General features: G+C 37.2%; 3 protein-coding genes across 8 annotated transcripts in view; 2 read left to right on the top strand and 1 right to left on the bottom strand.

The window, feature by feature from the left end:
* Positions 1–168, top strand: part of LOC149785513 (UDP-N-acetylhexosamine pyrophosphorylase-like) — a 54,222-nt gene extending 54,054 nt beyond the window's left edge. For all 4 annotated transcript variants that reach the window (XM_089979310.1, XM_089979313.1, XM_089979312.1 and 1 more), the window contains one exon: positions 1–168. This exon is cut by the window's left edge and continues 3,547 nt beyond it. The gene's annotated coding sequence lies outside the window, so the exon portion shown is untranslated.
* A 36,467-nt stretch (positions 169–36,635) lies between these two features.
* Positions 36,636–86,191, top strand: LOC149785514 (UDP-N-acetylhexosamine pyrophosphorylase-like). 3 transcript variants are annotated; one of them, XM_089979315.1, is made up of 11 exons: positions 36,727–36,942; positions 41,533–41,643; positions 45,029–45,358; positions 50,478–50,682; positions 55,612–55,787; positions 62,762–62,934; positions 64,303–64,493; positions 67,594–67,737; positions 70,384–70,569; positions 75,037–75,106; positions 81,886–86,191. In XM_089979315.1, exons 3-11 carry the CDS (start codon positions 45,082–45,084, stop codon positions 81,997–81,999), a joined length of 1,536 nt encoding a protein of 511 aa, XP_089835441.1. In that variant the 5' UTR covers positions 36,727–36,942; positions 41,533–41,643; positions 45,029–45,081; the 3' UTR covers positions 82,000–86,191. The 3 variants fall into 3 exon arrangements, with proteins under 3 accessions (XP_089835443.1, XP_089835441.1, XP_089835442.1); XM_089979317.1 differs by lacking the exons at positions 36,727–36,942; positions 41,533–41,643 and adding an exon at positions 36,636–36,718; XM_089979316.1 differs by lacking the exon at positions 41,533–41,643.
* Positions 86,192–87,034: 843 nt separating this feature from the next.
* LOC149785515 (ATP-dependent RNA helicase DDX51-like) lies at positions 87,035–175,023 on the bottom strand. Its single transcript, XM_089979314.1, has 16 exons — positions 174,929–175,023; positions 167,717–168,446; positions 164,522–164,672; positions 160,246–160,391; positions 155,476–155,592; positions 143,090–143,151; positions 140,966–141,074; positions 135,560–135,690; positions 133,057–133,078; positions 127,281–127,440; positions 122,810–122,874; positions 113,008–113,123; positions 101,306–101,422; positions 99,482–99,647; positions 90,450–90,584; positions 87,035–87,218 (listed from the first exon to the last, which is right to left on the bottom strand). The coding sequence occupies exons 1-16, from the start codon at positions 174,973–174,975 to the stop codon at positions 87,180–87,182; spliced, it is 2,313 nt and encodes a 770-aa protein (XP_089835440.1). The 5' UTR covers positions 174,976–175,023; the 3' UTR covers positions 87,035–87,179.
* Positions 175,024–203,066: the final 28,043 nt, after the last annotated feature.

A 203,066-nucleotide genomic window follows, 5' to 3' on the forward strand; every position in this document is an offset into this window, starting at 1 on the left:
TGATATAACAATAAGCACATGCATTATTGAAATAAGTGCTGGTTACTTTACATTTTCCACATGTGCTCACCATGGATTTTTCATCCATGAACAAATGCATTGTTACATGACATGTATATTTAAATTATTTACTCAGAATAAACTTAGATAAAATATAGTGATGATGTATGTCAGCGTTTGTAGTTTTTATTTAAAAAGTTCCATAAAATGGCTCTTGTTTTAAATGTGATATATAGAGGATCTTATATGGGTAATGATTTAATATTGAATTTATGAAATGAGTTGAATAATGTCCAGCCTTTGCAAGCCTTGGCAAAAGCTGGACATTATTTAATGAGTTTCATAAATTTAATATTAAATCACTACCCATTTGAGTTCTTTTTATCACATAGTTTTATTTCAGCAGAAATTATTTAGATAGAAGAATGAATAATTTTATTCATTCTGACAGACATTGTACCTTTCATTTGTTGTGCATAAAAAATAGTCCCAAACAAAGTTAAATAGGAAAAGTATATTATACATTTTTGCTAACTATAAATCAAAGAATAAGCGTCCATCCAAATAAACAGAACATTTTACAAAAGACAAAACATTTGTCAACACAAAATGTCCAATGCGTGTGATATCACATTCTTTGATGGTGCACAGTACTGGTTTGAGTTGGCCTACGCAACACAGTGCCAGTGTTTACATTGAAATTCCAAACCATATTATTGTTGTGATATTTTTGTGAGAAAAAAAAGATTACTGGATGCAGAAATACACATATTTACTGTAATATATTTGTGACCGGATATTTGCAGTATTTGATTTGGAATATCAGATTCTACAGAAGACATAAACAAATCTCTTTTTGAGTCGGACTTGCATCACATATTTACCGAGTAAATATGCTGTGGTTGGATAAAGTTCTGTCAGTTGGGGAGACAGGTTTATGTCTATATTCTTCTGTGAACAAAGGTGGGTTTATTTACTTCAGTAAGTTCGCATTTAAACCAAGCTTGTATATAGGGTGGATTCCATGCTACAGTTATACTGCCCATCCATCCCCACCCCCACCCTCACTATCATCTGAACAATATCCGTAGTTTTGCTTTTATTATTGTTCTTGTCTTGGGGGGGGTTTGCAATTGTTTATGATATGATATGTTATACATGACAAAACAAAACCCTGTGGGGGTAAATTGGGAAACAGATGAGACCATTTTTCCCCAATTCCTTTTCATGAGTCAAATCCAAAAATGGCAGCTAAAAATGTTCAATGAAAACAAAAAATTCCAGAAGGCAGAGTTAATCAAGTTTTCCCACAATCGCAGCCAGTCAGCAAAGAGAATACTGCACAATAATTTCATGGGCTTATTTGGATGAATTGGAATTATATAAAGTGATATGTTCACATGTAACGATATAAAAAATATTAAACTGCACACACTATAGCAAAGTGTACTCACTTGTTAATATTGTTCTTCCTTCTTGTATGATTTTATAAAAGATCATTAAACCCACTCTTATCAGTGCATTCTAATTTAACATTTAACAGCTTTTCACCAACAAAATAAGGTATGATGGCTGGTTGACTGAAGGTGTGAGGCATTTTGTTTTGTAAGCTTTTTACCTTGTATACTAAAATTGGAAACATTTTTCTCAGAAAATGAATGTTAAAAATGCTGGAAGTATTACATTATTTTTGAACGAAAACCTCCTTTGTCATCTTAAAAACATACTACAAGTGCACAGAAATGGTTAATTTTATCAACGACCAGAATATCAACGTCTTTTTCTTGACAGAAACATGGCTAAAAACATCAGGCGATGAGCCCAAGTGCGTGGATCTAACACCCACTGGTTACTCCATCAAGTCGTTCCCCCGCCACTCTCGCAGAGGTGGAATTGCTGTCATCACAAAGAACTCTGTGGTCAAATGTCTTAACCACACCACAACATTCAATTTTGACCACACAGCATTTTGAACTAGTCCAAACCACACTCACACTGGAGCAAATGTCAGTCCATTTTTTCTGCCTATACTGCCCTCCTCCTAGTAGAAAAAACAAGCTGACTGAATCTCTCTTTTGGGAGCAGTTTCCGAATCTTCTGGAGTATGGAAATTCAACAGGTGGCAACCTGATTATTCTTGGAGATTTCAACTTTCACTTTGACTGTCCCGGAAACCCAAACACATCAAAACTCCTATATTCCATTAATGTTTTCAATGTTAAACAGTCAGTTAATCAACCCACCCATAAACATTGTCACATGTTAGACTGGATTCTTCATAGACCTGATGATAACATTCTATGGTCCTCCCTGGTATCCCATGAACTTGCATCAGATCACCTCAGCATTATATGCCATCTTGACGTATCAGTCCCTAACCCTCCACCTTTATCTGCTACTAAGAGAAACCTCCATATGATAAATAGAACCAAACCAATGCATGACATCCAAGCAAACCTAACAACTTGCTTACCTCCTACAGCAGAACAACTCGATAACTGCCTGCATTCATTGCTCGACAAACATGCCTCAGCTACCAAGTGCAGAGTATCAGTTCAAAAGTGTTCTTCATGGTATAGCAGTGTTAGGGACCAGCTTCGCACTGCTAAAAGAGACCGCCATAAAGCTGAGAGGCTTTGGCTTTCCACCAGACTCAGTATTCATAAGTAAATCTATGAAGCCGCTAAGAAGAATGTCACAAATATAGTCCATGCAACGAAATCAGCCCACTACAGTACTAAGATCATGGAAAGTTCCAGCTGCAAAGAGCTCTTCGAGATTACTAACAAGCTAATGTCAAGGAACAAATGTACACCACTTCCAACTACCTTTTCTCCAGTCGACCTTCCGGCCCAGTTTCTAATCTCCCATTCATATACAAAATCTTAGAAAATGTTGTTCTATACCAACTTGTATCTCATCTGAATTCAAACAGTCTCTTTAGCAATGTACAATCTGCATATTGCTCTTGCCACAGTACTGAAACTACTCTTCTAAAAGTAGTTAATGACATTCTCTCTGGATAGCGGAAAGATTATAGTCCTCACCCTCCTTGATTTGTCTGCAGCATTTGACACAATAGACCATGATATATTACTTCACTGTCTCCAGCATGTATTTGGCATTCATGATACAGCCTTATTGTCGTTCAAGGCCTGCTTGGTAAACAGGACACAAATTGTGTCTGCAAATGGAATACACTCCAGCCCAGTTAATCTATGTTGTGGTGTTCCACAGGGGTCTGTTCTTGGACCTGTTTTCTTCTTCTATACACAGCCGCACCAAAGTGTCATAGATCATCATCCAGTGTCTCACCAATTGTATGCTGATGACACCCAGATATACAAATCTAGCCACCCAACTGAAGTTGATGCTACCATCCAGGGTGTAGAGAGGTGCATTACTGATGTGAAATCATGAATGACGTGTAACAAGCTGCAGATGAATGATGATAAAACTGAGGCCATTCTGATCACAACACAAAGACTTTCTCATTCACATCCTTTACCTCAAACAATAAATATCAGCAACACCAACATTAAATTCACACAGTCAGTACAAAACCTAGGTGTTACTCTGGACAGTACTCTCACATTGCACCAACATGTCATAACATATGCAAGGCTGCATATCTTGAGCTGAGGCGCATCAGCTCCATTTGCAAATATCGTTCAGTTGATGCCACTAAAACACTTGTGTGTTCATTAGTACTTTCAAGACTGGACCATTATAACTCAATACTCTCTGGTTCATCTCAATATCTACTCCAGAAACTTCAAAAAGTTCAAAACACAGCTGCTCGGATCATACTTAGAGTACCACGATCAGAGCACACCTCCCCGCTGCTCTGTACACTATACTGGCTATCCATTCGAACCAGAATCAAACACAAAATTTGTTCTCTGTGCTACGTTTCACTGACGGACTCCAGTCCAACATACCTATCCGACCTCACCCATGTGTACACAACAGCAAGATACTTAACGCTCCTCTTCTGACAATCGTATACTCATTATTCCCACTATGAAAACAAAGTCATATGGACAGCGTTCTTTTGCATGCCAGGGCCCAGCAACGTGGAATGAATTGCCCACTGAACATAGACACAAAGACACAGTGATCCCATTTAAGAGTGCTCTTAAAACTCACTTATTTTGACTGCAAGAACAAACTTAAAGACCTAATAATGTTTCCTACCTTAAATATTTTCAGCATGTTTTTTATGTTTTCTAATTTCATGGTGTTTGTTTTTTGTAATCATATTATTATATATGTTTTTTATGTTATAGATGTTGTCTAATGTTGTAAAGCGCTTAGAGCTTCTAAAGATTAGGCGCTATACAAAGTCCTCATTATTATTATTATTATTATTATATTATAGTTAGACATATGTTGTAGCGACTAGAGTCTGGGATTTTGTTTTGATAATAAAAATTATTATGTAACATATGTAATTACTTAGATGAAGTTTAATTGTTGAAAACTACCAGACTTTTCAAATCCTTGTAAGCAGTATATAAAACTTTCCTTAACCATGGTTCACCAGGTCCATAATATTATACATTTTTTAAAAAAGAAATGTTAAAAAATAGTATTTGAGATATAAATCTTCACACTTGTTTTAAAAAGAATTGACATCTGAATAGGCAAAGTCGCCTAAGTAGTTAATGCTTATTTTCTAAGTTGTGATGGAATATCCTTCTTTTAAATAGGCAAAGTCGCTTATTTTCTTCTTTTAAACCAGACTAAATTTGAAAACGATGGTATGTGATTTAAAGTTAAACAGTTCGTCACCGTTGTACAAAACTTTTCATTATACATTATACATTGTACATTAAAGAAACTTTTCTCACAAACTTTTTCCATTTACCAGAATGAATAAAGCCAGTTCTATTATACTGCAAAGTAACCCACATTGTCATTGCATCTCTGTGGTCACAAATCAAATTTTTTGACTTGGAAGGTGCAGAGATACCACTTAAAGTTGTTTGGGTTTATTTTGGCTCTCCAATTCTCTATTCTAGAGACCACCTCCTAATACTCTGAGTGGCCGAGTGGTCTAAAGCGCCAACCGTTACGGATCACTTCCATTTCAGTTCTATCTGCATGGGTTCAAGTATTATGTTCGGACAATGTGGGTATGTGAGAAAGCTTGCCAGTAGCTTCTCATGGGTTGGTGGTTCTTTCCGAGGTTTCTCTGGTTCTTCCTCCACCATTTATACTGGCTGCCATGTATAGTCTATCTTGTGCTGAAAAATGGCATTAAACCCTACAACAACAACCTGGCACTACTGACATCTGAGCCATTAAGAACACTCTATATGGGTTGTTGTACAATTAATATAAAACTAAAACTGAATATAATAACCATACAACTGAAGATGTTCATTGTCATTTTTAATCATAACTAGAAGCTCTTATTGTAACTGGTGATGAAATGATGAGGACCCATTTCCATCTGAATAACACTTGATTGTTGCTGAATCTCTTCTCCATCCTGTTTGAGATTAGAGCACATTTGTAGCTCATCTTTTAGGTTGCCCCTTCTTGTTCACCTTTTCTCTCATGAATAGAAATACTGAGAATAAAGATATGCATAAAAAAATTACATGCAAAATAACAACAAGTTGGAGGGTTATGCAGAGGAGTATGTTATCAATGTTTTCTTCTCTCTCTTTGTCAGTGGGTCTGGAGGTGATAGCAATGTTGGATCCAAAACTTAATTTTAATTATAGTTAAATCTCATGCACAGAGATAAAGTACTGATATTTATTGGATTATATTAATCTTTTCTCTTTGTTTATGTCAAAGTTTTTTTTTTTAAAGTAATGGAACTTTTCTTTGTTGTTGTTGTTGTTGTTCTAGGGTTTAACGCCATTTTTCAGCACAAGATAGGCTATACATGGCGGCCAGTATAACTGGTGGAGGAAGAACCCTGGAAAACCCAGGGAAGAACCACCGGCCCACAAGAAGCTACTGGCAGGCTTTCCCACGTACCCATGCTAGCCAAGCCTTGGACTCGAACCCACGCAGACAGAGGTGAGATGGCAGTGATCCGGAACGGTGAGCGCTTTAGACCACTCGGCCACTCGGGGCCCCAGTAACGGAACTTAATACAGTTATAAATTTTTAATTTAAAATCTGAGTTTGAATGCATGCTTAAAAATTTTTTTGAACTCCAGATGTGTAAAAAGTATTAATATGAATGTGAAAACAAGTAGGTTTGCTTCTTTGTTTTATTTGAAACTTGTATAATATTTATACAACCCAGCTAAAGTTTCATACATATATATATATATATATATATATATATATATATATATATATATATATATATATATATATATATATATATAGTGCTTGTGGAATGAAAGGTAATTCGTGTGGTGCACATCTTTGACTGTTCAGCCACAAAGGGGGAGGGAACTGGGGAGGAATAATGGGTGGGTGGGAAGGCACTTTTTCAATTTTTAGTTGTATTATGGTCAAAAATGAGCACTTAGATTAGTCTGGATTATCTGTCAAGACCATATACAGTTTAACCAGATGTTTTTGTAAAATATGTATGACCCTAGTCCAAAATAATAAAAAAATCTTAACTTTCTTCAAAAAATACATGTGTTGCTCTGTTAGCATGAAAATATAATTGGGTCATCTATATAAACAAAAACATAAGCCAGTTTCATTTGTCCACCTAGCTTTTTTTTGCTGATCATGCAAAACAAGTTTGATTACAAAAATCCATGTCCCAAAAATTCAATAATTTGTATTAAAAAAATGAACAAATTCTAAAATGGCCTGAAAAAATAATAGCCCATCTTTGAAAACAAATATGCCTGTAAAACTTCATGTTCTGCCTCAAGCGAGTTTTATATAATCATGCAATCAAGGTTTTTAAACAAAAATGTCCAATTTTTTTAGCAATCCTGCAATTGCCTGAAAATCCAATTAGATCATCTATATACATGTATAAATATGCTAACCAAATTTCATTATCTACACAGAGAGGCCTTTCTGCAATCCCACTAACAAGCTAGGATATACAAACGGGGCTGAATCAAGATGCTCCTCTACAAGCAGTGGTGTCAGTACAAAAAAAATGGGTGCTTTTCAATCAATTCTCAGCATACATGATACAAATCATTTAAGACAGATAATTTAATTCTCATAATTTGTATAAGAAGAAATGCATGCAATTATTTATGATACATTATTCCTATAATATTCTAGACAAATTAATTCTTACAATACATGCCAGAGTAATTCCTGAAATTCCTATACTACATGATATCTATTACATCCAGGTCACTAGATCTAAACTCGTGCATATAATACATCAGTTCTATAACATTTGAGACAGAGGCTTGCAGACCCTCAGTTTAACTCGTGGAAAAATTAATGTATGAATTTAAAGTGAATAAATTAAATGATTACTAACTTACATCAATACACATTGTATATGATTGAGACTATACCCCTGTGCCTTCCAGAGCTCTCTCATATCATCAGAGGATTCCATCTGTCTTTTCTCTCAAATTCTTCCAGACCCATGTTCCTTGGATGATTTATTTAACAAGAGAAATTACTTATTAATATACCTTGGAGTTAAATTCTGGCTTCCATCAGAACTTAGACCAACTATGTTCACGACGGAAATTTCTTAAAACCTTGAATTTCATCTGGTAACACACCAAACCCCTTTGTTTAGCTAATCAGGATTACTTTCCCTAACTGCTAAAACACTTAACACTCCCATCAAAGTCAGAATAATTCACTCTAGACCCACCTTTATTAATAACCATTCTGGAAAACATCATTCTTTGACAACTGTTTTAAATGGCCAAAGATTTTCCAAACGTTTTGCTATGGCTTGTCTCAACTGTCATTTTCCACTATTGGACTTTATGTTAACATCGGCCTCTTCCATTTGTCTGACCATTATCAAACGTACTCTAATTAATATCCAATCACACTCCAAACAGAGCATATCCCATATTTCACAGGCAGAAATTTACTGCGTGCTGAGCCTATATGTCAGTCTTAATAGCTAATTGTAAGGCTGACCATTACAGAATGAACTGCAAAATTACCTTAAAATGTTTGCAACATTATTGGTAACCTCATTCAGAAGTTTGTTTGTTGTCTCAGGCACTAAAGCAGTTCAAAATCTAGGCCAGATTAAGTACATGTAGAATGTAAATATTGTAAGAACTAAACAGTCATGTTCTGCTGGGGACAATGCCTATCATAATGAATTGTTTAGCGACATATATTGGTTGACAATGGATTATACAATACATAAAATGAAATTTTTTATAGATGTATTTATACACTACATATATTTTCTAATGGATGTGACGGACCATCGATTTTTCTAACATGTGACCTATATCCAAATTTGTGGATTTTTCATGTGCATGTACTGTATACTTCATGCATAGTTGATTGGTTAACACAAAGGTAATACAAATGTAAGTTGCCAATATACAAGTGTATTGCAAACTGTTTTGTCTTTTGTCTTTATTTAATCAAAATTCAATCACAATCACTTGTTGCCAAACAGAAACAAGATCCAGGGATCTCTTGTTTGTTCTGAGTGCTATTAGTGAAACTGAAGCCATAGAAGTACATGTTTGTGATTTTGTTAAAAATGGGTTCCTTATGAGAAAATGGAGACCACCTGAAGTACCTGCTGACGATGAGTGGGAGCTGAAATCAAATTCTAGTTCAAAAGTAGTATAGACATGATATTTTTAGTCTAGCCCATGCACTCCTTTGGCTAGTCAGCTAGGGATCGGTAAGAATTATCACAAGACCCTGAATCATTTCTACTGGCAAAAACTTAAAAGTGATGTTTGTAAATACTTTATTTCTTGTCACACTTGTCAAATGGTAGCAAAACCCAATCAGAAGATACATACGCTCCTCTGCAACCTATCTCTACATTTGACGAACCATTTAGCAGAATAATGGTTTACTGTGTCTGTCCGTTACCTAAGACCAAGTCGGGCAACCAATACCTGCTGACAGTGATGTGTGTATCTGCAAGATTCCCAGAGGGAATTCCTTTAAGGAACAATAAAACTAAAACAAAATTTAAAGCTATGATGAGGTTGATGTTTTTGTTGTTTTTTCAAAAATAATTTGGCCTGCCCAAATCTGTCTAATCTGAATAGGGATCAAATTTTATGTCTGGAAGTTTTGAGCAAGCTATGCGTGAATTAGGCATCCAGCACTTCAAGTCTTCTGCCGATCACCCTAAAAGCCAAGGGTCTCTACTGTTGTTTGCTGTTATGGATTCAGTTCAATACTCTTTGGGATTTAGTCGCTTTGAATTAATGGACCAATGAAGCTGTTAAAATGCAAACTTTTTTTCAAATGATGATACAGAAATTAATAATCTAGATAATATGTTTCTCATTTTAAATACAAGTTGTCAAAGACTTGTGAGGTTGCAAAAACTAATTTGCACTCTATTCAGTCAAACAATGAAGTTCAGGCATGAAAAAATACAAACGGAAGGAGTTTTCAGCCTGGTGATAGAATTCTGTCACTCCTGTTCATTCTTCAAGATTTTCCTCAGATTTGGTATTATGGTCCTTACAAAGTTGGAATGAAAATGAGTGAGTTAAATTACAACATTAGTACTCCTGGGATATAAAAATATTAAAGGAGTACCGGCATGTTGATAAAGAGAGCCAGGTCAATCATACAATCAATTTAGTACCTGTCCACACAGTGAGGAATTTAAGTAATGGAATACAATCGGACTGTAGTAACTTTGGAGTAATTAATCGTCAGAATTAAGAAGTTATGAATAATCTGGACCAGAAAATTTTCACATCTGCATCAACAAGAAAAGAATGAACTAAAACAGCTATTACTTGAATATGAGCACTTGTTTCTACCATGATGCTGATATTGTACATTCCACACCTGTAAAACAGCATCCGTACATGATGAAGCCTCTCAAACGGAACTGTCTGAAAAAAGAAATTCAGTATTTGCTGGAGAATGATTTCATGGAACCGAGTAAACATAGCTGGAGTTCATGTATACTTGTACCAAAACCAGATAATATTTTGTGCATGTGCACAGACTATAGAAAAGAGAACATGTCACCAAAACGGATTCATTTCCATTGTCAATATTCGATGACCGCATTAATAAAATTGGAAATGCAAAATATGTCACAAAATTGTACCTTTTGAAAGGATTCTGGCAAATTCCAACGATGGAAAGGGGAAAAGAAATTTCGGCAATCGTGACTCTAGATGAACTTCAATATAAAGTGATGCCATTTTAGATAAAAGGTTCGCCTTGTACTTTTCACCGCTTAATGAACATGATTACATATGGTCTAGATCATTTTGATGCTTACACTGATGATGTCATCATCTACAAGAGATACTTGGAAATATCGCTTGGAGAAAATTCCGACATTCTTTGACCGACACATTGATGCAAATTGACAATTAATTTATCCCAAAGTAAGTTTTGTCGTACTTGTATTACATTACTGGGACATATCGTGGTATATGGACCTAAAGTCAAGACTATCTCTGAAATCCATGTGTCTGTGAATAAAAAGCAACGGATGCGATTTTTGGATATGGCTGGATATTATCGGAAATTTTGCTCCAATTTTTTCCATACTTGCTGACCCCTTAATATATTTTTTGAGTAAGAAAACGAAATTTCATTGGTCTGAAAAATGTAGGGTGGCTTTTGATAAGTTGAAGGGTATACTTAAGAATGCACCAGTTCTTTCAGCTCCAAATTTCAGCGAATCATCTGTTTATGCAACTAATGTTGGGGTTGGAGAAGTATTGATTCAAGAAGACAAAAATTGTGTCGATCATACAGTGTGCTTTCTTTCTAAGAAATTAAATACGCACCAGATAAATTATTCCACAATCGAAAAGGAATGTTTGGCTTTGATTTTAACATTGCAAGACTTTGAGGTCTATATTAATTCAACTCCTTCTCCGATTATTGTGTACAGCGATCACAACCCCCTTACTTTCATTGGCAGGATGAAAAACAAAAATCAAAGATTATTAAACTAGCGTTTGATGTTGCAGGAATACAATATTGACACCAGGCACGTCAAGGGAAATTACAGTCTAATAGCTGATACACTTTCACGTGTATAAAATATTATATTGTTTCATGTATACTTTGTGTCGTTCACGAGACTTCATACAATGAACAAAAAATTGTATCACATACACATTTGACTAATAGATAAAAGTTAGCTATATTACATAAATCTTATTTTCATTATGAGTTTGGTGTTATGTCGTTATTTTGCATTGTTTTTTATTTTTATGTTGTCTTCTTTATATGCTATGGATAATTGTATTTTGGATTTGACTTTGTCCAAAATTAAGTTTATTTTCTACCTGACCAGAATCGTTGATTTTGGTTTTGTGGTAAACACGTTTATCTCAGTCTGAGTCTAGAACTTTGGAAATTCCCCGTGAAACGCTGGGTCTACCTGTTGTTTACTACATTTTATAAGTTTAGAAATATAATTCTAATTATAACTAAGATTTTATCTTGTAAACATTTGGAACCTTCTAGAAGTAAATTTTCCATTAGGTAGTTGTCCTTTTTTATATAGAAAATTCTAATTGTGACATGAGGTCAAGTAGAGGACTATATAGTCTTCTTTTCTTGTCTTCTAGAAATTATTTATTCGTGCTGTAAGATATTTGCTGAATCAGTTGTATTATTATGGTATCCAAAAATTAATTTGAACTGGATTTTGTTTATTCAAATTATTTATTTGAAGCGATTCTGCTCTGGAAATAAACAGTTCTCAAAAATAACATTCTTGGAAATAATTTACCAGTCTTTACTGAAAAGTCATTCGTCAATCTGCGTGTGAGAGCACTTTTTTCAAATAAAGGAATGAAGTAAAGAGCTAGACAAATATGCAGTTTGTATATGTAAATCTGGCTAAGCTGTTTTGTATGGATGTAACTAATCCTCTGAAAATTTTCTCCTTAGAAAGAAACATGTCAGTGCAATGAATGAGTTGTTTTTGCACAATATGGAATGACTTTAGTTTTTCGTTCAAAAGGCATTATTTATTTGTTTTTTATTAAAAACAAAATAAAAATACATCGCTTGCTGATTGTTTCTCTTTACTGACGATCTATTTATGTAATACTAACCTCCTTTGAGCAGGTTTTCTATACATAAAATAAAATTTATCACAGTTTCATAATTCTCAGTATCTAGCGTGTAATAATTTATTTTCACGTCCTGGAAACATTGGACTTTGGCATCAAAATGCTTCGGAGAGTTTCTTTTTTTTTTTTTTTTACAAAAGATTAAGTTTATATCTTTAACATTTGCAAATAATAATTGTTGCGATTGCTTTGGAATGGCTGTAGAAGCGTCACCGTTTAAGAATACTGGAGGAGACTTGTGTGTTAATTATATATCATAGTGTGATCACGAGAGTACTCTTCACATATCATCAATACATTTCCTAATCCGATGACGTAAAGACTAATCAAGGTCATGTCGTCTGCAAAGCTAAAGTTATCGAGATATAACTCATTGGGTATCAAGTGGAGGCAGATATGACATCTACTCAGCTTACGGCATATACGTAGAAGAACCTTGGCGAAATGATACTACCTGTCGTACTCATAGGTGCTCGACGCGAGCTTGATGTTAAGAAAAAAAAAAAACAATCATCTAAAGGAAAAAATTATACAGAGTCATGGGGGTAATCTAAGGTATTTTTGTCACTCTGTATGATTTTTTTCCTTTAGATTATTATTTTTTTCTTAACATCAAGCTCGCGTCGAGCACCTGTGGTCGTACTCCGTTAAATACAACAACAAGAAAACACGAAGAGATACATCGTACACTTTATACCTGTCTTGTATACTATTCAGTGAGAATAGAAAAAGTGTAAATGGGTCAATGTCAGTCAATCAAATTTTGAAATAACGTCCAATGGTTGGTCCTATCAAATGCTTTACTAGCATCAAGGAAACACGGGGTTCCAATGATCTAGGTAGTAATGAACCGCTTCTTTCAAAGCAAAAGGGTGCATGTCTTGGGAGAGATGTTTCTTTAATCCAGACTGAAAGTAAGAAATCATGGCTTCACACTGTTATAGTATTATATGTTCAAACGTTTTCGATATAATTGTTGTGAAAGCTATAGGTCTATAATTATTATTATTATTTTTTGTCTTTCAACTTGCCAATTTTGCTTTTTCAGTTATGTGAGAGGCGGGAGTAGTGAGTGGATTTATATTGATAATCATTAAAGCTGTTTACGCAGATATATTTCTTATAAGAAAATCATGTGTCTTAATACATGTCATTTTAGTTGAAATTGCATTTCATTTAGCTGCGTAGTATGAAACTGCCGGTTTTGCCTCTTTTTTGTTTTTTGTTTGTCTACTGCAACCAGATTTCACAAGCGGTCCACGGACACAAGCTCACACATGCCACATCCATGTGGTTCACCTCTTTGTCCGCCAGGGTGCAAAACTCAAACACAAAACGGAACAAAAAAAAAAACAGACAAATAAATACAAACACAAATCCAGAAACACAGAAAACCAAGACACAAACCACAAATCCAAACAACAGAAAGCCAATTCCTAAACCAAAAGCCAAAATCTCGAAACACCGAAACCAAACGCCAGACAAAAACCTTGAAAACAATGTGCACAAAGCAATACACTAGCGCTGGCAGGCAAAGACAACAAGCAACGGTAGACAACGACACAAAGCAATACACTAGCAATGGCAGGCAAAAACCCAATGTGCACAAATTAATACACTGGCAGCGACAGGCAAGACACATACCATGGCAGACAAAGACACAAAGCAAGATACTGGCAACGCCAGGCAGGGATACAAACAGCGGTGGGCAGAGACACAGAACAATACACTAGCAACGACAGTCAAAGGCACAAACGACGGCGAGCAAAGGCACAAGGCAATACACTGACAAATGCAGGCAGAGTCAAACAACAGTAGACAATGTACACAAGCAATGTCAAATAAAGCGATATGCAAGCAACGGGAGGCAAAGACACAAAAAACGGCAAACAAAGACACAGAGCAATGTACTAGCAACTGCAGGCAAATACACAAGCAACAGCAATGTGAACGAAACAATACACTAGCAATGGCAGGCAAAGATACAAAGAACATCTGGACAAAGACACAAAGCAATACACTGGCAACGGCAGGCAAAGACACAACGTCAGACAAAGAAGCAAAGCATTACACCGGCAAAGGCATGCAGAAACACAACGGCAGGTAATACACAAAGCAATAAAGAAACATAAAGACACAAAGAACAGCAGGCAAAGACACAAGGCAACGGCAGACAACGTCAGAAGCCATGGTAGGCATAGACACGAGCAACGGCGGACAAAGACACAAGCAACGACAAATACACTAGCAATGGCAAACAAAGACACAAGGCAAAAGCACAAACAACGGCAAATACATAAAGCAACTCCAGTAAATGAAACAAAGCAATAACTAGCTGTCGCAAGCAAAGACACAAACAACTGCAGAAAAAGACAGAAACCAACAGCATACAAAGATAAAGCAATATACTAGCAACAGCAGGCAAAGACACATTGCAATGAACTAGCAACGACAGGCAAAACACAAACAACGCCAGACAAAGACACAAAGTATTACAATGGCAAACACGGGCAAAGACACAAGCAACGGCAAACATAAATACAAGCAACGTCAGCCAAAGACACAAACAACAGCAGACAACAGCAGCCACAGACACAAGCAACGGCAGAAAAAGACAAAGCAATACACTAGCAACATCAGGAAAAGAAACAAGCATCGGCAGACAAAGACACAATGCAATAAACTATCAGCAGCAGGCAAAACACAAACAACAACAAAGACACAACGCATTACACTGGCAACGACAAGCAAAGACACAAACTACGGCGGCAATGACAACACAATAAACTAGCAATGGCAGACAAAGGCACAAAGCAATGGCGGACAAAGACTTGAGCAACGGCAAACAAAGACACAAGCAACGGCAAAGATGCTAACAACGGCAGGCAAAGACAAGCAACAGCAAAGAAACAAAGCAATACATCAATAATGGCAGACAAAGACACAAGCAACGGCAGACAAAGACAGAAGCAGTGGCAGACAAACAACGGCAGACAAAGACACAAAGCAATACACTAGCAATGGCAGGCAAAGACACAAGGAACATCAGACAAAATCACAAAGTAACGGAAGGTAAAGTCACAATCAATGGCGGATAAAGACACAAGCAATGGTTGACAAGGTCACGAGCAGTGGCAAAGATTGTACTATGCCAGCTTGGGTATTACCGACGGTTTCGTTGCTGAAAAAATGTTAGTGGCTATTTGTGTTTGTAGCAGGGTGGATATCGGAGGCTACTTGGATACTGGTGTCGAACAGGTCTGCAAACACAACACACACACAGAAGTGGGATGCTGGTAGTTTGTTGTTGTTTTTTTTTGTTTTTTTTTGTCTGCTTTATCGACTCGGCCTACTTTGCTGTCGACTACAACCGAAGCAGATTTTGCTTTTCATGGACCCGTGGACAGCCAAAACAAAACCAACGACCTCAGTTTCCAAAACAAGCACACGTGGTTGCACTAGAACATGTCAAAGCGAATGGGTCGCTAAAAATGTGTGCGGCGAGTGTCGAAGAACTTCAGCAACTGCTGCACAAACGTGGTATTCCTCGATTCTGTTTCGTTAGTGTTATAGACCGGGTTGTTGTTTCCAAGGAGTTGTTTGTCTGGCCAGAAAAAGTATTGGGGCCAATCTATGTCGTGCAATTGTCAAAGGGTTCCCCAACTACCTTGCTTCCCAATACCCGTGTATTCACGTAGCGAATGGGTCGCTAAAAATGTGTGCGGCGAGTGTCGAAGAACTTCAGCAACTGCTACACAAACGTGGTACTCCTGGATTCTGTTTCGTTGGTGTTATAGACCCGGTTGTTTCCAAGGAGTTGTTTGGCTGACCAGAAAAAGTATTGGGGCCAGTCTATGTCGGGCAATTGTCAAAGGGTTCCCCAACTACCTTGCCTGGTGGATTAAGAGTTTGTCTACCTTATGTAATTAATTCGGGGATTTGTACATGTACTATATAGTTTAATTCCAAAAATTTGCCACCTTGTGCGGCTGACCAAGATGGACTTGGGTTTTAGCCACCTTATCACTCTATGTTTTGGTGTCAAATTTCAATGGTCGATGTTACTAATTGAGCATGTCCAGTCTATTGCCACATTGTGCGGCTGGACCTGATGGTCCGGGCATTGACAACTTATGATATCTGTTTTATGGGTCAGATGTTTTGTTGATGGTTTTTTGGGGTCATTCTTTGATACCATTTCGTGTTAAAAAATTAATGGTTACAGTTCTTACCCCCAATATAATGCTAATTTTGTTTGCAAAGAGTTTTTGTTGTAGTTTTGAGCCCTTGCTAAATATAATGGGATGATGAGATCCTTTCTCAACCGAGGTTGGATTTACTTTGCATCAAGCGATACCAGGTCTTAGTGACATGATCCAGTCGTTCCGTTCCTCTTAGGCTTAGATTTCAAAATTAAGATCCTTCCCCATTCCTAAAGTTTGTGATAATTGTATTCTTCTTGAGTGTGTAAATTTGGTTTTTTCCATATATAATTTTCTTCGTTTTTTCCTGTCTCTGAAATGAAACTGAGTAGATTCTGACGAGTAGTTTGGAAAAAACTTTCCCCTCAGTCTTAATATAGCTGGTTAGGTTGTAGGGTCTTTAAGCTGAGACTGTTTGGCTTCGAATACATTCCTTTGCATTGCGTAGTGTGAGCAGTCATTTATCACATGCTTGATGTTCTCTGTTATGTGACAGTGATGGCAGTATATACCTTGTAAGGGTGCAAAATTTGTAGAATAGTTGTGTATAGAATAATTTCGCAGCGATGTCGTGATCAGCGTGATGTGTAGCCATTAAGGTTGATGTATTGGCTTGGCTTGCGATACACTGGCAGCTCATACTAGCTGACCTCTCATGTTGGGGGGCATAATTTAAGTTTTACGAGGGTCTGTTTGATAACGGTCAGAGACATGGAAGAGACCAATATTTATATAAATTCAATAGCGATAAATGACATAGAGTATGATACGAACCAGGGAAAATTTTGTAGGAAGTTTGGGCCATTTAAAAAGATGTAATAAAATGATATTTTCCTGAATAGTTATTAATAAAGGCGGTCTAGAGAGGGTTATTCTAACTTCAATGGGTGTGATAAAAATTGTTGGCGGTTAAAGTAGTAATCATGATTGGTCAAGCTAAATGAAGGGGTGTTTCCAGACAGAATTCAGGGTTTTAAAATTACCTCCCTCGCAATATTAGCCAGTCCATGTTTCTGCCGAAAGGGAAGTCTGATGGGGCTCCGAGATCATTAGAAAGTGCTCATCTTGTTAAATAAAAATCTAAGGGATAAGGGGGGGGGGATCTGGTTTGTGAGACCTGTATCCAGAGACGAGACAGAGAGAATTCTCTGGTGATAAGCGAGCAAGACCTCAGCTAAAGCTCAAGGTTAGACTCAATTACATACAATGTGTTCACTGATGTAAGTTTGTAATTATTGTTAAATTTATTCATTTTAAATTAATACTTAAATTTTTCATTGAGTTCAGAAACAGTCATTCATTTTATATGATTGGTATATTGAAAGAATGTCATACAATATTTTGTTATACGAATGAGTTTGGAGTTAGTTGTTTTGTATGTAATAGGCATTATATAGTGTAAGATCTTGTGCATTTCTTCTGATGCAGATTGCACACATAAGAAACTTGTCTGTCTTAAATTACCTGTATCATTTATGCGATTTTTCCTATGTCTGGAAATGTATGTCAATGAATCGCTAATGAGCAAAGTAACGTAGTTAGTACAAGGAGTGAAGTCCATTAGTCTGTGTGTAATTAAGTTGTGAATTATCTTCAACCGAGAATTGAGTAATGTGTGCCGATTGGTCTAGCTCTGCTGGTAATTTATAGCAGCAGCGTGTGATTGTTTATTCAAAAAGATCTAATTATGTCATGGTCTCATATGGAATGTGAGAGCACTAGAAAAGACATAGATTTGTGTTAATAGGATTGGGTATCATTATTAGGTTGCGAAATAACCATAGCTAGTTCTGTTGAATTTCGATAGATGATATCTGATGCAAAAGAAAATGGGAATATTGCTTGATCCCAGGAGAAGAAAAGAAAAACCTAAAACGTATTAAGCTTGGGTATTTTTATTTGTTTAAAGGAAATAGCTCCACACCTGTATTATGCAGTGGACAGAGCAGTCTGCAACAAAGAGGTTGCTGACTAAAGAGGGGAGAGAGAGAGAGAGAGAGAGAGAGAGAGAGAGAGAGAGAGAGAGGAGGAGGAGGAGGAGGAAAGAAATACGGAAATGCTCACAGATCACCAGCTGTGATAGGAAAAGACTGGAAATACCAGGTTATTCTGTCATGCCGGCTGTCTGAGTTTGATCAGTCACTAGATCATATGATACAGTTTATTCTACCAGTATAACAGAATGGCTAATTGAATTTTGCATGATTTTGTAACCCTGTTTCTGAGAGAAAGTGAATCATTATCATGTCGTGTTCGATTTCATTTCGTTCATGTAACTGATTAACTTGTCTTATGTTATATGCAGGGGCTCGTGTTGTTCTATTCTACATCTCTGCTCAGGTCTCTGTTATTCCATCCTTTAATTTCATATTTTATTTTATTGTTTACTTGATCTGGGCAATAACACCGTGGTCGATCATCTCCAAGATAACAATAACCAAAAACCATAAGGAGTGGGGGAGATCACATCTTCTCCACCTCTAACATACCTGTTGCATTGCCTTTTGGTAAGAAACTTCCCCAAAAAGCTACTGAATAGGAGTTCTTTCCGGTTTGTAGTCTTTTTATAATTCTGATGTCACTTGGATTGTGCACTTTGGGGTTAATACTCTTTCTATTAATCTCCTTTAAGACTGCATAAAGTAATCTGCCCTTTTGGTTGTTATCCTATTCCCTTTGCCACTTGTGGTTAACCTTTTTTGTAATTACACTATGTTGTTCCTGGGTACTACTTGGTAAAAGAAAGGCTTCAGGCTCATTTAAGAGTAGTTTGACTTCTTTGTCTGCCCTTATATTCCCCTGGATAGCTACATGTGTTGGGACCCACAAGAATTCTACATAGCAATTGTTTTGTTCCAAGTTCTTGAGTGATAGATTCACTTATTTCAACTTGACAAGTTGTTATGCTCAAGCGAGTGCACCATGTTGAGTGAGTCTCTGACTATCACCGCCTTTTGAGTCTGTGTCTTTTTTATCCACTCGATTGCCCTAAATTCAGTTGAATAAATGGAATATTGATCTGGCAGTCTCGTTCCCAGCATGATGCCAGCAGCAGGGAAGTTCTACAGACCAGACGGTTCCGCCAAAATAAACCTTCCTGCGAGAACTTTCTCCGTAGAAGCCTCAGAAAGCAGAAATAACGCTTCCCACGAAAATTAATTTGCGTAAATTCGTCCCAGAGTGCAATTTTTGTGTGCAAAATCTATCATTCTGGACAAGGAAAAAACTTCGATTTTAGGGGGGGGGGAAAATTTATTTGGTGTCGGTGTGCGCGCAAAGATTTGGCTGCGGATCCTAATTTTACGTCGCATTAAAACAATATACTTGAAAATAATATGAGTCCGAAAGCTAGCACAGTTGGAGAGCCTCATTCTGCCAGATTAGCGCGAGAGCAATTAGCTGCACTAAAGAAGCTCATCCCGACAAAACAATTATTCAAGAGAAATGTTCGTGGTTACGAAGATGTACAACATGGAATTGCCGAGGTTTCGTCGAAATGGTTGAAGCCAGTGACCGGAACAATCGAGCAAGTTGTATTTGGCGACGAAAAAGATCCGGATACCAAGAAAAAGGGAATTTTTCCCATGTTGAAAGGTATTGAGGAACAATCACGAACATTACCAGATCGATTAGCAATAGCAGCACAACAACAGGGGCAACAACTTGCAATTGCTTCTGGAGCAAGTAAGGGAAAACCCGGAGTAGGAAAACCTGTAATGATAAAAGGGAGGTTTAATATCGAGAATTTAAGAGAAAATTTCACCGATGAGGGATGGGAAATGATATCAATACCGTTCTCAACACTGTATACCATAGATCAATTTGGTCAATTTGCGGAAGATTATTTTAGTAATCGAAATGAATATTTGACTGCAATAGGAAGAAAAAGATATGCAACTCGTGACAGTTGGTATGGTATGTTATATAAAGTTTACATGGGAAAAACACATGTGAGTAAGTTAACGGATCCATCTTTCAGAAGATTTTTATCAGCAGCAAGAGATACACAAAGATATAATTCGCAGCAAGCGAAAGAAAAAATACAGCGAGAAAAGGAAGAAAGGCAGCAAGCGAAAGAAAGAAAACAACAGGAGAAGGAAGAAAAAGCTAAAACTTCACGGAAGGGAAAAGCAAAATTAAAAGAAGATATTCAACCACAGGAAGAAGATATTCAACCACAGGAAGAAGAATTTCAACCACAGGAATTAGGAGCCAGACCAAAAGAAAGAGGTAGACCTCAGAAAAAGAAGAAAAAATCAAAAAAGAAACAAGAACAGAGCGACCAGGAACCAATAATTCAACCAGGAGAATATAAACGACAATTGTCTGAAGGGATAAAGATGAAGGAAGAATATGAGCCTCGTTCAGGATCAATTAATCGTACTTTATCCGCTGATACTTATTTGAAAGAAAACGTTATAGAATCGCTCAAGGGTAATTATGCAAAATTAATTATCGCTGCGGATGATTCTCAAGAAAATAGAGATATATTTTTGCGAGACCCATTTGTTAATATAGTCAGAAGTGGAGATTGGCCGGCGATAATTTATTTTGGTACTTTAAGAAAACCGATAAATTATTACGATCCGGAATTTTTAAAATTTTTATCGGAAGTTAATAAACGCAAATCATCAATGAAAGGGGTAGCGGCAAGTCCATTACCTACGAGAGAGAGAGTAAGCCATTTACTTAGGCCAGAACTTATGACAGACTGGAAAGTCCCCATCGAAAAACCATTAACATGGGATATCCATCGCGAGGGTACGGAACTCAGGAGTACCCCCCCCCCCCCATCTTACCCAGAAAGAGAAATATATTCTCCACCGATTTCTGATTTGCCAGATGCATCAGAACCAGAACCAAAGACAGGAAGCGGATATACCATTTGCCCTGACAGCGTTGTCAACGACGTATCTCGCCTCGAGGTATTAATCGGAGGAAAACGAGCAGGAAATAACTCCCGTGAAATAATAAACGAAGCCTCAGATATTTGTCAGCGATTATTCCGCGGTGGCATCATCAATTCTAACATTTACAAGGAGTTCGTTGATGAACTCATCGATTAAAACAACACAATTGAAATAACATGATTGTTCACAAGCATCAGCGCAGATCTAAACAGGTCCGCGTAGTAAACTCTCGATTGCCCGTATACAAATATATACACGGCAATGGATTCGGCGATATCATTGGAAGTCTTGTTACGCGAATAATACCTAAAATCGGACCCACGATCAAGCAGTTCGAGTCAAAAGCAATAGGAAAGATCGGCGAGACTGCAATTTCTGGTATCGGTAATTTGGCCAGCAAGGGCTTCAATGTTGTCAAAGGTAAAATATTAAATTTAATGCGCAAAAAACAACCCGTCAAATTACATAGCACCAGAGAAATGCCACCCGAAATCAGCAAAGCCATAAACGACGCAGCAAATAAAAAAATAAACGACCTAGCGCAGGAAGTTGCTAAGACAAATATAGCGCAGGAAGTTGCTAAGACAAATCTCGCAAATGAAGTTGCTAACACAAGCTTCATTTCAGGCAGTGGTCTTCGTTTTAGATGAAATTCTTATTAATAAATGTTCTCACAAGTGTCAAACGAAGTGTTCGACATGGACGAGCCTGTAGGCAGGGACACATCCGTGCGAGATTTCCAGTATTTCTCATACGACGTAGTTGACCCAAATACAAATAATCGCAAGGAAATTCAAGTCCACGATACAACAAGATATTTTCTTCCATCTGAGGCGTATATCGAATTTGTTGGTAAAATTGTAAAAAACGATAATACCGAATTTGACACCGATTTTAAGGTTGGATTTGTTAACAACGGTATCATGGCGTTATTCAAGAGCGCCACTTACATGATCGATGGAAGAGAGATTGAATCAATCACGAACAACGTTGATATAGCAACGACGATCATAGGCCTAGCCAGATACTCGGATGATTTTACCAGATCGGCCGGCCCTAGTATGATGTTCTCCAAGGATAATTCTGATGAACCTGATCATGTTCCGTTTAATATTGGTGTACCGACAAATGCCGCTGGTGCTGCCCCCGCCGATACTTCAAATGTAGTGCTCGCCCCCAATAACAATTACAATCTTGGATTTCACACGCGAAGGAAAATGTTAAAAGATGATGATCGAAAATTTTCCTGTGCAATTCCACTATCTCACATTTTTGGATTTTGCAGGCATTTCAGAAAAGTTATTTACGGGGCAAAACATACGATAACTTTCGTTCGAGACTCCCCCGCTGGCGATAACAGAGCCATCTGGCGAGAAACAGGCGCGGGTGCAGGTGATGATGGTAAAGTTGTCCTTGAAAAAATTACCTTGTGGATGCCATCGATAATTCCATCGATGATCGTGGAAGAAAAATTATTATCATTCATGAATCAAGGCGGAAAATCCGTCATGTCCTGGCTGACAACGATGACCGACTCCACCGATAATATTAATATTAACGGAATATTTACTTGGCGAATTGCATCACAACAGGGTGCTTCGGCACCTAGACACATCTTTGTTGTTCTCCAAAACATGAATAGATACGATCAAGAACACAATCATATGATATTCGATCAATTCGCGGCAACAAACGTTTCATTGAGAATAAACGGCCAACAGGAACCATCCGAGGAAATAGCCATCGATTTTGCCAATTATTCGACGACCCGCGCGTATCATCGATTGTTAAGTTTCATGGGTCGCGATCAAAATATCGATACCGGATTGCAAATATCACAGCTAGATTTTAATACTTACTATCCCATCTATTACTTTTCCCTGGAACATCTCGATTTGGTAAAACAATCCGTTGTCGACATCCATTTCAAAGCCAGAATTAACACAGCCGGAATTAATGCAAGAGCCATCGCGGTTATTCTCAGTGATAGAACAATGATCCTGGAAGGCATCAGCGGCAGAATGAGAGTCATCGACGCTCCTGTAGAGAACATGTGACAAATTCCAAATTTAGATTAAAGCGATTATTAATATGCCATACGAACACGTCAGTGTAACTCTGACCCCGGGTCAGATGAAAAAACTCCAATCAGCGATATCAAAGCGATGCGGTATGAGATTAACCCTGAAAAACGATCAAATTCAAGGCGGGCCTAACAAACTATCGCTGAGCAAAAGTCAACGTGAACGTTTCTCCAAGGCCAAATCAGCAAATTCTGGCGTTCATGTGAGCCTTTCCATAGGCGCCATCAGAGACATGGTCAAAACAGGTGGATTTCTTCCTTTCCTATTGCCTCTGGCGAAACTAGCTCTTCCGGCGATTGGAAAGGCACTAGGATTGGGCGCGCTCGGAGGTGTAGGTTCTGAATTAGGCTCCACAATAATGCGAAAAATTACCGGAGGAAGATATCGTAAAAAAAAGGGATCCGGCCTTTATCTAAGACGACCCCCGTACGGATCCGGCCTAAGTCGAGCCTACCAGCCTCAAATTTAGATCTAATCAGCGAAGTAAAGAAAAAAAAAAAAATTTTTTCAGGGGCGTATTTATGCGAGATCAACTACCAGACAAACCAAACCCTACCGAGACAGGAATAATAAATCTTGATTCAAATACCGGTCCTGGCACTCACTGGGTCGCCTACGCGATTAATCCTCGCGAGGTTGTTTATTTTGATTCGTACGGACTAGCGCCACCAAAAGAATTTATCAACTATGTGTCTTCGCTGAGACTTCCGGTTTGGTATTCGACTCTTCCAACACAAACATTAGCAGATCCACCAATATGCGGCCCAGAGTCAATTAATGTTCTTGATGCAATTTCAAAATCATCCGGTCCTTATCACAAAATTGTATTTGAATACGCCGTAGATAAATATCATGGTTGACATTTATGGTAGATCCCTCTTCAGGAAGGAAAAAAAAGAAATAAGCGACATCGATACATCAAATTTCGCAACCAAGAGCGATATTAACAATCTTCTATCGCTGTCAGAGGTAGATCCTGGCGAGGTTGCTGTTTTTCAAAATACCGAAGGGCGATTACAAACCAGCAATGTCAAAATAGCTGATATAATCAAGCGAGAAGAATATAATGATCATATCAGTCAATTTACTCGCCAATCGGAGATGGTATTAAAATCTATCGCTGATATTAACGATCTATTAGCGGTATTGCCACTAAAGGCTAATATCACAGATGTGGAAAAATCCGACAGGGAACTATCAGCGATGATACGTCTAAAGTCCGATAAGGCAACAACCGATGATTTCCAGGAAAAAATAACAAAAAGATTTAGCAAGCTAAGTGGCGATCTTAAAAAACTCGACGATGCATCAAAAAATCTCAACAAAAAAATCGACGATGATATAAAAAAATTCATCGAAACCTCCTCAACTATACACGGCGATCTCATCGAGAAAGTAAAATCCATCAACGAGGAAATTACCAAAATAAATACCACAATGGAGCAGAAACCATCAATCGACGATCTCAACAAAAAAATCAGCGAGGAAATTAATAAACTCAGCGATCTTGTTGTTCCCGAATTTACCAAGGGGTTTAACGCGATGCGTGAATCGACAGATGAGAAAATAAAAAATATCAACGATGAAATTAACGCGGTACGTGAATTAGCGCGTCAAAAGTTAGATACATCAGTGAACGACGGAAAAATTCAAGAAATCAACGCGAAACTTCTTGTCATGAACGAATCCATTGATGGAAAGGTCGATTTATTTATTTACCGCTCTGATATACCAGATTTGATATCGGATCTTCTCGAAACAACCACAAAAGTTAACGATATCAACACAAAAATATCGTCAATGAACCTCGGAAGATTATCGCGTATTTCGATGCCAGCGGAGGTAGAAACAAAAAATCTCCCCTGCAATGTGCCATTTGTGTTTAGGACACACAATTATACTTGGGAACCGGGAAACAGTATCGGGTTTTATTTCAACACGCCAATTACTGGCATATATCGAATATATGTGATTTCCGAGATAAAATTCAATATAATAGTGGATCGTGGCGGTAAAATTCATGAATTCTACCCTGGATTTTTTATTATTTCGCTAAGTAAAGGTAGCGATATGTTATGCGATCTAGAACCGCCAGACAGAACCACCACAGGACCGGTGAATTATTTTGTAATTTTCGAATATTTATCGGGATTGGAAACAGTTGGTATTCCAATATAAACATAATTGGTAATTCCGTAATTGTTATCGTAGATTAATAAATGACCGCATCTGACTACCGTTACAATCAGGCGAGGTCATGGCAGGATTCGCTAAAAAAACTTCTCGACGAGTATCAGATAAAAATAAAAAAATACCAGCGTAGATTAGTTATCATTGACGTCGCTGTGTACGCGGTATCCGCGGTAGTCGCTGGTGCTGGAATAATTTTATTCGCGGTAACAACAATCGCGCCGATCGTAGCAACGATAATAATCTCGTCAACAACAACAATCGCTGGCGTTCTCAATATCGTAGCGAAAAAAATCTCCTCGTGCACAAGTGAGAAGTTATCATTGTACAAGAATAAACTAACCAAGGTCAATGACGCGTATTCGAAATTATCATCGCTGCTTTCTGAAAGTCTCAACGATGGCGTTATCTCCGATCCAGAATTTTCCTCGATGATCAGCATCTACTCCGAGATTGAACAAATGAATATTAATAATGTCCGAACTAGCCCAGATCGTGACAAACACGACACCGCCGACAACAACACTGATATCATTAAGCTCCACCAAACCTGAATTTAGCATTAATTTTTCAACACCAATCAGCGTCAAAGAAATTGCGTTAACACAATTGCGTGTCTACAATAGCTGGCCTAATATCAGATCGAAATCATTCGGCAGATTATTATCAAACAATTCACTTGTTTTTGCCAACAAAAACAAACCCGATGGAACGCCCGATTGGATCGTCGTTGGCATACCAACAGGCAGTTATGAAATTGATCAGCTAGATAAGGAGTTTACCACCAGAATATCAAATATAACCGGTGATGCTACTCCGGGAATAAAGATATCCTCGCATGATCCAACTCTATCGTCGATGATAGAAGTGAAATCGCCGTACATGGTAGATATTTACCAATCATCGATTAGGACCATATTAGGTTGGCCTGAAATCGCACCTCTAGCAAAACCAGAAAAACCAGATTTTATTATTCCAGGTTGGCATGAGGAAGCTCCTCCAGAGCAACCGGAGCCAAAAAAATCAGATTTTACCACCGACGAAGGATGGTACGGAGATATCAAACACAAACCTCTGATCGGTAGCGCCATCAACCTCATAAATAGCCACAAATTTAACCTGGTAATATTCGCTTTTACTTTTATTAACGAAAGAATTCTCTCGTGGTTGCCTCTTCCTAAAATCCCCCCCGGTGTGAAAATCTTCGACGCTACCAACATTAACAGGATAATAGCCCCCATAGACGGTATCTTGGTAAGAAGAACCCTCGACGAATTTATTCAAGAACATGAATTACAATTAAATTTATTGCGGGGATCATTTCATGAATGCATCCTAAATAAATCAGGTTCATGTAGCGAAATTATCGGACGAGTGAAGATTTTAAATCAACTCGCGAATGATATTGAATATTATCATGGTATGTTCATTGGGGCGATAGTCGACGATATATCAATTGCCGATTATGTTCTTCCTATTAGCAAATTCGAGTTGATCAGAAATTCAGGAGAAAAACAAAAATTTATGAGAGTATTTGAATTAACCAAGGAAACGCTGCCAAATTTCAAATTCCCCAATTATGATGTTGATGAAATGAGAAAATCCGTCACTGATACCATCGATGATTTATTTCCGAAATTACATGCCGCGTGGACTAAAAAAATACAATCGGAATTGATTCTCAAACACAATAATGATCCTGCCGGGCAAGGGCGGCATATCTCGCCGGGTATCGTTAACATAACGGAGGTTATCGCGATTTATCTTCACGCGGATGTTGTCGATGGCAGTTACAACGTTGATTCGTCAGTGTCAAATCAAGCGCAGCAGGGATTTATCTTGTATTCATTTTCACCTAGCGCTTCTCCTGGTTATTTGATAATAAAAGAACCAGTGAATCCGTTTTACCTGCGATGTCATAATCGGTTGTTGTCGAGGATAAATTTCAAACTAACAGATCAGAACAGAAATTTGCTTGATATACGCGGGGAAACTGTAAGTATCAATCTACTGGTAAAATCATAGATTTTCAAATCGTGAGAATCTCTGATTCTTAATCGCAGATTTTTGAATCTGTCTGCCAGGGAAAAATGGGCCAAAAAAATAAATAAAATCCAGGGAAATTTTCAAAATTAATATATTTTTTTAATTTTTGTTTTTTCGTGGAGATCTTCAAGATCCCCTAATTTTGCTCTCATCGACAAGCCTTTTCAGCTGCCTGACACGGGAGCTTGTAATTTTTCTTGACTCATATGCGTCCGATAAAATCAACCTAGCTTTCTCAACCAACGTCGATAATTTAACGAAATCCTCGATTTGATCATCGCTGACTGTCGCAAGTGATTGATACATCGCAATCTGGATCTTTTTTATTAATTTGTATTCTGACGGCAGCGTGTATTTGTATTGGAGTTTTCCTTGAACAATCGTCTCGAATTCGGATCGAATTTTATTTGTGTCCAACTCCGAGGGAAGATTTATTTTTTTCTTCAGATCATCGATGGCTTCGATGATGTCGTTTATATTTTCCTCATTCATTATACAAATTTGTAATATTCAATTATTCTTCGTCGCTTTCCGAATCGAATATTATTGGGATGTAGGAAAATTTGATCCAAGTTCCGAGATTATATGAAAACGTCGCATGTTGAATTCCTTCTGCCACTCGCCACACCGATGCTAGATTAATATTATAATATTTCGTAGCGGCTGTTATCGACTCGAATATTAATTCGTCGCCTGTTTCTTGATTTATCGATTTGACGGCCTTAGCTGGTCGACATACGCCACCCGTATTACCGAACCTGCAATTTTCACTCTGTGTCACTGCTCGGAGATTGGAAAATTTATTGTTGAGTTTATTTCCATCAATGTGATCGATAACAAGTCCATCCCTAATAGGTCCATGAAAACATTCGAACACAAATCTGTGACAGTAATATCCTTCACATCTTTGTTTTCTGCCTTTGCTAATGGTAAATAACAGATAACCCGAATTACAAATACCACCAACGCGATTCTTCGTTTTAATGTTTCTGACTGTACCATCCGATGACGCCTCGTAACCCTCGATGGTTGGATGTAATCTAAACTCGTGTGTGATTGTTGCTGTAGGAATCGTTGATTTCAGATTCATTATACAATAATTATCTGTCTAAATCGTTATTTGTCTTGAATCGATTAATATAATCTTCTTCGCAGGTTATCACCGACGAGGATTTCTTTTCATAATATCTCCGTAACTCCCGATAATTTTTCCCTCCACAAGACAAACACAACCGTGTCTTTCCTCGAGTGCCAACTTGGCAAACTAAACATCGCTGTGGTCCTTTACTGCCTCGTCGAATTGCATATATGTGAGCGCCACAATATTCGCCTCTGCAGGACTTGTCGCATGATTTTGTTGATCCGATTGGTATCCATTTGCATTGCATTATATAATTTAAACATTTGTCTAAAATATAATAATGGATACATTTGATCTTGATGAGGCAGAATATATCATTCCTGAGGTCGATCGTGCCAAGAAGGAATTCTTCGATGATGGAGCGGTTCATGTTTGGTCGACATGGAAAACAAACTCTATTGATGCTACGATGAATCTGGAGCGAGCGAAGAAAATAATCGAGCACATAAAAACCGAACACAAAGAAGAGCGATTTATCTTTGGAATAAAATTTATTGCACAAATGCCTGACGATACTTGGATTATTCGCGATAAACGAGATCCCGTGCGTGGCGGTAAGAAAAATGTTGTTCTTGATAAAAATTCGAAGCCAGGATTGTTATTGGGAATTGACGGTCCTTATTATGCTAGAGCGTACCCTTCTAGCGCTGTTGTCTACGGAATTTATCGGCTGAATAATAATCCTGACATGAAAAATCTACCTGCGATGAAAGAATCAGGAGTCTCTGACTCCACGATGATAAACTGCGTGGCTGAGCGCGTTATCGAGCATATGAAAAACGCCCGACGTGGATCTGGTCTGACCCAGTTGAGGTTGAGTAAAATTAACGCGTGGGCAAAGACAGTTGTTGATGGTGCATCGATTGACGATGTAGCTGTGTTGAGTAAGAAACTTAAATTTCCAATCACGGTGAAAACGCTATCGGGAGAAATATTATACTCGTCGCCGTACAAATCACGAGGAGCACCAATCGAGATTGTTGATCATAATTCACATGCGTGGTCGCAGTCGGTAATGATATTCCCGCGGGATCGTGCTGTTAAATTTTATCCTGTAGATGCCGCAAAAGACAATTCCGATGCCATGTTCAGATATATCAAAATATTAGCCGCGTCTGATCCAATATCGGTTTAGTTATTCTCGAGCGAAGAAAAGTACGATCAGTTTATCTTGCCACGCGGAGATATTTACCGTGATGAAAAATTACACGAATCGATGAAAAATCTCGCGGTGAAATATTCGTCAAATCCTGATCAGCTACTGACAAATTGTTTTACGGTTCCGTCTGTTGCTGCTCACGCTGCCAGAGAAAGAAATTCGTGGAAACCTACGAGGAATGAATATCTCGCTGATATTCAACTTAGTTGTATCGAGTACGGCCATGGCGGATTGTGGAATACCAAATATTATTTCGAAGATATGATCTCCGTTGACATGAGCGCGTGTTATCCTGGAAGTTTCCTCGGATATGGCGATTGTGCAGATTATTTTGCTAAATTCGGCCATCCCACCAACGAGATGACAAGAGTTGCGATTAACGGACCGTTGCCTGATTTTGTCATGACCGGATTCGCTTATGTCACTTCATTCGAGTTTGCTGAAAATTTACATAAAATTTGTTATATTTGGTTCGGTCGGCATTTATCGCAGCGTCGTTGGGTTCCTACGGTGTTGTTGAGATATATGCTGGATTCGTCGATGTTAGTATCGTTGACAGTAAGCGAGGCAATTATATCATACAGGAAACAAACTGAGGTGTGGTTACCGACAGATTGTGAAAACGCGAAAGATATCGGAAGAAAAATAATTGGTAAATTTACTCAAGGAGGATCCGTTGATCATAAACACCGACACGCTAGGTTGTTTATCAATGATGCCGAGATGGACTTTATTATCGCCGATACGGTATCACGAGGAATATTCTGCAACAGAGAGAATATTATCATTGATGGAGCGAAGTTAGGTACCGTGATTAGTTACCTTGATGGAGAATCAGCGCAGTATACGCATTTGAGGTCGTCGATGCTCGCTTATGTTAGTATAAATTTACTGTCGATGATAAATAAATTTTCTGATATCGCGGTAAGGGTCGCGACGGATTCGTTTTATATCGATAAAAAATACCAATACAGACTAGAAAATTTAATCACCGATGGCTCCTGGGGGACGTGGAGGATAAAAAACGAAGATATCCTAGATTATTGTGAAGACGCCGATGTCGAAGATTGCGATAAATTTCATCGAGATAAATGTGAGGAATCTTCGACGGCTGCATCTGCATTTGACCCGATTTCACGTAACAAATTTGTCTACATGAATGGTCCTGGTGGTAGCGGTAAAACAACGCGAGCGATAAATTTATTTGCAAATTCCGATATGATCGTGCTGACTCCAACTCACAGATTAACGCGAGAAATAAAACAACGCGGGGTTGATTCTTGCACATATCATAGTTATTTCAAATACAGCGGTGGATTGTGGGATTCGGCTCGCATGGGAAACAAATTTATCAACAGGATCATTATATTTGATGAAATTTGCACAGTAAATTTAATCACGCTAAAATCGTTCCTGACCTGGCTGGAGGGGAAAAATACCGCCGTGATAATGTGCGGCGATCACGGTCAGCCTGATCCTATTGATGGTGAATCTCCTCATGAGTGGCTCAGGAACTTCGTTGATTATTACGAGGAAATTGACGCCGATTATAGATCCGATGATATTTTACTGACCGAATTTAAGAAAATAATTCGATTACAACCAAATAAATTTCAATGTGACGTGATGAGAAGAATAATCGACGAGACTCCGATGGATAATTTTCTAAATTTGTGGCGTCCCGATCATCTGATTGTTGCTAGTAGGAAAATTGTTCGTGATACTATCCAGGAAATGTTATTCAAGTTGCATTGCGAGAAATTTCCAACGTTGCAGGTGCCGTCATGTTACAGGCCCGCTGATACCAGGAAACAAAATATCAGTGTTACTTTACCCTGCGGAGAGGAAAAGATCTTGGTACTGAACGATATTATTCTCGTTGATATTAATCTTGTTAATGACGCGATAAACGCAGAAAGATCGCCATGGAAACTAGGATATGCAACAACGATACACTCATCGCAGGGATTGACAGTGCACGGCCAAGTTTGGATCGTCGATGATAGAATTTCCTGGTCAAATTTAGTGTATCTGGCCGTGTCGAGAGTAAGAAAATTATCTCAGTTAGGTAGAATTCGAGTAAATCACATTAATGACGCTGGCGGTAGTTGAGTATCTTTCGGTATTATTTGTAATTCCTCCTTGGTAAATCCGCGTTGAGGCGCTAGTGAATCTAGGATATAAATTGCTGGTCTTCCTGACGATCTTGTTACGGCGGATATTTTATGTGTTGTAACGCTCCAGTTTGGATCGGTTGCTCTTTTTCTGCCTCCTTCGGCCTCACCTTCTTTATATAAATACCTGACCGTGACGCTACCTAGCACAGGTGGAATAGTAGAATCTCGCTTTAGGGGTATATTCGGTTTTGTAATTGCAATTGCAGGTTTCATTGCTATTGTTCTCGTTGTCTCGTTATTTAGTGCGTTAATCACATGAGGCAACCTCGATACCCAATCATGAGATCGATTATCTTGAATAAATTCACGCGCGTACTGGTATCCGAATAATCGTTCTGCAAGCGTTTTATTGAATCTTTCGACGATAGCTTGATTGTGATGAACACCTACAATACCGCGACGGATTTTAACATTATTCTTTTTCATCAGTGAAGTAACCGCGCCAAGAAATTCTCGACCTGGATCAACCTGGAGAAGCTTCGGCCATGTCAACGGGGATCGTGAATAAATTTCGCTAAACGCCTTAGTGATCTCCGTTGCTGTTTTATTCGATAATGGCTCGGCTTCTTTATACCTGCTAGCGATATCAACGACTGTCAGGACATATTTGTATGTGACTCCGTCGACGGTATCGTAAGGAAGAAACATTAAATCAGCCTGATGGACCTCATTAGGGACACTGACAGAGAAACTCGCATATGGTATTTTTTTAGGTGGAGGAAGATATATTTGCCAGATTGCTTGTTTTGATAGCCACGATTCAGCAACGGACTGTTTTACTTTTGCTGCTTTGGCAAGTTTGGCTATTGCTGATTTTCCTCGCCAAAAACCTCGCGGAGAATAATATATCTGATCCATTATTATTTACCAGCACCGAGTACTAATTTACCTTTCATCGCGCCTTTTACCAACCAAGTTGCCAATTTCTCTTTGAAACTTTTGTCAGGAATCGCGTTTAGTGCGTGAATTAGCCTGATATCAGCGAGATGCCTTTGTTGTAGATCTCCACTACGATACGCAAGATCGTGGTAGTAACAAGCGCTATCGATGGCGTTTACTGGATCTTCACCTTGCTTTGGTTGGTTATTATCGTCGAGTCTTATATCGAGTCTTGTTCCGGGTCCGCAGTAATTGTACCCTGGTAGATGCTTCTCTCCGGGATATTTTGCCCAGGGAGTTCCGGGTAGATTTGACAAGGAGGCGGCAATGTCTCCTCCGGTTCTAGTTTTTTTTTTACAAATCTGAACTTGCGTGTCTTGCAAACTTCGCATTCTCCTGCGATTGCATTTCTGTTGTTGCGTGTGACGATTTCGGTTGGATTTATCGTAGCTGTGTGAGAGCGACACTTAACACAATATAGATCCATATATTCTAGTAACATGAATGTAATTGATTTTTCCGCCACGAAGCGACGCGAGCAAATAAAACATAACGCGGTATTACCCAAATTCGATAAGGATGATAATTATTGGCCCGTCGGGATCTGGAAAGACGCAGTTGTTGCTAAATTTGATTATGCGATGGCTGAAATGGGATAAGTTGTATTTGGTTGCACCGTCCGTTGATGATCAGCGATGTTATCAAGTGCTAAAGGAATTTAGCGACAATACCGATGAGGGCACGATAGAATTTATCACAGACATTAATGAAGCTCCATCGGTGGAAAATTTAGATGGCGATGTTAATAATCTTGTCGTATTCGATGATGTCATGCTGGATAAGCAGACTAATCCGGCTAGAATATTTTCGCGTGGCCGTCACAAAAATACCGATGTGATTTACGTGACGCAGCGATACACGCAGATTCCAAAGGTAATTAGGGACAATTGCAATATCTTGTCGGTTTTCAATGGTGTCGATACTCACACGCTGAGAAATATTCACCAAACATGGTGCAACGGCGATATGGACATAAACAAATTCAAAAATTTCTTCAGCCGCGCCCAGGCAACACCGCATGGTTTCATCACGATTAATCTTCATGATCCGCGTAGTAGATATCGAATCGGTCTCGATCAAATTTATTCATAAAATTGCAGCCCAATCTTTGCAAACATCGCCGACACCAGAATAAATTCCCCCCCCCCCCCCGAAAAGATCTGTTTTTTCCTTGTCCAGAATCATCGTCGCTGCACACAAAAATTGCACTCGGGGTTGAATTTACGCAAATTAGTTTTCGTAGGAAGCTTTATTTCTGCTTTCCGAGGCTTCTACGGGAAATGTTCTCGTAGGAGGCTTTATTTTGGCGGAACCGTCTGGTCTGTAGAACTTCCCTGCTGCTTGATGCCCTCCCCGGGATCACCACAGCCAGCGTGGTACGATCCGGGTTCTGGGATTTCACTCTATCTGTGTAGATCATTGTGTATCCCTGATATCTGGAATCTATAGTTGATACTATTTTTGCCCAGTTTATAATGCTTGGTTATTTTTGAATCCATGCTCTAATGCTGTAAAGTTAATAATGGAGGTTTTACAACTCCATGGTGAAGGGCCCCGACCATAACCATATCTGCTTGTAGATCTGAAATATTCAATTCCTTCTATAGCTCATGGATTCTTATACCCTCTGTAATGGTAATTGAGAACAATTTAAGTCTAAATGGTTTGTTGTACATCTCAATAACTTTTCTTTTGGGTTGTGACTTATCATGGAGATTCTAGCCGTATATCTTATAATGGTTTCTTCTCGTCTAAGGGTAAGGGGTGGTTCTCATATTAAAATCTGAGAGCGCCAGTGCAAGTCATCAGCGCTTTATATTGTATTTGATCTAATTTTAAGTAGTAATGGGCAGGGCGAGCAGTAAACCTGGATTCCGTTGTCCAAGTTTTGAATGAAGTAAGGATTTATATAGGGTGAGAAGAGTCTCCTGGTCCACTCTCCAATAGGTTCTTTGGGGCTTCTGAGGAGACTGAGGTCTTCTCATTAGTTTCCTTATGTGGCTGCTCCATGTAAGCCCAGTAAGGTGTTCATCGTATATCATACATAGGAATTCTGCAGACTTTTCAAATTTAATCAAGGTGTTGTTCAGTTATACCTTAGGGGGGACTGGGTTTGGCTTTAAGTCTCGGAGTAAACAGGACTCCGTTAGTTTTGCCTGGAGTTAATTTAAAACCCCACCCCTCTGCCCACTTTCCATTACCATCCAGCCCTGCTTGCACCCAACACAATTTTGCTCCACCGTCATTGTCAAACTGTGACAATTACAGATGGGTTTGGTACATGAATTGTTCAAGTTCCTTAATCATTATGTTAAAGAGAGCCAGACTGAGTACACTGTCTCGTGGGGTACCATTTTCAAGCGCATCACCTTGAGAGAATTGGTTGCTCATTCTAACTTGGATATTTGAACCCGTTAATAAGTTTGTTATCCATTTATGGATGCAGCCTGTTATTCCGTATAATGATTGAGCTTGGCAATTAGGCCTTTTGTCCAGATCAGATTATATGCTTTTTCTAAGTCAAGGTAACTTGTTATAAGATGTCTATTGCATTTTTTTAAAATATTTAATGCTAATTTTCTAATCGATAAAGCTGATCTATTGTGGATTTCTTATTACGGAAGCCGCTCTGGTTTTGGGACAGCAAATTATTACTATCTACGTGGTGTTTCAACCTGTTGTTAGTCTATGTTAGTTTCCATGACTTTACATACATTGTTGGTGAGTGAGACTGGTTTGTAGGAAATGGTATCTGTTGGTTCTTTTCCGGGTTTCGGGATTGGAATGACTATAGACTGTTTCCAGGAGTCTGGAACCTCTCTCGGTAGCCAGATCGAATTCAACAATCTGATCCATTCCACAAGTATCCTTGTAATACATTAATTCCGTATATTAATTAATAGATGATCACTGTAAAGAGCCTTGGGGGGCGCTCTCCAGTTGTTATGTACTTTTGAGAGAGTGACGTATGTAAGGTGAAGTTGTTTGCATTTGAAACATGCACATTGAAGAGCATGTAGGCATACCTTTATCCTACTTTGATGTAATGTGGTTGGCACTTCTTTGGATATTGTACTTGTGGACATTGTGCATGATCTAAGCACACTGCTAACTAAAATGACTGCTCCCTTGTGTTAAAAAATCAGCCTGAGTTGGTCTAAAGTACACTATATTTAGCAGCTATTAAAATAGGGAAAATGAATTTACCAGACATGACAATACCAGCTTTTGAAAGTGCAATGAATAAATTAACAAATATATAAAATGTAAAAAAAAGTTTTTGGCTAATGTTTTTTTTACATACAATTTACCTCTAAGTTCAGGAACTGAAAATGACCAAGTGAAGCTAGCAGTTTTTTGAAAAGATGCACATCTGGAATAAGGCTAAGCTGTACAGTCTATAACCCATATTACACCCATCAATCAAACGCCAAAATAAAGTGAATTAAAGGTTCTTTGAACAATGCCTAATATATACCATGCCCTTTTTGAATAGCCAGTATAACCAGTGAGGAACCCGATGAAATTCTTTTTCTTTAAAATTCTAATACGAAACTGTAGACCGCCACCCTTCTTGTTGGTCAAAAGTTTGTTCATGCCCAATGAATCATCACGGAACTGAAACTTAGGTCTCATTAGAGTTTCGTATTTTGACACCCTAATTTTGAAGGTAGAAGGCATGAGCCTAACTATCACAATCCTATCATTTATAAATTCACACAGAAGCTAAATCTGTAATGTGGTTTAGATTTAATTTGAATTTGGCTGAAAAATGGGTTGGCTTTTTGGTGACTGCCTGTCACAGTTAGACGAGCATTGGAGATCAAATGCATGACTTGGGGTGCAAATGAGCAGCCAACTTGGCTTATTTATTTACATGTGTCTGCTACAGAGGTAAATATCTAAAAATCTAGATGGTTGAGGGGTGATTAAAAGTATGTAATTTGTTATAGTACTAGTGAACTGTATTCATGCATAAGGCACATACTGATTCTTTTAGCTGCCTTGTCACGGGAAAATATTCAAAATAGCTATTTTCTGTCAAAAATGAATGTAAAAAAAGAGTGGTTGGTGGTAGTATTGGTTCCGTATAAAAAGCCACCAGTTGCATAAGGAATTAAACTTAATACTTCAGTCAGAATTTCTTATCTTCTCTCTTATATAGTATGATAGACAGGGTCCTATGTCAGAACGGGTCATGGGGGTAATCTGAAGTATTTTTATCACTGTATGATTTTTTCTTTTTTTCTCAACATCTAGCTACGATTACGTAGCCTCAACTTGATTTGTTGTGTTTGAGGTACGAGTAAGGGTACTAATATTAGTACTATCTCAGCATCAAGCTCGCGTTCAGCACCTGCTGTGGAAAAAGTTGATGGGAATGTAGCATTGAACACTGTATTATCGCGGTACTTAATGTTATTATCAGTACAAATTAAAACCGATCTGTTATTCTGCATTTTTACAAATTGTAAAGTTTCTCTGATTTTCCCGTTATCTATAACAATAAAAAAATCGCAGTCACTCCAATCGCATAAATGTAAATAAAACCGCATATTGCGGCTGACCCAGATTACCGTACGATGGGGGGAACAACTCTATATTATCACGGTATTGACCTAACTTCAGTATGGTAACACACACTTATTATAATAAACATAAATTTCAACTTAGTGATTAGGTGAAATGTCCATGCTTTCAGTGGATGAATATTACCATCAAAATTAAGGATCCAATATATATATATATATATATATATATATATATATATATATATATATATATATATATATATATATCAACTTATCTGAATTTTAATTGCGATGTGGACAGAAAAATATATGCATACAAATGAATCTGTTAATAATATTATTATTAATACTGAAATATTACTGATTTAAAAAATAGTTTAACTATTATTGCTTTCCTATTTATATAGGATAAAGATCATTAGCAACGTTTTGTCAATTTTGGACCATACTGTCTACCATGGAATGAAATTCCAAGGGTAACCTTGTATGGACCTTTATGTCACTATCAGTATATGACCTATAATCATCAAACATCAGACGATACACTGAATATATTTCGTAATCAAAGCCAATGTAGGTATAGCAAGTTTGACTGGAGTGTTTTATATGATGATCAACATAATTGCATGCACTTCACAAAAAGTGATGTTCATTCTTTTTCATTGTAAACTATAAAATAAAATTGACATTTTGGAGGAAATTGTGTAAGATATTTGCGTCCTTACTGGCAACAGTTTTACTTCTGTAAACAACTGCTAAACGCGCATGTCCAGAATTAATCGGAAAATCCAGTTTGCTGCAATAATTTAGAGCCCACGATAATACAGCATTGGAGTATAATTGGTCAATTTGTAAGAAAACAATGCAGGATGCCTTTAGCGATTTTTGCCATGAAGATTTGAACTACAAACTTGACAATAATTGTCTTACATGTTAAATTAGTACTACAGTGTAAGATATTGACCCTGATATTTATGTTTTGGTGGTTGAGGTCTTCCTGCAGAGTGAAGGCGCTGTGTAGCATGTTCCAGTGTCAGTTAACTTCAGAGTACTAAGTCAAATTTTCAGGAATGTCTCAAACACTTAGCAATCCATACTGACGCTTTTCTACAAATTAAAGTCATAATGGTTTTGTCAGACTTTACTTACTCTGGTGACTTTTTTCTAATAAATTCAAATTCTCACACAAGCAAATGGACATGTTTTCAAGTTTTGTTGGCCAGCATTTTAAATGACTGGAATGCAGTGGAAGTTGGAAATACTGAAATTGGTTTAAAAGATTCTAAGAATCTTGAATGAAACAAAGCTAACTAAACACTTTCAACACTATTAATATATTTTTTTATTCATTTCTTTTATAAGAAACATACTTCAACTTAATCCAATTTCGGTATTGCCAGCTTCCATCACACTTTGATAAATTTAAATGTAACCAATTTAATGAGATCCATTAACATACTACATTATTAGAGGTGTACTCATTATACCTGGAGCTTACTCAGTGCTCAAAGGAGAAAAAAATTTTCAGACATGAGCCCAATGTTGGTGACTTAAAAAAACACTAGCCCTGAGTTAAATTTCACAAGTCCTGACTCCAATTCCATGTGCCAAAAAGAAACATTTTAGATTTTTACTATTTTATGTCTAACAAAGTTGCAGCTGATGTACTTTAAATATGAAAAGAAATAAACAAAATCATATTTAACTGACTGTTGTGTTTATTCAGGTCTCAGAATATTTAACATGAAAGAATATATTCATCCAGGTCTTGATATTGGTCATTGTCCAATTGCGCTATCAATGTCCTTGTACTCGTTCGATCAGCAGTGTTGATGTTCACTAGTACCTGAAGCCTGTATTGCTTTATACAGTGTTTCTCTTTATACTTTTGATGTTGCTCATAGATGGCACTTAATATGTTTAGCCAGTGTTGCATTTCTTAAGTGTTTCCGCTGAAATTAATTGTTGATTGGTCTTTCCTTTTAATCTAGTTTACCTCAGACAGATGACAGCCAAGCATTCATTAAAAAAAAAGAAACCCTCAAAGGTCATCATGGACCATCTTTGTTCCCTTAATACTTTTAACACCTCAAAAAAGATCCTGCATTTGGCCTAAACTCTCCAGATCATAGCAGTAAGGTAATCAATTAACAGATAACAGTTTGTTATGTACATGTTAGCCTTTATGTGATTGCTCAGCCACATATCATTGCACCAAGTACAATGATAGTTCTGTCCTTCAGTGTCCGCTCCGGTGGCTTAGTGGTTAGAGCGTCTGTCTCGAATGCGGGAGGTCATGGGTTCAATCCCTGGCTGAGTTATACCAAAGACTTACAAAAATGGTACCAACAGCTGCCTTGCTTGGCGCTCAGCATTAAGAGGTTAGTGTTAGGACTGGTTGGCCTGGTGGCAGGATAATGTGACTGGGTGGGACATCATGCTACATGTCTGCAGCATGATGCCCCAGTGCTAGACATCACTAAAAACTGTCACATTGCAGACATTGTAGCGAAATGACTGAAAAATTGTTAAAGCTACGTTAAAAATCCCAAATCACATCACATCACTGTCCTTGAATAGACTGGTTCTGGCTGATTTCAATAATGTGTGGATAGAACATGTAAATATACTGGGTTTTTTCTTTCTTTCTTCTTTCAATTTTGTAAAAATATTTTATTTTTCAAAAGCAGCAGATTGAAACTGTAATAAGATGTATGCAGCAGATGGGTTTAAAAATGGTTGTTTTTTGTCCTACCACTGATAGAATTACATGTATGTTAAGGCCAAGTGAGCATTAAACATTTGTAACCCAGAAAATCTGTTCCCCATTCATCAGTCATATGCTGCACTTTGTACATAAAGTTTACAGCTTTCAGTAGAAGTATGGTAAGCAGACGATCTTCATAAGGGTAAGAGACATCAAGGGGGATAATTTCCTTGTCTTCCAGAAACTTGAAAATAAAATTACTCATTTCATTAGTGTGATTGAAGTTTCCTCAGGCAAATTAGATTTTTTCACAAGCTCGATGGGCACATCACTTAGAATACAGCAAAGGTCCAATCTGAAATTAGAGGGGCTCCAGGTGTTGGGCTATTGGAGTTTTTGAGCACTGACTTACTGCACTTGCTCCAAGGTAATTATGCTACCAAATCAAAATCAGTGAACTCTGAATTAAGATTTGGGTATTAGGATTAAGTTTTTAAAAAATCATTAATTAATTAGATCAGCTGATTTTTAGTTTTCAGACCAAGTTAATTTGCTCTTACATAAATTTACATAAAATGTCATTATGGTTCATCAATTTCTAGGCCAGAACAAATATTTTCCAGTATCAGCAACAAGCTGAAATAAACTAGTTGAAACATAATAAAGTTAAAAGGTTGAATTCCTGTAGAAACAGCCATGTAAAGTTTCACAAACATAACCATTTTTTTCTGTTTTATTTGTTTGCTTTGTCTATGTTTTGTATTTGCCTTTGAATAAGACTCATTAAAGAGTCAAAAGCAATCAGGCTAGCTGCATACTTGTTTCACACTGTTCATTGTCAGTTTATTGCATTTATATATATGTATATATACATGTGTATATGTGTGTGTGTGTGTGTGTATATATATATATATATATATATATATATATATATATATATATATATATATAAATTGGGTTATTGATTTGCTATGGAAGTACTTTTTGCTATGTCCTCTGAGTAATGTACAAATGTTAATACCTCTGATGATGACAAAATCGCTTGATGGTAAATATTGTGGAACGACTGGCAGATGGATTGCTGGCCATATATACTGGCCATTGTCTTAGGATATAAATTTCATTAAAGGTATGTTTGATTTATGGTTAATAACCCACAAGATTTATCAAACATTCTGAACTCACAACTTTAGCTTATCATTATTAAAGACAGTAAAACATTATGAATCTTGTTCAACATTTCAGGAAATAGGACAGGCTATGGGAATTCATAATGGTATCCATGATAATAGGCTAATTATGTCTTGGCAACAGATGTTTGAGAGAAAAAGCAGGGGATATGCTTAATATGCACAAGTATGTATCTACTCATGGTTTCACAAATCTTGTGCCCAAAGTCAATTGGGCTACCATAAGTCCATTGGGCTACCAGAAGGTTACTGTATGATGAATTCAAAGTAGTTCAGTGACTACTATATATCATAACTTTTCCTGTTTTACATTTTTTTATATAAACACTATACAAATTATTTCACAAAGGAGAGTAATAAATGACTTAAACATTTATTACAAAGAAACATCTGAGAGCTAACTATGTGAAAGTGCTTTGATCTCTTTACCAGAGCTAGGGAACTTGAGCATGGTTACCTAAGTGCTTCTGTTTTTGTTTGTTCAGAGTGTGTTAAATATTGTCTGAATTTGAAATATGTATGCATGCATCTGAGGATATGTATAAACACTCATTGCAGCTTTTCCCCCTTCATTATGTTATGAGTTTATGGCCTTGAACTAAGTGACAGAAAGGACAACACTGACAAGTTATGTAAATTTCAACAAATAATTTACTTCCCCTTGAATACAAAGTGAACATTTAAAAGGAACCTTCAGTATTGTGAATTAAATTCCAAATAAACCTAATGGCTCTATCACAGATCCAAAAGTATATAGTGTTCCAAATGAATTCCAGGTCTAAATGTGATGATGTGCCAATAGTCTTGAATATGCTGATATACCAATAGGCTTGATGTGTTACAATGATATAATCGAGAATATCTAAACACAACTAAAATTGGTTCCACAAAGAATCATATTAAAATCTGAAATAAATAATTGTTGACTTGGTCTTCCTTATATACAGACTGTTACCAGACTTAGACTCTACTTATGACCCGGGTCATTTCCAGTGGGAATTTCCGTCAAATTCATAAACAGGTCATATCTTTACTTAAATTTTACCAAACAACCTGACAAAAATCACAAAGACCATAGAATTTCCAAGGGAAAAACCAGTGTCTAGAACTCAGATCCAAGTAAACATTAAAAAATAAAAAAAATGACATTACCATGGTTAGATAGACTCAAACTCCTACCCTCAATTATGGACAAAGGTCAAGTATATAATAGAAATTAAATATACATAAAAATTAACATAATTTATATATGATCCAGAATTGAAACTAGAGAAGAAAGGCATCATTGTCATCTTCTCATCATGTTCAAAACGTAATAGCAAACAATGATCGTCCTTCCTCAAATGATGTAGATGCGATGGGTTGGATTACATGTATATGGTTGATTGTATCATTCATTTATTGATGGTTTAAATTTTATTTTAAATTTCACATCAACACATGAAAGTCCATTTCATGCAGATGCAGTTGGAGTTATGTCCTTTGCCCAGACAACATACTATGGTGGCTGACCTGTCCTAGGCTGGGCAAGAGTCCAACTTGCATCCTTCCGTTAACAAGTCAGGCACACCTGATTTACCAGTGATAATGTGACCTTTGCCCTCACCATTTCATACACCATGGGACTGCATCCAGGATTCAGAATTGTTGTTGTTATTTGCTCATCCTCCTGAAACATGAAATATGATCATCCCTTAACTAATGTAGTTGAAGTTAAGGTTACAAGGACGAGCCCATGTAACCTATAAAAATGGGACCTTAGACACCCCTCTCCTTTACTTTGGGCTGCATTCAGGATCCGAAGCCTTTATTGTCATTTACTCCTCCTCCTATAACATCATTCCAAATATTATCATCCCTTTACCAAGGGGCTGCATCTAGGATCAGAGCCCTTCACTGATGTCTTCTCCTCCTGTTGCATGATGCAAAATATGATTATTCCATAACTGATGTAGACAGAGTTCAGGTTATGAGGAAGAGTCCATATTTACCTATGAAAATATAACCTTTGATCTCTGCTCTGTGCACTCCCTGGTGTTGCATCACAGAGTCTATTCTAGGATGCACAGTTGATGAATTTGCAGTTGTTTCTATAAAATTGTGCTGAGAAGTTAACCAGTTGTGTTAAACAGTTTATTTTCAAGCCCTTTCATTATTTATTTGATCCCTTCTATATTCCTAAATCCTCTCACCCCTTTGTTTAAAATGGAGTGGGAAATTTCTCCACCAAATGTTTTGTTTCTTGAATTAACCTTGTCTTCCAGGCTCAAAAAACCTTGTTATCTATTCATCTTTCTGAAACAGAAACAACATTGCAAATATACTGACCCATCATCATCATAATTGTTGAGGGACTTGGGTTTAAAGGAAACTGAGTAAGAGTTGGATGGATGCATGAACAGGACCAGTCAAAACTTATCTGTGTATAACAATAAAGTGATAGTATAGTTAGAGGATCACCATATGTTACACAGAATTGATAATTTGATGTGGCAGCACTGTCATCACTAGATGACATAGCTAGTTTTTCATCCAAATTTTTCAGTATTATGCATGCATTGTTTAGCCATGAGAATTTTGTTCTCTCTGCATGCACACCAAAAATTTAAATGCCTTCCAAGGTCTGACAAATTTCAAAATCATGGGAGCTCCATGGGCTACCAAGACAAAAACATGTAACCCATTTTAAATTTGCTCATTTAAAGCAGGCCCCCCAAAAATGCACTTAAATATGAAACTGCTAGATTCAGTACTGTCCTGTTTATTTTTTAGTATTAATCTTTGTTACGTATTTTTGTAGGAATGTTTTGAAGAAATGTACAATAATTCCTGATATGCTATAGTAGCCCACTACACAGCTAGCCCAAATGGACCATTCTGGTAGCCCCTCGACTACAGGCAGAAGATCTGTTAGATCATACCATGACACAAGTTAATTTCAGCAATGTTTTTAAAGCACAAGTTTAATGGTATACCCATGAAAAGCAGCAGGAAAGTGCAAAATTTTATGACTCGTCTCAATCTCTTTTCCTCTCAGCTTAAAAAAAAAATTATATTGGTAATTCATAGATTTATGAGCAAGTAAATCAAATGTGGACTGGATTTACAGGCTGCTTTAATGATTATGTCAAAAACTTGACGTTGAAGAATTATATGTGATGCTTGAAACATGGCTCTTTTATGATAGTGTTGGTAAAATCAATACTTTTTCAGAATAGTTGAAAAATATTGTGTAATGAAATATATGTTCAATGAGAAATGCTATCTCTAAACTAACTCTCATAAAGAAATAATAGAATATATTCACAGAAATCGGAAATCTTGTCTTTCCAAATGGAGACCAGCTGACATTTGATTTATCAATTAACGTTCATGTCCTGCACTGAATGCCTTACACTCTACAAAAAATATGTTATGATAATCAATTATTTACAGTTGCATATTGAACTAAAGATACAATGTGAATTTCTGAAGAGTAAAGCAGTTTTTATGCATGGACTTGATCAATTAACTGTCAAACTGTATCATTAAGTAAACATTTATAATTTCAGCTGAAAGATGTGCAGTTCGTTTTACAAAGTTGCTAAGCCAATTGGATTATTTAATGGATATTGAGTCCTTGAGGTCAGAACTGGTCCAACACAACCAGGAGCACCTGTTGCAATTTTGGGACAGTCTGTCAGAGCAACAAAAAACCAGTCTATTTCATGAATTGAAAAGCCAGAACTATGCGGAAATTAATCAGTACTTCAAGACAGCCATGGCTACCCTGGAGAATGCTTCAGAAAAATTGGATGACTTGTTGGAACCTCTACCATCTGATGTATGTGGAGGTGTTGTGCAATGTGATAAGCAGATCTTGGAAAATTATCGCAAATCAGGTAATATAATTAACAGTCCCAACGTCTGGAAAAGTTATGTTTAAAGAAATACATAGGCATTGCTTTAAAAGGTTTCTTTACAAAAAAGAGAGTATCTCTTGCTATTTCTGTAAGTAAATCAAAGAAATGCATTGCCATGTGCATTTTGCATAATTTTCTTTCTCTAATTTACAGTACTTTGCTCACAATGAGACCAGGAAACAAGTGTAAATAATTTGTCAAACATTTACAGAATATAGATAACGTATCATAGACAGCAGCAGCTGTTTTAAATATGATGTGAAGTTAGACAATTACATCTTCTTACAATATACATGTAGTTGTTGAGACTTTTTTCATTACTGAGACATACATGGGGAATGGTATGTGTGTGTACATTTTAAATCCTTGCTTCTGTACGCAGAAGAAAACAGAACAATATTATTTAGAATTTTCTTTTTTTTAAATATCCAAATGATTCTTAATAATCTAGTTCACATGGTAGAAAGAGACAGAAACTTTGTTTTGTTTAAAATACATGCTTAAATTGTCACCTTAAAGTTCAATGCATGAATCATTTCTTGTAATGAAAACATAAAAATAGAGTTTACAAGTGCTGTAAAGTAATTAGCTTTTTGTATAAAATTTAATTTATTAAGTACTGTTATTCTGTGAAATTTGTCCTTAAATTTACTTTGAAGTAGAGTGCCTATATTCTTTAAGTGTGGTGATGAAGAAAGATTCGCTTACTGGTCCAAAACCTTTTTCCATTAGAGAAGTAAGGAAAAATCCACTTGCCTATAACTGTATTTTAAATCAATTCACATGTCCCTGCATTATTTTGAAACATTCAGAGCTAAAGAGTAAAACACCATCTCAGCAATGCAGTCAGATCGATGACACCGCTGCAAAATATATATCTAGGCCTTGCCCCAGTTACTTATGTCACATGGTGATTTTTCAGAGCTAATACAATAACTTTCATTAAACGCTAAATGCCTAATTCATATTTTTAAAAGGTTAAATTATAAAAGTTGAAAAGAATGTGTGACTAAAAGGGGGTCATGCAGTAAATACAAAACCACAACAGTTTTTTGTTTTAAGTCCTGAAAATCTCATTTGATATGTCATAGGAACTAAATCTGTCAAAATGTTAGGAAAATGTTTATGGGATAGCCATCGATCCAAATGATTGGCTATCTAGGTATCGGATCAGAGGGAAATTATATTGAATGTGAACTGCTTTGTTATATGTTCATGCATCCCAATCACCAGAGAGGAATATGAGTATTACTAATAGCAAAAAAGCGTAATTTGAGCATTAAAAGAGTAATCGATATAAAATTCTTGTGCCAGACTTCTAATTCCATGTGGATTAGTACAAGAATATAGACACAAAACAATATAATTAATTATTTATACACGACATTCCCTTTAAGTAGTTTACATGTCAAATTTTTGCTGAATGGTTGTAAAGAGAAGTCTTCGAGTTCTGAATGCTGTATTACATCACTGTTGAATTCCTCTTTCAAAATTAAAAGCACTATTGATTCTTCCTTTGCTGATGCAACATGTTCTTCATTTTAACAATGTCCTTATCTTCTGACATTGTTCAGACATATAAAATCCACAAGTCACATCGATTAAGTCGATATCCCATAATATTTGGTGCCATGGTTTTTTTTCAGTATAGACTGGTCCATTACCCAAGAGTGAATGAAAATATAATGAACTATTCTGTGTACATGGCCAAATGGTTGCACACATCAAAAATATAAGATCAGTTGACAGAGGTCTGCGATGGATAAATGCATAGCAGCCAATATTGACATGACACAAGCCTGGAACTGTACTCATTATTGTGTGTCTCACTTGCTCCTGACATCGAAAGATATAATCTTTGATCTGAACTTCGAAACTTTTTTTTTTAGTTGAACTAAATGGGTACCCTATGGCTCATTTTATTACCTGGGTAATTATGAACAGGCAAATACCTGGGTACCCATCGACAGTTCTAATAGGAACATAGGCCTTAGGCTGATGGCCTTGATATATTCCTATACCACTTCGGACTCATTCTTTCAGCCTTATGTTTGACATGTGTCAATTATACCAACGCGATGGCCAAATGGAATGTTGTGAAACATATTCAAAGAATATCCAACGATTGCTAGCTACACTACTGATATACTAGGGAGAAAAACAGTAATAAATTTTTTTGGGATAAAATAAACAAAAAGATCCATGTCATGTTTTAGTTTACTAGCGTATGTGAATGTGTTAAGTATATGTATTCCTTTGTATGGCTGCGAATCATCCTGCAATTTAAGAAACACACTTGTTTCCTGTCAGAACAGTACATAATTTTCTCAAGTCCAGTAAATATTTGCTCATTTGTTGAGTAAGCGTGTTTTATGCTGACTGTTTTCTCCCTAGTATACAAATAGTGTGCACATAAATTGTTGGCTTCAGTATCAACACTTTGGATTTTATCAATAGGCTCTTGAATGTCAGCACCATGTCTTTGACAGTATCAGCTATAGTGTAAGCACCATGTGTTTGACAGTATCAGCTATAGTGTAAGCACCATGTCTTTGACAGTATCAGCTACATTGTAAGCACCATGTCTTTGACAGTATCAGCTATAGTGTCAGCACCATGTCTTTGACAGTATCAGCTATAGTGTCAGCACCATGTCTTTGACAGTATCAGCTATAGTGTAAGCACCATGTGTTTGACAGTATCAGCTATAGTGTAAGCACCATGTCTTTGACAGTATCAGCTACATTGTAAGCACCATGTCTTTGACAGTATCAGCTATAGTGTCAGCACCATGTCTTTGACAGTATCAGCTATAGTGTCAGCACCATGTCTTTGACAGTATCAGCTATAGTGTCAGCACCATGTCTTTGACAGTATCAGCTATAGTGTCAGCACCATGTCTTTGACAGTATCAGCTATAGTGTCAGCACCATGTCTTTGACAGTATCAGCTATAGTGTCAGCACCATGTCTTTGACAGTACCAGCTACATTGTAAGCACCATGTCTTTGACAGTATCAGCTATAGTGTCAGCACCATGTCTTTGACAGTATCAGCTATAGTGTCAGCACCATGTCTTTGACAGTACCAGCTATAGTGTAAGCACCATGTCTTTGACAGTATCAGCTATAGTGTAAGCACCATGTCTTTGACAGTATCAGCTATAGTGTCAGCACCATGTCTTTGACAGTATCAGCTATAGTGTCAGCACCATGTCTTTGACAGTATCAGCTATAGTGTCAGCACCATGTCTTTGACAGTATCAGCTATAGTGTCAGCACCATGTCTTTGACAGTATCAGCTATAGTGTCAGCACCATGTCTTTGACAGTATCAGCTATAGTGTCAGCACCATGTCTTTGACAGTATCAGCTATAGTGTCAGCACCATGTCTTTGACAGTATCAGCTATAGTGTAAGCATACTCCTCTCGCTTTAGTTAGAGATGTTAGATTACAACTTTTACGACAGTTAGCATACACATAACATACTCATCAACAATACTGTGTCAGTCATTTACTTTCATAGTTAGGGGTGGGACCATGATTTTCTTTTGAGCTGAAATATTTTCTTTTCTTTTTATCTCAAGATAATATTATTTTCAAATAATACAGTATATATTGTATGGTGTTATTTTGCTAAAAAGTCAGCAAAACATATTTCGAACTATTGACAGAGATAAATTAAACACAAAAGTGTCAGGTCCCTGCCTGAGAACAATGAATTGTTGGCCCCTAATGTAACTGTGGTAAACCATGGTATGTATCGCAGCACATTCAGAAATACTGTGGTGCATAATGTTTCATGGTATCCTGCTTTAGTCTCTTGCAATATTGTTTTTCTTCTGATTTACTATATATTTCTCCCATAATATGTCCAGGGGAGCAATCTAATGAATTTGTCAAAACGTAGGGTTGGGACAAAGATACCAATAGTAAATACCAGTACTTGCAACAACAACAAAATTAAAAATAGGGTGGATATAGATCATCAAGCCTGGGTTTATCACTGAATAAAAATTTAGTTCATGTCATTATTTGCAGAGCACTTAAGTAACATGTGGCACCTAATGTTTAATATATGATACTGATATACAATTTTCTAGCGTAAATGCCTTTTAACATATTTTTTTCTTGCCTGCTTTAGCATACTAGGGGAAAATAGGGGTTATTCATTTTGATGGCAGCAGTGGCAGATTCATTGTTGTATAAGATTTTGTTCAGAATATATATTTCTGTATAGTTACAAGTCCTAAACCCCAGTTGTGATAGCCATAATATTCGGACTGTAGAATCAGGAAGCTCTGCCTTTTAATAACCATACCCCTACCCCCATGGTTCTCTGATGAGATGATGGTCATTTGAAACTCTGATGGGTAAAGTTTTGGGTTTCACTTTTTCATTATGGTTATACTGATAATTCCTAAACTAGGACAGTAGAATCGGAAAGTTCTGCCCTTTCATATATCCTTTCTAGTTGCACTGGCTCCTAGGTAACAGCAGTGTCATTAAAAAATCTTTGTTAAGCTTGTGCTGAAAGTTTTTCTGTACATTCAGTAGTCCTAAATCCCAGGAGAGATAACTGTTATATATGCATTTTAGAGTCAGGAGACTCAGCCCTTTTGCATCCATGCCTCCATATGACCCTCAGAGAAGGCGGTTATCTGAAGATCTTAGTGAAGTTTGGGATGAAATTTTTCAGTATGGTGAAGGGTCTCAAATCTTAGGAGAGGCAACTGTCATACATGGAATATAGAATAAGTCACAGTCTTTTGAAATTCTTGATTAAAATTTGTCTTGAATGATTTGTATGCATAGTCCTAAGTCATTTGATAGAGAAAACATATAGATAGTGAAAACGTATTTATATCTTTATCCTGCATGGGAGACATAATTCACTGGAATTGTTTGTATTGAAATGAAACATGTAGCATATATATTTATTGCATTTTCAAATTTTAGGGTTGACATGTTTCTTGAGTAGCCATGGTTTCTTCCATTAAGAAAATCATACTATGCCAAGATTTTGCTTTGAAATGCTATGCTGTGCTGAATTTAGATTCAGAATGTTAGCTAACGTACTCATTATTTCACTTGTTTAGGTCTTGAAGCCATAGGAAACAACGGTGTAGGACTTTTGCTGTTAGCTGGAGGTCAGGGAACCAGGTTGGGTGTAGATTATCCAAAGGGCATGTATGATGTGAATTTGCCCTCAGGCAAAACGTTGTATCAGATACAGGCAGAAAGGATACTGAGATTACAGCATCTTGCCCAGTTACAGAATGGAAAACCTTGTGTTGTTCCATGGTAAGAAACTCTTCATCAAGTGTGTGTACGTGCATATGTATGTATGTATGTGTGTATATATATATATATATATATATATATATATATATATATATATATATATATATATATATATATATATATATATATATATATATATATATATACATACATATATATATATATACATACATACATATATATATATATATATATATATATATATATATATATATATATATATATATATATATATATATATATATATATATATATATATATATATATATATATTGATACACGAGAGATGAAGCAATATGTCTTGATGCAGACTAATCATGACCATTTGTCTTTGAATGTAATGTCTGCATTGCTTTGTTGGGCTTCCTGTAATTTGTACTGGTAGTTTTGTTATTTGACCATTTACTGGACATGGCTCTTGATTTGTACTTCCTGTTCTTAATACTAATTTATCAGTCAATCTTATCTGACCCTTTTATTGTACATGTACTTTTTTTTCTTTGGTCATTCAAATATTTTACTTCCTAGTTAAATCATACAACTGTATACCAAATGTACTTGCTTAATAGTTGAGTCCATCTGCAAGCAACATAGCTCCTGATCTGCTGTAGCACAGTGTGCCTGTAAATCAGGGTCTATTATGTTGTTTTACTGATTATTCCTGACAAACTGCACAGACCTAGATCTGCCAGTGCATTATGAGATGGCAGATCTGGGTTTGTGCATTGTGCAGTTGGACTCGACTTATAAGCAAGTATATATGGTATAAGTGTGTTTGTTTTTGTCATTTGGTCATATGTTATAAGATTTGTTATAAATGATTATAATACCACAGTTTGTTAGCTCAAAATATGAATAATGCTACATTCAGGGTTCCCTCGCTACCAGGAAGTCATGAAAAAGTTGGGAGAAATGATAATTTTTTCCAGACAGTGAAAAGTCCTTGAATTTTGCAAATATTGACAAAAGTCTGGAAAAACCCAGGAAATTTTCCTCCACAACTTGACATCTGAAACAATTACTTTAATTGAGTCGTAACTGAACTGATCATGAGTTAAATTTATCGAGTTCTAACCAGAATATTAGGAGGTTGCAGTATGGATCATTTGGGTGCTTGCCATAAATATATTTGTTGAGACAATCAAACGCTCAGTGGATTAGATTCGTCTAGTAGACTTTTTGTTTCACAATCAGTTCAATATCCATATATCCGTATCTTGTTTTATATGGAAGGTATGAAAACCAGTATAGCATCACAAGAGGATAACACGGTGGCGTTAAAGCATTGCCGCTTAGCGGATGGGCTAGCAAACTTAAACGTTGTTAATTCGAGTTATACCTGCATAAAATCGATATGAAAATTATTTATTTTCTCAGAAATTGCGAGTATTAAAATAGTTATGTCTTTAATCTGCTGAAAGATGATAAAACTAACATGTTGATGAAATTTGAGCAGGTACGAGTGATTTTGGTTGCTAGTCACATGAGCACACAGAATCTCACAAGCATCATTTTTATATATTGTAGAAAAAGATATTAAATGAAAGTCGTATACTGGTTGTAATAAAAATACAAAAACGAAAAGAGCACAAAATTCTCAATTATTTATTCCGAGACCTACTTCCAGTGTTTTGCTGTATCACGTGACTACCACGTTGACATGTGCTCTCTCATGCAGGGAGCATACGAAGCATGGAACCAGATTAAACAACTTGATGACTCAGACTGGTCAGAGGGGCCCCGAGTGGTCTAAAGCACTCTCCGTTACAGATCACTGCCATCTCACCTCTGTCTGCGTGGGTTCGAGTCTCGGATTCAGCCAATGTGGGTGTGTGAGAAAGCTTGCCAGTAGCTTCTCGTGGGTTGGTGGTTCTTTCCAAGGTTTTCCCGGGTTCTTCCTCCACCATTAATACTGGCCGCCATGTATAGCCTATCATGTGCTGAAAAATGGCGTTAAACCCTACAACAACAACAACAACAACAACAGACTGGTCAGGTTTCTTGTAGTTGTTCTCGAAATAAATATGTTGAGAATTATATGTTCTTTCTGGTTTTTACAAAAGGTATCAGACTTTCATATAATATAATTGAAATTTTGTACAACGACATTAAAAAGAAGTTTGTTGTTGATATCATGTGACTATTGGACTTCCGAAGTCGTTGTTTGAGAGTTGTGAGGTCATGTGACTATTAACTCAAATGGCGAGTACTGGTCAGGTTTCATCTATGCCGAGTTTCATCTAGTCTGTCAGCAGTTTTAAGACATAACAAATATAATACTTGCCATTTTTGAGAAAATAAATCATTTTTCTATCGATTTCATGCAGGTATAAGTCGATATAACATAGTTTAAATTTGCTAGACCCACTGGTAAGCTATCTTACTGTGGCAGCAAATTCCAAATTTTTTATACGTAATTCCTCTGAACCCACACTCCATCCTAAATGAGCAAATGTGAAAAAATGGGGTTGGAATATTCAGAGGAAACCCAGATTAGAAAAATGTTGAATCTCTGAGCTGAACTATTACACAGTCACATATAGCTTGAAGCACTGGTTTCAGATCTTAAATAAAATGCAGGAGAAATGGGAAATTGTCAGCCCTTTTATTATATATTAAGAAACGATAAGAGCCCATGTATCAGTGCAGGTTTTGGGACTGGTTTATTGAACTACAAGAAGACAAGTTGATTTTACAGAAAATTCAGTCCTTGTTTATAAAATAATATATAATTTTGAAGGTGTTTGTCAAAATTTAAATCAACCCTTTTGTAAATGTCTTTAAATGATGGAATTTTTAACCAAATCATCTGAAGGAGTTTAGGTTGGTTGAAAAATCTTGTTTGAGATTTTATTGGCACACATAAATTCAGGGTTAAACTTTTTTTGTTACAAGATAAGATTCTAATACATGTACATGTACTTTGCATTTATTGGGGTTTTTTTTCATACTGTGAAAGGTAATGTTTACTATGTATAACAAGCACATATATTGCTCCAGAATTCTTTAGAATTAAAGGTTTGAAAGGAAACAACATAATTCATGCTCATTATGTTGTTTCCACGTAGCAACATAATGCAGATCAGCAAAGTAAAGTTAGGATTTGTATTCTGCACATTGAAAAGGCTTTAAATGCCAGTTTATAGGAATATAGTCAGATTTGTTTCATGTGACTTATTTTGTGGTTTTGTACATGATTATCTTTTCTGACATATATGTTTTCGAGAGTCTTGAAAGAGAAACATCTTCAGATTTGGAAAATGCACGTTTTATAATCCAAAATGTTCATTCAGTTATGGTCATATATTAACCTTGAAAAAATTAATTTCATCCTGGAAAAAAACCTGGAAATTTATATTTAGAAAAACATTATTAGAAATTATGTTATTCAGCTCCTTCATAGTTAAAGGTTGTCAATACTTAATTAGGATGTATCTGAAGTTTACAGAAAAATATAAATTGTGCTAAAGGCTGAATATTAGCTTTACTAGTCATAAACAAGAAGACTATCATATGGCCTGTTGTCCATTGTTCTTTCATCTGTCATCAGTTTGTTAGTTCAAGTTTGTTATCACTCCTCCTCCTAAAACTACTTGGTGGATTGTCATGAAATTTTCCACACACATTAATCCCAAGGTCTAGTTAGTCCTATATGAAAATGGAACCACCCAGACTTCCAGTATCTCTTCTCCGCACGAACAGATGGTCATATCGGCAGGGGTTTTTGATTAAAAGACTTTTTTTAATATTTAGTTGGTTCTAAACGAAAACTGTGTAGATATACATCTAATATGGCAGGTATCATGAAAATCTTGATATCGCTACTACTCTTGAACAGAAAGTTATATTGTCAAGGGGATTTCACCAGAAAAGACTTCTCATGGTGTCTAATTGGTATTAAATTGAACAGATACCAACTGACCTCCAATATGGCCACTGTGTCAGCCATCTTGAAAATCTTGACACTAGTTTTTCTGAACAGAAAGTCATATCAACAAAGGGGATTTTAATCAGAAGACTTCTTATTATGTCTAGTTGATCCTAAGTGAAATTGGTGTCAGTCTTATATTCTGTATGGCCATCATAATCTTAAAATTCTTATAATTGCTACTTCTCCTAAATGGATGCTGATATCTAAATGGGGTTTTCATCAAAAGACTTCTTACGGTGACTAGTTGATGCTAAATGAAAATGATTTTGATGTTACATCCAGTATAGCTGCCATGGCAACCATCTTGAAAATCTTATTATCTTAGTTATTCATCCTTAATGGAATGTCATATATAAAAATCAACATGGGCTTTTCACTACAATACTTCTTACAATATCTAGTTGGTCTTAATTTAGAATGGTATCATTTTGATGTCCAATATGGTGTACCTTCTTTAAAATCTCGTTATTACTGCTCTTCCTGTGTGACATGGAGTTTTCACTACAAGACTTTCTTTTGATATCTAGTTGATGATATCAGGGTTGAAGGTCAAAGGCATGGCAAAAAATTGTGTCCTATACTTACAGGTGTTTTGTGAATGTGTTAACTCAGGTATGTAAGAAAATATATTTGTTGCCAAATTTGGTATGTTGGAGTTGTTAAAGAATGTTAGAGATGGTTTGGTACTCAGGAGATAAAAAGATGATTCAGTCTTATCTTTGATTCATGGAAATTCTTTTTCAGACATTAGAACATCAGTCCCTACAAGGGACTCTTGTTTATTTTTGGTATGATTGGATCATACAAAACGTCTCATTTCTTCTGCATGAATTTTAAAAAATATCACTTAATGGATACTACAGAAATGTATGGGACTTTCGAAAGAGGTAACTTTTACTGTGTATTTATATCTGATTCAGATACACGTGGAGAAGAAAATTCATATCAAATTAGAAAGTGTTCTTTTAAGAAGAAATTCCATCTATTTGCTATTTCAGGTATGTGATGACCAGTGAACACACCAAAGATAAAACTTTGAATTTCTTCCAAAAAAATGATTACTTTGGTTTGGAAAAAGAGAATATAGTGGTATTTGAACAAGGACTCTTACCTTGTTTAGATTTTGATGGGAAAATCATCCTAGAGAAGCCCCATAAATTAGCACTTGCACCAGGTAGGTACATGCACAAAACTGCACACAAATTTTGTTCTGTGTTGAAGGAAAGAACAAGTTTTACATGGTGAAGCTGATATGTTGAGGTTGTCAGACTGAAATGTATTCTTTTGTCATATCAGTTATTTAAAGTTCCATCCCCCACATCACATCAAAAGACAAATGCAGTTTGTAACCCCTCATTTATGCTTTCCAAATATTTGTAGATATAGGTATGAATGAAATCATAAAGAACTAAGGGTTTATATAGAAGTTCACTTCTGTGTATGTAAACAATATTGATACATGGATGTCAGTGAAAATAACAAATAGTTGCAGACTAATTTATTAAATTTTTCTACTTAACGTAAGGTCATCGATGTGAAAATAATGGATAATAGCAAACACTTATTGACTTGCTTGTATACAACTTGAACCAAACTGTACAAAAAATCACATAATAGGCTAACAGCTCAGGGTCTATTTTATTCATTCATCTCATTATGCAGATCTATTCTGTCTATTGTACTCATGATAAAAACAGATCAGGATCTATTTTATCCATTATACTCATGATACAGATCAAGGTCTATTCTATCCTGTCCAGTAAGTGTATTCCTTAGAGTAGTTATAGAGAGACATGTTAAAGTATGTACCAGGATGTGAGGGGTAGAGAAAATCTACATCACTTGTACAGCTTTATTCAGCATTCCCTCACTATAGGCCCCCTTAATTATAACACGGTTCCTGTTATAAGCTGGGTAATTATCATGGATTTGATTGGAAGGTAGTGAAATTATATGTATTATGTACCTGAGCATTATCAGGTGGTCTGACTCTGTGGCATTAGATTGTATGGCTCCAATATGCAGCATTGTAATGAGAGGGTACTGTGTACTACATAATCTGTATTTCTAATGTCTGTTTAACATAATTTTTTTTAGGTGGAAAGAGAAAGAAAACCCACCTACTTTGATTTGGTGATCAGTAATTACCTTTGCACATTATGGAACCAGAAATCAAGCCCAATATAGTATAACCCATGTGTAAATAGTATGCCTTCTGCGAAAAATTCATGGTTTCCCAAGACAGGTTGTCTCTCATGACAGGTCGTAAAACTATATAATCAACAAATTTGTGCATAAAGAATCCGGCCTCTCAGGATGAGAAGTCTCTCATAACAGAGGTAATTTATGACAGGTTTTATTGAACCATATTGATACGTAGTGAGAATGTTAATAATGAATTGTCACACTGATGCATAAGTGTGAATTTAAATACTGCATGTCATTGATCACCTTGGTGCATGGTGAGACTGGTACTAATCCACTATCACTGATGCATTGTGAGAATGTTAATACAGCATGATCACTGATGCGCTGTGAAAATGTTATTATTATATGCTCATTTTTTTCCCCGTTAATTTTACATTGTCAGAATCGTTCAATATTACCCGATACTGAACTCGCGCGACAATACACATATACCATTCACATGCATAAAGAAACTACTTTCTATTGTAAACAAACGATGGACGCAGACACCAGCACTTTTGATTTGTACACAAATCATGTACACTCGTGTAAGAGGCTCTTTACATTGTAGTTGTTTAAATTTGTTTCTGAATGAACTTAAACATGTTTCGTGGACTGCAAAAAAACCCAGCTGTTTTGGCACATTCCACGTTGATACAATGTTACGGATTTAGGCTACCTACATTATATAACAGATGGAAGATTAGGTCCTTACAAATAACATACAAGTGACAAATCATATACTCTCTTCTTAAGCTGGTGATAAGAATGGCTAAATAAAATATACTTAATTTTACATCCTGAATTTCCTCAAAATGTATTTTCTTAATTCTGCAAATTCGAATTACATGAGCCATGTCATAGGTTTTCAATCTGGATTACACATTTCGAAATTCTGCTGTAATTACGATGATAAGTGCAATTGCATCCTCCTTACTGAACTCAAAATGAAATACACATTAAATTCCATAGCGTCTTTTTGATAATTGCATTTGAAAGACTTCATATTTTTCCCACATTATGATTTCAAACATTCAATGACAGAAACAGAGACACATTTGCAGATGTAAACACGCTTCTCCCACACCACTTCAATCCAATATATTTCATGTATAATTTGCACAGCTGAATCCAGTCCAAAATCACAAACTTTCATCGAATCGAAACAAAATACCAAAATATATTCATTCCAGATCATATGGAAAAGTTGTTGCAATTGCGCATTCATTCACAATATGACTGCAAATTTCAATTTTAACTAGACACGCCATTTTCTTTATAAAGTTATGTTGAGCGCGCAACTAAGTTCAGATTTATCTGGGCGGAGTTATGTGCGCAGTAATAATGATGTCATTGTGTAATGACAAATCTGCGCTTGTGTATTTAGTTTGGAATACAGCATTCATTCATTTACGTTGTTTCTTGTAGTGTATTTTGTTTATATAATTAAGCCTTAGGTAGAATAAAAAAAATGAGCAAATAATAAAAAGGTTACTGCATTTGTATGGGAAAATATGAACTCTTTTTTTTTTTTATCACTGATGCATTGTGAGAATGTTAATACTGCATTATCACTGATGCATTGTGAGAATGTTAATACAGCATTATCACTGATGCATTGTGAGAATGTTAATACAGCATGATCACTGATGCATGGTGAGAATGGTACTAATCCATTATCACTGATGCATTGTGAGAATGTTAATACAGCATTATCATTGATGCATTGTGAGAATGTTAATACAGCATGATCACTGATGCTTTGTGAGAATGTTAATACAGCATAATCACTGATGCTTTGTGAGAATGTTAATACTGCATGATCACTAATGCATTGTGAGAATGTTATTATTATATGCTCATTTTTTTCCCCGTTAAGTTTATATTGTCAGAATCGTGCAGTATTACCCGATATTGAACCTGTGCGCCAATACACATATAGCATTCACATGCATAAAGGAACTACTTTCTATTGTAAACAAACAATGGACGCAGATGCCAGCACTTTTGATTTGTAAACAAATCATGTACACTCGCGTAAGAGGTGCTTTACGTTGAGGTTGTTTAAATTTGTTTCTATATGAACTAAAGCAGATGTTTTGTGGACTGCCACATGCCAGCTGCTGTGGCACATTCCACGTTGATACAATGTTTCAGATTTAGGCTAGCTGCAGTGTATAATAGATGCAAGATAAGGTCCTTACAAATAACATACAAGTGACAAGTCATATACTGTCTTCTTTAGCTGGTGATAAGAATGGCAAAAAATATACTTACAGTTTTACATCCTGAATTTCCTCAAAATGTACTTTCTTAGTTCTGCAAATCTGCATTACATGAGCCATGTCATAGGTTCTCAATATGGATTACACATTTCGAAATTGTACTGTAATTTCAGTGATAAGTGCAATTACATCTTCCTTACTGCACTCAAAATCAAATAAGCATTAAATTCCATAGCGTCTTTTTGATAAATGCAATTGAAAGACTTCATATTTTTCCCACATTATGATTTCAAACATTCAATGACAGAAACAGAAATACATTTGCAGATGTCAGCACGCTTCTCCCTAGCTTCTTCAATTCCATGTATTTCATGTGGAATTGTCACATACAAACCCAGTCCATAATCACGAAATTTCTAGAATCAAGAAAAATACCAAAATCTATTCATTCCAGATCAAATGGAAAAGTTGTTGCAATGCACATTCATTCACAATATGACTCCAAATTTCAATTTTAACTAGACACGCCATTTTCTTTCGAAAGTTATGTCGAGCGCGCGACTAAGTTCAAATTTATCTGGGCGGAGTTATGTGCACAGTAATAATGTTGTTGTTGTGTAATGATAAATATGTGCTTGTGTATTTATTTTGGAATACAGCATCCATTCATTTACGTTGTTTCTTGTAGTGTATTTTGTTTATATAATTAAGCCTTAGGTAGAATAAAAAAAATGAGCATATAATAAAAAGGTTACTGCATTTGTATGGGAAAATATGAACTCTTTTTGTCGGAAGGATATACTGCACTCCCAAGGTCGTGCAGTATTCCATAAAAAAACAACTCGTTCATATTTTCCCATACAAATGCAGTAACCTATAAATATAGCATGATCACTGATGCATTGTGGGAATGTTAATACTGCATGATCACTGATGCTGTTTGAGAATGTTAATACTGCATGATCACTGATACATTGTGAGAATGTTAATACAAAATGATCACTGATGCATTGTGAGAATGTTAATACGGCATGATCACTGATGCTTTGTGAGAATGTTAATACTGCATGATCACTGATACATTGTGAGAATGTTAATACTGCATGATCACTGATACATTGTGAGAATGTTAATACGGCATGATCACTGATGCATTGTGAGAATGTTAATACTGCATCATCACTGATACTTTGTGAGAATGTTAATACAAAATGATCACTGATGCATTGTGAGAATGTTAATACAGCATGATCACTGATGCTTTGTGAGAATGTTAATACTGCATGATCACTGATGTGTTGTGAAAATGTTAATACTGCATGATCACTGATGCTTTGTAAGAATGTTAATACTGCATGATCACTGATGTGTTGTGAAAATGTTTATACAGCATTATCAGTGATGTGTTGTGAGTATGAAACAGAACAACAGAGACTGATAAATTCCCTTACACAGCTTTCCATGACCTCAGCAACCCTAGCCATACACAACAACAGCAGTAATAATGTGGGAACTGGGCAGTCAATTTTGAGGCCGCTGAGGGATATAAACCAACATTCGTGAAATTATCTGAGGACTTAAAAGCTATTGAAATAAATCAATACTCAGAGGCCACTAAATGAAACACAAAATGGGGTATTGGCATTTTCAGTGGTAAATTTCTTATTTTTTTATTTTAATTTTGTTTGCTTATTTAACCTTTTACCTCATGCAAGCGTCTTTTGACGCCTCTACTCCATTTGCATGGAAGCTCCTTTTGACGCCTCTACAAGATTCGCATGGAAGCGCCTTTTGATGCCTGCTGTAAACATCAGCCATTTTGAGCTAGTTTTCATAGCGCCACCTTCGGGGAAAACCCCCCTATTAGATACTACATTCGTTTCTGCGAATGTCAATTACATCAGATCACGTGGTCGCTATTCATGCACTGGTCGATATCTGCTATTTAAAGTAACTGGGTCATAATCTCCACTCTCCAAAATGGCAGCCACGGATTTCATTCAGTACGTACAAAGTTTTCATGATTAGTATAACAACCACGAAAGATTCAATAAATTAGGTAAAGTCTCTGATATTGATGTAGGCAGCAATTAGTTTTTATAAATTATCAAATTCAGATGACTTAGTAATGTAGACGCACACGAAAACCTTGTAAATTTCGAGTATCGGAAATGGCAGCTACAGTTGGTCACGCAGCCTCACTGACATGACGGTGAATTAGTTCTCTCTCGATATTAAAGCACATAAAATATTCTTCCGTGAAAAATAATTACACAGCTATAACAATCGGACTTTACTCTTAAATTTTTCCACATATAATAGATGTGTAGCAAAATGTAAAATGGTTAAAATTGCTGTAAAACGTAACATACACTACATTGCTTAACAGTTCACAGGCAGGCTATGCGTATGCGGTCGACTAGGTAACATGTGTTCTATTTATAGCGAGCTGCACTTTGTCACTATGCTCTATGAGGTAAAGGGTTAAAACATGTTTGGTGAATATGACCACTTACACAAAAATAAAAACAATATTTATGAGACCATTATTCAAGGACTAAATAAAGTTTTTAAATGGTAAAACTACCATCTCCACCAATGTGACTTAACACCATTGAAAAATGTATATAATTATCCATAAAGGTGATTGTTTTGCTAATTTAAAATATTTTGGATGTGTAGTCATTAATCCCTTCCAGCAATCAACTATGCAACCAACCAAAACATATGGCTGGTTTTGCAAGCAACTCAACATTTAACAACTTCACATTTAATTTCAGACTAGATAACTGAAAGTGTCTTGTTAATTATTAACGCTGATTAAAAAGATATAAAATGTTATTCCTGTATAGGACATACTAAAATTAAAAAAGAAATGTTATTTTTTTATTTGAAAAGAAATGTGTCAGAGTGCTCACACCATGGGTAGCCATTGCTTAAGATGTAAAGTATGAAGTTGCCGAATAAACGTAACTGTGACAGTAGTTACATTTCATTTGACATTAGATCACTAAACGGGTCTTCACAAGTATTAATGCTGTTGATTGAGAATGATATAAAATGTTATTTCTGTATACAATTTATTTAATTGTTACCTTTATGTTAGTAAGGGATGGCATCATCTTGTTCATATTTCCATATTGTTCATTGATATAATCCGTTATGATTTAAGGTTTGATTGGAAATTTAATCTAGCACACTTGTTCATTCCGTATCAGCTGTTATCATGTAAGGTCATGGTCATCTGATGTAGCAGATGGGACTGACTAAAATTGAACAAGAATGTTGTAAACGAACTAAATGTGTTGAAACCATCGGTAGCCATTGCCTAAAATGTAAAGTATGAAGTTTCTGAATAAACGTAACTGTGACAGTAGTCAATATATTCGTGTGATTCTGTACAGGTTATGTGAAGTGGCAAATGAAAGGAAAGTATGCACTACTTAAATTGGAATGCATTGTTGATTTGACAAAAGAAAGGACGAAACTGAAATTATAAGGATTAAATGATCATGGCTGGGTATTTATCGATGTGTAAATTTTACCTAATCACTCACAAGGTTAACATAAAGTCCTTCAGACTTTATTTACTTTGTGAGTGATTAGGTAAAATTTACACATCGATAAATACCTAACCATGATCATTTAATCCTGTAGCAAAAGATATGCTATGTGTTTATGAACCTAGATACACAGTTGTCGCAAGATAAAAAAAATTCTATACCAAACATTACAGATGGCAATGGAGGCCTGTACAGAGCTTTGAGGAAGAACAAGATCCTTGAAGACATGGAGAAAAGGGGAATTAAATATATACATGTCTACTGTGTGGACAATATCCTTGTAAGAGTGGCAGATCCAGTCTTCATTGGCTTCTGTATGAACAAGGGGGCTTCTTGCGGAGATAAGGTAGACGTCCTGGATGTTTTCATGAGAAGACTTTTTATTATGTCTTAAGTTGGTCATAAATGAAAATGGTGTGTCGAAGACATTCAGTATGGTTGTCAAAATGTAAATATTAAAAATCTTGTCACAAATTCTCCTGAGTGGATGGTCATATTGACACGGTGTTTTCATGAAAAGTCTTCTAATAGGGTCTTGTTTGTCTTAAATTGCATCCAGTATGGCTGCTACAGCAGCTAATTTGAAAATCGTATGGCTCAAGAATATAAGAGATGGTTTCAGCACTCAGCAGTTTGAAAGAAGAAATGGTTTTGTATTGGGATTCATGGAAATTCTTTTCAAACCTTTCATCAGATTCTTGTATTACTCTGCTGAAAATTATTCATACTAAGAATGGACAGAGTTATTTGTGTACTGTTGATAGTATCCATCATAAACGTTCACCAATGTAAGTGCTTTTTTTCAGCAGATGATGTCTAATTTATACTGAAAACAAATGTTATCTTTGCAGATGGAAATATTGAAATAGGGAACAGCAAAATATTTCTAAAAGTTGTTACTATTTCATTATATCTAAGATTGACCTGTTAGGTCACATTGGGTCCATAGCATTATGATGGCTTTGTAGTTGTTATTGTTGTTTTGGGTTTAAGACTATTTCTCAACGCAAGATAGGCAATACATGGCAGCCAGTATAACTGGTCAAAGAAGAATAGGGCCATCCATTTAGTACATATGCAGAAATCTGGCAAAGCTTGACCCCTCATCCCCGTACACATGCATGCTTTTTTAACCCCCAACCTGCGTGTATACACTTGACGCACCCCACCCCTCCAAATTTTATAGAACAGCCTATATTTAATCCACGCAGAAACAATCAAGAATTAATAATATTGTGTTTAATAAAATGGTCCACCAATGTTGACTGTCTGGCTGTGTCAAAGAAATAAGCTGCGTAACTTTAAAAGTTTGTCTAAAGTCTGCTAAAACGCTGACTGAACCCAGTTGAACAGGTTACGATTAGACAAATTATTACTGAGGTTTCACCCACCCCCACCCACCCCCGTTTCCTATGCATACATACATTATCAGTAGACAACCCCCACCCGATACACAAGCATATGCATTTGGGTTAACCCCCTCCCCCTCCATGCATGCATACTAAATGGATGGCCCCAACCTGGGAAAACCCCGTGATACCACTGACACATGGGAAGCTACTGGCAAGTTTTCTCACTTAATGACATTAGCATGAGACTCGAACTCACATGGACAGAGGTGAGATGGCAGTGATTGGTAAGGCAAACACTTTAATCCAGATGGCCACCCAGGGCCCCAGTTGCTTTGTTATTTAAACATTATTTTCTATTTTAGGTTGTGGAAAAAAGTCCTACAGAACCTATGTGTGTAAGATGCAAAGTGGATGGCAAATTCCAGGTTGTTGAGTATAGTAGGTTAACTTTGAAAACAGCAGAAAAAAGGAATGAAGATGGGCGGCTAACTTTTAATACTGGAGGAATCTGTAACCATTTGTTTACATTGGAGTTTTTGCAACATGTATCAGAGTGAGTAAATTATCCTGATGTATTCTTTTTGAATATATAAATGGCTGTTCAATATTTTTCAGTTTAAGTATCCTTGGTCATCCTATATTGCATCTGCTATCTAAAGTAGTTTGAACTTAATCTATAAACTGATGTTTATGGTAAAGCAGTTGGTTTAGATGTATTTACCTTTTCTATGAATTTCAGTTGTTGACTTGAAGGGCTTTTTGTACTGAATGAATTTAGTTCATATGATATTTTGAATTACTGGAGTTTGTTATTGATATATTTGCATATTATATACTGTTATACGCCTGTGATTCAGAGTAAAACATCTGTGAGAACTGACAAAATAGTCTGTGAGATTTTAGTAAATTCTTTTAGATTTTAGTAAACTCTTTGAGATTTTAGTAAATTCTTTGAGATTTGATCCCATCCCTGATAATTTATGTTCATTGACATAAAATGCAAACAAGCTGTTCATTGCGTTCATTTTGACTGTATGTCAGTCTGCATATACCAGTAATATGCACATGCTGGCAATATGCACAACCAGTAATATGCAGATACTGGTAATTTGTATATACCAGTAATATGCACATTCTGGCAATTGGTACATACCAGTAATGTGCACATACTGGCAGTTTGTACATACCAGTAATATACACATACTAGCAATATGCACCTACCAATAATATGCACATACAGTGTGACCCCGCTATAGCGTGCTCCATTATAACACGAATTCTTATATAACGCGGTCATGGCATGGCTCCCGAAATTTCATATATTTGTATTTTTCTTGTGCACAAAAAAAAAGGCTTAAAAAGTACAAAAAAAACCATAAAAAGTTGCTTATCATTTTGGGGAAGAGATCGCATATGAATAATACAAGACGATTGTGGCTTGGCTGCTGAAATTTTATATGCATTTTTCTCGCACACGCAAAAATATTTTTTTTTTCTTCTTTAAAGTAGGAAGAAAAAAAAAATGCATAAAAAGTTTATTCTGGGATCACGTAGGTCTTCGCCAATGTCTAACACTTGGACTGTTTTTCCTTATTGGCTGCAAAACATACCATGTGGCTTTTTTATTTATTGGCGACATTGTTGGCTGTTTAAATTTTTTTATACAACCATTGGTTTGGAGTGCAGAAATTCCGAGACCCCATGAAAGGAAGCCGTAAACTGGATATAAAATGCACTGAAATTTATCTATTGTTTCATAAACAAATTCTTTGTCCATACTGACAAACCATCTAAACAGTGCATTGTTATATCATAATCCGCTTATCTTGACATCTAGCATGAGTTCTGTATGTTCTGAAATATCCGCTTTTTTTGTTGTTGACATTTCTAGTAATGGAGATCAACCGGACGAGGCATTGTCTTGTAGTCTATCTTTAGTCAGATTTTCGGCCACTAGCAAGTAATTCATATATTTACAAAGGCTGACATTTGTATGTGGATGGTAAGTAAAATTCCTCTTCTTTTCACTCAGAATTAAATCCTTCAGAAAACTCATGTTTTCTGTAATAATCCCTGTCATTAGAACACCTGCGTCTTTATCGTCTGTTGATCCGTTGTTAATTTTCAGATGCATGTGTGGAAGGCAGCATCATGTTGCTACCACAAATGTAAAAAAGAAAAAAAATACATCTTACTTATTGTTTTAATCAGTAGACATGGAGGGACAGTAACTAGAATAGTCTAAACGACGGCCAGTTCCTTTTTAAAAATGTACCCAGATAAAATAGTTTGCTGAAATTTCAAAGGAAACAGATTACCTTTGAAGCACCGACTGTTATGAAAACATACTCAGCAAATGGAAAAAATACCAGTCTCAATCATGCAATACAATTATTTGATGTTGCCGCTACAATAAGAAATGGGCATTCATTTGGTTCTCCAAAGCTGTCCTTTAGCAGTGATTTCAATAGCGCATGCACCCTTCATCAAAGAAAGCCGACTACAATCTTTCAACAACAGCAAAGAACTTTTCTTCAAAGGAAGTCAGTACCAAACTTAAATAAAAGTGATGGAATCTGATGGATTTTTGCATTTTCCAACGTGACTGGAACACGTTAACTGTGCTGTGAAAGTTTTCTTTTTGTATGGAAAAAGTTTATGTTATGGAATGCTACCAACGGCGGCTTAAAACGCAAACTAACTTTTACCGACTTGGAACGTACTTTAAAGTAAATGTGTTTCGTCATTCGTTACGTGATTGTGTTATGTTTTTCCACTGAATTCAGACCAATATGAAATGTTACAAAATTAATGAATATTTTAAAGCTGTGTGTGCATATTTTCGATGGAATCACTTGTATTGTGGATTCAATGTATATGATGAGGTTCGCAGGTGAGTACACGGTGTTGATACTCTAGTCATGCTATACATTATACATTTATATATAAACAGGATTTACGTATATGTACCAATTCATGGTTCTCTAAATAAAGTAAACTATTTTATTATGTCTTCTCTGTTTTCACTACAGGTGTATTTCTCATTTAATATGCATCAATTTAAGATGGTAACTGTGCCGACGAAGCACGTATTTTACCGTCCACATTTATTACCCCCACCCACCCCCACACAATTTTTTTTTTGGGGGGGGTACATTTGGTTGCATATAACATGGTTCGGTATATAACCCAGTCGGGTTTTATGGCTCCCCAACTACCATGTTATAGTGGGGTCACACTGTACTAGCAATTTCCACCAACCAGTAATATGCACATACTGGCAATTTGTACATACCAGTAATATGCACATACTGGCAATGTGTACATACCAGTAATATGCACATACTGGCAATATGCACCTACTGGTACTATGCACATACCAGATATGCATATACTGGCAATTTGCACATACCAGAGTGTTCTTGAGCAAGGTACTTAACTCCCCAGTTGAACTGGCACAAAACAATTTGTGTTGCTGTGCTGTGCAATACCAAAAGGTTGTAGGCAATCGATGATTCTATGCTTAAACTGGGTGAGTCATCAGAGTACTTGATATTTCAATTATCAAAGTTATGTATATAGTCAAGCAAGCTTGTCTTGTACATTTAACTATTCTACTAATATATAAGGTACTTTACTAATACATCTTTCAGCCCTAAGCAGGAGAAAGAGTTGCAACACCATGTAGCCATAAAGAAGATTCCCTATGTAGACAATGATGGCAACATGATCAACCCACACAAACCAAATGGAATTAAGATGGAGAAATTTGTCTTTGATGTCTTTCCTTTTGCCACGTAAGCATTTTATATTTGTATTCTCAAGCAAAGCACAGTATGTGATCATAATTAGGTTTTCAACATTTTGGAAAATTAGACAACTGCCAAGCAGTGTGTGCAAGCATATTAAAAATATAAACATTGTAGCCAAAAGTGTGCATGCTTCCTGACAAATTTTGGCAACAGTGTGAACTTGTGTGCATACTTAAAGGTGCCTAACTGACTGTGTTGGGAATCAGTTGAAATTTAAACATCTGTGATTGGTTCATCATAGCTACTCTTCCACCAGTTTAATGTGTTGGAAATATACTTTATAGTCTCTGCAAAAGCTTACTTCAGCAGGCAAATTGTAGGTGATATATAATACAGATAAAAGATTATACTGATTTGGTTCAAATCAATTTTAATGTGTTGGGAATATTATCCAAAATTTTTCATCGGCTGTACAGCAGAATAATTTACTGGCATATTTGTCATCTACCATATTGTTTGCAGTTGCATTTATACTAGCAGGAGGCTATAACTTTTCCTGGTGAATATAATCCAAAAAAGTAGTACCAGTTAAAAAGAAGAAAACTTGAACCATTATATTAGACTATAGAAAGTCATAATCGAACATTTTGGTATTTGACTTTTCCTAATTGTAGTTGATTATTTTCATTTATCATCACTACTATGTCCCTGTTATGTGGCAGAAATTTCACCCTTTTTATTGGTCAAAATTAATTAAATAAAATTCATTGATGCATAACAATACTATCCTTGCATGACAGTATTCACCAATGGCACTCAACCAAAGTTTTAAATCTTACCTTCAGTACACCACAATAATATAGACTGATTCTATAGACTATAAATAATTATTGGAGTGTAAGTAACATTGATTAGCACCAGCTTTGTTTGAGCTTTTTCAAGACTTCCAATGTGCTGACGTACTATGGACTGAAAAAAAGATATGATATTTTCATGCAGATACTGAGTCAATATGAGTTTGAGAATTTGGTTTCATTCTTTTCACCAAATATACCAGACAGAGTGGTCTAATTAGGATGTTCAGTTTTATGTTCTTGCCCTAAATAATTTGTAACACATTGATTTTGGTAATAAGAAATTTAATTTATTCAATAGAACGAGTCAGTATTTTAAAGAACCTATTGTATATACTTGCTTGTTGTAAGACAAGTCCAACTGCAAAATATACTGACCTAGATCTGCCATTACTTAATGTGCTGGCAGATCTGGATTGGTGTAGTTTGTTAGTAATAATCAGTAGAACAAACAAAGTAGACCCTGATTTGCTGACACATTATGCTACGGCAGATCAGGATCTTTGTTATTTGCAGTTTGACTTGACTTATATGTGAGTATATATGGTATGTATCATTTGACTCTTTAGGTTTTTGGTAGTTTTGACCTTAGTCTTCCTTAGGTGAAAATTTTTTGAAAAATAAAATCTCCATGGAATGATGTTGTTGTAGGGTTTGATGCCATTTTTCAGCACAATATAGGCCATACATGGCGGCCAGTATAAATGGTGGAGGAAGAACCCTGGAAAACCCAGGGAAGAACCACCAACCTACGAGAAGCTACTGGCAGGCTTTCCCACGTACCCACGCTAGCCGAGCCTTGGACTCAAACCCATGCAGACAGTGGTGAGATGGCAGTGATCCGGAACGGTGAGCACTTTAGACCACTCGGCCACTCGGGGCCCTTCCATGGAATGAAGAATAATTGTGATTCAACAGACTAATGGTATTTAGATGGGTGATTATGGTGGGGGATTGTTTTATAATTAACATAATTTTCAGTATTCAGTAAAATATGTTTTCTTCCACTTTTCATACACATTTTCTAACAGTGCTTTTATTTTTCTACTTTTTGTGTGTGCTTGTGTTTTTGTGTGTTTGGTGTGGCCTTTTTTTGCCCCCCCCCCCCCGCAAACTAATTCTATGGTCTTTTGACCTTTTGCTGTTTTTCAGGGTTTTGTTTACTCTTAATCTTGCCCATAAGAGTGATTTAATAAAATGGTCATGACTAAAATCCTGGCATTTCTTCTCATTTCTAAAAAATGGTCAACAATAGGCTAGTCTTCTATCTAATCAGTGAGCTGGGTTTACAGAGATAAAGTCACTGATCTCCAGGAGTGTCTTTAGCGCTAAAGGCAAATTAGACAGTCATGTGTACTTTAGCCAAATAGAACAGTTGATACAGACTGATGACAGTTATGGTTTATTAGAGACTTGGGTAATATCAGGTCTACATAGGCCTGTTAGGATTACAATATTTTACCTTCCCTGGATACAAGTGGCAAATGTTTCCTGTTTATTATAATTTACGTTCATGTTTGGCTTATTTGAATGATTAAACCCAAAATAATTTCATTTAAATTTTTTGCAATTTTGGCTTTTGTGCTTGCATTTTTCCCTTTTTTAGTTATTCTTTGCATGCCTTTGCTAACATATTCTTCTATTAATTTATCTTTGTAAATCTTTTTATCCTGCATGACTTGACTGTTAACATTTTTCCTTTGTTTACTTCTTAAATTGATCTGTATAATTATTGTAGTTTTTTCTTAATAATGATAACCCTATATTACCCTGTCCTCCATCCCAACACCTTTTTGTGTGCATGGTTGTATCTGTGTCCTTTGTGTAAATGGAACAGGAACTTTGCTGTATGGGAAATCCTCAGAGAAGATGAGTTTTCTCCCTTGAAGAATGCAGATGGTGCTGATAAGGACACACCCACAACATGCAGACGTGCTCTGTGCAGTCATCATCACCGCCTAATTTTAGGGGCAGGAGGGAAATTTGTGCAAAAAGACGGTTCTCCTATCCCAGATATTCCAAGGTAAATATTGTTGTACAGCAAACAGTGTTATAAAAAAATTAAGCATATACTATCCAGTGTAATATTTACTATTATATTAATTGTATGTTAGAAAAATTCTTTATTCAAATTGTCTTTAGTGTTTAGAATTTCTTTCATGTTACAAAATGCATTTGTCATTGCTTACATGAAATTTGGTAACTTGGGTACAGTTGTTTCACCTACATATGGTATTATAACATGGATGGTATGAACATAGGTACAATAAATGCATGGTTAGCATGAAGTAAGGTTGTAAATATGACGTAGTATTGTGTATATATTATAATAGGGATATAATGAAGTGCTGCTGTTGGCCCCATTAGGTTAATTTGACATGTTTTTACTGTAGATAGATAACAATAATCAATCGATAATGCACAGACATAGAGGTATATTGATGTAATTAACAGATGGACATGGAGACATGTAGATGTATTCAACATAGATGTAGACATGTAGGTGTAATCAACAGATAAATTGACAGGGATAGACATTTTGATATAATCAACATAGATACATACATGTAGATGTAATCAACAGATAGATTGACAGACAGAGACATTTAGATGTACTCAACACAGATACACATACATATATAGATGTAATCAACAGATAGGCAGATAAAGAGGTATAGAGATGTGATGAAAAGATAGAGAGATGTAATAAACAGATGTATCAACAGATATATATAATCTACTGATAGGATATATATAGCAAAGAGAGCATTTCTCAGTATTTTTAAATGTATTAGCAGTGATTTATTGGCTTTGGGCTTTTAATTATTTTGAATTAATTTGAATTATTGGCTTTTCCAATGTTAACTTTTCAGTACATCTTATTTAAAGGCATTTTATATCATTGTTTTCATGTGTTAATTATATACTGTTCAGTTATTTAGGCATTGTTAATAGAAGAATTTTATATCATTGTTTTCTTGTGTTAATTATGAACTGTTTAATTTACTTGTTATTTATAAGCAGGTTTAATAGAATAATAATATAACTGGTTTTCTTGTGTTATGTACTGTTTAGTTCAGATATATTGAATTCACAATGTAAATTATGGAAATTAAATTCCATTATCTATTTTAATAGTTACAAAACATTAATAAATCAAACAGGTCTGAATTAAACAGAATAATCATGTGATGTTCCTTTAATGGCAATAGTATCAAAAAATTTTGAATATGAAATTCAGCTTGAACTGGAAAAAAAAGCTGATCAGTATTGCATACACATGTGCTCTTATTGCAAAACACCTCAATAATAATTGTTTGTATGTGTTGAAGTATCACTGTATCAATGGAATAGCAGTCTACATGTTTGTCATTTGTGTATTTTACAAGACCCTTTCCTAATCAGAGGAAATTATTTGTATGAGGAATGCATATTGTCATATCCTGGATATTTTCCTCATTTGGATCAAAATAAATCATCTAGTCATGGAATACTTGAATAAGCAGTTTAATTATGTTAAAAATGTTTACTATTAGTCAGCTGTTGCGTAGCACTAGTGTGGTGACCATTAGTCAGCTGTTGCATAGCACTCTAGTGTGGTGACCATTAGTCAGCTGTTGCATAACACTGTCTAATGTGGTGACCATTAGCTGTTGCATAACAATCTAGTGTGATGACCATTAATCATCTGTTGCATAACACTCTAGTGTTGTGACCAGTTGTCAGCTGTTGCATAACACTCTAGTGTGGTGACCATCAGTCAACAATTCCAAAATACTCTGTCTAGCATGGTGCATAACAGAAATCCTAGGGGCTCACTGACCTGTCTACTCAACCAGTTTGGTGTTTACTGGACATGCTTGCTCCATATCTGAGTTGGCCAAGTGATTTGTCAGGAGTCTGGTGGGTCACCTGTGCAGTTGTAATTTTTATCTTACTTATAAATTAGATACTGTCATTTTTATTCAACATTTTCAATCAATAAATACAGAAAGTTGGTTTCTTTACTATGTCAAACAATATGGGGTAAAAAAAAGAAATCACGTTCTATAATGAAGCATTTATAATGATAACATAATTAATGTAAATGTGTTTGGGGATCCAAAGAGATTTCAAATACCCAGGAATTCATAAAAGCAAACTTTTCCTACACCAGGGAACGATTGTCTTAGTTGCATCAGCTGTCTGACAATCTACATTAATTAGGCAGATGATCTTCCTAATTACTAATTAGAATCTTCCTATATCAGATAATGTATTGAATATCATCCAGATTCTATGAATCCATTAGCATTTGTGCAGTACCAATATTCTTGGGGTTACACTTTAAAAAATGTTAAAAATCCAACAAACAGTAATATTTTGGGGAAACAATAGGACTCTGCTTGTTTCATGAATTCATGGACCCAAAAGAGTAAGGACTCCTAATTCCATAAATTTAAGGACCCAATGAACAGTGATTCTTCTGTGGAAACAATAGGACCCTCATCATTCCATAAATTTAATGACACGACAATGTTTCTTCTTTGGAAACAGTAGTTAATGATTCTTCTTTGGAAACAGTACGACTTTCTTCTCATTCCATGAATTTATGTAGTACCCAACAAAAATGTAATTTTTCCCAAAACATGTCCATAGTTTATAAAGCTACATTAGAATACTTGTATGGACCTAGTTCTATTGACCATAAGAATAGTTTATTATCATGCATGCATAGGGCATGCTTAGTAGTACTATGTGATGTTATCAGCATCAGGAATGTCAACATGCACAGGCTTTCTTATCCTATGCAGGCACAGAATATTTTCAAGATACAGTAATCTGGAATTCTGTGTCCTTTTTTTTATACAGATTTAGGTACTCCTGAAAAATGCTTATCTATTTCTTAACAAATTTTGTTTGTTACCAATACAATCAAACCTGCTATATCATCTACATTAAAAACACACCAAGTTTGATAGATACTGCCCTGCCAAATATAATTCAGCCTACTATATCACCTACATTGGAAACACAAAGTTTGATAGATACTGTCCTGCCAAATATAATTCAACCTGCTATGTCATCTACATTAAAAACACACCAAGTCTGATACTGTCCTGCCAAATATAATCCAACCTGCTATATCATCTTCATGCACAAAGAGACTATGTTCCATAGATACTGTACAACTGATACTTAAGTCAGTACAGATTTATCTCTATATAAAGACCACTTCCAGTTGTTTGCTTGAGAGGACTGTATACAGATCTGGATTTTACTACTCTTGTGAAGTTACTTCTCATCTTTATCTTGAGCAGTTATGGGCAATACAAATCCATGAATTTATGACTCAAAGCAATTGTGGGCAATACAAATCCATAAATTTATGACTCAAAGCAATTGTGGGCAATACAAATCCATGAATTTATGACTCAAAGCAATTGTGGGCAATACAAATCCATGAATTTATGACTCAAAGCAATTGTGGGCAATACAAATCCATAAATTTATGACTCAGAGCAATTGTGGGCAATACAAATCCATGAATTTATGACTCAAAGCAATTGTGGGCAATACAAATCCATAAATTTATGACTCAAAGTAATTGTGGGCAATACAAATCCATGAATTTATGACTCAAAGCAAAGTTATATAGCTTGGAGAAAGAGGCAAGAAAATCAAAATTTGGTCTTGGGATTCTTTGCAATTTAAAACCCATGATAAATTTGATTTAGGAAAAAGCAAATTTCAGAAGTGTATGCCCTTGACTTTTTGTCCAAAGTTTGCAGTACATATTTTGGTAGAGAAAGGACTAGGCATTGATGTTGCACGGATAGAGTAAATGAGTTATGGTACATTTTAAAGGCAGATGCCATTGTTTTTGGTTCCATTGTAGAATTATTTTAATTTGTCACTTACAATGCAAATCGTAAAATCATAAAACTAATAAATTCTTCTTCATTTTTTATTGTTGTATGTTACATGAGGCAAGAATAATAATCTCACCCAGAGCTGGCCATGGCATTGACTATTGAACAAAAATCAAATATACATTGAACTCATTTATAAATGGGCATACATTGTTATGGTTTAATAAAGAAATGTATTATTTTTTTAAAACTAATTCAGTTTATGGATGCATCTCTGACAGTGCACAATTAGGATAAAGACATTTTATGTTCAGTATTAAATTGTGTGCTGCAATCACAAAATCCCCCATAATTTAAGTGAATTCAGAGGAATTGGAAAAATGACATTTGGGAAAATAATACTAATTTAATGAAGGTAGCCACTTGAGGACTTTGGATGTACTATCATCAAGACTGGGATATACTGTCATCTAATTTTGAGCACCACTTCACATATAGATAATTATCTCATGAAATCAAATGGAGGCAGGTTGTATGCCAAGGTCACAGTTGGAAATATTAATTTATAGATTTTTGTTTCAATTCAAAGTTGTCATTTTATTCAGTTCCTTTTCTAATCCAAGTATTATCTTTTCCAGCCAACATTCAGGAGATGATCATGAAGAGATTATTTGTGAAATCTCACCTCTTGTGTCTTACAGTGGAGAGGTCTGTATAAATTGTATAGTACAGTGACTGTTGTGAAAAATCACTGCTATGAGACCATCTGTCTTGAGAGACCAGAGTCTCATTGTACTGATTTATTAATTATATAGCTATGACCTGTCATGGGAGACCCACCTGTCTAGAGATTGTTATATTTTGGCAGAAGGGTGGTCTTTCAAGACAGGTTCTACTGTATTTTGATGATCATTATGGAAGGTTTTGTCACATAGTTTATTGAATACTAATCTGGCTCCTTATGCTCTTGGTTTTTTCATATGCAGATATTTAGCTAAGACTTCAATGTATTAGATATTTTTCCTGTTTTTGTTTTTGAACTAATTGTTTTCAAATATATTTTTGATGTGCTACTTTGTGAACACTGCACAACACAAACAATAGTGGAGTCACAGTCATTAAAACTTTTATTATTTCTGTGAAAATGTGTTAAATAATTCAGTAACCAAAACTGACTTGGAGTGTTTTCAGTTGTATGGCTCTGTTTTAGTGTTTTCAGTGATTGCATATTTTCATTTCAAAGGTATACAAAACATCTGTACCGTATATACGCACTTATAAGTCAAGTCAAACTGCATACAACAAAGATCCTGATCTGCCATAGCATAATGCACCAGTCCTGCATATCAGGGTCTGTTTTTTGTTCTACTAATTGCTCTTAACATACTGCACAGACCCAGATCTTCCAGCAAATTATTTGATGGCAGATCTAGGTCTGTGCAGTCTGCAGTTGAACTAGATGTATATGCAAGTACATGGAGTAACTTGTCCTGATTGTATGGTTAATATTTATTGAATTGTACCAAAATGCATCATTGAGTATCCTTACAACTGGTGACTAAATGCTTAAAATTAAAGTGGTTTTTGTGGTTTGAATGCATTTAAAAATGTCTTTATTTGTTTTTAGTTATTTATCATCAAAGAATATGCAAGTACAGTGTTTAATTAAGCTCTGACTTCAAAACTCTAGCTCAAAGCTTTAAATCTCATGAAAGGCTTATCTAATGGCGCATTGTCTGCTGTTGTTTGTCCATCTATTATCAGTCTGTTAGAACTGCTCCTCCTAAACTACAAGGAGGATTACCATTAAACGTTACACATGGTTTATAACTAAAAACTAAATAGTCCTAGTTGGTCCTAAATGAAAATGGTGCACCTTAAGACTTCCAGTATAACCTATCAGTGGCCATCTTGAATAATCTTGTTATCATTATTTAACCAGAATAGTCTTATCAACATGGGGTTTTTACTAAAATGCTTCTCTACTGGTCCAAAATGAAAATGGAGCTGATCTGACATCTGTTATGGTAATCACAACAGCCATCTTGAATATAGTCAATACTTTTGAATGGATGGTTACATCAACATGAGGTTTTCACCAAAGAACTATTATGATGTCTTGTTAGTCGTAAATCAAAAAGCTGATCTGAAACCATTTGGTTAAAATCAGATCTCGGCTGTCCTACATGAAGATCTGACAAAGACTGCTTTGGGGTCATGTTCTTATGACCTTTGAATTAGCCAGTGGAAATGCAGCTTTCAAAAATATGAAAGTGAATCAGATTGTTAGGTATACATTCATGCTCTTCATCCACAATGCTCAGTCTACAAACACGAAGATATAAGACTTCATCTGACTGGCTTATAAATTAGCGATTATGGTAATAACATAGGTTGCCAGAACATGACCCCTAAGCGGTCGCTGTCAGATCTTGATGTATAACACAGAAGATCTGATTTAATCAGATTGGATCTGAAATTTAGTCCTCTTGAAAAGACTTGTATTGATATTGGGTTTCCACTAAAAGTCTTCTTATAGTTGGTTCTGAATGAAAATAGTGTCTTTAAAACATTGGCACCACATCTTTAATATTATTACTATATTACTACTTGAAGCAGACCTGACGACACTTATGATTTTGCCAAAAATGACACTTAAAATATGGACTTATGGAATAAAAGGAAAAACTATGAAAATACGATCGTTGTGGTAAAATCTAGATAATAGGCTCATCCGAGTTTGATTTGGATCTTGGTTTTACATTAACTTTAGTGGAATTAGTCATAGAACCAGACTAACTAGATAGTAGTACATCAGATGCTTTAAACTGCACATATTTTTCCAAGTGAAGCATAAAATTGTTGAGTATATAAAAAATTTTTTAAATATCATCCAGCTATTGATAGATGTTAAAAATGAAAGGAAAAAATTAAGCCTCTTTAAAAAGTTTTAATAATCAAAACAGAAAAATAAAAATGAATATTCAGATTGTTCTAAAATTAAAGTAGGAAGGGACACAATTATGTTTATTGGACATCATGTCAATTTGTTTGTCACGAGGTGGGAGATAAAACTGCTATCGTGTGCAGTGAAGAAACAAATTCCAAGAATTGTGTCAAGTTGAGAGATAGCAACAAGCCATTGAGCTGCATAGGGTTGGGAACTGAAGTTTGTACAACTGTACTATTAGTAAATAAGTTGTACTTGTACTTTACAAACTTTTCAGATGAACATAATGTTACCGTCGATGCATCAGTTTGGAACACCTAACTTTTTTAAATACACGTTTTCCAACTTGACAATAGTAGTACATGATATTTTGTTACGTCTTACTGAAAACTAGTCAAACTTAAGCTGCAATACTGAGAAAATCTTGTTGGGGTTGGCAGATCTACTTTCACCTTCAGTGTTCATTTGTTGGACAGTATTCCTAGATAATGCTATAAAGTACAATAAAAACATTTACATGACAACCATGGACAGATTAAATCAATAAGAACTACTCCAGGAAAGTTAGTCTGGTTCCCTGACCAACTCCACTGAATCTAAAAAAAAAACAGATCTAGACCAAACCCAGACAAGCAAATATCCATATTTGACTGCAACGATCACATTTTCATCTTTTTTTGTGTGTGGCTGTTGATAGGTACATTTTTAAATTGAATGAAAATGATGTTCATCTAATATCCATAAATGTCATCTTAAAATCTTGTTATCACTATCCCTATTGGCACTGAATGAGAATGATGCATATCTACACTTTTGCAAAAGAATTTTTAAAACCATACATAAGTGACCTTTGAGTCAGAAAGCTGACATTGATATTACCGTATTTACCGTATATGTTGGGACACCATATTTGTTGGGACACCATAAATTAATTTTAAAAGTAATTTTTTTGTGCACTGTATGTTCTGGGACACATCGTTTTTTTCGAGTCGTAAGTTGTGGGACACCTTTTAAATCATTCGAAAATTACATGTCGGAAATTGCAATCCAACTGAAATTTTATTTTTTAAATATAAAACTGTACTTGAGATAAAACTCATTAATCCACTGCAGCAGTATCTCATCAACACAACCCTTCTCCTGCACACGTACGGTCTATTATTTTGGTACATGAATACTTTTTTAACTTTCTCATACCGTGAAAAATTGTTGGAGGCAACACACCACCTGAAGTGGAAACTGCAAGAACACAAGATTTTTTTCAAATCTGCACTAGTCTTGCTAATTCTCACACTTTTGATGCCCATCTTATCGTCAGTCCATCCAGGAATGCGATCAAAGTACAGTAAAACCTGTCATGAGCGACCTCTGCTATGAGCGACCACCTGTCATTTCCGACCACAATCGTAATGCACGGATCGATTTTACTATATAAACGCTCTGTTATGAACGACCACCTGCTGAACGCGACCAGCGACCGCGATTTCTTGGCAAAATATGCATTTTGACACTGCTATGAACGACCGCATCGCCAAAAAATCAAAACAGATTGACACCACTGACCTTAACTTAATCCTTTGTAAACACTAGAGCTCGGGATAAATGTAGTATGCAAACAAAGTGCACATTAAATAACACTATAGTTGAACAACCATATATCGGGATAAACACCTCTAACCATCATTTAATCCTTAGTAACAAAGACTGCATAAATAGCAAAGATTGCTCTAATAAAGTATTTAAAAATAATTTGTCTTACCAGTTTTGTGAAATTTACAACTCCTGCGTACGGTGTCATTTGTAAACTGCAGTAAACCAGACTAAAGTACATGTCACTAACCGCCATTGTAGTGCCGAAGTCATGTGAATAGCCAGTAAGAGTAACATCAAAGGGAGTAATGATGGATATACGCAGTCAATTTAGAGGTTTGTATTTTTTCTTTATCTGTATGAAAACTCACAAAACGCCGGTAGTCCTTATGTCCAAGTGAGAAATCGTTTGAAAGGGCTTCAGTGTTGGTTTGAGTACGTCGTTTGCTTTCCAGTTAATCCATAATGCCTGGACGGTGAATGAGCTCATTGTCTTTAATACTAGTAAGTGAGAATCATTTCCGGATTTTTTTTAAATTATTTTTTATTTCTTTTGTTAGTGTTTCACCAAACCACAATCTGTTTACGTGGGTGCAGATGGTCGGAACATTTGATTATCGAGCTATAACTCTGTTGATTTAAACTTGGTCTCAGAATAAATGTACAGTATTGTTTCCTGACGAGTTAATTATGTATTTTGGTTTCATTCATTGGTACATAATATATATTTATTCCACAATTCCCCAAAACCTGATCAAAACCGATAGTCTTTATAACGTCAACACTAATAACAACGGCAGAATCTCCGCTGAAAAAAAGAAAAATTTTAACACTGGAAGAAAAGATTAATGTCATTGAAAGAAATGAAAAAGACGAGACCACTCGCAAAATAGCAGTCAGCTTAAGCGTCGGTAAAACGCAAGTTCAAAATGTAATCAAAGACAAGAAGTCCATTAGAAACGAATGGCAGAAAGGTGCACAAGCAAAGAGGAAATATGCCACGGCACGACGGACAGTTTACGGAGATCTGAACGAGCGAGTATGGGAGTGGTTTTGTGTCGCAAGGAGTAAAAACATACCAGTAAGTGGGAAGTTGATTCATGAAAGGGCAATAACTGAGATACATGTTCAGACCAAATAGCTGAGTAAAACATGTCAACAAAGAAGTATAATGGATTTCTTTAAAAAAAAAACAAGTGAATAAGTGTATAAAATAAGATATATACATCATATCTGTTAATTTTTTGTATATATTAATGTGATGTTGAAACATAAATTTTATTCTCGTTTGATAGATGTATATCTTTATTATATAAAGATATTTTGAGAGGAATGCATGCATTATTTAACAAGATTCATGAATAAAGGATATGATACATGTACAGTGAGTATGGGTATTATTTATTTTTCAACAATGCTAACTATTGACCCTGAAAACCAGTCCATTTTCACACACCTCTTATGAGAGACCACCTGTCTTGAGAGACCGCTTTTGGTTGGCAGAAGGGGCGGTCTCTCATAACAGGTTTTACTGTACACTAGAATTTCGTCCATGTTAATGATCATATTGTCGGCGAAATGATCTGTTTCTCTTCTGGCCATCACGAATTCATCCCGTGATTTTATTTTCTCCAAATCTTCTGGATGACGCTGGTCATCGATGTTCGCGCACGAAGCACTATATTGTGCAACTTTAAAAACTGTTCCATTGTTTTACTTTATTGTCAAATTTTTTGTGAATACTGTTGAAAAGGAACCAAAGTTAGCTTCCATATATCGGCTGTCTTTGTATATTCAAAGCTAAAAAAATAAATTGGCACACTTAAAAGAATCCAGTAGTCGGCATCTGAGGTCAGCTTGCTTTGCAATAAAATAACCTTTGTATTGATATCCTTTAAAAAAATTCAGCTTCCGAGTCCAAAGTCAGCTTCCAACGTCTGCTTGCTTTGTAATAAAAATAACCTTTGTCTTTGATGTCCTGTCGGCAAGTTCAAAGAAGTTTACTGCTGGCTGCCAGTTGTGTTTATTTACCACCAGGGCTTATATGTGCTTGGCATCTTTAGTAATAATTAATACAAAGGTGCACTGATGTCTGCGGGTAAATATTAATGATACTTATGTAACCCGCGCTGGCGAAAAGATTGTCACTTGCACTCAAGTGAATGTGTTTTAAAATAATGATTTTTTTTTTGCGAGATATTGTCATACAGTAGACCTGGATATAATTCAATCTTGATTATTTTGCCCCCAACACCGTGTCATGCGTGAATAGCGTCTTCAAGATATCAGTTGACTATTTCCCTCTTAACATCTGTACCTTCTTCATTTTTGTTGGCACCATATAGTGACTATTGTGCAGAGGTTCCATTAAACACAAATACATATACATATATACACATCTATTGATGAAATCCAGTTTAAGGTCATTGTTGTTGTTGTTGTTGTTGTGGGGTTTAATGCCATTTTTCAGCACACGATAGGCTATACATGGCGGCCAATATTAATGGTGGAGGAAGAACCCGGGAAAACCAAATTTGGTATGTTGGAATTTCTCAAAAATGTTAGAGACTGTGTCAAAACTAACCTATTACAAAACAAATTTCTGACAATTCTTTTTGGCCAGTAGCACGGAAGTTCCTTTGAGACACTCTTGTTTGTTCTTTTATTTTGTTTACTTTTAAAGGACTAAAAAAAAACCTGCACATCATACAAAAGTAGCTTGCACATTCAGTCTTTTTAACTTCATGTATGGTATCGTTGCTGACAGAAAAAAATTTGCAAAGGAATGCATGTGTATTCAGATTGAGGATTCCTATTCCATAAACTAAACATTTGATTATCCTGTAGTAAGATGAAACTGGTGTTTTAATGCTTCAGAATTAAACATGCTAAATTTAGGAAATTGGTTTGTTTGAAGAAATGTTTTTTTTTGTGTTTTTTTCTCCAGGGATTGGAGGAGCATGTGCAAGGGAGATCACTCATACCACCTGTCCTCATCTATCGTGATGATCAAGGAAGAGTAGTTGTCACACAGGAAGCAACTTTAAATGGGGAAATGTAACAGACACTAGATAGGGCAGCTAAAAATTTACTTATTTTGTAAAGATATGCCCTAAATCATGAATATATTGTACATTTTTACTATGCGAAACAAAAATTAAAAAAAAACTAAAATTGTTTTAAAGAAAAAGGTCAAATCATTATATCCAAAAGTAACTAAATTATTTGATTAATTAGTCTAATTATTGACAAAGTTGCACTTTTTGCTTTATAGAATCAGATATTCTTTAATTTAAATTACCTGAAATTTAAATCCACTGATGCTAAGGGGTTGCTGAACTTCAACTTTGCCGACATTTATTTTTTAACTATTGCTTCTTAGAGCCCATTTATAAGTTAGTTGTTTTAATATTTGTACTTAACTGAGAAAGGAGAAAATATTTATTTATTTAAGTATCTTGGAAATGAAGTTAAGGACAATGTATTTAGATTTTGCGGATAACGTACATTTGTTATGGTCATTTTATGTTTTGTTGTTTGTTTTTTTACTGTTAATACTAAATAAAATAATAATGTATATAAAAGTTAACTTGAAAACCAGTGTTTTATTTATTTTAAAATTAAGTCATGAAAAAACAAAAAACATTGATTGCTACCCAGATGGATGATTTAAAAAGCATGTAGCCAGGGTTAAGCTGCAGTAATCATAATTTCACAAAGGTCTTTTTGCATTTGGAATGTTAAACTAATAATTGAAAAGAGGTACCTGTTGTTTAAACCAATATTGCTGGTTGCTGCTTAAGTTATAATTTGTATATGAAGAAACTTTACTATTGCCTACAATTTCTGTTATTCGTGGTTTGATAATCCACATGTGCCTGAATAAAGCGGCTTCCTTTTCAGTAAGCTGTTATTACCAAAAAAAACTATTACCACCTAAACTTTATATTTTGCCCATACTGGTAATTAGTTAAAATGTTATGTTGCTACTTTTCTGTGGTAACAGAATTACTGAAATTTATTGGTGCTGAAGTGTGCACGATTTCAAGACCATCGATGCGCTGTTAGTAGAGCCTCAGTGTTGAGAGTATTTGGTACATATGAGCCAAGACTATATCCCAAACAGTTTTAATGTACTAAAATACAGACATGATTATTACATTATTATCAAATCCATTCTGGATATTTTTAGTGCATGTATTTTTGTCATCAGTATGCATTGATTCATTGGACCGCTTCAGTGGCCTATGTGTTCAGTGTCCACATCGGATGCAGGAGGTTGTGGGTTAAAACTGAGTCAAACTAAAGACTTATAAAAAAAAATGGTACAAGCAGCTGCCTTGCTTGACATTCAGCGTTAAGAGATTTGTGTTAGGAATAGTTTGCCAGGTGTCAGGATAATATGACTTGGTGGGACATCATACTACATGTCTATGGCATGATGCCCCAGTGCTAGACATCACTATAAACTGCCTCACTGCAGACATTGTAGTAATATGAATAAAACATAGTTAAAGCAACGTTAAAAATCCAAATCACACACTCATGCATTGATTCATCATTAGACACTTGTAAGGCAGGCCTTAATTGTATATTTTATGTGCTACTAATAATTCAGTTAATGAACAAGAATGAACTGTTATGTAAAACACACAAACAGTCATATAATGCACTCTATAAAATTGTCCTTTTCACATGGTGTTAGAGTGCTTGGATTATCATGTACATGGAGTATATATCATCTTGAGCATATCATTCCAGTTGTTTTATTTACACACGTTTTCTTGTATGATTTCAAAGCTGTTTATATTACTGCTAAACAATATTTACCATTTATATTATTTCTGAGACAGTTTCTATTTCAAAAAAAACTTATAATTTATTTCTCCTCACCCAAAAAATTTTTTGTTTAGTTAAAACTATACTATGTTGATTGTTGATTTGAGAAAAATACTTGAGAACATATGGCGCATTTGGGATCAAATTTTGATATAGAAACCAGCCTGTGCCTTGTATGTAGATGAGACTAAACATAAAATTATGGCTTATGGCTGATATTTAAAATAGAGAAATTGGTAAGCAAGAAAAATTTGTTCTTGCTGATACTTTGTGCCATGTTATAGAGGTAACCAGTATAAAGGGGTTTGGTTGTTATAAAGGTAGCCATTATAAAGGGGTTTTATTAGTACTAGAACAGCTTTATTGGGACCATATATTCTTGTATTGTTGCTTACAATTTACCTATGAATTGTTTATGTGCTGTATATAATAGCCCAAGGGAGGGCACTTATGCTATTTCTCCTGCAACCTATTTAAGAATAAACACAGATATTTCAAGGTATAATTCACGTAATTTAGCACTGATGTTCAGCTCAGGGTGTTGAACTTCTGGCATACTGTTCCATATTTAATTAATGCCAGCTGATTTTCCAATGTTAATGATGAACAACACCTGATGATAACTTCAATTTCAGTTGACCATTGAGAGTGTAGTATACCATTCAGCACACTGCATTTGCATATTAAGTTGGCATAGTCATGGCAATGTCCAGCAGTAATAGCCTTTGAAAACAAGCTGGCATTTCTTAAAGGTAGAGTAGCAAGACAGATTTGATATGGATCTAAAAGTTGAATCTCTGAGCTAAACACTGTTATGCTGCATGAAGTGTAGCTTGAATATCCATTTTGCTTTTTTAAATAGGTTGCAGGAGAGATGAGAGAAATGTCCCTGCTTGTATTAATTTATATACAGTACATGTATTATGTATAGGAAAACTGAAAGTAACAATATGTGCCCCTATGATTGGGAACAAAATATTTGGCTAATCTGCTCAGGAAACTGTATTACAGAAAGGTTACCTAAGGGAAGTTTCGCTTCCTCATTGGAAAGTTGTAAAAACAATATGGATAATAATTTGTAAAAAATATTTTGCCATCTTGAGTTCAGATGGTAATCCACTGAATGTGGTGTTGTAATCAGGGAATTTTTTTTAACCCCCAAAAAAGAATTTGAATTATTATTCCATTTAGAAATTATTGTGTAATAATGCCTATAACTTTTCAATCACAAAATTGAATCCATGTATTGACAGCATGTAGTTCAATAAATAAAATACTAATTACACTAGTGAAAATTTTGTGATAATAAACTGGGTTGCAGACATATATGAATGTCGTTTTATATCCATTCGATATAAGAATAAGCAAACGCATTATTGAAATAAGTGCTGGTTCCTTATAAGAATAAGCAAACGCATTATTGAAATAAGTGCTGGTTTCTTTACATTTTCCACACGTGCTCACCCTGGATTTTTCATCCATGAACAAATGCATTGTTACATGACATGTATATTTCAATTATTTATTCATAATAAACTTAGATAAAATATAGTAATAATGTATATCAGTATATGTAGTTTTTTTTTTTAATTATAAAAGTCTGCAGAATGTTGTTGTTTTAAATGTGACGATAGAGGATGTCCCGCACTTTGTTAATATTGTTCTCCCTTCTTGTTTGTTTCTGAGAAAGATCATTAAACCCACTCTTATCTGTGCATTCTAATTTAACATAAACAACTTTTTCACCAACAAAATAAGGTATGATGGATGGTTGACTGACTGTGTGAAGCATCTGTTACATAAGCTTTATACCTCACATCATAAAATTGGAAACATTTTTTCTCAGAAGAACATTAGGATGATTTCAATATTTTTTAACAGTAACTGCCTTGAAAACACATGACAATGTATTTTTGTAACAATATAGTTAAACATATGTTCTAATGAATAGTGTCGGGGATTTTGTTTTAAAAAACGTTTTCTTTTTTATGTAACAGATATTTAAGTACATAGATGAAGTTACATTTTTCAAAACTTCCAGACTTTTCAAATCCTTGTAAGCAGTATTTAAAATTCCCTAGCATGGTTTACTAGATCTAAAATATTATACACTTTTTGAAAAAGAAATGTTAAAAAAAACAGTACTCGAGATATAAATGTTCACATTTGTTTTAAAAAGAATTTAAATCAGAATCGACAAAGTCTAAGTAGTAGACAGAGTTGTGATGCAGTCTTTTACTCAAGCAAAATAAATTTGCAAACTTTTATGTGTGTATCTCTCTCTCAGTGTGAAAAAAAAATGGTGTGCAATTTAAAGTTCTACAGTTAGTCACATTGTATGTTGGGGAAACTTTTCTCACAAACTTTTTCCATTTACCAGCATGAATAAAGCAATCTATTACGCTACAAAGCAACTAATGTCTTTGCATTTCTGTAGTCCCAAATTGAATTCTTTGACTTGGAAGGTGTAGAGGTACCACTTCAAGTTGTTTGGGTTTATTTTGGCTCATCAATTCTCTATTATAGAGACCACCTCCTACTACTAACATCTGAGCCATTAACTCATTCGACCCCAGAGGTTTTTGTCGTTTTCGCCTGAAATGCGAGTAGAAAAGACATTTTGAGGCCTATTTCTAAATACAACATAATACATCGGCGTTCAACAGATTTTCCATGAGACTAATGCCTAGTTTTATTAGAAACATCCTTTTCCATTGGTTAGTTCGCTTGCACATGAGCAGAAGGGTAAATGTTAGAGTATTCTTATTTTCTTTTTTTTTTTGCTTAATAGACCCATCATTTTTTGTATGGAGACTGCTCTTTATACCAAATGCGCACCTTATCTTAGTTTTTCAAAGGTTCACCTGTCTGTGTGCAGTTCAGACAGGTCTGCCTTAGATCTGAGGCCAAAAGGTCTAAAATCCGGACACAAAATCGGATTCTGACCACGAGCGAATTTTGGGTGAAAAAAAGCAGGTCCACAAAATGAGGTTTTTCCCTCTGTATTTTGTAGTGCAACTAGAACTTCCAGATTATTTGGTATCATTGTAGAGTTATATCTGTCTGCTTTTCTGTAATACCACCCATGTTGGTGTATCTTAAATGATCTTGATGCTGCAGAGCTCGGAAATAGGGTACAACCTCATCATGCCTACAGGCAGGATCAGGGCCGCATGAGTTAAGAACACTATATGGGTTGTTTGAACTTGTACAATTAATGTAAAACTAAAACTGAATATAATAAGCATACAACTGAAGATGTTCATTGTCATTTTTAATCATAACTAGAAGCTCTTATTGTAACTGGTGATGAAATGATGAGGACCCATTTCCATCTGGATAACACTTGATTGTTGCTGAATCTCTTCTCCATCCTGTTTGAGATTAGAGCACATTTGTAGCTCATCTTTTAGGCTGCCCCTTCTTGTTCACCTTTTCTCTCTAGAATAGAATTATTGAGAATAAACATTGCATTAAAAAAAATTACATGCAAAATAACAACAGGTTGGCAATGTTTTATTCTCATTTTGTCACTGGATCTGGAGGTGAAAAAAAGTGCTGGATCCAAAGATTAATTTGAATTATAGTTATCTCATGCAGTGATAAAGTACGGACATTAATTGGATGATCATAGTCAATTTGTCTTCAGTAAAATTAAAATCAAAATCAAATAATTTAAAAAAATGAATGTAACCATTGTGCATGCTCAGAATTTTTTTTTATGAACTCCTGATGTGTAAAAAAACTATTAATGTGAACCCAACTAAAGTTGCATATATATACTAGTGCATGTGGAACAAAACCAAGTTAAGTGTTATGGTGCACATCTTTGTTCCAGCTATAAAGGTTTGGGAGGTGGGGGACTGGGGAGGAATAGTGGGTGGGTGGGATTGCAGAATGCACCTTTTTCAGTTTTTAGTTGAAAGGTCAACAGTGAACACTTATTTTAAAAATTTGAAATACAGTCAAACCTACTTATCTAGACCTTGGTTATCTCAAGAACCCATGTATGTCAAGCATTTTGGTCCAGTCCATTTTAATTGTTTCCCGCTTATCCTGACCCCTGTTAAGTCGATAACCTTGTTATGTCAGGCATAAATTTTGGTACAAAGTAACATATGGACCTGCTTAATTCAACAAAGTGCAACATGTCAGTCTCGGAGAAATTTTGCAACAAATGATTCCTTGTTTCCGCTACTACCAGTACCACATATCGGCAAGGGTGAAAAAAGTCTATACACATTCAAATTTTACCAGTATAAAAGTTGATCAATGAATCTCATCAAAGCATCGTTTATCACTTGCATAGAGTGAAGAAAATTATGTTGTAAACAATACTTTAGAGTAAGGAAACTGAAGGAATGGGTTTCTGACCTTTACAGGAGCAACGTTCATAATGGACACCATCACGTGTCAACACCAAGACCATATAGTTCATTCCACAGTGTTGCGAATTATATTTTATCTGTAACTCGATAAATTATCAGGTCAACAGAATGAAATTTACCTAAAAAGACCTAATTCGTTTTACACCAAATATTTAAAACAAATTGGGTACTTTTAGCTACAGTTAATGATGCTAACCTGAAAATTGACAGACTTACAGATAAGATAAAATTCACAATCCTTTGTGGAATAAATTATAATGTAATCCCATTCCGATATCGTCAGTCACCAACATAATCCATACACAATTAACAACTTTGGTTCAGAATTCACTTATAAAGTAAATAGTTGAAAGTGTTTCCATGTTTGGTGTGAGTGTAAGCCTTCAACTTCAGCTTGGTCACGTGACTTACAATCATCTATAAGTAAAAACTGGCAAAATTCCAGACCAAGCTGAACCCCCCAACACACACACGTGGTTATTATTGTTGTTTTGATCAAGAGCAAGAGCACAAACAAAATGTCAAGATAAGCAACAGAACAAATGCACAAATGATATTTTAAAAATCCATAGCACCCAGTATTCTTTTTAAAACAAAGTCCATTGCTGTGCCATGATTACAGATTTTTCAATGCAAATGAAATGAAGCAGAAAGTGACTGCCAGGAGTAACGTCTATGAAACAGACAGAGGAGTGCTTTCATTTGTATTGTTTTATGTTGAATCAAATATCAAAGCCATGCAATCCATCAAAGTGATATGCTAACTCTCCTGGTTTTCTGTTGTTGCCAACAATCACTGATCAAAGTCGGGAGGGATATGGGACTACAACTGTATGAATAGAATAAGTCTGTTTTTGCAGAATTTGATGTCAAGACAGTTAACTTTAAAGACTTGAAACACATTTTACAGTTTGTCAGTACACGAATACCAACAGACTAAACTTTCTTCTGGTACAAACTGGCATACCACTGTAAAGGAACCTCTAATAATCAAGAAGAGTGATCACATACAACTTTGGTCAGTTACATTTTGCTAGTAGTTCAGTACTAACAAAATAAAATACTTTTAAAAGAAGTACAGTCCTACATGTATGTACTTAAATTGGCCTAGATATTGATCAGCGTGAGAAAACTACTGCCTTGCTGAGGCTACCAAAGGGATGAGGCTATTCACAGGGAAATAAAACCTTTAAACCACTGACATTGTAACAGTAACTTAAGTGTTGTAAAAATGTGTGACTAGTTACTTAATCTCATTTAAAAGACCTCCAATCTTTCTGCAACCTTGGCATGACTGAATTATTATTTTTATTGTGCATTAAAAATGCCATTTGTTTTTAGAAAGAAAACTCCTCCTGGTACTTCAGCTGCATAATCATTGTTCAGCAGTAGATTTCTAAACCTTGATATATCAGGATCCGGTTATGCTGACAATTTTGTGATGCCCCCATGGTAATCAAGATAACCAGGTTTGACTGTACCTATACTGCTATAATAGCATGAAAATATAATCTGTTCATCTTTTTAAACACAAATGTGTGCCAATTCATTTGTTTGCCTGAAGTGGTTTTGCTGATCATGATAAAGAGTTTTTGTAAACAAAGTTCCAAAGTTCAATAATGTGGTTTTGAAAAAATTTAAAAATTCTAAAATGTCCTGAAAATCTAAGTAGCCCAGCTTCAAATGAAAACAAATATGCCTATAAGGTTATTAAACAAATATATATATTTAAAAAATTATCAATCAATCAATCAATCAATCAATGTAATGGCCTGAAAATGTAATCGTGTCATCTATATATGTATATAAATAAGCTAACCAAATTTCATTTGTCTACACAGAGAGGCCTTTGTGCAATCTCACTATAAAGGTAGGATATACAAACAGGACTAAATCAAGCTGCTCCTCAGGAAGCAGTGTGGAATTTTAAAAAAAAATGGGTGCCTTTCAACCATCATTACATTTGATCAAAAACAGCCCAAATTGCATACATCATTACAGGAGGCAACCAACAATTACAACTCCAAGGACAATCAAAGTACCATAGAATTTTGACCTTTATGAAAATGTCCTGTACATAGAACTTGAATATGAATGTGAAATAAAAAAAATAGACCTCATAAATGAGGTTCGGACATACTAGTTATCATATCCCCTACGTCATTCCATTTGAAAGGTCTATCTGTGAAAGTTCTCAGTTCATGTTATTCTATTCACATGAAGAGCAGTTTTGAAATGTTTACCATTCCTAAATTTTGGGGTAAAAATTAAAAGCCAGAAAAACCTTAAGTATATCTGGGATCTGTTTCAGTGCCTGCTGAAAGTCTGGTATCATTGGTTTTAAAGATTTCTTCCCAATCTTCATGCTATGAATGCCTGTTTTTCCTGCCTCTCTGGTCATCATCTTGAAATGGTAGAACTGCAAGAAAAATCTCTGCTTTAGCTAGGGTTATATAAAATACAAACTGCTTTCTTTTGTGGTTATGTAAATTCACAACTTTGACACAAAATCTGATGTTAAAACAATGGTGGCATTAACCTGCTGCTGCTGCTGCCAGAAAAGGCAGCCTGTCTTAATTGGTACTATACTGCAGGTATGTGAGACAACAAGGAAAATAAATTAAGCAACCAAACGTTACTCCCATGGCTAAAATGAAAAATAAAGACTGTTCCAATTAGACATACATGGTACAGAGGGAAGCACTTTTGTTAAAAAATATATCACTGGGTACATGGATTACACAAGGAGTACATGTGAAACTGATATAAAATTAGATATTACCTGTAAATGACTACTCCATGTTGAAAGTGCCTTTCCTAGGTTCCCTGTATGTTGGACTGTAACAGTCCCAACCTAATTTAGACGGGATCCTATCAATATTTTACCATTCCCCTGAAATGTTCTGGCAACACCTTTTCAATGCGAGTACACCTGTTGCTAAATTTTAAGTCTTACTTGCCATTTACATCAAATAATTCAAGTATCCTAGGTATGTGTGTAGCTGTCAAAAGAGAGAAATGGAAAGAAGTATTAAAGAATGGAGAAAAGTAATATTCAGTTTTGATAAAAAGTTTGTACCAAATAATGCTCAAAAGTTAAATGGAATCAATTATATCTGCAATAGCAATACAAAGCTTATGATAACCAAAAGTTAATAGACACTGAGTAATGACAATGCTACCAAAATATATCAACAGGCCTTATAAATTTCAGTTTACTTAAATACAAACAAACTTTAAGAAATAATTAAATATTGATTTTGGATGCATTGGTTGGATGCATTGCATTGGATCCCTTGCTGTTCTTGGGGGAGTTAAAGAGAAGAACCGTGTGTATGAAAAAGTGGGTGATTACTGGTATTGCTCAGGTGCATAAAGCAAAGTTTGAAAAAAATGGGCATCCATTTCACCAACTGTTAATATTATATTCCTAAAATAAATCTAATAGGAAGTAGATGGCCCAATATTATACTCATTCATATTTTCCTAAATATAAAACTGCATATCAACCAACAGAATTACATGTGTTTTGTTCTAAGTGGGCGGAAAGAGTTGATGCACTGCAGGAATATGTCGTGGTATATTCCTATGCCGTATCCAATGAGTTCTCCCCCCCCCCCCCCGGAACAAATCAATTATGTGGTTTTATAATTATTACATATCCTCTTTGTATTCACCCATTCTCAATTTTTTTAAAGTACACTTTAAACAAATTACAGAGATGCTCCCGGGGTGCAAGATCGCGTGATTCACGCAAATTTTTTATGAATACACGCACTTGGAAAGCTGTGATGTGCAAGAACTGTAACAAAATTGCGATTATAAAAATCTACTCTGCACAACAGTAGACCAATTTGGCCCATTTCTGGAAAGTTAGACCAACCAAGGTGGAATGTAAAATTACTGATTATTTTCAGTGTCAAGTCAGTGGTGGTGGGAGTGTGGAATGTGAATTGGTGAAGGAACAAAGTAGTGGAGTTTACCATGAACTGGAGAACCACATTTCAAAGGCAATGTTAGATGACAAGTAAGATATACTACCAATAAAGAAACCAAAATGTCCAACAAAGCTTCAGAATTCTTGGTTGTCAGATTACAAATGGTCAAAACACAATTCTAAGACAGGAGGTATATTATGTGATGTTTGTAAAAGTTTAGAAATTGTCTGTTTGAATTTTAGGACATCAACTCACACATGTCGAGCTGTGTCACATGACAATAAGCAGGTACTAATGTCTAACATACTCAAGTCCGACTCGGAAGCCTCTCTCTGCCTCCAAAGTGTTAAAGAAAGAGTGTGAAAAATATAGTGCATTTGTATGTGTGATGAAGACAGCACATTTTACTGCCTTTGAAAACATTTCAGTGAAGGCTTAAAACATGAAATAAAACAGATTTCCTCAAGAAAATACATCTGTTGCATCAACTTTCCAATTACTTGGTGTTATGTATATCTATGTATTTTGCAACTCCTGATACATGATTTTATCTACATTTTATATTTCTTATTCATGGCCATAATGAGTTTAGACATGACCTGGCTCTGTTGTAAGAGCACAAACTGCATAAGATTTATACACAGATGTTTACATATATGTTGATAATTATTAATAATAATCTTAATAATAGGATTTAAAATGGCACCAACGGCATTGTTTCTCAGTGAATGATAGGATATCTATGTTTCCAGAATAATTCTGTGGCTTCCCATTGGTTGTGCGAGGTCGCGTGAATATTCTTAACTGATGCAAAATCAATAATGTATGATGTCAAGTTGGGTCTATTGTGAAGTACAGTCGCAATATACGGTGTATATAAGGAGAAAATTAAGCTATCAGATTCATTCCTATTTTCTGGAATCATTCACATTTATTGTGTTCCTGTTATAAGTCTGCAGACTTATTTTATGTTCTACTTAGATATTTTTCAAGACGAAAAACAAGTTTGGACTCTTTAGTGGAAATAGAAAGAGCTCATTATTTGGACTACAATACTATTACTTATAAATTATTCAAAAGAATTCTGGACAAAGCCGTCTTCACAGTGTCATGGTTCTTGGAGGACCAGTACATTTCCAATATTGAAAATTATAATAGGCTATGTAAGGACTCATTTGGATTCATTTCAGTAAGTTCCACATTTTTCATTTTACAAAACGTCTGTTCTGTTACTTAAGTTTACGACAATAGAGTCATAACGCTCGGTCTAAGAGGACTCTCATTTCTTTGCAAAAATGAACAAGCAGTAAACAGCACTGAAGGAATTAAGACCTTAATACAGCGTTAAGAAAGCTGTAACAGTAGTCAGCAAAGCACTGATAAAGAAAGTGAGACTTTGGGAGAGTTCTTGTGCTGAAAAAATCTTATTTTGGACCAGAGATACCTTAGAGACAATACCTTGGAGATGTGGAAAATAGCAAATAACAACTGTACAGAACAATTTCCCAAACTTGTTGAAACTGGCTAAGCTAGCTATACATATGCCCTGTCAGACAGCAGACTGTGAAAGGGGACTGTCAGCACAGAACAATATTCACACACAACTTGGGAACAGATTATTAAAGCTCGGAAACAATAAATAATAAATATACTGCATATACAACAAGAGGGGAAATCGTTTGAAGATTTTGACTGATAGAACTCTAACAGAGTGGAGCAGGAAGAAAGAAGAGATGGGGATATTTAAATGGTAGGTAAATATTGAACCATGTTCCACCCCCTTGTGATAAAATCCTGGGAACATCTCTGGAATTAGGCTTGATACAAATGAGGAACATATGATGCCTCTATGATTTCCCATGGAATGGTAACCAAATCTCAACTGAAGATAGTTCAGTTTGACTGAAAGGGCATGTAACTCATTCATCCATCAAGCTGAAGCCAAAGCAACTGGGAAACAGGTTATGTATGATAACAGCTTCAGCGATGTCCGGGCTAATTGGCTAGTAGGTCCGACAGATCTTTAATATGACTAATATCTTCTCTGCTATGGTGCCTGAATGCGTCCGATATCTTGTAGTGGTAGCCTTTGATGGTAAATTGGGCCAACTTTTTCTCCTTGAAGCCCATGACAAATATATTGGCCAATCACAGGATTGAGGCACTCAGTGGGACAATGGTATTGACTCTATGCCAGTCCCTGAAAATGCAACTCTTTCCCTTGTAAGCCTTCATAGTGGAGGTTCTTCTTGCTCTCAAGAGTTTCTCCACAATCAAGGTCTGAATTGTCTCTTGCAAGGCTGTCCCGCCATTAGTCAAGCATGAAAGAGAAGATGGTTCAGGCAGGGGTAAAGCATCTGTGACTGGTTGTTTGAGAAGATTCATTTTCATTGCAATCATTCTGGGTATATCTATTGATAGCACGAGTAGATAAGTGATCCAATACTAGTCCCATCTGAGAAAGGTTATCAGATTTATCTTGCAGATTTTCTGTATTAATCTAAGTACTTGCTAAGACTGGGAGTGTGGGTAGCAAAGGCCCGTAGCCGATCTCAACCGATTGACAGCACTTCAGTGGCCCAAGTTTCTGGGTCAGGGGCCAGTGAAACAATGTTGGGCAGCTTATGGTTCCATCTTGTTACAAACAGGTACCTCATCAGATGCCTAGAAATCACACGATCAGGTGAAAAACTGACAAATGAAGAGACTATTCCATATAAATAACCTGACCATATCTGGACAGGACATAGCCACAACACGGAGTCTGTTGGAAATGTGCCTGATTTGTATGTCAGTCTGAAGTTGGTAACATTAATGAAGAAATAACCAAACCAGCACACAAGGCCAGGTGATCTGATGCCCCATTTGAGATGACAAGTCATAAATACAGAGTTGTTCAACATAATCAGGACTGATTTCCTGCACAGTAGGTCCTTCCAGAGCTAAAAGGCATGTAAGATGGCTCTCATTTCTAGATGGTTGATGTGAAATGCCTTTCCCCTTGTCCCCATATGCTGCTGAACAAATGGGCTCAAACCATATATACTGGTGCCAGTACATATCATTTCTGGTTGAGGTTTCTCAGGAGAAATTCCTGTGGAATTATGGTGAATGCCTAGTGGCTAATGCAGTCCATATTTTGGTGAAGATCTAGTGGCTAATATTTAGATAAAAAACTTTTTAAGCAAACCAAAGAAAATTTCATGAGATTGGGTGAATAGGGACAAGCATGTTGGCATCTACAAGATCAAGACTGACTGCATACTAGTCTTCCGACGGACAATCAGATAGACCTCACCAGCTTCATTTGGAACCTTGGTGGAAAAATGAATTTATTGAGGTGAATTCAGTTCTAGTCTGATAAATCAGCCCCCAAAATCTGTGTTGATACTGATAGATGATATGTGGATCAGATGTCACCTGTTTATAAAAATGTGCAATTTTGCTGCATGCAAATCTCTCTGTAACACATCTGCATACAGTTTAGACACTTAATGGAATTTGGTAACAGCCATATCTAGCACAAAATTCAAAATGGCCACAGGACAGAGGGTTGTGTTATTCCACATGGATTTACAAGATGCCAAATGTAGGATTTGAACTGGAAATAATAAGTACATATCGCCAAAAGAACCCTTCAGCCAATGGTAGCTCAACAGCAGCTAGAAATACCAATAAGTTTATAAAATATACACTGACGTGTGCAGACAAAAGTGGCAACAGATTTTTGCAGGTTTTAATGAATAAGTGATATCAGCCCCTCAACCACCTGTTAATATTATTGGTGTGGGGATGATTTATCAGTGTAGAGTTGTCTCTTCTGAGCAACATAAGATATTTTATTTGTATTTGGGTACCTAAATGGAGATAGTATTCATGAGTCAATAAGTGATGGAAGAATATGGTCCTTCTCCCGATCAGATGTCATATCCATTAGAATGGGAGAAGAAACAGGAAAGGCTTGTGTAAATGAAATCCGAAACCCCCTTTAAATGACTTGGGTCACCCATATGTTTGGCAGAAATAGGCTGATCCAGTGTAAATAGAACTGCAGGAGTCTGGTGCCATGGCAGGCCATCTACCTGTAGTGGGTGTCAAGTCAGTATCAGGAAGCAGGGGGTAGAGAAACTTGATGTGTTACCCACCTACCCCAGTCCCCATATGATTGCCTCCAAGACTGCTTCAGCTGTTGTATTCTGGCACAAGGCTGACCCCTGAACAACCCTTTGGGTGTAAATGATCCCTTCTGCCTTGCTCACCTGTTCTCACTCTATTGTGGCAGAGACATCGGTTTTCTAAACAATATATGTGAAGCAACCAGTTGGAAGCATTATTCTGAAACCACTTGCCTCCAAACCTCTTCAATTTATGCCTCCAAACCTCTTCAGTTTATGCCCCCAAATAGCAATGGAGAGCCAAATGGAGTCATCTTTTAAAATGATGGTGGTTCATGTTGACTACAGTTACAATTTTATCCCATGCTGGGAGTTCAGTATGGTAGGTGGTGGAATGTGTCCTATATCAAATGTGGCTGGTACTTGACATTACAATAACCAAGCTTTAGCATTACCCAGGTCACAGAGACATTCCAACATCCAATCATTAATCTCTTTTTGAGTTTTACTGACTTGAGAAGCAGCTGGAAAGATGTAGACTCTTTATCATCGTCGATATTGACCAATGCTTTGACTTTACGGTCAAGAGTGGCGGTGAGGGTGGAGGGCATTCCAAAGCCTACGACACAAAGTGTATCTCCTTGATGGCAGCTTTAAAACTAAAGTCCATCATCTCCATGGTTGGACTGAAGTAGGGCTCTTGCACAGAAATGCTTTCACACCCACTGTGTGAATACTCTTGCTCCTTGTCTGCTTTCATTTCAGGACAAACCATGAGGTAATGATGAAACAATGCCACTGTCCCAAACTAAGCCACTGCTTATACCCTGCGGATAAACAGTGAAAATAAGTAAAGCTGGCTCTGCTAGGCAATTTTGTTGCATCTGGACAGATGGCTGGTTAGCCAGTAGAACAGCTGGTTACTGGATGTGCAGGTATGGTCAGCTTTAGTACCGGCTACGCCAAAAGCATGACTGGATAGATGGATTTTTGGCTACCAAGCCAATTCTGATCTGCATGTATATAAGAAGCCAATCTTCTTGCTAAATGGTCAGACTATCACAATTATCTGTGTAAGTCTGGGTTGGGATGGCTGGTATGACTCTGGACGGTGAGATAATCCTACCTGCTGGAACTAATGTATTAGAAAAATATCCCATGTACCCAGCAGGTGTCACTGATCTGATTTTCTGGGGAGGGGAGGGAACGAAGTAGCATTCCCCACAAGGCTTACATCTGATTCTGTATTTAGATAAATACTTAGTACATCTGTACAGGTCTTGTGTGATTTTCTCCTCTTCCCTTTGCCTTTGTCTGATTTTTGCAGTACTGCAGACCATGTGTCACTGGACCACAAACTGCACATGCTATAAGATGGTACATGCCAAGCAGAACTCTTGTGTGTCTACCTATGCTTTGTATTTCATGTGTTTACTATATTTACATGTTTCTGCAATGATAAAACAGTATAAACAATAGATAAATTAATACATCAGTGTATTAATAATTTGCTTAATAACACCTGTTCTAAACAGGATGTGCCAACTAAAGACAGCATGTGCAAACACTTGAAAGTAATGCATTAATGATAACATGTTGTACTATGTCCAAAATTCACCAAAAAAAGTCAAAGAAGGTAATAAATTTCACAAAATACCCACCAAATTAAAAAATGTATAACACATGTTTATGAATGAATATTAATCCAAATAAATCAAAATTTGGAATGGATGGCTTGAATTTAATGGAAGGCTTATTCCTTACTATAATGTGTATGGAAGCAAAGCTTAAAAACTGTCAACACCTATTGGTGCCATGAGGAGGTAATGGGCAAGAGTTACTGCCCTTTGTCTATATGATTGTGTGTGTGTGATTTGGATTTTTAACGTAGCTTTAACAATGTTTCATTCATATTGCTATGATGTCTGCAGTGTGACAGTTTACAGTGATGCCTAGCACTGGGGCATCATGCCACAGACATGTAACATGATGTCCCACCCAGTTACATTATCCTGACACCAGGCTGACCAGTCCTAACACTAACCTCTAAATGCTCTCCAAGCGAGGCAGCTCTTAGTACCATTTTTTGTTAAGTCTTTGGTATGACTCGCCTGGGGATTGAACCCATGATCGCCCATATATCTGAGGCGGATGCTCTAACCACTAGGCCACCAGAGTGGTCCTCTATATGATAGTGACCAAGGTGGTCCAACATCTTCAACACTGCGGGCCACATGGAACAAAAATGTAAAGTTCATGGGCCATACATGATATATATTACAGTAACTATATTATAATTATAGAACCTATGTTTTGTATGAGTGTGGGCCACACAAAAAATTACCTCCGGGCGTGTAGTTGGTCTGCTCTGATATAGAGAGATTTTGTAGGGCTGGGTTCATGAGGTAGCAGGTTTGCATCCCTAATGTTAATGTGACCAAGGAATGTTTCAAAGGAGAAATAGATTTTTGTAAAAAATGTTTTAATTTTCACTTCTGACAGAGTCTGCAAATTCAAGATATTTGCATAGTTAACATATCAGATGAAAACAGAACAAGTACTTAAAATAACCCACAAACCCCCCAATTTATACTTAAATTACATTATTAGTCTTTTGTTGCATACATACTATGTTAATTAAAATATATTTGTCAAACAGCTAGGACATATATTTTGCAAAATGCATGTACCATGTGAAAAATACATCAAATCCAGGCCTGTGAGTCAATGATAATTTCAAACAATGATGCACATGTGTAGTCTCAAAAATGAGAATATATTCCAAACATGATATCAATGGATGTGACGTGACACAAATTTCTTTTAATAATCTGAACTTATCCAGTGTTGCCAACCTCCTTCCCCCTTGCCAACATAATCAAACCTCTCCCTGGGTATAATTTGTGTCAGGAAACTTTCATTTGATGACCGAAAACTATTCTTAAGAGTTAACAAATAAAATTCCATTTCTTTATTTCTTGTCAAACAAGGCATGTCAAAATGGATAAACTTATTTTCACATGTTGTGTTGATAAACACTATTAAGGTAGGTACACATCTATTTTTCATCCACTAACTTGTATCAAGGGTACCCTAGCATATTAAACCCATCCATCTTAAAGCTGGAAGCATTATTTTCAAAATTTCCAGATAATGTTCTCCACTTTCCAAGCACCTAGTTTCTTATTAGTAGTCAATAAAAAGAAGTTAAAAACTTAAAGAAAAATTTCTAACAATCGAGATTTAATGAAACTACCACATACTTCCTTTTTCTGAAGCAGTGTTAGAGCAGTTCCAACTTTTCCTGCTCTAGCAGTGCGTCCAATTCTGTGGATGTAGGTCTTGATGAAAGGTGGTGGGTCATAGGAGATCACATATTTCACATTCTCCACATCCATCCCTCTGGCCATGACATCAGAACATATTAATCTAAATTTATGGAAAATAAACTTTAATATCCTAATACACTTGTGAAAGTTAACATGTTGCAGAATTGGGTGAGCATAAAAGTTCTGTCATTGTTAAATTCATGACAAAATGACAGCAATGTTGCAACCATTCTGAGAGCACAGTGCTTGTTTTAACGCAAAGATACCCAAAATGATTTGCACACAATTTTCTAAAAGGTTTTTATAATAGAGTTAATACAGCAATACTGTACTCATGGACTGAATATGTTATAGGCAGTTTTACAATTCTGCATATCCAACTTACAATACAACAATAAAATATTAAAATCCTCATCAAATTTAACATCATTATTTCCTAATTTGACCTCATCATCAAAAACTTGCAGATTCTGTTGGCTGCAAATTAATTATAATTCACAATCAAAATGTTTCTAATGAAATGAAGCAAGAACTTGTAAATAAAGCATAAAATTAACACAAAAAATGTATGACACATTGACGAGAAAATAAAGCATCAAATCGGCCTTTCTGCAAGGTCACAAGACACAAAATACTCCAAACTTAACCAAATAATCATTGACCCAAAAGGATAGATTTAAGTGTAAAATGTCCAGTGGTAAAGATGCATAATGAAATTATGTCATGTAAAATGTCCCATTATTATTTAATTATATAAATAGCATTGACACCATATCTGTATCTCCACCACCACCAACCACCCTTTCCAGGGAGATATTTTTTCACCTCCCCCAACCACCATTCCCTCGGTAAGTTTTCATAAAACTGCACCACCTTCAAACTTTTCCCAGCTATATACCTCCACTAACTACCTCTCCCGAGGAGAAATTTTCATAAAACTGCATTGCCTTCAAGCTTTTCTCAGCTATTTACCTCCCCCAACTACCCTTACAATGGGGAAATTTTCATAAAACCACTTTGCCTTCAAGCTTTTCTCCGCTATTCACCTTGCCCAACCACCCTGACCCTGGATGGAAATTTGCATAAGACATCATCACATTAAAGCTTTTCTCAGCTATTCACCCACCCCCCAACTGTTCCAAGACAAAATTGGCATTTAACAGCATTTTCTCAAAGATTTTTTTAACTATTAACCTCCACCCACCCTCTCCTGGGGAAACTGCATCCAAAAGCATTGCCTCCTTACTTTTCTCAGCTATTTAGCCCACCCACTCCCTCCTGAAGCAAATCTTTAATTGAATGACATCACACATGTATGCAATTAATATACTTGTACACAGATGGTGACAGTCTCCGTTCCCACTCCCAGTACCAAAGAGGATTTAATTTGTCCGTCCTGAATTTTACAAACATATTAACAATCAAAGTAATACATGGAACAGCCTGTACATAGAACAGCCTGTATATGCAAAGTAGTACATGCAACAGCCTGTATATAGAACAGCCTGTATATGCAAAGTAGTACATGCAACAGCCTGTACATAGAACAGCCTGTATAGTACATGCAACAGCATGTACACTATCAAAATATATGCAAACAGCCTGTACAACAGTAAATGTAACATGCAACAGTCTGTATGCAGAGTAATGCATGCAACAGCCTGTACACACAATCAGTTTAATACATGCTACAGCCTGTAAAATGGTAAAGATGTTTAATATCAAGCTCATATAGTAAAAAGATATCTTATTACTCACATATCTATTTTCCCAGACTCAAATTTCTGCTGAATCTTGTTGCGTTTCAGGGTATGCAGGTTGGAAGAAAATTCCCTTACCTCAATTCCACCCATCAGCTTCACTACCCAGTATAATCTAAAATGATCATTGTAGATTCAGCATTAACTGCAAGTAATTTTCATCTACAGTGTTTATATGCTACATAGTCAATAAACCATTAAAAAGGTACCAGTACACATAGTACCACTCTTATCTAAAACCACTTAATGGCTGCCATTATATCTAATAGGATCTAATACAAGTGAAGATGATACAAGTTATATCCAATACACAGAATCTGATAAAAGTGTATATGATACAAGTTATATCCAATACACAGGATCTGATACAAGTGTATATGAAACAAGCTATATCCAATACACAGGATCTGATACAAGTGTATATGATATAAGTTATATCCAATACACAGGATCTGATACAAGTGTATATGATCTGATACAAGTGTATATGATACAAGCTATATCCAATACACAGGATCTGATACAAGTGTATATAAGTTATATCCAATACACAGGATCTGATACAAGTGTATATGATCTGATACAAGTGTATATGATACAAGCTATATCCAATACACAGGATCTGATACAAGTGTATATGATATAAGTTATATCCAATACACAGGATCTGATACAAGTGTATATGATCTAATACAAGTGTATATGATACAAGCTATATCCAATACAAAGGATCTGATACAAGTGTATATGATACAAGCTATATCCGATACACAGGATCTAATACAAGTGTATATGATACAAGCTATATCCAATACACAGGATCTGATATAAGTGTATACGATACAAGTTATATCCAATACACAGGATCTGACACAAGTGTATATGATCTGATACAAGTGTATATGATACAAGTTATATCCAATGCACAGGAAATGATACAAGTGTATATGATATAAAGTCCATCCAATACACAGAATATGATACCAGTGTATATGATATAAAGTACATCCAATACACAGGACATGATACCAGTGTATATGATATAAAGAACATCCAATACACAGGATATGATATAGGTGTATATGATATAAAGTACATCCAATACACAGGATATGATATAGGTGTATATGATATAAAGTACATCCAATACACAGGATATGATACCAGTGTATATGATACAAGTTATATAAAATACACATGATCTGATACAAGTGTATATGACATAAAGTACATCCAATACACAGGATCTGATACAAGTGTTAATTTGATGTAAACTTACGAAACAAGTTTAATAGTATATGCAACAAGCTGACTATTGGGAGTTTCATAAAATTTATGTCAAATAAACACAAGTCAGAGATTCTATTTTTATCAAATAATGTGAAATACTTTGCATCAATCTAAGATACTGCAGTGTATCCTCATCTACCACACAGCAGCCTAACATGAAGCAGAACTCCATGAAAATGGCATCATAAGAAGTCTTGTGGTGAAAACACCATGTGACATTCTATTCAAGAGGAGTAGTGATAAGAAGACTTTCAAAATGCTGCTGTGGTAGGCTGATAAATCAGCCCTTCACCCGTGATGATACTGATTTTCAGGTATGGGGCTGATATCACCTATTTATTAAAAGCTGCAATTATTTGCTGCCAATTTCAGCTGCACACACTGGCGTACATTTGATACACTTACCTGTATTTCTCATAGCTGTGGAGTTACCATCAGTTGAAAGGTTCTATTGGTGATATGTACATTATATTTTTGGAGAAAATCTTATGTTTGGTGACTTGTAAATCCACATGGAATAGCACAACCATCTGTCATGTGGCCAATTTGAATTTTGCGCTAGATATGGCTGTAATCAATTGCCAGTATGTGTCTAAAATATATGCAGGATTGTTCTGGAATAATTTGCATGCAGCAAAATTACAATTTTAATGAACAGGTGGCATCAGACACATGTATCGTCCATCAGTATAAACACAGACTTGGGGGCCATACTGGACATCTGATCCACATTATTTTCATTTAGGACCAAGCAGACATCATAAGATGTCTTAATGAAAACCTCATGTTCATACAAACATTCATTCAGGAGGAATACTGATAACAATAACAAAATTTTAATGATTGCTGATGTGGTGACCATATTATTAAGATTGGTACCATTTTTATTTAGTAACAACTCGACATTATAGGAAGTCTTCTAATGAAAGTTTCATGTTGATACAACCACCCATGCAGGATATGTGGCAATAACGAGATTTTTATTGAATGTTGCATCAGCACAATTTTCATTCAAGACCGACTGGACATCATAAGAAGTCATTTGGTAAAAATGACATGTTAATATGTATTTGGGGGGGGGTTAAAACTAATTTTAATTATGAAATACTAACCTGTTGCTAATGCTTAGCTAATTTATTTTCATGCCAAAAATTTACCATCTGTATGATGTGAATACATCCTCCCAGAATGGAGAAAAAGTCAGTATTACCCTTTGACCTTTTGCACACCAAGGTCACAAGGTCATGCGCAGAAGGCAGATGTACCTATATGTCATGTCTTCAAAGACAACAATTACACAAGATATCAGAGTGGGGTGGGAGGAGAGTATTTGGCAACAGCAACAGGAAAGTATTGCATAATTAAAATCAGTTTTACCCCCCAAAAGACTACATTTTAATAGCAGCAATTACTTTACCTGTCACTACTGCTTGCTGAATTGGTCAGTAAGGTGGGTAGGCTGATGTCAAACTGATCAAAAACAGAGAAATTAAATGTGCTCAATGTAGAGGGAGAGGTCCATCTATAGAATGTTCATGTCCCTCAGAGTAACACACTGTGCCATAACAATGGGACTCAGAGAAACAATGACTGCTCTCTGTTGTGTCTAATGAGCAGAGGTAAAAAAAGAAAAACGTATTATGGAAGAGCCAAAAACCCGTTTTTATAATATCCTTATGATAGGAATGATTAAAGTAGGCCCATGAGGTAGCAACGGATCGAACCTCGTGGGCTTTAAGTTTCATAAAGCGAGGTCTTGATTGGTGAGAGACTCATAGGCTCATTTGATTGTCATGACAATCCACTGGGAAACAGTGGCAGCTGAAATGTCTATGCAGCCCTTAATAGGGAGAAAGAGAGTTTTCTACCTTTTCTCTTTGCTTTGGAGACATTAAGATAGAAGAAAAATGCATGCACGGGGCAAAAAACTCTATCTTGATCATCCCCAGTGCATATTTACTGAGACTGGGAATCTCTTTGGTTAACCCTTTACCTCACAGAGCATAGTTACAAAGTGCAGCGTGCTATAAATAGAACACCTGTTACCTAGTCGACTCCATACACATAGGCCTGTCTGTGAACTGTTAAGCAATGTAGTGTATGTTACGTTTAACAGCAATTTTAACCATTTTACATTTTTGGTACACATCTATTAAATGTGGAAAAATTTAAGAGTAAAGTCCAATTGTTATAGCTGTGTAATTATTTTTCGCGGAAGAATTTTTTATGTGCTTTAAAATCTTGAGAGAACTCATTCACCGTCATGCCAGTGAGGCCGCGTGACCAACCTTTGCTGCCATTTCTCATACTCGAAATTTACAAGTTTTTCGTGTGCGTCTACATCACTAAGTCATCAGAATTTGATAATTTATAAAAACAAATTGCTGCCTACATCAATATCAGAGCCTTTACCTAAGTTACTGAATCTTTCATAGTTGTGATTCTAATTGTGAAAACTTCGTAAGTACTGAATGAAATCCGCGACTACCATTTTGGAGAGTGGAGATTACGACCCAGTTACTTTAAATAGCAGATATCGACCAGCGCATAAACAGTGACCACGTGATCTGATGTAATTGTCATTTGTAGAAATGAATGTAGTATCTAATGGGGGGGGGTCTCCGAAGGTGGCGCTACGAAAACCAGCTCAAAATGGCTGATGTTTACAGCAGGCGTCAAAAGGCGCTTCCATGTGAATGAAGTAGAGGCATCAAAAGGCACTTCCATGTGAATGGAGTAGATGCGTCCAAAGACGCTTGCATGAGGTAAAGGGTTAAGGGGATAAGACAGCTAGAGTCAATGGACAAGGTATGAATTTCACTTCTCACCGAGGCAAGGGTGAGAAGGAACACAGTTTTGAGTGTGAGATCCATAAAGAAGCTTCACTCAATGGTTCATAAGGTGCTTTGGTTAATGACCAAAGAACACAGGCAGCTCAATGGCCTCTGATAGCGGATACTGGTCTCAAAAAGGAACAAAAGGAAAACAGCAATGAAGTTACAGAAGGGAAGATAGAATCAATGTGTTTCCTACTGCACCAATCACAAAAGATTCTCCACCTGGCATCATAAACTTTGGATGTAGAAGCTCTCCTGGCTCGAATGATGCAACTGGTGACTCTGTCCAAAAACTTTTGAGACGAGCCAGGCATGAAGGTGGAGAATGTCTGGGCTGATGTGGAGAAGGGATCCCTGGTGTTTTGACAGGAGATCCCTCCTGCGTTAAAGAGACCTGGGTCGATCTATCGTGAGGTCTAGGAGATCAATGAACCATGGTTGTTGGGGCCACAATGGCGCAATAAAAATGATCCAAGCAGTGGCAGTTTGGACTCTTTGCAGAACTTGTGGTAGCAGTCAGAAAGGTGGGAAGGCATTAGCAAATATGTGATCCCACTGGAAGCTGAATGTAATGATTGTCCATGCTTTCTGATCTTTGACAGGATACATGTAAAAGGGAAGTTTGTTGTTGAACTTGGTCGCAAACAGGTCCACCAGAATTCTTGCCAAAAGGAAAACAGGGACTCTGTTACTGAGTGGTGAAGAGACCATTCTGTGAGGACAGCTCAGTCTTCTCTGGACAGGCTGTCCGCTAATATGTTCATCTTGCCCAGAATGTGGTCAACTCAGATTGTGACATTCTCTGAGACTGCCCAGGGGAAAAGGTTCCAGACCACCACACAAAGGGACGTGTGTGCCTCCTTGACATTGTTGGTAGGCTACAACAGACATGTTGTCTGAGGAGACCATGACACATCGGCCCCTTTTTAGGTCAATGCACCCTTGCAATGCTAGAAATACTTTCATTTCTAGGTTGTTGATGTGGAGAGACAATTCGGCCTGAGTACAGGAACCACATAGTATTATGCCCTCTGGCTCTAAATGGGCTCCCCAGCCTGAACCTGATGCATCTGCGAACAGACAGGAATGGGCACTGGGTGCATGCATCCAGACCCCCATCAGAAATCTGTCTTGATTCATCCACCAAAGCAAATGGTGGTGAAATACTGGTCCTAGAGGGATCGGAGTTGATAGAGAATCTCTGTGAGGTTTCCACCTTGCCAGAAGAAGGAGCTGTAGAGGATGCATTGAAGACATCCTAAAGGAACCAATTCGGCAGAGGCGTTCAAGGTTCTAAGTAGGGACAGAAAAAGGCGAACAGATAAAACAGTTTTCTCTAGTAGCATCTCTTGGAGAGCCAGGATTCTATCTACCCAATCCAAGGGAACCCAGACCAAGTTTGGTTCCTGAGGAAGTTCATCCCTATGTAAACAAAGTTCTGTGATGGAATGAGTTCCGACTTCTCAAGATTAGGTAGGAGACCCAATTGAGTTATGGTGGACCAACAGCGGAACAGATCCTGATGAAGGGACTGAACAAGAACGTGGTGAATCAGCCAGTCGCTGAAATACTGGAGACTCAATGTTCCCTGCATTTGAAGGTAGGCCGCTATTATTCCCATAACCTGGGTGAAGACTGGGTGTGGAAGAGATTCCGAATGGCAGAACCCAAAATTGAAAAACTTCCTGGTCTAGGCAAAAATGAATACATTACGGTGTAGAGGAAAAATGGGGTTGTGTAAATAGGCATCCAGAAGGTCAATGGAGACAGCCCAAGATGAAGAGTGTTCTGGTTTGAGGAGAATGTCTCCATCTTGAAGGTTTCCTCAAATAGAAACTGGTTGAGCGGGAAGACATTGATAATGATTCTAAATTTTCCGCTTTTCTTGATGACCAGGAAGATTCGGGAGTAGAAGGCTGGAGACTGATAATTTAAAACCCTCTCGACTGCCCCTTTCTGCAAAGGGTGTGCACCTCTTCCCTTAATGCCACCAGATTGGACTGGGGAAAGAAAATGGGGGTCCTTGATAGTGGGGGTTGTTCCCGAACTGGAGTTGATAACCCTTGTTTACAAAGGAGAGGACACAACCATCATTGTGATACTTGACCAAGCCTCTGAGAAAACGCATAGGCAAGCACCTACTGGAATGTTTAGGATGGGGATGCATGGCAGGAGATGGGGTAACTTGCTAAGGTTGCTCTCCCCTCCCCCCATTCCTGCCCTGGTAGGAAAGGAAGGTGGGTTAGAAAACTTCCTCTTGGATTTGTGGTGACCTGGGTGCCATGCACCTGATAAGAGAGAAGGTGGTCAAGCAAGAATTTCTGGATTGGACTGGGGTTGTGCCTGCTTGAAAAATTTGGCAGATGGTCCCTGAGGATGATTTGCCTGATCTCATTTCCTGGTCGATTGCGATGGACCAGGAGTGGACGTAAAAGATTGATGTTGGTGATCGAGTAAGTCTTGAGAAGAAACTGTAGGAAAGAGGCCCCCAAAGAGGGTCTCAGGTTAAGGAGGAGCAGCCGTTAGGTCTTTACTGTGGTTAAGCAAGACTTTCGATGAGTCCAATGCAGCATCACAGCAGATGTGCAGAAATTCTGTCAATAATGCCATGGCAACAGATAGCGCATGCCAGGATGTTTTGGCCATAGCCTCCAGCACACGTAATGCGGCTGGATACAGGGAGGTTTCTCTCAGCATCCTAAAGGAAGTAGCTGCGGAAAGGTCTGCATGTGATGCTATAGATACAAGTAACTGGTTTTTCTGTTCCATGGCATCAATTATTTTGATGGGAAGGCATGCCAAGGATCCTGAAGAAATACTAACTTTGACCACATCAGCGTCAAAAGGAGGAGGTTCAATAGGCCACTTCAGGGAATGTACCCGGTACTCAAAGGTGATAAGGGGTCTCAATGTAGAGGGAGAAATAGACCACCCTCTATGCTGTCTAGCAGTATTTTGGGATTGTGAAAACCTCCCTGATATTTCCTCAGCCATAGATGAATGTGGGAGTAGTAAGAGGTCTGGTTGAGGTGGTACCCCAGAGATCTTTCCAAACAGGAAAGGATCTTTTTGGACTGTGTGCTGGATGGTTTGGGGCACAAGTTGAGGGTAACAAATGGTAAACCATGTTTACTGCCTTAACAAAAGACCAGACCACATCTTCTTCCTCATCCACCTGAGATGAGGGAGTGGGCCTGAGAGAAGTTGTCATTGCCACATCTTCTGTCTCAAACTCGTTGGAGTCCACAAGGATCGAGAGAGCATCATCATCCTCATAGTCAAGGACACTCTAAGTTGGAAAGTGGCTGAGTATCACTATGTCCCTTGATGGAGAGGCATAGGAGTATTATTTGTCATAGCCCCTAGTTGATCAGGAGGTGAGCAGGGGAGATGAGAATGTCTATCTACCCTCCATGATGAAACACCTGTAGCCTTCCGAAAGGAAACCACTTGGTGAGGTGATGGTAGGACACAAGCCGCAGCATCACTTTGATTGGTATGGCAAGGTCCAGTAGTCCATGGGGGCATAATGGACCAAGGTCCGTGAGGTGAAAGGCCCCACATCCTGTAAGGGTTCATAGGAATTGGGTAGGGGGAACACCAAAACAGTCCACATGCCTAACCTCGATCCTGTGTATGGATTGTAACTCATGCACTGGGTGGGATGGTGGAGGGGGGAGAGGGGGAAGCTCCCTGATGGGAGGGAGCAACCTGCTATCGTGGTGCTCAACCTCCCTAAACGGAGGGTACAGCCAACAGTTACAGTGCTCAACCTCCTTCAAGGGAGGGTGAAACCTGCTGTTGTGGTGCACAACCTCCTTAGAGGGAGGGTGCAACTCACTATCACAGTGCTCTACCTCCCCAATGGGAGGGCGCAACCCACCATCATGGTGCTCTACCTTCCTAATGGAAGGGCACAACCTGCAGTCGCAGTGCTCTACCTCCCCAACAGGAATGAGCAACCCACTACTTGATGCGTGAATGCTGTTAGGGATGCAAAAACTTTCTGTCATCTACCTACAGGGGGAAGTTTAACAGCTTCTTGAATGTCGAGACCCTCCTTCTAGAGGGGCTTCAGCAGCCACTGAAAATGTTCGTCCTAACATGTGAGATCTGGAAGAAAAGCCAGAAAATCAGATGAAAAAGAGTGAATGCTCTTCCATTTTTTTTTATATAGGTATGCCTGGAATGTACTAGATACCAGGTGCTGGAAGACCACAAATCACAAATGATTGAACAGTTTTTCCAAGTGCACCTGGAGCACTTGATGCAGTGTGTGTGTGTGTATGTGTGTGTTTGTGTGTATCCCACAAGGCCTTTTTGTGGCAACAATGCCCTACAGACTGTTTTGTCTCTGAATTTTTTTTCTCCATCAATTTGAAAATAAAAATGTAGGAACCGATGTCCTCAACATTTGAGCAGGGTCTGTTATTGTTCCTTGAACATAGGGACTTACCTGTACCGTTCAGTTAATATTTTAAGTAAAAGTGTCTATCACCACAAGCAGAACACAAGGTATCTTCTGAATTCCTGCAAGGAATGAAGTTCTGAGGGGGAAATCAAAATGCTACAACATTGTTTTAGAAACAAACGGACAGTAGTAACACTGAGAATTATTAATCAATGTAGAGACAGACCACTAACTGCGGTATATTAGTTGTCCACAGGCATACCTTCTTGGTCACAATGGCTTCAGATGTCTATACAGCATGGCATCCTTGAAAAGAATGACATATAGGTACATCTACCTTCTGCAAATGACCATGCAACAGAGTGGTGTGCAAAAGGTCAAAGGGTCATAATGACTTTTTCTTGACTCTGGGAGGATGTATTCACATCATACGGATGGTATATTTTCGGCATGAAAATAGATTAGCTAAGCAATAGCGACAGGATAAGTAATTGCTGATATTAAAATGACATTTTGTTCAGGAGTTGTGATAAGATTTTGAATATGGCTGGCATGGTAGCCGTATTGTACATCCAATAGGCACCATCTACCTTGAGGATTATTCAGATGTTGTAAGAAGGAAGTGAAAACCCTGTGTTGATATGACCATTCATTCAGGAGAATTAGACATAAGATTCGCAAGATGTCCAATCAACACCATTTCAGTACAGGACCAACTTGACAATGGGATGATGTGTGTGTGTAAAGTTTCATGGCAATCCATCAAGTAGTTTAGGAGAGTAGCAATTACAAACTTGTGCTCATGGAGGGACAATGGAGCCAGACTGTCCCATGTATTCTTTTGTTTGTTTTCTTAAATGAAGTTGAATAAATGTTTTCAACTTTCATGATGAATTAGCATCATCAGTATAAATCTAAAAGCCAGGACCATTATTTAATATTTTGTGAAATTATGCAGATCAGCTTTTCTTTAGAAAGTTGTTTAATGTTTATATATTTTTAGCAATAGTAGCCATATTTGATGGCTGAATGATACAAGTTGTATAAAACTGAACACTACTGCATGATGTGTCCTCTCAAATTTGGTCAAAGTCTATTGAGTGATTTTTAATAAGAAGTCATTTAAAAGCTTTCTACTTTTTTTTAATGAATTTTCAGTTGTATAAATCTGAAAGTCCTATGCCAGGGTGCTTTCTATCAAATGTGGACTGACATCTTTGTACATAAATCTCTAAGGTCTTCATGCCTTGGGAGCTTTCTATCAAATTTTGTCAAATTCTTTTCAGTTCATTATCACAATTTTTGTTTGATACTCCTCCTAAACTACCCGATATGTATATGTATGTAGTGCTTCATGGCACTTTAACACAAAAGTGGCTATGTAGTGCCGACAAAAGGTTATGTTCCAAAAATTTCAAATTAATCTGCCCAAACATTAGGAAAATAAGCTTTCCAAATAAATATATAATTAAGTACAAGATAAAATATAAAATGTAAAGATGTAAAAATTCTGTTAAATGTACATCAAATAAAGATTACATATGAATACAACTTACGACATACTTAAAATTTCTTGTACAAACCATATTCCCTTAAATTCCAAGATTTCCTCAGGAGGTAGGTAAATAATAATAGTATCTTCCATCAGTTCACATAAAAATACTTCTGTCACATAGGGTGGAAATAAACACACTTGACAGAATGTGCCCCACTGTCAGTGGACAATGGCAGGGAAAATCCTCCGGTCAAGGTTCACCATTCAGGAGGTATATTCGAGTCCGGTATATGTGTCCAATATGCAGTAGGCACAATACCACCACACCAGCTGATGATATTTACAAGCCGATTCGTACACAGTCGAGCTACAGTAAAATTTTGATCTTACTAATGACCTGTAACTGGAGCAAGATCTTTGCATCAGCTCCCCATCAGTGTCTGCCACTACCTGTACCAATCATGTGTCCCTGAGGTATTGTAATACTTGGAAGAAAATTTAGTTTACGGTTGAAAAATGGCCTTACAATTTGCTCTCCTTTGCAACAGGAATAAATACAACCAACATGATACAGCTTTGGGTCATCATGAATACTACAGCAGATGAAAAATTCATCAGCATACAATGGAAAACTACTTAAAGACTTGCCGTGACACTTTTAACACATACACATGACAGGGTGAAGCTAGTCTTAAGTAAATTAAAATGATGTCCCTTGAGCTGCCAATAAAAAAGTAACATGTCAAAATACATTCTTGTCTCTGTGCCAAATGAATTATAATATTTTTTTAAAATATTTTATTACAAACAGACTAAAACAGCATTTCAATAAAAAAATATAAGGAAACAGATAAATAAACAAGCTTTTTTCCCTCTTTTTTTCCATTTTTCCAAGCACTGTTGAAACTACACACACTAATATATACTTCCCCAAAGGAAATAATGAAAATTATCAGTCATGTACAAATATATATTCCAATATTTAAATCACCTTCTATGCAGATTAAAAACAGGAATGTCAGCTTTTTTAAACAATCAGAATTCACAATTTATTTTAAGAATTAAACCTCATCAATTCTAAATGATTTATGGTAGAAACCTGCTTCCTGCTTTCATTTTTACCAGAATTACACCATACACATCTTGTAAGGTGGATGAAAATTTTAGGTAGGTTTCTGGTAAATGTTGAACTTGCCAACAGCAGAACAAAGGGGGATAACAAAGTTTACAGCTACACTGATTGTGCTAAAGGTCACATACATAAGTCAAGGCAAAATTCAATGGAAAGGTAGTGCTCTTTCAGTACAAGTTTTGCATCTAAGAATGGGACACTAAAGACAATACATGTATGTACATAGTTTCAAGATTCCTTCTGTAAAAGTGTATCTGCTTCTCATTTTTTTTTCTATGTACTTCTTGCCAAAATGAGCACACCAAAATTTATGCATCCTGAACTTTTCAATGGAACCCAGTCAGAAGGCAGTTATGGGGCATATCACTTGCCATGACCCTATGATTTAAAAAAAAATACAGTAAACCTGATGTGGAGTTGCATTATGGGGTGACAAATCTGAAACTATTCTGCTTGTACTTGGGTGTACATTATACACAAGTGTACATTATACATAAGTAAATATGCAATCAAGGTTTGGGGTCCGTTAACTTACTTGTGGGTTGCCTCTACAGAGTTGGTGAAACACAGGATGTTTCGAAACTTTAGATTGTGCAAGAAATGAAGAATTATCAGAGGTTTTTCTGCTGCTGTGCATTCAACAACATACTCCTGCAAAGATAAAATTAAATATACAATACTCAAGGTGAAATTTACTAGTTGAAACAAACCTCTGAATTTTGACCTTTTATCGGAATGATTATTCTTACACGATCAGCATGTTTATTTGGTCTGGCATGCTTTTTGATTAAATTTGTTTGGGATGTTTAAAATAAACATCATTTCTGGAGATATTTCAAATGTAATTTTTGTAACCAGAAATTGCAGAGATGCTAGTCAGTGTGCACACTTATCAGGAATGGAATGCTAGCATCATTTTTGGGGGGAGAATTTAGACATCCTGTATCTAGTTAAAGGAACAAACTTCTATACTATATCTTCCTATGAGCTAATACATATCTATCCACAGTCAGTAACAATTAATGTCGAATGAAAAAAATGGTGTTTACATTTCTCCAATCCAAAAAGCTTGAATATCTTCAGCATTGTTGGTCAAAAAAGTAACAAACAGTTTTCCTCATGAATCATCTGCATCTTTCTTTCCCCTTCCTGTGTCATCCTTTTCACTTAATGACAGCCTCATTGACTGGTTGCTTATCAAGTGCATAAAGCCTTTACATTCAAAAACTATACTCTATGTGCCAGTCTATCATATCAGCGCTAAAGTACTATTCTCCCTAAATTGTATCCATGATTTTTAATAATTCTGTCAATACAATTCGGAATGCAAACCTTCCACAATGGATTTATAATAATTCCAATAAAATCCTGAATTGCTGGCACCTCTGTAATTGATCATGCAAAAACAACAATCACATGCATTTTGCCTTGAGTTACAACTCTTCCCTTTTTTGCTCCAGAAAACATCTGCAAACAGCAAAACCTATATTAGAACCCTGTCAACTTGCACAATATATAAAGTGCAGTGCATGCATTTTGAATCGATTATATGGAAGAATTTCTCACAATATTCAACATGCACAGTGCATAATGATTAACCTACAATAGAATTGTGTGTGTGTGTGATTTGGATTTTTAATGTAGCTTTAAAAAAAATTCAGTCATATCATTACAATGTCTGCAGTGTGGCACTTTCTAGTGATGTCTGGCACTGGGTCATCATGCTGCAGACATGTACATCATGTCACACCCACAGGGACTCCGCTAGGCTTCGTATTTGTCGCCAAATATGAAAGAATTTTGAAAGTAGCACTATTTGTTACTAATTGGCAAAAGCTGCTGGCAAAATTTTTTATAAAGTAATTTTTTTTTTATTGATATAAGCGACTTGGGCCACTTAATAACTGTTTTCACTATCAACAGAAGTCAGTGGATTATGTTGGGAGATGATAAATAAGACACTGTTCAAACATGATTGCAGCTAACTGCAGGCTGTCAGTCAGTTTTGAGAAGCAATTAAATGTGATTGGAAGGAAATAAGGAATGACCAGGGGATATACTCTATTGTTGAACAGGTCAGCAAAATGATTTGTTGTGATTTGCACGTGGTGTTAATTTATGTTTATTGCAAACTGGGACTGCTTAGTGTTTTTTGTTTTTTACTTAGATAACATGTTTTTGTGGTCAGAACTTAACTGAGTAACACAGGATGCTGCTACAAGGATGCCATCAAATGTAAATGGCCCTTGTCACTTATATCAATGAAAAATTAAAAATTTACTTTATAAAACAAGTCTGTATTCAGCACAAAGAATATGGCTAATCTAGCTATGAAAAACAAAGATTTATATCCAGCTGCATCTGAGGCAGCTACCACATTACTTGTTGTCCCAATTTCTACTGCAGACTGAGAGGAGGGGTTCAGCTGCCAGAATCTGTCATCAAAACAAGTTTACGAAATTATATGGGTATATCTACTCTGAAAAATTGAATGAGAATTTCAATTGATAGGCCCAGTGTTGAGAATTTTTATTTCAGGAAGGCATTTAAGAAATGGTCTGGGAAAAAAATGAGGTGGATATTGATAAAGTGTCAGTGACATATTCATAAGCAGTATTTTGTATTATCAGTTATAAAGAAACATTCTTATTCATTCTTGCTTTTCGTGTGATATAGATTGAACTTCACGTGTATAAAATGGTATTGTTATATTTATTGACAATTATTCTTGTACTTTGAAATGTAATAAAAACATGTAAAAACTGCTTTACTGTCATGTTGATATAGATTAAAAATAGGGCCAATATTTTTACACATATATTAAGGTCCCTGTATTGTGGCGTAAAATGACTCCTATGGCTGAAAAGTGGCTACAAATTTTTTAATTTGGTGAATTTCATGACACAAAGAAAAATATTTCCAAGGAAGGCCCTGCACCCAGTCACATTATCCTGACACTAGGCCAACCAGTCCTAACACTAACCTCTTAATGCTGAGCATCTAGCATGGCAGCTGTTAGTAACATTTTTATAAGTTTTTGGTATTACTCGGCAAGGATTCAAACCCGTGACCTCCTGCATCCGAGGCAGATGCTCTAACCATTTGGCCACCGGAGCAGTGCGTGTGAGTGTGTGCATGATTTAGGTGGCACTCACCAGATAATATGTACTTTTGAGAGGGTGACGTATGTAAGGTGAAGTAGCTTGCTTTTAAAACATGCACAGTGGAGAGGATGTTTGCATACCTCTATGCTACATTAATTTAATGTGGATGATATTTCTTTTGGATATTGTACTTTTGGAAATTTTACATGATTTAAGCACACTGCGAACTAAAATGACTGCTCCCTTGTGTTAAAAAATCAGTCTGAATTAGTCTAAAGTACACTATACATAGCAGCTATTAAAATAGGGAAAATGAATTTTGCCAGACTAGACAATACCAGCTTCTGAAAGTGCAATGAATGAATTACCAAATATATAAAATGTAAAAAAAGTTATCGGCTCTTTTTATACAATTTACCTCTGAAGTTCAGGAAGTGAAAATGACCAAGTAGAGCTAGTACTTTTTTGAAAGGTGCACATTTGAAGTAAGGCCAAGCTGTATACTCTATAACCCATAGTACACCCATCAATCATACACCAAAATAAAGGGAATTAAAGGTTCTTTGCATTATACCTAAGATATACAAGGTCTGTTTTTAAATAGCCAGTATAACCAGTGAGGAAAGCTGGGGACATTCTTTTTCTTTAAAATCCTAACCCTATGCAAAATGCGAAACTGTATAGCGCCACCTTAAAGAAAATATAAAAATGTTTGCAATTATTTTTTTTTATTTTCATATAATTATGTATGAAGTTCTGAATAAAATGGTACATTCATATTGATGTTAAGCATGAAAATAAGCTAATTATGATCATTTTTCTCTTGCTTACATAATTTGCCATGAGGAATGTTTGTGTGAGTAGTGACCTTAATTATGGGGAAATTAGAAGTCTTAGAATATAGGAATAGAGTCAACTTAAATTTAAAACTGTTGCAATAAGTGACAGAAATATATGGTGAAAGTGTTTCTTTTCATTTATTTGCAATGAAATAAAAAATAAATGAAGAGAAAGTGAATTTGCTTCTTCCATATTAAACAATAGGCAAATATTTTACACTTTGACCTTTGACCTTTATGAACCTGATGAGTTACCTCCCTTTTCTAATTGTAAAAATCATTGTTGATATCTCAGAAATAATTCTGGCTAGTTTCATGTTCCTGTCATTCAGCATAACATTGGTTGCTATGTTTACAAAATGTAATGTGCATTCTTAAAATAGCTCACTTTTATCATGAGAGGGGAGGCTGGACTTGTTAGAGACTCTGACACTCATAAATACTGTTCTGTGTGGGAAAAGGCAGGATAATTATTCAAAAGGATTGTTTTGATGCTTGCGACTTAAATGTTTCAGCCATATAAACATAATTAAATCATACAAAAATAATACCTATATCTTCTTTATGGTGGTGCTCACCAGATAATATGTACTTTTGAGAGAGTGACGTATGTAAGGTGAAGTAGTTTGCATTTAAAACATGCACAGTGGAGAGAATGTTTGCATACCTCTATGCTACATTAATTTAATGTGGATGATATTTCTTTTGGATATTGTACTTTTGGAAATTTTACATGATTTAAGCACACTGCGAACTAAAATGACTGCTCCCTTGTGTTAAAAAATCAGTCTGAATTAGTCTAAAGTACACTATACATAGCAGCTATTAAAATAGGGAAAATGAATTTTGCCAGACTAGACAATACCAGCTTCTGAAAGTGCAATGAATGAATTACCAAATATATAAAATGTAAAAAAAGTTATCGGCTCTTTTTTATACAATTTACCTCTGAAGTTCAGGAAGTGAAAATGACCAAGTAGAGCTAGTACTTTTTTGAGAGGTGCACATTTGAAGTAAGGCAAAGCTGTATACTCTATAACCCATAGTACACCCATCAATCATACACCAAAATAAAGGGAATTAAAGGTTCTTTGCATTATACCTAAGATATACAAGGTCTTTTTTAAATAGCCAGTATAACCAGTGAGGAAAGCCGGGGACATTCTTTTTCTTTAAAATCCTAACCCTATGCAAAATGCGAAACTGTATAGTGCCACCTTAGATTTTGAACGTAGCTTTAACAATTTTTCTGTCATATCGCTACTATGTTTGCAGTGTGACAGTTTATAGTGATGTCTAGCACTGGGGCATCATGCCGCAGACATGTAGCATGATGTCCCACCCAGTCACACTATCATGACACCATGCCGACCAGTCCTAACACTAACTTCTTAATGCTGAGCACCAAGTGAGGCAGCTGTTAGCACCATTATTTTAAAGTCTTTGGTATGACTCGGCCGGGGTTCGAACCAGTGACCTCCTGCATCCGAGTCAGATGCTCTAACCACTAGGCCACATAAGTGAAATAGTCATTTTGGTTGAGATGCCTGAGAAAGCATTGTTTATTTAAAATCTTCCTTCAATAATACTTACATTAGAAGCACATCCCCTACCTCATACATTCAGCCGTCCCAAATTAATAGAGAATTTCACATTGTCTTGTAGCAACAAAAAAAGTTAAAATGTAGTCAGCTGGCCAAGACAGAAGTCAGAATAGAGTGATCTTTCCTTGGATAGAGCGACTGGTATTAAATTATGTAAATGATTAGTTCTACTACAGTGGATGCGCTTGCTCCTCCAGTTATGTAACTGACTGGAGGCTTGGAAGAATGTGCCAGCATTATGACTGGGTTAGTATTAATACTCCCAAAATTGTTTTCTTCTTCAAATATGTTACTCCAATCAAAATACATTAACAGGCAAGTAGCGGGCAGAGGGCATTACATCCCCTTATCCAGGGGTTAGCCCTACCTCCAGTCTGCTGACAATGTTGTTGTGGGTTTAACACCTTCTTTCACCACACAATAGGTTATGCATGGCAGCCAGTATAACTGGTGGAGTAAAAACCCAGGAAAATCCAAACATGAACCACCAACCCACAGGAAGCTATTGACAAGCTTTCTCATATGCATACTGGCTAAGCCCATGACTCAAACCCAAATGGATAGTAGTAAGATGACAGTTATCAGCGAAGTCAAGCACATGTGACCACTCAGCCACCTGGGGCCCCAGTCTCCTGATGTATGTGCAGCAGCTTTGAGTATTGTGTGAAATACGGGTAAGGGTCAGTACATAGTAAATGTATGGACAAAATTTAATGAAAAATGATTGCTAAAAAAAATCCAGCTGAAGCAGAATAACCTCTATTGCAACAAAGCTGCCAGATGACCTAAAAAGGAAGACTGGTTCTCGAACTGTGCAATTTGGTGCGTAAAATCTCTGAGGTAAAAGCCAGAGTAAGTCATCTATGATTGCTATAATATGGCTTGAATCATACTTGCTACAGAACAGCTGTGCTTGATGCTATGCTGGTGGTGAATGTCTGAACCTCAAGAGCCCATATGCTTAAGAAGTTCATCTGGTCACTGGTTAGTCTATAGCAGATAATCCAACAAATTAAGACTGATGGAGCTCTGAATGGTAAGAACAAGTACCGCTAAATGGTTCTGACAGGTCCTGTAGATGCCCCTGGGAAAAAGGGTCCAAAGAAGCATTTTCAAGACATAAGACTAACTTCTCAAGTGTGGACACCAACTTTTGGCAGTGATACCAGGGGCCATTATGGCAGAACTACAGATAGTTCAGATGGACAAAAAGAAAGCTCACTGTAGATAAGGTGACTAGGAAGCACATCTTGTATGAAAAACGAGAAGCTCCAGAGAGTTTTTCAATGACTGTCTTCTTCAGCCCCCACAGAACCCACATTGGTAGAGTCCACTTCAGGCAATGGGCCAAGGCCTTCAATTGAGACAGGTCAAAATATGTGAGAAGGTGTTGGGGAAGAACTTACGCAAGCCATCACTACAGTGTTGACAATGGGTTTTGGAGTATTTTGAAACAATGCAGATTGTCAGTGACATAACCAGATTGTGGAAGCTGTTTAAAAGAAGACTGATCTTTCGTGGTTAGAAGGAAGAGGAGGACAAAAATCTGAAGGCAGAAGCTGGAAGGCTTCTTTAATCGATGCATGGTAGTCTGAGTCTTCCCTTATTCAGATCAAGATGCCAATTATGAGCCTGTGTCTTTAAACTCTGAGAAGTGGGGTGAGAGAGAAACCTCTTGCAAACATACCAGTGACTGAACTGGTGAAGCAGGTTGTGAGAGACAGCATATAAGTCTGAGAGTCTGTCCATTCTGTGATCTCCATGCATTCAGGATTGATGTGGGCACTGGATGCTTTGGAATGGGGAGTAACTGTAGTTGATACTTAGTTGTGACAGAGCAGCTGGTGAAACTGTCCAGTGCAGGTCCACAATACTACCATGCATCTAGTACTGGATAGTGTGGAAGAATGATTAATCAAATCTAGTGCCGGTTATCCTGGATGTCTGTGACAGAAAAGGGACTGGAATTGGCACGACTGGGCGCTGGATGCTGTCTTTCTTGGGTCCAGGACTGAGATACCAGAAAGACAGATCACTAAACTCAGTATCAGTAGTGAGGGCCAAGGTAGTACTAGGTTTCTTTTTGGCAATAGAACGTCCAGATAGACTGCTGTACCATGATGGTATTTGGCTGGATGTCTGTGCAGTGATGGTATGCCCTGGTTATGACACTGTGGGCAATGGTGATGCTGTAACTGTGTGGAAAGTTTGTGATGGCATGGATTGCAAGGTCCTTTACTTAATGGGCAATGTTTCTACTGGAAGTGACTCAGTCATAAGGTAGATGGTGACACAGAGTTTGCAGCAATACTGATGTTGTCTTCATCCTTGTGTGCACATTTCTTGACTCTCTAATTTGCCCAGGTTAAATGCTTGGCTAACAGAGTTGCCCATCTTTCTTTTGGATCAGTAAAAGCAAATTTATGGTTTGAACTTCACACCATATAATTAATACAGGGTGGCTGCTCTGTACCCTACACTGGCTATCCATTCAATCCAGAATCAAACACAAAATTTGTTGTCTGTGCTACGTTTCACTGTCGGACTCTAGTCCAACATACCTATCCGACCTCACTCATGTGTACACACCAGCAAGATACTTACGCTCCTCTTCTGACAATCATATACTCATTATTCCCACTATGAAAACAAAGTCATATGGACAGCATTCTTTTGCATAGCAGGGCCCAGCAATGTGGAATGAATTGCCCACTGAACTTAGACAAAAAGACAGTGACCCCATTCAAGAGTGCTCTCAAAACTCACTTATTTCGACTGCAAGAACAAACTTAAAGACCTAATAATGTTTCCTACCTTAAATATTCTCAGCATGTTTTTTAATGTTTTCTAATTTCATGGTGTTTGTTTCTGTAATCATATCATTATATGTTTTTTATCTTATAGGTGTTGTCTAATGTTGTAAAGTGCTTAGAGCTTCTAAAGATTAGGCAAAATACAAAGTCCTCATTATTATTATTATTATTATTATTATTATCCTCAGGCAACCTAACTGGCATATCCCATATTTAATCTTGCCTATTATTGTTCTTACCTGTAATTAAAGAAAGCAAAACCATGATACATATATAGGTAAAACTGGTGTCATCCTGAACTTTCCATTAAGTGGATGCTATGAATAAAGATAAATGCCAAAGAAAATAACAGAAAGGATCTTACAACAGGGAATAAATAATAATGTACCTGATACAGTTTACAAAAATGTTAACTACTTAGATGAACTGTTAGTACTATTGACCACTGGGAAGGCAATTAATATGGTGCCGGTTAGCTTATCACACATCACACAACAGAGGCAAATGAAATACAAAGAAAACAAATGAGTCAGACAGAAAAAAAATGGAGCATACTTCCTGGAGGTGAGAAAAATCCAAAGGATTGCTCAAACTGACAAAAAGGCAGCAAGTATTTGCGAGACCTCTTGCAAAATCATGCTGACCAGGCATAAGTAGAAGCTGGCAGTTAACTGGAGTTGCCACCAAAATGTCACTGAAATTTTGTGATAAATTTTACAGTGAAAATTAAAAGTTGACCTATGGGAAGCACCATGCAGACAATACATATAGATGCCAGCTTTAACATGATGATCATCATCTAAGAGTCTTAGCAATCATCCTTCATTTAACATTTACTGCAGATGAGAAAATAATATTTACTCAAAAAATGTATATTTTCTTTTTATTATATATCTTTTTAAAGTCTAAAAGTGTCAGATTACATGGATATTCTCCATTCTGCGCCAATGTGATTAACAGCTGCATTACTACACTGATAAAATGAAGTTCCTAAATTTTATAATAATGTTCGGACAGTGACATTTTACAAATTTAACTTTTACATATGCTTCAAATTTTGTATTTAGTCAAACAAATGACTTTAATTTTTGTCAACCAATTTCAAGTATGGATTTATACTATGAGGGTGGAGAAATGTTGAAATATCAAAGTGTGGTTGTATCTGACAGACTTCAAAGAGTAATATCTATAAACAATAGATTTTCATGACTGTGAGCTTCCTTGTAAGAATGTTTCTTCTTTATTTTGTTTATTTCAACACTCAAATTGGAAATTTTGTGTGGCCTTGGCAAACTTGTAGGCTAGTTCAGCAGCAGACATTGCATCTGATTTTTGATTGTCACTCTATTTAGGTTTGCAATTAGTATTAATCAATGCCTAAATTATCTAATGTTTTCAATGAAGCAAGTTAAAACTTTAACAATTTTATTAGTATATTTAGTCACAATTTCATTTTCCTTAAAAATGTGTACCATTTGTCATAGAATATAATATGTATACAATAGTGTATGTGTGACACTTAACAAAAGGCCAAGTAAGTCCAGTTGCTGACAATTTCCATGGTTCATAACTAGTGTTAACAAGGCAATACTTGAAGTCAAAGTTCTGCTGTCTGGAGTTCATTTTAGGCATTACTTGATGGCACCTTATGATATGCATATATGTATACTATGGAGGTTCATTTTAGGATCGGTTCATCCAGAAGTGGAAGGAGCAGAAGGGAGAAGGTGAGAAGGAGCTGAAGAAGAAAAATGAAATAGGTCTTAATATGGAAATACAGGTTTGAAAAATGTACAGAATGGCAGATATATTTCCTTAATGGGAAAAGAAAAAGTTCCAAAAGTGATAAAGCTGCTCTGTGGTGATAAAAGCGGTAATGCCACTTTGGCAATATCATTTTTCTCCCACTGATATAGTTCCACATCTCACTATGAAATATATAATAAAGAGAGAAGTTTATTAACAGATATTACTCACTGTGAGTCCTGCTGGTGTTGTGTACTTTCCAACAAATTCTCCCTGGCCTATGATATCTTCATCCCCTGGAAAGTAACAAATAGAATAAAACTGTCTACAATTTTCATTCTTACTGATATATGGAATATCCTGCCTACAATTTCTTCTTCATCATTTATCTGACTGATCTCTCCTCCATACAAAATCTGTACCTCCCAAGAAGTCTGGATAATTTACATTTCAATGTTCAAACCATTCTCAGATAAACTAGGAAACATTTATTGTCTTTTTTTAATGAACCTGAGAATGGCTACAACAACATGGATAGCCTAGAGGTAACACAGTTGCATGGCACCTCTGTGGCCCCACTTCAATCCACAGAGCTGGTACCTGTCAGAGTCAGTGGCTATCCATCCATCTACTTACCTAGGCATTAAAATTAAGCTGTACAGACATCTTTTCTAACAAGAGTCCTTAATATAAGTTGTTAGAATATGTCACACTAATTAACACTATGAATATGCTTATAAAACATTTGAGATATTATAATAATTTTTTTTTAATTCGAGGTAACAAAGAGGCAAAGTAATTATAGATCAAACCATGATTATCTTTTAAATTAAGGTTGATCTTTTTTATGACAGTGACAGATGCAGGAATTCTGTAACAGCAAAATGAGAAACAGTTGGTGGTTAAAGCCAGAAGACTGCTTCAATCAATGCATGGAGGGCTGAATTTTTCCCTGGACAACACAAAACATGAAGGATGTTGGTGCTTTTTAAATGCATGCCTTCAAACTCAGAAGAGTTGGGTAGCAAGGAAACCTAAAAAAGTCATGGGATACTTGCAAAGGCAGAGGGACTAAGCCAACGAAGTGGGGTGTGTGGGACAGCCAATGTAGCTAGAAGACTGTTCATGCAAGGACACTGTGATCTCCAGGTGTTCACTGTGTGCCACCTAAATGCCCAAGACTGGAGTTGTGGTCTGGGGGCCAAAGTTCATTGTTAACCATCCCAGGAAAGATCAACATAGCCAGTACTTGTACCAGAATAAAATTATGGCAAGTACAGGACTGGTAGAGGTGGGCCACCATACTATATTGGTAGTGGTCCAGTATTATGCACTATGATATAATATTCTGTGGCACTGTGGACATCGTATGCCAGGAAAATATAGATCAACATACCATGACCCTGTAATCAAAGACACAGGCTGATGCTGTGCTGGAGTTGAAGTGTAAGTGGTACGTGACTGGCTTGTGGCTGGTGCTAAAGTACAGTGCTGTCTATCCTATAAAAAAAAATCATCGTAGGCATTACCAGAGTCTGCCTGTATGATATAATCATTATATAACTGCTCTAGTTGTGCCACGATGTTTTGCTACCACGGGCCCATTATGTTGTGCCATGATGATACATTCTGATTGTGACAGCATGGGCAATGATGGGGCTAAATGCCCATAACAGAAATTGCTGTATTTTCTTTTGAATGAGTGATGTATCCTTTCCTTCTGCAGAGGTAAAAAAAAAATTGTAAATTGGGGCATTGTCAGTGACATCAGCAACCCTGCATGTGCATTTCTTCACTCTTTCATGGGTCAAATGCTTAGCAGTGATGTCTGCTAATCTTTCCTAGGTGTAGCTGAGCAAACATGTATGGTTCAAACTATTAATATAGGTGATTATCTACAGCTAGCTCGAAAAACACTTGCATCCTATATACATTATCCTAACCATTATTGTACATATATGTGATCAGCAAAAACAATAAAATGAAGCACTAAGCAAATTTGACAAAACTAGGCATGCTAACTGGAAAACTGAACTTTTCCATTTTGGAGATACGAGCTTACCTAAAAACTCGACAACATAACATCACCTAAATTTTACAAAAATGTTACAAAATTAATCAAATTAAGATATGGAATCCTTTCTTAAAATGGTGCTAAATTTACTTCACAAGTGAACAGCTTTGATTGTTTTTCTTAATATTGGGGGAGGTGGTAATTAAAAACTTATTAATAATTAATGTTATCAAGCAAGATATTTTTCAAAATACATGTAGATAGACATATAGATGAGAAAAAAGGGTATGAATTGATATCTGGAGATTGCAAGAAAAGCAAGGAGAAACAGACAGACAGACAGACACACAGACAGATAGATAGATAGATAGATTGATAGATCACCAAGTCACCCTGAAATTGGCAACATAAAACAATCTTTTGACAAGCAGACTCATGACAGTCAGTAAGCATGATACATTTCATTGCTCCAGAAAGTAAGCAGGCTCACCCACTGCCTGAAAGTTGGAAAACCATATATGAATCCAATATTCTTACAAATATTATAACTAAAATGCAACTGATAAATTAAAATAAAACCATTTACTCCATATTTGTCAAAACTTGCTCCAAACTGTAAGCATTGACATAAAGACATCTGTGCAAGAAATTGTGAAAAGTGTCAGAGAAATTAATTCAAGATGGTGGGTACAAACTTTGACAGTACATCATGAATTGATAGACAAATAAAAATGGGGGCATTTATGTAACAGAATTATATGATAAACAAACACCAAGAAAAGGAGCTGATATATGTATCATGGCAAATTCACTGAGTAACAAAACTTGCAAAATGAAGAGCATCATGGACTGAACATGAATTCTCTCTCAACTCTTTGCACCTTGCAAACTTGAACTTGCCTGTGCCAAATATAAACTTGTCCCTGGTGTTACACAAATCTATTTGTCCAACATGCAGTAGCACGTACAGTCATGAATCACAGTAAACACAGTGAAGAGGATGGAATGAATAAAAATAAATACCTTAGAAATTACAGAAAAGATCGTAATACTAGGAATAAAAAATCATATACTTGATTTAACTTACAAAAATGTTGAGTACTGAAATTAATTGTAAGTACTATTTACCATAGGAAAGGCAATAAAGATAGCGCCATAAGTATATTGTACAATGAAATCAGATAACTTAAGTGCAAAATATTTGTCTATTCTGACGGTCTGAGTGAAAGTCTAGACAGGAAAAAAGATATAAATACCCGAAGTGAGAACATTTCTAGGAAACACTCAACTAATTAAAAGGCACAAAGTGAATTGGCACTTGTGAGGCTGCAATAACAGCATGCTGACCAGTCACGAATGGAAGAAGTAACTGATGATTGATGGGATTTGCCACCAATTCCTATACCAAAGTGGGGACCATTCTCATCTGACTCCAATCTCAACAAACAGATGACTTAAGTGAACCTATTTCCAAGCTTGAGTGGGATAGATTTGTGAGGTAGTGGATTTACTCCTAACGAACAATGATTAGATTATATAACTGACAAAAAACTACACACTCTATCACACAATCTCTTTAACTGAGATTCAAGATGTTAAAGACAGGTGCCTTACAAACTGACCCACCCTGAAAAAGAGACAGCTCAGTTAACCCTCTTTTATATATCCACCTGGACACCTGTCTACTCTGCACATAGAATTCAAGTCCTTTCATTTGTCCATTAAAACCCATAAACAAACTGTCAACATCACAATTCAGAACACAAAATATTTATTACAGTTCATTCAGGTCAACATCATGAATGGTATCTGTTTGTAGCTGAGTGAATTTTAGCATATCTTGAAATGTTGCTAAATTACTGAATTCATTTAGAGCACAAATGACTTAAACACCAACGTTATCAACATACAGAGCAACTCTGCTCATTTGAAACATGAAGAGAAAGAGTGGTCTGCTTACATGTAATGGACCATATAGGTTCAGGAGTTGTGGATGAGTCCATTTTTGATGCAGGACTGAGCAGTTATGGGAGCTGTCACATGCCACAGGTAAACATATTTCATCAACAACATGAAGTTTTCTTCAATTTATATTAAATTTCTACTTAATGTTTATTTATGATATGATCTGTCTGTTGAAGGGGCCCCAAGTGGCCAAGTGGTCTAAAGCGCTGTCCGTTACGGATCACTGCCATCTCACCTCTGTCTGCGTGGGTTCGAGTCTCGGATTCAGCCAATGTGGGTATGTGAGAAAGCTTGCCAGTAGCTTCTCATGGGTCGGTGGTTCTTTCCAGGGTTTTCCCGGGTTCTTCCTCCACCATTAATACTGGCCGCCATGTATAGCCTATCGTGTGCTGAAAAACGGCATTAAACCCTACAACAACAACAACAACAACAACTGTCTGTTGAATAATAAAATCTTAATTTAAATTCAAACAAAAAGCCCTTATTTGCAAGAAACTACATTATGACTAAAGAAAGCAGAATATGAAAATGGATCACTCCTTTGCAAAAAAGTCGACTCATCATCAGGTCAATGCAGCATCAAAGAATATTGCAAGCAAACAGACCACAATGTATATCAATATGAATGGCACAGAAGTCATTCCTGGATGAAACATATGCAGATATCATTTCCAATCATGAGCTGAACAAACTATTAAATATCCCTTTAACAGCTACACATACCAATAACTTTGTTTTCCTGTGGAACTTCATTTTTAGTTGTGTTCAACTTGTCCTTGGCTGAACTGACAACAGATGTAAACAGTTTTGGTTGGAATAGGTTCAACTGCTGGAGTTTCTCTGGATTCTGGGACAGTGTGGCAGAAAACAACAACTTCTGCAGCTGTGGAAAGAAATCAAGTTGCTTGATTAATTGTTAGATAGATAGGTAGGTAAGCATACAAAACATATATATATATATATATATATATATATATATATATATATATATATATATATATATATGTATGTATATATATATATATATATATATATATATATATATATATATATAGAGAGAGAGAGAGAGAGAGAGGGAGAGAGAGAGAGATTATGACAACAACAAAAAACATCAGCTTGTGTATAGTCAACATTTCTTAATGCAACTCTAATGTACATAAAATAATTATGGAGAGAACTAGTGCTGGTATCAACGGGTGCATCACAGTAGGACCTGCACACCACAATCTGCTTTGCAGAACCTTAAAACAGAAAAAATTCTTATGGAAAATCAAAGCATGGAAAAGATATTCAGGGGATATAAATGATGATGACATGGAATGCTGGATATGCTACTTATTCAAGGCGTCATCAGTAAAGAGGTGCATGGTAACCTTAGCTGAAATTCAATATTCCTACATAACACTATGCAACAGAAATCTACAAAGTTAGGAGGATTGACAATCAGGGGACGTTGCCCTTATAAGTGATAATGTGGAAAATCTAAACTTATTCCAAGTCTTATCAACATTAAGCAGCATGCCATATTCAATCTAACAAAGCCGTGGAAACCCAAGACAGGAGGATAATCAGTCGGGGGTCAAAACTTTTATAAATGATACTGCTGAATGGTGGAAGTTTTGTTCTTATGGCTTTTATTCATCCTCTCTTTTTGTTTTCACGCATTTGGAATGAGATAAAATTGCATTTACCTAAGTTACAGATTCCAAGTGAAATCAGTATTCAATTTTCAAGAGGCTTTCCAAAAAAGCTAGCCCTGGAAGATTTCCTCTCTTTGTTCAATATTCATGAAAGTTTACCAAGTTAGTCAAATGATTCCATTTTATGTCAATGCCATACCTTTTTTTCAAGCTAATAGCCCAGAGTGGCAGAATGGTCTAAAGTGCTCACCATTCTGGATCACTGCCATCTCACCTATGTCTGATTGGGTTTGAGACTCAAGCTCAGCTAAAGTGGGTATGTGAGAAAGCCTGCCAGTAGCTTCTCGTGGGTCGGTGGTTCTTCCCATGGTTTTCCAGTGTTCTTCCTCCACTAGTTATACTAGCTGCCACGTATAGCCTATCTTGTGCTGAAAAATGGCGTTAAAACCTTCAACAACAACAACAACAAGCTAATAGCATCAACAGCATCATTGTTTTCCACAGCCATAAAATTCCATATTTGATGCAGAGCTGTGTAAAATTCCTAGTATATCCTAATAACATCATACCCCAGTCAACTCAAACATTCTGAACCCTGGTCATTGTGAAAAGACCATAATAGCAAACAAATGATAGAAACAAAAAAAACCTTGCAAAGAGTGTGTGTATTTGCACTGATTACTGTCATATTTCCTCAAATGCCTTTAATGCCATACCTTTCTTCTCCTTCATAGTGGATAAATAAGTATGCAGACTATACACTGCTACAATGATGGTAAATCTCTCCTCATATCCTACATACTTTTATAATGTTTAGAAAATCAAAATCTTTACAAAACATATTAAGATTGACTTCCTTTTTTTGACATATATGAGACAAAGTTCATTGGTCTTTCTTTTAATTTTTATCATCTACCAATTCAACAAAAATGATTTAAATTAGTCATTGTATATAACAATCTGAACAAGAAATATTAACAATTCTTAGAAAAAAACCTGTTTGTTATTCAGTTCATAATTTCAGGTACAAAATGACATTTTTTATTTCTAAGTACCTTTTCACCTCCACCAACCAAACTGGTTGCAGTACTATAGTAACCAATGCTGATAATTTCTCATGGCAGACATGACTCATGAAGGTCACTAGGATATGTTAAACTGAAATCTGGATTGTCAATGAGGACACCATTTAGAAAATATGAAACAAGAATACAAAGGTCCGGGTACTTGTTCTTATTTGCTGTTTGAGATCAATCACCACAGTGAAGTCATCAGACAGAATAAGAACTCTATTCCCATGTAGGCTCAATAATAACAGGCTTAAAAAATGGCATCCATTTTGATGATGTTGACATATAAATAATGATCCTGAGAGGGCTACGCTCCTATGTTAGACCGAAAAGGTAGGAGCCTTGATCCCCCAACCTTCTGTGTTCACATCCATAGCAACTGTGATTGCCAGAGGATGTGTTTACAGAGATATTGCCATTGCAAGTCCAAAGTGATACAACCTCAAATTGTTGTCGATTGAGAGAGTTGGTCCAATTGTCAAGGTTCAGTCTCCACCTGGATAAGGTAACCACTGTTATAAAAGCCCAAAAAGCAACCAAGAACTAAGATGTCTGCTGCTGTAATGAGCAAAACATGGCCAGCAAATGAATAATCAAGTTGATGGACTGCTCCAAAAAGACACAGAACTTACCATCACATGAATTCAAATCTCTTTCCTAAGGAATGCATTCTTCTTACTTGAATATAGAGTCCAGAACTAGTCAACCGAATCTTGAAAGGGTACAAGGTCTAAGATGTTCTTGCTGACAAGAGATTGAGAATAAAATGAGAGTAACATGTAAAATTATGTCTTGCTCCAACATATAACCAATCTGTAGCCTGGTGTAGACGAATCACAGAACTTTTGAAAGCTGATTGAGTGGGGCATGAAATCACATCTCTTGCAAGTCCACACTGACTATGCAGCCTTCACAATTGACTGCATTAGGACTTGTTGTATTCCACTGCTAACCCAAGAGCCTAACAGGAATGACTGAATGCGCTTAGGTTGTGGAACATCTGCCAAGTGCTGCATTGTAGCTGAAAAGCTGTAGCCAAAGGCTTAGTATGTCCACTGAACACAATACCAAGCACCCAGGAACTACTGCTGGCTCCCCATGTCATGATGGTAAATATTTGCCAATAAGCCACAAATCTGTGACAAGGGTAGGATGTGGGGCCTGTTATGTATGTCATTGAGATAGGGATGGTCTCATGTAAACACTGGTGGAAATGATGGACCTGCCTCTGACCCTCATACAAATATGCACCCTATATTCCATTGCAATTTGTGGTGGAAAGATATAAGCTGTGGTCCACATATTGAGGCTCGTCAAAATATTGGATAAAAGGTTAATCTCACAGTCACGATGTTGCAAATTACATCATGAGTATTCAAATGGAACACTGGAGGCATCTGTGATTATAATACACCCATAGATGCTTGGAACTGTAATTGATGATGGTGCCAGTCCCAAAATGTCAATAACTGTTCAGACTGGGAAAGCAATTGAAAGTAGAATCTTCTGTAGATAATTCTCATCTGATGTCAGAACTGCAAACCCAGCAGGTGATATACAAAAAAACAAGGACAGAACTCAACCAAGTAAGATCTAATAATGATGAGGGAACCTGAAAGCCCCTTTCATCACCTATAGACTGAGGAAGTGAAATCGATGTCTCCTGTGCAACCTGTGAAGCTGTTGGAGAAGAATGTCCATAATGGTGGCCGACTACATTTGCAGCACTTATGACTCTGGGTAGCAGAGACTTGAATAGGCATCCCTTGACAATAGAAGCACCATGAAGGACATCATATGCCAGAAGTGTTTTGAGGTACTATTGTGGGTAAGATTGATCCATGAGTGTGTCTATATAACTGTACATCCTCCACAGAAAGTGCCTATCAGCACTATGTGGTTTGACTGAGCCATGAGAGTGCCTGTATACACTGGGTATCATCCACAGAAAGTGCCTGGCAGCACTGTGTGAGTTAGACTAATCCACGTTTAACTGGTTTCATGAAGTGGTTTCATTGGTATAACGGTACTAAACTAAGCATCATACTCAGGAAGAGCATGGCAGCACCATGCGAGTCATGGAACTGTTTTCTGGTGTCTGATGCTGTATGAACCATTGTGGTTGTGGTCTATTGTGATCAGTAATATTGCCAATTCTGGTCATGAAGGAACATGGCCATCTTGGGTGGCTTGATGTAGTCCAGTTCTTGAGGTTGGGATGGGGTACAGGATATTGATCTATGTATCCAGTCCATAATTCTGATATGTGAGACTGTAACTGATGCTTGTTGCTGCTCTCCAGCTTGCTCCCCAGGAATGATATGGTGTGAACCCTTGTGTGCAACCAATGTTTTCATACCTCAAGCTTTGACTGACTTCTTTCAATAACAGGCAAGTCTGACATCTGTTGCAGGAATGGCAACTAGAGAAAAGTACACTTGTTAAGTGGTTGTCAGACAGGTCTCACATATTTTAAATCTGCAAGAAAAAACAGAGCAGACCCTGTATACATCTAGTGTAGTGCACCTGCTTTAAACTTGTAAGAAAATGTGTAGGGTTACCCACTATGACACCTGTACAGGGGTGCATGTGACCTGAACAGAGAGAAAATTATCCTCAGTATTGATAATTAGAAGTGGATGCTAAATAAACGATTCGATTCACAAATAACCTGTAGGCATGTGAATTTGACTGCCCCTCCAGGTAGAATCACTGGTACTTACCTGTACACACTGCAAAGAAAAAATTCAGTGCTGGTAACATCTTACCAGTAGTATGGTCAAATGTTTAGATTCCTATACAGAAAAATTATTAAAGCATCACCTATTTTTACACTGCATGAGCTGGATGTTACTCAGTAAACCATGTATAGAAAACTGACCTGTACTTATCTGAACAAAGAGGAAGCTTTTACATTATTATAAAAAACTTTTTGATATTACACACAAAAATCTACACTTAAAAAAGGAACTGAAGCATGCTAAAAATTAGGTACCCCAATATCCATTATGAGACAATATACCTGGAGGAATTGGCCCAATGATGTTCTATACAGGTAAAATTAATAAAGTGTCACGTATATGATTATCAATTATTAATGAGAGCCTGTACAGGAAAATTCAGTGAAGCTTGGCACCCAGACAATAACTGTATTAATATAGAAAACTTACCTGTATGTATCCGGTCATAGCGGAAATTATACACGTAAGAGTTTTCTATAGCCCACTACAGACTTGAATGCACATATAAACTGAAACTATAACCAGCATTATTGCAAAATCACATAGGCTAGCTGCATATACGTAAATACTATCAAGTGACAGCAAAGTGATTTAATTGTAAAGGCAGAACTCTGTCATCAAAGGAAGAAAGAATGGTTGGAAATACAGAATGAATATAGTTCACTTCTCTGTACCAAGGGGAGATCACATTGCCTGACTGCCCTCTAGTCACCAGATAACTTTCAGCTCTTTTTGCTAAAAGTCTGTATCATTTTAGGGCTGGATTTACAAGGTAGTAGTAGTTCTCGTATGGTATTATGATGGGTAACACATTTAAAGAAGAAATAAATTGTAATATAAACTCAAAACCCATTGTTACCATGGTTACAAGGAACAAGGCATTCAATTATTTTAGAGTAATATTTAAATTGTCATGGATTCAATATTATTTGAAAGTTCATGAAAAATTACCACAAAAAACTTTTGAAAGAAAGAAAGACAGGAAGAAAAGAAGTCATAATTTTATACCATAATTTCAAGGATACAAAAGTGTTAGTCAAGTACTTACTGGTAAATGCAACTTTGATGCACTGAAATAAAAAAAAAAATTATTTCAATAAGCAGACATAATTATGCATATGCATACTGTGTTTGTACAGATTATAAAAAGTTGTCTTTGGAGTTGACCACACTTACATCTGTACACTTTGCATAGAGACAGCAAACCTTTTAGAAAATTCACTTTCGCCAATAATACTTACATGATGACATTAGATATGTTCAAAATTCAATAGACATACCAAACATTCGAGAAAAAAAATAAGACTTTACATGTGCAAGCTTCCACACCTCTCAGATCTCTAGCTATGATAAGTCAACAGACCTGAAGGGTGACCCCCCCCCACCTTTGTGCCAAAAATAATATTTTTCCTCTCCCAGAACTTAAAGTGAAACTTCTCTGCACCTAGGTCATGTGTCCCAAGACTTAGGAAACAAAATAAATTTGTGTTGAATGAGAGCCACCTACACCCCACCCCACCCCGGCCACTGCATGTTACAATAACATAGATAAACAAAATGCTCATTTCATAATAAAATCAAAGAAACTAACCTTATATTTGTATCTTATATTACACCTTGTTCATCATGAGCAAATTTATTAACAAAAAAAATATATCCAAGAACTCTATGTCGCGTATGTATCCAAACTGCAGTGTATATCGCTTATATTACATAACACATGACACAATTATGATTACGGATGGCAAGCAAACTGAAGCCTGGGTCGTTAATAAACACAACTGTAGAGATGCAATAAACTCACTGCTTGAACTTACTGATAGGATATTAAATAAAAACCTATTTATATTACAAAGTAAGCCCTGAGTGGCCGAGTGGTCTAAAGCGTTCTCCATTACGGATCACTGCCATCTCACCTCTGTCTGCGTGGGTTCAAGTCTAGGATTCGGCCAATGTGGGTATGTGAGAAAGCTTGCCAGTAGCTTCTCGTGGGTCGGTGGTTCTTCCCGGGGTTTTCCAGAGTTCTTCCTCCACCATTAATACAGGCCGCCATGCATAGCCTATCTTGTGCTGAAAAATGGCGCTAAACCCCACAACAGCAACAAAGTAAGCCGACCGCGGAAGACAATTTTGAATTCTTTTAAGAGTGCAGATTTTCTTTTAAAATACCAATTCGGACGTCATAGGGAATCCATCTTTGGTTTCTTTTTACTGGTATTCATGGGAATTTTGAAAATACATTGAAATAATCGAACAGCTCTTAAAGCAACACAACCTAGTGCTTTGTGCATGGATGTCAATGACCCAGCATTTTGCAGATGATTCTATGAATTTGTGAAGGCCAACAATAAGATCATGAACATGGATGAAACTCCAGTGTATTTTGCTGTCACTCCTAGATGGACTGTTGATATGAATGAGGTTAAACGTGTGAGAATTTGCATGACTGGTGCAAATAAAAAAAATGCAAAGTCCTTGCAGTTTCTGCTTCAAGAGATCTGTTGTCTCCAATAAGAATTTTTCATGGCATGAGGGAGCTAAAAATTATTCATGCACCAGAGGTATTGATCGTACGTGAGTGCAAATCTTTTCACTAGAAAGGGTTACAAAAAGTATTATTAAAGGAAGTTATTGCTGTTTATACTATTTACCCTGCAAACATCAATGCCTGTTGGTATCAATTATGATGGCAAGCAAATCGCAACCTGGGTGGTGAATAAACACAACTGGCAGCAAGCAATAAACTCGTTGTTTGAACTTACCAACAGGATATCAGATACAATGGTTATTTTATTACAAAGCAAGCCAACTTTGGAAGACAATTTTGGATTCTTTTAAGCGTGCATATTCTTTTCTTAAATACTAAATTGGTCAACATAAGGAAGCCAACTTTGAATCCTTTATATAGGAATTTTGAAAATAAATGAAATAATAGAAGTTTTAAAAGCAACACAATTTGTGCATGGACATTGAGACCCAACATTTCACAGAAGATTTGAACAAGAAAATAAAAATAAATGAATTTGAATTTGTGAAGGACAGAAGAGACAATTCCATCGACAATATGATATTAACACTGATCAAACTTTATCTCATTCCTGGACTGACTATCAATAAGAAGGGGTGAACCGTGTGATAATTTGCACAACTGGTGCAGAAAAAAATCTTACTTTAAACCTTGCAGTTTCTACTTCAGGAGATGTGTTGTCTCCAATGATAATTTTTCACGGCATGAGGAAGCTAAACAATATTCATGCAGCAAAGCTATAGATCATACATGTGCAGGAAAAAGGTTGGATTGATGAAAAGATGCTGCAATGGATTAAATTGTCTTTAGCTTGTGTTGCTTTCTTCCTAATAAAAAAAGTATTAAGATTACTGATCAGTTGAACAGCTGACATGATAGTATACTGTACTGAATAGGGTCAGAGAGATTAACTTGACTATGGAGGCAAAAATTTCCATGAATTCACTCAAAGCAAAATATCTCTAAGACCAGGCCAATTATGTTTGTTTTATTCTTCTAAATGGAATTTTTTTTTAAGACTCACTTTGCAGCTGTAAGAGGAAGTGATAGATTCCTGGGCTCATGAGAGTTGTCTCCCCTTTGGATAGCTGCTTCCACTTGACTCAGCCAGTCTTGTTGTATTTCCTCCATCATGCGATCTGCCTCGTCTACCACCTGAGTATGTGACAAATAAAAATTCATCACATGACATCACCACATTTCATAACTTACTATAAGTGATACTGCCCAAGACAATCAATTGATTTTTACATTGAGGGTGATTATTCATGTATTTGGATGGTTTAACAGCACATCAGCACAATACAGGTTACACTCTGACAAGTATATTTTGGCACAGAAAACAAAGTTAAGGACTTACTCAGTGTGAATATCACCATGGGATATATTCCAAGTTGAAACGGTTGCCTCCAATATATGCCTCTTATGACATGCAGAACCTATTCTACATCCCAAAACCCAATTGGGAACCTTGAAGGTTTGAATTCTGATCTTAGACCAAAAATGTATCCCTTCTTCCCATTGTTTATCTATATGACAGAAAGAACCTAACAGTTGTATTCATTTTTGTACTTTTTCATGGTAGTTGACTAGTTGACTGGTGTTTAACACAACATCAGTGCATGAACGGCAACTCAGTGCTGAAGCAATTGGACTTTAGTAATTTGCCAACACATGATCATAAAAGATCTGATTTGGGAAACCTTGTAAAATCATTTATATTTGTTATTTCCATGATAGTCATGATACAAAAATAAAGGCTATGAATGAAATTCTTCAGATGTTCACAAAGAATCTAAATTTCTTTACAACCAAACAGAATCAACCCAAATTTTTCCCTGGACTAAAAACTCCTGTGCAGAAAATTTTAGCAGCATTCCTACTGCAATGTTCACCTTATTTAAATGACATCATAATTACGGCATGTACTGGGACATCATAAAAGCTTGGACACCCTTAATTATTTTCAAAAATATTTTATTCATGTTCAGAAAAAGATAGGACATGAAATTATAGCACTTTTTTCAGGAATAATAAGTCTTGTGACACCTTGTACATAGTTTTCATTTACTTACCAGCATATTTTATCAATCATCATGTTATACAACAGCAAATAAAATGGCTTTGCAGTTGCTAAGGGACCAGCAATATAAATTATTAGACAGAAATGTTATAAATTAATATAACCTATTTGAAAAACTCAATAAATATTCAAATATTTATAATTTCTTTGAAAAATGACAAACTATCTACAATAACTTCTCCCTTTTTTTGTTCTAGTTTAATATTGGCAGATTATGCATTGCTGCATTCAAATTATCTAAAGTTACTACTGTAAAACCTGCCTTGAAAGACCACTGTTATGTGAGACCACCTGTCTCGAGACCATATTGTCAATGCCGAAATTGAATGATATATAGTGTTATGACCTGTTGTTATGAGAGACCACCTGTCTTGACAGACCATAATTTTATGGCAGAAGGGTTGGTCTTTCAAGAAGGTTCTATTGTAGTAATCATATTTTCTGCCTGGAAAATTTCAATACATATCCCATTAAAATGTGATACCATTATTACAGCAATGAAGAAGAAAAAAACAGTATATGGTTCCTCATTCACATTTAGCACCCTTGTTTACATTATGGCATCACTGCATGCACACTGAAGATTCTAACTTGAACTCAATGAAGTACATCTCTAGGTTTCCAATCATAGGCACCACATCATTAGACTTCAATAATGACTCTAAAATTGGTCCCAGGATAATATTACTGGAAAATAATTGCAATAATAATGCAGTGGTAGTTTGCTTTGATGTAAGCAACCTTTAAATTATAAGTATATGTTGATTTGGCTATGGTAATCGTGTAGTAAGAGGCAAGTACACATCAAATTCAGTATACAAATTCACCAATCAGCAAAGTCTCATAAATTGTGCATATTTCTAATCAACCAATACTTGATTTTTTTTACTAGAAATATGCAAAATTTACCTTAATCGATAGACAATAATAATATCAATTTTGGGGACCACTTAATTTATTACCACAGTTATGCACCAAAAATTTGATTCTTTTCAATCCACATCTTATTCTAAATAGATAATTAGAGTGGTTTAATGTTGTAGAAAAAATGGGGTACTGGCACAGCCTCCAGACAAAATTCCCTCTTTACCCAGCCAGTCTCAGGCCTTAAACAATTAACTCGTCTGGACTGCTTTCAGTAAACAAAAGACAAATCCACAGTTATAATCAAACAGAGATGCCAAAATACAAAATTAAAATCCATCATGGTCTAGTCAAACTATATTCAGAATTTTAACCTACAATATGGTCATTCTTTAGTGAACATATGACAATTATGTGAATATACAATGGTTATGTTCCAAACATAGTTATAAATATGCAATGAACTTGTGCATCTTTTCACATACTGTAGTATCAGAATATGTCATAGGGAACCAATCTGCATGGTTTTCATTGTTGCTCTGAACAAAGAGTTTAAAGACCCAACAAAAAATTTACCATGTATGATGATGACCCCACACAACCAATTTCTTACTGTATTTAATTCCAACAGATCAACAAAGCTACTAGTATCTGATAAATCAATGTCAATAATGTGTTGGTGGTGTGAGGTTTAATGCCATTTTTAAGTACACGATAGGCTATACATGGTGGCCAGTATTAATGATGGAGAAAGAACCCAGTAAAACCCCGGAAAGAACCACCAACCCACGAGAAGCTACTGGCAAGCTTTCTCACATACCCACATTGGCCGAATCCAAGACTCTAACCTGTCAATAATGTAAACTGGTAATAAAATATTACCTTTTACACAAGTTTGGTTTATTTTAACTCTTTGGAATATGAATAATAAAGCACGGTATATTGTTTCAATGTTTATATATCGACAAGGTATCCAGCAGCTGTAATTTCCACTCACTGCCTAAAGTCAATATGTGAGATAAGTAAGAATAAATAGAAATGAGAAAAAGCATAAAGTATTTGAACACTAGTAGGACTGAAATGAAAGAAAGAATAATAAAAAAGCTAGTATATGAAAATTAAATTTAATATTTATTCAAATCAATCCTTCATTTGAGTGTGACTGTTGTTGAAAAATTTTAATCCTCAAAAAAGCACATTTTGATTTTATCCATGCATTTTTAATCCAAAAGAACAAGAAGCCTGTAAAATACTAGAACTATAGCTTGAAACAGCATTACAAATTAAACGCTATGTATTTACACTAATTACAGCAAGTATTAAAGCTCACACTTCACTGATTTTCAAACAAAGCCACTGTATACATCAACGCTTGTCAAGTAAATAATCCGCAAATTGCAAAATTAACAAATCCAGATTTCTCAAAACCACTGATTAGGCCCAGTCGTTCACTCAATGTTTCATAAGCTGCAATTTATCCATCCAGCATGAATTGGCTTGACCAATGAGGATGCAAGGTTAACTAATACAGTGTAATGATCATCACCGGTAACATCTGTTACATGACAGCCTCCATGACTTGTTTAACATATGAGTTGTGGAGGTGTAATTTTAATTCTCTGTACTCTTTATTATCGTCAAGACTGAATTTGGTCTGTACACTAGGCAGGCATAAACAGTGGGTGATTCCACTGTCTTTCAATTTAGTTAGCATCTTAGCACTTTGGCAGTGTCAGCTACTTTTGATGCTGGGCATTCGGATGAAAACACAGTGTAAATATTGAATTTTCAGGTCTTTGATCTGTGCTCAGACATGCAGTGTTATTGTTTTAAACATTTATGTGACTGCCATTTGCATCAGTATAGTTTTATTCTTTCATATTCTTTCTCCTGGGTATCTGTAGAGGTTAGTGTGTGTGTGTGTGTGCATGTGTATGTGTGCGTGTGATTTGGATTTTTAATGTAGCTTTAACAATTTTGCAGTCTTATCTCTATGATGTCTGCAGTGTGGCAGTTTATAGTGATATCTAGCACTGGGGCATCAATGCTGCAGACATGTAGCATGATGTCCCATCCAGTCACATTACCCTGACACCAGTCCAAACAGGGGTCCCCGAGTGGCTGAGTGGTCTAAAGCGCTCTCCGTTACGGATCACTGCCATCTCACCTCTGTCTGTGTAGGTTCGAGTCTCAGATTCGGCCAATGTGGGTATGTGAGAAAGCTTGCCAGTAGCTTCTCGAGGGTCGGTGGTTCTTTCCGGGGATCTTCCGGGTTCTTCCTCCACCATTAATACTGGCTGCCATGTATAGCCTATCGTGTGCTGAAAAATGACATTAAACCCTACAACAACAACAACAACAACCAGTCCAAACACTAACCTCTTAATGCTGAGTGCCTAGCAAGGCAGCTTTTAGTACCACTTTTTTGTCTTTGGTATGACTCAGCCAAGGTTCAAAATACCGACCTGCTGCATCTGAGGTGGCCACTCTAACCACAAGGCCCTCAGAGTGGTCATGTAGAGGTTTAACCATGAAATTACAAATATGCAAACTCTGACAGGCAAAGCGATGAACTGAAGTGCCCAAGAAAATGTCTTTTATTATATATAAAAAACAAATAATTGAGCTCCACGAAAATAAACAATACTACAGTAGTTTACACTACTTTGTTGGGTTGCTTATATAAATGAAAAAAGGTACCACATGAAATAAAATAATAAAGCAACAACAGACATATGGCTAAAATGTGATCTGGAAGAATGAGATTTGGTAATAACAACAATTAATGCAAAATCCACGCATGTTATTTGTAGGAATAAACAAGTATAAAAGTGAAATTAAGCAAAATACACTGTATCCTATAGGCCTATTTTCTGCTTCCGAGTACACATTATGTGGCCCCTTAATTATGAAGTCTTTATTTACCATTATTTTATTACATAATGGCAAAAGCAGAAAATATGCACATACAAAATAATAACATAAAAACAATCATAGCAGTTTAAAACAGTTTACTGGAATTGTAACTGAACAAGAGCTGGTCACATCTGTGTGATGTCTGGCAATCTGAATGATTACGCATTAAAATTTCTGCATCTGTATTTTTTGTATTTTATACTGAAATTTTGTATCTGATTTTTTTTACATTTTGGGACACAAAAAGGTTACCTTTTTTATGTGCACATTAGTCCAGCGGATGTGACATCATTACTGTATATTATAATTTGGAAAAGTGTACAGACTTTCTGTAATTAATTCTTTTTAATTACAGAGTTTTTGGAACTTGATTAGGAAGCTCTAACCAGAGTTTTAATTGATTTGTATTAAAAATATTCAGCAAGCCTTATTCAGTTATCCCTGCCACAGTGTTTGCCCCCTTTGGTAATATTTTCCTACCCTTGTCACTCACACTGAGAAGATTCTTGTAACGAACAACAATAAACCAAAAAGCACAATGCATGACAGAGAAATATACAAGTATACCAGGAATCGGAGATGGCTGAGGTTAAAACCATTGGTCTTGTTGATGTGATCTACCAGTCTTCCTGGTGTGCACACTATGATGTCCATAAGGCTGCTGTAACCAGTCAATCTGCAATAGAATTACAATCTCATTCATTCATACATTCATTTGCCGATGAGTTCATTAGTACATTCATATGTTTGTTTGCTTGTTTGTATATGTTTATCTTCATAAATTGTCTCAGTCAGACATCTTTGGGTCAAATTGTATCAAATTCGGTGTTTGAGAAGAAGTTTTTTTAAAATAATTTTTCTATTTTTAGTAACAGTGGCCATATTTGATAGCTGGTTAGCAACATTTGTACTAACTGAAAAAAAATTCATGCCAGACTGCTTTATATAGAATTTGACCTCAAACTATCCAGTGGTTGTTGAGAAAAATAATTCATGTTTTTTCTATTTTTAATAATGGAAGCCATAATGGATGGTAGTTAAGCATCGCACAAACTGAAAGCTCAGTGGTTGATGAGAAGTTGTTTGAAAGCTTTATATTTTTTTGTAATACCAGGAATAACTGATGATGAATTGGCATTGTTAGCACAAACTGAAAGGCCTTCATGCCCAAATGCTTTCTATGAAATTTGGTAAATTCTATGGAGAGAGTCCCATTTTCATTTTTATTAACAGAACTCATACTGGAGGAATATTAGGCATTATTTGTAAAATCTGAAAGCCCTTTATGCCAAATTTAGTCAAAATGTTAAAAGTGGTTTTAAGAAATCATTTAAAAGTGTTCTATTTTTAGTAATGACATCCACATTTGAAACCCCTCATTTCTTTCTCTTAAATCTGGTCAGATTCTTTTAAGCAATTTTTGCAAAGAAGTTGTTTAAAGATGTTTTAAACGATTTTAACCGTAGCCATATTTTTGGGATGATTAGCATCATCTGTAAAAATATGAATGTCTTTCACGATGCCTTCTATCAATTTTGGTCAAAATTCAATTTAGCGGTTTTCGTGAAGAGGTCATTTAATATATTTAGTAATGGCAACCGTATTTGTTGCCAGATAAGCATAATTTTTAAATTGTGGAAAATGCTCTTTGCCAATATGCATTTGGTCGAATTCATTTGAACAGACTACAAGAGAACAAATGCTGTTTAAAAAGAATTTTTGTGTTTAGTAAGCTGAAAGCCCTCTACAAAATAAAGATTTTTATCAAAAGTGGTCTAATTCTGTCTAGCAATTTTTGATAAGTCATTTAAAATTATAGAGACCGTATTTGATGGTGGATCACAATCATTTGTAATAATCTGAAAGGTCTTCACGCCAGGACACTTTCTCTTGTATTTAGTTAAACTGCTGTTCTGAAAAAGTCATTTTATGGTTTTTCAATTTTATAACTTGAGAGGTTTAGATGCCAGGATGTTTTCTGTCAAACTGGGTCCATTTCTTTCCTGTGGTTTTGAAGAAAAACTCACTGAAGGGTTTTTCTATACCTAGTAATGATGGATCCATCCATATACAAACTTGAAAGGTCTTTATGCTAGGATGCTTTTAGTTTAAATTGGTCCAAAAAAAAAAAGCCAAATTTGTCAATTATTGACAGAAGATGTACGGACAACAAAGATGCACAGTGTAAAATTGGCCAGACCGGAAACTTCACTTTGCCTTAAGGTCTGGTGAGCTAAATCCTACCCACATGTCAAAGTCCAGCATACTGAGGTGATTGTAAAACAAATGTCACAGGGACCATGGTTCAATTGGTCAATGGTCCACTGGGGTCAAAGATCAGTAGTAACTGACCAATTGTCCACTGATGTGATGTCTTGTCTGCTCATGTTGTGCACAATATGACGTTTTGTCTAATGCCCAAAAGTAAGTCATTGTGACCTACCTTTGGTACCAGCAACAATGTGCTCCTCCTCATATATCAATTTGTAAAGTTTTATGCAAAACAGATTTTTTTTAAAATGCTATATTTTAAATAAACCACTAGTGTGAAAAGTAGGCCACTGTGACAATTTTGCGCAGTTCTTATCATGATGAATGTGCTCATGAAATTTAATGACTAAATTTGCATAAGTGTCAAAGAAATAAACCTCATCTAAGATATACCCTATCAAACTTTAACAACTGTTCTACCTGTGTGCTACCAGTGACTGCTGCTCACTATGAAAAGTTGTCTGACCAATCAACAAGCCAACCTGAAAGACAAAATTATAAAAATAAGTTAACTCTTCCGTAGTTATTAGCCACACACACAAACTTGTCTTACTGGATGAATTTTGCACTCCTCTTCAATATTTCATTTCCAAATAAATTTTCTTTTTTACTGTGACCTCAAATTATTTAAACTACCATATATACTAACTTGTAAGATAAGCTCATGTAAAATGTACAGACCTAGATCTACCAGCAAATAATGCGCTGACAGATCTCAATCTCTGCAGTTTGCTAGGAGTAATCTGTAGAACAAACAACACAGACCCTATCTGCAGGCACACTATGCTACAGCATATCAGGAATTTTGTTGTTTACAGTTTGACTCAACTTACAAGGGAGTATATACAGTACCTTTTTGACACAAGCTATTCAAGAAGGAATGGATGCATTGGATTCCATCAGCAGTAACAATACCATTATAGTTGTCACTCATTATAATGCCCCTCATAATAATCCCTCTCCTCTTACATGGTGATTGAACCAAATAAATTTGTTAAATTGTTTTATCATTGCAGCATCATTTGCTTTTGTTTTTACTCTTAGTAACTGGGATTTCAGTTTTTATTCTTAGTAATATGGATTTCTAGAATGATTTCACTGCATTAAAACCTTTTTTTTTGTATCTGCATGCTCTATTATGACAAAACATCTCAATAATAGGCTATGTCACTTATAAAAAAGGTTGCGTATAATGCTCAAATGTTCCGTATTGTAAAGATACCGTGTTTTCCTATCAAATGCTGTAAATTTAACACTTTACTGACATAACCAGGTCAACTGTATCTCTTTCTCAAAAACTGAGAAAAAATATCATTGATAACATAGATCACCTCCACAAAACTTTCAGCGGTCAAGAGTAGTAGACATTGTAAGCATTATCAAGCTGAAAATAAACTGAGGCCAAAGTAATCCTGACAATGAAACACTGGCCCCTTTTCTAATCAAAGTAATCCTGACAATGAAACACTGGCCCCTTTTCTGATTAAAGACTGGTCAGGGAAATTTATTTTATCTTTATATTTCAGTATTTCACATTTAATTGGCCAGTACTGTGCTGATGCTCTATTAAACCATATACATAAAAACATATGTACATATGTATGTACATGCATACATACATACATACATACATACATACATACATACATACATACATACATACATACATAATGTGACAGGACATAAAAATCAAAACAATAAAAAATTAAATTTTAATGTAAATTATGTTCCTCTGAGAAAACCTACCTGATCATATTATCAATAATGATATAAAGAAAATTTTTAGTAAATTATGTTTCTCCGAGAATAGATACCCGATCACATTAATATTAGGAATATAAGCCTGCTACCTCTCGAATCCAGCCCTACTAAAAGACGAAAATTCGTCTTTTTGGTCTATCTTATATAGACCAAAGGGCAATAACTCTTGCATCTTACCTCCCCTTGCCACCGCCAGGTGTCGCTAGTTTTTTAAGCTGAGCGATATATATTATACAAGGATGCTCGCATAGCGGGGTGGTTGGGAGGGTTTTTAAGTAATTTGATCAGGTAAGTATTCTCGGAGAAACATAATTTACTAAAAATTTGCTTTCTCCTTCAAATACGTTCCCCGATCACATTAACGTTAGGAGATTAAGTAATAGGAGGAGGGAATGCTGAGCATCCTACCTCCACCCCGGGTACCTTCTAGGGAATGATGGCTGGATTCCCCATTTGAACGATAACCTGTTCTCCTAATTTCATCAGCAACACAGCCTAGGGTCCCGTTATATGTGACCCCTATATACGGTTAAGAAGATAGTTATTGAAATTTTCTTACCTACGAAATTTCACTGGCGAATCCAGCAAAGCTGATAGGCTGTGCTGATTGTTTTAAATGGGTCTGGTGGTCATCTGGGCTGCTGACACCGGACCTACCAGATTCAAGGTTTGCCTCTGAGAAGCCAAATCTCTGAGATAAAAACTGGAGAAGGTTGACTCTGCATGCCAGCCAACAGCTTCTATTATATCTCGGATCGAAACATTGCGTTTGAATGCCAGGCTCGCCGAGATTGCTCTAATCTCATGAGCCGTAATCTTCCTGAGGCAACTCTGATCTTGTGAGACCTCACAGTACGCTGAGCGTATAACCCACTTCAGCCATGAAGCAAGGGCTTGAGGGGTGATATCCCGTTTACCAGCTTTGACCGGAAGAAAGAGGCGCTTACGTGTGTCCCGACATGCCTCTGTGCATTTTAAATAGTGCTTGAGTGCACGAACAGGATCTTGCATGGCTGCTGCTCTTGATTTATCTATGGAAGAGAGCGAGCGAATGACAATTCTTTGATTGCCAATGGATGGTAACTTTTTTTTTGGCTACAAAGCCTGGCTGCGTCAGGAGGACCACCGAACCATCTGATCTGAACTGAAGAAAGTTCGGGTCACTGGAAAGGGCATGTAACTCACTCACCCTGCATACTGAAGCTAAGGCTATCAAGAAACATGTTTTGTATGATAGTAGCTTTAACGAAGTGTGGCCTAAAGGTTCAAATTTGTCTGAATTGAGCCAAGTTAAAACCTAGGACAGATTCCATTTTGGAAACAGGGTGAGGGATTTTGGTCGATTGAAATCAAAATTGGCTAAAAGATCTGATAGATCTTTGTTATGCCCAATGTCACATCTACCATGATGGTGGAATGTGTCTGATATCATGGAGTGGTAGCCTTTGATAGTAATTGGGGCCAACTGTTTCTCCGCGAAAAGCCAGAGAAAAAAGTCGGCCAGTTGAGGGATTGAGACACTCAAAGGGACGATGTTATTGATATGGCACCAGCCCCTGAAAACATGCCACTTTCCCTCGTAAGCCTTCAGAGTGGAGGGTCTTCTTGCTCTTGAGATTCTCTCCACAATCGAAGGTTTAAATTGTTTGTCTCGCAAGGCTGCCCGGACAAGAGCCAAGCGTGAAGAAGAAGACGATCCGGGCAGGGGTGGAACACCCGTGACCACGGTTGTTTGAGAAGATTTGAGCTGGTTGGAATCTTCCTGGGTAGATCTATCGCTAGATCAAGTAGATCGGTAACCCAGGACTTGTTCCATCTGAGAGGGGCAATCAGAATTATCCGACAGTTCTGACCCCTTAACCTCTTGATTATTTTTGGTACCAAAACCGTGGGAGGGTAGACGAATGCCCACAACCTCTACCAGCTGATTGACAGAGCGTCCACAGCCCAAGCCTCTGGGTCTGGAACCGGAGAGACGAAGGCGGGCAACTTTCGATTCCACCTTGTCGCAAAAAGATCGATCATCGGATGCCCCCAAAGTGTGCAAATCTGAAGAAAGACTGATTGATGGAGTGACCATTCCGTGTGAATGATTTGACCTTTCCTGGATAGAGTGTCGGCCAAGACACTTAGTCTGCCGGGAATGTGTCTGATTTGTACGTTGATGTGGAGGTTGTCGCACCAACATAGAAACTGCCAGATCAGAATGCACAGGTCTGGTGATTTGGTGCCCCCTTGTTTGAGGAGGTAAGTCCCCACCCCAGAGTTGTCTGACATAATGAGGACAGTTTTTCCTGAGAGTTGATCCTTCCAGAAATGAAAGGCATTGATGACAGCCCTCATTTCTAAAAGGTTGATGATATGGAGAGACCTCTCCTCTGGCTCCCATGTGTCACTGACTGTAGCGAAGTCCTTCAACAGGTGGGCACCCCAACCATAGGTACTGGTGTCGGTACATACCGTTATCTCCGCTTGGGGCATCTCCAGAGGAATCCCCGTGGACAGCCAACCTGGGTTGTGCCATTGACTCAGGAATGATCGTATCTCGGGCGTGATCATTATTGTTTGATTGATGGGACTTGAAAAGGGGCGCCATTGTGCCATTAACGTCATTTGTAAGGGACGCATAAAAAGACGGCCAAGCGGGATCAAGTCCGCCGCCGCCACACTGAATAATCCGAGGAGTTGCAAGAATTCTCTCGCTGAAATCCACGTCCTGTTGGAAACGGACTCGACGAGTTTGACGATCCGGATTACACAAGCGCGAGGAAGTCGTACCAGATTCAGATCGGTGAGAAACTCCATACCCAGATGGACAAAACGCTGAGATGGACGGAGATCGGACTTTTTCCAGTTCACGAGAAAGCCTAGACGATCTAAAAGTGCTAAAAGATCATTTCTGCCTTTGAGCAGAATAGAACTTACCATATGTTTCTGGAGGATGTCGTCCAAGTACACTGCCATCCCTGTAGATGAAGTCGAGCGGAACAGGGTGACGAAACAATCCATAACCTTGGTAAAGCCCAAGGGCTGATGTTGAGGCCAAAGGGTAGGACCTGAAACTAATAAACCATGTCGCGGTTAACGAATCAGAGAAATTTCCGTGACGCGGGGTGGATAGGGATGTGAAAATATGCGTCGGTCATATCTAGACTGACGGCATACTCATCCCGCCAGATGGAAAGACGGACTGATCTCACCGTTTCCATCTTGAATTTCGGTGGTAAAATGTATTGGTTGAGGCGACTCAGGTCGATGATCGGCCTCAACTTGCTGTTTGCCTTCTGGATAAGAAACAGCCTGGAATAAAACCCCGGCGATTGCGGGTTTTTCACAATCTCCACCGCCCGTTTTTCTATGAGCAACCGTATCTCCTGTTGTAGAAAGGTATCCTTCTCCTGATCGGACGGTACGTCCGTGAAGAGGGGAGAGGAGGACAGGAGAGGGGGTTGGATAAATGAAATCCGAAGTCCCTCTGAAATGATCTGGATCACCCAATCGTTCTGAGGAAAAAAGGTGGTCCAGTGGTCCTGAAATTGCAGGAGGCCGCCGCCCACAGGTAGGCTGTCCGTGGGTAGTGGAGAGGGTATGTCAATTTTTAGAGTTAGGAGGCTTGAAGACGGAGAAACTTTGTTTCTTACCGCCTCTGTATGGTTGCCTCCTAGCTTGATTAGACTGTTGTCTCCTGGCATTGGGTTGGGATCTATACTGCACATTTGATTGCAAGGATCCCTTGTCCCTGGTCCGCCAATCATCCCTCCGCTGTGGCAGGGGCTGATTTTTTCTAAACGCCTGCGAGGGCTGGGCGGCGAGTTGGAGGGGCAGTTCCTGAGCTGCCTGCTTCCGAACTTCTTCAATTTTTCCTCCAAAGAGTAAAGGCGACCCAAACAGAGTCATCTGTAATGCCAGAGTATGATGGGGCTTGAGCGACGTGGACTCGCAGACATGCGTCACATTATATCAGGTCTAAGTTGGCAGAAGCAGTCAATGCATTAGCCATGGAATGGTGAGCTGCCCTGTTAATAACTTTAACAATCCGGGCCGTCGCTTCCCAAGCATGGTCATTGTCGGATTTTTCTGTGAGTCGGAAAATGGCTAATGAAGCCAAGTCTAACATTGAAGACGTAGCGACTACGTTCCTGACTAGCTTTGACGTGGCATGGAACACATTTTTGTCCACTTTGTAAAACAGTGGAGCAGACATGTGAACTGCTGCCATATTTTTGTCCAGGGCCGGAAGATCCGTACTGAAGGCGTCTGAATGAGTTTTGTACCAGCGACCCGAGAACGTCGCTGGTATTTGGCTTTCTGAAAAGAACGCCTTAGCATTCCCAGGATCACCTATTCGTCCTGATAGACGATCGCTGATCTCCTTAATTTTTGCCGACTGGGGACGGAGCTGGAAGGACAGCATCTCTTCCTCCCCATCAAGATCTACAGACGCCTTAACTTTGTAGTCTTGAGTGGCGGTAGGAGGTGGAGGGCATTCTGAAATTGCCAACACCCTATAAATTTCTTCCACTGCCACCTTGAAGCCAAACTCAGTCTGTTCCATGGTTGGATTTGTGTACGGCTGATTTGCAGGAGTTTCGTCACCCTCACTGTGTGCCGAGTCGTGTTCTGTAATAGCTTGCATTTCTGGATAGAGCATACCAGGTGGCATAGATGACGCGATTCCATCATCCTTAACACTGTCACTAACTCTCCCTTGTAGATAAGTCGTGAACATATGGACGGACGGCCCTGCTGGCTGGTTTGTCTGGCTTGTGGTCGGTCTGAATGTTGGCGACGGTCCTGCTATCACTGGTACCGGCTGCTCCAATGGCCTGGCTGGACGGACAGATTTCTCACTAAAATCTCTGCCACAGTATTGGTATGTTGCCAGCGATACAGCTTGATGGACGGGTTTATCACTAAAATCACCGTAAGTCATGTTTGGTCACATCGTTTTACCAATAGGGTCCTCATGCTGGGACGGTTGGACGGCCGGTGACATAGAGGTTGTATAAAGAAATGGATCCGATGGATCCAGTAAAAATCCCATGCGTCCTGACTTACAGGCCTGAAGTCCATGCTCGGACATGCGGGGGGACTTACGCCCACTGGGCAGCCTAAAATTGGGGGAACATTCCCCCAACGAGTCAGACAAAGCTGTGTTAGCGAGCGAGGGAAATAAGGGTAATATCTGGCCTGATGTCAATAGCTGCGTCGTCGTTTCCTGGACCAAACGACGCATCTGTTCAGTTGGACTGTTGTACCCTGTCAACATTATTTCCCTCCACTGCCGCTGATGTTACTGTGGCTGCAAACGACAAACTTTAGGTGGAGGGGGGACCCTAACGTCCCCCACAAGGCTCGCAATGGAGGCTGTCTTCGGATGTATACTGAGGACATCAATGATATCTTTCTTCGATTTATTCCGTCTATCCCTCCCTTTTGCTGCCTTCTGGACTACATCAGCCCACATTTGCTCTGTCCAAGTATTACACACGCTGCATGGTATAGATGATGTACACTTGGTACATACAATACAAGAGTCATGGTTGTCTTCTTTTGCTTTGAACATTTTGCATTTCATGCATTTGGTTGACATTTCTACTGAAACGACACAAGAAAAGAAAACAAAGCACAAATTAGCAATTCAGCATGTTATTAATTCGCTAATACCACAACCGTTACTAACGGAGTAAGCGAAATTAGTCAGTGTCGTGTTAACTCTTAATTAACAACACGAGTTCCACGATAGCGTGTGTAACATGGTCTTCAGTAAACGAAGTCCGTAAAGGTGACAAAGTCACTCAATTTTGAGAAAAATTGTTAAAATAATGTATACAACCTGTAGAAGAACGATTGTCCAATGCAATAAATCCAAATTTAACTTCGGATGGTCCAATTTAACGCTAAGATGGCTTGGATTGTTTGGAGGTATAATGTACGTGTTATCCGTACAAGCGAAGCTTAAAAACTAGCGACACCTGGCGGTGGCAAGGGGAGGTAAGGGGCAAGAGTTATTGCCCTTTGGTCTATATAAGATAGACCAAAAAGACAATTTTCGTCTTTAGTAGGGCTGGATTCAAGAGGTAGCAGGCTTATATTCCTAACGTTAATGTGATCGGGGAACGTATTTGAAGGAGAAACCTGCTGCCTCCAGAATCCAGCCATACTAAAAAAACGAAAATTTGCCTTCTCTATTTTATATAAACAAAGAGCAACAACTCTTGCACATTACCCAACTCTGCTACCACCATGTGTTGCTAGCATATAAGCTGAGTGAAATACCAACAAGGGTGTTCACATGGCAGGGTGGCTGGGAGGTTTTAATTATTGTGACTGGGTATGTAGGCTCAGAGAAACATAATTTACTAACATATTTGCTTTATCCTTCAAATACGTTCTCCAATCAAATTAACATTATGTGAATAGGTTGTTGTTGTTGTTGTTGTGGGGTTTAACGCCATTTTTCAGCACTTGATTGGCTATACATGGCGGCCAGTATTAATGGTGGAGGAAGAACCTGGGAAAACCCAGGAAAGAACCACCGACCCACGAGAAGCTACTGGCAAGCTTTCTCACATACCCACATTGGCTGAATCTTAGACTCGAACCGCCGCAGACAGAGGTGAGATGGCAGTGATCCGTAACGAAGAGCGCTTTAGACCACTCGGCCACTCGGGGCCCCATGTGAATAGGTAATAGGAGAAGGCAATGTTAAGCATTCTACCTATACTTTAACTTTTCTTCTAGGGAAGATGATTAGATTCCTTATGTCAATGTAAAGCAACACAGCATAGGGTCCTGTTAACCTTGACTGCTCTATCAGGTTAAGATGATGATTATTGAAATCTTTAACCATACAAATTCACTGGTGAATCCAACAGCGCTAAGAAGCTGTGTTGGTTTAATTGGGTTTCATAGTCATCTAGGCCACAGCTATGGGATCCATCAGATTCAGGTTTTGTCTCTGCGAAGCTAAATCAATTCGATAAAAACTTGAGAAGGTTTACTAAACATCCTAGTCAACAGCTTCTATGATGTCTCGGATCGAAACATTGCATTTGAATCCAAGGCTCGCAGATATCGCTCTAATTTCATGAGATGATATCCAATGATGCAGCTTTGATCTTATGAGACATCTGAGTATGCAGAGTGTATAACCCATTTAGCCATTTAGTCGGGATTTTGGAGGTGATCTGAGTATGCAGAGATATATCCCATTTAGCCATTTAGTCAGAATTTTGGAGGTGATCTGAGTATGCAGAGTGTATAACCCATTTAGCCAGTTAGACAAGATTTTGGAGGTGATAACCTTCCCCAAGAGAAAGATACTTTTGTGGTTGCCGTGATTTGGCTCTGCACACTTCAAGTAGTACCCGAAGGCAGGATCTTGCATAGCTGCTGCTCTCTACTTATTTATAGTCTAGAGGGAGTGTGTGACAACTCTCTGACCACACACTGGTAGTGAATGGTTCTTGGCTACAAAGCCTGGTTATGTCACGATGAACACTGAACCATCCAATCTGAACTAAAAATAGTTCAGAATAACTAAAAAGGCATGCAAGTCACACATATGCAGTGCATGTTGAAGCTAAAGGTAGCAGGAAGCAGGCTTTGAATGACAACAGCTTGAGTAAGATCTGAGCTAATGGCCTGAATTTACCTAAAATGAGCCATGATAAGATCCTGGTCAGTCAAATCAAAATTGGCTAGTAGATTTGATAGGTCTTTATCATGAAGGTTATCTCTCCTACCATGATGCCTGAATGTGTCAGACATCATGTGACAGCAGCCAGTGGAGCCAACTTTTCTCCATGTAAAGCCAGAGAAAACAAAAAATCAGCTAGCTAAGAGATTGAGGCACTCAAAGGGAATGATGTTACTTTCTCAACAATAGTCCCTGAAAACATGATACTATCTCTCGTAAGCCGTTAGAGTGAAGGACCATCTTGCTTTCATAATTCTCTCCACAATCAACGGTCTAAATTTCTTTCTCTTGCAAGGCTGTCCTCACAAGAGTGATGTATGTAGGAGAAGGTCCAGATAGGGGTGGAAGGCCTGAGACCTTTGTTGTTTGAGAAGAATTGGTTTTGCAATAATATTCCTAGGCAGATCTATCACCAATGGGAGCATTTCACAGACCCAGGACTTGTCCCATCTGCAAAGGGCTATCAAAATTATCTTGCAATTCTGACATATACATTTAGCTAATTCCACCATGACCTCAGGATATAAATGAATTCATTGAGATGATTCATCACTATTTGCAAAATGAAAGGATTTTCCCCAGTTGGAAACAAACCTATTCTTTCTCCCAATTTTTTTCCCATTTTCCCACTAGTGCAGGAACCCTGCAATCATCAAGATGCATCCCCTCACCAAGTTGCTAGATTCCAGGTATAACATTTGCTATACAGAATGCTATGTACTCAAAAGCTAAATGCTCAAATTTGAGCTAAGCCAGTAAAATGTGAAATGCTGGTCACTGCAACCTTCCATAGTTGTAAGAGTGTGGTACTAATATTGATTCATACAATCATCTAGTTTGATGATTATAGCTTTGCACAGCTTAAGAAATAAACTTAAAACAAAAAGTACAATCAAAGTCTGTGATGTATGAAGTATGGGTTACAGTGACCTACCTTTATGAGTCTGTAGTACTCCTAGTTTGATGATTCTAGCATGCACAAGGCTTGAGAAATAAACACAAAATTTAACTAAAGTCAGTGGTATATGAAATATGTTGCAGTGACCTACTTATATGATGAGTGTGTAGTACTCATCAACATTCATCCCCTCATGAAATTTTATGATTTGAGGTATAACACTATGTATATAGGGTGCACGTCTATGTGGTCATGAGGAAAATGAAAACCAGACCCATTAAATGTCAAATCTAAGTCATAGCGATCTTTTCTTGTTTTAAGTGTAGAAACACATACAGTATTCTAGTCTGCTGATTCTAAGAATGACAAGAGCTTGAGAAATAAATATAAAGAAAAAGAACACAAGTCAGTGAAGCATAAAATATGGATCATATTGACCTACTTTTGTCATGAGGGTTTAGTACTCATCAAGCTGTGTCTCTCACCAACTTTCATGATTCCTGGTATAACAGTATGTATATAGGGTTCAAACATCCTGAGCTAACTGCAAAAACTTTAATAAGAATGAACAAATAATGTACATGTACAGGTATCTACACTGTCAGGCCATATTAAAATTCCCAAAATTGTGCAAAGTGCACATATTAAATCAAATGTAGAAGTTTGCCATATGAGTTATAATATACATGAAAAAGAATAGACTTGGGGTAGTACAATCTACAGAGTATGTTTTACATGATATAAACATCTACTGCAGTGTCATAGTAGTTTTTACCTAAATTCTGTTGGATGATAAACATGGCCCCAAGAGGCCATGATCTGAGCAATGACCAGAGAGAACTGATTTAAAAATTATCTCAAGAATGATCTAGAAGCTAAACAATTAGAGTCTTGACATCAGTAAATCTGTGAACCATCTCAAAATTCTTGAAGGGATGTAGGGAAAGAACTTTTCTGTAGAAATCAGGACTCAAACTGGGCAAAGGGGAAAAACAGACAAGAGAACAGATCATCCAGTGATTCATGTGTTGAAGTAAAATATAAGGCCAACTTTTTGTAACCTGGCAATCTTCCTTAAAACAAAGTCACCATACAAAATTTCTTTCAGAATAGTGCAAAGGAAATTGCATTGTGCAACATTAAACAATGAGGCAATGACTAAGCCCATCACATTCACAGCAAAAATCGTGCAAAATAATGAGTGCTTTGTAGAGACACATTTTACTGGAATGTTACAAATCAATAGTCAAAACTGATATTTAGTAATGAAGCTCGAATATGTATAGGAACAAATACAAAAATATGTTTTACTTGGAGGAGAGCTAAAGAGAATTGTTTTCCTTTGTGTCTAGCTAAATATGGCGACAGAGAAAGGATGGAAATGGAAGACCCAATCCCTGCCTTGAAATGATTAACATGAAGTCCAGGTTTAAATATAATCCAAAACAAATGGAGAACTTTGAAAATTTGTGTTCAGAGAAGAGTAAGTGATATTCATTCCAAGGATGATCTATTAGCTTAGGTCAAGGAAATCTGGTATGGCCTCCCTCACATTCAAAGCCTTTGAGAGCATTGAAGCTTCTACGAATAGTTTTAGAAAGAAAAGTCAGGTAACTAAACATTGAACATCCCGTATGAGTAATTTTCTTCTATATTTTATTTTATATTATGGTGAAGTTATATATTATATTTACTCAAGAAAATGCATCAGCCATCTTGGGAACTTTAATATGGCATGGCAGTGTGCAAAGATAGCCTTCTTAGTCCCCTCCCTAGGGTGCAGAGGCCATGAAACCTACTACTAACTATTGAAAAGGACCTAGGAATAAAGAATAGCTGTGCTGCAGTGAGATTCTGCATATGGATGTGTTGAAATGCCTACACAAACACGTATGTATATATTTGTATGTGTTGAGATTCCTACACAGACACATATGTATATACCTGTACAAGTTGAGATGCCTACACAAACACATATGTATATACTTGTACATGTTGCGATTCCTACACAAACACATATGTATACTTGTATATATTGAGATGCCTACACAAACACATATGTATATACTTGTATGTGTTGGCTGAGATGCCTACATAAACACATATGTATATACTTGTACATGTTGTGATTCCTACACAAACACATATGTATATACTTGTATGTGTTGAGATTCCTACACAAACACATATGTATATACTTGTATGTGTTGGCTGAGATGCCTACATAAACACATATGTATATATTTGTACATGTCAAGATGCCTAAACAAATACCAATGCTCATACTGGATTCAGTACAACAAATCTTCTTTAGTGTTGAGTGAGCTAAAGAGTGCTACGTAAACAAGGAGAGAGAAACATGACCTGTGACCAAAATCTCTTTATGTTTAACCACATACAAAAATAAACAGAACCATGAAGACTGATCATTCATGACTGTTATACCTTGAGCTTGGTTCCTTCGCAGTAGGTCTGAAATACCTTGAAAACCTGCATGGCTAGATCTCGTACAGGCAATATAGCCAATGCCCTCACCTGGCAGGTGACTCGGTTCTTCAAGGCCTGGAACCATAAAGTTATATCATATCTATATAATATATTATCTACATTAAAATGATAATTGTATATATACAAATATGACATCGGATGGCCAGATCTCATATTGGTTACACAGTGAATGCTCTCTCCTGATATGCAATTCAATTACGTAAGTCCCCAAACAAATGGTTTACATAATATCTGTATCTATATATATCTTTAGTTTAATGATTTTTATGTAAGAAAAACACCTGGATAGCCAGAGTTTGCACAGGTAACACAATCAGTGCTCTCTCCTGACAAGTGATGCTTAAGGGCGTGGAATCAAACATAATATGTGTTAAAGGGTTCAAAAATGTGCATTACCATAACTAGACTGCAATCAGACACTTCCCTTTTGCCATCTGGGTACTATACCATCAAACAAGGTTTTTCACAGGATTTCAACGCTGAGTCACATCAACAGTTGTAAGCAGTGAGTCAATACAGATTTCAACACCGAGTCACATCAACAGCTGTAAGCAGTGAGTCAATACAGATTTTCACACATATCTTCGAGTCCAAGAAATGGCCTCCAAGTAAAAATGAAAATCTTGTGGGCTATAAATACTGATCCAACTTGAACTTAACCCAGATATCTGTATTCCTCAAATATACACTGGAGGTGCTGGTGTACATTTTCAACTCTTTATTTTATGCTAGGCTGTGAATTATGATAAATATTTTCACTGCCATGTCAATAACATGACAACTGTGAAAACTGTATTGATTCTAAGATGCTAACATGGCTGAGTGATATATATGGCCACCTCCTATTAAATATGACTCAAGTTCAAATCCAAGAAGGTGCGAATTATAATTGCTTTCTTCGTGTGCTATTTTACTTTGAATTGGGAAGGCAAAATAGTTTATATTTTCAATACAAATAATCAAAAATACAGCAGAACATAAATGGTAAACTGCTGACATCACGTGGGATCAAGTAAGAAATTTGCTACTTCAATACAGTTACACAGTACATCTTGCTAGCCAATACTTTTGAGGAAAGAAAGAAAATTTGCTTGCTACTAGTGAATAACGAATGTATTTCATCTCGTGGGTGAAAACCTTAAGTATTTTTACCCACTAGATAAAATTTACCCATTAATCACTTGTTTCAGGCAAATATATTCATTATATTTCCATAGTTGAATACTGCACATCTTCAACCCAACCCCACCCACTTCCATGTTATATGATCAGAGGCAAAAGATTGTTATGAAGCCTGAATAGCATAGTGGTGACACCTCCCATTCAACAATGTATTCCTGGACTCGATCCTAAATTCCAGCACATGCAAGGGAAAGTGGCTACCAATCCAAGAATGGTGGTTTCCTCCTGGCCAATAAAAATGAGTTTGAAACTGAATTTCCACACTCAGCCAATCAGAAATTACTTTTTAATTATAATGCTATTTGTGTTTGGTCCTGGCTTGAAAATCATAAAACCATACATGCCAAACCCTGGCGAGGAAAAAGTGCAATCCAAGTGGACGAAAAGAGTAATCCGAGCAGAAAAAGAGTAATCCACATATAACATGATAAAAATTCATTGAGCATATGTACAAAATGATTTATTTATCCCTCTGGACTTTTAACATCAACTACTGCTTCAAGTTTTCGTATATAACACTTTGAGCTTTAAAAAGCAACAGACTCTCATATTGCATTTCAAAACACTTTGTACCAGCTGAGACTAGTAGAGCACTTAGCGCTGGATTACAGAGTCTGGAATTGAATTGTTTTATTTTTGTTAACAATATCGAACAATCTCTCACAGTCAGCATTAGAATGGTAAAGAACCAATATTTCTTTCATAACCTGACAAAGAAGAGGAAATTTATATCTTACAGTTATTGGGTCTTTTATCTGGGAAATAAGATGAAAAAAATCAACTCTGTCCACATGAAGTACATTGTCAGGTAGAGTGCCAACTTGATACTTCAGGAGTTCTCCTTCTAATTTATCAGCAACCTTTCCTGCAGTAAGGTGCATCATATAGCAAGAGACAACCTGATATGTACAATGATGGAGACATTTTTCAAAATAGAGAATGCAACTTCTTTATGAATTCCAGTCATCACTGATGCAGTATCAGCTGAAAACCTCATACAGTTCTGCCAACTTACTTTTATTCAAAGCATTATCAAGCAAATTAAAAAATTATTTCTTCCAGTGGAAACTACTGTTAATTCTGATAATGAAAGAAGAGCACGCTGACTTTGCCCTTTTCATTGTCAAAGTTTCTTACACAAACTGGGTACAACTTTTTTTCATAATCACTGCTCCTGTCTGTTGCAATACTAAACGGACCAATTTTCATGGCTTCTGCAATTTTAAGTGAAGTATCTTCTGCTAAACACCTAACAATACTAGATGATTTTGTTCTTGCACATGCATATTTTCTGCAATTTTGGAATCAGGAAACATCCGTTTCAACAAAGGACCAATGTAGTCTTCTGCTGCTAAGGGTAGTCTGTGTTTTATTAAGAACTCGGTAGGTAATGCCTCTGCATTTATAAAATTTGTGTCCACAATTTAGTTCTGCTGTAAAAAAAGTTACTTTAGTATTGGAATTAGTAAAATGAGCTAATTCAAGTTTTTTTTTGTTTTATCTCCATGACCAATATTAAAATCCTTTACATGCAGCCTGTAAGGTGCATGAAGCTGCCCTAAAATGAATGCTGTATTGTGTAATTCATGTATTTGTCTCTGAATCAGTTTTTCATCCTTTTTCTTTTTCTAATCCATCTGTGAAATTTTGTGAAAAATATTTTTGCTCTAACACATGCATCAACTAGAATAAATCTGACTTGACTTTTATCATCATATACCTACAGATTGGTTCTGTACCAGATATAAATTAGAACAAAGAATCTGTGAGAAAAAATTAAAAATTAGAAAACCAGTCTGTTCTCTCCTAAGCCATACAGCTGCTATAAATAGAAACCGAGGTCAAAAGCTGAAAGTAGAAACCAGCATGTTTATTGGAAATATGACAACTGCTATAAATAGAACATAATACTGTTAGGAAAGTGCATGCAAGTCTTCGGACAAGCGTACTCTTATGTCGTAGTTACATAGAATCCATCTTTTCTAGAATATGGCCTGCACCGAGAATGGGTGATCCAAATACAGTTACACGTAAGGCATAATTTAGTGAAAAAAAGTGTAATGATTACACCAAAAGCGTAATGGTTGGCATGTGTGTAAACCTCTTGAGTCTGAGTTTGAGTCTCAGATGTATGACCAACCAATCACAATAAACTTTACTCCTGTAACACCTCTTCTGATTGGCTGAATGTACAGTTGTACCTCAGATTTGAGCTCTCTTGTTTAATGGTTTTCACGTCAGGTTCTCCAGTTTTCCTACCCTGAAGCCCACAGTTCACAAGAAACTGGTTTACAAATCCTAAAACTTCTTAGCTTGAGATTTTGTGTGAGCTAATTAAAACACGCTTTACTTGGTAGCACCAATTTTTATTTAGTTGAGTGTGAAATTTCAATCTCAAACAGCTCAGAGTTATACAATCTACTGTCTTGTCTGTTTCAGTACTCCTCATAAGTTGATAATTCTGCACAGCCACTAACCAAATTATGTGAGAGAGGGATCATGAATGCAGACAATACATTCAGCTGTCCAACTAAAATGACATTTCTCCATTTTAGACATCAAGTTTCCTAAATCTAATAATGTGTTACAACTCTCTATTTTTCTCTTGTCATCTCAGAAAAACTTGTCTATATCAGAAAATTTGGTGCTGCTGTTTCTCGTGAAGTTCATATCTGACAGAACATGCACAGCAGGTAAAGACGTACAGCTCTCCCTCATTACAACACACTGCATTATAATGTGATTCCATAAATAACATGGTACCACTACAGAACCAGTGACCAAAATTAAACAATTGTACTTGAACTGTTCTATCAAATGTATGATATTATGGGTTTAAAGAAAACAACATGAAGCTTAGTATTTTATCTTTTATCCTTTCGAAAACATTTTTATTTGATAAAAAAATGCACAAGAGCACAAAATTAATGTATTTAATTTTCATAAATTAAAACTATTACTACATGTCTGACTGACACATATGCATGCATTCATCCCATTTATTATTATTGTCACCATACTCCAGTTCACTATAGAATGCAGTTGATGGGCTCATGGGTGGCTGAGTAGTCTAAAGCACTGGCCTTTATTGATCACTGCCATCTCACCTATATCAAATTTCCTCACAGACTTTAATAGCATAGCCTCACGCTGTGCATGAGGAAGATTCATGGTCATAATCTTCTTGCCCAATCAGCATAAAATAAACACAGCAGAATCTTGTTCACTCATACATTGATCCAAACAACAAGCTTAACTCTACCTAATGTACCATGCCTGATCCATGAAATTTTTCCTACAAAGCACTAATTTTGATTTGGGATTCGTTCTATTTGTTTACCAATGGTCAACTTTGTTTTCGTTAAAAAGGTAAATTTCGTATCAGAAAAAGGGGAATCTGTTTGAACTAGATATGTCCCAAAAATACACAGATCAGGCATAAACAAAACTTCGTACAACTAAACTCCACCCTTTCTCTATGATTTCATATCACCAAGTGCATTTGAATTAACAAGATTGTCTCACCTGAACAATGGGTAGAACAAAAGCCAGAGTTTTTCCACTTCCTGTGGGGGCTGAGACACAAAGGTCATTGGGCCTGTAGCCAGCTCTACCAACACTGAATCCATACTGGCAAGACTCCAACATGACTGGGAGGATTTGCACCTGAACTGGAAAATGAAAAGAGGCGTGTTGATACATTCACACAGACTGCTGATAGAAACTACCAGGAACCATCGGAAAGCAAAGAAAGGTTATTGTTGAAAATAAATAGCCCAAGAAAACCAATTGTACATCAGAACATGCCTCACTGGTAATACACAAATTCCAAACACCTTAGGGTACAAAAATTTTGAAATATATTTGCAAAAGCGAGGTTGAATACAGCCAATGATGTAGATGTGCAACTTTCAAAAGCTGTAACATAACACATTAACATTGCTGATGCTGCTGGTGGTGTGCTAATGGAAAATTATGCAGATGTTTTGCCATTCACAGCAAGACAAAACATGTTGGCTTGTAATGAACTGATCTGTGGTACCATCTATACTCGCTAATAAGTTGAGTCCAACTGCAAACTGCACAGACCCTGATCTGCCATCACATAATGCTCCAGCAGATCTGGGTCTGTGCAGTTTGTTAGAAATAATCAGTAGAACAAACAACATATACCCTGGTCTGCAGGCACATTATGCTATGGCAGATCAGATCTTAATTGTTTGCAGTTGAACTCACTTATAAGCAAGTAGAGACTGTACCAACACAAATTAAATGACTACATCAGAAGAAAAAACCCAACTCTAAATTGATTGAAGAATTATGTCTCTGCCGTTGGTAGCAGCAAGGGACATAACTCCAAGAACATAATGCTGCTACTGAAGATACAGCAGTCATCTTATCCAGTGACTGAGTCAGTCAAGAAGTAGCTTTTGTCTTGTATGTTGTATCCACAGATCCTAAAACAGCAATATTAACTGAACATGAAAGACATATGAGCTTAAATGATGTACATAAGAGGCCCATGATGCAAATGCCTGGTCATTATGTTTTCCCCAAGTGTTTAAACATTCTATTAGCCACAAGGTATAAGACAATAGGAGTGTAAATGAAATCTCATGGAAGAAGTGTAAATGAAATCTCATGGACTGGTCAAAACCCAACAACTGAATGATTACCACTGGGTACAGACATCACCTTAGTCCCTCCTAACATGTGCTTTTCAACTGTATTGCGTGGTGGTGGGTTAGCACATATTAGACCTTGAAAACAAGTACCTGAAGTACTAATTAAAAAAAGGATACAAACAACACAATTAGTTTTAACTGTCATGCTCCAACACTTGTTTGAGGATCTGATGAAATAAAACTAAGTTCTGCAATGATAAATCTGTAAGTGGTCAATTTTATTACCTAATTAATAAAAACAGAAGAATGCTACAAAATACAGTTGTTTGGTTAAATCCTATAGAATAACTTTATGAAAGAAAAAAACATCATTTTTAAATCAACAGTTTGATTGAATGGAAGGAAAACACTGAAATAACAGTAACATCAAATCTCAAACTGAAAAATTACACATTTTTCTGGTATATTTAATTATTAAATATATCAAAAGTTTCTTCCTTGCTACAACTAGTCATAAATCCTTTGCATATTTTTATATTAAATTTCACAAATATCTGGACACCATATTAATTTTCAGGATAAAATGTTCAGCAAAAACAATAAAGGTTCACAACTCTATGTCTGTATCATATGCAAAATTATTGTTTTAGTAAAACTTATACAATTTACTTCACTTTCTTGATAATATTTTTGTTTAAGTTTTATTGGAATGTACATGTAATTTCAAGACTGCAATTTGTTACAATTTAAATAAAGAATAATATTTATAGATTTCTCATGCACGGGATTTTCTCCATGCTGGTAACAGGAAATTTTAAAAATCTGGTAGAGTTTAAATGTTTGATTTTAATATTTACATATATACCTGTTCAACTGTATTAGATTTATGCAACAATATCAAAGAAATACAAACTAATACCATTTTTGATTAACAAAAATAATAACAAAATGTGCACAAGTGCTTGGTGTAAGTAAAGAATTACATGCATAATAAGTGTACTTTTTAAAATAATGAGATCTGATCATCAATCAAAAAGGTAATTGGAGATACTGAATAATGATTATTTCAGTACCAAAAACCCAATCAATAATTTTTGATTATTGACAACCACTGATACAAATATTCTGCACAACAAAAAGTGACCTTGTATATCAAAGCAGACAAAACTGCTGCACACACAAATACATATTTCTGTATATTCAACCTGTATTGTGTGTTTCGCCTTTGTCCATAACTGAGGGTAGGAGTTTGGGCCTACCTGACAAATGTCTTATTTTTTTTACTAGACAACATATTACATAGCTAACATTTGTCTATATGTTGATCTAACCCTTGGGAATTCCTGGTGTAGCTGGTGTCTGACATGTTCTTTACTACACTTTAAGTAATAGACCTGATTTTAGCATGTTCTGGAAATGAACTTTTGACCCTCATCCTGGTCCTCATATTGTGTCTTAGATTTTTATATGAAGCAAACTGAAATTCTTAATCCTACTTTAATATTTGACTAATGGAATCAGTCTTTTAGTTGTGCTCAGTTTTAATTTGTGAATATTTATTAAATTATTGTAATTACAAAGTGCTCGTTGACTTTAGGACTAACACAATTTTGGGATTATTTTGGATTCATTTAGAGATATTTTAGATCATATCACTGTGATACATCAAGACTGATAGCACATCAACACTATTCCAGGCTATTAGTAAATCAGCACATTCAAGATTGTAGTTTATACATAACACCACTGGAATTCATTCAGAGTACTCCATACTTTTGGAATCGTGATAGAACTTTTAGGAATATTGGGGAGTGAATTCATAATAATGTAAGTTGTTTTTAAATTTTCACTTCGTACCTTTGGGGAAATAAGTTATTTGTTGAATTTTATTAAACTGGTTGGTTTTTTATCCTTTCTGCTAAAAACATGGAATTGTAACAACCATGTGTACAAAGCATCATTAATTCTGCAGTCCATACTCACTTTCATTTGAACCCATCATCAACATCTCAAAATGTCTGCTCATTCTTGAGCCAACCTCTGATTGTTGCCTTGGCAAATTTAAGTACACTACAAACTTTCATTCTCATTCACCATTATGAATCCTGTCTATGATACAAAGCTTTCCATTCACCGAGTATGCCTTTTGCTTGGTTCCTTTACTCTCCATGATCACATTTACAAATGAATAGGATAAATTGCTGTTTATATATATATATATATATATATATATATATATATATATATATATATATATATATATATATATATACTTTAATGTTGTTGAATACATAATATCTGAAACCAGATTGGTCACATACAACGGATTCATTTTGAGACAAAATAGTGGCCACTGGAGGTTTTGCAGGTAGGACTTGCATGCCTTTTAGCTATTTTACTGTACCTCCCTTACTTGGTTCGATACAAAAGACATACTTAATTAACATGATAAAACAACACAGGTCTCTTAATTGATTTTTAAAATGCAACAAATACTTTCCCAAGTTGTAGATCAAAATGCAGTCATCACTTAATTAGGTTCTCATAGCAGTGCTAATGTGTGTATTGATGTGATGATCAATTGTTACCTTTTGTGTTTTAATAGTAGAGAACATGCCATGATTACACTACCTGCATTGAAACAGAATTAAACATTAATTTCACCTGACAAGACATGTTTAATTGGTGTTTCTTTCTTTCAATGACACTACATGTTGGTATTTACCATAATTTTTCACTGGCTGATATTTTGCCATATATTATTAATTAGTGTACTGAGAAATTATTTTTCCAATAAAATCTAACAAAAATATGAAATTAAGTATTTAAAACTTGTGTATTTCACAATGTTGATTCTAACTTTTCCAGCACAAACAAAGTCATTTTCAACAATAAATGAGAAATATGTCCAAGTTTCATTTACCAATACTGACTGTGATTTTTTTCATGTTCAACAAATAAAGGCCAATTTATAAAAATATTTCTTAAAAAACAGAATCCATGCCGATCACCACATTATAAGCAGGTTCAAGAGTTATCAATGAAGCAGTGTACATACAGACGATGAAATGAAGCTAAGACGACCCAGGATAACAACATTATTATGGCAAAGATATATTTCAAATTTTCAGCATGTTTAGTTTATGACAATATGCACTAAAATGTCCTGTTCTTACCTGGAAAGAAGTGTGTAATATTGTTCTCCTGTAACCTCTCCACCAAATCTTGATCTAGTCCTTTCATTTCTGTCACTAGTTGTGTTAGATTTCTCAGATCTGACCCAATGATGTTTGGCTTGGCCAACCATTCTGGTAACACTCTATGTACCTGTTACAAAAATCAATGTGAAAGATGCTGATGTCAAATCTATTCTTCATGTCACACATTACACAGTCAATATTCGCTAGAATGTAGCATATGTATGCGATTTCAGCTGACTTAGTTTAGTTATGCAAGCCTGACAGAAACAAAACACACAAAAACCAAACTAACACAAAAAAACTCACACATAGCAAACTGACACAAAACAAACTGTAAGGTAAATGGATACAACTTTGACACGAAAAAATCCTAATAATAAAGAATTAAAGTGAACGAAAATTATTTTTTGAATACAGTTTAAATGACACTACTACAGCATTTCCAGCTCAACAGAAACCAATTTTTTTTTTTTAACCATACCATAACCTCGCAAATCCAGTCATCTAAAATTTTCAGCTATTGGAGCTAAAAGGTGGCAGTCAAATAGAGTGATTGGGAAGAAAAACAGTTTTACATTCACCTTGTTGCAAATACATTTACCTATGGTTGATCCCAGAGAGTACAGATACCACTGAAAACCAATGCATGAAAGAATCATTCTGTCTGTATTAATTTATTCCTTCAGGACAGTCTGTTAATACATTTAGCCTGCCTTAGGAATCAGATGGACTTGCATGTGGATTTGTCACTGATTGCATCACTTTAGAAAATCCCAAATCAAAAGGATAATGCCAGCAGATTTGTCACCCCCATGCCCCCTTCTGAAATAATTGACCATAAGGGAGTTGTCAGATGGAAAGTACGCCCTTTCCACAAGGTGTCTCTTGTCACCAATGAAATGCTTTCACTATTGCCATCATCTCCAGGATACTGATGTCTATTGCCATCATCTCTAGGATACTAATGTGCAATACTTGATCCTGAATTGGCTACAACCTGCTGCCTCCTGAAACAAAGGCAACAAGTGGACACCACAGCCCAACATGCTTGCATCCATAAATATCATTATTCCTTGAGGCTGAACCAGCAAGGTAACACTCTATCCAATCCAAGTGAGGTTTTCCCATTTGCTATGATGTGATTTCTTTTGCAAGAGTGATTAGCTCCTAGATACTATCGCACTGTACTGACCAGAGACTGGCATTGGTCATACTCTGGCTAGAGAGTATGTGAACTGTGATATAGACTGTTGTAGTACTGATGGTCCAGAAACCATGGACTGAAATATCACTGCAGCTGGTACTGGAATTAAGTTGTGATGAAGAGTCCTGGAACCGTTCAACACCAGTGATAATGGCATTGGACTGAGATCATTCTGTAAGGTACCAGAACCGATTGTGATTCATAACAGACATGGACCAATGAAGTCTACTGCAACCTTGGGTCTGCAATAGCAGTTTGGCACAAAAGCAAAAAACTGGCCATTTATGGGTCATAGAACCAATGTGACGCTATACTGGACAATTCAACAATACTGGATGTCTCTTCCCAGTGAGCATCCATGCACAGTTGCTGGGACAGAAGACGTGATATTTGATCCCCAAAAACAGTCCCCTCAAGCATGTTTGAAGGTATTCTTACACCATCCTATATGTATTATGATTATCATCTACATCCTTCATGTGTTTACTCTGCTTGCATTTAGTCCTGTGTTTACACTGCTTGCATTTAGTCCTGCCTATATTCTAGACACAGAGCAAGTAATATTTATCTGAGTGTGGCCTACCAAGCACTGTTTTATAAACTCATGCAGTATTATGCTACTACACCACATTGTTGAAAAGTAGCAAGGGCCCAGGTGACTATCTATACAGATGAAGTCACTGAAGCATTGGTTATTAACTATGAAGTGGACGAAAATTGACTATAATCTATAGAAAACTTATCTGAATATCAGTGGAATTTGATAAAGTACACATACATACAATGTATGTTTAAACTTACCAAGCTGAATGTGGTGAAAAATTTTAGTTTTCTCTAGACAAATCATTAGTTGCACAACTTAATAAGTCTGTAATTTACAATGCAAGATATACAAACGTCACAAACACATTACTGAAAGCACGTTCTAGCAACTAGTACTGGGAACTAAAAAAGGGCACCAAACATGTATATTTAAGACAAAGTTGTAATTCTACATAAAATAGAAATACTTTATCTCATGTATACAAGAGCAAGACACAGTTGGAAAGCTAGATTGAGTATGCTTTCCTCCAAGAAGAGAAACTCTGCCATCTTGCTCTGTAGTTGATAACCAGCAACTACTGGCGTCGGTTTGCAAGGCCTCTTAAGAGATAGCATGCTTCTTGGCATGAGCAGAAATAGTAACTGAGGTACACACTGAATTTCATGCCAAATCCTTCAATCAAGGGGACATAACTCTGCCACAATTTTTATCTCCCATACCTACACATTTTAGATTGGAAGAACTCGACTTGTAAGGTGGCAGTAATACTCAAAAGATATAAAGACCGGGTAACGTGTTAGATGAAGAAAGAGAGTGGTGATTTGAAAAAGAAACAGTAGTGCTCTAATCTAAGCCCTAAGTACCTTTCTATGCCATTCCGTCTGACCCAGAACCTTGTGACCTCACAATCAAAGTACATGTATGTGGTTTACTTACGTTTTTGTGCAAAAACCATTCTTCATAATTTTCTGTCACAATGACACTAACCTTTGATCTTGTGACCCAAAAATCAACAGGTTTCTTCTTGTGGCTAGTGCACACAATTTACAAATCTTTAGTCAAGTTGCATAATCTAAAACTAAACTTATTGTGCATAATTAACATGGACAGACTGCACTATAACATTATACATTCCACCTTTTGCTGGAGCACAGTACTTGAAAAAGAAATAACCCTGTCTTTACATCGTATTCATGGCTACCATCAACATCAGTAAGCAGCTTTACGACAGGCACCTAATTTGATAAGTCTATAACTGGATAATAACTGAGCTTTCTTTCAAAAATTTTTTCCCTGATAAGTCTATAATCATATAATAACTGAGCTTTCTTTCAAAACTTTTTTTCTCCATACAACCATAATAGATTAAACACATGTATGCATAAATATGAAGTACAAATATATATAGAGGTTAAATATTCACCTTTTGTTTTTTCTTTCCTCTAATTTCCCCCAGCACAGTGAAGCCTCCCACTTCATCCTTCTGTTCTCTTTCCTCATCAGCTTGGTCCCCATCTTTGTCTTCATGTGCATCACTATCCACATCGCCTGAAGCATCTGAATCTATTTTCACATCATTATTGTCCTGCGGGCCATCAGCAATACTGACAAAAACGGTTTCAGGATCTTTTTTTTTCTTTTTATCCTGCTTTGTTTTGCTAATATCAGAACTTTCTGGAACAGTGAGTATCTTTCTAGATAAATCTCTAATTTTCTTCTTTTCTTTTTTTGTTGTCTTCTTTGTATTGCTATTGTCTGTATCTTCATTTAACTGCACAATTTTCTCCAGGTCATCAACTTTGTCACAAATTTCTTTATCATGTTCCGTTCTTTTTTTTTTCACTTTACTTTCCTCTGTATCTGCTGATACTGTAATTGTTAATATATCATCTTTCAATGCCCTCTTTCTACCTTGCTTTTTTTCTATTTTACCTTGAGAGTCATTCTTTTTTGTACTATTATCAGATATTCTAGCTGCTGAAGCCACATCCTTTTCATCAGCGTTCGTTACATTTTTCAACTGTCCAAAAGATTCTTGTCCTGTTGTTTTGGATCTCTCCTGTTTTCTGGCTTTAGCGTCTGCCTGTAGTCTTTTCAGGATATCTGAAGCTTGTGGAACTTCACCATCGACACCATCTTCTTCACCAAGATATCTTCAAAGAGAATAAATGTGATTACTTTACAAAACCTACTCCTGCAGATGTGTGTATGCAAGTGTGTGATTGGAATTGCTTTTATGATGGTCATAAAATATATACTTTATTCATAAGAGCCTGATCTCTGATAGGTAAATTTCAAATTACTATTTTGTAGGGGCATTCTTTTACCAATGAAAAGACCAGAAATCCGTGCAGATAAAAAACTTCCATTCCCCTTTCTCTATTCCAAAATGGGGCCCTGGGTGGCCAAGTGATCCAAGGTGTTTGCCTTTACAGATCACTGTCATCCCACTACTGCCTGCATGGATTTGGTCTCTGGCTTGACCAGTATGGGTATGTGTAAAAGCTGGCCAGTAGCTTCTCATGGGTCAATGGTTCTCCATGGGTTCTTCTTCCATCAAATATACTGGCTGTTATGTATAGCCCATCATGTGTTGAAAAATGGCACCAAACCCATAACAACCAATCAGCTCTTCCAAAATGATGCAAGTTTCTCATAGTGGCATTTAGAAATAACAGCCAATGAAACTGTTCAATGCAGGGATTTAACCCTGAAAAATGCGACAGCAACACCCTGTAGGAATTATCTACTGGTATGAATTTTTTTAAAAATAATCAACTCTATAAATGAAAATTACCACTGTCTGTCTTTGTCTTTATTATACGGTTTATATGGAAATGGTTTAGACAACAACATATACTGGTAAATATGTTCGAATATCAAGCTCTTGTGAAAATATTAATTGGAATGAAGAGTGATAAATACTTAATGCTTCGATTTTTTTTACCTGCATTCTTACTGTACAGGATTCATGACCAGAGGTCTCAGAAACACTTAATCACACATATTTGGATGCCAAGTTTTCATCTGGGATGCTAGTCCTACAACATAAGACATATCTTATGATATTTTTATTTTGGTGCTACACCAAAACATATATAACATGTGACACGTCTTACATTGTAGGACTAGTGGGACACAGAAAATCACCTATGCAGGAGTCCTCCTTATGCATGCAATAGCTGAGCAGCAAATTCAAAGGCTTGCCAGACCTGCTTCAACCACCTGCTGAGTGGGGAAATGTGTTGATCAATTGATCATTTTAGATGTGCTGATATTTACAATGAATTCAGTGGCTGAAAGACTCCCAGATGTACATGTTGTCATTACAAAAGTTCATCAAAAGAACATAATGCAGTAGCTGGGTAGCAAGTTCAAAAGACTTCGATTAGCTGCTGCGTGTTGGGAAAATGTGCTGGTATTTTACTATGCAATGACAACTGTCAACACTGAATATATAATAGGTTCAGGTAATAAAAAAACCTGACATTACATATTAATCTTTGTTTTAATAATAATAAATACTTTGGTTTTATTATTTCTTTTTTTATCATAATAATTGCAGTTATTATAAAAACATTTTACCTCAGCTATAAATCAGCCACTGCGAGCTTGCACTTTATGTCTGCCCACATGACGTTTGACTGGAGCCATTCAGTACCAATTTATTTAGAATTTTTTTAAACAGCTATATTAAATATCACTGTAAATGATAATTAATAATCCAAACACAGGATACCCAGCAAAGTGGTGGTGGGGGGTGAATAAAAGACAATGTGAACACAAAATAGAAAAATAATGAACTTAAAACAAAGCACGCTGAAACTAACACACAGCATGTGATACCCATGTGATGTCTGAGCGGGACAGGGTGCTTGCTGCATTTGCAATTGACTCATCTGAATCGGAACTGATCTGAATATTGCTGAGTTACTTCAGTATAGATGCGCAGTAAACCATATGCCAAAAGGGGTGGGTATGTTATGTACCGAACATGCCTCTATGCATGCCTCTTGCTCAAGAATGACAGGCATTGAAGATATATAAGTACATTATTATTGTATTACTAATTCTATGTTTTCAGCAATCGCAACTTGAGTCTAAGTTGAAAACGCATGTTAAATTGATTGCCAGTAAATAAATAAAATATTTTAAAAGTAGATAGAAGATCACTATTTTTTTTTAAAATTGCTGTATAATAGCCTACTTGTTATTTCTGAGCTCGCAAATTGCATTTTTCCACTCACAAATTGCAAGCTTGCGAGTGGGATTTTCAAGGGTTGATTATGACCTTGACCTATGAACCTTTATCCAGAATCAATTACATTTTTCCGTAAAGTTTGGTTCTGGTCTGTGACACAGAACAAGTGCTATTTTGTAGAAAACATATTTCTTCTATCATTCAGTGACCTTTATCTTTACCTATCAACCCCAAAATCATTGTGTTTCTTCCTTTTTCAAGGTCAAGTTTGGTACGTGTAAATGGTGGAGAAAATGGAGTAAAAAAATGAATCTCACTCTTTGGCTGTTAATATTAGATGTCAACAATGAATGAAAATAGTATGCAGGAGCTTTGGATTTTTTCCTATATTGGGATCATAAGTGCTAATCTTGTCTTGTGAGGATATGGAATCTATATTTCTATTGGGTGTCAGGTATCACTCCACAACAGAAGCAAAGACAACGTATAATGTGATTCAACCACAAGATTATTGTTTAAGACGTGACATTCTGGGCATGATAAGTTTGTAAAAACAAAAGGCATCTACTGAAAAAAAAGTCAAATTTGCAGTTAATTTACAATATAGTTGTCCGGGACTGACTGAAATGCTGGTAAGTTCAACAGCCATTAACTTAGCACTTTCGTATGCAAAAAGAGCTGAACAAATGTTATAAAATCCTCATGACGGTAAAACTGAACACGTCTTTAAAAAGATATCGGCCTATTTAAATATATGACCATATAATATCCAAATGATAGATATAACACAAGCTAAAATAAAATAAGGGACATGTTCCATAAAAACAATTACAATCTAAGCATGGCATAACATGCATTTATTAATAGCTATCCACTGTCAGTAAGCCTAATGAGAGAGGGAAAAGTTGTTTCTAACCATTTCGATTATATGGCATCGTTTACCAGGTACATGTTTAATGTATATGCCAACAATATTATGCTGGCACCTTTACTGTTCTTAGATAATTAATTTTTGTTCTAAAATTAAATGCTAAATTAGTTTTACCTAAGTCTGTTTATTCTTGATGACTGAGTAATCTGCACCCTAGTTGTCTCACAAAGCATTCAGATGATAATTACTGAGCACTGTGGACTGGCAGTAAGCCCCCCACCATGTGTGTTTCTTATTGCACAGGTGAGTGGAGTTTCTTTTAAACATTATATATATTTCATGTGATTTATTTATTTCTTTACCATGGGCAAAAAAAAATGCTTGGGTTGGCAATTTCAAACTGTGACATGGCCATGTTGAGCAGCAGTGTGGGAAAATGGTCTGGCATTCTTAAAGATCTGAGTATATACCAAACTTGGGATAGGCATAAAAAGTTGAATGATTGAGCTAAACATCAGTACCAAATTTATTATGCTATACGAAATGTAGCTTGAAATACCAGCATTGGTTCTTAAATAGGTCACGCAAGAAAGGAGAGAAGTGTCCTCCCTTGTATAATTTTATACTATATGTATGACTAACAGTTAAATTGTCAGCAATGATATGAGCCCCTGTGTATCATGCTATTTTGATTTCAATTTTTAATCACCTCCTCACGTATTATATCAGAGTTTACGGGGGAGGGGGGATATAAATATGTAATAAGGAGACCCCAGTAAGACCCAGAAAAGTTAATAGTCATTAAAAACACATATTTCAAAATGATTTGAGCATAGTCCTACACACTGATATTTATGTATTGGGCATCTATGTCTTACTGCCTAAATAATGGTGCTGTGTTGCGTGTTTTGATGTTGACTAACATCATGGCGAAAGTCAAATTTTCAGGAATATCTCACACAACTGGCATCCAATAATAACTCTTTTCAAAAAAGTAAAGTCACAATCTTTAAGTCATACTTTACTTACTCTGATGTCTTTTCTCTAATAAATTCAAACTCTCACAAAATAAATGGACCTATTTTCAAGTTTTGTGGGACTACATTTCAGTGGGCTGGAATGAGATGGAAGCCAGGAATGCCAAAATCGAGTTAAGTTGAAGTATACTTCTTTAACAAAATGAATACAAATATATTAATATTGAAGGTGTTTAGATAGCTTTGTTTTGTTCAAGATTCTAATCATCCTTTTAACTGTTTTCAGTAGTCCCAGCTTCCATCGCATTCCAGCCAATTGAAATGTAGGCCAACAGAACTTCAAAACATGTTCATTTGCTTGTGTGGGAATTTGAATTTAGTAGGAAAAAGTCATCAGAGTAAACAAAGTCTGAATAAAACATACCTTTAATTTGTAGAAAAACGACAATATGGGCTGCCAAGTGTGAGATATTCATGAAAATTTGACTTGTCGTTCTTAAGTTAAACAACATTGGAACAACGCTACATATTGCCGTTTTTTGGGCAGTAAGACCTTGACACCCAAAACATAAATATCAGTGTCTAGGTCTTACATGCAGAACTACCTTGAGCACAGCTATGTATAGTCCTAGAATGTAAGACATAGCACATGTTATTTTTGTTTTAGTGCTATGTCTTACTACCCAAATAACGTGCTTGTATAGCGTGTTCTGATGTCAGTTGACATTTGAACAAGTAATCAAAGTTTCTGGAATATCTCACACACTTGGCAGCCCATATCAACACTCTTCCACAAATTGATATGTAATTAATATACTTACTGCGCTGTTTTTATCCTGGTGGAATCAAAATCTGACACCAGCAAATGGACGTATTTTCATGTTCCGTTGACATACATTTGTGTTTGTGTTTGTGATCTGGATTTTTAATGTAGCTTTAACAATTTTTCAGTCATATCGCTATGATGTCTGCAGTGTGGCAGTTTATAGTGATGTCTAGCACTGGGGCATCATGCTGCAGACATGTAGCATGATGTCCCACCCAGTCACATTATCCTGACACCAGGCCGACCGGTCCTAACACTAACCGCTTAATGCTGAGTGCCAAGCGAGGCAGCTGTTAGTACCATTTTTGTTAAGTCTTTGGTATGACTCAGCCGGGAATCAAATCCACAACCTCCCGCATCCGAGGTGGACGCTCTAACCACTAGGCCACCGGAGCGGTCTGACATACATTTAAATTTGTTGAAATGCGACGGTAGTCGAGGTATGCCGATGTTCAAGTAGTTTCATGTGGGGATATGTTTCTTGAACAAAACGAAATGTTGCTTACAGTTCCAATAGGCAAAATATACTTTTATTCATTTCATTAAAGAATAATATTTCAACTTAACCCGATTTCGGCATTTTTGGATTTCATTGCTTTCCAGCCAAATGAAATGTAGGACAACGAAACTTGAAAACAGGTCCATTTCTTCTGTGAGAATTCAAATTTTTTAGAGAAAATACATTAGAGTAAGTAAAGTTTGACTAAAACATTGTTTCTTCACCTTGTAGAAAAGCATCATTATTTTAGCTGCCAGTTGTGTGAGATATTCCTGAAAAGTTACTTTCGTTACAATGATAGTCGACATCAAAACATGCTACACTGCGCCATTAGTTAGGCAGTAAGACCCTGACGCACGCAACATAAATATCAGCGTCGAGATCTTAAGTGTAGGACTATAGTCTGATAATACAAACCCGTTAGTTTGTAACCCCCTACCGAATTAAATAATGGAAACCTTTAATGTGATAAAAAGTGCAAGGAACTTAGTCAATTCATTCATTGATTTATAGTTTCTAACCTGACTCTGAGTAGAGTGGCCCTAACACCTTCATCTTATGCACGTTTCATGCTTAACGGAAGTTTTCAGTCTTCATGCAATAGACGGACATGCTCGAATCCATTTCCAGTTTCTGGACAAGTCCATTTTCAGCAAAGAGGTGTATCATGACTACAGATGTACATACATAAGTCGTCTGCTTCCGATATTTACAATATCGAATCAAGCAAAGGAAAATAATGACAGCTACAAATTTGCTTTTCAAGTGGATATAACAAGCGGTTTAATTTCTATGTTCATATATGCAGAGGCATATAATTCCAAATTCTCAACGTTATGTAATTTACGCAATTATTCAGCAGCTACCGAACAGGATGAACTACATCATTATGTTGTCTGATGGAAATAAACTAGCCTACAGTGTACTTAATATGGCGCCGTGTTAGTATGGCAAGTCCGTTAAGCATGAAATGGTGCAGGGGATGCTAACATTAGTGCCATTCTGGTCACAGTCAGGTTAGAAATTATAAATCAATGATTAAATTGACTTAGTTCTGTGCACTTTTTATCACATTAAACTTTCTCGTTTTTGAAATCGGTAGGGGGGTACAAACAAAAGGGGATGTAGAGTGAGACTATAAGCTATGTAGTGTTTAAGATGAGTAAATGCGCCTATATGACCACGTTAACACACTTTTTAGCTTGCAACTTGCAGATTCGATATTTGTTATGCGAACATTAAAATATCCTTCCAAAACTACCTTGAAATCTTAAATAAAGACATTCCTTTTGAGGAAGATAATTTCATAAAGTTCACGTGTATAAGGAGGCCGCCATGTTATTGTTCTTGCGTTGTAAAGCTCTCCTATTCTATAGCGGAGCATCCCTGATTATAAATGTCATCTGGATAGTACAAAACTGTTATAACCTGCGGTGCAGGCTGATTTGGACTATGTTAATTCAGACAAAATTACGAGCTGATTTATACCATATCGTCTATTAAATATGTTTTGTCTTAGAATTAGATGTGCTTTTTACAATTATTTTAAATATTATATTTCTCATAACTCCCAGATATGTTCAGCAAGTCAAGGCAACAAAACCCAGATGTTACGTGAGATATGCTCTTTTTTTCCTCAATTAACTTTGCATTGTCAGAATCGTGCAGTATTTCTCCATACTGTACTACACGTATCTTAAAATAGTTCGGCGTGTTAGAAACAACCTTTTACTCTAAACAAACAATTTACGCACATACAGCGAAGGCCGGAGCTTTTGATTTATTAGATGTGTCTGTGGATAATCAAAAGAAACTATTTCATCCATTTAAAAGAAGAGATATTAAGGTTTACTGTGTGGATGATTTAGCAGAAAATCAGCGAATGAATACTGTGATTGTGTGTTCACAAAGCTTCTGTATTTACATTAGAATCAAGCAGAAGTTCAATTGCATGTACTATGTTTCTTATAGTGTGTTGTTTTTTTTTTATTAGTCAGCCTTAAGAAGAAATGCAAAATGAGTATATAATAAAAAGGGTACTATGTTTGTACTGGAAAATGCAAACTCGTTTTTTTCAGTTTTATACTGTACTTCTAACGTCGTGCAGTATGGCTAATAAAGAACAACTAGTTCTTTTTTCCCCCATACAAATGCAGTAGCCTATAATTTATGTATACAAATCAAATTATATAATGTAATAATTTAATATCGTTAATTTTGCATTCTTACTTTAACAGTTAGCTATTTCAAAGCAGCTCAGTCACCTCTGAATTGAAATATATAACTTTATTTATTTTAGAAATAACGCAATTACTAACAGTAAACAGTAACAGCTCAGGGCCTACCTGGCTACTCACGTTTTTTTATATATATTTGAACAACACATTACACAGCTAATATTTCTGTATGATTTTAGATCATATATTAAGATAATTATTAATTGGAGGTAAACATATTTACAGATGTTGAGTTTCCAGGTCTAACTTTACTTTGAAATTAAGAATATTCTAGAAGCAAGTTGTTTACGAAATTGATGAGAAAATGACCCTCATCCTGGTTCTCTTATTGTATCTTAGCTTTTTACATAAATTTTGCTTACTGCAGAATTACTCATTTCTATGTTAACATCTGACTTTAGTGGAATCAGTTTAGTTGTTTCAGTGGCAAGGATTTAATTTATTTATTTACATTATGCATTGTTACTACAAAGTGCTCATTAATACTTCTTGGACTATATCACTATGTTGTAATTACTGTGAATTCATTCAAGAATAGTTGGGATTATATAATTGTCATACATCAAGAGTAGTGAAAGGGGATACCCTACGGACAATGGGAATTAGCATTACAGAACCCCTTGGGACAATCTACGGACAATGGAAATTTAACATGGCGAAAAATCGTGGGACAATCTACGGACAAGGGGAATTTAACATGGCAATAAATCGTGGGACAATCTACGGACAAGGGGAATTTAACATGGGATTTTTTTTTTTTTTAAATTTTTTTAAAAAAGGGGTAGGCAATTCAAAGACTATCTCTTTTCGAGAAATATGGCTGGCCCTAAAAAGGGCCTTTGGTTTATGTTAATATGCCCTTAACATAGAGGGCATTTGCGACATCTTCTTTTCCTCAAACTTCGTCTTACAGCAGGGCCATACATCAGAGTCCTCTTGAGGCAACCTTGTCTCTCTATATAGACTCTTCTTATCCACAGGCTGCTGTTGGTCCTGTGGACAACGGTCCACTTGGATCGGACATACATGAGCATGTCCGTCCTGAACATCATTGTTGACACAAGGGTTGAAGATTCAACGTCTGTCCACATGTTGAGGCTCCGAGAATAGGTGAATCAATGCAGTGAACGGCGCTTATTTATAGGGACAGGAAGGATTGAAACGGATTGAGTTCATTCACCAATCCTAACACGCGTTACAGAATTCAGTCAGCCCGCATCCAATCCGAAGAGAGCAGTCTGTGACGTCACGTAGTCAATATAGATTCGCTAGCGCTTGTGTGCAGTCAATCTATGCGATAGTGATTCAACATGACGGAAACTCAGAAAACGATCCAGTGGGGTGCACCAGCAGGGGAGACCGCCCAAGGGAACCCGGACTTACTTTCAGAAGAGGTGAATTGGGATTTTGTGGATTTTCTCTCCTCGCAAGAATTTGTTCCGGAACCTTCGTTACCTTCTTCATTACCGCAAGTAGAGAATTTTAGACAGAGACAGAAAGAAGAATTGGAGAAATTTATACAACGACAAAAGGAAGCGGAACAGGCTTTTCTCCTACAGCAACAGCAACAGCAAGAAGAAGAGATAAGAAAAAAACAACAGCAAGAAGAAGTAGCAGCAAAGAAACAAGAGGGTGAAAATCAAACGGTCACGGTACTGTTGGACATTTTAGCGGAGTTAAGAAGTCTGAAACAAATGTATCAGACTTCTTTATCACGACCGAAGAGAATACGACCTTCCCGAGCCAAACATGTCAACCCTGTGACTAAGCCTACCGTACCACCCTTAGTGATTTCAACCCAATCATTATCATCATTACGCAGTCCAGAAGTAGGCCTTGGCCGTGGCAAAGGCTTAAGGCAGTTAAAATTGATTGCTTAAACTCACCCCTGCACCATAAAGAAAAAAGGCCCTTTTCAGGGCCACCCACATTTCTCGAAAAGAAATACAATTTCAATTTGCCAATAACTCAAAAAAATAACTCACCCATTTTACCCTTATAGTACGTGTCTGTGTATGAGTGCGTGAGTGTAGCTTCTTATTTTAAAATCAAAACTCAAAGACTCTTACCTTATATCATTCATTTATTCTTTTCTCCATTTTTTTTACAATCCAATTCACAACACAACACTTTAATAAAAAGTTCATTGACTTCTTCTTTTCTCCTTGTTTAGTCTCTCTGTTTTTTGAATTTCTTCACCGTCACACTCTTTTCCTCTTCTTCTTCCTCCTCGCTTTCTTCCCTTCTTCTTTTTTTCTCCTGTTTCTTTTTCTTCACCTGTCTTCTTTCTTCCTCAGAAGAATCCCTCTCTTCCTCTGAAGAATCCCTCTCTTCTTCTGAAGAATTCCTCTTTTCTTCTGACTCCTCTTGTTTCTTTTTTGGGCAATCTGGAGACCAATGTCCTTTTTCTTTACAATAATAACAGGTATCTTGACTTTTGTCTTTTTTATCCCCTGTTTTTTTTCTTTTTTGACGGTCTGGACACTCTGAAGACCAATGCCCTTTCTTCTGACAGATATAGCAAGTATCTTGACTTTTATCTCTAAAGGAAGGAGAGTAGTCCGTAGGCTGGTCTGAAGAGAATTTTCTAATGACCCCTCGCAAAGCTCTGACGAAACGTTCCATCTGGTTAGTCTCTTCCATCGTTGTGCTCGGCTTGAGAGTGAAATGAATAGTGAAAGGACAAGACACACACCCTTTTATATACGCTGGTCTGCTATGACTATAAAGTAGTTTATGGTGTTTGAACTTGAGTCATTTGACTTTTTGCTTTCAAGATGAAACGATCCCATTCATTCGAGAAGAAAGAAGAAGAAAGTAAGAGGCAGAAACGTGATCTATCGCCTCGTACCAGGGCTGAAATCTTGGCACAAATTCATGCCAGTGATTTTGAAGAGGACATGAGTGAACCAGAATCCGAACCCTCTAAACCAAGTTCACCACCCTTAGTTAACCCTGAAAAGTACTATTCCATTCGAGAGACGGAAAAGCGCTCCTCTAGAAAATTTAGAACCACGGCTTACAAATACACGGTGAAGTTTAAAGATTTCAAGGCTGAAGTGCCGTTAGAGAAAGCAGAAGTGTTCATCACCGAGGTGTGGGATTCTTTGCTCACTGCACTCAAGCGACAATGTCAACCCAAAGAAGACGATCGCTTGAGACTTTCCATACAACACGACGGTTTGAAATCCCCTGTTTGGATCGAGTTTAGCACCCCTGCAGAATTGACTGCTTCCAAAGTCATGGACAAGATTCAACACGTACAACAATCTAATGATCAGTTTGACATCACCGATGGTAAAGCCACACTGGACATGACCCACGTCTCTCCTCCTCAAGGGACAGGACGCAAAAAGATGTTATTGGTGGACGACCTTCGCAACACCAAAACGAGTCTCGTCCGAATTAACAACCCTCATGACCAGATGTGTTTAGCCCGTGCCATCGTGGTGGGACGAACCTATGCCAACAAGAACGACACGGTAGAATGGAAAAGAACCTGGGACACTATTCAACGTTCCGACCGAGCCAAACAACGAAACGAAGCAGAACTCCTGTTACAACAAGCCGGACTGCCCAAAGACACACCCTGCGGCATTCCTGAGATGCAAAAATTGCAAGATGTCCTAGCTCCACGATACACCTTGAAAGTGCACCCTCAAGAAATGCGCGGGCCTCTATTGTTTCGAGGCCAAGATTTTAAGGACGGAAAATACATTCATGTTTATCATCACGATGACCATTTCGATACCATTACCAGTATCACCGGATTCCTGGGATACGGTTATTACTGTGAGAAATGTGACTATGGTTATAATAATCGAGAGCAACACAAACATTGTGGATGGAAATGCTCAGGATGTTTGGCCTCTCCACCCTGTCTGAGCGAAGAACCAGTGCCTTGTTCCACTTGTCTGCGAACGTTTGTCAGCCCTACCTGTTACCAACAACATTTGAAGACGCAAGGTTCACAGAAGAAATGCGCTTGTCAACTCCTGAGATTGTGCCCTACGTGTGGACAAGGCATACGTACCAATAATACCAAGGCACACGTATGTTCAGGAAAGAAAAAATGTCACATTTGTCACCACATCGTGGACTTGGAACACGAATGTTACGTGCAAAAATACCAACCCCCATCAGAGAAAGAGGACGGTCACAAGAAGAAAGGCAATTTCATCTTTTTCGATTTCGAATGCATGCAAGAGACTGGCATTCACATTCCTAATTTCTGCGTGGCTCATCGAGCGTGCGAGAAGTGCATTCAAGAACCTATCTTCAGTCATTGCCCTCACTGCAGCAAGATACCCGGAGGGCGTGAAAAAATCTTTCGGGGACCAAACACGTTAGCCGATTTTGCCCAATGGGTCTTAGACCCCATCGACAAGACGTGGAGCCAAGAGGACATCGAACGTTACGGAGATTGTCATCGTCATGCCACGGTGATGGCTCACAATTTCTCCGGATACGATGGACAGTTTCTTCTCAGATACTATACGGAACAAGGCACCGAGCGTCCTAAAGTGACTTTGAACGGAGCCAAAATCATTTTCATGCAAGTGGGACAAGTACAGTTTAAAGATTCGATGAGCTATTTGGCCATGCCTTTGAGTCGAATGCCTAAAACGTTTGGAATGACAGAAATGGCTAAAGGGTACTTTCCACACTTTTTCAATACGGAAGCCAATCAACATGCCGTTCTACCCCATTTACCAGAGGCTCACTATTACGACCCCGACAACATGCGTACCGAACAACGAGAAGCTTTCTACGCTTGGTACCAGATTCACGCCTCGGACCCTTTCGACTTTCAGGAAGAAATGCTAAAGTATTGTCGTTCCGACGTGGACATTTTACGGCGTTGCTGTGGAAAATTTCGAGAACTGTTCATGGAACACGGAGGGGTCGATCCTTTGAAAGAAGCTTGCACCATTGCCAAAGCGTGTTCCTTAGTGTATCGACAACGATTCATGCCTGAAAACACCGTGGCTGTCATCAGTCCTCAAACGGCCCACTTTGTCAAACGTCAATACTCGGTCAAAGCCCTACGTTGGTTACATTACTTGTGCGACAAGGAAGACAAGTGGATTCAGCATGCCCGCAACGGAGGGGGCGAAAAGACCATCGGAACGTATTCGGTCGATGGCTGGGACTTAGAAAACCCCAAGATCGTGTACGAGTTTAACGGTTGCTTATTTCACGGATGTCCCGTCTGTTACCCTGACCGTGGCACTAAAAATCAGTTTTTGCAACGAACCATGGAAGACTTGTACCAGGACACTTGTCAGCGACGCCTAAAGTTAGAACAGCAAGGATACCAAGTGGTGGAAATGTGGGAACACGAGTACGATCACCGTATGAAAACCGATCCCGAGTTTAAACGCCTCGTGGAAAGTTACCAGTTCATGGACCCGCTGAACCCGAGGGATAGTTTGTACGGAGGAAGGACCAATGCCACCTGTTTGCTGTACCAAGCCGACGAAGAGAAAGGAGAAGAAATCAAATACTTGGACGTGTGTTCGCTGTATCCCTACGTGTGTAAATATTGTCGCTTTCCTGTAGGGCACCCGCAATTGTTAACGGAACACATCGACCTGAAAAACATTCGACAATACGAAGGCTTGATCAAGTGCAAAGTTTTGCCTCCCACGAACCTATACCATCCCGTCTTACCTCACCATTGTCAAGGCAAATTGATGTTTCCCTTGTGCCGTACTTGTGCCGAAACGTGCAACCAAGACCAACCTTGTCAGCAGAGCCAGGAAGAACGGGCCTTGACGGGAACCTGGGTCAGCGTAGAATTGTTCAAAGCTCTGGACATGGGATACCAACTGTTAGAAGTGTACGAAATTTGCCACTTTCCCAAGACACAACAGTACCGCAAGGGTGATCCCAGTCAGAAAGGCATTTTCGCCGACTACGCGGATGCCTTTTTGAAACTGAAGCAAGAAGCCAGCGGCTATCCTTCCTGGTGTCACACTCCCGAAGACCAAATACAATTCAAAGAGAAATACTACGAACAAGAAGGCATCACTTTAGACCACATCGAGAAAAACGAATGCAGGCGATCGTTTGCCAAAGTGATGTTAAATTGCTTGTGGGGTAAAATGGCACAACGACCGTGTTTACCCAAGACGGAATATTTGACAGAACCTTCCCGCTACTTCCAGATGATTCACGACAAAACCAAATACATGAAACACGTGGACGTCGTTCGAGAGAATTTAATCTTGGTCAATTACGAAGAAGATCTGGACTTTGTACAAGACGACCCTTTTGGAAATGTCATCATTGCGGCTTACGTGACAGCCCATGCTCGTTTAAAATTGTACGAAGCTTTAGAACTGTTAGAAGAACGCGTCCTGTACTTTGACACGGACAGTTGCATTTACATTCATCACCCGATTCAACATCACCCTAACATCGAAGGAGACCGTTTAGGAGCCTGGACAGACGAGCATCCCGACGACAAGATTCTAAGTTTCGTCAGTGGCGGTCCCAAAAATTACGGCTACGAATACCGGGACAAACAAGGAGAAGTGCACACGACGTGCAAAGTGAAAGGACTGACTCTGAATTATCGTACCAGTCGAGTGGTCAACTTTGGGGTATTGAAAGAAGCCTTGCAATCGGGAGAGGATGGAAACTTTAAAGTGACCACTCACCAACCGAACAAGATTGTACGTTTACCCACTCACCACATCGTCAGTCGACCCCTGGAAAAAGTCTATCAAATCGTGTACCAGAAGCGAGTTCGACTTCCCAATCATTTCACCTTACCGTATGGACACGTTGGTATAAAACATTGGTTGTAAGAGGATAGCCACCCACCAGAAAGATGACTTCGCCACAGCAAGAATCGAGTGAGAAACCCGATGAGAACTCCAAGTTCAAACCCTACCATTTTCCAGTCTTCTTACCTGACTATTGTGATTGTGCCCGTCGATTGGACACATTTCAGAAATGGCCTACGGATAGGGAAGGATTACCTTCTTCGCATGTTTAAGCTAGAACAGGATTTGTCTACTTGGGACCTGAGTCAGGATTGGGATACGAGGTACAGTGTTTCGCTTGCGGACTGAAGTTACGAATGGATCTATGTATCTATAAAGATTCAGCTATTCTGGAACATACTCGATGGTCTCCGCACTGCCCTTACCTTTCTATGGCCTTTCCACCCATTACACTACGGTACAATGTTGACGGTACCTTAGAGACGGTACCTTCCGAAACAAGACATAAAAAACGTAAAAAAGGAAAGATGTACAAGCTGGAGACTGCATTGAGACTAGTATAAAAAGGGGGCTATGGTCAAGATCGATAGTTCATTGTGACTACCAAGACCGAGCGAACAAGATGAATACTTTGAAAGAGACATCGTTCCAGTTTGGGGATTGTAAAAAAGCTGTATCTTTCTCTAGTGTGACTAATACTGGATGGATAAGACCCAGACATTGCGACGGAAAATGTCCGGAAGGAAACTGCGATTGTCCATGTGGTTACCATTGTAATTGCGTAACGGAGTTTGCAGACGAGTGCGATTGTGAGCCTTGCGATGGGACCGATGCTGTACCTTGTGACCTGAGCGATGCCGTAAAGCATCATGGGAACTTTAGTGCCCCTACCCCTGTCATGGAAAGTGATGCTGTGCGTGTCAAACCTGTGGGATGCGAAAGCGATGCTGCTCGTCCTCTTGGACATTTTACTGGGTTTCGTTTTAAAGGGGAATGTCGACCTTCACGTTTACCTCCCTACGGATGTCATCCAGCCCTGAGCAAACTCCTGCCCATTTCACTCAACCCTCATCGAAACGAACCTGTGAAAAACGAATATTCGTTTCCTGTGCGTTTGTCGGAATACTGCGACTTTGAAAATCGTCTTCAATCGTTCAAAGGAAAATGGCCAAAGTATCTGGGAGGACCGACCCCCGAAGAATTAGCCAGAGCCGGATTTTTCTACTTGGGCGAAGGAGATAAAGTCAAGTGCTTCAGTTGCGGTGTGTCACTTCACCACTGGGAACCGCAAGATTCGGCCTACGTAGAACATGCTCGATGGTCACCGAATTGTCATTACTTACCTTTAGTGGGACCGAGACATTGAAGTAACTTCTTACCATAATAATCTGTTCATGGATACTTTACAAGAGAACATTCGTGCTTTGCCTGTGGAGTTGAGAGAACGCATTTATCGAGAGCTGGTCAAAATACAAGTGAAACGTAAAGAACAATTGCATCCGTTACGTCACCGGTGTTTGAACCACTGGTACCTGAAGGCTATACAAGGACTGATTCAATTGAAAGTGTTCCATTGGACAGACATTGATCAACGATCCTCTAGTTTTAAAAAGGATTGGTTTGGTATGGACGATTGTAGTTACATCATTGTAAACGTACTGCATCGAATTCCAGAGGAAGAGTTAACGAATTACCAACATCTTGAACACAATGTCAACTTGGTAAAAGAGGAAACTTCTGAACGAATTGTAATGTGTAGATTAGTGACTCAACGATTTAAATTCGACACTGAAGTGAAACCATGTTTGTGCAAAGAGTACATTTCTTGTGTCAGACCAAAGAGGATTTAGTATGACCTATTCATGGATACTTTGCTAGAGAACATTCGTGCTTTGCCTGTGGAGTTGAGAGAACGCATTTACCGAGAGCTGGTGAAAATACAAGTGAAACGTAAAGAACAATTGCATCCGTTACGTCACCAAATCTTTAACCACTGGTACCTGAAGGGTATAAGAGAACTGATTCGTCAGAAATTGTTTCAGTGGTCAGACCTTGTTCAATACTTCCAGGCCCCCGATGATTCACGTGTTGATCATTTTGGTTACTTCGAGATTCACCTAGAGCAACCCATTGAGGAAGACGAGGTAAAGGATTACCAACATTTGTTACGTGGAATCTACTTAGCGGAAGAGGAAACTTCTAATCGAACTCTGACGTTTCGGTTACAGTATGCAAGATTTACATTCCCAACTGGAGAACGAAGATCACTGGCTAGAAAGTACGTGTATTCTTTTCGAAACAAAGAGACTATAAAAACAGGCAGTTATGCCACGACTTATGTCGTATGTCATCCAACAGATTCCGTGGAAGGAACTCAATGACCATATTCAAACCGTGGATCATTACCATCGATTATTACAAGAACTGTATCCATTCAATTTGGGACGACAAGTGGTGTGTGTCTTAGTGACTTGTTTTCTGGGATTTCGTTTACCAGCCGATTCTTTGTGGACTCTTTACGATCAGTACTTACCACCTCCATGGCCTTAAATGGTCACGAAAAACTCCTTTTGCTCAAAGCCTTGCGTTTTCATCTGGATACTTCTCGACCTCAACAGGAAAAAAAGATTCGTCAACTTTTAGCGACCCAAGACGTGTATGACGATGTGTGTGTAGCTTGTGACTTACACCCTCATTGGACAGATGTTCGTGACTGGAAAAAGGGGGGTTTTGAGGCTTGGACCCAAGAAGTGGCCCAGTATGCACAAGAGTTGTTCAAGGAAAAAAGTTACTTTTCAACCTGTGTTAGTGACGGTGCCAGAAGAACCCGTCACCGAGAACAACCACTCGCTTCAGGACAGGACTGTCATGGACATGCCTGAAAGGTCATTCCGGGAGGACACTTGTGTGACAATACCTCATGTAGAGACTGTAAGAACATTACACACTGTCCCTAGGACATCTTCGTTACCCAAAACATGTTGTACAGACACTTGTTTATATTCCACTTTGATTGTTATGATGTGTTTTTTTTATTCCTGTACATCACTATTTGGGTTGTATGTATTTTTCTCTTTCGTGTTCATATTTGAAACATTCAATAAACGTGTTCTAAAAAAAGTATATAAACTCTTGTCTTGTTTGTCTTCGTGTCACAAGTGACATTTCTTCCTCTACTGTCAAAGTCATCGACGAACACTTAGATCGTGCCAGTTGGGAGGCTTTGTATCTTCGCCATCCCTTTAACATGCTCATTGCTGGACCTAGCGGTTCAGGCAAAACCGAATTCGTCAAACGTTTGATCGAACATAAACATCATTTGATCGATCGGCCCCCTCAACGGATCGTGTGGTGTTACAAAGAGTGGCAATCGGCGTACAACCTCTTGCGTGAAAGTCAAGGCGATTCCATCGTGTTTGTGGAAGGCATTCCTAAAGAAGACGATGGCATCGTCTCTGACTCCCGTCTAACCCATTTGGTCATTTTCGACGACATGTTAGGAGAAGACGAAGAAGAAATTAAATTGTGGTTTACGCGCAAAGGGCATCACCGTAATGCCAGTGTCGTTTACATCACCCAAAATTTGTTTCAACAAAGTAAAGCCCATCGCACCATCAGTCTCAATGCGCATTACGTGGTCTTGTTTAAAAGCCCTCGAGATAAATCGCAAGTGCAAGTCTTAGCCAAACAGTTAGGAACGCCTTGGCTGACTCAGGCGTACGACGATGCCACTCAAACTCCACACGCCTATTTGCTCGTCGATTTGAAACCTACGACTCCCGAGGATTTGCGATTTCGTACCCACTTGTTTCACCACTGGTGCCAAGACGGAGGGCCTGTCCTGTACACGTCTCCGTCCTCGACTTCATTTCACTCCCCATGAAAAAAATCTATAAAAACCTCAGACCCTTTTTCGTCTGTCTCACACAGTGTGAACATGACGTCCCTTCAGTCGCATCTTCCCGTCAAATTGATTCGTGCCTTGTATGGCATCAGTCGAGAAAAAGATCCACAAACACGAGCCCGTGTCTTAGAAGCTAGTCTCAAAGAAGTCTTACGATGGTTCACGGTGACGGCACGTCAATTACTCCAAGGAATCATTCAGATTCCTCATCAAACCCAACGCTTTTTCGATCGAAACAAAGTCGCTTTGGTCCAACTGGCCGATCCCCGCATCGACACTCAAACCAAAAAACAAATCATTTTGAAACCTGGAGGGAGCGGTACTCTAGGAGGGGTCATCATTCGCTCACTCTTAAGATGGGATCCTAATGCCCCCAAAGTTATCCCTAAGACAAAAGTCCAACGAAGCCCTAAGAAGAAAAAGAAAAAGACCAAGTCCCCAAGAAGAACTTCTCCAGTGGCAGGACCCTCCTCTTACCAGACACCACCACCATCACCCCGGAAAAAGAAAAGAAGCCCCCAGAAAAAGAAACAGAGAAAAAGTCCCCAGAAAAACAAAAGTCCACAGAAGAAGAAAACTAGTCGCAAGAGAGGCACTTCGGCCAGGACGCAACCTTACACTCGCAAGCCACGACCTGCCACAGCGTCTCCGGCAGCCTCACGTTTGTCCACTTCTCCGTTGATGTCACCAGGAACTGAAGAGTACTTGGAGACGTTGATCACACCAAGAACTTCTCCGTTGATGACCCCCAAAAGAACTTCCCCAGTGGCAGGACCTTCCAATTTAGCGGCAGTGGCTGCTGCTCACAAAGTACCTTCTCCCAAAATCAAAGTTCAAGAAAGATCGGGCATGTTACAAAGTTTACTGGATTTGTCCAAGCAAGAACTGGCTCGATTTAGTCCGTTACGTACCCCTGCACGACGTGTCATGCCTGTCCTCAAACTGATAAAACGTAAAGACAATCAGTGGCGACGCGTTTCAGTATAAAAAAGGCCTGTGACCGAGTAGGGTATCAGTGTTTTTAGGTGCTCCTAAAGACTCAAAGATGTCACCCTCCAGAAAACCCCAAGGAAAGAAAAGAAAAGGACTACCACCACGTTTAGCCAAACATGGGGACCTGTTATCTGTCCTGTCCAAAGCTTCTCCACCCCTACGAAAAAAACTCATTCAAACGGCCTCCAAAGAGGTCATCGATACCGTGTGCGAATGTTGTTTGAACGTTTTGAAAGGCACGATCCCTTTGTCCAAACACCAGAAACAATGCTTAGGCAAACATCGTCACGTTCTTCGGAAAATGGTTCAAAAGAAAATTCCCATTCGTCAAAAAAAGAAGATGTTGGTCCAACGTGGAGGCATTTTACCTCTCTTGTTAGGCCCCATACTGAAAGGAGTCTTGGGAACCATGTTAGGAGGACTGATGGGAGCAAGATAAAAAGGCCTTCGGAAGTCCCAAGATCTCAGAATTCACCCCTGACAACCCCATGGAAGGACGAAAACTAGCTTTAGTGCCTTACAAACGATGGATGGAATACCATCGGTGGCAAGAACAACGCACCCCGCATTTACCTCCCAATCCCAATTTGAGCGAGATGTCCCAGTTACAACACGAATTGCAATCCTTGATGGATCGCCAAGATTTGTCCGAAACAGAAAAATCGCAAAAGTACGGTCAACTCTTGCAACGACTGCAACTCTTTCACCAGAAAGCTTTAGACGAAACAGCTCTACCCACTTTGAAAGATTTTAAGACCTTGATGAAAAGTCCAGCACCATCACCAGTACCAGTACCAGTACCACCAGTACCCGTGACCAAGACAGAAAAAGGAAAAGAAGAAAAAGAAGGGTTTCAAACTCCACCAGAAAAAGTACGCAAGTTAACAACACCACCTACCTCCAGAATTGGATGGATTAAAAAGATGATGGCCACCCCTTCTTCCTCACAAGAGAAAAAGAAAGTGAAGACAGAAGTGAAGACAGAAGTGAAACAAGAACCGATATCCCCTGCTCAGACATCCTCCTCCTCTTCGACACCTATTGCTGGCCGCACACGCAAAGCCTTGCAATCCAAGAAAATACCCCAAGAGAAAAAGAGTAGCCTCTTCCAAGAGTGGGTGCCTTATTAAGACACCAATCAACACAAAAAATGGAAAAAGTCTTAGCTAGCATTTACTACGATCCCTCCCATCCTGCAGGTTACGCAGGAGTTCAAAAATTGTATCGTGCTGCCAAAACGCGACTGAAAAGTCTCCGTTTACCTCAAGTGCAACGATGGTTACAAGAACAAGCTACCTACACTTTACACAAACCCATTCGACGCAAGTTTGCCAGAAGTCGCACCCGAGTGGAAGGCATCGATCATCAATGGCAAGCCGATTTAGCCGATGTCTCTCATTTGGCCAGCTACAATCGTGGTTACAAATATTTGTTTTGTGTCATCGACGTCTTTTCCAAATTTGCTTGGGTCGTACCTTTGACTTCCAAATCCAGCAGCGAGTTAGTGCGAGCCCTGCAACGGGTGTTGAAACAAAGCGGTCGTCGCCCTCTTCGATGGCAAACGGACAAAGGCACCGAATTTCTGAACCAAGCTTTCCAAAAAGAATTAAAGAAACGTGACATTCATTTTTTTACCACCGAGAATCCCGAAACCAAAGCCAGCATCGTGGAACGTTTTCAACGCACTTTGAAAGAACGCATGTGGAAATATTTTACGCATCACCACACTCTGAAGTACATCGACATCTTACCGCACCTGGTGCAAGCGTACAACCAATCTTACCATCGAAGCATCGGACGTGCCCCGCAAGACGTGACTCCCGACAACGAAGTGCTGGTGTTCGAGCGCCTGTTCGGTACGTCCCCGACGAGGGCTGTCCCCAAGAAAAGTGGAGAGTTGACCGTAGGAGATTGGGTGCGCATTGGCAAAACCAAACGCACTTTCGACAAAGGTTACTTACCTAACTGGACGACCGAATTGTTTCGCGTCACTGGACGAGTGCATGGCCGTCATCCTGCCGTCTATAAATTGGAAGACATGAACGGAGAAGTACTCAAAGGAACGTTTTATTTGCCCGAGTTACAACGTGTCACCAAAAAAGAAGACGACGTGTACGACATCGAAAGCATTCTCGAACGCAGAACCCGTAAAGTGGGCAAACGACGTGTCAAAGAAGTCAAAGTACGTTGGAAAGGATATCCACCCAGTTTCGATTCTTGGATCGACGCTTCGCAAGTCATCGACTATAAAAAGAAGAAGTGACCATCATGCCCTTTCACACATCAGACGCAGCTACGTCGACCAGTCCTTCTTCCCCTAGTTCTTCTGTGCAAGATTTACAAAAACAACCCTTGTGGGTGTGGTGTGGAGAACGTGTGCCTAAAACGCAAATCGTCTTTTTCTGCCAAATCTTCGTGGTGTATTGTGTCATCGGGGCAGCCATTGCCAATTTGAGTTTGCAACAAGGAGACAAACAATTGTGGACCATTTTATTGAGCAGTTGCATCGGTTACCTACTTCCCAATCCCTCCCTGAAATTCTCCTCGAACGGGAACGTTGTGTCCAGTGCCAGTGCCAGTCACCACTCCAACATCCACAACCAAAACCCCATTTTGGGCGGAGACACGCCTCTGACATCCACTAACCCCTCGGACAGCCACAGAACTCTGGAATTATGAGTCACCAAAACCAATTTTACTTAACTTTACCCAGTGACAGTTCCATGGAGGTGTTTCCCAAGAACACGTTGTGCTGTTACACGGCCAAATTACCTCAAGCCATCGCGTTAGATCACGAAGCCCATTGGGAAGTGGCTTTAGTAGAAATGATTCACCCGACCCAAGTCCACAATGTCATTGCCCAGCAAAATTGGTTTAAGGTGGAAGTTTATGACGAGCAATTGCAACAGGAGTTGGATAAGAGAACCATATATGACATTAAAGACTATGATGACAAAACTAAAACGTGGACCTACCAGTTGTCCATTCTCCCAGGCTATTATTTCAGTGGTCATCATTTGGTCAGCGCCATAGCCTCCAGGTTTAATGGCGTGTTTGGGAAAGCTTTTGACATTGTCAAGAACAAAAGTGTCACCATGGAGTACCACAAAGTAGCTCGTCGCTTCTTGATGAAATTTGAGCGAAGTAAAATCGTGGGCATTCAATTTTGTCCTGAATTGTTTGACATGTTGGGCGGTAACATGGAGCTGAGGAAGAAATTAGAACAAAAAACACAACCCGAATTACCCATCATTCACGACAACGTGACTTTTGGCCAGTATTTTAATAGCCCGGTAGAACTGAACCAAGGACTGAATTTGATCTTTGTGTATTCCGATGTGGTGGAATACAACGTGGTGGGACACACCTCCGTACCGTTACTGCGTGTCATTCCTTTCAAAGTGGATTCTGCCACGAACGCTGACGAGGAAGGTGGAAACACTTACCACATCCACCGCGAATTTGTCCATCCTCACTATTTGCCGGTCAGCAAGTCGTATTTGGACACGGTCAACATTACTATAAAAGGAGATTTGGGACAAAATATTCCATTCACCAAAGGAAAAGTCACGGTGAAACTCCATTTTCGAAAACGGTTCTCTCACGACTCGTAAGTCATGTATCCAGTGTACCAAGGGGTGGCACGACAGCGAGGACACGGTTTAGGAGACATGTTAAAATCGGCCTTTCGTTCGGTGGCCCCAGTGTTGAAACCGATGGTGACACGCGGATTGCACGCCTTGAAAGATGCGGCACTGACACAAGGCAAAGAATTTCTCCAAAATGTCATCATCGACAAACAAAACCCTAAAGAAGCCTTCATGAGGGCAGGTAAAAATGTCTTGCTGCAAACGGGCAAAGACATTTTGGGCCGACGAGACACACCTATAAATGCCCTGCACGCTACCGAGTCAAGCATTCAGCAAGGACAAGGCAGAAAGAGACGACGAAGAAGAAAACACCCTTTCACCAGACTTCAAGCGAGAAAGGCCAAGAAAAGAAGAACCTTTCGAGACTTAGACGTTTTCGATTATTGAAACACAAAACAAAATGATGCACCGAGAGTCTTGCGCCTGTTCCAAGACGGAACTGGATCTGTTTGCCATGCCCCCCACCATGATGACCATGCAAGAATCCCAATGGGTGGAATTTAATCCCATCTCCACACTGACCGATTCCGCTCCCATCGAGTTTGAAATCAAAGGACAGCCCGAAGATTACATCGATCTGAATAGCAGTTACTTGTACTTGAAAGTCCAAGTTCTAAAAAAAGATGATAAAGGAGTAGAAGACGATGATAATATAGCTCCCGTCAACAATTTCATGCATTCCTTGTTCAGCTCAGTGGATTTGTACTTGAATAACAAACTGGTCAGCAGCAGTATGGATACATACCCTTACCGTGCCTACCTGGAAAATCTCTTGACGTACGGAACAGATGCCAAGACAAGTCATCTCAATGCCTGTGTGCTGTGGGTAGATGACGAAGCGGACAAGTTCGAAAAAACAGATGGAAGCAATTCCGGCTTTGAGGCAAGAGAAAGCAAAATCTTAGAGAAGAAGAGTTTAGAACTGATGGATCGTTTGCATTTGGACATGTGGTTGCAAGAGAAATATTTGCTGAACGGGGTGAATGTTCGCTTGAGACTGAATCGCAGCAGTACCACTTTCCATTTGCAGGCTGCTGATCTTACTAAGGCTCCTAAAAGCATAATCCAAGAAGCCAAACTCTACGTACGACGCGTAGAAGTGTTACCTAAAGTGGGAAACGACATCAGTCAGACGTTGAGCAGAACGACCGCCAAGTATCCCATCCGACGCGTGGAAGTGAAAACGTTCACCATTCCCGCTAACCTTCAATCCATAACCCAAGATCATCTGTTTCAAGGACAACTACCCAAGCGTTTAATCCTTGGTATAGTCGAGAATGAAGCCTTCAACGGAGCCATCGCTAAAAATCCTTTCAACTTTCAACACTTCGACGTGTCCAAGATCGAAGTCAGTCGCGATGGCAAGACCTTGTGTACCCGACCTTTCGAACCTAAATTTGGTGACAAAAATTACTTGAGATCGTACTTGTCCCTGTACGAAGCCACCGGCCAGTTAGGAACCAACACCAGTCACGGCATTGAGTACGACGAATATGACGGAGGCTATACATTGTGGGCTTTCGATTTCACTCCAGACCAAGGCAGCGACGAGGGACATTTCCACCCTATAAAATCTGGCCAGATTCGTGTGGAACTTCAGTTTGCAAAGCCACTGGACAAGACAGTGAACGTCATCCTGTATGCAGAATTCGATAATACCGTAGAAATCAACAGTTTGAGAGAAGTCATTCTAGATTATTAGAAAGCCATGGAAGACTGTTATCCCTCTTTACCTAGTGGAGAAACTTTGGAGATGGAATGTAAGGAGACCGTGGAAGGAGAAGAATCTCAAGACAAAGACGAAGAAGATATCATGATGAAGTCGAGATGGCCAGAACAAGAAGCCCATTTAGTCTGCTGTTTTGCCAAACACTTGGTCGACAAAATGACGGAATTGATCAAGAAAAATTGTTATGGATGTCAAAACGATCATCCCAGTCAAATTCAACACGATAAATGCCTAATGTTAAGTCAAGAAGAAAAATTGGACGAGTATCTGGACGAAGCTTGGAGTCTCATCTCGAACAAAGACGTGTTGCACCAGTGGTATAAAGACTTGCGTGAACATTCTTGTCCAGCATTAACCACTCAAGAGATCCATCGTATCGAAGCTCTCCTGAATCAGAGTGAGGAAACAGAACGAATAACCGTTTATTTGTCAGACATTTTCAAGCAAAAAGTCAGGATCGAATTGACGACTTATTATTACCTGTGAAGAAGAAAACAAACACAAATGGATACCTGGGAACTTTATTACCTTTTGAACCACAGTTCGTATACGTCTTCTTGGAATCCCGTCGTCTGTGCTAAAGATGAACTCCCTCATCGCAAACCTAAAGACCATCAAGCTTACGTGATCAACACGGACGATAGTCATCTCCCAGGAACCCACTGGGTAGCCGTCTACTTTCCTCAAGAAGGCTGTGTGGAATATTTCGATTCGTATGGATTGCCCCCTTTGGAAGACGATATCATCGACTTTATGAGAAGAAATGCTCAAACCACCCGATTCAATAACGTGAAATTACAAGGCACAGATTCCTTGGTGTGTGGACAGTACTGTGTGTATTTTCTGCATCATCGCAGCCTGGGCTATTCCTTAGAACATTTAGTGACTCATTTCGATCCTCGTTCTTCTGCTAGAAACGATGTGAAAGTAGATCGATGGTTTTGTGACCATTATGCTTATCTTTTGTCTCAAGCTAGGAAACGTAGTGTCCATCAATGGCCTAATGATTTCCAACAGTGGAAATCACAATTTCATTCACAACGTTGTCAGCCTTGTTTAAAGTAGATTGTATTTGAAGAAAAAAATGTTTGTGATTTGAAAAAAATTGTTTGATGTTATAGTGTTGGATTATTGTTAAAAATGTTGTTGTTTAGTGTTAAGTGATTTTTGAATAAAAAATGTTGTGTTTAGAAAAAAATGCCTTTGTCTTTTGTTTAGCTATAAGAATGTTGGATTGATGCTCTTTCATTTCTTACTATCCCTCTCATGAACGTTGCGGCTCGAAAACCGTGGGGGATGTTTTCCTTCACGTCCGCGCTTTAACTTTAAGAACCGGGTTGTTCCCAGTCTAGCCATCCATTGTCGACTCATCCTCCTAAGAAGATGTGCTCCAAACTAGCTAAGCTCAACGAAGCCTACGTGAATTTGCATAGGGTCAGACACAGTCTGATACCGAAGCCAGAAGAAATAGAGAATGTGAGAATGTTAAAAATCACTGAAGACCTGATAGAAGAGCTCTTCAGAGAAGAAATGAACAAGGAGAAAGAAGAATGGACAGAGAAGTACAGACTTCAGAGACAGCAGCAACAGCAGCAACAACAACAGCAGCAACAACCTGAAGCTGACAGAGGCTTTGTCGATTGTCGTATCGACACCAAAGAATTCTTCTTCTCTTTCCGAAGAAGCAGACCTATTGCCAGAAAGTCTATCCTCAGAGGACATCGCATTCTTAGAAACTAAAAAAAGAATGCCATAACAAAACAAAAAACAGCCCTTTTCAGGGCTACCCAATACTCTAGAAAAGAAATAACGATCAATTTACCAATGTGTGTAGGTAGAGTAGTGTGAAAATAAACACTAACTCTTTCTTAAAAAATGTGAGGGTATGTGTTTGTGTGTTTGTGTGATTGTGTTTGTAAGTGAAAAAAATAGGTTGGTGTGGATAGTAGATTAAAATGATGTTAGTTTTTTTTTGGCTGTTTGAGGTGTATATTTGGGGTTAGATTGGATTGCCTTGCGTATGTGGATAGTCTATTGAAGTGATGGGTAGCATAAAAAAGTGAGCGAGTGTTTCTTTTAGGTCCGCGCGTTGTTGTTTTTTGGTCATGATCTAGGTAAGATGAATTTTATGTTTTTAGGGGGATGTTTTCCTTCACGTCCGCGCTTTCAGTATAAATTGAAACTCGTTCGGCAGTCCAGCTACCCTTGTTGATTGATCAACACCAAAAATGAACACGAGACTGGAGAAACTGTTGGAACTTCATGTGCATCTGGAATATGCCAGGCGCATATTAAATGAACTGGCCGCTGAAGCCATTGTCGAGGAGGGAAGGATAAGAGAGGAGGAAAGAAGAAAAAAAGAAGAGGAGGAGAGAAGATATAAAGAAGAGGAGGAGGAAAAGGAGAGAAGAAAAAATTTCAGAATCCCAGAGAGTGAAAATTGGGATTCTGAAGCGACATATCCTGCCTCTGCTCTCTCCCCCCAAAAGGTAAAAAGTAACTGGGGGATAAGATGTGTATGTGGCGCCAGGCCTGGAAGGTGCCACCATTAACCAGGTGTCCATGAAGTTCCAAACAAAACAGCCCTTTTCAGGGCTACCCAATACTCTAGAAAAGAAATAACTATTAATTTGCCAATGTGTGTAGGTAGAGTAGTGTGAATATAAACACTAACTCTTTATTAATAGTGGAAGTGTATGTGTTTGTGTGTTTGTAAATGATGAAGTAAGTTTGTGTGAATAGTAGATTATGGATTTATTTATTGATTCTTAGCGTATGTAGAGAGTATAGTTAGGGTTATATTATATGAAATGAGAAAGTAGGGGGATGTTTTCCTTCACGTCCGCGCGTTGTTGGGCCATGATCTAGGTAAGATCCATTTTATGTTTTAGGGGGATGTTTTCCTTCACGTTCGCGCTTTTCGTATAAGAACCCACAGTATTCGTCGTTCAAACCATTCTTCATAGAAGATGGCTTCAAACCACCTGGATAAATTTCAATCATTGCAAGACGTCCTTGACAATTTGGGAATGATAGAACAAATGCTCGTACGACTAGTTGAAGATCACTATTCTTATAGTCCGCATAGAGTAAAAATGGAAATTAATAATTTAAGAAAAGCAAAGGATATGATAAGTGGTGTAATGAAGGAAATAAAGGAGGAGAAGGAGGATGAAGAAGAAAGGACAAGGATGAGAGAATGGAATGAAAAAATTGAAAAAGAAGAAGAAAATGAGAAGAGGAAGAAAGAAGAAGAGGAGGAAGAGAAGAAAGAAGAGGAGGAGAAAAAAAAGAAGAAAAAGAGTGTAGGTGAGAAAATAAGAAGTTGGTGGAGGAAAAGAAGAAATTAGAAGCAGAAGAAGAAGAAGAAGAAGAAGAAAACCTAAAGGCCCTTTTCAGGGCCAGCCATATTTCTCGAAAAGAGATAGCCTTTCCATTGCCTACCCCTTTTTTTAAAAAAATTTTTAAAAAAAAAAAATCCCATGTTAAATTCCCCTTGTCCGTAGATTGTCCCACGATTTATTGCCATGTTAAATTCCCCTTGTCCGTAGATTGTCCCACGATTTTTCGCCATGTTAAATTTCCATTGTCCGTAGATTGTCCCAAGGGGTTCTGTAATGCTAATTCCCATTGTCCGTAGGGTATCCCCTTTCACTACTATCAAGACTACTAACATATCGCCACATTCGAGGCTATTTGGTATATCAGCACATTAAAAATTGGAATGCATTCGATCACCAATGGGTTCATTTGAAACTCTATACTTTCAATTTGTGATATATCTTTTTAGGACCATCTGGAATTTAATTCACAATGTTGTAAGTTCTTTTTAAATTTCACTTTGTTTAAGGGAAATAGATTATTTGTCGAATTTTACAAACTTTTCTGTTACTTAGTTTAAGACCATTGAGTCTTAACAATATAATAATTGCATTCACACTCACTAACCAATAGGCGAGATTTTACGAGACCCTTTCTATGTCTTGAGGAGCAAGTGTCATAGATGAGATATACAAAACGTTTTTAATTATTAGTCTTGACGCAGTGAACCGATGTACCGGGTTGATGCAGTACTCAATGATGAGTCATTTGAGCTCGTGGCCGATACAACGCATTATTTGCTACTGATTATTCAGACTGCAAAGGTTTTTATTTTCAAAAATATTGTAAAATTATTTCACATTACCATAATTGAAGAGCTTATTCTACATGATACTGTGTTTTTACCTACATAGATACACTTATATAATTCAATGGCATTAGGATATAACCTAGGCAACATAAATCGCCATTACGAATGCTGTAAATAGCAATTGCTAGTGTTACGTTTTGGTCTCGCGCTCGACCATGTCTTGAAAGTGGTACCGGAAGAAAGTAACGTAATCAGCTTTGCCGACCATGGGGTTTTGTTTGCCAGTATTATCGCGCGCGCAGGCGAAGATTCACCGGCCTATGATTGTAGAAAAACTCAAAGATATTGTTAAGGGAAAAACAACAGAGGTCAGTGAAATAATAGCCAGGATTGAAATGATTACAGTTTCTGATACTGGTAAAATAAATATTTTTTTAAATGATGGATCGTATATGCAATTGGACAATTACAAAAGCACGAAAACTGCAGGTCCCAAAGTTTGAGTTACATAAACATAGTAATGATTTACAAGATTATCGGTCAATTATGCGAATCGCACAAAAGCCAGATAAAGACGCGATGAAACTTCTTTCGAAGATGCATCCCGGAGTTGTATCAACGTTACAGTGCACGGGCACCTTTTCGGATAAGATGGAGATTGTTCTCCATGTGCGTTTGATTTAGCCTCTTAACTGTGACAAGGATGGTTTCAAACCATAAGCCATTGGATCCAGAGTGCTTTCCATTTTATCTATAGTCACAAAAGACATTGAGACCATCAATGATGAAATCGACAAAGCTTATATAAAGAATTATACAATCGATATTCATCGGGACAGACTCTGGATAGATGCTTGGAAGTTTAAATGCTAATTTCCCTGTTAAATCATTTCTGTAAGTCAAATTATATTAAAAAGCCAGCGTGTATTCCACGGAAAGCAGTAGTCAGTGTGAAAAATGATGACAATAAATATTTTATACTGGCCGATTTTTTCCACGTTTCATCCTGAGAGCAATAACACAGCCGTAGAGATATAAACAATACATAGGCGAACTTAAGAATGGTAATATCGAATTTTAAGTAAAGTTGCCGACAAAAGTAAATTAGAGTGACACCAACAAAAGTATATTAGGGTGACTCAACACTGATCGATGTTAATGTGTTTGTTTGAAATAAATGTCTGCAGCCGATTCGACTACCCATATATTCATGCGTGTAGTTTAATACTGATTTGTCACTGTTGCACAATCTATATTTTCTGTACCAGTATGTGTTTGTAAAAGATTATCCACGAATGGTATACAGACACTTTAATACGAGGGTGGACAATTTCCATGCAGACGTTGTGTCCATGTATATAGCACGCAGCAGAGTCTCAAAAGAGCATGGCTTTACTGTGGATGAATTAGCGAAAATCCACAGCTCAGCATCATGTCTGACACTGTCAAAAACGTTTTATAATTTACTACGGTACAACAAGAAACGAGATCCCCGTATGTAATTTACACGGACTACAGATTTGGAACCATAATCGCCACTCGTACAGTTTCATAATCGAATGATCGATATATTGTGGCCACAAAGTAGTATGATAATTCCGATTGGTTTTGTTACTGATCTAGATTAAAGTCGTCTATCACGCATGGCATTCCTCTGGCATGGGCACATGACAGTAACTTTGTTTTGCGGGTTCGCGCGCACTCACGTATGATGTGGGGACAAAGTCATGGGGGTGTAGGGGTATAAGACTTTGACATAGAATAGTTACAAAAAAAATAAAATTTATATTATCATAATACTACATTTAATCTTACATTAAAATATTCAATCGGTATTTTCGTACAACAGAATCAAATTGCAACTATTCAGGTGTTTGCCTTGGTGTCCGATTCAAATCGAACTTTCATAAATCCCGATTCCTTTTAAATTCTGCTCATGCTGCAGAGCTAACATATTTAAAAATAAAAATCACATTTGTGTTTTGTTCCAAATTTACGAGAGACCTCGCTTGATATGGCTTATAAATACATATCGGGTTGACGGCTTTGACATATCCCTATGCTATATTAAATTTGTTCTTTTCGCAGACTCGGAACAAAGCATAAATGTAGTTTTGTGTATCGGTGTTTATTCTGAGGCATAACGTACCCTTATATAAGTCTGGATACTTCATGCTGTCTTGCTTTTTGCATATGATATCGTGTTTACAAGTAATACACCGGCATTGGTATCGGATCAATCATTTTCTGCACTAACGTCCCGTATTTATATACGGTCGGGCAGAAAAACTGTGTAGGGAATCAGGCCCAAGTACCTAATGGGGAACTACCCCACCTTATCTGTTTTTAGATGGTCGGGGGTTTTCACTTCCATTTTGTCCCGTTTCCCAACCCCATCTCTCACCCACATTTTTCCGGCCATAAAACAGCAGGATTCTTTTCACTACTGCCGGCAATGGGGTGGGGGAGGAGAACCTTCCCGGCAAGATCAAATTTATATTTTAAAACCTGGTCAGGTCACGTAATTGCGGCTAGAGCGAAATTCTCCTGGGTCATAGTCACCATATTCCTTTACCTCTTCCCTCTGTCCCTACTGACTCCTACAGCTCATTAACCGTAACCTGGTTGACTGTTTTCTTTCCCAATGCGTATTGCTATTTTCCCCCTTTAAAATAAATACATAAATACGCAACCTAAATATTGGTCAGGCTTTTTCTTCTTCTGGGATCTAATAATAATCCCCACTCTTGTTACGTCAGATATCGTCTTATCGTAATTCAACAGAACTAATACACAATCCCATTACCATGAAATTAATGTATTTCCCTATAGCTAGGTTCATAAATGGATTATGACATAACATATACACAAGAAATCGTGCTACATCGCAATGGTTAATAAATCACTAACTGGACTATGTGTCGGTCGGCAAAAGCCGATTTCTCCATTGAAAATAATCACAGCTTAACTACACGAATCAATGAATGAATTTCACATCTTGTCCTAGCTACGTTACTTGTTAACTAGCAATTCTTTGGCAAAAAAATTTCAGGCATAGCCAATCAATCCCTAGCCTACAGGATTCATATCATTTAAGACAGATCAATTCACCACTTCTTACAGTTTGTATCATAAGTAGTACATGAAACTCCTAGGGATACATGATTAATATTACATACAAATCAGTGAATCGAACAAATTTATATAAAGGAAATATTTTAAGACATTCTGAGAATACATGAGTCATGTAATATTCAAGACGAATGAATGCCAACAATTAACTTCCGAACTCAAGAAAATTGACGTGTGAATTTAACACAAATTCAAACAAATAATTACAAACTTATATCGTTCAATATTTAGATTGTGATTAAGACAAACCTTGTACTTTCAGAGACACGCTTTCTTTTATATGAAGCTAAATTTCTCCTTTCCGTAGCCCTCAACTTTCAGACACCCGTCCCTTGGACATTTATAGCGGGATAACTCTGCTCACCCAGTGACAAGACTTCCCCTACCATAGAAAACTTGGGCTAATTTCGCGAGGAATTGCTTAAAACATTTAATTTCGTCTTGGAAACACACACATACACACACACACACACACACACACACACACACACACACACACCATTTAGTTTAGCCAATCGTTATTAACTGTATTTAACCGCCAAGAGTTAGAATAATTGCCTCTGTTCCGCCTTTATTAATAACTATTTCGGGAAAATCTCATTTTATTAAACTTACTTCCAACTGGCACACATTGTATTTGGATTGTCTCAACTTTGACATTTTCCCTGCTTGACCCCAAATAAACATTGCCTCTATCTGTGGGACCGTTATCTCAGCGGATTCTAATTAAAAATAAATCATGGCCCCAACCTGGACTGTTAAACCATCACAGCCTAGCGATTTATCTAGTCCATACATCAAGTTAATTGTTACGTGTCACGCTGACCGTGACAAGATTGACTCGTGTATGTGTTGCAGTAACATTTGTATTCAAAATTCATTCACTATTTTACATAACCAATAAGTATTTGTTTCGAAATTTTATTTTGGTTTCTCATTCACATATGCAGCAAAATCGGATCACAAGTTTTTATATCATTTGTTGAAGGTCATACTCACAAATTATCATCATTATTATGTGGGTAAGAGAGACATAGACAGAGACAGAGAGAGAGGGGGGAAGGGAAGGTCTGTACATTTAAGAAACAAGAGATAAACTGACTACATACACATTATGTAGCAACAGTTATTAATGTTTATTAACAAAGCTAAATTAAGAAGAAGTAAGCTGAGAGTATGTGCAAATAAAGTGATATGGAGACCTAATGAAAAGTAAATAATTGCTTATATTGCCTTCACACGATTTAAAAAAAAAATAATATAATTGTAGTTTGTACGAATACTTAATAGTGTCTTCACATGGGTTAGAGAAAGAAGTTGGCAGATGGACAAAACCATGTAAGATCCTGAGAGAATAGAACATGTTAACAGTGTTTAACGCTAGAAGGTGAGTATTTCATTTTCTTCTTGAGTGTCCTCTGTATGTGGAACGTAGAAGAAGCACATCTCTGTACTACAGACCAAACATAATAATATTAGTTGATTTAATATTTGCTACGTTGTGATATCTAGCAAGATAACTTGGTATTTTCATTTATAAATATTTTTGTGTCAAATCACCAGTGGTCTATTCGTGACGTGTGGAATTTTTATGTATAGATATACATATCAACGTGTTTTATATATCGATGATAGTGCGTGCATATGTATGTGTACTCATTTCAAACGATATTTCTGATACGATGCGTGTGCCTTTATTAATTTTATTTTTACATGTATGCATACTTGCATTACATTTTAAACCATTTTATACAAATTAGTTCAACACAGAAATAAAGAATGACTTTAACTGTCATATGAATTTAAGGATTTGGAAGTAGATGTACACCAGTCTATGGTTACCAATTTACCGCAATGGTATGAGGTAAAAAAAAAATTAATCATTGTTTGATAAATTGGCTGATGTGTGTGAAATTGGTTGATGTGTGTGTGTGTGTGTTACTATTGTTAAATCTATAATTTCGATTGATATCTCATCTTTTTGATCGTATTTTTCAATTTACTGGTACTCTTTAATATATTTGTAACAGTGTAACATGATAATGATATACAATGTATCGTCAAATGTTGTACGAGTTGCTTAATGGTCCGTAGGCCTATAGCACTGATATTATGCTTCATATTAACTTCATTCTCGATGACCATAATTGATTTTCATTCAACATTCATCAACTGCGAAATGAGAAATCAATATATACTAGACATTTCAAAGCCGGCAATATATTCTGTGTTAACTTCATATCCATGACAGAAATGTAACGCACCATTTAATCCCAGGTGTTTGTATTATACATTTCAAAGTAGCGGCAAGTCACGTGGCCCTTTGTTTACATTCGCCATAGCGATAATTCTGTCCGGTGCCTTTTATGACCCATTCATCTGAGAATAGCAATAAACGGGAAAGTGGTACTCTTAATATAAACTTCAACGAGCAAGCGTATTTTCAATCAAAGAAAATTTTATCGTTTCCAATTCCAATAACTGAAAAGATAGAAAAAGAATTTTGTCATAATCATATCTTTTCCCTAACCGCAAAAGAAGAATGTGAATAAAAAGAAAGCCCTCACGCCCAAATACGTTTATAAATAGGGTTGTATAAATAGGGGCTGGATGCAAATGAAGAATAACTCAAATTAGCCCGTGTTGAGCTGCGTCATTTTTTTAATGTAAGTTCCATCATTGTATATATATATATATATATATATATATATATATATATATATATATATATATATATATATATATATATATATATATATAGTAATGATACAATGTATGCTTTCGCGTAAGCAAACGTTTACTGTGGAGCACGATGAAAATGTTCTTAGACAAAGACATAGTTTTCCCTAAGTTCTTCTGAGACAATTGCACAAATCACACCGTGCATG

Source organism: Sinohyriopsis cumingii, chromosome 13 (assembly GCF_028554795.1).
Source record: "Sinohyriopsis cumingii isolate HCF-2022 chromosome 13, ASM2855479v2, whole genome shotgun sequence".
Lineage (NCBI taxonomy): Eukaryota > Metazoa > Mollusca > Bivalvia > Unionida > Unionidae > Sinohyriopsis > Sinohyriopsis cumingii.

Excerpts from the sequence above, each read along its gene's own strand:
- LOC149785515 (XM_089979314.1), bottom strand. The coding sequence starts at position 174,975 with ATGAAATTATCTTCCTCAAAAGGAATGTCTTTATTTAAGATTTCAAG. Across the intron at positions 160,392-164,521 it reads TATTACACACTTCTTTCCAG|TTCAGGTGCAAATCCTCCCA; the intron begins GTAAGAACAGGA and ends TTCATTTTCCAG. Across the intron at positions 99,648-101,305 it reads GAGTCTGGGAAAATAGATAT|ATTAATATGTTCTGATGTCA; the intron begins GTGAGTAATAAG and ends CCATAAATTTAG.
- LOC149785514 (XM_089979317.1), top strand. The coding sequence starts at position 45,082 with ATGGATATTGAGTCCTTGAGGTCAGAACTGGTCCAACACAACCAGGAG. Across the intron at positions 45,359-50,477 it reads GGAAAATTATCGCAAATCAG|GTCTTGAAGCCATAGGAAAC; the intron begins GTAATATAATTA and ends TCACTTGTTTAG. Across the intron at positions 62,935-64,302 it reads GGGCTTCTTGCGGAGATAAG|GTTGTGGAAAAAAGTCCTAC; the intron begins GTAGACGTCCTG and ends TTTCTATTTTAG.